The sequence below is a fragment of the Drosophila grimshawi genome, unplaced genomic scaffold (assembly GCF_018153295.1).
Source record: "Drosophila grimshawi isolate 15287-2541.00 unplaced genomic scaffold, ASM1815329v1 contig_44, whole genome shotgun sequence".
Taxonomy (NCBI): Eukaryota; Metazoa; Arthropoda; class Insecta; order Diptera; family Drosophilidae; genus Drosophila; species Drosophila grimshawi.
In genome coordinates, this window is record NW_025063240.1 from 593,541 (window position 1) to 881,898 (window position 288,358).

At 36.6% G+C, this 288,358-nt stretch overlaps 10 protein-coding genes and 1 long non-coding RNA gene across 22 annotated transcripts; 9 read left to right on the forward strand and 2 right to left on the reverse strand.

The window, feature by feature from the left end:
- The first annotated feature begins 45,810 nt into the window (after positions 1-45,810).
- LOC6558379 (poly(rC)-binding protein 3) lies at positions 45,811-111,829 on the forward strand. 9 transcript variants are annotated; one of them, XM_032743455.2, is made up of 12 exons: positions 45,811-46,250; positions 57,300-57,361; positions 87,218-87,858; positions 98,677-98,733; positions 98,824-98,940; positions 99,230-99,323; positions 99,429-99,592; positions 100,194-100,313; positions 103,445-103,585; positions 106,211-106,295; positions 106,414-106,681; positions 110,986-111,829. In XM_032743455.2, exons 3-12 carry the CDS (start codon positions 87,760-87,762, stop codon positions 111,068-111,070), a joined length of 1,230 nt encoding a protein of 409 aa, XP_032599346.1. In that variant the 5' UTR covers positions 45,811-46,250; positions 57,300-57,361; positions 87,218-87,759; the 3' UTR covers positions 111,071-111,829. The 9 variants fall into 9 exon arrangements, with proteins under 9 accessions (XP_032599346.1, XP_032599347.1, XP_032599342.1 ...); XM_032743456.2 differs by having other exon boundaries at positions 45,812-46,250; positions 99,242-99,323; XM_032743451.2 differs by lacking the exon at positions 110,986-111,829 and adding an exon at positions 107,970-108,750 and having other exon boundaries at positions 45,812-46,250.
- An 11,818-nt stretch (positions 111,830-123,647) lies between these two features.
- On the forward strand, positions 123,648-127,223 carry LOC6558651 (organic cation transporter protein). The gene is made up of 5 exons (XM_001985531.3): positions 123,648-124,068; positions 124,140-124,380; positions 125,787-125,890; positions 125,961-126,912; positions 126,976-127,223. Exons 1-5 carry the CDS (start codon positions 123,824-123,826, stop codon positions 127,159-127,161), a joined length of 1,728 nt encoding a protein of 575 aa, XP_001985567.1. The 5' UTR covers positions 123,648-123,823; the 3' UTR covers positions 127,162-127,223.
- A 1,119-nt stretch (positions 127,224-128,342) lies between these two features.
- On the reverse strand, positions 128,343-132,326 carry LOC6557860 (DNApol-eta). The gene is made up of 3 exons (XM_001985530.3): positions 131,846-132,326; positions 130,318-130,814; positions 128,343-130,246 (listed from the first exon to the last, which is right to left on the reverse strand). Exons 1-3 carry the CDS (start codon positions 132,278-132,280, stop codon positions 128,563-128,565), a joined length of 2,616 nt encoding a protein of 871 aa, XP_001985566.2. The 5' UTR covers positions 132,281-132,326; the 3' UTR covers positions 128,343-128,562.
- A 141-nt stretch (positions 132,327-132,467) lies between these two features.
- Positions 132,468-141,645, forward strand: LOC6557865. 2 transcript variants are annotated; one of them, XM_032736927.2, is made up of 7 exons: positions 132,468-132,663; positions 134,347-134,688; positions 135,904-137,920; positions 138,474-138,878; positions 138,938-140,417; positions 140,475-140,568; positions 140,632-141,645. In XM_032736927.2, the coding sequence occupies exons 2-7, from the start codon at positions 134,373-134,375 to the stop codon at positions 140,970-140,972; spliced, it is 4,653 nt and encodes a 1,550-aa protein (XP_032592818.1). In that variant the 5' UTR covers positions 132,468-132,663; positions 134,347-134,372; the 3' UTR covers positions 140,973-141,645. The 2 variants fall into 2 exon arrangements, with proteins under 2 accessions (XP_032592818.1, XP_001985565.1); XM_001985529.3 differs by having other exon boundaries at positions 132,549-132,663; positions 134,356-134,688.
- Positions 141,646-141,997: 352 nt separating this feature from the next.
- LOC6557984 (organic cation transporter 1-like) lies at positions 141,998-144,821 on the forward strand. The gene is given in 7 exon segments (XM_032734389.2): positions 141,998-142,209; positions 142,260-142,482; positions 143,103-143,206; positions 143,266-144,047; positions 144,263-144,296; positions 144,298-144,439; positions 144,499-144,821. Coding segments are annotated over 7 exon segments (1,689 nt in total). The 3' UTR covers positions 144,691-144,821.
- Positions 144,822-146,106: 1,285 nt separating this feature from the next.
- Positions 146,107-151,256, forward strand: LOC6558834 (organic cation transporter protein). Its single transcript, XM_001985527.2, has 6 exons — positions 146,107-146,646; positions 146,705-146,954; positions 148,159-148,262; positions 148,324-149,093; positions 150,589-150,770; positions 150,828-151,256. The coding sequence occupies exons 1-6, from the start codon at positions 146,357-146,359 to the stop codon at positions 151,029-151,031; spliced, it is 1,800 nt and encodes a 599-aa protein (XP_001985563.1). The 5' UTR covers positions 146,107-146,356; the 3' UTR covers positions 151,032-151,256.
- A 1,922-nt stretch (positions 151,257-153,178) lies between these two features.
- On the forward strand, positions 153,179-162,591 carry LOC6557301 (chitin synthase chs-2). Its single transcript, XM_001985526.2, has 10 exons — positions 153,179-153,222; positions 153,276-153,514; positions 153,608-153,777; positions 154,261-154,387; positions 154,563-154,769; positions 156,155-156,330; positions 156,467-157,039; positions 158,612-158,861; positions 159,292-160,521; positions 161,309-162,591. Exons 1-10 carry the CDS (start codon positions 153,179-153,181, stop codon positions 162,469-162,471), a joined length of 4,179 nt encoding a protein of 1,392 aa, XP_001985562.1. The 3' UTR covers positions 162,472-162,591.
- A 4,205-nt stretch (positions 162,592-166,796) lies between these two features.
- LOC6557281 (delta-1-pyrroline-5-carboxylate synthase) lies at positions 166,797-184,209 on the forward strand. Of its 2 annotated transcripts, none has more exons than XM_001985525.3 (12): positions 166,797-167,060; positions 173,154-173,318; positions 173,817-173,957; positions 174,026-174,133; positions 174,219-174,386; positions 174,485-174,673; positions 175,801-175,996; positions 179,031-179,272; positions 181,151-181,408; positions 181,473-181,698; positions 182,270-182,548; positions 183,846-184,209. In XM_001985525.3, exons 1-12 carry the CDS (start codon positions 166,974-166,976, stop codon positions 184,106-184,108), a joined length of 2,322 nt encoding a protein of 773 aa, XP_001985561.1. In that variant the 5' UTR covers positions 166,797-166,973; the 3' UTR covers positions 184,109-184,209. The 2 variants fall into 2 exon arrangements, with proteins under 2 accessions (XP_001985561.1, XP_032591564.1); XM_032735673.2 differs by having other exon boundaries at positions 166,798-167,066.
- Positions 184,210-187,226: 3,017 nt separating this feature from the next.
- LOC6557270 (actin, larval muscle) lies at positions 187,227-189,347 on the forward strand. Of its 2 annotated transcripts, none has more exons than XM_001985524.2 (3): positions 187,227-187,386; positions 187,454-188,416; positions 188,670-189,347. In XM_001985524.2, exons 2-3 carry the CDS (start codon positions 187,492-187,494, stop codon positions 188,873-188,875), a joined length of 1,131 nt encoding a protein of 376 aa, XP_001985560.1. In that variant the 5' UTR covers positions 187,227-187,386; positions 187,454-187,491; the 3' UTR covers positions 188,876-189,347. The 2 variants fall into 2 exon arrangements, with proteins under 2 accessions (XP_001985560.1, XP_032598901.1); XM_032743010.1 differs by having other exon boundaries at positions 187,315-187,373.
- A 58,326-nt stretch (positions 189,348-247,673) lies between these two features.
- LOC6557261 (glucose-6-phosphate 1-dehydrogenase) lies at positions 247,674-249,389 on the reverse strand. The gene has a single exon (XM_001985523.2). It carries the CDS (start codon positions 249,321-249,323, stop codon positions 247,755-247,757), a length of 1,569 nt encoding a protein of 522 aa, XP_001985559.1. The 5' UTR covers positions 249,324-249,389; the 3' UTR covers positions 247,674-247,754.
- A 10,662-nt stretch (positions 249,390-260,051) lies between these two features.
- On the forward strand, positions 260,052-268,191 carry LOC122322614. Its single transcript, XR_006246714.1, has 3 exons — positions 260,052-260,493; positions 267,515-267,741; positions 267,873-268,191. It is a non-coding gene; the product is annotated as an uncharacterized LOC122322614 (long non-coding RNA).
- The last annotated feature ends 20,167 nt before the right edge of the window (positions 268,192-288,358 follow it).

The following is a 288,358-nucleotide window of genomic DNA, read 5'->3' on the forward strand; positions in this document are numbered from 1 at the left end:
TGAACTCTTTTACATCGTCTGTCATTTCCACCGCATTCGTCGGCTAACGCAACCGCAATGTTGCGATGAGTTCCCCACTACCCCGTTACTCAAGTTTACCCGATAACGGTAACCCGTCTGTGCCTAACTATTTGCCTTGCTGCGGCGTGGGCGTGCACTCCGCCAGAAGGTGGGCAGAGCCTGGCAGCACCACCATCTCGTATTTACTTGGAGCCGCCGCATGCCACCACCCACCACCCACCACCCAACTGCGCTTATGCGTCTTCTTATTGACATAATACGTCTATATTCGAATGACTTTTACTTTAACTTTATGATTAACTTCTGGTCACGAAATTTATGACGCAAAAGTTAAGCTTCAGTCACAAAAATAAGATTAATGCATTTTTACTGAAATGCATTTTGCAATTTATTCATAATTTAATTTATATAACATATTTTCCTGTATTTTTCGAATTGCAAGTCTCATTTTAAATGTCAAGCTAAAGCTTCGAACTGTTATCTTTGGCTAGTCGAATTATAAGTCCTTGTAGACTGAAATTAATCTACTGACATTTAAATTGTAATTCGTTTTCAAAAAATGTTATTCATATTCACATTTGAATTTGAAATTTTCTTTTTTCCTTTTATTAAATATATTTTCAATTAACAATTTTCTTATTTTATTTTGTTTGTTGTATTTTTCAAGTCTGGCTTTGAACTAAATATCCCAAAGCTTACACAATATAGATGCTAAGACAAAGTTGTGGGACTGAGACTGACATAGACATAGATGACACTTAAAACTGATCCTTCAGTCCAGTCATCTTCAGCAGAAAGGTTTCAGGCTGAGGCAGTTCTGCGGACCGACGGACTAGGCTAGTGAAGCTAATCAAGAACAAGAACATACTTTATGACGTCTGCTTTGATGCGTTTCAAAGTTGATCACAAAATTATAATACATGGAAATAAGAACGTACAATGTGAGTCCGGAGCATGAGCTGCTTATTACCGTAACGCACGAGCTTGTGATAATAAAGCGACTTACCCGCACGGAACGGTTTAAATCATTAACAATATTTTCGTCATAATTCGCCGCAGCTGCAGCTGCTAGTGCATCCTGCCACTGGGGATGCCCACGGGGTTGGGGGTGGGGTGGAAGGGCGGAATGGCATGTGGGCTGGCATGCGGGCTGGCATCTATTTGGCTCCCAAGTGAACGTGGACGTGCTCGCTGCGCTTAAAGCTAGTTACTCAAATGCATTTTATATGGCCCCCTGGCCGTTAAAATTTTGTTTGCATTGCCTCGCGGGTATTCATAAAAGCTTGAGGATATGCATCGATGCTTTAAGCTGACAGTTTTGTCGTTGTCGAGCAGCAGAGCAGAAGAGGAGATGAGAGGAGAGGAGAGGAGCTGGCATTGTCGTGACGAGCTAGTTGGCGTTGAAACTAAAAAGGAAATTAAAGGAAAATGTGCGTTGTTGTGCGAGTTTGAGTAATGGAACTTTATTCGGTCTATACAAACAGTTGCCAGGACTTGCTTGCTGGCAAGACAGACAGATAGACAGACAGACAGGAATGCCAGTTGGACTTACAACATGCCATCATTCCGGCATAGCATGCTTGTGTGTGTGTGTGTGTGCTGTGTGTTGCTAGCCAAAAAGTTATTAGACAGACGGAAATTGAATATTGTTCTTGTAAAATTGTTAAATGCTTTTTTCGCTCACAGCGATTCCTCCCCATCCTGGCTGCCGTTGACGTGTCCTTTTTTTCGCTTGACTCAATTTTTTCCTCTTTTTTTTATTGCTGTTGTTGTGTTTGTCAAGTGTGTGGTTTTCACTCTTTGTATGACTTTTAAATTGTTTGTTACAAATACGACATGTAATTAGCAAAAAGTTATATTTTTTTAAAGAGTTTATTACACAGTTCGCTCTAAAAATGGTCAAGTAAAAATAAAGTTTCGACTTGACAATTTCAAAACTTTATTTATCAAGTAATTAGAGCTAAAATATATTTATATGCTAGTTAAAAACATCAGAAGTTGAATTGAACATTTTCATCCAATAAGGACATCGTCCTTAAAGAAAATGATATGAAATGAAATAATTATTATTTTTTCCAAAATATGGTTTCGAAGAATTTGCTGCAAGATATTAAATTAAACATCTTCATTCATCATTAATATTAAAAAATCTTCTCTTTTGTACTCTCGTTCAAGAATATTAGCTTCATTGGCATCGATCATTAATTTAGTATCTATAAGTCATTACACCGACGAAAAATGATTACTATCAATTGAAAGTTGTGAAAATTGAGCTGAAAATCCATCAATTCGCCCTAATCTTCAACTGTCGACCTTAAAATTTATTTCATCAAAATAAGCAGCTAAATCGTTTTCAGCATTTTTACCAATTTCAGGGAAGACATTTTGCAATTTGGGTTTTGATTCACTAAACATATGGATTGCTCAGAAAGAAGGCCACACATCCATTCTAGAAGGGAACTCAAAAATCTGTTCGAAAAGAGATTACTCCGTGTGTGTTTTCAGGCTGAAAAGTCAGTCCAGGCAAAGTCATAATATGTGTATTCATAGCTAAGAGGCAAATCTATTAGATATCGATATCGTCGAATACGATATCGGCAACAAGCTGCACGAGATGGCTACAAGGCTGATGAGCTAGCTAGGAAAGGAACTCTATTACCCTTCTTGAAGGATAAGAAAGGTGTATGCATGCTTCTAGCTACCTGCAAGTTCAGTGTCAAGAAAATTGACGCAGATCGAATGATAAATGGCGAAACGCAAACTGCTGTCACAAAGGACACCAAACGTGGCTCAATATTAATACAATACACAGCAGCTGGCTGGTCTCATCTTTGATCTTAGGTCCGTGCTAGATAACAACGTGCCAATCGTGATCGTTTAACCTAACCTAACCTAACCTAAAGATATAAAAATCGACGAAGAAGTCATTTAAGTATTGAGTGCCTTGACGAGTTTCCACAAAACTGATGAATTCAGTTTAACTGCTGACGCTGAGCGTGAAATCAGGATTTGTTTGTTTTCCTGCATTCTAATTAAGCTTTATTGACCGGTAGCTGGTCGTTGGTTGAATGCGTTCTATTTATTTCCATTTTCCTTGTTCTATGCATTTCAATTAATTCGGAAAAGTTCTTTTGTTTGTGAGTTCTGCAAATTATTAATATTATTGAAATAAATTTCAAGAAAACTTAATATTCTCAATTAGTCAACAGAAGCTGAGCACGAAGTGACTGCTACTAATACGAAACGACTTTTTAAGAATCACAAATAGTTTGTATCGGACAAGGAAAAACATTTTTTCTTTTTCAAATAATTCTTTGCATCAAAGCATTACTCGACTCTTGACTTCATTTCAGACGCATTTTCCGCAAAACTAACAGCATTAAGTGGTTAATTACCTGAAGAGAACTCGCGTCACACATACGACCCGTTTGTTGTCCTGGTGAATAAGTCAAGCGCCTCCGACGGCAACACATAAAACATTTCAGCTCACGTCATCATTAGTTAGTTTTCGTACCGTACAAAATGGCATTAAGCTGAGAAATGTAAGTAAATGCTTTTAAATTGTAAATAAGCCGACGGAACTTGTACCTGTTCCGCAGACTCTGCTGATTATTAAAGCAGCTTTTGAATCGTTGTCTGCGGCATCCATTCCATCTTTCTCTATATAAATATCCCTCTCTCTCTCTCTCTCACTCTAACTCTGTCTATCTTTCTCTCTGTCTCTCTCTCTCTCTCTCTCTCTGTCTCTCTCTGTCTCTCTATCTTTTAATGCCACTTTAGTGTGCCGCTTGGCTGGGCTTATACTCTTTGCTGGCATTTGAGCAGCAGCTGCACAACTGTAGTAACTGCAATATCTGCAATGCCACTTTGCATAGTCGTCGAGGCTGCACACACACACACACACACAGATACAGACACACATACACACACAACTTTGAACTCAGAATTGAAGTTCAATCCTCCGTTTCGTCTTGGCTAACAAAAAACACAAACGCATGTAAATTGGCCAATTTTGTGCTGTCCCTGGCAGGCCAATCCCCCTCCATCCACACTCCAAAGTGGAAATCCTTTTCTTTTCATTTGTCTTTTTACTATATTTGCTTTCTTTTTTTTTATATTTTTTTTTTTGGCGTGCACATCTTTTGATTTGCAACTTGCGCACTTTTGTTGCTTTGCTTTTTCATTTTATTTGTTGGTACTTTGACTATCGCCGAAAACCATTCGCAACTGCAGACAGAGAGAAATGCATCTCCGGGAAAACTTGGCTGACGTTGCCCTGCCAAAATGCTGGAAAATTAAAATTGAAGCTAATGGCATTGTACAATTTATTTGCATATTCATTTCCTCTTACAAACGAAAGAGCGAATGAGAGACTATTAAGGTCCTGACTACTACTTTAGTAGGAGCTGGCTCGTAATTCAACTTAGGACTTAAAGCTAACGCTGATCCTGATCTTTTAAATGAGTTCAGCATTTAAATGGTAATTGAAATACTGTCAACTGTCATTTATATAAATTCTTGGAATAATAATCATTTCGATATATTACCATGTATTTTGTCCAAGTCCAAACCAAAGTGAAATCAAATATATACCTTAAATCATTATAAATCCCTGGAATCAAGCAACACACACTTGGTTTTTTTCTTTTTAAAAATAAAACTTTCATCAGTGAGCTCTGTTGTTCCTTGAGACAACTCGTATAATACATATATAATGGCCATGTAGGGAACACTTCCTACTTCCTCCGAAGTAAACGATTTTGACTGCTCCTTCTGCTTACTCTAGACAACCCCTCTTCCCTCCCTCTGGCAGCTCGAGTTACATCAATCAAGTGGCGTCTTGCCTGCAACTGCAGCGGTAAAGTATGCTACAGTTTTTGCACTTAAGTCGCTTCTGCTACTGCTGCAGCATGCGTTTGTGGTATTTATTGTGGCTGCTGCACACCACACAAGTTGGCAATATATTGTGGCACAGTAGCATATCTGCGATTTGTCTTGGCAACCAGAGCAGCAGCATCGTGAAACCCATCTTGACTTCTGTCGTCTGCTCATTAAATTTTCAAATAAATATTATGCTCAAGCAAGAGCATCAAATAATTAATGCCTTCGTCAAACTTTGGCTGACCGCAAAAGCAGCTCGCTGTTAATATCCACTCCAGGTGTGTAGTCACTGAGGAATTCTAATTTGATTAGCATTCAAGCCGTCCTTGCTGCAGTTGCTCCCATCGCTCCACTTGGCATCTCAGATTGATGTCTGGCAATCGCTTACAAGCGAGCTTCATTAAAAGTTTAGAGGCAGCGATTGGTTGCGGTCTTTGCTGAGATAGAGTTTCAGCTCGAGGTAAACTACCCGCAACATTTCATTAAAACTTAGGTCGCCAACTTGCCTAGAATGCGGGAAATGGATGCTCTCGACAAATATGTGGCTAAGGAATGATTTATAATGGAATAAGCACCGAACAATTGCGACAAACTAATTGTATTCAAATGAGTTCGTTAACTACTTGGTCTGGGTATTTATTTTTGGAGATATTTCCTGAGATTAGTAATAAGAATTGTTAGAGAAATTTGATTAGGGGCAGTACAATAAATTGAACAAACTTTGCTACACTAAATATGAATGCCAATTGATGTATAATTAAACTGAATGGAATACGTATTATATGCCATGTAATTGAAGTCAATAAGAAAAGGAAAAGTGGAGTCTGCTGCATGATTATCTAATGCTGAGGAAACCAAAGTGCGTTTTTTCTTCAGTATATGGTAATCATTTCAAAATCATTTTAAAATCATTACTAAGTGCCCGAAACACACAAAAACATGTAATTAAAGTGAAATTAATTGAATAATAAATAAATGACATAATGCCCAAGAATTGTTGTCATGCATATTCCAATGTCCAATTAGCCCATTTCATAATGCACTCAAAACACTTGAGATAGGAGCATGTTGTAAATACATTTACAGATTTCGCTTGCTGTCCCTGTACAATTAAATTAACAATCTTTTATGCATTTCTAAATGTTGGTCGCTGCAGATTTTCAAAATCAAAAATAATTACAGCAAATATTTCAGTTTATTCTCGTTGTTGTTATTGTTGTTGTTGCTGTTGTTTCGTTTGCCGCTGCTGCTGCTGCTGCTGCTGTCTCTGTTGCCATTTCGCATACTTTTGCGTAGCATTGTAAGCAAAATAGAGGGAAAAAGTGCAGCTATAAATAGAAGACATCAGTGGCGAGTGGCAACGACGCTGGCACTGCAAGTGCCTCCTCATCGGCTGGGAACGAGACGAGTGCCTCGGCCAGTGGATTCTCATCGCATTGCCAAATGCATTCGCTGCCTGACAGCCGACGCCTCGCCTCGGTTGAAAAAAAAAGGAGGACGAGCAGGAGGACAAGAACGGGGATGGACAGGGGGATTGGGATGGAGATGGGGATGGGAATGGGTATGGGGATGGGGATGGGGGCTTCTGGCACTCAAGATGTCACAGGGCTGGCAGTAAAATCTTGAAAACTTTCGCTCTTCGAGTGCGCGCATAAGACCCAAAGTTTATTCAGCTCGATAAGTGGGTCCTTAAGCAACGAATCGAATGACGAAATAGAAATATACTATTATAAGTGAGAATAAGGCGTTTAATTAGTATAATAACATCAACACTTTTAAAACGCCTCTGCAATTGGTTTGTCTTGTTATGCAATATAATTTTGACAAATCAAAAGTTTACTTTAGCATATTAATTGGCAATTAGGTTGGTTTTAGACTAAATTTTAAAAGACAAACTTGGCTACATTATTTGAGTGATGAACAAAATAAAAGGTAACTTTGGAAATTTTCTGCAAATATCTAAGCAGAAGTAAAAAATTGCACATTTTGTAAATAAAAGCAGCAATGATTAACCACTGACGACTCAAATAAAATGATATTTAATCAGAAAAGTTTTAAATACCAATAATAAATCGAATGTTATATATTATATAAATATGTGTATTATGTATGTAAATATGTGTATTTTGTATTATGTATTATATAAATCTAAACTACCTTTTATACTAAAATGATTATTATTATTATTGTTGGGGGTCTCCTTCTGAGCGTGTAGTTCTTCTATCAATCCTAATTCCTGCAGGAATGCAAGAATCTTTGTCTGCCGGTTTTCTATGCCATTCGAGCTTAAAAAATGTTTCCCTAGGGTACTACTCAGATTGCTATCATGTGCTCTGTTGAGGATTCTTTCTCATTAGGTAGGTGACTTAAATTTAGTTATAAAACCAGAAAGTCATGCCCCATAATATCATTGTTAAGTGCGGCTGCATTGCAGCCCTCGTGAATGGCATCACTTGTCTATTAGTTTGCGTATATGTTGTCTATATATTATGTACTAAATCTGTCGTTTTCCTTCAATATGTCAACGGTGTTGGCCGTTGACGCCGCTGCCGCGATGCCATCGCCATCGCCATCGTCTTCGCCATCGCCATCGCAGCAGGTCTCTTTTTTGGGCTTTGCTCTCGGCTGGCTGGTTGGCTGGCTGGTTGGCTGGCTGGCTGGCTGGGTTGCGTTGTGTGTGTTGTTGTCGTTGCGAAAATTTAATTAATGTGAAAATTTGCACAGACTGCGTCTATTTATAAGTTGTTGTAAGTGCTCGCCATTGCGTGCCCCTAGCCGGCACTCCCCTCGCTATTGGCCCCTCAACATGTACTATGTATGCCATGTGCAACGTAATTGAAATTTGTGCCGTATGCAGCCCAGGAACTATTCGAATACTTTGAATACTGGAACTTTGTTTGAATAAGCTAATTTCTCTCTGACGTGGCGTTTTATTACACGCCAAAGTAACCTTGTTCTTTTTGTTCGTTTTGTATGAATGTGCCGCTTGTTGCCGCTTTAATATGCAAATGTGACATGCTGGTGATTTTCATGTTTGCATGTCAAACAATTTGACGCGTTGCGAATGCTCCATTTTGGGCGGATCAAGGCAGGGTGTTGGAGGGGCGTGTCCAGGCGCCAGAGAGTATCCCGAAAGCATCCCGCTGACGACCACTGCAAACAAAAGCACTCGAAAAGCTGAACAAGCTGACAACTGTAAACTGAACTCAATGTCAACAGGCTGAACCCTTGACACGCTTTTGTTATACCCTAGCTAGAGCCAGAGTCGAAATGGCCATGCCAAAACACCATCAATCTGACCATATCAAGTAAAATAAGAATGTAATAATATATAAGAAAACATTTTCTTACAATATATTAATATGTATTTATAATATAATATTTCAGTTCAGTAAGAAATATATTTTTTATATGCATTTATAAGTTGGAAGTTAAATTTGTATCATTGGAATGAAAATGTATATTGCTGATAAAAATGAGTTGCTTACTTCTATTGACATTTCTGATTGTATTCAAGAAAGTGTAACCATTTCCAGACACATACTTTAAAGTAGCCAGCGGTGTATTTGTATATTTTAAATTGCCAACAGGGTATTTCATTGCCTTTTAGCTGTAATTGAGGAATGGTGGAACGGTTTTTGTGTTGTTGAGTTACTACAAACACTATCACACACAGGTGAACTCTCATGTAGTTTCCCTCTCGCAGCGGGAGGTGGACGTGCCTGCTTGAGAGTCTTGAGAGCAACAGTGAAAAGTGTAATTGAGTTTTGATTTAAAGTCCTTTGATATCTGACACAAGACCATAGACCAGCATACCACCTGGTTAGGCAACTACTTTAACTTGGCTGGCTGTTCGTATGATATGCATGACGTGCTTTTGTTAACTTATCGGAAAAGTCAATCGATAAGCTGCCGTCCTTGTATGCTTGTGAATAGGTCGGCAATGCCCAGACTTCTGGCCAAATAACAAATAAAAATAGTTGCAAGCACAATAGAAAGTTCTTTGCAAATTGATTTGTTGCAGATGCTTTTGGGTTTTGCGCTGCCATTGTCAGGCAATGCCAGTCATGTGGTCTCCATTCTCGAATTTGGTCTGATACTTTAATTACTTAGACTAATTGAAAAGTTTTTTCTCGTCTTTTTTTTTTTTGTGGCTACCAACTGCAAACTACAGATTCCATTTTAATTAAACCCTATAGTTAAAATGGGAGTTCAATTCCAATTGATTTTTATGCATTGCCTACAGGGCTGAGCATAAATTGATTAATATGTTATATGTTTCACCAAATTTAGAAGAATACTTGCTTTCTGCTTCTAAAAATTCGCGATTTAGGTTTAATTAAAAATGGATAAATTAGCGTGTAGCTTTACAATGAAAATTTGAACTGAAAGTGTGATCTGAAACAGACGATCGACAAGATAAGTAGTAGGGAATTGCGGCTTCAGCGACTGAAGGGAATGTTCAATTTTAATTAGGTTCATCAAATATTGATTTAGTGTTTAGTGTTTTCTGATTGGTATAAGGTCAGGTGTTTAACCTTCTGTTAGAAAGTTTGAGGCTTTCGAACACAAATCGGGTACTTAGGAACACGCAGAATAACCCTGAGTGGGAAAGTGCTTCTCGCTGGTCTTTTCTCATCTTCGTTGTCAGAACTCAGAGGAAGCCTCACAACTGGGCTGGCTAATCGTGAGACACAAATCTTACTGAATATTCTGGCAAACTAGATTTATAGCATTAGATATGTAAACTGTTGAAGGCTACAAATCAAATCAAATATTATTCTTCAATTAATTTGTATTACTATGCATTTTAAATTTGACAACCTTGCAGTTTACTTCAACATATAAATTGGGAAAGGTAAAATATTTTAGACACAAATTGTGTATTCAAATTTTATGAAGTTGTGTTCGAAATGCTACTTTAATTGCCATGATTTTAGTTATTAAAAATTAACTACTACTAATAGTAAGTAGCACACTTAACGTGAGCATAACATGTATCTAGATGTAATAGCAAAATTAATCATAAATAACCATAACTAAAATTATATTATATTTCATGTCGCAACATAAAAACTTTGAAATTTAATTATTTAATTGGTTCTAATGTAACGTGTAAGAAGTATAAGAAAATCATAAGAAAAATATAAGAAAAACATAAGACAAACTTCAAATAAAAATAAAAATGTTTAATAAAGTTGAAAAGAACAGTATTAAAATGAATTTCTTCTTTTTATTATATTTTGCATTTATATTTTAAGCATACGGATTTGATACACGTTTCCCTTTTAGTTAGGATTCTTTTCTCATGGGACTGTGGAAATTACAATTTATTCTGCAAGTCTATTGATATTCTTTCTAGTCTTCCATACGTATATGCAAAGAGTTGCTTATCGATTCGCAACTTTATTTGTGTATGTTTCTTCTCATCTTGAATGTTCGATAAGCCACGAAAATTGTTTCTTTTATTAAGTGTGTTGTAGCTTTCTTTTCTCTTCGCCTGCCCCTCTTCTTTTCATTGGCACAATAATCATAAAAATCTTTTACCCTGGCAATTATGCTTAAGTGTTCAGTTAGGGATTTCGTTAAACTAATATCCACTGTTCTCCTACATAATGAGCTCTTAATCCTCATCACAATTACAGGCGCTATCCACGCAACAGCGGCAGCAACCTGCACCTTCGTGGCCCAAACTCATTACAACCTCATTAAAGCGTAGCCTTTTGGAAGGCAGCGAAAAAAATATTACAACGAAGCTTAAATTTGTGTTTGTGGACCCGTCGCTCCTTTAAACAGTCAAACTGTGCAGACCCCTTTATAATTGCCGCATATCGTCGCCAAAAGCAACTCTAACGGAAAATATTTTGTAATTTAAAACGCGAGCGCGCCAAACCCAAAAAACCAGCCGCACACCTTTGTGGCAAAGGAGTTACCTCAAATGTCAGCGATGTTGCGGGGGGGCAGCCAGTTGCAATGTAGCGCTAATAGATCCCAAAGCAAAAGCCCACTGGGTCCCACTCTTCGCACTGCGCCCCCCTGTCTGTGTGTGTGTGGGTGGAAGTGGGCGGAACTGGTACTGGAAAATGAATAACGTTTCGCTCAGGTTTCTGCGTTGGGCCAAGAGCAGCCACACGAAGTCAGCCAAAAATGTGTTTTGAAAACGAGCTAAAACCCAAAAGCAGTGCACAGTTATTTTAATTAGAAACGAAGCAATTTGCATATTAAGTGCGAAAGAGAGAGAGAGAGAGAGAGAGAGAGTGACACCGAGTGAGAGAGAGGGAGAAAAAGAGCAAACGTCATGCAAAATTTAAATTTTTTTCAATTTAGTCGAGGGCGTTTTTGGACTCTGGGGATCAAACAAACAATAAGTTAACTTAAGTGCACTTTAAATAAGTGATGAGGCTGTTTTTAGCAACAAATTAGAGAAATGGCTTAGAAACAAAATGCAAACATATTAAAATTCCCCACTTTGAAATGTATTGCATGGGTTTGCAAATAAACTGAGCCAATTTAACCATGTTTTTACCAATGTAGAAAAATCAAAAACAAAAATAGATTTCATTTTAAATTAATAGCAGTAATTTAGAAATTAATTAAAGTTGCTTAAAGTTTTTGGGCTTCCCAAATAAATAAACCCTGGCAAAAAGTTTTCATTAATTATGAATTTAGCGCGGGCTAAACTTAAACTTGATGCAATCTTCGAGTTTCAACATTTTCCATGTAGGTTTCCCAACCCCACACGATTTAAGTGACCTTTGTATTTACATCTTGATTGTGATGACCCACTTAGCTGAGTTTTCTAGATGAAAATTGACATATAACTGTGATTATCACAAAAGCTTTTTACTCGACCTTCTCTCCACAACCACAACAGGAAATTGTTGTTTAGATGTACATATTGCTTGTGCTGCGATTGGCAGAGAGAAAGATGGAGGGAGCGATAGTGAGTGAGAGAGAGAGAGAGAGGGGGGCAAATGGTCGCAACTTGACAGCCAGAAGAGAGAACTCAGGCAATCAGTCAATCAGTAAACAACTAACCAAGTCAGTAAGTCAGTCAATCAAATGCAGAAAGTCAGAAATCTCAAGCAATACCAAGCAATTGATGAGAGTTGGTGGATTGGAGAGGTGTCCTTAAACGTCTTAGGAGTATTCTCTTGATTTGTTTGTTTGCTTGTTTCATGTAAAAAGGTCTTCAAAGTGTCTTCCCCACTTTGCCAGCAGAAACCCAAATTCAATTTCTTTTTTGTTATGCACCAGAGGACATGCAAACAAAACTGATTTGAAATGCAGCAAGCGGTGGCCATCGCCAGGGGCATAACATTTGGACATTCTATCCACCCCCATCCCATCATAAGACGTGATGGCATGTAAGCTGATTCTCAGCAAGAAGAAGGCACGAAACGAGAAAAAAGGGAGACAGCGAGACAAAGGGAGAGAGAGAGGGAGAGAGAGTGCGACAGATGTATGGCAAATGGACATTGAGACTTTGTTGGTGTTAACAATTTTAAAGTGACAGAAAGTGTCAGCTGCTGTCAGCACTAAGGAAATTTGAATAGGCAAATAGTAAAGTCAAGACGAGGCATAGAATGATATTCTACTATTATATGATAATAGGTAACGAGGGTTGTTCATTGAATAATGCACTATTTCCACATCACTCACAATTCAATTTTGCTTATATACCCCAAATGAAATGAAGGACTTGCCTAGAGTTATGCAACAATGGTTTCCGCTAGTAATTTTGTTTTGAACTTGTATTATCACAATTCAAATAAAATTACATTTGAAGCTGATCAACGAAATTAAGTCATATCGGATTTGATGTATTTATTTATCATAAACCCATTACAAATTGGTAAACTGCTGAAGCGATTTAGTCTGTCTGTCTGTCCGTCTGTATAAACAAGCATTCTCGACTAGAGCATTCTAGCTGGTTTTGTTTTTTCCTTCTTCTTTCAATTTGCAGATTCAAAAATAAATTTGAACTGAATTATTAAGCAACTCTCAGCTAATAAATCAAAATATTTCTTTCAAGCTGGTAATTTGACTGAAACTTTAAAATCTCAATAGTGTTTTTACAAGAGAAGCTGAGCTTCTCCAAATGCTGATAATTGAATGTCTAGAATAAACTAATATAGGCCAAGTTAAGCTTCATTTTTTTGAGATACTGCTTATGTCCAAGTACTTTTACCTTGCTTAGCTTGTCATTTGCCCAGCTAAAAGCCCATAAAAATAATGCCACTGCAAATCTGTTCCGCAGCCTATTTCGTATTCAGGGCAGCACACACGGAACATCATCTTCGCGACTTGAGAGCCTTCATAAACTTTGACGATTTTTAATTGCCCTCTTTGAGATGGCCTAGGCCAAGCATGTCATGGATCAAATAAGTTAAAAATATGTAAATCACCACGTCGCTGGCCTTCTCGCATGTAGAAAAACACACAAAAATCGACAAAAGAAAAGAAAGAATATAATAAATAAATAAATATATAATAACAAAAGAAGGAAAAGTGGAAAAACAAACCTATGAAATTTGCACATCATCATTATCAGCACAACAGTGAAAATTATCTGCTGAAGTGAAGTTGGGGCTGAGAAGCCTGTCCAAAGGTACTAACAATGTCGCAGCCACAGACTGTGTGCCTGCCACCACCACCACCACCACCAGCCCCCCAACCCCTCCCGTAAAAGCATTTAGGTGGCTGCGATGACGACGACGCGTCAAATGCCTCACGGCGACTTCAACTTTGTTGCTGTTGCTGCTCGGCTGTAACACGGCAAATAAAAATTGAAAGCAAATGAGACAGCAGAGACTCAGAACAAGGAGGCGGATGTGAATGCAGACACGGGGACATACGGATGTCGTTCTCTGCTGTCCCGGTCCAGAAACCGAACCATAGACCACTCCACTCCACTCTGCTCCACTCCACTCCAAGCCCCAACGTTCCCGACGCTGACAGGCAGCTAAAACGCCGAGTGTCGAGTGTCGGCCTCGGTCTCGGTCTCGGGTTGGCTTTTCGAGTGGTTGATAATGCGTGACAGGACCAGGCCAGACCGTCAGCAACACCACCCACAAAAGAGCACCCCTCTCACCCGTTCTGCACGATTTCTGAATTCAAATTTGATGGCGGCTATGTGCGGTACAAGAGCGCACAACGTCCTGCCACCACAACTCCCGTTTGCCCGTTTTCCCATTTTCCCGTTTTCCTGGCCGGATGTGAGACGACAGCGGCGTTTGTCTATTTCGTCTGTCCCATCTCATTCTGTCTGTGTCTCTACGTCATCCGACATCCCTCTTCCTCTCTCTCTCTCTCTCTCTCTCTCTCTCTTCCTCTTCATCACTGCTATTCCCGTGCTCCTTGCGAAAGTTTAAGCGAATTAAATTATTTGCTTTTTAGATTTCAATATTTCCGCAGTGGAGATTTTTAGTCGATATCAGTGGGCCGTAAAGTGGTTTGTGCCTGCGTGTGTTTGGTTAGGAGGGTATCTAAATTGAGTTTGATGATGCGCTGTAATCATAAAGTGCTTTGGGGCTGAAAATATCTTAGCCTGGGTTAGCTCAGGTAACTCAAAAGCGATAGACTTGCACACTTACTCGTATCCTTATGTCTGCAAATCGTTTCTTAGCTCCACTTTGGAGAAAGTGCTGTAAAAATATGGTTTTACATGCAACATATGTCTACTGGACTTCCTCATACTGAACTGGCGATGATGCTGACAGCAAGGTTATGTTTCTGAATACTTCAAATTCCCGACTAAAGCTTTACTGTTACTGCCTTTAAAATGCTATTGATCGTTATAAGGAAGATAAATTTACATTTAACATTATTATTATTATAAACTTAGTATTGTCTTCGCCGATTCTTTTGTTTTTGAATTTAATCTGCACAATCTACAAATACAATTTTAAATAAATATAATTATAAATTTAAATATAATACTCAAACTAGAGCACTAAAAGAAAAGAAGGAAAATGGGCGGATTGTACAAACATAAATAGGGGGGGAAGAGTATTTCTTTGTGATAAATCGTACTTCATATTAAAGTCAAATTGAAAAGACTTGTAAATTCTTATTTGTTTTATTTTTAGCGTCGTTTGCGCTTGAGGTAAGTTTGAAATCATTAAAATGTATAATTTATGCTAACACACAAGAGCAAGCAACAAAAATGGGAAAAAAGCTACCAGACTGCCAAACTGCTTTCAAGGTTTTCTTTTCTATTTAAATTCCAACTCTAATTCAATTTTCCCGCTGACTTTGCCTTTTTGCCGCGTTTAGGCGGCAAAATTACTTAGGAAAAAAATGTATATATATATATATATATATATATATTTGTTTATACTATATAAATAAGTGAATTTAGTGTGGGAAATGAAAGCATGATTATTATAGCACAGCTAAAATTTTTATTTGATTTTTTACTGTCTCGCAGGCACAAATATTGAGCCTGGCCGAGATATATATATATATATATAGAGAGAAGTGGGAGAGTAATGCGTTTCAGTTTGAGTTTGAGTTTACTTTGCATGGCCAAAGTTTGCCCTATTGAGACCAACTTGACTCATACCCGCTGCCCGCTGCCCGCTGCCCTCTGCCGTGTTGCCCGAACATGCGGTTGGACTGTGCATGAGGTGGTGGTGGAGGGTTCCAAAACTATTGAAGCGCACACAGCGCGAAGCGCATTCATTTACTCGGTGTGGGCGACAGGTACCGTACTACGCCTCCCTGCCACATGCGTCCCCCCTCACGCTGGAGTGAGCGAGTCCATTGCACACTTGAATGGTCGCGCAAAACATGCCATCATCATCATCAAAGGGAAATTAACCTAAACGGCCATGAAGCTGCTTGCTGGGCGTTACTGCCACTGAGGTTCTTGTTACTGTTATTGCTGCTGTTGTTGTTGTTGTTATCGTTGTTGTTGTTATCGTTGTTGTTGTTATGGTTGTTGTTGTTGTCGTTGTTGCTTTAGCTCTGCGGCGGCTTTGCACAGGTTTCAACAAGCCAGAGCAGCGAGGGATTGGAACTGGAACGCTGACTGTGAATGGCCATCATCATCAACTCCTTCTGACTCTTCGCCCACATTTTTGCTGATTATGAGGTTGAGCAAACTGCAAAATGTGTTAACCTCCGGTTTTGGTCGCTCCGTTTTGATTGCCGTTGCTTCTTCCCCCATCCGTTGCACACACGGACAGTTGAGCCAGTGCGTCGTTGAAAGCTTCTCTCTGCTCTGCATCCGAGCTTCTAAGTGAGCCATTCTGTGTGGCATGCAAAAAACATCCAACTCGTCTTCCGTTATTTGGTGCTAATTGTGGCTGATTTTGCTGGTTAACTGCGCTAATTGAACTCCTTGTTGAGTGGGTTTGTGGGTTTATCGATACGCCCACTCAGCTATGAGATTTTAGGGGCAACATTATTCATTTGGCTCACTTGAATTGCCCCGAGAAATGTATACTTCGCACCGGATTGAAAGTTTGTCGGATGTGCGCCTTGTACACAGGATATTGTCAAACTTAGTATTTCCGCTTACTTACTTTTGCTTTCTTAGTTGAAAGTAATTTTTCTTACACATAAAAATATTTCATTTAAGAAACAGTGACAACTAAACTTTTGTTACGCCCATAGGATATTGTCAAACTTGGCATTTCCATTTCCGTACTTTTGCTTTCTTAGTTGAATGTAATTTTTTTACACCAACTTTTACATATAATAATCTAGGAAACAATGCCAACCAAAGGGTTGGGGTTTTTCTAAACGAACTTGCAATTTAAACATGGCTGTTATTTTACTTATTACCTTAATACAATCCTTATTGGTGTAAGGAATATATGTATCCCTGTTCGGAACAATGTGGCTGTGATGTGTGTAATGCATTAAAGGAGACATCTGCGACCCCAAATGGTATATATAGTCTTGATCAACATCAATAACAGATATGTAGCGATCTGTTTCTAAACAAACTATTTTCCCGGTTTTTCAGCAATCTTATAAATATCATATATCATTCCTTAGAAATTATAGAATGTATATAACTAGGTGGACCTTGGTACGTTAGGGTATATATTCTTCGGCGTGCTTAAGATAGCTGTTCATTTCGGTTGTTTTTTTTCCAAACCTCGTTGCAAACATTTTCAGTCCATCACCGATTGAAATGCGGACGAGATTTAACTACTTTATCTTTTTAAAGACTTGCGACAGTTTGGCTACGTAATTTATGGGATTTAGTTGGATTTCGCTTGGCTGTTGCATAATTTGCTTGAGGAAACTTCACACCGCAATCCCATCAGGCAATACCAAAGATCTGTTCACCCCTTAGCAGTTTAGACAGCACTCTTCATAATTACCCCTGCCGTGCCGCATGTCCTCTGTGCCACAGAGTGCTACAGTGACGAAAACTCGGAAATTCTGTGGCGGCTTTGGCGAAAGGACTCTGGCAGCTGTTGTGGTCCACACTTTTAGCGTGTGACAAATGAAAATACATGACACTGTGCCCTTGTTGTTGATGTTGCCTTTGTTGTTATTGTGGTTATTGTTATTGTTGTCGTTGTTGTACTAAATGAAGCAAGTGCACAAAAAGGCTAAGCAAGCATATTCTTATTAGAGGACTCTCTGCCAGGTAATCCACATTTATAAAAATAGTCATTAAAAGGGATGCTTTCTTGCTTCTGTGACAACACACAACACACAACACAGCACCCAACACTCCCCACTGACCCGCCCAGCTTTATAAATACATTTTAATTTAGCTTTGTGCATTGAAACATATTTAAATTAAAGAGCAACGGCTTGTGAAATGCGCTCGCTCGCTCACCATATGTGAAGTTGGTCGTGTCCTTTGCCATTTTTAATACAGTTTATCAATGTCCAATGGGTAATACGCCTTTGCCCCACACTGAATCGAACTTATTTGCGCTTCGAAGCGTGCTCAATTGTGAGAAATCGCTCGCTGCCAGTTACATATGGGTGTGTGTGTGTGTGTGTGTGTCTGTGTGTGTGTGTGTGTGTGCATGTGTGTGTCCGGTTCAGTGCTGCCCACAAAACCGCTATTTACATATACTTTCATCATATGGATTTGTAGTATTTGTAGACAATATTTTCATTAAAATTACGATTCGCTTCACTGATGCCCATGAGTAGGAATTATGTTGTTGTGTGTCTTATGATAAAATCTTAAAATTCTTATCATCTATATTAAATATTTATATATTATTCATATCATCTGTTTAACTTTTATCAAACGGATTATTCTTTCAGCTTGTAGCACTGGGGAAACAAATATCAATAAATAAAACCAAATCCGTCTGATTTTAGATTTCTATTTTTAATTTTTGCTTTAATATTATCATGAATAAAAATCCCCTGTCGAAATAAAAATAATACAGTGTATAAGACAATATATGCTTGCAATATTTTAAATATTTCTTATTTTTTAATATATATATGTATATATAATTTTAAATTTTATCAAACATTTAATTTAAATTTAATTTTTCTTACTTTTTGTATTTTTTGTGTCGATTGGCTTTAGTTGATATTAAATAAAATAAAATATAAATATTTGATTACGTAATTGTTTCGTCAACTTGTTTAAGTATATATACATTTTCTGCCGGTTAAACTGGTTTTTTATAATTCAAAGTAAATAATAATATTTGATTAACAGAGTCACCAACTGTTCAATAATGAATACAATTTTCAGCAGGACAAAAAAAGAAAGTAGGTGGTGGTTAAAAAGAGGATCTTTATCCAGGAACCTCAGAAGGGAATGCTTAAAATTCAACACGCGTGTGAGTAATAATAACACCAAAATTTCAATAACTCTTGTAAATAATTTTAGAGAAATTATAAAAAAAAAAAGAATTAAAAATCAGAATATTGACTAAGGGCTGTTTTCAAACATTTCCCTAAAAAAGGCCAGATGTGGCAGGAAAAGCGGTAAAGTGGCAACACTGGGCGTGTTTCTTCTGCTGTCCTGTTGTCCTGCTGTCGTGCCTGTCATCCGTTCGATAAAATTAAAACGTCTGCTCATGTGCAAACCTCAGACCAGAGCCGACCAGTGCAGCCCGCCCAGACCAAGTTTGTTTTGTTTATTAACTTGGCAATGTTCTCACATCCAGACGCTCTGGCCAGTTTTTCCCACTCGGTCGGTAGCCGACAGTTCCTCTTTCATCTCTACATTCAACTTTGAAATGCAAGTGGGAGGCACGTAAACAGTAAATATCCGTTGATAGTTATTTTAATTGATATTGGAATAGTTGAAGTTAGCCAATTGCCAGATTTGCAAAATATGTTTGGACAAAGTAGATTTATTTATTCGTTATCATTTTTTGATTAACTTTGCGGGTAGAAACAATTTTATTTAGGCGTAGTTTGATTATAAGAAAAACACATACAGCACGTGAAAGCAGAATTGGAATTTTTATATTGGGCATTAAATGGTCATCATCTAGATGTGATTTTTATTGCTCCTTTCATACAACTATGATATCAATGATATGAGAGCTTTCGACATTTTTAAAGATAATAGATTGAAACTTGAAACAAATTCTTCTATTAAGATTTAAGGGCACCGCCATTTTTCTGCAGTTTCAAAACTGAAGTTGTACAGAAATGTTATTTTCAACATCTTTTTACACTAATTTTAGAGCATTACGTTGTCGGTTTTATTCACTGCAATTTTCTTATTGCCATTTCTCTTTTTAATTCGACCGCCCAGCGATGCACAGTTGCTGATTTTACAAGTTTTGTACGACGGTGAATAGCAAGAGACACAGAGAGAGAGAGAGAGAGAGAGAGAGAGAGAGAGGCAGAGCACTGGGGGATCAATGGCCATTTTGCCAACTCTTCACTTTACTTATTTATCGATAATTGGAAATTGCAAACCTGTTGTGAGCCACCTTTTGCCGCACCCATTTGCATACATTCAGTGACAATTTGCCATTCTTAGCCATATTATCGGATAACCAGCAGGTAAAGTGGCAAGGACGAGTGAACCCAGGCATTGATACATTGATTCATTAGCTTGACAATGCCTCTGAATGCCATTATTGAGGTTTTGCATTGGAAAAGAGTGGATTATTCATAAAACTGAGCCCTTCACTAGCACAATATAGGTGCCTGTTTCTCATATAGGAGTGAAGACCGACTGGCAATGCCTGCATGTTTGAGATAAATGTCAATCCCTGCCTCCCATCAGGCTCCTCTCTTTGTCAGCCTGGCTGCCGTTGCAGTGGCTAATGAGTTGCTAATTAGAGCTGCGTGTGTAAAATGTGACTTTAAATTACAATGAGCTACAGCAAATTGGTGCAAGCGAATGCTAATTGGTTCACTTGGCAATTTGACTCTCAGCTAAATATAGCCATCGAGCTGGAACGGGTTTAGGGGAAAGCTGTGCATTATTGATTGTGGATTACCTCTATGATCTAAATATGCAGAAATATATGTATTTATATAATACCCCAAAAATGTGTATGCATGATATATAAAATTTGAGATGGTCTTTTTATTGAGATATAAAATAAATATAAACAAACAGCGCCCTTTTGATTATAACTTTTTCTACCTATGCCAAACCACATCTTTCTAGTTTTTATTTATGTATGAATATTGTAAATATGTTATATTAAAATTTACCTGCAGCCAGCAGCAATAAACTTATATATAAATAAAAATGTATATTTATTATAGAAAAAAAGAAACTGTTTGTATAATAGAAGAAAATACTTGTAAAAAAAAAATATTTGCATTAAGCTTATATACAAATTGGCTAAATATACACATTTTTCAATATTTTCGAATTATTATATTGATTAATTTTCTTTTCTGTTAAAATACAAAATAGATGTTTATAATATCTAATTTTATTCAACGAAAAGCAATCGAATTTACTGAAATTTATATAAAATTATATATATTTACTATTAAATAATTCAAAAAACCAATTAAAAATATTTTTGGAAGCTTAAATTAAAAACTTATTTAAATAATTTGCATTATATAAAGTTACTAAAACCAGAGATCCACGTTCGCCCATATAATATTAGCTAACTTTATTATTTTTTTTTTTTTTGATGTCAACCTATTTTTAAACTTTGCTTATAAACATTACTCGGTTGACTCGTCAAACACCTTATGGGAGCTGATTGTATGTGTTTGTTATGATATGCACATAAAGCACTAAAAGTGAAATTTATGCAAAACTGTAAATGACACCGCTTATTGGACACAGATAACAAAAGCCATTGACAGCATTATTATAAAGTGTCTTTAACATTTGCATATGCCAATGGGCTGTCGTCGTTGATCACGAGCTCTGACAACTCTGGATATCTGCTCAAGTGATTTCAACTAGTTCAGCACAGCTGCTTAACAACAAGCTACAACCTTGTCCCAAACAGTCTCAAGGCAACTTCCACTTGCAGCTCAAGCTCATTTGGATTTGTGCTTCAGCTGCATACCACAACTAGAACAGCTCAAAGGCTTTTCATCAAGCGCCTTAATGCCATTCAGGGCAGCTTTTGACGGCAAATTTCTGTTTGGCAAATTTGTTTTGATTTTTTGTTGTTTTTGTTTTTTTTTCCATTACATGCCACATCCAACATTTTCTACACCATTGGCCAGACAGATGGAACTCTAAGCATTATCCTTGCCGAACATGTAATTAAAATATGCGCAATTAAAATGAAGCAAAGGAACCCCACAATGCGCCTAATTCGAGTTTGAAAAATGCAGAGACGACACTTCATAAATGTAATTTACATATCACATTTTCCAGCAGATGGGAGCCAGGCATATAAATTGAAATTTCATTAAGAAAGTTCTCGCTTTCGCTTATCGCGCAGCATGCGAAAGAGATGAGACGCTCTCAGTGCGCTCATCTGCTCTCCTTCCACTCTCCTGTCTCTCTCTCTCTCTCTCTCTCTCTCTCTCTCGCTCTCTCATGTCACTTCAAAATTGAAATGTATAATGGCTTTTGCATGTATGTACATACATATTTACATGCATATATATACATATATATATATATGAGTGCGTATGTGTGTGTGTGTAGGCGCACTTGAGCGACTTAATTGTGTCGTGTTAACGTCAAACACATGCAACAAACATGTGCAAACAAATGTTGTGAGTGTGTAAGTAAATGTGTGTGTGTGTGGGAGTGTGCATGTGTCTGTGTCTGTGTCTGTGTGTGTGTGGGTGGAACTCTTCGGCACGTTTATGTCAGCGCCGTGTTGACAGATTCAACCACCCAGCAAAAAACCCGTTACAAGCCTACCTTTTGCCCGCACACATACACACTCACATATATGTAAAGCCACTCTTTTATTTTATAAAAACACATACATGTACAAACATTCACTCAAGCGGCAAAACATATCCGTACACATCCGTTATGCCGCCAACGACCCCCAAAGAACACATCATCCTTTCTGTTCGCCATCGCCGTCGCCGTCGCCTTCTCCCGCCTCCTTTACCGCCCCGCCCCGCCCCGCCCGCACTGTGCCTGCCAGGCAGCCATTGCCACCTGTCATAAATTTCCATATACGCGAGAGGTTGAGCATTTTCTTTTTTTACAGCATCGTGCAGGAAATGAAATACTCTTTCATCTTTTCACATGGAGCATGTGGTATGTCAAACTGCACAGGATTGAGAAATATTGTTTTCAAATAAAATATATAGGCTTAAAACTTTTAATTTTTTAATAAAGTAATGAGAGAAGACTCCTATATAAGAAAAAAATTCCATTTCCGGATTATTGATAAAACACTGTAGGCTGCAAAGTCATCTAATCAAACGGGGCATCGCCAGCAGCAGAATGCTTACATCTAGATTAGAAAATTAGAAGTCGGCTGTTTGGAAGTATATTTTAGAAATAGAAGAAATAAATACACTTAACCAAAAGAATATTCCCACAATTCCAAAAGAAGTTGGGCTGACCGGCGATATGCCAGTTCTTTAATGAATAACTAAATTATAAATATACAACAACTAAATTTATTCTTTACTTAATTTTCTAAAAAAAAAAACCCAGCATGTATTAAAAAATAGTTCGCTACATAAGCACTTATTTTATTGCATATAACTATAACAATAATATAAATAGTAATATAATAAATTCGATTACTCTATTTAGACATCAGTTTTACTACCTTAATATAAATTACTTAAATAATTAATGTAGAGCTGACGGCTCTAGCTGCCATGGCTCCACAAATTATCTAGTAAGTTTCAAACTTTAAGCTGAGCTCTGTAAGTAAATAAATAAATATCTAACTAATTTGTCGTAGATAACATCAATATGTTGTAACTAATCAAATGTATTAATTGGAATTTAATAACCAATGTGAAGAAATTAATATGAATATAAAAAAATGTTTTCGTTCTATATTAATTTCTATTAGGCAATACTCTAAATATTATCTTAACATTTAAGCCACATCCACTTTACTAATTTGTGAATTTTAATATATAAAACTATAGCAATTATCATTAAATGCATTAAAGGTTTACTTAATAAATTCATTTAAATTGTAAACCTGAATCTGGCCTTACGCTAAATTAAAGTTTTCTTTATTGTTTTCGGCATTTACTTTTGCACAATTACTGTTCGAAGTAAAACTAATTAATTTCGCTGTCGAGTCAGTGGCCCACAAGCACAAATTGACTTTGGAATTTATGCTGTTTCATCTGGTTTCATATTTCAATGGGGCCCCACCTTCGGGTAGGGCATGATGTGAACTTTTTGGCTGAGTAGTACGGCATAAAAGCAGCTGTTGATTGGGGCTGCTCGGGGAGCTGGCGGCTTATGCATAATAGACATACTATATGTGAATGGCTGGAAAAACCATTTCCATAACTGACTCAACGATTCTGCGTCCGCATTTCGATTATGACAATGCTAAAAATATCGCGAGTTAAATTCATATGCATTTTTTTCAATCACCGGATGCCCATTTGACTGACCATCCATTTTCCTCTTTCATATGTAGTTTTTTCCCTTCCAATCATTGTCTGCGAAAATTCAATTTTCAATTTCACAATAGGTCGCTTTCGAACCTGTGGACATATGCGAGAGCTGGCCAAAACTGGCGCCGTGCTGATAAGTTTTAAGCCTTGAGTGCTAATAAAATGCTGGCGGGCCAATCAATTTGGTCTCGATGTCTGCTAATGAACGTTCTCGCAATGATGCAAGACTGCACGCCTGTTGCTGATCCCAGTCTCAGTGTCTTCCCCTCTATATTGAAAAGTGAAAGGCAACTGAAGTGCAACAACAACACACAGTCAGCAGTTAGCAGTTAGCCAGCAAATCCAAGTGCCTTTAAGCCCCTGGGACTGTATTGTGGCCAGTTGACAGTTTCATTAGTTGGTTAACATGCAGAAGGTGCCAGTTGCTGTTGCTGTTGCTGTTGCCTGTTTGTTTGCATTGTATTGCCATGTTGTGCAGGATATTGGCTGGCTTGTCCGGCTTGCCTGCTTCCTTACCTCCTTGCTTACTTTCGTGGTGTGGGTGGCACCCTGTCTGTGCCTTGTCTTGTTGTGGCGTACACTGGAAATCGCCTGATAAGTTTACGTTCACATCATGCCGCACTCCTCTCTCTGTCTCCCTCTCTCCTTCTCTCTATGGCTCTGTCTCTGTCTCAACCCCTTTTTGTCTCCACCTCTCTCACTCGTTCACTCTCTCCTTTCTGCTACTGAGCGTGTTTGTGTTCGCAGCTGAAAGCTTTCATAACTTGATTTAAATCTTAACTTTTGACCATTTCCATGTGACATCCTCTTTGGTCACTAACTTAATTGTGGCTTTACTTTTTAGGTTCGCTAAAGTTTTCAATTGATTCTCAATGGCAACATATGTTTATGACAATTTTCATAAATGTAATAAATTCGACTTGATTCTATTGTTGGAATACAGTGTTGTATAGTTCGCCGTTAAGCTCAAGAAGAATGCGTAGTAAAAAATAAAAAATAAAGTTCAATTCTATCTTCTCTACAAGAATGAATATGTTCTACGATAATATTATTATTTATGATTTGTTTTTTAATTATTGAAGGAGAGAGAAGTAATGACAATAACGATGGCTTTTAATATAATATATATTTCAAAATTGCATTTCTTTAAAGTTATTATGTAACTACTACGCATGTTTTTATAGTCAGGTATTATTGCTAGGCTTGCTTGAACAAATAATTAAAATACTTGAAACTAAATTTATATTTTAATTATTTTTTCTTTGCTTGTTGACCTTTTTTGTTTTCTTTTTGAACGAACACCTGCATTCTGGCAGAACATCATTATTTTTGTGTGGGTGCAAGTCGAATGCAGGAAGTAGAAATGGGGACGGAGACGTGTGTTGAAAGAATCTATTGAAGTCGCATGAATTTAGAATGTGGCCCATACTAAATATTATTTCTGATTCATATAAAAATTAAATATTGATAAAAACTGCTTAATGATTGAAACGAATACAACAATTTTGGTGAAAATCCAATAAGAGCTTTAACCAATTATGAAGCATGAATTGATTTTTAATATGCATAGAAATTAAAAATTATAAATAATTTTGGATTAAATCTCAAGATACAACCAGAATGCAAGTTTTAATAACACTGAAATATATGAAAAAAATTATAAAAATTAAAAAGACTTCTTTTACATTTTTCAAAAATATATTTGTTAATAAGAGAAAATTTGTCTAAAATTTATATTCTCATTATTTCTCTTCCAGTTGTTATGGTATTGTTTGGCTATTATCTGACTTATTATCATCATGAAAATTAGACATAATTTTTCCAATTAGTTGAAGAAGATGTCTGGTTTTAAAAACACATAACTGTCTGTTTTCAAAACATATTTTCTGAACTATAAGCTGAGCAACCTTTGGCGCCAAAAGTAGATAAGAAAAACATTTAACTTGAACAAGCTCTGTGCAATAAGCAAAATCAACATAAAAGCTTAAGAGCACAATTTGTTATTAAAATCAAATTGAAGTTGTTTTACCTCCGAAAAGTTAAATCACACGATTAAATATTCTCTCTACAAATCTATTTATTATATATTCCTTTTTTTCGTATATCATACGTACTTCTAATGAATGTTGATGAGAATAAAAAATGGGAAAAATATATATATATATAGGAAAAAAAAAACACTCTAAGCGAAGGCGATAGCTAAGATCCTTGTTTAAAAGGATATTGGAATGAACAACAGACAAATTTCAATTAAAATATGTGGATCGGCATCAGCAATTGATGACATGTTAAATTTAAAAGAAAACTCAAAAAATTATCACACAGGCAGAAATCTGCAATCTTATGGGCTGGGCTCGATAAAAATGCTACGGCATCTAAAATTCTATTTGATTCAAGTTTACAAATATCGAAATATCATGTTCAGCTAATTTTATTGGTTTGGAAGAAACTGAGGTCGAAGACAATATTAACGAAGGCACACCACATAGCCAGATTAAATGTTGCAAAAGAACACATGTCCTGGACTTAAGGATGGCAAAATGATTTCGATTTTTCAAACTGTTCAAAGCATTACTGGCTTGATTTAAAGAAGTCTGCGAGATTTTTCCGTACTCGAAGCTGAGGCGGTGGTTCACCCATGATCTGAGCTGCATTCAGTCATTACAACAGGACCTTAATTTGTAAAATTTCAGGCCGCATGAGCTCGGAGGGTTATGTAAACCTGTTGGACAAAGTTTTGGTCAACTTCATAGCCCATCAACCAGAACGAAATGCCATTTTCCAGCAGGATAATGCTCCAACAAATGTGCCGCGAGCCTGACGTGGGATTTTAAACTTTTAGAATGGTCAGCAAAATTACCCGACCTAAATCCCATAGAGAACATGAGGAGATGCCTGTTCCGTCGAGTTTGAGTGGATAATCGACAGTTTGAGACAGTTGAACAGCTACGAAAATCCCAAAGTTCTGAAAAGTTGTTAAGTCGATGTCAAATCGAATTTATTTAGCTATACACAAATCTGGAGGCTAAACACAATATTAATTTGTTATTTTCATGTCATTGCCACATATTGTATTAATTTTATTAGCACTGCCTTTAGTCGCATTTCGCGCCTTAAGCTCACTTTAAACAAAACAAAAATTAATTTAAAATGTTATGTTAATGTTACAAATTTAATTACTTTTTTATTCGACGTCTATTTAAAACAGCCAACAAAAAAATGTAAAACATTTTAATTTAAATTGCATAAGGACAAATCAAGTGCCTTTAATCGAATTTCGCGGAATTTCTTTTACATTTGCACAACTTCATAATAAACATTTTACGCGTTTTTAAATTGTTAAATTGCAATCCAGAATAGGTTAAAAAATTGACTGTTTTAAATATGAGAATATTAGTATATATATGCAATGAAATAATGTTATGAAAACGATGCTTGCTCAGCATATATGTATGTGACTTTATATATAAAATTTGATTCACAAACAGTATAATGCTGAGAAAATGACTCAATGCTGTTAGTCCATTACATACATCGCCGAGCAGCAGTGTCCAATCATAGCCCTTTTCAAATTGAAAAACCATTTAAATCCGGCATCAGCTCAAATCGCCTTACAAAATCGAACACGTATACACCTTTTAAGCAACTCTCACATCTGACCCCCAACAACACCCTCCACCCTCCACCTCCACCCCCACCAGCACCCTGCATCCCTTTCAAAAACGAGAAAATGAATACGAACACACAACAACAATTGGTTGTCGTTTTGTGCCGTTGACCCATAAAAACAATAAAGGCAGCAGCATCATATGTCCAGCAAACTGCGCAGGACAGTGCGGTGAGCAATTCCAATGCAAAACTGAACAAACTGTCAGTTGCAAGGGCAGATCCGCAGACCTATACACTACACAGCAAAACACAACCCAAACATAACACTACACGTCACCAGCAAGCATTTCTTTTGTTCCCGTTCTCCATTCTCCAATCTCCTTTCTAATTCTCCTTGTGCGTCACATTGCCTCCTGGACCTGCCAAAGGACATACACAGCTGAAAAACAAACACGTTACACTCTGAGAATTTGATAACGTTCAAATGATGCACACAAATTCCAAAACATAAAAGATTCGGTAAAGTAATTTTTATCAAAACAATCAAAATATTATTTAATTAATTCTTTTGATTGTAATTGATCAATCAAACAAGACGGAAAATATACAGATATATTCATAGGCAAGTGAAGATCCGATTATTGGACACCCCTATTAAAATTCCGTATAACAACAATATAAGCAATTTTATTAAGTACAATTTAAATATTATTTGCCTCTTTTTAGCTTTTTTATTTATATCAAAACAGTCAGATATAAATAAATAAGACAACAGTCCATATTTATTTAAATAGACGAAGGTTTGTGGAATCAAATTGGCTATTGGTTGGTAAGGTTTCAAATAAAACTGAGAATAAAACTCTAGAAAAAAGAATGCTATCAAAATTTGAGCATATAATTATATATTTCGTGTTAAGAATAAATACTAAACTTAAGTAAATATTTATTCACATGAATTCCTATTGCTCTTTTAAGAAATTCTGTATAGATATAGTTGTATGATATAATCGATATTTCTTTCATATTTACACATATTTTCTGTTGCAATTTCAATATTTCAAGTTAGTCATCAATTTATTTTCGTATCTCAATCGGATGTGCTCTCAGTGTATGCATAGGCTGCCCAACTGCGGTTTAGCTCTCCGTTGTTTTTGTAACTTTGTTGGCCAACACGCCGATATACATACATACGTGCACCCATACACTCACAGACATATGTAAGCATGGGGACACATGGCGCTGCTGTTGCATGATAATGGGCTTTTGGACGTGGTGTCGATGCTGGACATCATGGGGCTTTGGCCATATGGGTGTATGGTTGTTTGGTTGTTTGGTTGTATGGCTGTATGGGCATTTGTTTATTTGCCTGTGCCTATAAAAGTGAACGGAAGTTAATACGTTTACCTGGGATTTTGCTATACAGCTCACGCAGGTGGCATTGTTTAATGTTTGATGTTTGTGTTTTTGTTGTTCTTATTGTTGCCATGCAAACAGAGAAAATTGAATTGCGCTAATGCGCTTATGGCATATATCATATATCATATATCATATATAGCGTATAGCACGACTGTTGGCTACATTGCAGCACTAAATGATCAAAATAAAAATGCATGTGAATATGTACATACTTCTGCATCTATAATAAAAACAGCCAACAAATTGACTTTAAGTGCACAGGACCTTCACATATACAGGCCAGCTCTGCTCTGCTCTGTGGCCAGGGATTTATAAATATGTTATAGCATATTGTTTTATGTTGGCTTAAATGTAATTGTTAGATGAAAGTGGGCGGAATAAGAGTGCCAGCACTAAATGGAGTGCCATAAACACATTCCACGAGTACACATATTGACTGCGTGTCAGTTGTAATAATCATTTCTTTGACCTGGACAGAGACGGAGGCCGCAGTGGGAGAGAGGGAAAGCTGGCCTGCTTCGACACATAAAATTAGTCAGGTAACCAACATCGATAGAAAATGGGTAAAAGGCGTAATACAAATTTACTCAAACAGAACTTTACTATGGAGAAGTTGAGGGGTAACTAAATGTAACTAAATGTTACTACTTAGTTTTTGACAATAGCTAGAAAGAAAAGACTAGACTCAAGAACTAGAATGTTTACGAGTAACTGAATTTGGCACATCTGCGTAGAATATACAAGAAGTAGTTTAACTACGACAGATGAAAGGTTATTTAAATAAAGTCTACTCAATTTTGATAAGAAAATCTGTACTTATAAAGAGAAATGTGAGAAAGTTATATGAAAATGCAGTTCGCAGTTACTGTATTATATTATATATTATATAGTATATAAATATCTGATGGCGAAACAAGTATTTAAAACATAAAAGTTAGTTTGTGACATGCTTGATTTATAGATGAAATTAAATTGAGATTTCCTCAATTTGGAAATGTATTTTCAAAACAAAACAAAAATGCTAATACAAAAACTAATATGTTTTGTTCTGCTTCAATACATATACATTTTAATTTTGAATATACGGCTTTTAATAAATTTAAATTAATATTATAATAATAAAATAAAATAAATAAATGCACAATGCGCGACTTGCTAACAAAGTCCTGAACCTGTAACAGGTGTAATATGTTTTTTGTAATTCCTTGAACCCATTAAAAATGGGTAAAATGTATATAATATAATTGTGTAAATGTATGTAAACCAGCAGAAGGCAGCATATTCAAGTCCAGAAAGCATAGAAATTCTTGAGTCAATCTATCCACATCCATCAGAGACTATAATAACTAGGGAATATAACTTAAATACCATATGCATATTTAATTTATTTCATTTTATCGATGACTTCCTCCGTTCCTTAAATATCGACAAGTATCTATGACAAATAGCTATATATATATAGCCAATTTTCATCAAGATCGATTGAGCAACTTAACATTAAATATGGAATCTGCTAGTCGAGCTCTCTTGACTAGGGTCTCTTACTTGTTTAACTTTAAGCAACATTGTGCTAAGCCAAAGTGCGTCTTGGTTGAAATATCTATCTGTCTATTAACGCATTCTTATTTCATCATTGTCCGATTCTGGTCTTTACTTAAGCCAAGTGAGTGCCTTGTTGCTTGTCATTAGTGTTGCTCGTACTGCCAGGATTGCATTATTGTGTAATAGCAGCAGCAGCAGCAGCAGCAGCAGCAGGTTGCTGGTTATTTGCTGCAACTGTGTATTTTCTTCGACAATTTCAGACTTTGGCTAATACATTAAAAGCCAAAGTCAGAGGTGAATGGGGAAGTCGACGTCACATTATCAACGTCGAATGCAGTCAGCGGCGCTTTTCATTTTTATTATTTTTATAATATTTTCACTTTGATTTAATATCTTAATACCTTTAAGTGAACATCCGCTTTGCCGGTTGCCTTCAGCGTTCGCTTCCGTTTGGCATTTCGCGTATGTGTGTGCGTATGTGTGTGTGTGAGTGTGTGTGAGTGTATGCATGAGTGTGTGTGAGTCTTCTGAGTCTTCCGTTGCGAGCGCCGAGTTCTGTCAGCGCTGGCATTATCCCCGCAATCAGCGTAACAGTAAATCACACACACTCACATATAGTTCACGTGAATATATCTGTATATATATATATATATATAGTTATATATAACTACTGGAATAGTTGACACAGACAACGACTAAAAGTGGCGTAGGAAATGATGCTGTGATGGCTGCCAAGTCCCGTATGCTTTTGTATTATGAATGTAACTGTAACACGCAAGCAAACAACGAACACGCAGTCATCACAGTCGCCAGGACGAGGATGTACAGAGACAGTCACAGAGAGCGAGAGAGAGAAAGAGGAGGGGATGGGGGGGGAGACAGTTTGTGCAGGACATTTTTCTAAACTGAACTCGACTCAGGGAAGTTTCAGTGTCTGTTGGCCGGACTGGCGCATCGTTCGCATCGTCGCCAAACTGACGGATATTCCGGTGCTTCTGTCAAACGCTTGTCATTTTATTTACCATTCACACACTGACACACTCATCCACACACACACACACACACACACCAGCACCGGTCGAAGGCTCTTGTGTCCTGTTTAGCATCTTATCGGCTTAAAATGCGAAAATTGCAAATAAAAGCGAAAAAGTTTCGCTCGCCGTTGCCGAGCTTCTAAATTATTTACTTGGATTTTATTTAACGTTAAACGGTCGAGAGTTGCACAGCAGCAAGTTGTATGCTCTTGCAGCATGTAGCTTGTGTTCCGTATCTTGTATCTGTTAGATACTTTCGATAGTTGACCCAACGCTTGAGTTGGGTACTAAGCGTTATCTTTAACTGGCTACTCAATTTGTACCAGAATTCAACTTGTTCAACTTGTTCATTTCGTGTGCCTTTCAATTGCTGTTCAAATAATGCCCATCCACAACTCGTCAGATTCTGGCAAGTGGGAATTGACATTTGGATGCACTGTGTACCAACTGACAGCTATTGTATGCTTGTCAATATTTGAGTTGCTTGTATTGCGAAACACACTGGTTAAGTTATACTAATTATTAGAGGAGCTCAAATACAACACTATTATGTATCGATATCTCAGAGTATATAATACAATTGACTCGAAATTCGAATCTCGAAAGAGTCTCAACTGCGAGTTGTAATATTTATTTAGAGAAAATAAAATTTATCGGATGATAATTGTGCTATTTGCGTTGCATATATTGTGTAATGTCTGCAGCTCTAATTAGAAGAGACGACGATTAATTGACTTTATGGAACTAACTCAATTATGTTAAAAAGCTGGGTTCAATTTCACCAACCAGATTTGAAAGACCAGTTATAATTCATGGGTAGCCAGCAAATCCATAGGGGATTCAACTTACCTGCCCAACTTTAAATAACCCAGCAGAAATTTGCCCAAAAACAATTTGGCAATTTTCCACTTTTTATGCAATTAATCAAAGGCAAACAGAAACCTTAGAACAACGTTCAACGTTTCCAATTCATGAATATTTCTACAGGTATATATATATATATATACATGTATATATATATGTATATATATTTATAGATATGACTGCAAATCGTCTGTCAGCCTCGAACGCCGTTGTCTATGGGTAGGAACTCAAAAGTAAATTCAATTAACCCTACGGACCGTTGAGAGCATAATCAAATACACTCAGCCAATACAAATAAATGTGGACGCTGACGACGGACCGTCTGCAACGTACTAAACCAAAACTAAGCCGGAACCGTACTATAGACTACGGACTACGGACTATAGACTACGGACGAGGCACGCGCACAGTTTGAGGCAGTCCACTACAAATCAAGCAGACTCGCAGACGAAAGATGCTGAGGAGATGGAGACAATGCCAATGCTGATGGTGATGTTGATTTTTACGGAGAGTGAGATGGAGCAAAGGGAGGGGGTGTGTGGAGGGGGGAGACAGAACGCTTAAACCTCAACGACGCAAAGTAACTAATTATCTCGCCTTATCCCCCACAAACGGGCTCTTTATGTTTACCCAAGTCCACAGCTTTCTCTGTCTCTCCCTTTCTCTCTCTCTCACTATCTCTCTCTGTCTGTAAGCACTCGAATAGGCAACAGTTGTAATATGTGCGCCAAGAGATGTTAGTTCCAGGCCTGAAGATTCTAACCAACCCTACCCTATCTGGCTGGAGAACACAAACACACACGTGGCGCACCACGCAACCACGCAGAAATTGAATGCAAACTTGATGCTTGTATCTATCTATCTATCTATCTATATCTATATATATATATCTATATATCTGTGTGTGTGTGTGTGTGCTTATGTAGGTTCACATTTGAGTGGACAATGGACGGATTGCCCCAAGGGGCAGCTGGCCAGTTGGCCAGTTGGGCTGCTGAGATCTCGAGAAAAACTTCAAATGAAATGTGTCAAATACTCCGACACATTCTGCACTCGACTGGTTACCCTTGGCAACGACGGGCTGCAAATACTCAACTAATGGGTATTCACACATCTACATACTTTCTGAACTCTTCTAGTGTTTTTGTATACCCTTCAGTGGCTATCTAAATTCAATTATGAGCATCAGCAGCCAAATATGTTTTGATGCCAACTTCATGAAGCTTGAGTAATTTAATATATTTTAGACGACATCCGTATTTTTGTTACTTCTTACATATAAGGGAACTATTGTAACTATGGGACGAAAAAAAGTAAAAAGAAAAAATTACTACTTATGATCAAATTCCGAAAATAAGTGATATAAAAATATTGATTACAAATAGGAATAAATAAATATTGAAACATTTCTGAAAACTATGCTTTTATTTTTCCTATTATCGCTATTAATTTTGAAAAGTATAAGTGAATCTATTTATTTGGGAGTATTGAATATTGGCAATAGTTTCTAATTTTTTAAAAATTATTTTTATTATTTATGTTGTATTTCTGAATAAATTAAATTGTAATTAGTGCGATCTTCTTTATCCTAGGCAAATTTTTCTGAGTATCTTATATGCTAGAGCCATCATAGAAATCGCTTGTTAATTCTAATAATAATTAATTTTTATGTTTATTTCTATATCAATAGATGAGCAACTTGACTGTTGCTGCTCTGAAAGAGTATCTAGTCTTCAGCATGCGAGTTGTGCTTTTCTTTTTGCGTCTTTTTTTTGTTGTAGAACCGAAAAGCGAAAAATATGAAACAGTTATTGTGAGTAGTTGGCAGTTGTAGCATTGTAGTATTGGGCATTGTTTGTTGGCGGCATGGGGTTGGTTGGATTTTTGGATTCCGTGTTCAGTTTGGTTGTCTGATTGCTGGATTGCTGGATTGCATGGAGCTCGCTACTTCGCTCATTCATTTGATTAGTGCGATTTTCTTTTTGAGTTTGTGTGCTGATCGTTGTTTGGGCACCAAGGCTTCGTGGCATGTTTGTCATTTTTTTTGCCATGCTCAGGAAATTGGCATTGGCAGCTTGTTGCCGGCGTTTGACAGTGAAGCCTGAACAGACATTTAATTCAGAGTTATTGGAGAGCCTTGAACAGGGTTAGAATGCTACAATAATTGTTCACTTCATTCACACAGTTTGATAAGTGAATTTGGCAAATAAAGAAAATATAATCAAAAATTATAAGTGAAAGAATTATAAAGGCTTTGAAAAATGGATATAAAATGTGATTTTAAATTTTATTTTTAATACTCAGTGTTTGCGCTATCACATTTTTGATAGCTTTATTTTCCAATTAATAACGCAAAGTTATTTAAAGCTTAAAGTTTAATCAAATAAATATTGATGCTAGAAGCCAACGCTCAGCACTTTATTCACAACAATTTTTTATTTATATGAAGGCTTGAAGCCAATTGCTGAACCTGCTCACAACGAGAGTAACTAATAACAAGTAAGAATGCGAGTGAAGTCGAGTGAGATCGCCTACTATATCCCCTGAACTCAGCTGTTAAATATATTCTAAAATAAATAAGAGTGATGTAGTTGAGGGAGCTCGCCTACGATATACCCTGAATACAGCTGTTAAATATCTTTGAAAATTAATGGCAAATTTCTCTTTACAAATTTTGCACCCAAATGTGAGCAGGTCTGCAAGTACACTCATTTCTTATAGCAAGCACAGGCACAGAAGAGAACAAGTAAGAATGCTGTAGTCGAGTGAGCTCGCCTACGATATACCCCGAACCCTGTTATTGAATATATTCTAGTTTTATGGGAAATTCCCCTTTAAAAACGTTTTGCACCAAAATGTGAGCAAGTCTGCAAATGCACTCTACCAATTAGCTCGTGAATATATACATAAAAACTATATTCAATCGTAACGGGGCTCTTATCCGATCTTGATGAAATTCGGGCAGTTGATCAATAATAAGCATTTGAATATTATGTATTGATTAGAAGATTCTACCTTTAAAAGTGTAGCATTGATTGCTATCGGAAATTTAGATGTATCGATAATCTAGAAACGGGGGCAGTTATCGATAAAGTAAAGAAAACGTTATCTGGGTCATATATACGAGAACCTATACGCCAAATTTAAAGTCTCTAGCCCTTATAGTCTCTGAGATCTGCGTGTTCATACAGACGGACGGACAGACGGAAATGGCTATATCGAGTCAGCTGTTGACCTTGATCAAGAATATATATATTTTATGGGGTGCTTCTTTCTCTCTGCCATACATATATTTGCACAAAACCATTTTACCCTTTTTAACCATTTTTAATGGGTTCAGGATATAAAAAGCGATCGATCAGCTACAGTTATGGGAAATCAACTGATGAGCTGCAGCAGATGGCGGATCAGCGAACGCCCTTTATCGAGCGGGAGAGAGTCAGAGAGATAGAGAGTGAGGGAGATAGAGAGTGAGGGAGATAGAGAGTGAGGGAGATAGAGAGTGAGAGAGATAGAGAGAGAGAGAGAGAGCGCTGCTAATGCTGGCTGATTAAACTTAAACTGCATTCAAAATAATCGAGATACATATTTTAGTTTCAAAATAAGCTATTTGTATTAAGCCACGCAGGGCTCCAAATTCAAGCAGTTCATAAACCATTCATAATCGATTAAAAGTTCTTTGCTGCTGCTGCCAACACTCAGAAATATTAGTTTTTTTTTTTAATAAATTAGTTTTAATGCCCCACATTTTCCATTTGCATATCGATATTTTTAAAAACACCTAATAATGTGGTAACTTTGCTTACTCCTCTGCACAGATAGCAGCAGTCAATCACCAATCAGTCAGTTACTTTAGTTAGTTGTAGTTAAATACATATCAGCATTCAATAATAATCAGCATCAGCAGATATCAGAATCAGATATTTTGCATTAGTAAGCATCTTTCGAGAGTTAGTTTATTTCTTTAAACAAACATATTGATAAAACTTTATTTCAGATATTGCCATGCTACATCCAAAAATATTTTAAGTTCAGCAGAATATGAGTTGTTGGAATATCTTCTATTATAAATTATTATACATTTTCAATTCTGAAGACGACTGCATTATTCAAAGGAAACTTTCAAATTTACAAGAGGTTATCTTATGGATTACGAAAATGCTTACAATACGTCATCAACTTATCATCAGAATGTTTATAATTGTTTCAATTATAATATCTTTTTATTTTCCTCCCTTCTAGATTTCTGATCAGCTTCAGTTGTCGAGTCGATATAGCCAAGTCGGCCTAGCTCTTTGCAAACCTGTCCCTCAGTTTAAAAACTTGTTTGTCTCTTTTGGAGTAAATATTTCTTTTTCTTTTTTCCTGTAGAGCATGTTTTTTGGGTTCTGGGTTTTTCCATACAAATTGTTGTTTGTATTTAAAAAGTGTGCGCAATTGAAGCGTTAATTGAAGTCCTTTAATTGTGCGTGGGTTAAATCAGAAAAAACCAAAGCCAAATAAAAACTGTAGCCACAAGAACAACAGAAACAACAAGTCCAACATTGGTGTTGCCATTTCGCTTTTGGCAGTTCGGTTTGCATTATGGAGTGGAAAAAGTTTTTAATATGCTCTTACAGTATTTTTAGCTTGTTTTTTTTTTGGTTTGGCTTCTACAGCGCCTCTTTTTTTTTGTTTTTTTGTGCATGAAATACAATTTTGTGGCAAATTAAATACACAAACGAAGCGTGCACCCTACACACACACACACACACACACACACACACACCATGCGCCGCACAGCATGCAACGAAAATTTGTCTAAAGCTGCGTGCGTGAAACATTTTCAGCAAAACTGTTCAGCTGGCGTGTGTTCCTGTGTGTGTGTGTGTGTGTGTGTGTGCGTGTGCAAGAATATGAAGAAAATACCTGAATACCATATATTACATATATATATATATATATATATATATATATATATATATATATATATACAGTGGGGGAAATATGAAGAGGGACGCTCAGTTCTTGTCAAGATTTTGTGGGACTTCATTTAGCTTCATGCTCAAAGTTTCCTTCTTTTTTTTTTTAAATAAAATATGCAAAATATTTGGGGAACAAAATGTGTATTTTGCGTATTGATTATGGTATGTAAACTGTTATGTAACCTGTTGCAATTTTCGCGACAAAATTAGATTCGACTTTAGTAATATTAATGCCAAGTAAATCATAATTTTATTTAGTTTATAAACTCTTTAAGAATTGAAAATGGGTAAGAACTTCCTTACAAGTTGCTCCAAAGATTGTGACAGTCAGTCCTCAAGTATATATATTCTTGATCAGCATCAGCAGCCGAGTTGACCTAGCCATGTCCGTGAGTCTATCCGGAATATAAGTTTTGGTTTACACGCACATATTAAAAATCAGATTCCATTCTTAAATTCACATTCATTATGAGTCTTTAAATAAAAAGGATTATCGGCTTATATCAATGAGTAATAGACAAATTATTAAAGATATAAAACAGGATATAGCCTGCATAATCTAAGAAGAAACCGAGTTTAAAATGAATTTGAAATTCGTTTCAAATTTGCTTTCAGCATTAAATTACAATCAATCATAAAGGATTCATTAATTGAAAATAATCGCCTACCTTTCTTGAAATATCAGTTGCTTGTGACAATGATATTGCCATGAATTGCATAAAATCGGCACAAAGTTCCATAAATCATCGCAGAAATAGAAAAAAAATCGAGGCGAATTTCATTACAAATGTTTAAAGTACAGAATATTGTGCCGCATGAGAAAATGTGAAAATACTGTGGACATAATAGAAACTAAGATATGCTGATAGTAGAGTCAGACCATAAATTTCTTCCTCTCATTGATGAGCGTCACCGTTTCCCCATATCGATATAAATCGATTAACGATAGCAACACAAGTTGCAATATTAAAGATGCTGTTTTCCAGTTTGGCTGGAGTCATTTTCTGCATGTTGGTTTCACTACCTATGAGTTGTACGACTGTTAAATATTTGTTTACTATTTACCTTCGCTTTAGTGACCAGAAATGTGCAAATTCAGCAAACCAAAGGTGAAGCATTAGTTCTAACCGTGCAAACCGAAATTGCAGCATTGCCCAAGGCGATATTTAATATTGTTAAAGCAAACTGAGTTATTATTAAGGCAGACATTTATATGCTTGCCTTCTAGTTTCCGCTTCACATACTTTCCCTCTCTCTCCCCATCTCTCCATCTCTCCCCATCTCACTCTAGACACTACCCACACACAGTGGATATGCTTGTAGAGTTTTTTCTACTTATGTTGTTAGTTGAGCCCGAGGAAACTTTAGCTTTCAATTTACCTAATTAGCAGCAAGTCGCCAGTCGGCCCCTGCCAAGGACTCTGCCACTCGTGAGTAAGTTAGTTGCCTAGACACATGTTTTTTGGGTGCCAGGATATCCCGGATGTCGATCCCAAATGCGGCCTGCTTATCGCATTATCTCCTTTGGTGTGTGCTCGGATGCTCGGATGCCATTTAAGTTGTGACTGCTGCCAACTTCTTTCGATTTCCATTGTTCAGCACTGGAATGCTGGGCGTATTTAAGCGAACCCAGCTTTGAGCCAAAACCTTTTTCTTTGTTCCAACTTTAATAGCGTTTTTGTTTTTGACCGCTGCTTGTTTCTACAAAAAATTCCATGGTATATTAGCATACCTTGTCGACTTGTATTTAAAGTCAGTGCATATATATATATATATATATATATATATTTATATATATATAGCTAGCACACACACAAATTGAGTTCAGTTTGTCAGTATTTCAATATGGAGGCTGCTGCTGCTGGTCATATTTTAAGAGATAGGCAAAACATTAAGCGGATTAGTTTCTTGAGTACTGTGGAAATTCTTGGGCTGCCTGTGGAAAGCTGTTCACCTTTTGCCAGTCGGTCAGGTGGGCAGCCATTAGTTCTGTGCCATCCTCATCATCATCATCATCATCATCGTCATCGTCATCGTCATCGTCGTCGACCCTCAGCTCCTGATGGGGATAAGATTGTGTAGCTAAATATTTCCTTGGGCTTGCACCACTCCAGCTAGCTATAAATTGTTGGCTATTAGTTTAATGAACTTGTAGATTCTTTGGCTCTTCTTAAGCACTCTTGGCCATTTCACTTTGCCCGGTTGCGTTGCCAGGACAGGCCCCACCCCGGCATCAAGTGGTTTTCACAATTGGCCTGGCGCCCTACTCGCTCTGAGGCTGAATCAAATGAGAAAACTATTTGAAATTGGCATAATACGCATCCAACTTGGCTACATATGTCATACAAACAGTTCAAACAATTGCACAAATGGCTTTAGCTTGATGGATAGTCAGGGACAGTGTTTGTCCCGGCAAATTAATGACCATTGAAGCGTTTTTCAATTTATTTCCATAATTTTTATATGGATCGAAGCTGCTCAAGCTTATTTATTATTATTGTGTATTTGTCAATTCTTTTTTTATTTATTTCTATTCTCTATAATATTTATATAAATATTATCTGCCCCAGGAAATTTATTACTAACGATGCATTTCTCAATATATTCACTTATTTATATTCTCGATGAGTATTGCTTTCCAGTTTAAATGCTTTGCATTTTGTCAAGTTGGGTTTAGTTAAGGTTTGGCTTAGATTGCACCTAAATATCTCGGACACATCAGATTAGAAGTAGGATTGAACTGGGCATCTGCTTCTCTTTTCCTTTCGCAACTCAAGTCTCTAATGATCTCTTCCTTTATTCATAATAGTCTACGTCCTGTGTCCAGCTTACAGAGATCCATTGGTCAAGTGGCAAGTCCGCATCTATCCTTGGTCAGCTGCCACCAATGATTTTCCGAGAGCGCTTCCCAGATTGCCGTCATTCCTGTAAAGACTGCTCGGCTAGGAGATATCCCGAACCCAGTTTGTAAATGAATAATTTTATATACAAATCTGATCTTTAACTATGATTAATCACTTGCAGATTGTAGACAATTATTCAGGTAATCAAGACAACTGAACCGTAAACTGCCTAAAACTGCCTAAATTGATAATGGATTCCTTGCTAATTCTCCCGTTTGATTTACCCAATTAAAGTCCACATTAACCTCGAACATAATTGATTTATTTAAGCACAGACTTGCTTCAATTTCAGCCAATAAATGGTTGGCAGCCATTAAAAAACTGATTAAGCTTTTTAAGTTCACCGAAATCGATGAATGCAGTTCAATAAATAATTGACGAGTTAACATCGCTGTTGATTATGATTAATTATGAATTTATAGTCAGCAAACCTGAAGTCCCTTTTGCCATCTGACTGAGTACCTGGCATAAACACAACAAACAATTCAGCCTGATTACCAAAATTTAAACTGATTATTGGCATAAGTGAACTCAAATTATGTATTTCAGAACAATTGACAATTTGCGTATTATAAATTTTAGAATTTAGATAAAGTCCAACTGTCTGTATTTCTCCACAGAGATAAACATATTGATTTATTTTGTGACAATTGGAGTTGATTCGAAATTCAGCAGGACCTAATTTTCAAAGAGTGTTCTGTCAGAATGTCCCCATCGATCCTTAAGCTCAAATCGCTATGTGACCCACTTTTCCATACACTTTCCCCCCCCCGGCAATCGACAAAACCACATCCATTTAACTTTCGCACACAAATGAAAAGTTATTGGTTGCCAATTTTATGTATTGAACACAGAAAAAAAAAAGAAAAGATTGTTCTGGCTTTGAAGAAGAAGAACTTGCTCACTTGAAGTAAGACGTGGTTTCTGATTAAGTCCAGAGTGCCAAGTATTCACATAGTTACTGACCAATTGAACATTAAAAGCAGTTTTTCATTTCAAGAAATCATTTTACCAAATTAAACATTTTATTTATTGTCGACCAGGGAATTTTTGCTTGTAATTTGAAATTGATTATTTTTCCTTGCCAGGAGCTTAAGATTATTATTTAAATATTCACTTATTTATTCTCTTATATCGTTCATGTTAATAATATGTAGACATTAAGGATTGAGGATTTAATCGGTTCAATATACTTGATTTTATATAAGTTGAATCTATTCTTTTAGTTTGATTTAATTTAATTTAATTTCATTGGGTTTTCTCAGTCCTTGAAATAAATACTGATATTTATTTACTGTTAATTTCTCCCTCTGCATTTTATATAGTTTATTTCGTAACTTTCATTTTGATTTGTATTTAAATTTGTACATGTTAAAACCAAACAAAAACTTTGACCTCTTTGTAGTCGACTTAATGTAAAATAAAAAGAGCAATCAACAGTAAAGACTCTTTCTAGCCAGCTGGCAGGGCTTTTCTCTGAGTGTACTTATAAATTTACTTTCTATATAGTTGTTTATCTGTGTGTATGTGTAAAAGGGCTGCCCCCACAACCACAAGCAAAATGTGATTAAAATTTCACGAACATGTAAATACAGATGGATGAAAAACTGTGAATTGGTGTGTGTGAGTGTGTGTGTGTGTGTGTGTGTGTGCGTGTGTGTGTGTTACAATCATTATTCTACCTTGAACCACCTTTCTAGCCACTCAAATGAGTTTAATTATAATTTAATTAAACTCACGGCCATAATGCACTTCGCTTGTATCACATTTGGGGATATTTATTTTTCGTGGATTTTTCAGCATTTCTCCCGAATGGGGCTGGCAACTTAATTTCTGTTGGTTGGTTATTGCTTTCACTATTATTGATGATGGCAGGCACTCTTTTTGCGGCTGAGATATTTCCCTCTCGGTCTATGCACTTTGGATGCCATGGCAATTTAATTAAGCTCCACACTTATCGCAGTCCCAGCCGCAAATTTGAACCCTTTCCCCAAATAATATCTGTCCGCAATTCATGTTATATTCCCCGACACCATTAAGAAAGTGTAAAATGTGTAAAAAGTGTAAAATGACGTTGTGCAAAGAATGAAGCTTCTCCGATTGGATAAAGTATATATATATTCTTGATATACACAATAAACAAATATTGGACTTTATAAGTTTGAAATATAAATTCCTGAATACCAAGTGTATATCAAGTGTATTACATTCTATCGATAACTCCCTCAATCGATGAAAATCGATTAACGATTGCAGTAAAAGTCACCATGCTCAAGATACAGTTCTAAAATTTTAATGAAATATAGCTTAATGTAACATTAATTAACTGTACTAATACTATATCTCTCTAATACTATTCTACTCTTTAAATCTTAAGTAATACTTATCAATTACCGATAACAAAAATGATTAAAATACATCTTAAACAATTTTCAGGAACTTTGAGGAACAATCAAATTTCATTAGGATCGACTAAGAATCATAGATCGAAATAATTTATACGCACATAAACTGAGTGTTAGCTTGGGTGTGTCTAGGGTATCTCCTAGTCGGGTTCTCTCAGCTGTTGCACTCATATTTGCTTTCGCTTCATCTCGTTACACTTTTATAATAACTTGACTGCATCTGTCTCTTTCTCTCTCTCTCTCTGTCTCTCTCTCTACAATACTGTGTCTGTCCGGCTCTCTGTTTGTGTGTATTTATGCGTGTGACATTTAAATATGTGCCACGCCCACACACACACACACACACACACACAGCCCCCAATTAACCCACCGCTGACCAAAGATATTTTTTCCGTAGGTTTTTCGTTTGCAATTTTTTGCCATTTTTGTGTGGAGCACAAATAAATTTTTATTTTGATTTTTATTTTATTTTTATTCAATTAATTGACTTTCGTGTTTATGTTTGTGCACGTCCTGCTGCAAGTAACAAAACGTTGAAGGGCCATGTGGCACAGGTGAATATATATACATATACATACATATTCACCTGTGCCACATGGCCACATATATATATATATGTAGTCAAAGTCTTTTGCAATATTTTAATCTGATTTGCACGTAGCATATGGAATAACATTCCATTTTGGGTTTATTTTGGCTCGTGCACAAACACAAATGTTTTTCTTTTCATTTGTACATTCATTTTTAACAGTGTGTAATATTTGCTTCTTCTTTTTTTCTGTTGTTATTTGTGGCAAACAAAGGCGATTATTATTTTTTTGGAAAATACCCATGCAGAAAAGTTAATTTAATTAGACGAGGCAGTAAAAACTTTTTATCGTTGTATTGCATTCAGTTAAGGTTAATATCTTTCGGCCAGGAGTTCAATTTGCTACAGTTAATATACAACATAGTATTCTCTATGCTTCAGTCCAACAGTATATCTGTTCATCTACTTTCTTAACTCTGAAAATTTTGCCCTTTTTTTAAAATGTTGATTTTTAAAATATTGTTTAGTATTCCCCTTTTACATTAAAGTTAGTTCTGTTCCTGGAATCTTTTTAAATTACGTAGAAATATATTTTCGCCCTCAAAGGAAGGAATTATAAATCATTTACTTATTTCTAATTATAAATGAAAAATGCATAGTTATAATTATAAATTCACATTTGAAAAATGGTGATATTATTTTTTCGATCAAGTTCATCGTTTTTCATAATATTTAATTTGTTAATTTTAATTTTAGTTTAATTTAAATAAGTGGGGAATGAATGAAATTAAGGTTTGTTTCTTTCTCCCTTTTTTAAGAGTCTTTTTTCACCTTTCGAAAAGTTTTCTCGTTTTAAAATCGACAACTTTGAAAGCATTTCTTGTGTGCAGCTATTATTTTCTTTGCAACTGTGTGTATCAAATCAATATCAGTATGTGGGTGTATTGGTTCAAATGTGATTAAATATTCGGATTATTTAGTTCAAAGCAAGACTTTAACCCGGATTATCTAACGAGTATTTCCATCAACTGCTTGTGACGGGAATGTAATCATGGGAAATACCTGAATTCAATATATACTGTGTGGATATATACCGATTGGAGCAGTCAAGTTAATTTCTAGATTATTTGTGAATTTTAGCTTTTGCAAATTTGAACAAATTTGTATTTCTTAACTTTGTCAATTATTGATTTTGCTTGCGTGGAGTACATAATGGAAATATATTATATGTTTTACTTTCCATATGCAGGCATATTTTATAGATTCTTTTCTTTTGTCATTTTTCCATCGCGATCGCTTCAGTGATATAAATTTAAATACATTTTTCATCAATTTAAATCTTTTACTCATCCTGGCAATGATGTCAGGCTACGTTTTTCTCTTGAATACATGTGGCAACGCTGCGCTGAGCGGCTAGCGATCAGCTGATGCATTTCGTTAAGAGTTCTCAACACTGGATTGGTTTTTTTGTTTGCTTGATGCACTTTGTTAAATAATTCGTTGCATATTTGCTGAGAATCGTTTCAATTTGAAAATATAAAACACAATTTAGTGTAATAATATTTATTAAAAGACAGATGAAAGAACTGGCCCGAAGCAAGTATTATTTGGAGTTCGCATATAAAATTCGAATTTATAACTGTTCCTGAAACGGATCGTTTTAAAATTTAAATTAAATATAATATTAACCATAAAACCATTTGTTTCCATATTTTTCATTAAAAAAAAACACACACAAAAATCCCAAAGCTTTAAATTATAAATAATTTATGCATATTTAATGGGGTCTTTTCATTTTATTTAGGCTCTTTGATAAATAGTTTTCTTATTCGAAATCACATTTTGTGCTAACAAATTAAATTAAATTATCTACTTAAACATGTAATATATCTTTAATTTAATATATTTGACCTCTTTGGTATTGACTGTGGCAATACTCAATCAAATTTTCACTGCTAATGCAATTATTAGAAATGAACTCAATGTAATTAGTTTTCCTGTGATTTAGTTTTTGAAATATGAATACGATAAATTAAGTTAAATTGCATTGCTCATGGAAAATTGTGTGTTAAGCCTTTTCACAGTTCATTGCGAGGCATTTGTATAGATAGAATAGAATATTTTTTAAATCCAATTCAATTTCAATTGAAAATATGTACAAATTAATCTACTTTCATTAATCCTTGTTTAATAAAAACAACATAAAACAAACAAATTTCTTTTGAATGCATTCGAGTTGCACTCAACTTGGCAGCACTTTTTTGTCATGCCACACACACATACACAACACACACACTGCTGCAATTCATTTAAAATGAGCACTCAGAAATACACTCAACACTGTCGCATGCTGTGCGCAACAAGTGCAAGTGGGACAACTATAGTTTTGGCAGACACATAACGCACTCACAGGCTGTGAACAAACATACTCCTGGTTAACAGTCAGCTGTTATGTTAACATAGCGCGCATCCCCAAGAGTGTGCAACGTTATTTTGAACCGCAGTCACTACACTCAACTTAGCGCTGAGTTAACAGTTTGAGTAGCATGTAAATTAACAGCACTGCGGGTGGCGTTAACACTCCAAAAGAGAGCCACAGAGACAGAGAGCGAGAGAGCGAGTGTTACAGCCCGTTTGGGTTGTGTTTGTTCTTATAAGAAATACTGAGCGCAAAACTGAGTCATTTATAAAAATTTAATGGTGGTGTACGGTTCGTTCAGCTCGCAGCGCGTTGCAACGTCTCGATTTGTTGGCCAGTGAAAAATACAGAAAATTCAGAAAATACATAAGCAAGGCAGAGAGACCCAATAAAATTGTATTATGCATAGCAATTGTTGTCTCGCGTCCCCGTGCAATACACTGTGACTACAAAATATCAAGAGAGAAAAACAACAAACAAAAATATATCTCAAAAACAGCGCGTCGCGTCTAAAATTGCAAATTGCAATAAAGTCTGAAACGTGAAGAATACAAAGCAGAGGAAAGCGCAGTGTAAAAAACAGCAATATTTGAAAAAAAGCGGCAAAATCACAAATCACAAAACTATAACAGAAAACAACAAAACATACTACGATAACAACAACAACAGCTACAGCTACAATTGAGAAAATAATAAAAAAAACGTGAGCGCAATTTATTTTTTCTTCACATTTTGACTGCCCAACGCAATTTTTAACCCGCTTTTTGTTGTCTGCCGCGTTCTTTTAGTTCTCTCTCTCGCTCTCTTTTTCTCTCGTGTGCTGGTGCAAAAGGTTTACAACGGTTTATTAAGTTTATTGTTTGTCAGTTTGATTAACAACAAATTAAGCATAATTGAGTGTTCCTTCTCCCTTCTCTCTCGCTTTTATCACATATTTGCCTTCTCGTTCTTCTCATCATCAGCCGGCAAAGCCGTCGCGTGTTGCGAGTCTGTGTGAGCATGTGTGTGCGTGTGTGTGTGATGTATACAGTTTTTATGCCCTTTTCACAAGAGAAGTTTTTGGAGTTGATCAAATCAAATGTTTAAATTGAGTTTATTTTGCAAATGTCTCCATTTGTATGATTTGAATCAATAAAAAAAAGTTGCAACAATTTTAAAAAATTATTAAGTAATTATATTGTAAGAAAAAAGATGAATTAATTATATTAAATTGTGCAAATTATAAGTAAATTTTTAATAGTCAATAATTTTGTTGTTACATTTGAAAAGTGATAAATACAAATTAATTAATAATTTTAAAAAATATAGCGTATTTGCAATTTGGTATGCAAAGCTTAACTCCACTCTTAGAGTGCAAAAAAAAGAAGCACAGCCAGCATCCACAAACCTACACATATATATATATATATATATACATATATATACATATACATTCACATCCCCACGCCGCTTTAAATTGATTTTTGTATGGCGGCGGCGGCGTCGCATTATTTTCTTATTTGCTTCTCACGTTTTGCGTTTGCTTGAGCGCTCTTTGTTTTTGCTTCTTCTTTTTGTTGTTATTTGCTTCCTTTTGTGCCTTGCATTTACGCGCCTTTGCGTTTGCCTCTTGCGCTCTTGCGCAAGCCGCTCTCGGTTCTCTTTCTCAAATGCTCAATGTATGAGTGTTTTTCATTGTACAACACTGGCGTTTACCAGTTGGGATTTATGTATATTTTTCTAATTGGCGGGGGCAGCAATGCGCACGATTTTTTTTTTTTTTTAAAGAATTAACTTTTGGCAGCCCTTTGCATTAATCACTTCCGTTTGTTAAACCTTGTGAGGCGTTGCTTGAGCATTATTCTTATCAGGCAGAAATTCATTCACAACACCAACTGCAACAACTTTTGAGTAGTTGTTGCTGTTGTTATTTTCTCCTTCTGCCCCGCCACCTATAAAATTCAATTGTGATTACTTTTAAGGCAACGTCGCCGTCGACGTCGTCGTCGTCGCCGCTTCGCTGCACTTGAAAAGAGACAGATTTGAATTTACACCCGTGTCTCTCTCTCCCTTTCTATCTCTCTCTCTCCCTCTCTACGTGTCTCTCTCTTCTAGTCTGTTGATTTCAAGCTGAGGCGTTTCTTTGTTGTTGGAATTTTTGCTACCTTGTCACTAAAATCATTTACACTTGGCATGCCGCTCACCAATTTCGGGTTTGGCTTGCTTAAATACGCAAATAAACAAAACAAAAAAAAAAAAAAAAAACTATCAGCGATATATTTACTCTTGCTCACTTATTGACTTTGACTTTGAAACCAGAAATCTTTAAGTTTGCTATTCGACTTATTTTGGGAATTCTCTACGGCAACAAGCTTTTGCAAATTTGTATATATATATATATATATATTTATAAATTTATAAGCTTGAATATAAATATATGAAAATAATATATGAATATGTAAATATATGTTAAATATGAATATATTATATATATATATTTTTAAGCTTGAATGCCGAATTTCACAAATTGTTCTCTTAATAATAATAATTATAATAAAAAAAAAGTCTTGTGACTCAGCACAGTGAAGTAATGTCTATTTATGCAATAAATTGACTTATTATGCATGTGAATAATTGTACAAATATATGTGCATATATGCCATTGTATTATTTCATTAGATTTGTTTATGTGTAGGAGGTGCATAGAGACGCTACAAAGTAAAATATTTAAGATATTCTGATTCTGATTGGCAAATTGTTTTAAAATTTTGAATTACCATTTTTCTGCACAAATTAAAAATATGCCTTGGTGTAATATTTTACAATTAATGCTTTTCCTAAAAAAAATTCGAAATCGTTGGTTATTTAAAAAAAATATGTGAGATTTAAAACTAGTGAACAATTTTAATTGCAAATTCCAACATTCCACATTTCTTTATATAATTATGAAAAAAAAATATATGTACAATGTTCTTCTATATTTGATATTTAATGTTTTTCTTGAAAAAATATTTAAGTTTCACTTTTCATGTTTATAAAATCTTTGTGAATAATTTGAATTCCAAATATCTTGACTCAGTCGTTCAATTAAAACTACTTCTATTCTTATATTTAATGTTTTTTGCAAAAATTTATAAATTTTATAAATTTTTCGGATAAATTGTTATACAATTTGCTTTACAAAAATTTGAATATCATCCTTCACACATTTGTATTTAATAACCGTTAAATACACTCAACAAATTAGTGAGTGAATCTCAGGGAATTTAATTTATTGTGCAGTCACATGTCAGACACTAGTTAATAGAAAAATATAGGAAAACTAGGTCATAAGTATCTAAGCATACATCCTGTCAATTTCTCTTATTTTATAAATGTAATATCAATAATGAAAGCTGTTATATACATCTTGAATGTATATAACAGCTTTCTTTAACAAAATGATAATAGATCTTAAATCGTTGAATAACCCATTTCTTTAATATTACTTTTTATAACTTTTTGCAATGTGTGTGTGAATGATATGCAGTCACTTGTCTCGCCCCGTCCAGTCGCCTAGCGTACATTTTGAGTCGGGTTGGTGCTGCTGCATTTATTGCTCTTCTTCTTCTTCGTGTGCTTCTTAGCGGTGCATTCAGTTGCAATTGCTTTGGCGTTTGCTTTATGATGCATTTTCTACTTTGCTGCTGCAGCTCCTGTTGTTGTTGTTGCTGTTTCTGTTGCCTTTTGCACATTCTTCGCACTGTGCCTATTTTGTGTTTTTGCTTTTTTCTTTTTGTCTGGCCTTTCATTTGTATAGCTGTTGTTGTTGCTATTGTTGTGTGCATATTTTCTTTGCTATTTTTTTTCTGCATTTACTTTGCCTTGTCGCTTTGCTCGTTCTGCTGCGTTGAATTTCAACCTGCCAAGCGAGCATAAAACGTTTGAGGGGTGTGTGTGTGCGTGTGTATGTGTATGTATGTATGTGTGTGCATGTGTGTGTATATGTGTGTATGTATCAGATTGGTAGCTGTACTTTGCTGCATTTTTCTGCTGCAATTTCTAACTGGTTGAGCTTGAGCTTAGTCTCGTCTTGGTCGGCCCCCTCCACACCCCATTCTCCCTTCTTCTATCTGTGATTCTTCTTTGTTTTTTTTTTTTTGTACTTATTGCCCATCGTCTGTAGGCCGTTGACTGCATTGAGTGCCGTTCCTCTCTGTCTGCCCCCCTCTCTATCTACTCCTCCCCCTCATCCTCCTTCTTTCGTATTTTTTATTGTTGACCCTGCGCGCCACTTATTGCAGTTTCCTCTTGCTATTGCATTTCTTTTGCTTCGAAGCCCCACAGCGCAAAGTACTCAACCCGTTTTCAGCTCAGCTCAAAGCTAAAGTGCTGCTGGGGTTTGTGGGTGGGGTTGGGGGAGGGTGGGTGGGGTGCACTCTTCTGCCCGTTTTAGAAGTGGGCGTCGCCTTTTTGTTTATTGTTGCTGCTGCCGCCTTCGAGCACTTAACCGCCTTCCGTCTTTTGTATTTTTTTTGTATTTCGTATGTTTTGTTTGTGCTTGCTGCATTTTTCACACTCTCTCTCTCTCTCTCTCTCTCTCTCTCGGGGCAAAGACCACCATCAAACCACCTGACCAAGCCAAGACTTGTCCCCCCTCCCCTTCCTCCCACTAGTCCCCACATAAATGTCATTTAGACGGCGGGCAGAAACAAATCTTCGTGCCCCTTTTGGGCTGGTTAAATATGCAGCTCAAATGTAATCATTATTGATTTTGTGCCCAGCCTGCCTACCCAATTGCACCCGGTTTCGAGACCACTTCTACCACTCGCCGCCCCTCCCTCAACCCTTTCAGCCCACTTGCTACCTACACTGAACGTATTTTGATAAACTTTGCCTATTGCGAAAGATATCAAAATTAAATTTATGTTTTTACTTGTTGCACATTTTTTTTTTATATTTTCTATGATTTAATCATTTTTAAAAAATCCGAAGTTTTTTTTAATGTATTGAGATTCATTATACATTAAAATTCTTTATACATAAAATAATCTCTGTTATCTTTGTGTTTCCTATTATTTACATACACTTACTTTCGACTGCTGTTGTCTAATTACTTTTATAATACTTTCTTGCTTATAAAGCTTCGCTTAACTTGTTTTACTTATATCACCGTAAGTTTGATTACTTTAGTACCACTCCTCTGAACCAAAAATCACCATTAGAAATCCAATATTTTTCATAAAATGAAATAAAAACCAATGAAAGATATTATGTATCATTGATTATACAAAAAGTCGTACATTTTGTTTGTTAATTGAGATTTATTTTTGTTTATTTAGCAAACCTATATTTTTACTTGTAGCAAATTTGAAAAATTTAAAGTTTATTTATTAATATAATGAGAATATGCATATACTTTAAACTTACAGCTTCAGCGAGGTCTTTGCTAATTGAACCATTTTCTTTTAATTATTTTTTATGGATAAATAAGAGTCTTTTATATTCCAATTGGTTTTTCCAATTTGACTACATTTAAAATTGGACTTATTTTTGTCTTTTACAATACTTTGGTCTATAATCAAAATCTTCGCATAATTTTATTTTTATCTTTTAAATAATTGTTTTACTTTTTTAATTTAAATTTAAATATAACATTATTTTCAATTTAATTTGTTTCAACTCTGTCGGTTGATATTAGCTATTAAATAGCAGCAGCACATTTATTTCTTTCGGTGTGCAGTCGCATTCTGTTGAAGTTGAAGTAGACTTCTCCTCAGTCGGTTTCTGTTCCTGGTTCTGGTCACATTACTATGGCAGATTATCATCCAGGCTGTCAGGTCAGGTCGCTGCTGGTTACTTAAATATGCAAAACGTTGCTGCTTGTTGGCTATTTGCGGCCGGAAAAGCAACAACCTTAAACAGGGAGTGGGGTAAGGAGTATGTAAAAGGTCATAGGATGTAGAGGAAGCGGCGCTCCGTTTGCTGGGATAAATGCGGGCTCGGATGACAGGCTGGTTGGCTGCGTGGCTGCCTGGCTGCCTGTCCTGTAATGGTTGTGGTATAGGGGCGGGGGAGGGGTTGTGGATAGCGAGAGGGTTTCACACAGGACACTCTTGACTCTTGTTGCATACACATTAGAAATTTAACAGGTTAATGTCCAGAGTCGTAAACGAAACCATTTATTTATGCCATTTGCACGACGCCATCTTTCGGCAAGGACTTGATCTGGTTGTTGCTGCTGTTGTTCCTGTTGAGCCGAATGTTTTCCATGTGCTCGTAATTTACATAATATATATGTATGTGTACCCCCTTTTCCCAACCCCAACCTCAAAACCAACTCCAGCTCCAGCTCCACCTCCACCTCCCCTATCTCCACATCCATCTCTCTTTTTGGTTCCACTTAAAATAAAAATCTCCAAGACAGACGCCGGCTTTCTCTGGGCTGCTGCAAGTGTGAGAGAGACAGAAAAAGGACCTTGAAGGGCTTTGATAATGACTGCCCTCCTTTCTTTGGCTACCCCCTACCTCACCCCCTACTCTTAAGTACGCTGTCGCGAACATCTGATGCGTGCCATAAGCTTAACATTAACATTAATGTATGTTGTGTGTGTGTGTGTGTGTGTGTTGAGGAGGGAGTGAGTGTGTCTGTGTAGCAGTGTGGCAGTGTGGGCTCCACAGCTGTCAGATTTGTCAGTCAGAACTGTATAGGAGCATACGGTGAAAAGAAGTTACTTGCGATCCAAAAGGGCTTACAAGTTAGAAAAAAAACAAGAAAACATATGTGCGAGGAATTATTGTAACAATATTGAAATACACTCAAAATGAATATATTAAACGAACACGATGGATTGGTGGGTCTGTAGCAAAAGTTAGTTCATGTTCGTGGTTTCCTTATTCGAATTATTTTTTTTTTTTTAATTAATTTTAATCTAAATCATTCATTTTATTTTTGATTAAATTTAAGATTTTTTTTACTTTTAATATTTACTTGTGTCAACTGACATGGAATAAGTAAATAAATTGCGTATGTCCCTGATTGTGTTTTAAATATGTCTTTCGCTGGCTCCACTTCCCCCGGGAGAGATTAACAGCTTGCGTCGAATCAGGATGTTTCAAACTCCTTTTAAAAACATTTAGTCTCATTTCAGGCTTATGAAATATGCAAAAAATATGCATAAATCAATATAAACAAATATTTCTCATTGGTTCAAGGCTTAAGCTCACAGTTTTTTTTAATATGTATATGAATTGAATATCTTCTTTATTTTAGTAATCTCTAATCATTAAAATGCTTTGGTCTGGTTTCGTTAATCTGGATTTCCCCAAGCTATTAAATCATTGGCATTATTTTAAAAGTTGACACGCGCAAATATTTTTGAATTAAATTTTTATAAAATGAATGATTTTTAATTGAATTATTTCATTATTCATTTCCTAATTTTTTAAAGTCTTAATCTTTTTAATTTTATGGACTGAATTTAGTCTACATTAAATAAATTGTATATATTTCCAATTCACTTATTTGTTGTTGATTACGCATATAAACTCAAAACAAAATAATATTACTTTTCAACTTTTAATCTCTACAATTTTGTGGATTGCATTTTGTCTAGGTTAAATAAATAAATAAATAATAAAAAAATAAAAAATAAATAGTATACTTTATTTATATTTATCTAGCCATAAATACTCAAATGCTTTTAGTTCATTGGCAACTAGGAAAAAAATAACAATAAACAAAAACTAGTATTTTGTATTGTTTGTTTTATTAAGTTGAAATTCATTTTAGCTTTATTTGCTCCAAATATTTTGAGTTTACTACTTCCTATCATAAAAATGCGGATTCCGATTTGAATCAGATTTCTGCTCAGAAACATTAGGAAATGTGCTTGGCTATTTACAACTGGTCAAATGATAATGATAAATCATGTGCCAGAAAAAATTCAATTGCAAACTGAATTGAAGCTCATTTGTGACTTGCTCATAATTGCGGCTTATCATTTTGATCAATGCAGCTGCAAAAATTCCAGCAAATTTCCATTAATTCTTGGACCTATTTGTACATTATTAGCCCAAGCCGCATCCGGCTGTTGCAAGCAGTTGCGCCTGCAACACGAGTCTCTGTCTATCTCTCTCTTCAATTCTTAACCAGTTGCATTGCATGACTATTTCTGGGAGTCTTCTGACCCAGCAAAGTTATCTGCTGCTAATTGCAATGCAACAACAACTGAACCAATCCAAAATTGCCATCGATTTTTCCTTAGCCGTTTAAACAGCTTTTCCAAATTTGTCAGCGCCGCCTGCAGCTTGGCCATATTTGGTGTAAGACTCGAAAGATTTTTCTTCCAATGAAAATCCATTTCGTCTTTACAAGGGTAGCAAAAACCATTTTGGGTTATTTATTTTATTTATTTACTTTATTTATGTATTATATCGATAAATCGTATGATAGTCAACTCACATTTAGGCGAATCCCTTGTTTTTTTATACCCTTATAGAGGGATCATTGAGAACGGAGTATTATATCATATAGTTTGCAAATAATCAGTTAGTATAAAGATCGTATAACAAAATATTTCTGCTCATCTCATATTTTGAGCAACATTTTTGATTGCAAAATTATTCTAGCCAAGCTCATCAGTGATGCGTGTTGATATTTATTTATTTAATATCCACTTAAATGAGTCGATACACTATGCTCTTAATATTTGAACAAAATACTATCAACATCGAATTACTCTGTAAAATAACTTTCAAAAGAACAATCGGTTATTTGTTGAAATTTATAATTACATTTAAATGTCTGCAGATTGTCTTTGCAGGGTATGCAGCCCTCGACGTTCATAAAATAGGTTTAGTTCTTTCTTGTTTTTAATTCCCAAGCTCCAAAAACTCAAATGTCATCGTTAAAAATTTGATTCGCTTTTTTGTTGTTGCTACGAAAAATGCTTTTACTCAGCAGTTTTTGGTGCGGGCAACCTGTTAATTTTTATTACCCTACATTCGCTTTTGCTTATTGTAATTAGCTGACACGCCGATCTTGTTTGTATTTTTATTATAAGTTAATTGTATACACAATAACTTGATCGATATCCAACCTTCAAATAACACACATCGTATTAATTTCGATTTATGCGAGCACACAGCAGTTTAACTCATGGGGGTATTTTAATATTTGGCAAATTACACACATAGATATAGCTATATGGAGTTCACCGAAAGAGGCGATGTTATTCTCAACTACTGGTTTTGTTTTGCAACTTGAAATATTACAGTTGGGAAACTATGTCCATTGGGGTGTTGGAAAATCAATAGCATCGATATGGGCAAAGCGATCAAATTGCATATCTCGCCCAATTTTAATGTTGAAGTCAAAAAGTTTGGAGGGTTTGGATTGCTGATGACTTTCTTTAAATATTGACATAAGAGTAAATATCAAAGTATTGCAATTGGGTGCTGATGGGTTGTCTATAAAAACCAATTTCTCCCACAATTTAAAAGCTTTCCAGCTTTCCTTCAATATACCTTTATATATTACTAAACTAACAGAGTATCGGCTAGCTAGCACTCCTGCTCTTACATAAATATCTCGAGTTTTGAAATACTTTAAAATATGGCGTATCAGTTTGTTAGCTTAACAGCTTGCTGGGTAAGTGAGTGACCTGTGATAGCCACAAAGAGCTCTTCACACTTTGAGCTAAAAAAAAACTATCAACTTTAAACAACGAATTTATTGTTGGACAAAAATAATCATTACTAATGTTATACAAGAGTATACAAGAGATAACTGTACTGATTAAAAATCACAACAATACACAAAGTAAACAAAGATGTGCGCAAATATATAGTGATGTACAAATTTAGCACTTTGAGTGAGAAATTGGAAATTCGATTAAGATATATTGACGGCTTGTTGGCTGTTGGCTTATTAAATTATAATTACTGTAATCTATAAATAGATTGATATAAGTAACATAAATGACTACAACTACGTTCAATCAACTAAATTCGATATTTGCTCTGAGTGAATCTTTAATGTTTTTTCTTCTTAATTTAAACATTTATTTTCCAATGAATTATCCAAAACGTGCAAGCTGCTGGCGCACTGAAGGCAATCATTTAGCGATTCTGCTACCCACATAGACCCATTCTCTCTCTCTCTCTGTCTCTTTCTCTCTTTCTCTCTCTTTCTCTCTCTCTCTCTCTCTCTCTCCCTCTCTCTCTCTCTCTCTCTCTCTCTTTCGCTGTTAATCTCATTATTTCTAATACAATGGCTCTCTGAGTACTCCAGCATTCTTTCTCTCTCACTCTCTTGCTCTTGCTCTCTGTTTATATGGCTTTAACGATACAATTCTTTGTATGTGTTTTTCTGCTTCTTTTTTAAGTTTGATTAAACCAAATCGTGCCTCGGTGTTTGTGCAGTTGTTGTTTTTGTTCTCGCTATTGTTATTGTTGTTGTAGTTAACCACGGTGTAGGCATTTTCATTCATAGCCAAATGCTTTTCGTTGTTGCTGTCGCTTATTTTTTTTTTATTTTTTTTTTTTTTGTGTACATTTGTATATGTGTTATATTATTATCATTAGCTGGTGTTGTTTGCTTGCTCGCACTCTCTGCTCCCGCTCTGGCTGGCTAGCTGACTGGCCGGCAAGTTCATTAACTTTTGTTTGGAGCAGCCAACAGCAGCAGCAGTAGAAGCATCCAGCAGCGGGATCAACAATTTGTCAAAAATTTTTGTTAGACATGCGATTTTAAAATTATGCTTGTGTTTTGATATTTCAATTTTGCAGCGGTAAAAAAGGTGTTGTCGACTCCTCTCCTCACCTCTCCTCTTCCCTCCTCTGTGCGCGCGCTTCTCTTGGTTATATTAACCTACTTGGATATATAATTTTGTGCTGTTTGTTATATTTGGAGGCGAAATGCGTCCGGTTGCCAAGCAGCGCAACGTTTGTTGAATTCGCTTTTGTACATGTGTAAGCCGTAAGCCGTAAGCCGTAAGCCTTGTTTTATTTTGATTAGCACTCAAAAGTCGATCTCCACCCAAGTTGTGGACGAACTGATTACCTGTTGTGCCGGTTTACTTATTTTGGGGCTACCAGCAGTTCCAGTTCCAGTTCCATTTCAGCAGCGTTTAATAGTGTCTGACGTCAAAATGTCTCTTTCGAAATGACACTGAACGGACAAAAAATTGTACCGGTTTAATAACATTTGTCTTGTCTAGATATCGTATCGACCGACTTTGGCGATTCTATTTCCTTATTGAGGGGGGAGTGTCTTCACCACAGTGTGTAATTTTCAATTTCCTTGAGATTCTTGCCAATCAAAGTAAAATTTGTGCGAAACAAATGTTTATAGTAAATATACAGATTTTATAAGTAGTTTTTGGCGCTTTTATTCACTTGTCTTGCCACAATCATATTAAACAAACAAACAAAAAATATTTTGAGCTATTCGAATTGTGAAATAAGCTAAACATCTGTTGATTTATGTACGTGAATAGTGAATATTTCAATTTATATGCTTTATTCTATGCATTCATTTTTAATTTTATTGAGTGCGTGCATTCAATGAATGAATTTAATATGCATTTATTCACGTGATGCGAAGTTTGCCAAAAAAAGAAGAAGAAAACCAAACCTGTTCCAACTTTTTATGCAAAATAGTTGGAATATCTGCTTCCGTCACGATTTATTTCGGGGCTTGGCTTAAATCACTCAAACGCTCAAGATAATAAAATAATATTGACTTTTTAACTAACTAATGCTGTGTGCATATATTTTCTTCTATTTGCAGGTACGTGTTGCAAGCATTAATTTCTCAACCCCATTAAGCAAGCTCACAACAAATATTTTTGCGTAAGTCTAAACAGAAATATATATTTATTTTTTTGGCCCATAAAACTAGCTTAATAGCCTAGCCCTGCTGCGTGAATCCATTTTCAGGTAGCAATAAATATGTAAAAATTGTATTTCGTTGTCGAACAGATGTTTCTGTAATTAAACATTCATCAATCTGCTCGCTGGCTGGCTAACTAACTCACTTACTGGCTGGCTGCATTAAGTTATCAACAAGTCTTATAATTATTCTTTCATACTCATCTGGGGAAGGGGGAAGGTGAGAGGAGAGCGGAGAGCGGAGAGCAACAAAGAGAGATCGACCTAAATACAGCTAATGATGCTGATCGGCATTTGAGCCCTGCCAATATCAAACTGGAATTAATCACACATCTCACTTTAATTCTGTACTTATCTACAAGTATGGGGTCTACCAATACGAACAAAATAAGAAGTTTCGAAGTCAAAATGCTTTGCAAAACTTGTATTTGCCATTTACAATTTAAATAAGATACCAGCAGCCGTGGCAATATTGGTTATTGGAAGTTGGAAATACATTCCAGAGATTCAGGAGAGATTTATCAAGCAATATTAAATCACATGATCTTGGTGTAATTGCCACTTAGAAGTGGAGTCGCCGCTAGCAATAATCGAGTCACGGAACTGGTTGTGCAACCAACAACTATGGGGCATGTTGCGCTTCAGTTCTTGTGCCAATCGAATCTTGCGGTATTCTTCTCTCTGCGAAATATCGCAAATTTTTTTTTAAAACTAGTTTTGGTTTGTTTTTATCTTTGTCGACTTATAAAGGTGGAATAAAAATAAATATAAAAAAATACTTCAAACTTATATATTACTATTCATAAAAAATGATGTGTTGTATACATATGCTTAAATTGGCACTCCATTAGCAGATAGTGGTCTTTATCAAAATATATTTTCAGTTCAGTGAACTCATGCCCAAATCGATTCTGAAAAGAACGCAAAAAGAATAATCTATCTCGAATTTTGATAGTACGATCGAATGAGTTTCAGAGGTTGCGCAAGATTGAAATTGTTCATAATGAAATGATAAACCTTTTCGAATACTCTGCAATCAATTCAGAGCCCTCTATTTCTATGGTTATTTTTGTATGCATTTGTGGTTGGGGGTCTAAAGTAAGTCTTTCACTAACTCTCCCCTAAGGAACTCTTTTACTAACACTCTTTAATCGTATGTCTGATTGGGCCTTCTCCAATTCATGCCACAAATGTTGGACCAGTTTTGCAGTTTTGCAAACCCTACATAAATTTTAGAAACATTTTTTAATTCAAATTTAAAAATTGTAAATGTTGTCTTTGTATCTTTTATTTGAATAGAATTTGAATGAAATAATAACTAATTAAAATATATATTGATAGAAATAAAAGTAATAAAATGACAGCAGACTATCTTTAAAAATATATATGGCTTGTAGACATGTCTTTAAATTTGCACTCCATTAGCAGACAGTGGTCCGCGTCACAGAATAATATTGTAGTAGACTAGTTTTCAGTTTTCAGTTCAGTGAACCTCAAGCTCAATTCAATTCTAGGCCATTCAGTCAATTTGAACAGCTATCGGGCCTAAAAATAATAACTAGTTGCTGTAGCTACTAACAATTTCCGTTAAACGCGTTCGACTCGATGCCACTTGTAAAAATGCTGCTGCTGTCAAGGAAGTCGCCTATTTTCAGTTATCCGCCCTCCCTTTCTCTCTCTCTGTCTCTGTTTTTTATTTAGTCTATTTTTAATTCAATCAGTGGACTGCCCTTAGCTGTGTGGTCTGCCATTTGAAAGCGTATAAATTGTATCTGCAGCAAATAAAAAAAAAATAAAACTATGAAACGTTGATAAGGCTTTAGAGTAACGCAAAATTCATCTGGTGACTTTCTTTTCAGCACACAGCTGAGCAAAGTAAGTCGAATACAATGGCAAAGAGCAGAAACTAGTTTTCGATATTTTCCAATAGTTACTGCAACATACTTGGGCCAAAAAAAACTTTTCCTACTGTGCCTCTGCGGTTTCTGTGCAACACCAGCATCATCATCAGCACGGACCAAGACCAGGCAAACTCTCGTATCATTGTCAGTCAGTCTGTCAGTCTAAAAGTTTTCCATCATAATCTACTTAACTTTTGCTGCAATCAATTGCAGCCTTGTGTTGCAGTTGTTGTTGTTGTTGTTGCATGTGTCGCCTCATTGCATTTGAGTTGCACAGCCTCTTCTCAGACTGTGGCTCTGCGGCTGCTTTCGTTCTGCTCGCAACCCATATTTATGCAATCTCTTTGTGTATAGATACAGATACAATAGTCAAGAGCCCAGAGTGATACTGATTCTTTCTGCGTTAATAGAAAAGTTGTCAATGTTTTTCAGTTGATGCTGCGAAAGCGGATGCGAATGCGAGTTCTGGTATTTTCTACATATATATATATATATATATATATATATATAAATGTTTATATATTTCGCATGGAAGAAGAGGAAAAGATGTTGCATCTTGTCTGTCAGCTTGCCGTTTGCATAGATTTAACTGTCAGTCCGTCCAGCTGCCAAGTTGTACCACTGTCAATCAGCTACAGCAACAGACTTCAATACGAGTTTTGCTTTTCTATTTTCTAAACCAGACACACTCACAATACACACACAGAGAGACAATCTCAAATACAGCAATACAGATACAATATCTTATGGATGCATTGAAGCGTAATTGCACTTGCCTCTCAAATCTCTTTCTCGCTTGTTCGCTGGCTCTCTCTTTTTTTCTTGTTTTTTTTTTTTTTTGTTTAGTTGTGTCTTTATCTCAGATTTTTGCTCTCATCGAGCTCATTTTAACTGTGTGTATGTTTATATATATATATATATATATATATATATATATGTATATGCTTATGTAGATACATACAGTTGCGAAAAAAATAATAGCACCACTCTCGCAAGAAAATTTTCCAAATCTGTCTATTACATTTGTCAGTTTGAGGAACTTGTTAATACGTTTTCTGGAGTGGTTGAAGTCTTACAAATAGTGAGAAAGAATAAAAATTATTTTTTATATATAATTATATATTTAAAAAAAGTAAAAAATTACATTTGATGAAAAACGAAGAGAATGAACCAAAAAATAGCGTCACTTCTCAAATGTGAATTTAAAATATGAAAACTAGAAATAAACCATCGATTTCTACAAAGTGCGTAAGTGGAGCTATTATTATTATATATATTGAAAAGAATTCTAGGAACAGTACTAACCTCAATTTATATGGTGCATACTAAAATCCTATTCAAAATCCATATTTGAAAAATTAGTTTTTTCATTCCTCAGGAAAAATATCGTAGTGGTGCTATTATCGTTTTTCGCAACTTTGTAGGTCGTTGAAAGTGCAGCGAACATTCTTTTCCGTTTGAAATGAATCTTGCTGTACTCTGAGTAACTTTTAAGCTCAAGTTGTAAGTAAATATTAATTAGCATTGCCTTTTCTTTAAATTTAAGTGCTGCAAGCTTCACAGTTCATATTTCATTATGACTCAACATTGTTTTGATTTATTTCCTAAACATCGTCGATATACACTCTCAATGTGCAACTTGTTTATTTTTGTAGTGCATTTACGAGTTCATTTTTAGTCAAGCTTAGCTTGAATTGGGGCTGAGCTATTGTAGCTTGGGTTATGCCTCGATGTTTTTGTTTTTTGTTTTTTTTTTTTTTTGCTGAGGCGTGGGACGAAGTGACCCGCTTTGCACTCACCTATTTGGCTATGTGTGTATATAGATATTTATCCGTATATGCAGCTGTAAATCTATGTGTGTGCTTTGCACATCTCGTTTCTTCAAATTGGCAAATGCTCTCTCTCGCTCTCCCTGTTTCTCTCGCTCTCTCTGTCTGTCTCTCTTGTTCGTTGGATGTATCTCAAAGTGTATACGTTGAGATTTAGTATTGTGTTTGAGACTTTGTCGTTTGCTTTGCTGCTTCAGCTAATTGTTTTGTATAGTCATCGTCATATCGAGAGCTGGTGAATATAACTCTATGTGTCTCTCTTGTGCACATAATCGTAATTGATAGTTTGACTTTTACACACAGACACACACACACGCAAATCGAGTACAATGTGCATAAGTTAAGGGCTTGTTTACGTGTCGCTGTTATTGATGCTGTTTGCTGTTTGTTGTTGCCTTTTGTAATTTGATACTTAAAATGTGGCAGGCCAAGCCAAGACCTTCCTGCAAAATATACACATACATTTGGATATGCATATGGATGTAACTGTGTGTGAGTGGTTTGAACTCTGATATTTTTGGTATTATAGGGCAAAGCCAGTTCAATGGAGGTAATGCGCATACGTATACGTAATATCCGCCTTACATTACTCATACGTCAAGTGATATCAACTACCAAATACGAAATACGAAATTATGCGCATCTCAAATAAGTGTAAATTTGTCCAAAAGTACGTGAAAAGTTCATCGTGCGTTTTTGTTGTTGTTGTTGTCTTTGCTTGTTTCTATCGTTAACTCAATCAAATGTGTTTCACTTTTCTTCTCTCTCTCTCTCTATCTGTTTCTGTGTGTGTGCGAGCGAGTGTGCACCAGGAGCAGCAGCAGCGACGTCGCAGTCGACAGCTGCGTTGGCAGATTGCGTGTGCTTTTCGTTTCGTCGGCTACTTATTTTTTTTTTCTGTTCTGTTTTTTGCTGCTTCGTTCGGTTTTTTTTGCCTTTGCATTTTGCGTGTATCAAGCGTTCATTGCCTCTGCTCTGCGCCTCTGTTTTACAGCTGTGCTTCTTCTTCGGTTGCATTTTAATTTTGTTTTATTTTTAACGCGTCGCATACAAATGTTTAATCGCTTATTTGTGTGCTTTGATTCGCTTGGCATTTTGTGTTTGTGTTTTTTTTTTGCGTGAAATGATTTGCCCGCTTTTTCTTTCTATCTCTTCTTTGCGTGGGCGATTGAACTGTGAACTCTGGATCAGCTGTATGTGTGTGTTTGTGTGTGTGTATCTGTGAATCAAGGTCAAATAAAATGACCTTTCACTGATTTATGTTTTGTTTTGTATGCTGTAAGCTAATGTTTGATTTGATCCTATTTCAGTTCGATTCAACCACGTGGTATGCGAAAAGCGTCTAGTTAATTTAATGTATAAACTCATTCGCTTATTGTATATATGTATTTAGATAAGAGCGTTGAGGCGCTCGAGTTCTTTGTTCTACATCTTATATCGATTGTTGGCTTATCGAAGCAGTGAATATTGCCTCAGATAAGGTGTACAATACAGAGTACATTTTTAGTGTCATTCTGTAAATATGGATTTTAAATAAATCGTTTTTCACTTGACAAGCATAACTTTTAATTTCATTTAAATAAAATTAAATTTAAATTTTTATAATTTGTTGGTAAGCTTTACTTATTTCCTATCGCTGATATCTAAAGTGTCCATAATACTTTTTATTGCCACATTTACGGCATATGACTAATATTTAATAATCATATAATAAATCACTTTCTTTTTACTGACCTTTAACTTTAATCGGCTGTCAGTCAACAACGTAATTAGACACAAACAAATAAATTCATATGTGAAATATTAATACGAATTTATCGCAACGTTAATCAGACTGTTAAGTTATTAACTCAAGCGCTTAACTCTAACAATCTCGATTGTTGTTGTTTGCCATATAATATAACATTTAACGTAACTTCAACAGCACTCCCTCCCCCTGCCCCTGCCCCTCACTCTCTCTCTCTCTCTAGTTCTGTATCTGAGTCTGTTAATCGAGCGAGCAGATTACTTATCAATATTACGGGCCTAGTCAAAGCAGTTGTTGTTGTTGCTCATTGCCAATCGCAATGCATGCCATGCATTTAATCAGTTTAAAACAATGCTATAAAGCGTATATATATATGTGTGTTTGTGTGTGTGAGTGTGAGTGTGTAGGGCCATGCCAGCCCATACATACATATACATACACACATACACACACACGTTCGCTTAGTGTAAATACTTATGCACAGGCAGCGACACAGTGCTGCTTTTAAGCAGCTTTAATTTCGTTTCAACTGGCCCAGCAATAATGATAACAACAACAACAACAACAACTAGAAAAAGCTGTTTCACATTTTATTTTGCGCTATTTTTATTTACTTGTGCCTTGCATTTCGCTTTGCCTTTGCTTTTGCCTTTGGCTTTGCCATTCTCATTGTTTCTCGCCTTGCTGCTGTTGTGCAGCCTGCTGTTTTTGCTGTCTTTTTGCATATTTTTACTTTGGCTTGCAAACTATTTTTGTTTACTATTTACTTTCGCGTCGCCGGCGGTTGGTTGGTGTTGTAGACTAGTGGGGGGAGTGGGGTTGGAGGGGAATTCTTTGCGCTTAGTGCGTTGATTTCCCGACCTAGCCGGCGACAATATTTGTTGTGCACTCAACAACAACGCAATGCCAACACAGGAAAAGAAGGGAGCTCACAGCTCACAGTTCGCAGTTACAAGAGACAAAGGCCAATGGGGAAAGGCGCTACTCAATTCTTTATCTCTCTCTCTATCTCTATCTCTCGCTCATTCTCTGGGGTGTAGCCCCCCTTGCCAACGCCACTGCTGCCTAGCTGCATAGTGCATTGCTGCCTAGGCATTTTGCGGCTATTGCACAGTGGAGTATGAATTTATTTATGAAATAACAAAAACTAGCATGAACCAAAAACAGGAAATTATGAGATTACATTTGGGTTATTTATATATATTTCAAATTTCAAATGGAATTTTCTACCAATAGAAATTTGTTTTAAAACGAAACTGTTTGTTTATTTACCTTTAAGATATTTAGTGGTCTCGTTTAAATGTTGAAATGTTACTTGAAAATATGGCCTTGGTTCAGAATGTTTTTTTGCTTCCACTATTTAAAAAGTGAAAAACTTATTATAATTGTTGATTAGGTCTTTTAAAAGGTTTCGTTACTTTACTTCATATTTAATGCTTTTCGTTCAGTTGACTACCAAACAGATAAAGCTTTTTTTTTTGTTTTTCGTTCTGATTTTTTTTATTACACACTTTCCCACGCTGTTTTTTTTATGAATGTTGTCCCCCCCAACGACCACTGTGCCATGTTTCGCTAGCTTTTGTGTGCCTGCTCTCCTTCACACTCCTCCCCTCTCTCTTACTCTCACTGTATGTCTGCGTGCAGTGCCTCGCAGATAAGTTGTTGTTGATGTCGTTGCATGCCACACTCGCAATGGCGCAAAAGTTCCTAGACCACTCAAAAAACATAAAAAAAAGAACACAAAATTTATATGCGCCGTCGCGCATGCAGTCGCCGTCGCTGGCAGTGCAGCCGGCGTCGAATGTTGACACGTACAGCGGCAGCGTCGACGTCGCCGTCGTCGTTGGCGTCGTCGCGCCTTGTATGGCTTTCAATGGCAGCAGATTATTAATATTGCAAATGTGTGTGTGTGTGTGTGTGAGAGAGAGAGAGGGAGAGAGTGAAGTGCAGCGGCGAGCCTATAAATATGTTTTTGGCATTAGGCCTAGGCCCAGGCTTCAGTTAGTCTTATGCTCTGCTCATTTTTACACTCTTCGCAAAGCGAAAGAAATATTTGAAATATTTATCTCAAGTGAATGTGGTTTACAGTTAGCCATATCTTCGAGATATATATTTTTATGTTTACCTATTTATATTTAGCTATGTTTATTGTACATATATATCCGAGCGATCTACATTTTTAATTCCAATTTCCCCAAAATCCAAATCTTATAACTGTTTCTAATTTGTATACTCTGATCTATTCGTGTGTTCGTCCGTCTGTCTTTATAAACGTTACTTTTTTCGATACCTTTAAGCTAATGCCTTGAAACTTGGAATCCTTCAAAGATCGGCATACGGCAGCGCCTACCTCTGCCGCTCCCATAATCGCCAAAGCTGATTTTGCTGAAAATGTTAAACGATAAAACCGCATATCTTCTATAATTTTAATGATAACTTGCTGGTTGGTAACCTCCTTCAAAGATCGGCATATACATTTTCAGACCACGCCCACACTTTCCGCCCCTAGAAACTTGAAATGCGCATATTTGGACAATTTTTAAGCTGGAGTCACCATATTTTGAAAGGATGTTACTGCCCTATTTCGATAAAGGATTGAATGGTTAGTGTAAATCGATGAAACCATATTTCTCACACAATTTGAGAAATATAGTCATCAAAATTCTCAAAAGCTTGGAAGGAAGATTACTAGGAACCTTCTCTAATCATTTTTTTCAGCCACGCCCACTACCGCCTCTAAAATTCCAAAAGCCCATATCTCCCGTAATTTAATATCTACAGTTCCCAAACTTGGAAGCAAGTTTACTAGGAAGCTTGCTTCCATTTTTTTACTAAAAATCTATTGAAAGATCGGTATTTTTTGGCTACACCCACCCCGTTCTGTGTTAGATGTTATCAGATGGTATTTCTTATGGTTTCAGAGTATTTCACCGTTGTTACTTATTTTTAATTTGTAATATAATCTTAAATTCTTAATTTAAATTAATATATTTTTTAGTTTTTGTATTATTTTTGTGTCGACAGATTTTAGTTAACATTAAATAAATTAATAAAAAATAAAAAAAAGATATAAATACTCTAACAGACTAGTTTCCTGTAAAATTTTTAACTTATATTATATTTAAAATAATATTTATATTGAAAACCTGAAACTTATTCATACAATAACATTTTGCATTTCGTGGCTAAAGCTAGAGCAGCTCAAAAGTTGATCTATTAAGATCGTTCAGAAAAATATACATTATCCAAATTATTTAAATGAGTATTCAAACGTCGGATTGGCGAGTTCAACTTTTCTTCTTTTTTGTTTTTTGGGGAAATGTTTTTTTTTGTAGAAAAAAAATCTGTGTTGCCGTTGACTACTTGAAATAATTGCGAAAAACTGCGGCGGTTGTGTGGCAGCTGCTTACTCTCTAGCAAGCAACCTGTCTGGCTGCCGCAGGGCGGCAACATCATTATCAAACTTAATTATCATTGGTCTGTGAGGCAGCAGCAGCAACGCACATTGCACATTGCACTTTTCTCGGCCTATCAACATCATCATCATCATCCCAACAACATCAACATGAACATCATCATCATCATCACCATCATCATCATTATCATCATCATCATCATCGTGGTTGTCGGTTGCTCGACATGCGCGCTTTGTCTGTTGACTTCCACAGTGTGTGGATGCGACCATATCGTATGCTGACTATATATATATAAGTATATAATATATATCTATATATATATATATATATGTGAGTGTATATAACATGCTCCATGCACACTCCACTTGGTATTGCATTTGCTTGTATGTGTGTATGTGTAAATGTATGTATGTAAATATGTATGTGCAGTCTGTGTATAGCAATTGAATATTTGCAAGAGATTTCCGTTCATTAAACCCGACAGCGAAAAGCAGAAAAACAGCTACAACAACAACAACAACAGCAACAACAACAACAATAACAACGAATGAACGACGGCACAGAGCAACGACTGTAGGCGGCCTTTGAGTACCGATCCCACCGCGCCCCTCTCCTATCCCTTTGTGTGTTGCGTTCCTGGTCTGGCCCTCTGTCGGACCGGGCTAGCTTCTGGCTGCACTGCTGATGATGATTTGTACTACGACGAGTGCTTCGCATTTAATTTTCTATTTTTTTTTGTTTTTTTTTTTTTTCGTTGTGATTTTTGTTTTGGGAGCTTCGCTATAATTAAATTCCTCTTTAAAGCTGCGAATCGTCTGCCTATCGTTGTTGTTATAAGCATACCCTGTACCTACTAGGAATGGTTAAATCGGGTATCACTGAAGTTGCCCTAATATACTCATAAAGTGCTCACACATATGTTTACTAGATCAGCATCAACAGTTCATTTATTACAGATAATGTAGAAGATATAGACTTCATAACTTCCCTCAATTACTTAACAACAAGAGGCAGTAACAATATTTGTCGGCTTTTTTTTATAGTTTGTAATAGCTAAAATATCTACAAATATTTGGAGCTGTATTTATGATATCTCATAGTCATGCGCTGTAAACTGTTTCACTCCTTGTGATTTTGTGCGCTAGTGCAAAATTTTGTTATTGTGGGCGCTGAATTTGGTGGCAGAAGATTCTCAGCTGCCTACGCTTTGAGAAAAAAAGTGTGCAAGTTTGTCTTATAAAGTGCAAACAAAGTTTGCCTGGAGTGGAATGAGTACTTATAAAGTTGATGTGGGTCGTAACAGTCAATTTGAAAGTGATTGCAGGATTTTAATACTTTAAACTTCTTAAACATCGACCGGCAACAAAATAAAAGACTTGCAAAAATATAGTTTCTTACGCCCAAAGCAATTTTTTTTTTTTAAATAGGTAAGTGCGATTTAACGCGAAAAATAATTTTTTTATAGCAGTCGAAAATTCAAGTTAAGTCATCGAACAGCTTCAAAGATACATAATTGATAATGAAATCTCTAATAGACAAATTTAAATTGAGAGTGGATCCAAATTTTCTTCAATGTTCCCAATGGAATTGTCTTTGCTGTTCGCCCATGTTCAAATGTCGTTGACTCTAAGCCCTTTCTAAGGAGAGGGAGTATTTTCGTAGAAAATTGTAAATCCTGCTAGCGAATGTTATTGAGTTGGAAGTTTCAACATTGAAGTTTATTAAATTTTACAAATTTAATTGAATCTGTTATAATCATAAACTATTATGTTATTTAATAACTACTCATAATTGCTGGCGAAAGTCAATCTTCTGAATAAACTTGATATCAACTGGGATCTCAATCTATAGTAGACTTCTAATTATTAATCTTCCGCGGTTAATTAACAGTGGAACACTTATACGTGCTATCTTCAAACACAAGATTTATTTATAGTAATTTATTTATTTAATGTGGACTGTAATAAGTCCACAATTTTAAAAAAGGTTTCAAAAATGTAAAATTAACATTACAATTAAAGTAAGAGTTAAAGAAACAAATTAAATTATATACAGTCAAAAGAAAATAAACGGATAATGAAATGAATTAGGCATTAGGATTGGTAAAACCCAGAAAAACCAAAGCAGACCTAAACTTTTGAATCGTTAGTAGTAAAACGTTAAGAAGTGAGAAATAATGAGTGAGAACTTAAAGTGAAGATACTCAAATCCTTTTTTCTATTAGGTCATCTTAACTTTTCTGTTCCTAGGACAGAATTTGCCAAGTCAGGAAAGACTCTGACCATGCTTTTCAATTTCTATTTGTTTCCTTTCTTTGTATCCTTCTTTGTGCCTTTGTGTTGGGTTTCGTCAATCTTCGCAGTAAATGTTGAACATTTTTACATTAAATAACCCCCATATCTTATATTTTACATCTAAAAACTTTATATGTGTTATTTTTCAAATTTATTTTTAAAATTTTATGGTTTATTGCTCGGTGACCGTTTTTAATAATTTGAATGTGCTTATTGCTGGCTTCAGGTGGATTATTATTTTTATTTCGATTCCCGACGGGGTTTTAAATGTTTTTCAAATTTGTGGAGATAAATAAATAAGTTAGTTTTTGCTTAAAGACATTCGTTGACATTTGCCTGGGATTCCCGCTTATTCCACTTGAAGTCTGTAATTAGATTAAGCATTCGATGAGCGCACAGGTGAGATCAATGTAACCACAGTGTTTCATTGATTCTCTTGGGCTTTTCCGGCTGCTTATCTAACAATAAGTTCTTTCGCTTTTTGGCGCTTGCTTTGTGGTCCTTTCCTCTTTTTTGTTGCTATTTGCTCAACGTTTTGTGGTGCATTTTGGTAAAACTTGAGTCTCGAAGTTCGCCCACAGCTAATCTGGTCATGTGTGTGTTGGGAGCGGCTTAAGCCTAATACAACTACTATTATACGTGTCTACATGGTTGAGAATTCCTTGCACTCCGTCCTCTCTCTCTCTCTCTCTCTCTCTCTCTCTCTCTCTCGCTCTCTCTCTCTCTCTCGCTCTCTCTCTTTCTCTTTCTCTGCTGACCTGTGGCAAAATGCTTGCTGTTTCTAATTGCCGTGTTATTGTGTGTGAGTGTGTGTGCTCCAAGGGGCATGTGCATCATATGCTGCATGTAAGAAATTTGCCCTGACTCGTGGTTTAATGTGCTCTCTTGGCTCTTAGCTCGTAGCTCTTGGCTGAGTTTATCATAATACCTTTGAAGATATTTGCAGCAGGCAACGAAGCAACTTCTAAGCAGACTTAAATGAATGACAGACTGACTAACTGAGTGAGTGAGTGAGTGAGTGACTGAGCGACTGTCTGACTGACTGACGTGTGGTCGGTCCAAACGGTGGATTGTATATGTACGCTTCTTTTTGGCTTGGTTTCGTTTCGTATTTGGCCATGTAAAATTTGCAGTGCTGAAAAACATGTTTCCCTGTCGCTCAATCCATGATGTGGCAGTGAAAAACTGTTGAAGAAAAAACTACAAGCTGCATGCAGCATGCAGCATTCAGCATGCAGCAGTTCCCTTCACAGATGTTCATAATGATGATGATAATAATGATGATGATGATTGCAAGCAAGCACGCCAAGTTTTCTGCTTTTGTTACCGCTACCCGCTGCTACCCGATGCCCCTCCGACCATGCTGCTGATGTTGCCTGGGTCGTCGTCGTTATTCATAGAACATAGCGAACATGTTTGGCCATTTTCTTTTCTGTCGACTGGCTGGCGGCCTGTTTGTCCGCTTTTCTTTCTCTGTGTTTCTCATGTCTCGTGTCTCGTGTTGTCTTTGCCTTTTCCATTTTTCCTTTCTCAGCAGCAGCAGCAGCAGCAGCAGAAGCAGCATTCATGCATTTTTCCTGCTAACAACCAGATGAGACAGCCGAGTTGAGCTATAAGCCATAGGATGCAGTTGCTGCTGGCCGGTTTTTTGGGCTGGTTGTAAGAGTTTTACCCGCCTGTGCACTAAATATGCACTAAATGTTGTTTATTTCGCTATGCGAACTCATATGTGCATCGAGTTGTTGTTTGGTCGGTTTCTTGCATTCTTCTTTAGCTGACTCTGGCTGATGAAAGTGGCACTTCAGCTTAACTTGCTCTCTTGCCAGCTGAGTACAGGGCAATAAATAAATGGCTCTTGCATCAAATACAAATGCTAGGTGTCACACTGTACTCTGTACTCAATAAGTGCTTACTTCAGTTTTTTCGTATGGTCCATAAAATGTAATCTTCGCTTAAGCTCTACCTCTGCTTCTGCCTCAATTCCATTTGCAGCAGCTAATGCCACCTGCTTGTGGCAGTTAAACTACAAAGTAGCGCTAAAAACAACGTGCAACAACGCTCGCAGAGCACTTTTCCCCCACTTTGTACGAATTTGTTAGTTTCCCGAAATGTTTTTTTTTTTTTTTTGCTGCGTAGTAATTTTCCAAATTCCGAAAGATTTGTTTTGCCAATGATTTGAAAAAAAAAATCTAATTTTTATGTTTATTTTTCCTTTCCCCAACTGAATCACTGTTTTGCGCTTACTCGCAAATAGTTTGGCTGTCAATTTTGTTTGTTTATTTTGTTGTGTTTTTTACTGCTTTCTGTTGCAGTTAAAACTAGCCGTATTATGCCGTGTTTCTTTTCTTTTACAAGTTTCGGGAGAAGATTTTGCAATAAAGCTCCCAAAATTGATTTATGTGCTTTAAACTGTGTACAATTTAAGAAATGTTGCTTAGTAATCTTTCGGAATTGCAATAAAAGTGCTACTAAAAGTACATTGTAGTATGTTTAGACATAAGCCGATTCATCCTAGGGATGAAATGGCAGCTGAACACATGTTTTAGCAAATTTTCGCAGTTCAAATGTGTTGCAAAAGGGATGATTTTCAAGCAGCATTAAATACACTTATCAGTATGAAAATAACTCCTAAAGTAGTTTGTGAGGCAAGGACCAAGCTAGACCAACTTGGATCCCGAACGAAGAAACCCATAGCAGGCACCAGGACTCAGACAAGTCAAGTTATAAATGAGTTAAACAAGTAATAACCTAGGGAAGAACAGAGTAAGAATACTTGCCGGTGTCTTGACAGGACATTGTAGACTAAGATGTAGATTTGCTGATCTTGAGGAAGAGTTCGGAAGGCACCTCATAGCAGATTGTGGCACCATAGCCAGGAAAGGATGTATTATCTTAGGGAAACATGTCTTTCATTCCGAGGATATCGAAATTCTCAACCCGACAAATATTCTCGCATTCGTGCAGGAATTAAGGTCGATGGAAGAAGTAGAGGATCAGAAGGGGGCAATAATATGTGTAACAGATATAACAACAATGAAAATACATTGCTAAATTATTAATAGAATAGAAAAGAATAGAAAGTAGCTTATAATTTAATTGTGCTGAAAATCGATTTTGTCCAACCCCCTCTGGGATTGTCAGTGAAGCTAAATTTATTTTCTAAATATATTTCGTATTCATTGTATTCGTTAAGTGTTTCCTACCATCATTTTAGATTATGCGGCAAGAAGACCATTAAAGAGGTCATTGCGACGGCATTTGGCATATTCGACTTCCACTTTTGGCCATCATCAACTTTACTGCGTATGCGTTCTTCATTCTTATTTCAAGTTGTTTGCCATTTTGCAAGCAATTCATCAATCACACATTCAAGTTGAGCATCTTTCCCCCTCCCCCCAAGAGTATCTTCACTCGGCGAACGCATCTCTGGACAGCTGTGGAAGCTTTTTCCAAAAGTGAAGTTCGCCCTCAGCTGAACCCAAAGATGAAACAGAGAATAATATAAAAAGAAGAGAAAAAATAGAATAGAATGCGGCGCGCCGGTCTCTTGTGTAGTTTGAACAAAGGCATTTCGTTAAGCGCTCGCTCAAGTTTCATTAACCAAAAGCAAACTTTTAACTGGCTAAAAGCAAGAGCAGAAATAAGCCTCCCACGGCTATGCTTGCTGAACAAAAGTATAAGTCCAAAAAGTCCCAAAAGGCTTGTCCAGGCAAAAGGAAACGCGAAAGCGACGGCACCCGTGCGGCTTTTCATTATGACGTGGTAAAGGGAAAGGGAATAGGGAATAGGGAAGGGGAAGGGCGCCTAAATTTGTGCTTTATTAAAATCTAATTTCTTATTTATGCAGCCAATTTCTGATGTTGTTGTTGCTGCTGCTTTTGTTGTCCCTGCTGCTGCTGCTGTTGTTGCTGTTGCATGTAACTAAATGCCCTGCTTTTTAATTAAATTTTTAAAAATTTATTTCAAGCCGCAAATGTTGAGCACACACACAAAATTCTATTTTATACCTTTTGCATTGCACTTTATGATTCCGACTTATTAGATGGCATTTAATATTCATATTGTTGTTGGCCATTTAATTGGAATTCCTCTGCTTGGCCTGTTCCTAATTATTTTTCTGGCCCCGCACAAATCCAATAAGCATTATGACTTCTTCTTCTGTGCCTTGGCAAAAATGTAATGTACTTGCTATATTTTCTAAACACACACACACACACACACACACACACTCACACGCACACCATTTTGTTGACTCCCTTAAACTTTATGGCTCTAACGACTGTCGCGCTAAATATGCCCCCGAAAACGCCTCCATCCATCCCTCTTACCCTTGGGCGTCAGCTGCCCGCGCAGAGTGCCTTCAATAGGCAACAATTTTGTTGCTTTATTGAATTAAAAATTGAAACTGACTGGCTGGCAGGCGGGGAGGAGGAGGAGGAGGGGGAGGAGCCGTCGACAGAGAGTCCTGCGACAGCGACGGTGCTGGCCTTTTGAGCGCACATTAAATTAATAAATTAAAATGGAAAGCACTTTGTTTTAGCACTCAGAGCTGCTCCTGGTTCTTACAGCCTCCCCCATACCACTTGCCGCCCTTCCACCTCTAGATTCACTTCATTCATCGACTCGGCTAAAATTATGAATTTATGTCATTTAAGAATGTCATTTTACTTTGCTTATGAACATTTTTAAATTAGCCCTCGCACATTCGATAAAAATGAAGTAAGTCCCGCCATAAGAAAAGCGATTTCAAACGCCTCATAATTGCACAAGGAGTGGGACAGAGAGAGAGAGAGAGGGAGAGAAAGAGAGAGAATCTCCGAATCCAGTTAAGTGGCATGCGCGTCACAATGCGAAAACTTTGTTGATCGAATTATTTGAGTTTATCACTGTGTGGCCAACTTGTAAAAAGTTGCCTTTTTTATGGGCGATCATATTTTATATGATATTGCTGTCTTAACTTAATGTTGTTTTGAGTATGAAATAAACATTTTATGGGAATAAAAGTGCGAAAACTCGAATCTTACACGTATTTCACTCAAGCTGAGTATGTGGATTTCTCAGATGCAAATAACAACAAACTAAATGACTACGCAGAGCGTAAAGTGTCATTCAGAAATTTAAACGAGGATTTGGATTTTCCTAAATTGAGAATAGTATTGTTTTTATGTTGTTGGTCTGGTTTTGGGGTTTTCTCTAGGTTTTCACCAATCAGTTCAAGAAATGTTGGACCAATTTGGCAATTACATACCCTCAAAAGTTATTTAAAATTGATTACGTTTTTGTTATTAGATTAATTTAAATATAAGATACATAAACATATTTTATTTTTAATTTATTTATTTAATTAATCGTAATTAAATAAATAAAAATGAAAATATTTATAATATAATTGTACTAAAAAAAACTAAAGCCGTTTAATTCGAATGTGTTTTATGTAGAATCTTATTTTTCACCCACTGTGCGAGTATAAAAAGTACCTTTGGGCAGAGTTTTTGTCATCATCTTGTTCGTTCTGCGTTGGCTGCTTCCTAATAGATTTTATATTTTGATTGATTGCCTCGCTTATTCAATTGTTGTACCACGCAAAATTTCCGCTTCGCTCTATTTAAGTTTCCTTGAATGTCTGCTCTGCCTGCTGTCAACTCATCCCCGCCTCGTCCTCGGCCTGTGCCCCACCCATCGCCTGTGGGCTGGGTTTATGTAGCGTGTGATTGTTTTACTTAGGGCTGCTTATAACTTGGCTCACCCTCCTATCCCCCATCCAGCCTTATGTTCGCGCTCAGCTGTTCAGACGGGATTTAACTGCATTATTAGGTAAATCCGTAGCATAAATTTCAATATCGATGCGGCTCCGCAGCGAGACAACCCAAATGAATTTTAATGCAATTTAAGGCAAGTCTCATATGCTGACACCTTTCTTATTGTTGTTGCTGTTGTTGTTGTTCGCGTTTGTTATTTTTGCTTTTGTTGCTCTGACGCGAAGCCATACGAATGTGTGGAGGAGACTGTGTACAGTCGTCGAATACTATTGATGCGCACTGTTGCATAAAAGCCGATCCGATCCATGTGTGCCCCAGAATGAGAAAGCCAAGCCACATCACTTCCTCTTCTCTCGCTCTCTCCCTCTCTATCTGCCTCTCTTTCTCTCTCTCTCTACACGCAGTTAGTTGTCATGTAAACTAATATGTCAAAGTTTAAACACGTGCCACGCCCACCAAGCAACGCCGCCCTTCCAATGGCATTTGGCCGAAAATCTATCGATGCCAGATACTATACTCACACTTACATGTATATACACACACATGCATGCATATACACACACATACATGCATATACACACACATACGAAGAAAATAATAACACTACTCTCACAAGAAATGTTCCTCAAATGTCTAAATTTGAGGAACTTATTCATATGTTTTTAAAAGTGGAAGAAGAAAAAATCTGAAACTTATTCATCGTTTTTAAGTTTTTAAATTTATATATAAATGAAATTGGATGATAAAGGAAGAAAATGAACGAAAAAAATACTGGCACAATTTTTCAAATGTGCACTTCTAATTACGAAAACTGGACATAAATAAAAGAATTCTATAAATTACTTAAGAATTGCTATTATTTTTTTCGCTACTTTTTGGCACTATTCCCTTCAAAGGAATAACAAGTATATGTGTATTGAAAAGAAGTCCATTTTATAATTAAAATTTGAAGAGATTGCGAGTTTTGCAATTGTGTTTTTTTTTTTGTCGTAGATGTGATTTATAGCCAAGATATATATACATATATCGTATATATACGTGTTTGGGAATATTTGGTCAGGTAAATGTGGTTAGATACCTTGTGAAGCTGTGGCTTCCGACGGTTGCTGCCAATTGCAGCTTGATGCGAATTGAACGTTAGAGGTTATAGCTTAAGTTACTAATTAAAGGAACCTTTATACATCTTGTTTTTGTGATAGGCTTCATGACCAATTTAATTATACCTAATTAACAAGAGCTTGACCCAGCAGCTATATATAAAGATGGAAAGTTTTTGTTGCGTAGCTAATTTAAGGCATGTAGGCCATAAAAAATAGTTGAAATAATACGATTTATAAGAAATTGTAAGCGACTTGGCCTATGCTATAATTATTTATTGTTATACCTTTGTAGAGTTGTTATACATAATTAATTTACGCATTTGTAACTCATTGTCGAAAATTATAATGCCTAAATCTAAATAATTCATTAGTAAATAATGGAAATCGTGCCATAATTAACTGTACAATATATGCCAAGCGGTAAACTTGTTGTTTGTTTATTTATTATTGTAATGGAACTGTGTAACATAATTAAGATAATTATATTTATGCCCTTCAATTCGCATTATATGCAATGTAATGTTTTTCCATCATACTCGAATGTATTGAGAGATTGCTTCTGCAGGCGCGCAGGCATTGCCAGCACATACCATCTTCAATGCTTACTTACTTACTGGTTGTTGTTGGTTGGTGTCGTATCTTAACAACCTGTCTGTGAAATTAACGCCTAACAACTGCTTAGGGGGCGGGACGGGGCGTATAGTTTTGATGATGATGTTGATGGCAATGCCTCGGCATATCGCATTTCACGCTTCGGCTTCAGCAGCGTTGGGTGCTAAAAAGGCGAATGCCCGCCAACTAGAGAAGCGAATAGGCATTAGGTGAAAAAAAGGTGAGAATGGAGAGAACGATGGATGAGTGGGAGCGGGGAGCGGGGAGAGGAGTGGAGCGGAGTGGAGTGGGGGATAGACGCTTGCTGGCCGTAATTTATGCGATTGCAACGGTGACTGCCGCTACTGCAGCAACAACTACAACAACAACAACAACAACAAACAACCACAAGCAACAACGAGAAGAAGCAGAAGCAAACAACAACAAACAAACATGTCCGACCATATTTTCACTCAGTGTGTATTTTTTAATAAGATTTCTTCAAGCAGACAACAACGATGACGACGACGTCTCAAGACAGATGTGTGTGTTTGCGAATGTGTGTGTGTGTGTGTGTGTGTGTGAGTGTGTGTGTGTGAGTGTGCATCAACATTTGTAATGTTTCGTTGCAGTGTTTGCAACGCGTCGTTGATGTCGGTGTTAATAAAGATTCACCCAGCTGCTAACCAGGCGGGGGGTGTTTCAGAGGATGGGGGAGGGGGGGGGGCAACCCACTGGGCTGCTGCTGCAACTGCACCTGTACTAGTGGATGGGGGAAGAGGGGGGTGCACCGGTGTCTGTCTATGGGTGGCCTACTTAATTTATGAGACGCGAGAATTTGCAGTGCTGGCTGCAAACTGGCGAGCAGCAGCACAAAGACGGTGCATGAGGCGTGGAGTGGGTAAGGGTGTGGGGGAGGGGGGTGGCTATAGCAAGTGTAGCATAGCGCAATTTGTAATTAGTGTTGGAACACGGCACAAAATCTGCTGCTTCTGCTTCGGCTTCTGCTTGTGAAGCAAATGCATCCAACAGATACTTAACGCTCTAAGGCGGCAATGACGCTGACAACAACACCAACAACAACAGCAGACTAACAACAACGACAACTACAACAAAAGTTGGCGTAATTATGGCGTTGCCAGGCGACATCGTGTGATTGACCGCATTAATAGGAGAGACAAAAACAAAGACAACGACCATCTGCAGATGTAATTAGTGAGCGAAAAAAATATGCAAATGGAAATGGCAGTGGAAATCGAAAGAGTGAAACGTTTGACTTTTTCAACTTGTCAAGAGGTGTTAGATTGCTTATTAATAATATCTTGGTTATTTTATTTGGGTATAGTAGACGTTCCTACTGACGCTGTTATTTATGCTGCCTTGTTATTTATTGTTTTATTTAATTCATCCGCATTAAATTGGCCAGCTTTTGCATTTACTTTAGTGTCGCAGCTACAATTCTACAATACAAATCTTGGCTCACCCAACAATTCCCATTTAATTTGCAATTACTTCTGGCTTAGGCCCTGTCATTTCAAAGTTTAATCTCTTTAATTCTCATCCCGAATACATACAAACAAGGAAGGCGGCCCCAAAAATGTGGGCACATCATGTGCTTAATACCAAATTTATTGGATTATTAATAAATGAAGTTCTCTCTGTGTTTGTGTCTGTGTGTGTTTGTGTGTGTGTGAGTGTGTGTGAGTGTGTGTGTGAATTATAAACACAGTACAGGCCACAAAGATGAACTAAAACTCTAGTTAGACAACTGGAATTTTGGGACAGAACGTAGATCAACGAAATGACCCTGGGCTAGTGTTAAATTTTAATTTGATGCCTATTTGCACACACACACATATCCATACAAATATATAGATACATAATTCATTAAATAAGTTGCAAATTGAAGAGACTACAAGAGCACATGCTCAAACGTATGAACCTCATTTGGATGGTTGCCTTGGTCATCAGATGACTTTTGTGAGTTTTCTAATTAAATGTCACTTCATGTTTTTTGTGCCTGTGACATTTAGGCATCAAAATATTTTGCATAGTTTGTCCTCTGGCTATGGCATCATCATAATCATCCTTTAATACACACACACACATGTGTATCTCTGTGTGTGTGTGTGTGTGTGTCATCTATTCAGGGCATTAAATGTCCACGTCATCATATGAAATGTGACATAGATGTGAACATAAAAGAATGAAATAGAATGGAATGGAAAACCTGTGCCAACATTTTGTCACTTTTTTGTTGGTTTGTTTGCCATCTCTTCTGTGTCATCTTCTGTGTGTTCATTGCATTGTCTATGCCAGTTGTGACATGTTTGTATTGTCTCCCTCTCCCTCTCTCTCTCTCTCTCTCTCTCTCGCTCTCTTGTGCTGTGTTATAATCCTTAATCCTTCTGCTTTATTGTGCATTTACATGTCAGTCTGGCTGAGCATGAAGATATGCAGATAGAGAAAGCAATGACTCTCATTTGGGACCATTTCTGACACTGCAACTCTGCAGATGCTGCTGGTTGTCTTGATTTCCCTTTGTGGCGACTATTCTATGGCTGTTTTTTATGCGGGGTTATCGCTTTTATCCAGCCACAAAGGACAATGAACGAATCCTCATCAAAATAGCCGAAACTACAAACTACAGCAAAGCAATCAAAGTCATGCAAATATTTCAGTTCATTTTGAACACTAAGCATATCGATACAGCAAAGCAGCCAAAGTCTCTGGAATCGCTTGTCGTCTTGGCTGCATCAATAAATAAAATATAAAAGTAGCCATTTAGTAGGGATGCATGTTACGAGCTTCACAGACACAGAAGCCCTCAACCCAATAAAGATTCTCGCATTCGAATGGAGGAGCTATAGGTTCATAAGGGGGCACAATAGATAGAAAAGTAGGTCGCAGGTATGCCAATAATAATGATAGTAAAACTATTAACTACCTAGATTTCAGGCAGATTTAATTATTCTACTTACAAATGGGTACAAGGAGTTTAATGTAAAAGTATAAAATTCTCAATCAGTATGAACAGCCAAGTGGATATAGTCATGTCATCTCAGAGATTATAAAAATATAAATTCTTGTAAACCATTTGCTTATCAAATTCACTCCATTTCCTCGATAACTGAGGAACGTTTCGCAAATATCGATTCATATCGATGTCAGATAGTAATATAAGACACAATAGAAAAGGCAGCTTGATATATTATTGATATTGTATTCGTTACACTTATGTGTGAATGCGAATGTTTCAACCCGCTGATTTCAGTTCGGTCTAGTGAGTAAATAAATGCGCTGCCTTCGTATTATTTTTATTCTTTAGTACCTATATCGGCTTTACGAAATGAGAGTAATTCCTCGCAATACTTTTAAAGGGAAGTTGGTAAAATTGATTTAACTGCTGGGTGGCAGGGTATTATCGAAGTCGAGCTGACTCACGGCTACAGCATTCTCACTTGTTTAATATTTGTTTTTTCTGCGTAATGCTTGCCATTAGCAATAAGTACAGAAGATCCAACTGCCACAAGCGCATAATAATTGCTTCATCATCGTTGAGAATTATGTTGCCCAACCCAATCAATGATGATGGCGAGAGTCGAGACTCATATTGGCTTTGTGGTGGTTATCGACTAAAGCAACTTTCAATCTATTCGCCTTGCCCCGTGCATGGTCCACCAAAATTTCAGTGCTCTCAGAGTCTATATATAACTGTATAGTAATATGTAATAGGCAATTTCGGCGCACACACACACACACAAGAATAGAGAAAAATATTGTTTATACATATATATTTATTTCGGTTATTACACACACAAAGCCAGGCCAGTCTGCTACGATTCAGAGTTGTCACTCCCTCTCAAAGTGGGAGGCTGGAGGAGCGAGGAGGATGCCGTTATAGTTTCGCTTTTGTTGCCATTGTCGCGAGCAGCGAACATAATTTTAATAGGTCATCATATTAAGGGATTTTGTGCAATTTGTCTGAATAGGTTGCCACACCCACACACACACTCGCACGAGGGCTTAGTTGCTATTGTTATAGTTTATTTGTTGTAGAAATGAATCGAGTGTAGGCTTCAGCTCTGTTTGTATTGATTGCTGCTGGGCTGCTAGGGAGGCTGTGCAGCCTATCTCTCTCTCTCTCTCTCTCTCTCTCTCCCTCTCTCCCGCCTCTGTCTCTCACTCAAAATCTCCAAGTCTCTGTCTGCATTTCTCATTCTCGCACATGAAGTGAGGCCCTATTTCGGTTATTGGCCATTTGCCACAAGCTGACATGTGCGTTTAATTGCGTTTCACTTATTTGACATAAAATTAATATGGCAATCTGCACTTGTGTGTGTGTGTGTGTGCGAGTATGCGGATGTTTGTGTGTGTGTGTGGGTGTGTTTGTGTTGAGGTGTGTTCAAGTTTCAGCCCTTCTGCTCCTTTTGCTGTTGTTGCTGTTGCCCACATAAGTATACTATAATTTTGGGCACATGCCTATTGTTTCAGCAACAGCAGTTATTGTGTAAGCAGCCCCTAATTCCCACTTTGTATGAATGTGTGCATAATTAAATATTTCTGCAACATTTGCGTTTTGCTAGGGATAGCGTTGGGGGACGGCGGAAATGGGGTCGAAGACCAACAACGCCTTATCTGAGAGGACTTCATGAATTGTGTAAAGTTTTGATTGTATTTGCATTGCAATTAAATTTTGGTTTCGAGCCCACACAAAAGTCAACAACTAACTGCCAATTAATTAATGTTTTGGGGCTACCTAGTTTAATGTCAATAATTGATTGCATGTCAGATTGCTATATACAGCTGTTATGCTAAGATATGGCAAGCATCTTCAGCCTAGGGATATCCGACTTATTTATTTATTTTATATAATAAAATAATAGAATAAATTACATTGCAATAGCTCCTGTGTCAGAGCTTTAATTCGCATTGAGTTAAAGCCAAGCATTGTTGGCTTTCAAGCATAACAAATTTGGTTGTTGGCAGTTGCCTTCTTTCAAGTGCTGTAATACGATAAGTTCTTAAAACGCTGCTTTATTTTTCATTACTACTGCCGTTGGGCGGAAGTTTGATTCAGGTTTCAACCCGCCCCCAACCAGCAACAAAATATGTAAGCTTTGTGGACCCCTTAAAGTGCCAAGGCAAACATAAATCAAATTATGTGCACGGCAAAACGGCTCGGCTATAAAATCTGCCCAAATGTTATTAAGTGCGGCCCAGGGACATTCATCAGTCCGAGGAATGCTGGTCGTTGACTATTTTTGGGTTTGCAGTCAAGTATTTTATGTTATTAATATTAATATTATTATGTGCATAAAGTTCTTGTTCTCTTCTCTTCTCTTCGCTTCTCTGCGTGTGTGCGGTCGCAATTATGCACTTTAATGAGTTTTCCCTTCGACCCCTGCCCCCGCCTCCGCCCCCGCCGTTCCCGGGCAGCAAACTGTGCTCTGGTCCAGTGGCAGCTGCAAATGTGTCAGGTGTCGCCTGTTTGGCTTATGAAAATTACCCACTCAGGAAAACACACAGCAGCCAGCCAACTGAGTCTGAGTCGCACATGTGCATAATTAATCCTTGAAAAAAAATGTCTATGTATATATATATATGTATATATATATATTAATGCCCATCATACAACTTTTACCTAGAACTGTACTCAATTTGTGTGGTTGGTTTAAGTAAAAGTCTCAATGAGTCCCAATTGTAATAATGTATAATATCTTCAAGTGAGCTTTTAATATGATTTATTTAGTTTAAAGTCTACAAATGTGTAAAACTTTTGCTAAAACTCTTTGCTGCTTTCCCATATATATTTAACACTCAACTTTTGTTTATTGGCACTTGATGAGTTCACTAAGAAGTTTCATTGACTGCATAACTTTACCATTCACATATTTCTTTCATGTGCTTTACAGCAAATAACAAAGCGAAAAGTGGCTCCAAAGTTGCATCTATTTTCCTTTTGGGCAATTAAAGAAAAGTTAATGAGCATTTCTCGCTCACATGTTGAGTAGTATACTAAACAATCTGACTGATTGTGTTTCTGTGAAATGCCACACACAGAGAGACACTCACACTTAACTTAACCAAAAATTCTAAAGGTTAATGCTTTTCTTAAGAAAGAAGATGAAAAAACACTGCGTTGTTTGTGTTGCTTAAGGTTGAACACGCTGACAGACGTTAATTAAAGTTGTTCTTTGCATCTTGCTATCAAACGCTTGCTATAATTAAAAATCATATGTGTATATAAGAGAAACCAGGAAAGTTTGTTAAATCAACTTCATCGACTTTTTGTTGAGAGCTTGCCGTCATAGTAATCCAATCCAAAATATACATAGATATAGATAAATACTTTTTAGGATCGACTCTTGCATTTAAAGAAGAGTTTAAAATTTCGTGCAGGGAAAAAGTAAATTAAATAATGTTTTTCTTGATTTCTTTTTATTATTTTTGTTTTTTTCAATGGCATCAAATTTGTCATTAACAATATAAACATAAGTCTTGAGCTCAGTCTAAAAATGCTCGGATATGACTACTTCATATCTGTGGGAAGTTGTTAGACACTCCGACAAATTTAAAATTATATGACAGGCACAGGATTTAAAAAGGAAAAAACAGTAATATTAGACAATAATAATAAAGCACACTGTTTTCCAAAATAAATGGATAAGGATGAGTTTTGTTCTCCGTCAAGACACTTTCTTGATATTGTGTACTTGATACTCATATTTTTAAGCACGCATTGCTAAATGTTAGTCTGCTACTAAGCCCTAAATCGCCGACTTGCTCATTAAATAACTTGGCAGCACTTTCATTTTTTATTTCACTCCTAGCACTCGACACAAGAACAGTGTAATGTGTGAGAAACGATGAGGCTGGTTGGCTCCGCAGAAGCCAACACCTGACTCGAGATTTCAGTTTTACTTTGCTGCTGATGATGATAATGGAGGCGTTTGGCGGTGCTGGTGGAAGTAGTGGTGGATGTGGCAATGGTGGTGGTGGTTTGCAGACGACAACTTGACACGAGAGTGTTGTTGTGCTGCTGACTAGAAAATGGCATTTTGGTTCAGAGTGAAAGCAACAACCACCACCCGAAAACAGGGCCGCCAACTGTGGCCGTAATCGTCTGCACTTGATGTTTGTTTTTCCTAACCTCCTCCTGCCAAAAGCGGGAAAAACTCCGCACGTCTCTTGCTCTCTATGTGTGACTACGACGAAAATTGACGTATAAAGTCAACGCTGCCGTCAACAAAAGTCTCTCAACGCATGACAGCATTTTTAAGGCAGAGATGGCGTCGTTTCTCTATCCATCCATCCATCCAACCATTCAACCGTTCATCCAGCCAGCCATCCAGCTAGTCCACAGCATCGTGTATATGACCCCGTGTGTGTGTGTGGCACGTACAGCATTTAGTATTTATTGTGCCGCTTCATGAGTTTCTTTTTTTCGTTTTGGAGACCGAAAAAAATTCAATTGTATTTTCTTTTCTTCATCTTGTGGGCCTAGACAATTTGTGGCAACAACAAACAGCAGCCTATACAAAAGGTGCAATATCAAATGGCAACAACTGTTGGCAAGCCAAATTATGATAAAACACAATGTTGTGCGCCACAAAGCGGGCAACAGTTTTTGAAAGTGCCACAACTTTATTAGGAGACTCTGAGATAAGCATAACATAATAAAACTCTAGAGGAAAAGTTGTGCTTACAATTGAATAAACTAAAGCTGCTGCCACCTATGAGAAAGTTTACCTATCGATATTTTTGTCAGATTGTAAGAAATTATTTTAAATTTAAATCCCGCTTCGTTAAACATTTTTAATTATCCTCGCTCTAAGAAAAATGTCATAAATTTCCGTACAGAATGCAGTTTTGCTTGCCATCTTGATGAGAAAAGAAATTGCCAAAGAAACAAAAAAATAAAACAGAGCAGCTCTTTCATTATATATCTTGGTGATTTGTGGCACTGTTTTTCCCATTGCCAGGAAATTAGAGAATTGGCACACACACACACACTCACTCACACACAAACACTTATACACACTGCTCAAACAATTGTGTGTGGAAAGCTAAAGAAATTAGAAAGCAAACCGGTTGCCAGACAGAGTTGGCATTTAGATGCGAGTTAATTAAAAGAAAACTAGTTACGACTGTGCGTATGCCTTTTAAAGTTTGCCACCACCAAGAAAAGTCATTAAGAGCGAGCTGTTGCCAAGTGCAACCGCCGCATACACTGCGTATGATTGATAATGAATCTGCAGCAGGAGCTTTGCAGAGTCAGAGTCGAAGCTGGAGTTGGAGTTGGAGTCGATTCCAATGCGGCGATGTCTTCTTCTTGGCAACGTTTCGCTCGGCATGCAATGCAAACAATTTACAATGCATGTAACGGAACTTATTATTTCATTGCCCTTCCCACTGACTGTCTGCCTCTGTCCATCCGTCTGTCCGTCTATCTGCCTGTCTGCCTGTCTGCTGCCAGCTGTGGTCTGTGGCGCAGTCTTGCCACACAAATTCACAGCAGGCAACCCCCTGGCGACAGCTTCAGGCTGGGCTGGGCTGGCTGGCTGTCGTCCGTCTTTGGCGTATTCTGGTCATGTGTTGTGTGTGCTGCCTCAATGCCACCTCCGGTTCACACTACTCCCAGGGCTTGATATTTAGACGTGTACAGTGTGTGCTCTGACTCTGATTCTCTGACCCTGACTACACTCAGAAAAAAATCGACCTAAAAATTAGTAAAGCTCCCCAAAATGAAAATCACCCTAATATTATTTTGAAAATATTTTCAAGATATTAGGAAAATATTTCTAACATTTTGTAGGCTTGCCGTAAATCAACAAAATTCGGGTACATTAAAACATTTTTAAAAGTGATAAAGTAAATTAGAATTTTTAGAAAAAATCTTTTACAAAATGCAATACATTTAAGAAGTGTACTTTCTGAATAATAGGTAATTGGCGAAAAGTATGGCGTTTTATTAAACTATAGGGTGACTTTTTTCCGAGTGTATGAGTCGAAATCAAACCATCTCTTTGGGTATTTCTTTTTCATTTCAAACAATTGTCATACCTGTGCCGCAATTCACATTTTTATGGATTGTACGCCAGCATTCTATGGGCAAAAATGTAAGTTCAAATGTGAAATATGCAAGCAATTGGTTTAGTTTGACATTCGTAATTTGCTTTATTTGTGATTGCAACTGGAACTGGAACTGGATCTGGCATTGGCCTGGCCTTATGATGAATTCACAAAGTTGTGACATTCTGCCAAAAAGTTGACTCAAGTTTTTCTTGAATGAAGAAGATGAATGTTCTCTGTATATGGTGCAGAATAAATTATGAATACCTACCCAGCCGAACAAGGGGAGCATATTAAATGTGTATGTGCTTTCCAGCAGGTGAGGCCACGGAGGAATACAATATGAATGTCTGGGCTGAGAAGTACGCCCAAAAATTATATTGTCCAGCAAATGATCTCTTGAAGAAGCTGCAAAGACAAAAAATAACTTGGAATTCTGATATCCTTGCCAGCAAAAGTTGTTTTAAAGTTTGTGGCATGGCGTCCAGCAGACTTTGCATTCATCGGGCACCTTTGTGTTGAATTAACAAAGCCAGCTGACTTAAAATTAATTGTGAGCTTGTCTTACTTGCCACACAAAGATTACTGAAATACAGAGTTTAAACGATGTAAATATTTCCATTGCTAGATATATATTAATATTTCGATGCAATCAATAAATGTTAATTGTTAAAAAAAGCAATGCAATTTAATTCCGGTTGATTGAATAATTATGTTTTTATTTTAAGCTCCGTCTTTAAAGTAGGGAATCAACTAAAAATTGTTTGGCTGGCATTTGTCTCGTTGTCTTGTTGCTGAAAGTGCCGCAAGCTGGGGCACTAGTTATTGTCACACCTGGACAGCGTTGCCGATTTGCATATTTGTACAGAAACATGGAAATATTCATGTAAATAATTGGGCGTGGCAGCTGTTGCTGGGACTGCCTGTTGGCTCTGGCTATCATTGACTCCCTTGTTGTTGTAGTTGTAGTTGTTGTTGTTGTTGTTGTTGTTGTTGCAGTTGGAGGAGTCGAGTAGCAGTCATGTCAAAGTAAAGTGCACGCGGGCAGCCAAATTATGCGCATTTATTTATACGCTAATGCTTTTTACAGTTGCGACCCGCATAAGTTTCGCGACAAGCTGTGTGTGTGTGTGTGTGTGTATAGACTTTATTCTATCTCTAGGCTGAGTTGCCGTTACATGGGGAATTAGTGTGCATAATTTCATAAGCAACAACGACAACGACAACATCAGCTGAGCAAGTCGCTGCTGTAGCAGCCATCGCGTTGGCCTGTGCAAATATTTTGGAGCATTGCCTCCCCCTTGAACCAGAACCCGCAGCCCCCAGAAGCTCCTTGGGGAAATGTTTTCGCTGCTGCTGTCTCTGCCAGCGGCAAACATTCAGAATCATATGCGAAGTCTGCATGTAAAGTTATGCTGGGAATTTGCTTTGCTTACACGGAAAAAGTAAGCGAATAAATAAAAAAATAATATTTAAAAAAAAAGCGAAGCAAGAAAAAAAATAAACTGAAATAACATTGTGTGTTGTTGTGTGTAATGTGTATATGTTTTATATCTGTACTAAATTGCACATGATGTGATTTCAAGCGTAAGAAATGCCTTCGCGGCGGCAAGGGGAAAACCATCGATACTATATTCACATGCATGTGTGTGTATGTATCTGTATGTGTGTTTATGTATCTGTATGTGTGTGTGTGTATGTATGTGTACTCTTGTTTGTCCCATCCGCACTGTGGAATATGCATATAAAAACTTGGCGCAGTTTCAAAGTTGTGTTCCGAGCAACAAAAAAAAAAAACAGCAAAACAAAATTTCATATCAAAATTACAACAACGCTCACGAGACTTTTGTTGTTGTTGTTGTTACTGCTGTTGCTGTTGGGATTACTCGGTGAGCAAAATGCCGGAAGCCAGAAAAATGCCTGGCAAGTTGACTCGACTCGACTCAACTCAACTTAAGTGGACTGAGCGGCAATTTGATTAAATGCATTGCGCGAATCTTACAAAATAAATTACCTAATTTCAAAATATGTGTATATGAAACAGTCACAGATTCCAAATGCTTACAAATAATTTATGAATTCCGTTTCTCTTTGTCTCTTTGCAGTGCAACAACTAAATACTACCGCTAAGCAACAGTATTTTCGCTCAACATTAAAATAATATTACTAATCATACAATACTAATAATTTAATGCAAAATCTATATAGCAGTGATTATATGTTGCATTTTTGAAATAAATAAAAATAAAAAAAACCTAAAACAATAATCAAGACAAACCACAAGAGACGAAGATTTGAAAAGAACGCAGCGAGCTTAAGCCAACAAAGTAAACGTAGTACGATTAGTAAAAGACACCACCAATTTAATTTGAACAGAGATTAAGCAATCACAATAAATACACAAGAAAGACATACAAATATATATGTATTAGCCAAAAACTCGAATCGATGTCTGTGTGCATTATATTTTAATCATACATGTACAATATACTCTACAAACAAGTATATTTACAACATAAGCCATCAAATTGCAGCTAAAAGACAAGTAGTAGGAAAAAAGAGAACAAATCGACCGCTAAATCGGTCAACATTTTGCTGAACAGCATATTCATATAAAAAGACAAAAGTCAAACAAAACATAAAGAAAATGGAGGACAATAACACAAGCGGCAGTGCGAGCGGTGCGCCCATCAAACTCGAGGATCCATCGGTGACACTCACAATAAGGCTGATTATGCAAGGAAAGGTAAGTCACCTGCCCGTCAACATAATTTATATATTTCACTGTAATTTAATCATGTTTTTCGCAGAATTTCAAGTAGTTGTTTTTTTTTTGTGTATATGTATTCTCCGACACATTTGAAATCCCATTGTGGGAGATTCTTAGCGCCCGTCCAGTCAGCTGTGTGAATAATATTAGCTAGGGCAATTTTTCGTCGGTTTCTTGATCTTCGGAGTTTTTTTTTTATGACATACATATATGTAAACAAGACAGGAAACTGTTACCAATATAAATTGTTAAATATTTATTATTTTTATATTATATGCCTTTTGGGATTTTGAGAATTTTTTACACAGGAAAAAAGGAAACTTTTATAGACACATGAGAAAAACGTAAGCTTTAACGGTAATTCAAACCTGTGAGTTAATTGAATCTCAATTGAGCTAACATAAGAGTCGTGAGAGCATTCTTGGATTGCATTTCTACTTTTCAGAAACATTTTCTATTATTAAAAACTATATTTCTCAGAATAATAATAATAAATAATAGGAATAACGGCTTTCTGTTTTTAAGAACATTTTTTTTTTCGTATATTTAGTAATTATTTTGTACAAAAACAAGAAATACTTTATAATATTTAGGGAATTTCGCATTTTTTGGCGATTTTTTTTATGAGTGTATGTTAAATATTTATTTATTATTACGTAGGACTTGAGATGTTTAAATTTCGTTTATAATAATCTCAAGTGAGGCGCAAGTGAGGCTCTTAAGTGAGTTGGGAGCTTTAAAAGTAAATACAGACACACTGCCTAACTGAGGACAGACTAATGTTGTTTTCACAGTCGAGTCTTGCAGGCTTGCCAATCAGTTTAAGCACCAGACGCCCTCCGGCCAGCCCCACGCCCAAATAGAGACACAATTTGTTTGAGAACTTCTTAGCTTTGGGGCTCTTTGTGAAATGTAAAATGTAAATTTTGAAGCCCACCTGTATTAAACGTGTAAGCCGTAATGCTTGCCATCGAATTATGTCATTTTAAATATTAATGGGAATTTTCCCAAACCATTCCTTATCAATAAAATGTAATACAGTATGGGAGAAAGAGAGAGAGAGCCAGATATAACATAAAAGGTTGCCCGGTAAAAAAGTAATTAATATTAAAAATGAATGCGTGCATTTTTTATGTAAATTAAAATTAAACACGCCACACTTCACGCGTTGTTGCGAACTGAAGAAAAACAGACAGAACCGAAAAAAGAAGGAAATTACTGTACAGCTCAATATATGTAAATAAGCAAAAACCAAAAATATAATATTTAAAGTCATAAAATGCAAAGCATGCATTGGCTATTAAATAATCATTACAGCTCGCAAATATGAGCAATAAAAACAGAAACGCACCAGTAACTGGCATAAACATAAAAACCGCAGCTCATCAGTGCCGAAACATATGTGGATATTTCAAGATACACACACACACACACACACAAGGATATTTATGTATATTTTAAACATTTCTACCAGTTGGAGGAATACAAAAATAAAGATAGTACAAAACACTCATCATGCATAATTAACTATATTGAATCTCAAATACAGATGGAAATATGTAATTAATGCTATTGAGATATGTAATAAAAAACATTAATATTTGAGGAATATTATTAATTAGCTGTATATTAATTTACTGCACTTTTTGTTGAGTTAGTGGGAAATGCAAATAATTTAAATGAACTTAACTGCAATATGTATTCAATAAAACAATTCAATATAATTCAAATTGACGGCAAAATAATGTAATAGAAAACAGTTTTATGAATTACACATTTTGCAGTCAGAGATAAATGTAAATTTATTTGTAGCTAAAAATAATCAATTAGATTTGATGCTGACTGGAAGCTTTTTAAGATCTATCAGCCATAATAAACTCAGCTGACATTAATAAGACATATATCTGATAGCCATGTGTCAAATTTCTCGAAAATTAAAATCCATAGCTTTAAGCACAAATCCGCGCTTAAATACCTGCTTATTTATTTAAGCATAGTTGCTTAAAACAACTATTTGCGCAGAATTAGCTGCAATGGGTAAAAAGAGACAGCATTCAAAAGCTGTCTGGTGACTCTGAGCTGTCGGCGGTGCCAGCTCAGCCCAATGTGGGGTAATCTCGTGTCGTTAATCTCGCTTCCCATTACTTAAAATCCGATTTGTGGCGACGACGACTCTTGAGTGCAAATTGCGCATTTGAAGAGTGTGACCTGTCTTTGATTTAAATATAAGTACGAGCATGTTATTGGCTGCTGCTGTTGTTGCCAACTTATGTGTGTTGCACTGAAAGGCAGCGACAGGTGCAACACCCGTCGCAGATAAGCCGACAGAGCAACGCAGGGCGCCAAGAAAGAGAGAGAGGGAGAGGGAGAGAAAGAGAGAGCGAGATACAGAGATCTACACATTACATGATGTGTAGTTGAAAATTGGCAAAATTGCAAAAAAAAAAAATATACAAAAAAAAAACGAAAAAATTTGCAGACAATTTATAACAAAAATAGCAACAGACAGACGGCATTTCTTTGGGTTGGGGGGTAGTGGGGGATTGTCGGAGGTTCGATCAACGACAGTATCCGTGAATAATTGCACACTTCTCGGCCCCAGCTAAATAGCAGCGCCAAAAACTAAAATTAAGTGTGCAAATATGTAAATATATACATACAAGTGTTTTTGCACATTTCGCATTACATACGTTTTGTGCTTTTCGATTTTGATTTTATTTACGCTGCTCTGCACAAGGATTCAGGCAATAAATTCTCAAGGCGCTTTGAAAAGCGCCGACTTGCCTCTTTGCCCCTTTGCCCCTTGTGCCTGCCACCCATCTCCATGTGTGTATTGCTCTCTTGATCGATAGTTATAGATTAGCGTGATTTATGAGCTGCCGCCACCATCGTTGTCTGCTGTTGGCCAAGTTGACAAATCCACAAATCCACACACACATGTGCAAAATATGTAAATATATTTTTAGCGCAGTGCAAATCAACTGGCAAATAACAAAAACAAAAAAAAAAAAAAAAGAAAAAAAAGAAAAGCAAACCTGAGTGGAAATAAAGTAAATTTTCAATTGACAAGAGCTTTGAGCATACAGCGTTGAATTTACACAAGCAACATCCGTGTTGACTTGTGTAATTGAGCATGCAACGAACGTAATTGTCTGTGTACGAGTATATCTGTTTATAACTCTAGCAATATCTGCGACCCTTTCAGGATAAACATTCGGAATAAACTGCTTATATGGTGGAGATGAGATTATTAATGATATGGGCATAAATGGGTTTCCTAAACTTGTCACGAATTCATAATGGGCAAATAAGAAAATTTGGCCAGAGTATTTTAACAAACCTGTTTGTATATATAAGTATAAAGAGCATTAATGATGTATCGGGTTGAAATAATATATGTTGTTTGCCAACAAGAGTTGAGGTAGGTCTCAAGTTACTCAATAGAAATGAACATGTCAACTCACAATGAATAATTAAACTCGTTTTAAGCACATTCATTTTAATAAATCATCATTCATTAGTTGACTGCCCGGCTCTTTTCGAAGTAATTGTCTATTTAACAAGCACAAATACAATCACAAGCAATATGTGCAATAATTGTACATAAATATTTCAACTTTAAATAATATGCAATGCATTCTCTAAACATATTTATTCATATATGTTTCGTTAACAGACTTTTAAGTTCAGAAAACATAACAGAAATAGGTGCAAATTTATTGTGCCATAAAGCTGTTCTCACGATTGCTTAAGTAAAGCAAAGTAAATTACACAGTGTTTTCATATAGAACTGTCTGTCGGTATGAACAACATTTCATTTAGAGTGCATAAATAAATCAGTTAATTATAATTAGACAAGCGGCTGTCAAGTATGGCGCACCGACCACAAAATTCGCATTCAGATGCCGTATTCCACTGCTCTATGCCAATTTCACTAATTAAAAATGCATGATTCAAAAACAGAAACAAAAGCAGCAGCACAGATACGCAGACAGACATCGGACAATTGCAAAATACTCGATAATTCTCTGCGAGAGTGCAACCCACTTTTGGCTAGTGTTCCTATGCAATTTACGTCTGGCTGCCAACAGGCAAAACCAACAGCAAACAGCAAACAGCCAAAAAACAAATGCGACAACGAAACTTAGCCGAAGAAGGCAAAATACCAAAGCCTAAACAACCCAAAAGGTGCAGGCAGGTTTTTTGCGCTTTATATTATCTAGTACAGTAGAGTCGTAGTCGACTACATGTTGCAGCATATATTTGAGACAATTCCGGAAATTTATTCAATAAAATATTTGAAATAGTTACTAATTTTCATTGGTCTTCAGTCTTCAGTTCATTAAATTCCGATTTTCTACAATTTCATTAAACTTGTGCTTAATGCACACATTTTTTAATTATTTATTCATAAGTTAAATCCAAGGCTAGATCGTTGTCATCATCTTTGAAATATTCACAAATGAGCTTTTGTTTGAACGAGTCCCACCTGAAACTCAACTTAAAAATAAAATAATGAATTGTTTGACGTTTACTAAGCTCCAAGCTAGAATAGTGTACTTTGCTAAAACAATTGTAAATCATTGTTATATCCAGCGGTGGCCAATCTATATTGATTTATCTCTCTAGATTTGTTGATCTTTTTCTTACAACAGCTTTTCTGTACTCTACTTTGAATTAGCTTATTATTTCAAGGTCCGCTTAGGCTCCCCTCCTCTTAATGTAGTTAAAATATTTACTCATTTAATCAAAACTGTAAATTAATCAACTCTATCGAATTCCGGTTTTTACTGACATAAAGTTAATCAGAATGTTCTTTTAATCTGAGTTATTTTCATATAGCTGTATTTTACGATTTTGATTTTTAATTCTAGTTCCTGTTATTCAAAATATCAAAGAAAGACAACGGGCTCAATGGGTATTTCCAATTTCTAATTGCGATCATTTTTATTTTATTAACCTATGATCTTTAAGTCAAAAATCTTAACTTAAGATTGGTCCGTTTTTAACAGCTTCAATAAGTGCTAGTTTTTGTTAGTTAGTTTTTCCTGAAGGAGCGCAGTTTGTCCATTTGGCAAAGGCATACATCGAATTCAAAATCTAATATTTATTCAGTAAATATGCTGGAAAATTGAAATTCAATTCTTGCCTACTGGATTATTGAAATGTGACGCAAGTAGCTACGCAGCGTGCAACAAAAGATATTATACTGAATTATAAAATTCACGTTGACGCTTGACTGGGTTTTCTTTCGGTTAGTTTTGTCGTTAATTAATTACTTGCGTCACAACTTTGCGTTCAACATCGGCTTGACTCATTTGACGCCTTGCGTTGACTTTCACACAAAACTGCAAACAATTGAAAACCAACTATGGCAAACAATACTAAAGAAACATGATGGAAGACCGAATATTACTTTCCCTTTTGGACCACAATCCACAAGCGCAAATCTTAAAATTAGGATCGGAATGTTTGGTATTTTGTAGAAAAACTCATCAGTTAATCGAATGCTTTTAGAAAAGATTTAAAGCACAGTAGTCCGATTAGACTGAATATGATATTATATTTACATATGTATACTATATGTGTATATGTATGATTAAGAATAAATAAATCTTTGGAAGGCGCCAGTTTAATCTAAGCTGAAAATGCTTACTAATTTTGTCCTTGGCGAATAAACCTGAATATTGGCAGCTGAGTTTATTCTGCTGTCAGTTTGTATTTATATTTCTAATTAAATGGGTATTGTTCATAATTTCAAGGTATCATTAGTGGCAAGGTGAAATGTATTGTCAAAATCCGAATCTGACAGAAATTTATGGAGAAAGCGTGCAAATTTGATCATTTGTGGGAGAATATCCACATGATGTGTTTATGAATTTGAAATTTATTTCTTTTGAATTGCTTGAAAATAAATATCACTTCAAAAAAGTTTAATGCATAATAATTACATACTAAATTATTTAATTTAGACTAATAACCGTACACAAATTTAAAAAAGGGTAAAAACAATATAAATTGAGTCTTTACGTTAAAATTAAAATAAAAGTGTATAAATTAAATAATATAAAATTAGAAATGAATAATAAAATATTAATTTAAAATAAGGGTATAACACTGCTTGGAGGTATTCACATTTATAACGATTGAAGATTTATTGCTAGGAGGAATTGGGAAATGCAGAAAAATCAAAGGTTTACAATTGTAATAAATTAGTGAAAAGAAAGGTGAAAATTGAATAATAGAGAGGAGATTGGCAAATCTCTGAACCTGTATAGTAAAATAAATTATTCACAGCTAAGCCTGCTCAGAGATTTCCCGGAGGTATGTTATATGTAGTCATAGAGTTAAAAAGCTTTAAGAATCGCTTTCAGATCGCTCTTCTTGGGCATTTCTCTGAAATGTCTCTTAACGATCTAACTGTGCTATTTAGTTTGCCAAAACACATTTCTAAACAACTGACTAAACTTTGGTCACCTGCCAGAGACACCGTCTAATTATCAGCACATTAAAAATCTGCGGCTTTAGGGGGGCAGACAAACGTAGAAAACTTGAACAGATTGTCTAATATTCTCAAGCGAGCGCAACATTTTGATAGCCCATTTATCACACGACCAACTCGCAAAGCATGTGGTCAACGAACATAAAACAACAACAACAACAACAACTACAACAAACTGCAAAATAAAAAACACTATAATAACTTAGAAGAAGAATTATCAACAACAACAACGGGAACAAGAGTAAAACGCATTAAGAGGTCCACAGAATGGACGGTGCTAATTGTGCCGCAACAAAAGAAACAAAGAGAACCACACACACACACTTGCACACACATTTTTGATGTTAGTAGACCACCGGCACGAAGAAGAAGAAGACGAATTGGTGGCAGCTTAGCGCAGACAACACAACACAAAAATAAAAAATACAAAAAAACTCATGCTGAGCGTGCAATTTTCAGCGGCTGCTGCGTTGGTGGAAACTGTTGGATTTTTTACTTCTTTTATTTTTTGCCTTAGTATCTTTGTGTTAATGCGACGGCGTTGAAAATTCTCGAATACAAAATAATACTACGAAAAAGCCCAAATAAATGCAATGCATGTAACAGCAAAATAAAAAAAAAATGTATGAAAAAAAAGATTGCCAAACCGTGAGAACCATTTATGGAAACCGTTTCAGTCACCCAAGAAAAACTTTGCAACAAAATGTTGGAAAATGCAATGTGACAAATGTTCGTGTCAGTGGAGGGAGAGGGGGGCGGGGAGGGGGGACGCGATGGGCGCTGGTACACGACATATGTGTGCCGCTTGTTGCACGAACTGCTGCTGCTGCTGGTGCTGCTGCACACATGTGTGTTCAATGCGTTGGTCCACTGCAGAGTCCCCCTTCACCTGCAAACTTTTGCACACTTCGTACCCTTTTAATAAATCATGCTGCACGTTTGTTGCACTGCATTTTTCTGTTGTTGCAAGTGTGCGTGTATGTGCATGTGCATTTGTTACTGCTGCTGCTGCTGCTGCTGCTGCTGCTGCTGCTGCTGCTGCTGCTGCTGTTCCTGGCACTCGAAGTGAAAACAGAAAAGTGCAAACTGTACAATTAAATAATTTACAATTTGCCCCAGCAAAACAAAAGCAATTACAATTCTCCACAAGTCGCAGCGAGTGGCATTTTTAATTTGATTAAATACAAGTTGAAAAAAAAAGAAAAAGAAAACAATTCAAGAAGAAATAAGACACACTGGAAAAAATGTCGTCTCCATGTAGCGTTCTTAATTGGTTTGAACTTCCACAGCAATTCCAACTTATCGTTGAATATTAAAATTGTCTCATAAACTATATTCTATCTAAATATTGTATAGTAGTTTAATCAACATTCCGCTTACAAGGCCACATATTTTGTCATATTTTAAGTAAAATGCAATCCTCTCCAAAAAGTATTGATCTTCAATCGTTTGCTGGCCAAAAGCTTTTAAGCAATTTCAGACCCCAATTTGTTTACATTGAAGCCAACCACAGAAATGCTCGGCTTATACTGTCCACATCCACATCCACATCCACCGCTTCCACTGCTCCCATGCATATTTTCGAGCTACAATTTCAAATGACATGCACAATTTTGAATGCACAACCGCAAAAGTGAATTTTTGCATAGAAATCGATGCATGATGTTGGAAGTTGGCAAGTTGGAAGTGCAAAAATTTAGCATTTAATTGCTGGCATGTAAAATAGCCAAAGCCGGTTTGCTGGTTTGCTGGCCGGCTGGCTGGCTGGCTGGCTGGTTGCCTAGCTTAGCCAGCTAGGCCTGCATGGGTGGGGGGAGAGCTGTATGTGGGGTGTTTGTCAAAGTATTTTTTTAGCAAAATGGACTCTTCAGAGACGTTTGTCAGGCATTTAGCAAAAGGAGCAGCTGCAACAGCAACAGTAGCAGCAGCAGCAGCAGCAGCACCAGCAGCACCAGCAGCACCAGCAGCAAAATGCAATCAAGTGAAAGTCCAAAAATTGAGTATACCATTATGCGTAGCATTCGAATATTCAATGAGTTTGGTGGCTTATCGCTTGACCCACACAGACTTATGCAAATTGTGTAAGCTTCTGAAGCTGCCAATGCCAATTGTACGGTGGCAGCCAAGTGGGTTGAGAGAGATGGGATGATTTTGGGCACTGACCACGTTGTATATTATAATGATGATGAGCGTTCCTCGCTAATGAGCAGCACATCAAACTTAATAGCCATTGGTCTAGGCCGTTTCAAATAAGCATCTGAGTGTGTGTTTGTGTTTCTGTTTCTATTTCTGTTTGGGTATGTGTTCCCCTAAGTACTTATGCCAGAGAGACAGAGAGAGATAGAGAGAAAGGGGGAGAGAGAGCTCATATAAATTATGGAGCGCTGTCAAAATTTGTCTTGGGCGCAGACAGGCATAAGAACGCAATTCATAGACGCGTAGACCGTGCTCTTGCTAATAATTATGGCAATTCCTTCTGACATTTGTGTGTAATAAATATTTCGGCCATTTAGATCGGGCACCATCACCATAAATATAATAGAAAATGACCCATAATGCACAATCGACTCACAGAAGCAGACAAAAACCCAAAAACCCAGTAGAGACAGAGACACGTAATATTTTTACACTGGTTTAGAGGATGATGTACCATTTTAAACTAATATTGTTTTGTACGGTTCTGCACTTTGTGACAGACTGGCAAAATGCCCAAAATTCTATACACCTTGCATTGTCTCTGTGTGTGTGTGTGTGTGTGTGTGTGTGACAATGGATGGGTATTTAGAAAGATAAACATGGCGACAGGCACGAGAAGTGCACTTCGCGAAGGTTACAAAACATTTTTGTACTAAATTCAGAAATGTCAAGCTTTAAAATTATTACCGATTCCGGTAACAGTTCATTTTCCACTAATGAAATCATTAATGACGAAGGCTCCGATACAAAAAGGTTTAAATATTTAAATAACAAAATAAATATCTAAATATATAGTCAATCACAAATGTTGTAGTTTGTACAATCATATTTTAGCTTACAAAATTACAATATTTAGTACCTATTCATAAACAATACACAACTGTGATAAGTATTCGATATCCTTGAAATGTTTACGTTTAATTTGTAGAATTATAAATTTATAATCCGTTATTGAACAGTCTAAAATGGGATTAATTAGGCGTGGGCATTTTTATTGGTTGCCCTAAGCTAGGCTCTTTTTCTCGATATTTCTTCGTTTAGAGGTACAAATTCTGCGTAAAATGCAGTTTTTTTATTGAATGCCGCCAACAAAACGCAGTTTTCGATTGCACAACATAAAAAACGAACATTCTGCAAAAGAATCTTGCCAAAACTGAAATTTCATCACATTCTAACAGACACAAGTTGAGTGCTGCTGTCAGCTGCTGTGTAATTAATGTGATTTATTTATCTGAATAGTTTTTTTTATTGATTTGCTGCTTCGCGAAACTTGTTCAAGTTTTAGTGAGTATCTCAAATTGTGTCTATCGTTTTGCAGGACTGCCAATTATAAATGTGCACACATACAAGCATACATACATATAAATAATTTTGTATGTATTTTCCTCCATGTAGATATTTACCATCAATTAAAACGCATAAAACGCGTTGCCCGCAAATTTCATTACAAAATATTCATGCGGCTTGTGTCAAAAAGGGGGGTTTTTGGTTGGCTCTGGTTTTGGTTTGAATGTTTGAATGAATCGCTTTCTGTGTCACTTAAATATGCAAAAGTAGTTATACACACATATGGCACAAAATCACTTAATATTTAATCGAATTTGCACATCTATGGCGACGCTTGTAAATGGCAGAAAGAAAGCTGAAAACGGATGCAATTAGAACGATATATTTTGCTAGAATGCCAGACGCTCTTTATGGGTAAAATTATACATAAATATTCTTTTATTCCTATATTTCAATGAAACCATTGTTTTTCTTAACCATACTATATTTTGATGACTCATTTTGATAGTTTTGAAAATCACAGTCAAACTTTTATTATTAGCTGTGAATAGCGAAAAAGTCACGTACTTGAAATCAATTTGTGGTGGGCAGAACATCATTTCGACTGTATTTGAAAACTTTTTGCTGTTTACGAAAAATAAAATATTGTATTGAAACTCATTGTCTAAGTTTAGATCGCTGCAGATCAATTTCAGCTTGCATGCAAAGGAAAAAAGGCACACATACAAAACTATATTTTTTTGTTTCATAATTATTATTCAAATGGATGACACTAATTAAAAGGAATTTATCTTGTTGTGTCTTTACAGGAAGTTGGTAGTATTATTGGGAAAAAGGGTGAAATTGTCAACAGATTTCGTGAAGAGGTAAGTACACAAATTGCTTACAAGCTACATACATGTTCGGAATGTTGTACATATGTACATATGTAATTATGCGCCTTTAAATCTTTACAGTCTGGTGCCAAAATTAACATTTCGGATGGCTCATGCCCGGAACGCATTGTAACGGTATCTGGCACAACAAGCGCAATCTTCGCGGCATTTACGCTAATTACAAAGAAATTTGAAGAGGTATGTGTGCGCTAGATCGAAACGGATGCGAGTCCAAGCAAGGTTGCATAACACAATAATTGATACAAAAAAAAAAAATACAACAAAAAAAAAACAAAAATTCAAATACAAATAAACATAAAAACAAAAACACAATCGAGTACGCATAAATAAGAAAACAATAGCACTCCATTTGCCAGACAAGAGAAAGTCTTGGCTCGAGAACTAAAAGCTCTGGTGTTGATTGTACTCAATTCTCAATTGTTGAATTAGATCACGCTTCACATTACTAACTTGAAACCCGTTTCAGTGGTGCTCGCAGTTCAATGATGTTGGCAAAGTTGGTAAAACTCAAATACCCATTCGATTGATTGTGCCGGCCAGTCAATGTGGATCGTTAATTGGTGTGTACACAAGCCAAATAATAATAAATAGCTAGACGAAATCTGTAGAAAACTCATTAACCTGCTCTTTCAATATATCTAATTCGATTCTTTTGCATTCGACAGGCAAGAGTGGCTCAAAGATTAAGGAAATACGCCAAAATACAGGCTGCTCCATACAAGTGGCCAGCGAAATGTTGCCAAACTCCACGGAGCGTGCAGTTACCTTGAGTGGCAGCGCTGAGCAGATCACCCAATGTATCTATCAGATATGTCTTGTCATGTTGGAGGTAAACACAGTCTGTCTATTGAAATCAACATATTGCATTCAAAAGTAAACAGTCAACGTTTTTGGAGCCAGCTATTTTTAGTTAGAGACATACAAATAATGGCCAACATTTAAACAGCCTTAGTTTAGTTTTCGTGCTTTTTCGCTTTAAATTTTCCGTTTTTTCGAATTTTTATATTGTTTGTCTAAATTGAAAAATGCCAAAAATTGTAAATGTTGCTCTAGTTCAAAATTTGTGAAAATCGCAAATAATAATTATTTTAAAAGTAGTGTGAACTTTAAAATAATAAAAAATTATACTAAATGTAGTCGCAGTCGTTGAAAAAAAATGTTTCCCGTCAAAATAAAAATGCATGCAACAAAAAGATATTTTTGAAGGTTTTACAAGCTAAGCGAATAAGCGAGAAAATACACTTAGCCCGTCTAAAGGCAGTCTAGGGCACTCTAGAGAGTACATCTAATTTATGAGCTAATTTAAATATTTGCATATACTGTCTCATATTTTACAATTCCAAATGAGCTCAACTTGTTCCAGTTCTGTTTACTTTTTAATGCATCTTTCATATTAAATGCATAACTAATGAGTGTTTTGTCTTATACAGTCTCCGCCACGCGGTGCTACCATACCATATCGACCAAAGCCGCAAGTAACTGGGCCAGTCATCTTGGCCAATGGACAGGCCTTTACCATACAGGGCAACTATGCGGTGCCCACACAAGAGGTACGTGTACAGTGTGTGCAAATTGTATATGTATGTCTAGTCTAAGTCTAAGCATAAGCAGTGTGTGTTATAAAACGTCAATTGAAAGATCATGTATAACGCCGCATTTATACATATATCTAGTTACTGTCGGATCTTTCTCTCAATTTCTATCTCTTCTTTTTTAACCCATCCCCAAAACATCGTTCTGCAATTACATTATCATTTATTTTACCTTATTTTGTTTACCATTTACATAAGCTAAATAACACTTGGTTGTTTATACTATATGATTTTGCCTATAATAATAATAATTTTATTATTTATTTTGGTTTACTACCTCTATGCGCGTCTAGCTACATCCTGTTTGCCTCTACTTCTTATAACAAGTTTATTGATCATTTAACTTCTTGAGTTTTATGTCACTTCTCTATCTGCCTATCTGCCTATCTGTGTGTATAAATGCCTAAATAAAATATGAGTCTTTAGTTTTGTGTATCCACTCTAATTAAAATTATATCCACTGCTCGTTTAGAATTATCCAGTTATGATTTGCACCTCGCTCTTTCTCTGTATCTCTCCCTCTCTCTCTCTCTCTCTCTCTCTCTCTCTCTCTATCTATCTCTCTCTATCTATCTCTATCTCTCCTCTTTCTCTATCTATGTAATCCACAACCACAATTATCAAACCCTCTTTGAACCTTGACAATTGTCTAGAGCCGAACCGACTTGTGACCCCTTTTTGAAGTTTTGAAATGCCCCAAAGAGCCGCCTTCAGTTAGGTTCAGTTTGCCTATTGTGCATTGGGCCTAGCTGTTGCAGCTTCTTCTCCACTTACCACCAAGTCTTTTACCGTTTCTTTGCGCTCATACTTCATATATATCTTGTACCGTTGAACCAACCCAGCCCGTTTTCAAATGTCCAAAAGGTGGCCCAACCCCAAAAGCAAACAACTAATGTTAATCATTTACAGAAAAGCAACTAATTGATTGATCAAATACAAATATATATTTACAATATTTTAAAATAAAATTCTTACATATTTTTTTGTTTTGTGTTTTTTTTTATAGTTTCTTTCGTACTCTTTTCTCTCAGGTTAAGAGCTTGTCATACAAGAGTGAGTGCTCTCTCTCTCCCTCTGACTCTGACTCTCTCTCAGTCTGGCTTTCGTCCAGTGCGTCGTGTCTGTTTTTGGGGGCGGTCGCACTTTTGGGATCGTTTGCATTAGGGTTCTACATTGCGCGGCTGCTCACCGAATAATAAAGCGAGTCGAGTGAGTTTGTGCGGGGGCTTTGCTACTCTGTCACTCCACATAAAAGGGCCTTCTCTCATCTCTCTGTTTTAATCGAACCGAGGGCTCGCGTGCAGCGTGTGGAGAAGTATGTTTAACTACAACACTAGCTCTATAATATAATCCAAAAATAATTTATACCTCTCATGAACAACACACAACAAACAACCAAACAACCGACTTAAACTCCTTTTGAGTGCCACCAAAAATATCCACAAACAGAAACTAATTGTACTCGATATTAAATATTAAATATTAAAAACAGCCCTCGATTAAACAAAAAACAACAGCAACAAACAGCAACAACTCTGCCATTGATCTATCCAACGTTTATTGGTACATATACTTAATACTCTTCATTTTGTGTAGTATATACTTGCAATAGACTTTGAAATGTTTTGTTCATTTGCCAAACAACAAATCCATCAACAACAACGACAACAGCAACAACAGCAGCAGCAACATCAACAACAAAAATCAACAGAAATTCAGATACTTTAGATAAGTCATACCTGCCTACATATGTATATATACAGATGTGTATGTATGTATGTATGTGTAATCGTATATTACCCACCATTTACCATATAACAACAGCAATAACAACAAGAACAACAGCAACAACAATAACAATAACAATAACAGAAACAACAACAATAATGCAATTAGCAACTGCAACAACATACTGTTCAAAATATCGTCCTGCCCGAGCCCTCACATCTACTCTACTCTGTCCGTTTATAATCGTATATAAATACATAGACAATCTGCACAAGAATATCAAAATATATACTACAATAACAACAAATAGTCCTTTAAGCCCCTGCCAGCCATTTCGCTCCAAACAAAAGTTTTGAAAACTATACCAAAAGTTTATGTTGTCACATCAAATTCAATTAATGTCCGCAAACAAAAACCATAATTCAAAATAGTTATAACATCAATTGCGCTCTTCTTCCCAATGAGAACAAAACAAGCTCTTCTCTCTCTCTCTCTCTCTTTCTTCCTTTCTCTCTCTCTCACACATCAGTCCCTGGTTATTGTCGGTGTTGGTTTAAAGCATAATGCGGCGTGCAGTGTATAATGAATAAACCCCAATCACTTGTCGCTATATCCACCAGTTGTCAGTTGTCAATTAGGTACACTTTGTGTGCAATTGGCTACATTTCCACCAAAATATCCTAATTGATGGGGATTGCGGATAACTGCTATTTGAAGATTTACAAGACTGCGTACAATTTGGGTACCGTTTGATAACTATGTCTCTGTATCTGTGGCTATGCGCTAGTCTTGTTGACCTTCTCTCCAAAGTATTTTTGTAGTCTGTAACCTTGGTTTGTGTACCCATCGTTCCCATCCACAAGTGCATTGGTACCCATTATCCAAGACCTCAATCTTTTGCCCTTTCCGTAGTCAGTTCGTTCTCTTAGTTGTTATTACCACATATCATTTATCAAAATCCAGCCTCGTCAGTCAGCCTCGTTTATTACACAAAAACTCTGCACACTTTGTTTTTTTTTCTCTATCTCTCTCTCGCTTCCTGCAAAAGCTTTTTCGACGTCCCGATCGATCGATAACTATATGCAAGCTTCCAATCGAATAATACTATAGCGAAATGTATATTTAATAAGCTTACTATTTCAATTATATACAAATTATCTAGCTCAAAATTTATTTTTGGTAAATCATTTTTGTTCTTCTACTTTTTTCTTCTTTGGAAACTTTTGCAAAACAACAATCAATCAAAATAAAAAAAAAAAAAACAATTAAATTCCCATAATCACAAAACAATCAAAAATTAATACCAAACCTTACAAACAACAATAAAAAATAAAAATAAAAACGAAAAAAAAATCTATTAGACTTGTCCAGTATTTCCACTGGCCTTGGCTACCGGTGGTCTACATGCTGGTATTTCAGGCTTAGCGGATCCTTTGTTAAAGGGGGCACATTTACAAGGAGCGGTACCAGCACACCACCATCACCTACAGCAAATGCCCGATGTGAGTTTTAATTGATCCACAAAAAAAAAAAAAAACAAAAAGAAAATTTAAACACAAAAATAATAAATACCAATCAAAAATCATCAGAAACACAAAAAACAAAAAAAGAAATCCTCCACAAGTCGAGCCTAAGACCCGAGACAGCATTTGATTCTTTTTGGCATGTGTTGCTGTATTTGAACGCAACCCTGTAGCTCTAGCCGTATGAATCCATTGACCGACGCCACTCCAACCCCCACTCCACCCCGCCACTGTTTGCTCCACCCCCCGTACCCCAAGCTAGTTGTATTTGTGCATTGCTGTTTGTTGTTACTCGTACTCGTATCGCAATATCCCCCAGCCAGCCACCCGTAGTCGTTTCTCCTGTCGTTGTTACCACCCCCACCCCATCCAATATATCTGTCTGTGTTTTGTAGTTTGTGTTCTTGCAGTAGTTACCTTTACTACCTCTGGCATTTCTTTTACGATCCCCACGTTGCAACTGTGGTCGGGCCACATTTCAATAACATTAACGTCACCTTGTTCCCCAAGCAACTGCTGGACCACAAAGTTGTTGCCATTTTTGTTCTGTGTGTTTGTGTGTGTTTGTCTTGTTATTGTTTCTCTTTATTTTTCTTCTGTTAAGCCACAGACCAAAAATCCGGCATCTCTGTGGAAAACCAGAAAACTGGAAAAACCCATCAAAAGCATTTTTATGTCGCGAAGTTGCAGCATATAATTTGTGAATTGTTTCAACTTGCTGTTGTGTGTATACCCCAAGATATGTTTATTTAATATGCCCAAAACACGACTTTCTATGACGAGTTTGTGTTTGTTGAACATTCGTCGTGCCCCACCAACCCCATCCTCCCCAATTGTTATTGAGTTGCAAGTTTCATTTCCATTTGCCAGCGAACTGCATAGAGAAAGACATATATGTTTTCATACGCAAAGCAGAGCGCATGTTTATTTATTTATCAACTGGATAAATATTTGATTTCAAGTTCTACAAAAAATCAAAAAACAAAACAAACAAAATAGAAAACTCTCACACACAGATGCTCTACACGCACACATTCAAATTTAATATTATATTTTTGTCCCTCATCTCATATATATATGTGTGTGTGTATATATATATATATATATGTGTGTATATATGTGTGTGTGTGTGCAACACTCGTTCAAAAGTTATTTGCAAATATTTCATTCGATTTGATTAATTAATAAAGTATATGACCGGGTTTCCAACGATTTTATACTTCTCCCTCCTCTTTCCCCCTTTCCCCATGTTTTGATAGCTTTTGCATAATGCATATACATGTGCACATACATATATATATATACATATACATATATGTATGTGACTGTGATGTATATATGCGTGTGTGTATTTTGCTGTAGGTGTTGTGGGTGAAAAACTTTCAATCGCTATGAATATGCAAGTCCTTGAATCGGACAAAAAACTCTTTTTGGGTTAGAGACAGGGACAGGATTCTTTGCATATATTGGTGACTGATTTAAATATAACTTGAATGAGAATGAGAGCAGCATAGCAAAATGTAAAAATATCAATTTGCGTACATATTTAACAATCACATTTGCAAGAATGACGGCTTTAAAGCAGACTAAATGTTGACAATTACACATGAATCAGTTTAAGCCAAGACAAATTAGTTGCCCACCGGTTGAAGCCAACAATTTGAATTACACACTGCCTACCACTTGATAGACCCTTTCTCTTTGATTACCAAGATAGTGTTAGATGAGGAGTTAATTGTCGAACGGATTTCCCAATATACCAAATATGTACTCACATTTACATCATGTTCATAATTCCCTGAAACGCCAAAAGAGATCCCTTAAAGCTTTAACTCTTCATTATAATTGTAATTTTATTCTCAATGTATAGTTGCTAAATGAATGAAATATTCCTTACACAGATATATGTATACAACTTTATGTTAATCTAAAAGTAATTTCAAAGTAGACTCGTAGACAGAAGGACACAAACGGCAAAACAACAATCAATTGTTGTCTCAATTGCCAATACAAACACCAGCATAAATACCACAAAATACACTTGTTCACTTTCATGAGTCAATTCTATACACACACACACACACACACACACACACACACACACACACACACACACTAACACACAAACGCATTTTGTATTCATGTATTTTTCTAACCTGTACAAAATGTGAATAAATTTGTTTGTCTGTTATTCAAGCAAAATTATTTTTGTTTTCGCTTCGCTTCTTGTATTTTCTATTTTTTATGTACTAATTTTAAGGCTTTGTGTTTGTTATGTTTGCCATTTGAGAGTTGATTGTTGGTTTCATTTCTATTTTTAATTCGATCCTTCTGCGTTATATTCTTTCTTGAAAACTGTACGCGCGTTGTGTTGTAATATCCCATCCTATCCGAAAATAAAATGATTATAATATATATGTCTACTTGTACTTATATGTATTCCAAATCCAAACCAGACTTGACAGACTCTAATGACTGAATGACTAATATGTGCCCATGTACTACTTACCTTCTCTCGAGAACATAATCACAATAACAACAACTAAATATACATTATCAATATAAATAAATTGTTAATCTCAATGTTGCTCAATGTTTCAACAGGTTTCTAAGAATCCATTGGCCAGTTTGGCCGCCTTGGGCCTTGCCGGCATGACGCCAGCCAGCACTGGTGGCATAAATCACACAGGTAAGTCCCTCAACTCTCTCTCTCTCACTCTCTCTGTGTGTGTTTGTGGGGGATTATGCAGAGAAATCTATATATGCATGTACTAAAAATCGATGTTTTGACCTGGGCCCATTTACAGCTCTGGCTGCCTTGGCAGGGTCACAGCTGCGTACGGCCAATGCGAATCGGGCACAGCAGCAGCAGCACGAGATGACAGTATCGAATGATTTGATTGGCTGCATCATTGGCAAGGGCGGCACCAAAATAGCGGAAATACGTCAGATCTCCGGCGCCATGATACGCATCTCCAACTGCGAGGAGCGCGAGGGCGGCAACACTGATCGCACCATCACCATCAGTGGCAATCCGGATTCGGTGGCATTGGCCCAATACTTAATCAACATGAGGTGAGTCGCCAAACACTATCTATATTTATCTGAGTGTGTGTGTGCATGTGTGTACGTGTGTGTGTGTGTATGTGCGTGTATATGTGTTGTCTAACAAATTTTGTCGAATTGATTTGCAAATTGACAAAGTAAGAAAGAAGGTCTAAGGAGGTCGTCGGTCGTTGGTCGTCGGTCGTATCGGTCTCTCAGTACATTTAAGCACTCGTTTATCGTTATTTGAGTCTGGGCCCAGCGCGTTCAAAAGAAAAACTTAAAAGTTGATACTTGATACTTGATACTTGGAACTTGTAATTTTAAGCTTAAGATCAAGCTCTTGTCTAGTGTATAAGTCGCTAGCCCGCATTTAGCAATGAAATGCTTTTTTCATATGTAGTTCTGAAACGTACTGAAATGTAAAGCACTTTTTCATGCATATAGAGACAACTTAGCACCAGCAAACTCTTAACTCTAGCATTATACATCTATAATTAATTCTATATATAAATATATAAACCTAGCTTCTAGTCTACTACTACCTATGCTTGTATATGTCCAAATATACAAAAGTCTCAGCTCAGCAGGCATTTTGGAGGAGGAGGAGCAGGAGCAAAATGGACAGCACCAACTAAAACTACGTCACGCGTCGCACTCTCGCACACACGAGCAAAAAATACGCAACTGGAACTGAAACTGAAACTGAAACAATTGGTACTTCACAAGAAACTGCAGTTCAACTTGTCATCAATAAAAAAAATACAAAAAAAAAATCAACAAAAAATAAATTCCAAATAAAAACTATGCTCCTCTCTCCCCAACCCGCAACAAAACTAAACTTAACCAAATATCCCAACAACAACAAAAGTTCAATCCCTAGAAACTTTTCAAAACTGTTTCGGTCAAGTCCAACAACTAGAAAATCAATAAGATTTCTACTCCTACCATCCAAAAAATAAAAAAAAAAAATCAAATTTTGAACGACGCTCCCACCAATAAACAACAAACCAAACATTGCGCCCAAAAGTTCTCTCCAGAACTTTGCTATCTATCCGTTTACTCCGTACCGTTCCTCCACACAAACACCTCCTTAACCTTTTTTGCATAACAAAACACTAAAGCAATTCAAAAAGAAATGACCAACTCAATTCCACAAAATCACAAAACCAAAAAAAAAAAAAAAAAATACAAACAAATGTTTAAAAAAAAAATACCTAAGAGCAAAAAAAAAAAGAAAAGAAAAAAATCAATATCCCATAAGTTCCTTTCTCTTTCTTTCTGTCTCTATCTATCTCTCTGTGTACCTCATCCACAGCGTTGAACTGCAGAAGGCCAATCTTCAGGATCAGGCAGCTCAAAATGGCACTGCAGCCATATCAACTGTTGGTGGTGTTGCCGGTGGTGCCACAACAGCAGCAGTGGCAGCAGCGGCAGCTGCTGCTGCTGGTGGCAGTGGTGTGAATGGCAGCAGCTGTTTGACGGTGTCGCTCACTGGCAACTGCAGCACCAGCAGCAACAACAGCAGCAGCTCGGCCAGCAGCAATGGCAGCAGCAGCGCCACCAACTATGCCACCAATGGCGGCAGCCAGAGCAACAGCAGCAGCAGCAACCACAACGGCAACAGCAGCAGCAATGGCTCCTCCACTCTGGCCATCAATTCGACAGGAGCTGGAGCTGCTGCTTTGGGCGGCAGCCCATTGGCTTCGGCCCTACAACTGTTGACCAAACCAGGCGCGATCACCGCCCTATCCAATCTGAGCGCACTGGACTTGCTCAGCCTCACGTCGTTGGGCAACAATGGGAACAGCACACCCGGCGGACCGCCAGTGCAGACAACGGGCGTGAATCGTGCCAAGGGCCACTATGCAACATCGCGTTTCCGGCAACATCAGACCGAGACTGGTGGCGAATCGGAGAAGGCGCGCAACAAGTTTAACCCGTACTAGGGGCACGCCACATATCTGCAGAACAGACGGCGCAAAAGTATACCCAAGAAAAAAAAGAGATCATCATTTGCTTATAGTCGAGTTAGAAGTAGCTTTTTCTAGTTGTTAACAAGTTTATACCGTTGCGACAGCTTTAGAGTTTACGATTCTTCAAGAATAATGCTCTATTCACAAAAAAAAAAAAAAAAAAAACAGAAAAAAAAAGTTTAAAAAAAATAAGTTCTTAAGTGTAAAATTTGTAAAAGTATTTGAAATTTGAAGACAATTTTTACACAAACAAGTTGAAAGCCCAGTTGCTGCTAATTGCAACAGACAACAGTATCCAAATTAGTTTATAGCTGAGATAATATTGCTTATGTTTTTAAATGCAGCAATGTCTATGATTTTGGAAAAAGAAAGTAAATAAAAAAAAGATAACTATGGCAGACTGTCCAAGACGAGATCCATTATAAACGTACGTAGATACATATACCGAATTGAATTGGATCAGACTTGAAGCACTTGAATAATATTGAGTATCGAATATAGCAAGAAAAGAGAAAAAAGGGGAAAAAAGAGAAATCAAACATGGAATTTGCCCAAGTATTGTAATCAAACTTTGACCAAGTGAAACGCAGCATAAGGACCCTTCTCCTAGTAGATGTTGTAGATTTTTGCCCTTATCCCTTTTTAAAGTTACATTAACACACACAACTATCGTACATTATAGAATTTGCCAAATTTTAGCGCATCCTTGGAAAGAGAGAGTGAACGTAGCAAGTATAGTTTGTGAATTGCTTACTATCGAATACCGATATACCATGTAGCTGTATACTAAATACGTGTATACAAAAATAATTTAATTAAGCACCCCCCCCCTCCCCCACACATTCACTGTAACATATTATAACATCATCTAACCCCTTACCTTACCTTACTAGTAATCGATCATATTTCCTCTAATTAGCGAATAAGCACTAAATGTATTTTACGCTCTATCCTCTAAGTATAAAGGCCTCCCCTCAGCCATGTGTCGAGTAAACAACAAAAAAAAAAAAACAAAAAAACAAAAAAAATACTTCTTAAAGAAGTTGAAAGGAAATTAAGATACAAAAGGAAATTCCAATGCATTGTGCTCAAAAGAATTTGGCACAACGACTTTTATGGACCAATTCGCTCTAATTGACACAATCCACGCAAATGAGCGTACAAAAGAAAACAAAAAATAAAAAGATACAAAAAAAAAAGTGAAAAAAAAAGAATTAAATAAGGAACCAGAAATAAACATTAATAAAAAGCCAACTGAAGGCAAAGAGAGAAAGAGAAACTTACATAACTAAATAGTGTGTAGAACATAACATGTTTGTACGCGAATGTGGAGATGTACGATATGTTGTTAAGCAAGGAGCAAAATCGTTATTATGTATTCGACTTGAAGTCATGAATTGTTTTTAAATCATAATTGGATTAGTTGTACCCTATTAATTTACTATTTTCTAAATTATTGTATTGTATTTATTATTAACGATTGTACATTTGTTATTATTTTGTATTGTATAACCAAGCGAAACAAATAAAACCAAACTATTTTTGAATTGGTAAAAAAAAAACATTGTTGAAAAAGAAAAGTATTTGGAAATTGAAATTTCTCTCCTCTTTACACAATACATACGGCTAAGAATTTGTATTATTTCTTAAGGCAAATGACACACATTGTAATAGTTTTAGTTAGTTAAGCTAAGCGGGCTTACGATTTTATAACCAAATCATATACATACATACATACATACATGCGTACATACGAACATACATACATACATATACTTACAATACATACTCGTATATGCTAAATTTATACAACGTAGATTGAGACAAGCATAACTCTAAAGAATTCTTGTAATGAATGTATGTACTACTTATTACTTTACATTAATAGACACACTGAGAACAATTACCAATTGTAAAAGAATCGCTTTTTACCTTTAGTCGCGATTCTTAGCTGCGCCTACAAGCAGATCAACAAACAAGCAAACATATTTATATGCAATCAAACAAAATTATAATGAAAACTGCGTTTGTAATAAAGTGAAGAAATACCACAAAAATAAAACGATACTAAAACAACATTTTATTCTAGCTTATAGCCCATTATCGTTTGATTTAAATGTATACATCTGAGAAAAAAAAAATCGAGGAAATTTTTTTTTTTTTTTATAAACTTGAAAACACATTCAGTATTTAAGATTTAAAAGGATCTAGGCTACCCAAGACCTGTCGTAGAACTAAAACACAGCCAGGGCAAAAAATATAACTCAATTTGCATTAATAAAATTCACATTGCCAATTTGTCGTTAAACTTGAATCAGAACTGAACTAAATCGTGTTTTTCGTATTTCAACTTTGCAGAATATCAATGGAGACCGCTGGACTGCCCATACCTGGTTATCATTATATCGCACCAAGTGCAATTGTTAAAACGCCCATACACTAAGTGCAACTACAACAAAGAACAAAGTAAAAAACGAACAGCAAACTGCAAACAACAAACAACAGCAACAAACAGCAAAAGCAAAAGCAACAACAGCAACAGCAACAACATCAACATGAACAAATCGAATGCAGCGAGGGACTGGAGCCGATAAACTGTATCAACTGACAACAGATAGCAGATAACAGATAGTATGATCGATTGATCGTCAAATGTTAAGTTATAAGCAATAAGTGAGGAGTAAAGAGTAAAGAGTAAAGAAAAGCATAAACACAGAAAGCAAACAAATCATATGACAAGGTCAAATCACAAGAAGATGAGCATAAGGCATATGTAGACGTCATATACACAACGTTCACACACAGACATGTAAGAATACATACACGTTATATTTATTCATTGATTCTTATTAATTATGATATTTTTTATTAAGTTTAAAAGGAAAAACAAAAACGAAAACAAAAACAAAAAACCAGAGAAAATAAATGAACTTTATGTTAAAACCGTTTTCGGGTGCGCTACTTCAATGTATGCGCTCCCTCACCGTAAGAACAGAACAGCAATTAATTGTAAGCTTAGTCAAAATGAAGACAAATGCAACAAAGCAGAAAACAAAACAAGCAAAAAACTAAAAACAATAATATTAACCAACAATACAGCAAAGTAAATGAAAATTTCGAAATGCAGTTAAATTTTAAGCCAAGCAATTGTGCATGCGCATAACCAAAAAAACAAAAAAATAAAAAACAAAAAAAAACAAAACAAAACAAATAAATAAAATAAAGTACATCAAGTTAAGGCATTAAAAAACAAACAAACACAAAATTAACAACGGCATATAAATAAATAATATTAAACCAAGCCAAGCCAGGCCAGACAGCAAGCAAAGCAAAGAGACAGAGACAAACAGTTTAATTAAACAAAGATACGAACAGTTAATTTCCACTTTGTTAGGCGACGAAAATGTTGTGTTTGTTGTTTATGTTTAAATTTATATTTATATGCATACAAACAAACAAACAAACAAAACAAACAAAACATACATATAAATATGGCGGTACACAAACATATATATTAATTGATATAATAATTTTTAATTTTATTATTTTTATTATTGTAATTGTTATCGAAATTGTATTTGTGATTTTTGAATATGTTTAGACTGAAGGACAAAATTAATTCTGTTTATTGATTAAACTACATAATAACTATGATCTAATTAAATTAAATTAAATACGACTTGATTTTTAAATTTTCGAAATTAGTTATAATTTGTTAAACGAGAACAAAAACAAAAACAAGAACAAAAACAAGAACAACAACTGATCGTAACATTTGAAGCCAAATTTATTTTTGTTAGATAAACTTTTTGCAATGTTTTTGGTTTTTAGCAAAAATGTTAAGCTAAGTGACAAAATTCAAATTACAATAATAATATTTAAGCACATTTGCGGCGTTAAAAAAGACTTTCTATTGCGTGGAAAATGAGAAAAATGGATTTAATTTTATTTAATATTGCAATAATGCTTAAATTAAAGTATAATTTTATTTTCTTAGCTGTTAAATTTATACGCAAAACAACAAAACATCAAAAATAAAAAGATTTTCAATGTTAAACTTACAAACTTAAATTAATTTTATTTTAAATTTAGTTTTAGGCTGGGCAGCAAGAAGCAAAAAAATAACTGTGGCTTGTTAAAAAAAATAAGTAAATTAAATATAAAGCCACAATAGTAACAACATGTAGTTACACACTAACACTAACAAACTGTAGTTACAAAGCACACACACACACACAACACACGAAACACACACACACAGATACAACTGTAGGAGCAGAATACAAATAAAGACAAATTTTAATATGTGTTAGGTTAGGCTCCAGCCGAGATATCAATCCGTAAGATAGTTAAGGAATTTGTTGCTAATACTTTGTGTGCAGGCAGCTCAGCTCGCATACAGTCGGCAATATGTGTCAAATTTTGATTATACAAATTAATTATACAATAAGAGACATTTACAAAAGAAATTACCCAAACATATCCACAACAAAAATAAACCAATTTAAATGCAACCCTATTATTGTAATCATCAGCAAGTTAAAGTACTCAAAACTACAAAACATATAATGGTAAACATATCCCAAAAATGCATATATTATTTAATTGAAATATACAATTATATATTTATTTACAACAGTTCTGGTAGAACAAATGTTGACAAAGGGTCGGTGGACATTGGAAGATTTTCAAAACTGTAGTAGTCTTAGTTGCCACCAAATAAAAGATTCACATTTGTTATTTTCCTTTATTTACTGTCTTGCATAATGATAATAATAAGAATAATAATAATAATAATAAAAACACTTATGAAGCAAAACTTGATTACAGGAAATTGTTAATAGTATAAAAAATCAATTATAATAATGATAAATGCATTACTGTTAACTTAGACACACTCTCTAATAATAATTGAATAAAAATTAACGCTAAAATGAAAAAAAAAAACAGAAACAAGAACAAAAACAAAAACAAAAAAATGAGGATCAAGCAAAATGTGCAACACAGGCAGCAAAATATCAAGCGAAACTATTTCGTGATTTTAGTGACAAATATTTCGCTGATGACAATTTGAAGCAATCATTTTTGAAACCAGAAGGGATGAAAACAAACAAAGAATGAACGTTAAATGGAAGTAAATCCGTATATCTATATATAAACAAATTATATATATATATATATATATATATATATATATATATATCTATATATAAATATACATATATTAAATAAATTATTATGTACACTTGTATTTAATTGTATTTGAAATATTTAGTAAATTTTTTGCGCAAGTTACAACCAACTAAATAATAAAAAAAACCAAAACAACAAAAAAAAAAGAAAAAGGAAGAAAATAATGAAAAGAACGCACGTTGACGGGTTGACAGCGGATAGTGTTGGGACTATTTGTAACATAAATAAAACCAAAAGGGATAAATTAATTATGTGCATGTGTATGTATAAAGAAACTACATTTAAAATAGCTCAAAAGAAAAAACAAAAACCACAAAAACAATTTCAATTGAATTTTTACTAAATATTGTGTATTTGTATGTAAATTATTAAAACAATTTGTTGAAAACTTGTAAATTTGCAAAGGAAAAATACGTGTAAGAAAAGCAATTTTAATGGTGCCTTAAAAACCAAACCAAGCAAATTTCTTCTTGCCCCACATACTTACACACAAAAACACTACCAACAATAACACAGCGTTGTGTAAACGATATGGCATGTGAGTTTTTCTACCTTTCCACCGCGTTTCTCTCAACATTTCCTCTCAATTTTCCCTGCTTCTTTGCCTTGCCGCATTGCGTGCTACACCACAGCCCGCAATGTGTGTGTGTGTATAAATATTTAGTTAAATATACAATCTTGTGTATGTGTGTGAACATGCATTAGCCTCTTTCCATAAGGAACTTATCCCTTTTAGCGACATTTGACCCACGATTGCTCTAAGCTATTCGAGTTTCAACAACCAAAATAACAACAACAACATCCAGTGTGTAGAGTTGCCCGTTATAGTACTTGAAAATAATAAAGAAAATTTAAATGCGAAAAAAAAATATATATAAAAAAATAAATGAAAAACCAAAAAACCAAAAAAAAAAAATATTTACATGGTAAATTTATTTTAATAAACGTAGCTGCAAATAGTATTTGAACAAAAATAAAACACCGAAACCCGAAACATTAACCGGAAATATAAACAATTAGTCAGCAATATAACAATATAAAATATACACACACAATTATAAACACAAACACACATAAATGTTTCTCTCAGTGTAATTACAAATCAACTTGAATGTATTTGCTCACAATTTTACAATACATGTCGGAAAAAAACGTAAACAAACAATTCTGCACAATATGTGGAAAAACAAAAGCATTTAAGGCACTTGACATAAGGAACGATGAATGGCTATAAAATTATTGTTAAAAGACAATGTAGGACAAAACATATTTATATACATATACATAAAAGAAGACGGAATGAAAAAAAAACAAAAACCAATATAATTATTAAGGTATTTTAGATATTCTTATTTAATATCCAGAAGAAAAAAAAACATGAAAAGTGAGAAAAATATACGAGGAGAATTTTTAATTTAGAAGTCATATTAAACGGAAACGTGTTAGGAACCACAGCGGTAAATTCGGGTTGAAGTATGAAATATGCAAAACTTATTAACTAAATATTGGTGTTAGAAAGTGTTAAACAGAACTTTAACTGAAAAATCATGTCATTTGCCATAGAGCAGGCAAAACAGAAATATACTCAATTCCACTAGCTGAAACTGGCACCTAAACATATTATTATTTGCAAATATAGAAAATTTATATAGGAATAGGTAGAAAGCGAGTGGAGAGAGGATAGTGATAAATTGTAGCCAGCTCTCAGCTTAAGCGCGTCTATTTTCATTTACTAAATAGATTGAATTCAATTTTCAAAACTTTAATGTGCTTCAGTTATTTAAGCGATTTCCTAGTGTTGAAATGAGGGGTTTAAGGGTTTCACATTCAGTGTGAAACAAGAGTAGAAAAATTAATTGTTTTTGAAGGTTGTCTGATTTGCAAGATTAATCGTATGTTTGTGTGCAATTTTCAGCTGGTCTCATTGGGACTTAAGCTAGGTCTACGAACGATGACATAGAAAAGCGGATTTGTTAATGCTACTATATATGGTGAATTGGAATGCCCAATGCTCGATTCCCATATAGTTCAGTGATTTTCAAAGCCTTGTGCGCAGACAGTGTAAGCAAAACATAATACAAACGGTATAACTATATACATACATACATACATACATATACATATACATATACATACAATACATAACTTATTCGTATACCATTTTGTTGCGGCATTATCTCGAATGGTTCAATACCAGCAAAAAGAAAAACTAACTACGTGTATTCCAATTCATCAAAGCAATTGAAAAGGGAAAATAGAAGGCATGCGTATTGCCAGTAAATACATATTCGAAACAGCTAAGGTTTCTCAGAAATTAGAATGACAAAAACAACATATAACCAATAAATGATATACAGCAAACAATTAACTACATACATAAATACATATTTACACCGATACATGCATACATACATACATACACAGATACATACATGCATATATGAAAGGAAAACAGAATACATCGGATGCACGCTCTCTAACATGATCAGTAGACACACAATATCTGTAGAGATTGTTTACGGGCTGGCAGAATTGGAATTGTAATTGCCGAATGAAAATGAAATTAGCACATTGCATACATATATATATATATATACAAATATATGAAACATACAAACTGTTTTCAATCAAATTAACACTCGACATATTAGGTGTTTTTGTATATGTGTAAAAACTATTTAAACAAAATGAAAAGCAACTCTAGCTAATAATTGAAAGAAACAAAGTCTTAAGAGCAATCACTATTAAGACAATTGCATTTCCGATGTAACAAATTTGAAGTACTCGTAAAGTAGCAAATTAGTTGTTAAGTGTCTCTATCTCTGTTTTATTTGAAGGTAAAATAAAAGAATGAAATGCAGCGTAAAATTGATAAAACTGGAACAATTGGGATCAACTTATATTTAAAATATAAGATTAAATTATAATAACAAAAAAAATACACAAGCGTTATTAAATCAGCCCCAGAGTTGTTGGTAGTTGCTACCCAACTAAGTATATGAAAAGTATTGCATAATTGTGCCAAAAGCGAACAGCAGCTCAACAGAAATCAACTAAAACAAAAGACATGCAACCAACAACTGGCCAAATGTTCGACACAACAATTTTAGTTCAAGCAACATCCAAAATAACAACAAGAACAACAACAACAACAACAACACAAAGTGAATTTGCTTTTTTGGGGGAACAACACATAGGAATTATACGAATTTCAACAATACGCAAATTTATGTGAATTCATTTGTAAGCCAATAACATTGACAGCTATTTAAAGTTCATATTGCGCAAAATGAGCTTATTTAAAACATAAAAAGAAAATAAAAATAAAAGTACCACAACCAAACAAACCAAAAAAGAAAACAATACTTACTATTTGTAAAAACCTATCAGAGAAGCTGCAAATAATGCTGGCTTTAATTTACAACAATATTCAAGTGGCTGTATTTTCAGTTTAAACTATGTATATATATTTCATATACAGATATTTCAAAATGCGTGCCAAATCGAAAGCTAATACACTTATTACATATTTTATTTGGAATGTTGATTGCCCCAAATTTATTTGAACGATTTTATTGAAGATGCAAATTCAAATTCGAATATTCTCGCTATATACAAAGTATTTCAAAATGAATAAGGCTCTTTGGACAAAATCGTTGCATACTTTTGAGAAAATTTATTTATACGTGTTGTATACATATAATATATATACATATGTATGTATTCTTTCATATCTTCATCGATTATGATATGTCGTTCATTGAATTTGAAAAGCATTCTTAATATTTATACCACAAATATTTTGAACCAAAAAAAAACCAAAAAAAAATACTTAAAAGTCGTATAATATAGAAAAGGCAACTTAATGCGCATTAAATAACAAGAAAATATTTGAAAGATGTATTTACAAGTTGTAGAAATCTGCAAGGCAATCATAAAACTAGAGCTTCAATAAATGAAATGAACAGTGTCATATAACAAATTGGACACAACTTTAAATATTTGTATGAATGGCTAAACAAATAAATAGTTAAAAATGCCTAAGAATGTTTTTGGAAAATATATATTTAAGCCAGAGAATATTTGCGTTATTAATGAGTAATAAATGACAAAACTAAAAGATAGTGCCAATTTGTAGTGCAAATTTTTGTTTGCCGAATTGTTTCACGGTCTTGTAATTATTTGTTAAAATCGTATTTAAAGTACACACAAAACAGTTGGTTTCAGAACCACCAATTTTTGGAAATTTTCAAACCGATAAAAACGATAATAGTGGATAAAGTCAAATACTTAGCACACAGCACCGCTTCGTTTTTGATGTGTATAGCAACTAAACGACGAATAATCAATTCAATCGGAGAGCTGAACCAAACCACAAAAAGTAGTTAATGAGCTCTAGAGCTCCATAATATTTTTCTGTTCGTTGCACAGCCCACACAGCCCACAAAATGAAATTGTAAATCTATAGATGATACTTTTTTGTATATGGCAACAAAAGAAAAATAGAAATGACAACATCAGATCCATGATTAAAATGAAAATAAAATGTATTTGAAAGCAGCACTGAACAACTTTTAGATTACAATAAACAATAATAATAATAATAATAAGTAAAATGGTAAATTGAAAAATAAGAAGGGCGTTAAAATGAAGAATAAAACTATAATGAAATTAAAACTTGTTTATTTGTGTACAACAATAATATTTAAAATACTTCTTAAATGTGTACTATCACTCTATACAAAAAAGGTAAAAAAAAAACAAAATACATAAAAATTACATTGCATAGATACAAAAGCAAAAAACACACACAACACACACTCGAACAAGATCGAGCCGATCTTTGGGGCTGTGCTGGCTGCGAGGCACAAAATGTTGAAAATCACTTGATATTTTTACAATCCGAAGAGTAATTTATAGAGTTGGGAATTAATTGAATTGCTTTGAAAACTCAGCCTAGCGAGTTTACAAAATGATCATTGAAATTCGGAAAGAATATGGTTTTTCTCATGCCCAGCTAGAGTCCCAAATGGAGAGGCTGTTAAGGACACAGAAGCATACAAGAATACTTACACATATATAAGCTACCGAAACACAACATAATCACAACAAAGTTTAAACAAATACAACCATTAAACTACATACAATAAGCAACGGTAAAAAGCGGTATTAATTCATCATTGCAAACATAATGGCGAAATGTACAACAAAAATGGTAAAAAGTTGAAAAACAAAAAGGAAACAAAAAAAAAAAAACGAAAAAACAATACAAAAAGCAAACATTATTTACAATATATTTACAATTCTATAAAAATTATATTTAAAAATATTTACATATATATACTATATATGGACAAAACCAAATCATGATGTGTTTGTACTTATGCACGAGTTTTTGCAAAACAACAGACACAAACATGCCATGCAACACATAAACATTAACAAAATCCATATACAGACAGACATCGTACATATGTTCAACAAAAGTTATACACATACTTACATATACAAATACATGTGCAATAAAAAAAATGAAAAGAAATGGAGATACACACAAAGTTAAGTGCATTATAATTGAATTTATAGATTTAAAAAACAAACAAAACAAAATACGAAAAGAAAAAAAAAGAAAATGGAATAAAAATGATCAAGCTATTAAGTGAGTTATTTAAACGGACTACTGTAACGATTAATGCCAGTGCATATGTATTTATTCACTACTCATATATACATCATATATACAAGACATACCTATACATACAGCAACATATAATTTCGTTGAAATCAATCATGTATCAAATTTAAGTCAGTTACTCACCATACCATCATCACATCAATATTATTACCATCATTATCATCATCATCATCATCATCATCAAACAAACACACGAACATGTATTGCAAATTTAGCCAAGTCAAGAATGAATTTAAAAGACAAAGAAACCAAATACAATGCTAAATGTATTGCGTTCTCGAACTAAATGTGTTTTGTGTCAAATTTTTACTTCAAATACCAAAATACCAAAAAAGAAAAGAAAAGAAGAAAACAAAAGTGAATAGCAAACTAAAACTCAAAATCATAAGAACATTGGAATATTTGATGATACTTTCTATATGTATTGGGTGTGAAGTAAATTGAAATGTACCACAAATAGGGAAAGAAATATGAAAATGATAATGAAAACAAAACCAAAAGTAAAACAGAATTTAACACAATTTTTGAATTCATTAAATAAAGGTATGTGTTTAGATATATTCAAACAAAATAAAAACCAACGTCTTATTTATTTATATGGTCTAACGAAAGTAAGTACATCATTCTTGGAAGGGGAATGAAAAATGGGTAAGCAAATTGAAATATCAGTTTGTTTTTGTCGAACAAAATTGGTAGCTGATTGATCTTATGCTCTTTTACTACTGTAGTCTAGACCGTTTTTGAGAGAAAGATAAGATATTATAGTAAACTTTTGAGATCACCAATATTGTGCCGAGTTTTCCTCAGTTGGCAGCTGATTCTTTAGAAGTGAATATACAAACACTGTGATTGGTAGTAGGAAGAGTTTGTTACAAAAGAGCTTCGAATGATTGAATGATGTGAATGGGGGTTAGTTGATCTAAGTGCATTTTTTGAACTCTTCTAGGCATAAAAATGCATTTAAATTAATTGAATTTACTTGTTGTTTAAATCAGAGTTGAGCAATGCGTGGAGTAGTGGCTTTAAAGTAGCTGGTTGAACGCATCAAATACTTGAATCGCTGTTTGGCACCGTATTTGGGAGTGCAGCTGCTGCTTGTGAGGGGTGGGAGGAGGCCGAGCTTGTTATCGGTACTAATGTGCGATTTGGATGTTAATATAATAGATATAAAGAACCCGTTTTCAACTGGTTTCGAATACTTATTGAAGTCTTTGTTTCAATTCTAAACTGTGTTTTGAAGTCATTCACCTCCAGCTCGCAATTGATCATTCATGAACGGTTCCATTCAGATCGACTGAAGCTCCAAATCAGGCAAAAGGGGCTCAATTGCCGCCTAATGTGATTGAAACACAAAAAATTAAAACAGTCCTAAATTAATGACAAGTGAAAAATATTCGCCAACAGAATGATATGCTTTTTTATTCCATTTCATTTAACTTCTTGGCTTTAAAGGTTACATCAATTATTTGGTCAATGTTTATCAAAGGACATTTTTTACTTGAGGGATTGCAACTCAACCAAAATCGGTAAAGTTTGCACACTTAAGAACCACAATTCAAAAATTATTTGTAATTACTAAAACTGTTCATCATATACATACATATCTACAACAAAAAAGGGATAAGTTTAGTTGTTCATATCATTTTCCGTTAGCCGTTTACTTTCGCTTGAGTAATGCAAATGATTCATTCTCCTTTGCTTTCAACTCCCACAAACCAGAAATTGTTCAAAAAAGCTGAGCTTAAGTGCTTGTCAGAACTATTCACTTGTCTGTTATTCCTATCCTATTATTTATAAAATGCATACAGTCAATAACTGAAATGAGAGTTACAGTACTGAGGTGGAGACTGAGCAAAAATCATGGGACTTAAAACTTTCTTTTGTATTTACAAGTTGCTTCAAATGCGTTTGCTAAACTCTTTCAGCTGAACACTCTATTCGTGTTCGGCAGTTATTGAGCGCTTTAAGATAATAGTTGACTCCTAGGAATTAGAATTGTTTTAAAATGAAAATCATCAGTAGACAACATGATACATGTACCATGTAAAGCCCAACCAGTCAATTATTTGCCGGGAAAAATTAAAGTTATTAATCTGTCGCCTGTAAATTTCAAATCTTAAAAGGTGATTACAAGAATATAATAAACATGACAAGTTGTTAATTAACAAAACACTTTACATAAGCTGGTATACTCGTTGTTAATTAGCAAAACGCTTTACATATACTAGATAACTCAGAAATTGCAGTGCTAAGTCAATAAAAACAAAAAACAAATTTAGATAAATATACATTGAAATTAGCGTACTGTTAAAAACGGAAATAAGTTACGAGCTTGTCAACTCAACCATTCATAAAATTGTCCGAAAATAAAAAATAATTTAATAATAATTCTCATCAAATAAACAGATTTGTGTGTTGTTGTTTTTATTCAAAATCGGATCAAAGTTTAAACATCAAGTTGTCTGACTTTTACGATTCATTTCTAGCGAGCTGTACATATACAAAGAAATATATATAGTTCTCATTCATAAAAAATCGTACAAAGAGCGTGACGAAGCAAACTAAATGAGACAGGTCGAGAGTTAATATGTGTATTGTATGCATTTATAAATATATACTAAATACGATTTGCATTTTCGATTTCAGCCTGAGATAGTCGACTAGTAATAGTGAGAGTTCGACAAGTTGAAAACGATGAACGTAATTCTTAGAAATGCCTGTCGATCGCGTACAGATCGCTAGTTCTTACCTCATTACTTGGAATTACTCCTGACATACATAAAACAATCGAAGGCAATTAAAATACAACTTGTATGTGTATTCAGAGCTAATCGCGTCACATTAGAACACAGATTCGAATCCGGTTTTTTTATTGTAACAGCTTTTACAGTTGTCTCTGTGTAATATCCGCAAATTGTTCAAGGTTGAAGTATTTACTCTGGGATTTTAGTAACATATGCTGATATTGTCGTTGGTCATGATCGTGAAATATGTGTATATTTGCAAATACTTCCATACACATTTCTGATATTTTTGGAATGCTGCCAACTAATTTTTTATTTACAATTTAAATATTGAGCTAGGCAAAAAGGGAAAAGTAAATGACTTTGGAAACATCACGCATACAGCACGTGAACACGTAGAATTGTCTCAACTAAATTATTGATCATTAATTGCAATAATAAATAATAATGTATATTTTGGATTTTAATAGTTTTTTGCTTCATCCAATAAACAATTACACATAATTCCACTTTTAATATCTATACTTTTTGCTTACATTTTAAATCAATTTGTTTTATAATTGCTGTTGTTAACATTATGCTTTTGTGAAAACTTTGAAAAGATAATTAAATATCGCTATTTATTTATTTCCACACAACCAACACACTGTGCAACACAAGTCAACTAAAAAACAAGCCAATTTACAAATCAGAAAACCTAATGATTTTCGCAACAGAGCACAGATTTTAAATGATTTTCGCAGCGGACAAGTTTTTAAATATAAATTTTACATGCAAAGCAAGTTTGTTCAAAAGTATAATTTTTGTGTTACTCTGCCCGATTGATACGAATATATGTCACATTATATAATTCTCTAGTGTTATCAAAACATTCGCAAATACTTTCACGAGCAAATTTGAGCGGCAATTATTAAGCAATAGAAAGTCGAAACATTGATTATTTTAGGCATTATGCAATGGTAACCAGGGGCGCAGCCAGATCTTCGCTAAGGGGGTGGGGGCTGAATAGCATTTTTTATTATAGTTTTTTTTTTTTTTTTTTTAATTTAAGACACATTTTAATATCATCTTTTTTTTTGGCATTCTTATTTCGATGAGCAACCGTATGCGTCTATCTAACATTGCGATGGAGGGGCTCCCACCCTCCCTGTTTCCGCCCTCGATCGTAATCAAAACTGTGTAGGCTCAACTGTGGGCACAGCTGTAAAACTGAGCAATCTTATCACTGCGAAGAGCACACTCAGAGTGTACGAGTGTATGTCGAGTTAAGTTCGACAGGACAGGGTCTAATGAGAGACCACTTTGCCGTTGACCGGAGTCCGTCTCGGAGAGGGACCGGAGAGCGAATGAATGAATGCCGTGGAATTGTTGTGATTGCAGTTGTGGTTGTGGTTGGTGTTGATCGTCGCTGGCAGTGTGTCTCGTGTATTCGTGCCGTTAACTACGTCGTAAAAGTTCTGCGCGTTTAAAAATAAAACTTGGCAATTATAAGCGAAAACATATAAATAAACTTTAGTTAATGTCGGAAATTGTATGTTAATTAAGAACAAAGTTAGCTAAACATATGACGGCCATCGATGAAGCACCACCACCATCGGCCGCAGTCCAGGCATCGGCACCAAGTCAAATGGCTGTGGCAACCAATTCAAATGCCGATCCCGAGGATATTACACTGGACGCCATACTGAAGCACATTGGACAGTTTGGTCGCTTTCAGATGATCATCTTTCTGCTGATCTGTTTGCCAATGATGTTTCATGCGATGTTCTCCGTGACATACGTTTTCACGGCTGCCACTGTGATGCACAGGTGAACTTTGCTTGAAGTTAGTCAGTTAGTCAGCAGCCAGTGACAAGTGAACTCTTCTTCAACTCCAACAGATGTAACATTACAGAGTGCGATAGTCCCAGTAGTCGATACGACGAGCCCTGGACGGAATTTAGCATTCCCAAGAATGGCAAGGAGATGGACAAATGCAACCGCTATGAAAACAATAAGCTCCCAAACTGGGATCAATCTCAACAGATTTGCTTAGCTGACAACTACAATAAGGACAATATCAATCGATGCTCCGACAATGAGTTCGTGTTCCGCGATAAGGAAGTAACCATTTCCAATGACGTGAGTATCAAAGCTCAAATTGCGATTAACCACGTCAGCCAGACGATGTTTGGGGCCTCGAGACTTATCAGCCAATGAACACCAGACTCTGACAAGCATGGACTTTGATAATAAGTCATCAGATTTCTGCACATTACACTGGACCAAGCGAGAGTTCAGGAGCGCACTGAGGTGTTCGCTGGCGAACTCTTCTAGTCACGTGCCACAAATCCGATTATCAATTTCCCATCTGTATCAATAGGGCATAAATTCAACCAGACATGCGATTTTCATGCTTGTCAATTATTTATAATCATTGATTAGACAAGTGCCAACAATCGGGGCCTTTAACCAAGTAATAGTTAAGATAATAATAGGATAGACTGCTACAAATAGTGCTCAGCTCCAACAAGTGAGTGACTGATTGCCTGAGTAAGTTGCCAATAACGCCTTTTCGGATTTATCTATATAGATTTTTATTCTTCTTTAATATGGCGCCTTTCAATTAATTATCGGTCACCGATTGCTTGTAGGGTACACTGTAAACAATAATTGATTGCTTTTCTTACTCAGTGGAGGTGTTTGTTAAGTAAAAATACTTACATTTTTATGGATTAATATCAACGTTGTTGAAATTAAGTATTTGAAAAGTATTAAATTGATTCAACGAGATAAGGAAGTCAAATTTATAAGCTGCCACAGAATTAAGCTATCGAAGAAAAATTATCTTATTTGATTTAACTTTATTTTAACTCATTTTTAAAATCACAAAGCGTCACTTAATTTTTGCGGTCTTATTAAAAGTGATTAATTTTAACGATAAAGATAAAGACAAATGGAACGAAATGAAATGACTGATAACAACAACTGAAACAACAATCTCAATGGATCTTTTAGCGTACTTTAAGCCAATTGGGCACTAAGAAAGCAACCCACCGAAATAGTATAACAATTCCGTAATTTCATTGTTTATTATTGTATTCAGTTTGTTTATGTTTACCATACGTAGCGTTTGATAAGCTGCACATTCAAATTTCAAATTTTTATCACTTGACTTATTGGGGTGTGGACGTAAGACATAAATGTGCCACAAGTGAGTGTTGTAGGCTCGTCTCGACTGAGTCTGGCCTGCCTCAATCATACATTCATTTCATTCATTTTCAGGGGCAAAAGAAATTGCGGCATTCACACATTCATATGCACAATTTTTAGATTAGATATGCAAATCAGAGCAAATCGTATAGTAAGAAGACGGGCAGTCGAGCAGACGAGCTGACGACTCAAGTGAATAATGAGCTGTGAAATAATTGTGTTGTTGCAATCAAGCACTGCGGAAACTTTTCCATTATTTACTATTCGCATTGTTGGGGGGCATATCAAATAAATAGTGATTAAGTATGCCTTTTGGAATCTTATTATGCCCGTAGTTTGGAATTTTCTGCGAAGATGAATGGAAATTATCACTTGTCGGTACCATAAACAATCTGGGACAATTCTTTGGCATACCGCTGGGAGGCATTGTGGCAGATCGGTAAGAGAATCGGATTCTATGCAAAACTTTTCCCATAATAATTCTAATTGTTCTTTCCATTGGTTTGCAGTTATGGTCGCAGTTTTTCGATTGCCTTGGCCGGCATTTTGGGCGGCTTGCTGGGCATTGTGCGCTCCTATTCACCCAGCTATGTTTGGTTCCTGATCTTTGAGTTCCTCGACAACGTGACCAGCGGCACGCTGTACTCCACCTGTTTTGTCATTGGCATTGAGCTCGTGGGTCCGAAGCGACGAGTGCTCGCCTGCAGCGTGATAACAATCTTCTATGCCATCGGCGAAGTGGCTCTGGCCATGTTTGCCAAGGCCTTCGAGGACTGGCGCCATGTGCTGAGGATTACCTACGGGCCGGCGATGATTCTGCTGGCCTATTTCTGGATTCTGCCCGAGAGCGTGCGTTGGCTGCTCAGCGTTGGCAAGGAGGAGCGAGCCAAGGCGATTCTGCGCAGGGCGGCCAGGGTGAATCAGCGCAGGCTGTCGGAGAGTGTACTGGACAAGCTGGTGATTGCCAATCGGAATAAGCTGGAGCAATCCGAAGAGGGTAAATTTCCCATTCGCGAGGCGTTCACCAACTTCAAATGGCGCATCGCCAACTGCTCCTTCTGCTGGATTGTCCATGTGCTCGTGTACTATGGACTCAGTTTGAATGTGGTGCTGCTGGATGGCGATAAGTACAACAATTTTGCCTATATTGCACTCGTCGAGATTCCGGGCTTCTTTTTGCCTCTGCTGATCATGGATCGGTTTGGCAGACGCTACTCGCTGTGTGGCCTGATGCTGTTCAGTGGTCTGTGCTGCATTGGCACCATTTTTGCGGGGGGCGATCAGCAGGTGCTGCAACTGGTTCTGTTCCTGGTGGGCAAGCTGACCATCACGGCCAGTTTCCAAGTGCTCTATTTCTTTGCATCCGAAATCTTTCCCACCAACCTTAGAAACAGCCTGCTTAGCTTCTGTTCCATGATGGGCAGATTTGGTTCAATGCTGGCGCCGCAGACGCCGTTCTTGGTGAGTCCTTGCTAAATTTCCTTCCTTGCAAATTTAAAGATTAACATAATTTTCTCGATTTAGGCCAAGTATTATCCCAGTGCGCCCGCCATTCTGTTTGCCTGTGGTGCCATCCTTAGCGGCTGTCTAACGCTCTACTTCCCCGAGACCACCAATCTTGTACTGCCAACCACGGTGAAGGAAGCGGACGCCATTGGGGTCAAGAAGAAACCTCCAAAGGATCTGGAGCTCAACCTTCCCGCTAAGTAGCATCTAAATAATCAGTAAGCAACATTAACTCAACAATTAAAGCACACGACAGTTCAAAGACACAACTTGGCATCATTTATTATTATACACAGGGGCATACACAGAGTGGGGAAGGAGAGTTAATTAGTCTACATTTTCTTGTCAATTTCCCAAGAACATTGCATTTGTTATTTTTTGATTAGAATTTTAGAAAAGTGATTTAGCTTAAAATGCGTGACAATATTACAATCCGACCCCCCTTTACGAAAAACTGTGCACGCCCTTGATTATACATACATATAGGTATATAATGTATTTTTAGATATATACTCATATATTTTGAAGAACACTGGAAAATAATAAAACTTGATTGCAATATATGCTACTTTTAGAGGCAACATGTCATATTATATATATTAGAAACATAAACACTAAAGTTAAGAACTGTGTATTCAATTGAGTTAATATGCTATTGACTAATTATGTTAAGCAATGAAATAAATATATCTATCGGTCGTAACATCTATTATTGAAATAGCTTTAAGTTGCGAAGTGAAAAATGAACAACCCAAAATAGAAATAAACAAATATTTGCACAACTAATCTATTCTCTGCTCTACTCTGCTCTGCTCTCTTCTCTTCTCTGCAGATCTTTTTTATGTACATATAATTTGGAGAATATCACGTTTGAAGCTTTTTTATAAAATTCAAAAACTAACGATTCCATATCTTCGCCAAAAATGATTCGATCTGCCAGCTATATTCATTATTATTTAATTGGTGCATCCAATAAATATGGCAAGATTCAAAGATGTTTCACTCAAATACATATTTACATATATCTGAATGACATATATCAATCGATATGTGATCAACCAAATACGGTCTGACTGAACTATCTGGAATCTATATAAATTTCGATTACCCATGAATTTAAATATCTTATGGAGTCGGATAGGTCTCTATTGATGCCTTTCTCATTTTCCGACAAATTATTAAAAACTCAATCATTAAATTCTGTGCAATGAAAATGAATACTGAAAATTCTTAATTTATTGATTATGATTATGGAAGTTTCTTGCAATGTTTATACATATATATTTCACATAAGAAGTGTGTCCGCACGGCACGTGTGTGGCACGCCCTTCTTACACACAAAATGCAATCTTTAAGGATTGTAATATAGTTTATTTTGATTTATTATTATTATTTATTCTGATTTATTATGGCAGCGGGATCGCTTTTCAAGTCATGATGGCAATTGATTAAATTAATTGCAAAGACTGTAAAGCAACGGTTTTCTCAGTTAGGAACTAAACTATTTAATAGATAACGCACAGACATTCTCCAGAAAATAATACTTGAACTTATTATATGGCCATCGGCATCTGATGATGATTTCTGATTGACTTCAGATTAGCCTCAGTTGCTTTGAGTGAAAAATTGAGTAATGGACTTGTTTCCCGTGGCAGAGTTTAAGGTACTGTTCAGCTGCCTTTTGGCACGAGGTGGCGGGGAGGTCTTCTTGATGTTGGCGGTGCTTATTGTGCGCACTTCCAGTTGGTTCAGCTCACGCTGCAGCTTTCTGGCCATGTGAAAATCCAAATGCTCCGGCATATCGACACTTTTCACGTAGGTCTTGCATTCGGGGCAGAGCTCAAGGGGTGAACTACTGCAGCTCGGAGGTGGCTCAAGTGGCTGCTTGGCGGCTAGAAACTTGGCGATGGTGTTTATAGGCTTTGCTGAAGTTGTTGCAACCGTTCCAGCTGCCTTTTTAGCTTTCTTTAGCGGCGCAGGCTTTGCCGTGGGTGAAGGAACTGAAACTGTAGTGTTAAGTGTAGCGTTTAGTCGACTGCGTTGCCTTTCCTCACGTTGTTCCTCGCGCAGCTGTTGATTCAGTTGCTGGGCAAAGTGATGATCCCGATGGGTTTGCAGTGCCGTCACATCGTCGGGCAATTGTGCACCACACTCCTTGCAGTTGACCATTTTGACCAGATCTGTACGCAGCTCCGGCTGAGCGTACTCAGCGTAGTTGCTTCTATAATCGCTTGCTGGCGCTGGTGCATCCATGGAATTTTCTTGCTCAAGTTTTCGCTTCGATGTGCTGGCTTCTTGTTCAACAATACAACTTGATTCGATGTCATCCAGTTCGGCGGCCAAGCCGTGCATATCGGAGGAGTCGTCACCTTCAGTGGATGACTCATTTGGCAGCTCTGCTATTTTGTTGACTTCCTTCTGCTCCTGTAGATACTTGGCAAAGAAGCTCTCCTTAAACTCGGGTGGCGTTGCAACAGGCCCTGCCTTGTCGTCGCCGATCTCCTGTGCCACAGAGGAATCAATCAGTTTCCGCTTATATTCTTCAAAGAAGCTCTTCTTGGGTGACGGAGCTAATTTCAGGGCATTTGCATCTTCATCAGTTTCCGATTTGTTTGTTTGCAACTCAATTTCAGCTTCAGTTTCATCTGCTCTTCTGCTCGACTCAACTATTAAGTTATCCTTCACAATCTTTTCGTCTTTGTGCGTTTGCAAGTAATTGGCAAAGAAACTTTTCATTTTCGCCTCTTCGGATTGCTTCGGCTTCTGCTCGACAATTGGCTTCTCCACTGGTTCCTCAACGCTAATGCGACGCTTTTTGGCTGCCTGATTGGCAAACATGGCTTGCAGGCTGTTCTGCGTATTCGATGCCGTCTCAAACTTGCCTACGCTGATGCCCAGAAACTTGACGGCATTATTGAGGGCCGCATCGCTGCCAGCTCGCAGAAATGTCTTTGTGTTGGCTTTGATCAGTTCGAGTGCTTGTCTGGCCAGGGTATCTTGATCGCAATGGTTGAGTGGCGAGGAACGGGAGCTGGACACCTCCTCGCCACCGATATCCTGCACAAACTGCACAACCATTTGTTTTGCCTTGCGGTTGTTCTCGATGAAATCCTTCTCCAAACGATCGTTCATTTCGCTTGCCAACTCACCAAGCCAGTGCTGCAGACTCTTGAGTCCGGTTATGTTGTTGCGACCGGGAAATTTCTTGCAGCAGCCAATGCTCTTGGAGTAAAATCGAGGCGTGACTGCCTCCAAGTCAATGCCACATGCAATCTGATGTAGCCAGGTGCTAAATAGAAATTCAAATTTTACTAATCGAAATTCAATTCACTTACCACTTAAATTGAACCAGTGACTTACCCGCTCTTCTCGTCCAGCTTGCGTTGCAGCTCCTTCTCAGTATACTTCAGCACATGGCCCAGAAACTTAATGCCCAGCGTTTCGCAAACTGTCTCCCCGAATTTACCGCCCAATCCCTTGATCTTGCCCACTGGTAGCTGATCGAACAGAGCGGGTATCTCGGCCAGCGGTAGAATTGTCTGCTTGTTGGGCTTATTCATGCCCGCCACCAGCTTGGCCAGAATTTTGTTATGTGCAATGCCCGCTGAGCATTCGTAGCCAGTTTCCGCCTTGACCGCTGCACGCACCTCGCCCGCAATGCATGCCCCGATGAGGAGACGCAGATCGCTCTGGCGCACAGCGGGCAAATCGTTGGCATCATAGGCCAGCATAAAACGCTCATCATCCACATAGGGATTGGCAAAGCGCTTTGTTATCTTATTCACATAGTCGCCAATGTTTTCGTAGCCGACGGCATAACTATTGACCAGCTCCTCTGGCTTTAGTGCAAGCGAGCCCTGCAAATCAAAAATGAAACTATTAATTTACTTATAGTAATCGCTCGTTGATTCATTTTTCTTGACTTGGGTTCCTTGAATTCTTAAATTCCTGGTTGTTGGTTTTTGACATTGCTTGTTGAATGTATTCTGGAAATTTTTCAGAATTGCTATAGATAATGTATTATATGTTTCTACGTATTTTTATATATTTTAAATATTTCTGCATTTTTAAAATTATATCACAACTATTAATCCGGCTAAAATATGTGACTTCCATCTATACAGTTGCGAAAATAATAATAATAATAATATTGAAAAATAATAAATGTTTTCAAAGGTGTCTATTATATAAAAATACTGAGATGGAAAATAAAAACAATTGCACTCACCGAAAGTCCTCTATTTTTATCATTAAGAATCAATTTTAAGTGTATTTTCTCGTGAATAACATTTTTACATGCAATTTGGATGGGTTTAACTAATTTATACTGTTATTTGTCTGATTGTGTTTTTTCTGAGTTTTCATAACAAATGCAGTAAAAAGTTGAACAATTTTGCATTTAATTTTAATTTAATATTAAACTCTATTGTTAGTTAAATTTCATCTAATTTTTACTTTATGTATTTTTTTTTACATTTTGTGTCGACTGCGTTTAGTTGACATTAAATAAATAAATAGAAATGCAAATTAAAAAACTAAATTTGATGAAAAAGTAAGCAAATTTATAAAAAAAAATTATCTTTAATGTGCACTTATAATTATGAAAATTAGAAATAAATAAACGATTTCTAAAAAGTGCGCAAGTTGTGATATTTGTTTTCTTTTTTGAACTTTTTCCTTCAAAGAAAGAAGAAAAAATATATGCTTATATAATATACAACTCTAATTGATAATATACATATATGATACTAAACAATATATTGAAAAAATTGCACGAACTAATTTTGTTTGCTTGTTTTTTCATACGTAGTAAAACTGTGGTTTTTCAACTGTAAATGAGTATTATTTGCGAATAAGAATCATGTTTGGAAGGAGCTGAGGGACTCACCGTTTCGAGCTGTTGCACGCGTTGGTTGACCGTTTCGGTGATGTCCAAATAGGCCTCATCGACGGAGGCGCGTTCCAGTAGCTGTGTGAAACGTTGCAGGACATTTGCCACTTCTTTGCCGGCATCGCGATATTTGCTGGTGTCCGCCTTTTCGCGGATGTTGGGCACCTGGCAGAGAACGATGTCGGGGCAGAGTGCCTTGGCCTCGTCGCCGCGCATGTGGCGCGTGACGCCTTTGTCGCGTGCCGCATAGTTGACGGCGATGATGCCACCGCCGCGCCAAGCGTTGTATTGGACGACGGCGAGGGGTTTTCCTCGGTGCTGGGGTTGTTGTTTCTCCTCCACTTGGCAGAAGAAGCAATCCATGTCAACGAGCAGCACGACGCGGTCGTATTTGTTTTGCATGCCGACATAGGCACGCGTTGAATTACTCATGATTTTAGCTTAAGATTGTATTTTTATTCATGTTTTCTGAATTGCGCGGTGAATTTCACAATCAACAAGCGTCCAACAGCTGTAGCGATGCGATAACTTGGACTATATTATATTGATATGTATCGAAAATTAAGCATCGATTTTTACTGAAATCAGCTGTTTAGTTGGGAACACTTCTGTTTGCCATGTGGCAACGCCGAAATCGAAAAAATGTAAACAGGCGAATTAGTTTTGTTGTGCGTCTAAAAATAAATAAATAAATATGTTTAAGTGCATTAAAAATTATTTAAAACGGGTGGTTAGCCCACAAATCTAAACTAAGTGTCAAAAGCGGCACGAAATTGCACTGCGCTGCCAACGAAGCTACTTCCGCTTTTTGGAATGTACGAATAAATTGTTTGAATAATTAATGATGTGGAATGAATAATAATTAAGTATTATTTAATGCTTATATTAGGAGTGTAAATCTATGTTAATATAGTGTTTAATCCATTTTTAAGTAGATTGGTCTGACTGCGGCTTTTTTTTAATACATTTTTGGCAAGCCGCAGAGCTATTGATTTTTTCGAATACCGCTTGCCAAATGCATTGCACATAAAAAGCACTCAAACACGCCCACAAACAGTCATATACTCATACACACAACACATATACATGCGCAGCGATTAAATCATTTTGGGTTAATGCACGCCATTTATTATCGGAGCAATTATCGATTTGCGTTTGACCAGCGACTGGTCAAAAATAGAATATTTCGTGTCGCGCTTTGTTTGATCTATTTCCGGTTTGTGTTCTATTCTGTTCCCTGTTACTCTTCCTGCGGCTTTTTTTGAGCTGTGCGTCATGTTCGAAAAATGTCATAGCTTGCTTGATTTGTATTTAGTGTTTTACGTGTGTGGCCAACTTATGGCTTAATTAGGTAAACGCACGTAGAAACTGCCCAGCCCAAGTCAAGTGGCAGTTATATTTATTGCATGCCTAAATACTGACAGCCTCTGCTGGTTGCCTAAGCGATTTGACTTGCTTGTTTTGTTTTTGTTTTCGTTGTTGGTGTGGGTTATGGTTGTGGTCTTTGCTATTTGTGTGTGTGTCATGTAAAGGTGTGTTTTTGTGACCTAATTCTGAATGGCTTATGAGGCTAACAGAAGGAGGAAGAGGAAGTGGCAGGTGCACCACTGACCTGTTGTAATATCGAATGACACGTCCATCAAAAATCACTTAACGATTTGTGTAACATTGTTAACTTTGATAATGAGTGTATAAATTATTTGCTTACTTTGTTGAGGATCTTTGCGATTACTTAAACTCATTTGACTAATGCTATTTTTGGAATCTACATTTCATACATTAGGTCTTTAATAAATAGTTTTATATAAAACATATTAAATACACCTATCAAAAAGTTTATGATAGATATTTCCCCCTTTGATTAGTATTTTTGGTAATTAAATTTCGTAGTACTTTATGTTGTAGTCTTGACTAAGTCATTTCATATTTATTAACTTTCTAAAACGCATGGGATTAATTATATGTTAAGAATTAAATTTATTTATGATTTTTGGTTGCAGACTTGACAAAGTAATTTTATATTTTATTAACTTTCCTTATTTGATAATTGGGTTTGACCCGCATATTAATCCCTAATGAATTATTGAGAATTTCTTTAAATGAAATTGTGGTAATTCAAGATGGCAAACCCTCAACTGAATATATTTACTAGAATTACGCTACTGCTGTCTGCTACCCTGGCTCCAGCATAAACGCACAATTATGCTAATGGCTCAGCAACAACCACTTGACCGACCCCCTTCCCCTTCTCCTTCCCCCAACCCTCTTCCCCTTCCCCCACCTGCCAGTAGCCAGTAGACAACCCACTCAGTGTCGACACTTTTGGGGGCATTTAACATTCAACAGCAAGCGACTCGCACAACTCAGAGAGATAGTCTCAGTCGGACGACGGACGCCGGACGATGAAGTCACTGAGGCGTTGTATCGCACACTGCAGAATTTCGAATTCTATTTGATTTGAGTGATTTTTAAGTGTCTCGTTTACTTTTCTACTTGAGTGCTCGCAGTGAGGACGCCTGTTGACATGGTGAAGATTCTACAGGCCTACAACTTTGCCAGGCAGCAGACATATGCACTCAATGGCGACATTCTGGCCGCCACCCTGATAGGCAACAATCGCATCGCCATCAGCAGCGCCGAGCAGTTCATCGAGATCTATGACATAGCTGCTAAACAACACCATCAGCAGCAGCAGCAATCGGAGCAACAGGAGGATGCCTCAGTTGCTGGTGGCACAGGAGATGCAGCCTCACCCACGCCAGCGAGCGATGAGCGCATGCCAAACAGGTACACACTGGCCACGGTGGGTGAGGTGGTGCAGCTAATCTACTGCGAAGCGGGTAAGCCCTAAAGCTTCGTTAATTGTTAACGAATGTTATGACAGGTATTTTCTTTAAATAGACTTCAACGAGGTGTGTTTAGTTTAGCCAATAGCAATTGAAAATTAAACAAATAATACAAAATTACCGACTGATTAAAATGATTACCCTTTAATAAGTAAATATTATTTAAAAGTTATTCTTACATTATTATATATTTGTGTTTTAGATTTTCTTTAAAAAGATATAGATTTAGTATGGCATAATTAACTAATGTTCAAAGAATACAGAGCTTCACAACATTTTTAGTTTTTACTTAAAAATTCTTAATGGAATAAAAAAATATAAATCTTATATCAATCGATATTTTTATACTTTTCACACTTTTCAACATATTTTCTTCGAATGAATTTCAACGATGGCTTTTTACAGGAATTAATAAATTAAAAAAATAAGAAAATAAATAAAAATTTATTTAAATAAATTAAAAGTTAAAATGATTATTGTTCATAAAATAAGTCAAATTCAAAAGCCAAATTTCGTTCAGCAAACCGAAAATCGATCAAGTTTTGGCTCAATGTTTCAGATACACATATAATGACTTTAAAGAATTCAGAGTCAGAGCTTCTTCTTAAGCTTCAAAAAACTTGACGGTATTTACAAAATGTACAAATCTGTGGATATTTACATACTTTTCACACTTTTCCAAGGGTGAAGAGAATTCGATATATTTTTCTGTAAATTGTTTCCCTTCAGATCAGATCAGATCAAATCAGAATTAATGAAAATTAAAATATTGTTAAATTATTTGCCTATATATATAGATATATATAATATTATTATTATTGTTTTATTTCAGTCTTATTTATTTGTTTTATAATTAATACTAATTATATGAGTTAGTAAAAATAAATTTATAATCAGATTTATCTGCAACAAAAGGAATTTTAATAACACAACTGATACTACAAAACTAAGAAATGCGTATGAAATTAATTAAAAATGTCTTTTAGAAAATGCCAACTGCAATTTAAATTTAACGTGCTATTTTGATGTTACAGTCGCCAATATACATATATGTATATATGATTGTATAAAAATGTACTTATTTAAATCAACAACTCATTGTTAAGTCTTCAAAAATTCCAATGAAATTTATTCAAAATGGCTTTAAAAATATGCCAACTGCAATTTATGTTGGAGTTCTAATTTGATGTGCTAATTTCTCGTATGCAGGCAAATACCTTCTGACGCTGGAGAAGGAGCAGGCTGGGAGCCCGGTGCACTCGAATAGCACCAGCATTAGCTGCACATCGAGCAGCAACAGCAACACCGTTTGCACCGAAGATGAGACGAAGATGTTCGTGCGCATCTATGCAAACTTCTGGAAGTTTCCCGATGCTAAGCTGAACGAGCTGCCCATCACAATACGCATCGCGTCGATGACGACGCCGAAGACGCCGCTGGTGGAGAGCATCGATGTGATTGAGTTGCCACTGCGCAGTCCACCCGAGCTGGTGCAGTGTTGCCAAACGTCGGGCAACATCATCGTGAGCAGCCGGGATCGCATCTATCTGTACGAGTATACGCAGTGTGTCCATGAGAATACCCAGCCGAGATTCTCCTTCATCGACTTTCTGCCCTTCAAGTTTTTTGTGCAGCTGAACTTTGTACCGCTACGCCTCTGCCTGGCCGAGAATGTCATCGCCTGTCTGAGTCATCGCTATTGCGTTGCCTTCAAAGTTGTGGATGCACTGGCCAGCAAGGCAACAGCAGCATCACCGGCAGCTGCTCGTGAGCTCAGCTGCCTGGACAACGATTATGTCGGCGATGAGCCACTGTCCGAGTCCCTCAGCTTGGGCAGCAAGGCAAGCGCTGCGGCTGTCAGCAGTACGCACAGTCAGCAGAGCTGCGACAGCGATTCACTGCAATCCTCCAGCAGCGCGAAGCCCGCCAATCTGGCCAATCATCATCCGGGCTTGGCTGGTCGCACGCCCCTCGATTTCAATGTGGCACGAATGGTGAACTCCGCCTATGGACGCGAGTTTGAGCCCGAGTTGCGCTCACAGTGGGATCAGTGCGAGAATGGCAGCGGTCGCCAGGAGGATAATAGCCAGGAGATAACCATATCGCCTCAGCGCGCCGCCGACATCAAAATCAAGCTCATCAACGAGGCGAAGGCGATGAATGTGCGTGGCATTGCAACCGGTGGCAACAACAGTCTGACGGAGGATGTATCCGTACAGTACGACGTCCGCAAACTGCTCCAGATCTGCATGAGGACATCGGAGCCTCAATCGAGGGTTTTGGATATATTGCGCTGCATGGACTTGAAGGCGATTTATCAGCGCAGCAGCAGCGAGCAGCCGCAGCTGGAGGAGGATGAGGATGATGAGTATGAGATGGGCAATCAGCAGGTGCCCAGTGCTGTGACCACGTTCAAGCATGCTAATCGACGCACTCTGAAATCCTCGCAGCATCAGCGCTGTGTGGGGCATGCTCTGCTCGTGGCCAGTAGTGTAGATGGCTATTTGTATCAGTTCTGTGCGCAGGGCAAGTGGTACAGCGAGAATGAGAAGCCGGTGGCCAGCTATAGTTTTACGGCACCCGTGTTGCAGGTGCATATCAATGATTATGTCATCTATGCCGTCACCTCGGAGTCCGTGGAGACGCACACTTCGCGCATTGGTCACAAACTGTTTCACAATCGGTTCGAGTATCCAAGCATTGGGGCCCTATTTCCCGAGGAATCCTCGCCGGATGTCAGCTCAGCGATTGCAGTCATTGGTCTAGCTGCTTTTATGCACGTTCAGTTTGTCTGCGTCAATCGGGAGCAGCTGGTGTTGATCACGAATGCGGCGCTCGAGCTGCACAAGCGTCGCAGCACTGGCGAGGTGGCCGTGGTGGCAGTTAAACGAAACATCGCCGCTCGATTGCTGGCAGAGGCCAAGGCCAAGCACAGCAGCTTGCTGAGGAGCAGCAGTTGTGCTGCCCCCTCCTCGGTGGTGAATGAGTGGACACTGTACAATCTGGAGGTGCCACGGGTGGAGCACGTCATTGAGGATCTCGAGGGCATTGCCGAATCTTATCGCAGTGCGAGCAGCTCCAACTTCTACGATCTCATGGAGGAGGCGCATGTCATGCTCAGGCTGAGCCTAACCCTGCAGGGCGAGCGTCTCGTCGTGGACAGGGAGCAGGCGCTGCGCAAAATGTTTATGTCCAATTGCCGAAAATTGGCCGACTTCTCAATACGGTAAGTGATTAATTTACTCAATCAAAATTGAGATTTGTAAAAATGATTCGTTTTTTTTTTCAAGTTTATCCTACGATATTCTTTATTAGTTGAAATCACAACTTATTTATTTTCATTATTGTATTAAGACTCTATATTCATTTGTTTACTTATTTATTTATTGTCAACTAAAGTCCGTCGAAACAAATATAATAAATAAAGTAAAAGCAGATTAAATAAAAATTAAAATTGAAGATTAAAAGTTACGGAATAATTCGACATATTTATAAGATTTCTGGGCGTATGTAAATGCAAAATAGTCCATCATTTGTTGCACGGATTGGGGAACCCCGCAAAAATCCCAATCAGACAAAAAAAAAGAGTTAGTATGAATTAGTTAAGACTAACCACAAATGTGAAAATGTTATTAAAGGAACAAGACGTTTAAAATTGATCATAATTAATAATAATATAGTTCAGGGCAAATGATCTCTTTTATCTTTCTTTCTTAAGTTATTAAAATTACAATATTCTTTATTTCATAATTAATTTCTCTTTATTTCTTCTTAAACAGCTCAAACAAGCAAGAAGTCTATTTGCAAGCCACTGGCTACTACAAGATGTGCCAGCTTCAACTCGTAGACATTTACAACAACTACATTCGGGAGTTCGAGAACAGTGAGCAGTTGGTGGAAACATCGCAGCTGGTTGGACTCATCTATGCCGTGAAACTGTTTCTGCTTGGCCTGGGCACGGATCGTCTGCGCTCTTCGTTTCTACATCAAACGGTGCCCGCGTATTTTACACCAGCCCGAGTGCTGCAACAGGGCTATAAGCAGGTGCCGCTCTCGCTTGAATTTCTTAACATGTTCATCAATCATGCGCCAGGTGATTTGGCACACATAATGCTCAGTTCACCTGTGGTTGCCGATGCGATGAGCGGTGAGCTGATCAACTATCTGAAGTACTTGACGACGCCGTAAGTATCAATGGAGTTAATAAACTGAATCTATTACTTATTTAAAATATATCTTTTAGCACACCCGATGAGAATTTGCTGCTGGCTGTGACAGCCTGTCGCATGTCCAACTATCTGCTGGCCCAGGAAATAATAGCCAAGTCGACGCGTCGCACTTTAGCCGTGGCCCTGATCAAGCACAAGAATGTTCTCTTCGATGATAGCACGGTGCTCTATCAGCGTCGCCAGCAACCCGAGCACCAGCACCAGCAGCAGCAGCAGTCCCAATCAACGGTTCGCAAGCGTTCTCGTCGTGGCGCCACACAATCCAAGGGCAAATCTGCAGGCGGACAAATCAGAGCCATGCCGACGCCAACGCCCAGCGCAATTGTTTCGTTCTCCGATTTCTGCGAGACGATTCTGTTGGCCAACGAGCAGCCCGCTCTAATTGAGGCCATATGCGATGCATTCATACACGCACTGTGCATGGAGCATAGTATTACACTGGATGTGGTGCTGCAGCTGTTCCTCAACTACATTGCCTCGCACATTGGTCAGAAGGGCTACCAAACCTCGCAGAAGGTGTTCGTCAGCATATTGCAAGTCTTCTACTACGATCTGTACGATGTCAGCTCGTCGCTGCAGTCGCATGAGGTGCGCTCCCAGACGCCGCCGCAGCTGGACGACGACTACGATGACGAGTGCAGCAGTTCGCGTGCTCCATCGCTGCACAGCGAAGCGGATGTCCATTCGCTGTCCAGCTCCTGCGCCAGTTCGGCACCAGATGAGCGCTCGATAAGTGGACGCCAGCAGCGCATTGTTTACGATCAGCTGCAGGAGCAACAGGGCGGATCGCCCTATCAGAAGCGCAGTTCGAATGCGTCGCTGTCGCAGCCGCAACCGGACGATGATGTGGCTGCCACCAATTTGAAGGGTCTCAAAATACTCTTTCGCATGTACATGGGCCGCCTGAAGGCGCTGAGTGATCTAATCACCGATCTGCAGTCCGCCGATGTCGAACAGCAGAGCAGTCGCGAAGATTTCCTCAATCTGCGCATGGAATGCATCGCCTACATGGTTGGCATGGCGCCCAATTACTGCAACAAGCCAAGTGTACGGCATGCCAACGAAACTTTATCCAACAAACTGATATATGTGCCCTATATACCCGACTATAAGCTGCCCGAGGGCGAGGAGTACGAGCAGCATATCAAGTCCTATATACGACCGATTCCCTGTCTTCTGGAGCGACCGCAGTACTTGAATCGCTTGCCGCCCTTTGAGCGCAGCGATTTCAGCTATCCCAAGAAGGATGAGGGCGAGTTCGAGGTACGTTTCACTAGCTGGCACAATGAGCTGCTGACGTTGACTCTGAAGATTCAAAGTCTGTTGGCCTCCAGCAAGGTGGATCGGGAGATAATTTCGGAGTTTTTGGCTTTCATACCGAAATCACCGCACTTGATAGGCGTTGATAGTTTCTTGGTCATCATATTACCCAAGAATTTGGCCATCAACTATATGCTGAGCTTTTGCCCAGCATTCTTGTGGCAATACGGCAAGGTGAGTTATTGTCTATTTTATTTATTATGCTCTTAAACTAATTAATTATGCCTCCAGTCCTGTGGGTTTACACCCAAACATTGGGAATCGCTGCTGCGCAAGATATTAAGCAAACAGGATGCGCTGCCTAATTGGAAGACACACATTGCAGGTTAAATTTCGTATAAATATATCTATGCAAGGAGTATTTGATCTAATTGTATTACCTACACAGAGATACTCAACAATCTGGTGGCGGAGCTGAGCTTTGAAGAGCTGCTGCAATGCTTTCCCAGCGAGGTTATACAGAATCGGAATACGGCACAATACTTTGCTAAGGAATTTGCGGAAACTTTCGTATTGTACGAGCACGAGCAATTGGTATTTAAGCGACCGGATCAGCCGGAGGGTAGCAGGGAACATTTGCCCATGGATAACATTGATGAGGAGAATGTTTTTGAGCTGACTCTGCGCAAGGCGGTGGCCAAGCAGCGGAGCATTGCACTGCGTTCCATGATTGAGTCGACGGGCACTCAACTGTTCGATGCAACCAGTAATCCTATGTATAATCTATGAATAGTCTGGGTCTAATCTGTATCTGTATCTGTATCTGTAGATGGAGCATTCCTCTTTTAACTAGTTCGAATATTATCATATTGCAAATTCATAAGATTGATTGGTATAAACTATAAATCATAAACTTTGTTGTAGTTGCGTCTCAGAGCAGCAAGTGTATAATGTATCGGTTTATATATATATATATATATATATATATAGATATCACAGTACATACGCATATATGTATGCATGTAGAGTTATTATTATAGTCTCAATAACGAGGCAATATTTATTGATATTTATGTTTTTAATACAAACGCAACAGTTCGATCGGTATTTGTAAAAGTGGTTTATAGAAAAGATTTACGACTTACTTATTTAGGTTGTACACTTAAAGTAGACATTTATGTGCAGTATTCGCTAGTGACACGCCATATTTTAAACCAGTTAAAGGCCTGTAAAGCGGCTCACAAACAAAAAAAGAAGAAAAAAAACAAACACCAAATTAAATCTGTTATTGAGAACAAATTCTTGAGCTCACTGAGCACCCGCTTCTCGTTTATTCTAAGTTCGATGTTTGAGTTAGCTTTAGTAATCATAACTATGGTATTATAATTTTAGCTAAACATTCTCTCTCTCTTACCCACATACAAAAAATACAAGTGATATTTTTTAAATTCTTGCATAATGTTGTAACAATAAAGAACATCAATTGTATGATAAAGAGTCCACTCAATTATTTATTATTAAGCTGGCAGTGGTTCAATACCTTCGCACAGCTGTGAAAACTGCATTAGAGCTAAGATTTCAGTGCTTAAAATATGAGCCGTAGGCAATTAAGTTTCTGGCGACGCTTATTGAAATCGTGTGAAAAAGCTGTATGGAACCAGCTTCCTCCGCAGCTACACCCCCCTCCATCTACATCATGGATATCGCGGTCAATTAAATGCGTTGTTCGTGTGCGTCAAGACTACAAATGAGAGGCAGTGAGGCACGTGAGGCACTGCCCAATTCAGTTGCCTCGAGTCGCCTCTGCTTGAAGCATGGCACAGCCGCAGTTGGATTTAGAGACAGCTCAAGAGAAGACAGCAGACGCAACGCCCACGGACGAGAATCATTTCGATGCATTTATTATTCAGATTGGTCAATTCGGACGCTTCCAGATTATCAACTATGTATTGCTCTGTTTGCCCATCATATGCAATGCCTTCTTCTCGATATCCTATGTCTTTACGACCGGCGCTGTGGTGCACAGGTAACAAAATTGTGATTGATGAATTTTATTTTAAATACAGCTTTTTACAGATGCAATATCAGCCAATGTGATAGTCCAAACAGCAGCTTTATTGAGCCCTGGTTAAACTTTACGATCCCCCAGCATAATGGAGCCTGGGATCAGTGCAAGGCTTATGAGGCAACACCAGAAAATGGTGGCCAATGTGAAGTCTCTTATTTTAATAGCAGCCATCCTATTGACTGCCAAGCGGGCTACAAGCTAAGGGGTGATGAAATAACCATATCCTCAGAGGTGAGTTTGATCAAAGACTATCATCAGCTTTAGTTGTCGCTTCTAAATAGTCTTTTGTTTAACTCAAAATAATTCATTTTGTGATTTTTTTTTAATGAAAAAGCATTTTATTTTTCTTTCTGGGCTTTCATTAATTAACCATTTATAATTGTCATAAAATGTAGTTGAAACATATTCGATGTATATTTAAAAAAACGTAGTCTATCATTTTTGAGATTTTGTTGTTGTTACATTAATTTATAAAAATGGAATATAATATATAATATATACCATTATGGGCGCCAAACATTGTGGCACTTCCAAATCAATCAGGAATAATAATAATTTCACATTTATAACTGGGCTTTAATTAATTTAAAATAAATTAGGCAAACATATGCGTTTTATATTTATGGTGTGCTTAACTGAAAAACTCAAAATCAAAATGATTTTTTTAATATTTTTTTTTTTAGTTTTTGTTGCAATTATTTATTAATATAGTCAAAGAATTTTAATGCGGGTTGCAAGAATTTAAAATGTACCATTATGGCGACAAACTCAAACTTTTATTTTGTGGACTAATTAGAATATGCATTTTGTACAAAATAATTTACGTTTGCTAACTTTTCCTATCTTTACAGTTTGGTATTTTTTGCTCAGATCAATGGCAGCTGTCGATGGTGGGAACTGTGAACAACATTGGACAGTTTGTTGGCATACCCTTGGGTGGCTTCTTGGCAGATCGGTGAGTAAAACGTATACTTAATCTTAGAAGCAGACGCAACTATTGATTTTATTTTACAGGTGCGGACGTAAGTCGATGCTCGTTGTGAGTGGTGTTTTGAGCGCCCTGGCTGGCCTTGCGCGCTCCTTTGCATTCAACTATTACAGCTTTCTGTTCCTTGAGTTTCTGGACATGGCCGTGGGCAGCACACTGTTTCCCACTGCCTTTCTGCTGGCCATCGAGCTGGTGGGGCCCAAACATCGTGTGCTGGCTGCCATGGTCATCAGTTTAGCTTATGGCTTGGCAGAGGCGGCACTCGGCTATCTGGCCAGCATCATACTTGATTGGCGCTGGCTGCTCCGCGTGGTCTACACTCCGGCGATGCTGCATCTGTTCTTCATCTGCTTGCTGCCCGAGAGCGTACGCTGGCTGCTGAGTCAGTCCAGGGAGCTGGAGGCTGTGCAGATTCTGCGCCATGTGTCGCATGTCAATCGGCGGTCATTGCCCGAAGCCCAACTGAGTGAACTGTTGCGCAACAATCGCCAGCTGTTGGCCCAGTCGGAGGTTGCAACTGGAGGTGGCCACTACAATGGCCGTGAGATTTTCAATGCACTCGGTCTGCGTATTGCTCAGTGCTGTTTTGTGTGGTTCACCAATACGTTCATTGCTCTGGGTCTGAGCCTGAATGCAAGCAGATTAAATGGCAACAAGTTCTACAACTTTAGCATGACGGGATTAATGCAACTGCCCGGCATCCTGCTTGCCACGTTGATGATGCTGCGCATTGGCAGACGCTGGTCGCTGAGCTTCTGCCTCACCACTTGTTCCATTTTACTGATCGTAATGGCGCTTTTGGAAAAGGGTGAGATTAAAGAACTTTTATATAATATCAGAAAAATAAATTTCAATAAACTTGAATGTACTCGGATATGTAGTATGGATATTTTCATGGCGATAATATAAACTGAGATGCACATAAAATATCTTACTCGGTACACAATTACAATTTTGCATTTTCAAAGTTTTCGTTTTTGAATAATAACATTAATAAAAATCTAAATTAATTTCATTTTCCAGATTACCCAACATTCTCTTTGTGTCTGTACTTTCTGTGTCTGTAAAACTGGCAGCTTCATGATATTGTATTTCTTCACCTCAGAAATATTTCCAACCAATTGTCGCAATAGCATGCTGTCATTTTGTTCGATGGTGGGTCGCGTCGGCTCCATGTTGGCGCCTCAAACTCCGCTATTGGTAAGATAGACAATTGACACAAGAGATCCATTATTAACGTGATCTTATTTTTATTGTAGATAAACTACTATAAATATGCGCCGCATTTGCTGTTCGCCACATTTGGCATACTTAGCGCAATTTTAACCCTGTTCTTCCCCGAAACTGCCAACAAAGTGCTGCCAACGACATTGGAGGAGGCTCGTGCCCTGGACAAAAGTCTGCCGGTGAAACAATCAAAATTATCAGTAGAAACAAAAACTGCTGTATAATCAGTTCACAGCTTCTGTAAATATTTGGTTTCAATTGACAATTGTAAATATTATGAACAGACCATCGTATTAAATGGCATGTAAAAATATCAAATTGTAAGTGAGCTTTGAGTGCAATGAATTTTCGTATACGTATTCGTATTCTTATTTTTTCCATTAATAGTTGATGACATGTGAATTTGACAAGAAATCTTTTAGTGCTGCTTGTTAATCTAATCAGTTCATGATGAGTTGCACATAAATAATGATATTATGAAATATAAGTCAAATGAAGCAATCAAATAAGCCACAAATACTATTGATTTCTAATAAATATTCTAATGTACAGTTAGAGATTTATCATTCATTCATTAGCGCCAACTTGATTTATCTTTATTTACTACAATATGTTATTGAATGAGAGGTAAAATGCTTAGTAATCTATTTATAGTTTGTAACACACATATACATTCTATGAAGATAACAATTTATCAATGATTTATTTACTCGTGAGTTATTTACATTCAATATAAACTTAAATTGGTTATCTTCTTATTTCGTAATTTCAATGATGGAGAATGTGAGTTCACACGTAGTAACTGAAATAATAGTCTCATAAAATTCTCACGGGAACTGTGTTAGCAGGTATTTATTAGCAAGTCAATAAATAATTCAGAACTTTCGATATGGGTAACAGACAGCAACAGCTGTTTGTACGAGACATAATGTCGGCGCGGCTTCTGATAAAAGACAATCAACAACAATAACGATGTTGTAAATTGCCATCATATTTGTTATCAATCAATGATCAGGTTGTTTAGCTATTTATTGAGTTTCATCGGTGCGGACGGTAAATACGATTAACCAACAACATTAGATAAAAAGTGAATCAAAACACTTGATAGGGTCGAGATACGAGCAGATGCGAGAGACGCGTGGAGAGCAGCAGACTAAAACAAAGTAGTAAACTGGACGGAGAGCGGATCTCTCTCGAGGCGAGAATGAGGCAAGCATTCCGTCCAGTCTCGTAATCAGTCAAAAGCAAACAAAAATAGAGCGTAAATGCCAACTACAAAGAGAAAATAAATACAAAAAAATACATTGTTTTTCTACGCCGAATATTGATGTACACTTATTGAAATACTAAGCGTCTGCAAATGTTTTTCTTTAAAATCATTTTTGAATTAAGAGTTAGTAATTTTGGAGTTTATTGAATTTGTTATTAAAATATGTTTCCACTTGCACATAAGAATCCAGTTAAGTTTTTCCCTCTAATTGTTTATTGGATCATTTATGAAAAATAGTTTACGAGCACGAAACTAATTTCTTGCGTTTCAGACACACAAGTGTGTCATACTCTCTCTGCATCTGTTAGGGTATAATGAGTCTAACCTCAAATTCAACCGGTTGATTTGATGGGTGCGCTCTGCGTGAATCAGTCAATGAGGGGCATTGCTCAGAGTTAGACGCTCCAGCGCAGTGGATTTGGATTTGAGGGCCTCAAGAAAAAACCGATTGCTATATATACTATTATGGGCTATAAAAAGCAGACGAAGTTTACGGCATATTTTTAAATCGTGCTTGCTTACATACATATACACAAAGATAAAAAGTGCATTTAAACACGTGGACGCGAAGGTAACGAGTAAATTAAACCTGAAAACAATTTGTTCAAACCATCGCGCACATGTCTGTCGGCAAACGGAGTGGAAATGGCAACATCGCCAATGCCAATGCCAATGCCGATGAGAGCCCAACAACGTCCAATGGACATGCAGTTGTAACTCGGACTGCTGCTGAGAGTGGGAACGTGGAGGCATCCGCTGCTGAAGATAACTCACTGGATGCCATTCTGGTGAGAATCGGGCAGTTTGGTCGATTTCAAATCATTAATTATGTGTTGTTATGTGTGCCGATGGTGTTCAATGCCTTCTTCTCGATCTCGTATGTGTTTACTGCCAGCACAGTGGTACACAGGTGAGTTGCCCCAACACCAACTCAATCTCCATCGCCATCTAAATGTGTTTGCCCTTAGATGCAATATAACGCAATGTGACAGCCCGAGCAGTTTGTATGAGGAGCCCTGGCTGAATTTCACCGTGCCCTATAAGAACTCAGCCTGGGACTCGTGCAACCGTTATGCGAGCCTGCCACCGGGAGGGAACACAGCTCCATTCAGCACTCCCTCGAGCGATATGTGTGCTGAAGAGTATTTTGATAATAGTACTGAGCACTGTGGCACTGATTTCAAATTCAGAGATGAAGAGAAAACCATTTCGACCGAGGTAAGTACTCAAACATACAAAATGATTAAACTAATTTTAATAAATCTATATATGCAAAATCAAATCAAATTTTGATGAATCTATCAACAAAATTTGTAGGGTTTTAATTTTAAAATAACCAAGTACTCATTACGCATAATTGTGAAATCATTACGAGATTGTTTTACCAATTATTTGAAATTAGTGAAAGTATTTCTATAACCTTGTGTTTTTATTTTGCCATAATAGCCATACTTTGGCTCCAAGGACAGCTTACCCCATTATTTAGAATCTATATTTCTAAAACGCAAGACTATGCTGTTTTTTAAATTCTATTGAGATTTTTCTAAAATTTCGAAAAACATGTATAATTTCCAGTACATTTTTTTTCTGTATACAGCATTCATACATTTTTGTTACTTGATAATAGAAGTTAAACCACTAAGCAGACAATTTATTGTCAGTATCGTCTGCTTAGTGGTTAAACAAGATTTCACATGTACAAGCGTATAATATATAATTTAATTTGAAATACTTACAATTTTATAGCCATTCGAACTCACAACGCTTCGTTTACGAATTGTTTGGTTCCCACACTACAGGGTCTCTCGGTTTTTTTTTGTATAAATAAGTGTCTTTATTTACACTTTTTAGAAGAATACAATAATAACAATAATAATGGTAAAGTAATTAAGATAGGATGAATGAATGATAAAGATTTAAAATATAAACAAATTTTTGATGTGTATATTCACAAAGCTTTATTTCGTGGATGGTTTTTACTACAAATTGGCTATTATTATACTATATTCTACTATAATATAGTACACTAAAAGCAAAACAAAAACGTTTACTTATCAACATCTTCCCTCTTTAGATTTGAGGTACATTTGCTAAACTTTCAATAATCAGCGCAGCGTAGTTGGAAAGTCAAACAAAAAGTATCAAGAGATGATTAAATTCTCTCGATTTTTGGGAAACACAAAATTCATTTAGTTCTGTGCACACACATTGTGTGTGCGTGTGTGTGTGTGTGTGTTAGTTGATGTGAGAGGAGCTCCGGCGGATAAGGGAAATTTGATGTTCAATACACACTTTCGTTTCTCAGATTTCTTATGTCTCTTGGAATGTGAATGATATTTATATTTAATTTAATAACTATATTATTAAATGCCTTAACTTTAATATCATTAAGTGAACTCTATTTATTTTTTCATTTCCATAGTTTGGCATCTTTTGCAAAGACGAATGGAAACTTTCGATGGTGGGCACCATAAACAACGTGGGACAGTTCGTAGGCATACCACTGGGAGGTTTCTTTGCAGACCGGTAAGTCGACCGTCCCATTTCAATTTGAATCTTGACACTAAGCGTATGTTTGTTCACTTAGATATGGACGTCGCACTATGCTGGCTATTGCTGGAGCTGTGAGTGCCGTCATGGGCATCATCCGTTCCCTGTCCAGCAATTACGCGATGTTTGTGTGCTTCGAATTTCTGGATATGGCTGTGGGCAGCACTCTGTTCCCCACGGCCTTTTTGCTGGCCATCGAGCTGGTTGGACCCAAGCGTCGTGTGGCGGCTGCCACAATCATCACCATCTTCTATGCAGTGGGTGAGGCACTTCTTGGCATTTTGGCATCGCAAGTGCAGAACTGGCGCTGGCTGCTGCGAGTCCTCTACGCGCCAGCCATTCTGCAAATTTTCTTCCTCTGGATTCTGCCGGAGAGTGTGCGCTGGCTGCTCAGCCAGGGTCAGGAGGAGCGAGCGGCATCCGTTCTGAAGCGGGCAGCACGCATCAACAAGCGTCCTCTGCCTGATCAACAGGTGGACGAGCTGCTGGTCAACAATCGCCATAAGCTGGAGCAGGCCAATGAGAGTCAGTATCCAATCATGCATGCAGTCCGCTTCTTCGCCTGGCGCATTACCAACTGTTGCTTCTGCTGGTTCACGCACACCCTGATTGCCCTTGGCCTGAGCTTGAACTCTGTGAATCTCGGCGGCAGCAAGTACAACAACTTCATGCTCAATGGCTTTGTGCAAATTCCCGGCCTGCTGCTGCCCCTCATCATCATGGATCGCATTGGCAGGCGATATTCGCTGTGTGCCTCAATGTTAATTTGCGCGATTTGCATGGGCGCCTCGGCAGCCATCAGATCAGGTAAGTCACCAAAATACCCTTTTTTGTATTTATTTATTTAATGTCAACTTAAGTCACAAAAAACATACAAGAAGTAAGAAAAATTGAAATTGAATGTGAGATTAAATTTAAAATTATATATATAAATTAAAAAATAGAAAATATTTATAAGATTTCTGGGGGTATTTAAATGCAAAATGGTCCAACATTTGTTGCGGGAATTGGGGGAAAAAATCAGACCAAAAATTGGGCGTTTAAAATTGAGTTCGTAATTGTAGAAATTGAGGACTCTGAATTGATTAAATGATAGAGCCTGTTTTAATCATTACAGAGTACTCGAAACGTTCATGCAAGGAATAATTTGTAGTACAAGAGAAAGTTGCAAAAAGTAACATGACGGTCTAAAGGGAATAGAAAAATTTATTTTATTCATAAAAATAAATAGTAATTTAACTACAAAAATAACACCTAGCGTAACACGACGATTAGTTAAGGAGGGGAGGTGAATAAGGAGCAGTCTGTGGGTGTAAGGAGACAGCAGACCCCAGTCAAAGCGACGAGGGCAAAAAATAAGAAACTCTTTTGCACAGATTCCAATCTACTTTGATGAATATGATGTTGCGGAGACCACACACAAGATCCATATTCCAGAATGGGACGTACAAGAGAAGTGAAAAGTATCCTAGTCATATAAGGGTCATAAAGGGTTTAAAATAATAAACGAGCCTGGGGAATGTTGAATAGAGTCGATATTCATATTTTTATTTAATCTTTAACTGATGGAGTTGTTGAGAATACATTAAAATGATCAAAAAATTTATTTATTTATTATATTCAAAGTAGACTAAAACTTCACAACATTTAAAAAGCTGATAAAAATAGAAATTTAAAATGAAAGTAACAAATTTAATAATATAAAATTTAAAATTAAAAGTTACATTCAAATTTAAACTGATAAAAAGAAAAATAATAATAATAATTCAATGTAACAATTTAATAAATTTGTAATGTAATGTAAAATGGTCCACCATTCTTTGGAAAAAAGAGAGTCGAATATCTCGACCTGTTAAGCACGCTCAGAGATTTCCCGGAGATATGTTAGTATATAAAATTTGATTAAAGTAAGAGAGAGTTTCACGAGAATACGTGAAATAAGGCATTGTAAGACCTACAGATATCATAGGCAATAGAAAGGCATATTTGGTCGACTAGGAATAGAACGTAGGAAAACCACTCCAACCACACTGGATGATTCTGAATGGACTCAATCAATGATCAATTGTTAGTTTTTATACTGATCAGCAGTATTCAGGAATAGGACGGATAAAGAAAACATGGACAAGTTTGGCGTTGAATGGGTCATTTAATTATTTTGACCAACTAATAATTCTAAAATACATTTCAATAAAAATAACATTTTATCATACTATTTAATATAAACAAATACAAAAAGTTTTCACATTATATTATTTTTTTTCATTTTAAATAACACGTTTTCTCTAAATTATTATTTTAGATGATTACGCTGGCTCGCTGACGCTCTTCTTAATTGGAAAGTTGGCTATAACGTGTAGCTTTCAGATTTTATACTTTTTTACTTCGGAGATCTTTCCCACCAATGTGCGGAATAGTCTGCTCTCTCTGTGCTCTATGGTGGGTCGCATCGGTTCTATGCTTGCTCCGCAAACACCCTTGTTGGTAAGTAGATCCCATTATGTCAATATAACCCATCTAAGGATGTTTGTATATTTTTAGGCTAAGTACTACGAGCATGCTCCTGCGATTTTATTTGCTACTTTTGCATTTGTCAGCGGTTTCCTGACGCTTGGTTTTCCAGAGACAGCAGACAAAGTGCTGCCCACAACGATGGAGGATGCCCGCGACTTGGATCTCAATCTGGCTCGTCAAGGGCGCACAGACGAAGACGAGGAGCAGGAGTCTCCTCGGAAAATGTGTTGATTAATTTGTTGGAAAGACCTGCACCGTTAGAATGCTTGCTAGCAATTGCTTTTTCCAAAGATTTGAATTTGTTGAGATTGTTGTAAGCTTGTTCTGTGCTTAGTATTAAGAAAATATCGATTTTATTGTCATACGAAATAGTTATTTTTTATAGTATTTTTTTAATATTTTTTTTATTGCATATAAAACGAAAAAGTCACAACTAGCTAAATATACAAAATAATTATTTTCTCTTGATGGTTTTAAATAACATGAAAAAGATATTTACGCTAGTATTATTTTATAACAACGCCAAAATAAGTACTCCTCTCGCTTAGTGAACTAAAACTAAACTTTATCTGCGTTCTACTTTGGTACAAATGTACCAAAAATTTTACTCATAAAAATTAAAATTCGAAGTAACGGAGCATTGCCTGAACTCATATAACCAGCCTGTACAATTTATAGATTTGATTTTCATCTGTACATTAATTATGCATCACATTAATATGTCTAAAACTTAAATTAATAAAAAAAATTTAATTGTTAGAAGGCCATCTAGCGGTCATTGCGAAAATATGTTCTCGTGCTATAGCGCCATCACTGGAAATGGAAGGGAGTTAACTGCGTAGCCAAGTTTAACACCATTTCAATTGACGGCCCAATGGTATGCTACATTATTTGCATCAGTTCATATACCCTGAATTGAACACAATCAATTTAAAACGATTCTGTTGTCCTATATATATTTTATAATGGTATTTTGTTGAAATTTATTTGCACTTCAATATATGCCTGGTATTTACCGATTTTTTAATAGCACGTATTAAATATATAACTTAATATATCGCTTGACTAATAATTTATGCATTATTTGCTTTTATATATTTTAAAACAAATTTGATTTAATGCAGTAATATTATTATTTTTGAAAACTTGAACCTGAAAACTTTTGTTGCACAATTAGTAACTGTCAATTGCATTTATTTTTCATATCTTATTTTAAATATATATATATATTTTTGTTTTTCTAAACACAATTCTTATAATAATAATGCTAGTAATAAAAAATTAATAATAATTATATTTATCATTGTAATAATAATATTAGTAATAAAATTAGTAATAAAAGCAATAAGTATGAAGTGTGCGTGGATAATAGAGTAGCCTACTTTACTAAGGCGGTTCTAAAGAGCTCTAAGCCCCTTTAATTTGTGCTAAATGTATTATCATCTTGACAGCACTTATTTTAATTATAGCTCTGAGGAAGTAAATAATTGCAATCTACTTGCGTTAATCAGTGCGACACTTTATAATGCTTCAAAAAACTCTTCTTCCGATGGGATTCCACACAACCTGCGCATAGTGTATCAATTTGCTATCAGCATTCAGATCATAAATTGTTATTAGTTGCAAGTACAAGAAACCGCCGTGTTAAAAAAGACAAGGGCAACGGGAAAACCTTGGAAAAATAAAGAATTAAATAATTGCAATTAAAAAATTCTAATTAAAAAAAATATATATATAAATATGTATATACAATGTATATAATAATTTATAAATATACAAAATTTCTTTTATTTGAATGTTGAAATTTTGAATACTTTTTTTTAATACTAAATATAAATATATATATCCATATTATTTTTTACTTTTGTTTTTTTTATTCCTAAATATTTTTTATTTGTTATATTATTATTAAAAAGTTTTCCAAGTTTCTTGGAAAATTCACTAAGGTCAGATTTTGTATGGGCAACCAAGCTGATGTGTCTTTTTAAAATACGAAATTCCTGCGCCCTTTCACAGAAAGTTGCAATTAACTGACGCTGGCCATAATTGATAAGCAGGGCGCACCTTGAATAGTCGGCCATCTATTGAATACTGCAAGTTCGAAGCAAATATTTAATTATTTGTTCTAGAATACATACATATGGACGAAGTTCACATGCAGCGTTAATGATTCAGTTTTATGTGAGATGAGAGTGTGTGCATTTAGTGGCAATTAATGCTGAGAGACAAGAGGTCTCCTTATCGGAAGAGTCTTGTTGACATGCTGTCAACTTACGCACCGCGATGATATCGCCGATTCGCAACTTTAACTTTGCCTCATCAATAATGGCCGAGAGTGCTGTGACTCAGTTGAAAGCTGTCAATGATTGTGGCCAGACATGAGTGCGGACTATGAGAGCAGCGACTATGTTTTGCGCAGCCGGTTAGTCTTTACTCAAGAGTCAAAGAGTTAATTATGAAAATTAATATCCTCAGCAAGGTGCGCGATAAGCCTTCGCTGTGGGACTCATTTCAAGATCCGCCAGCGAAGCGATCAAGTGGCTCCGATGCCGACTGGAAGAAGCTGCAGTTTTTCATCAAGCTCTTCAAGCTATTCACTTACATCTTTGTATGCGCCGTCGTCTTGGCCTCCAGCGTGGCAGCCAAGCTGACTTATCTCTATATGGCTGGTAATACGAATGGCGATGCCCAGGTGCGAGTCTGCAGCAAATACCGTAAGTCAAGGTCAAGAATAGAATATTATCTGCAAGGGTATACAAAATATTCGCTGGCATTGTTTGATGAGCATCACCTTTACTCTCATACAGTGCTACTCGATGGCCAAGTGATGGCCATGCCCAGCAAGCTGGAACAGATTGCTTGGGTCTGGGCCCTGATCTTTGCCTTTGCCGCACCGGAGCTGTTCACGTTTCTGCGCGCCATGCGCATCAGCATGTTCAAGCGCGAGCAGCGACCCAACGGACTGGAAGTGGTGTTGGTGAGTAAGGCCCGACTACACTCAGAAAAAAATCTAAATAAATTTGAGTAGTAAATCGCTATATTTTTGGCTTTATTATGCAGAAAGTATTTTATTTTCTAAAATGTTGAAAAAATATGTCTTATTTTCAATGTATTGTTTCCCATGTGTGGTGGCTTAGAAGTATTCTAATATTAGCTTTTTTATTACTTATATTTATTATGAATAATCATTAGTATTTTCAATTTTATATATAGACAAATATTGTTTATATATTGGTCGAATTTTTTCTAAACATTAGGGCTGGTACATCTAATTGTTAGAAATGCATTTCAAATAAATAGTAAATTTATATAAAAATAAAAAACAGTATTTTTGGGATTGTCAATTTTCTTTTTGTGTGATTTTATACAATTTAGGCCAACTTGTTTTCTGAGTGTAGTATTTATATTGATAGATTGATAAGCTCATTGGATTGTTGTTGTTATTGTTATTGCTAATCAGGTTACACTGTTTGAACTGTTGCATGTTGTTGGCCTGGCGCTGCTCACCTTTACCGTGCTGCCCCAATTGGATATGACGCGTGGAGCGATGTTGGGCTGCTGTGTGTGCTTTGTGCCGGCGCTTCTTAGTGAGTAACACACAGACACACACACATACACACAAACTATCAAGCATCAAATACCAACTTGCATCTTATCAGCCTCATTGTCGTGCGGACTGACAGCAATCAAATTGATTGCCTTGCGCTCTCCGTTTAACATTATTGTTATTATTATTATTATTGGTATGACTTTGTTTTGCAGACCTACTCACTGGCACTCGTCTGCATTGGAAGTCAGGGGACATTGTTGTATATGGTGCCTCAATTGTGGCAGCGTTATCATTGGGCAGCGTCTTCCTCATTTGGCCAGCCATGTCCACGCAGCTCGAGTTGCAGTTGCTGGCAATACCTTTGATATTGGTCTCGTTTCGCTGGTGGGAGAACTTTGCCAATAAGCACGCAGCGATTGGTGAGTCAACTGATTTTGATTTTGTTTTCAAGACTATATAGCACAATGAAGTTTAACGTTTAATGTGCCCTTTGTATGGACTTTGGAAATTATTCCATGTACATATTACAACAGATAAGAATGTTATAGTAGAGTAAACTGGACAAGGAGATACACCGAACGCAAGTATTTACCGTCTTAGATATTCAACCTATTTATATGAAATGGATTCAAGTGAAATTTATAAAATTAAATAGACTTTATCTGCGTCTGGTCTACGAGTCGATATAGGTATCCGTCTGTCCTTCTCTCTGGCTGCCTTCCATCCTTCTGTCCTAATTAAATTCACTGCGATTTGAACTTGGGTATATGGCATGTGCTGGTCTGTTGCTCCTGTCCAGCGCACTCATACTTCTGTTTTAAAATCTATTTAATTTAGAGTTTTAGTCTGTTTCGGAAGTAAGTGAGCAGAAAAAAGGTTGTTTGGATAATTCGCTCTCCAAACTCGGAATATGGGAAAAGCAGCTAAAAGCAACTTTTTTTTGTTTGCCATCCTTCAATGTTTAAGCTCGCTTTCGAAGATCAATATAAAAATTGATTAAGTTTTGTATGTATTTGCTTTCTTTTTGCCACCTAGCAAGATTAAAGGGGCAGTTGCTTCAATGATTGGTTAAAACTTTATTTTGGCGTGGAATCAACTGTGTATAGAAAATTGACTCGACTATTAAACCATCAACTTTAATTAAAGGTTTTTGTTGGTGGTGTTAATTAATTAAATTACATTTTGTGCGTTGCTAACTTATTTAAATTTAAATTTATAAATATAAATACACTCAGAAAAAAATTCGACCTGAAATTTAGAAAATCGACTTAAAATTAAAATACATTTTTGCTCTAGGTTTTCAGAAATGTTTTCTGAATATACGAAAAGGATTCTTAACATTGGAAAGTCATTTATTATGTACCTATTTTAGAAGCTCATTCCTAATTATATTTCTTAACATCTATCTTTTCTATACACTATCTAAAATATTGCAATATATGAAATCTAAAAGGAAAAATGTTCATTAACAATATAATTCGCAAAAGAGGTAATAAGAAACAAATTTGACCTAAATTTTAAAAATATGTACCCTGAAATTAATAAGAGAAAACCTCGGGTTTTTAGAAAAATACTTTTCAATAATAAGGTGAGTTATCTTCGGAAATACCATGTTTATTTCTTAATGTGTGTTTGAACACCCTAAACTAGACTAGACTAAACAATAAATCGTATAGCTTATCTAGTTGATTAGCCCTTATATCTAGCAGTACTTAGTGAGTCTACAGGGTGTTAAGACAGATTGTTCTAGTTACACAATACCATTAAAACAGTTAATTAATTGATTCCGTTGATCCATTCGCAGCCTACATTATACGCACTATAAGGTGCACACGCTCCCGTTACCACACCTATCTGTATTTGGCGCCTCTGAAAATTGTGGTCTTTGGACTGATGGGTTTTCTGTTGCATGGCGAGAGCTTTATCGAGTATTTCACACTGTTTTTCAAGGCGTGGCAAGCGCATGCCATAACACTAACGGTATGTAAAAAGCTCATTAGGTTGAGATGTGTTTGCGTTGTTGTTGTTGCTGTTGTTGTTGTTGCTGTTCTTGTTGTTGCTGTTGTTGTTGTTGCTGTTGTTGCTTTGACTTTGAGTTTGACTGTCGAAATTCCAGCACTGGGATGGCTTGCAAGATACGGTTAATTTGGCACACGCGTCCAACAATGGCAGCTCGTTAATCAAATCCTCACCAAGAGCCCAATATACGCTCCAGTCGAATAGCAGAGCCGTCATTTACGCGGTCCTGCTGCAAGTTGGCGCTGCGTATTTGTGCCACATTTTCGGCAAGTTTGCGTGCAAGATAAAAATACAGCATTTCAGCTATGCGCTGCCGCTCAGTTTGGCAACGCCAGTTACCGTTGCTGTGGCCACGATTCTGGCACAAATGCGTGCCTCGAATATCTGCTGGCTGCACGGCCTAATCCCTGACTACCTGACGCTGCAGGCACTGGGAGAGAATCTGGAGGAGCTGGGAACTCGCAGCCTGGAATATGCCCTGTGGCTGTGGCCACTCTGGTTGCTGGCACAGATTTGGACTTGCCTGCACATCTGGCGGCCGAGAAATGATCGGAATGCACCCACCGAGAAGCTGTATGTGTGTCCCTGGTACTGTGGCTTGCTGGTGGACCAGTGCTCCATAATGAATCGACGCATTCTCGACTGGAGCGATGAGTACTTCGCCATCAAGGTGGGTAACGAGGTGGAGTACCCTTACTCTGCCCAGGCAGCAACTAATTGCGCATGACGTTGGCAAATGTGTGACTTGAAGTTCATGTTAATGAATTATTGTAATCAGGCATTAACATCAATCATCCAGCCAACTTGGAGGCGTTTGCAGTTATGCTGCCTCTCATTATTAGGGCGGTATCCCCCGGCCACGGCCACGCCCTCACACACTCCCATTCCCATTCCCATTCCCATTCCCATTGCCATTCGCACTACCAGGTCTACGTCTACGTCTCAGCTCCGTTCCTCAATCTCTCAATCTCACATATATTTGCGCAGGACTCTTTGACTGTGTCGTGTTTCGCTTCGAATGTCAGGCAATGTAATTAAGTTAAATGACGGGGAAACTGCAAAGTTTGGGGGAAAATATTTTGTGTGCTCTTTGTAGGTGCCTGCCCCTGTTCCTGTTCCTGTCTCTGTTTACATATATGAATGTATTCACACATTTACAGTGAAATTTTCGTGGCGTAGGTTTTCGTCAATGCGAACTTAATTAAAAGTGTTACAATTTTGCCTCCCTGCGGTTCAGAAGGAATTTTTGTTAGTTGTCAAAGGGGTTGGCTCCAAAGGGTACCACAAATGGGCAAAACTAATTAAAATAAAGTCGCATATGATGATTTTTGAGATTGTTAATTATAATTATAGCGAATTATGTATTTGAAAGGGTTGTAACGCTTTAAGCGCATCAAGAATGTAGTTTTGGCATGTGGAATTGAATAGTTTGGTTGATAATCAACAAATTTCGAATGTTTGCTTAAGGATTAGAAATGTAGCTACACTTCTAGATAAAGTTAGAGATATTGTTTTGTTTGTGTTTTGCCTTATTAGAATTTACAGACGTTCAGAGTGCACATAATATGCGATCTTATGTCAGGATATTAATTAAAATAAATATTAGAAAACCGAGAACAGATTACTTACAAACTTTATATTCATTATTTTGCATCTATATTTGTCTAAAGATGCCTTACAATTAATAAAAGACAAGAATTCAAACTGGACTCAGAAATAAAATTCGGATTGAAAATCTTCTGGTTTTAGAAATAATTTTTAAACATACGAAAAGAAATTAAAATAATATAATAAATATTTATAAAAATAAATGTAAGCTCTTATTTTAGAAACAATAGTTTTTAAATTGCTCTGCTCGTAGACATTTGCTTTCTTATTAATAAGGTGACTTAAACTTATCGCCACAAGTATGGCGATTTTCAAGGCGATTATTTGTGTGGTAGTTAAGTAATTGAGTAATTCATTATTCTTCGATATCTGCAGAGAAGATATGAAGTTTAACGCTGAACCCGTTGACCTGATTGTTGGCAGACATAATGAAATTTAGGATGACTTATGCGCAAGGGATAAATGTAAATAAATTTAAGAGTTTGTGGAGCGAAAAGTTCTCGGCTCTCAAATTTATGTGTGTTTTTCTTCTTTCTTTTTTTAATGCGCGAAGAGAAATCTCTTGGCAAATATTTTGTCCTGTGAATACTGCATATATTTTCAAATAAACATATATTTCTGCATACACACACAGAGCGACTTGACGGAACCAAGAGATCCTGTTTTGGCGCTGGCATCCGACATAAATGCCAGTCGGGATATACAGGAGGCGGACAAAATACCGCAACTGATTGTCTGTGCAACAATGTGGCATGAGACCGAGGATGAGATGATGGAATTTCTGAAATCAATTGTACGCTTGGATGAGGATCAATGCGCACGACGAATGGCAAAAACGCATCTAAACGGCGGCAAAGCGGATGATGAATACTATGAATTGGAAAGTATGTAAATATATAAAGTGCAACTGTTTTGCATCTTCAGAGAAACTTTGCATAAGCAAGGACTCCCATTACTTTCGAGTGTCCTGCTGTCGTCGCATTGATATGCATATTAAAAATGTATTTGCTAACAACAAAAAAAAAAAAGGCTGCCAAATTCGAAATTTGTGCCAGCCAAATGCGGTGCTGCATAAAAGCTTGCTTGCTATAGATTTGTACACTATTTGTAGTATTTGGCGTCTTCATTTTCTTGCATTCAGTTGCCAAAATGGCGTCCAGCCAAAAGTTGAGAAGCCAGACAGTATGGGCCATAAATTTGCCCAGTCTTTGTTTGACAAGCTTACGACTACTTACGCAGTCAAATCTCTCTCCATCTCTATCTCTCACTCTCTCACGCTCTCTCTGTCTCTTTCTATCTGCTTCACACCTGTAGCGAACATTTTCTTCGACGATGCTTTTGTGCTGGACGAGCAGCATTGCAAGAACAAAAGGAACCCGCCACTAAACGAATATGTGAAGACATTGACACGCACCATTGACAAGGCGGCCTTCGAGATTTATGGCGTTATTATTAAAATCAAGCCGCCATTGAAGATTGAGACACCGTATGGCGGTCGCCTGGTCTGGACACTGCCCGGACGCACCAAAATGGTCGCCCACTTGAAGAACAAGGACAAAGTGCGGCACAAGAAGCGCTGGTCCCAGGTCATGTATATGTACTATCTTCTCGGATTCCGCATCATGGAAACGGAGCAATTGTCGGCAAGGCGCAAAGCGGTGATTGCGGAGAACACATTTCTGCTGGCCCTCGATGGGGATATCGATTTTCAGCCGCGAGCCGTGCAACTGCTCATTGACCGCATGAAGGCGATTGATGAGCTGGGCGCCGCCTGCGGTCGCATTCATCCGGTGGGCCGTGGACCGATGGTGTGGTATCAGAAATTCGAGTATGCGATTGGACACTGGCTGCAGAAGGCCACGGAGCATGTGATTGGTTGTGTTCTCTGCAGCCCCGGCTGCTTCAGTCTGTTCCGGGCCAGTGCTCTCATGGAGAACAGCGTGATGAAGCGTTACACTCTTGTCAGCTCGGAGGCCATGAAGATGGTGCAATACGATCAGGGCGAGGACCGTTGGCTCTGCACTTTGCTGCTGAAGCAGGGTTCCCGGGTGGAGTACTGCGCTGCCTCGGATGCATTTACCCATTCGCCGGAGTATTTTAATGAGTTCTACAATCAGCGCAGACGCTGGGTGCCCTCAACGATTGCCAACATCTTCGATATACTCGGCGATGCCAGAACTGTGGTGAAGAAGAACAATTCGATATCCACGTTGTACATCATGTATCAGGCCATGCTCATGATTGGCACCGTCCTCGGACCGGGCACCATATTTCTGATGATGGTCGGCGCATTGGTAGCCGTCTTTAGCATAAATATTTGGACGGCTTTCCTCTGGAACTTCTTTCCCATTCTGCTCTTCATTCTGAGCTGCGTTTATCTCAAGCAGAAATTCCAGTTGCTTATCGCGTTTGTGGTCAGTGCTCTCTATTGTCTCGTCATGATGGCTGTCCTCATCGGCATCATTGTTCAAATGCTAGAGGATGGTCCCCTGGCGCCTGCCTCCCTCTTCTTTCTTCTCGTTGCCGTTCAAATCACCATCTCAGGTAAGCCATTTAGTTCAATTAAAGTAAGCAAGAACGCTTATCGTAGGCAAGCCGCAGATTAAAGATCCTTGTAGATCGGAGTTAATCGGCTGGCATTTAATTTTTAGTTCGAAGTCTTCAAAATAGAGTACCACTTTTCAAATGTGCACTTATAGTTATGTAGTTATATATTAACATAAGCTGCCGTACAATGTCTTTGCCTTTAATCTACCAGGTATATTCACATTTGTTTCAGGCTTTTCTTCGCATCATTTTATTTGAACAGCCAACCAATTTCTGTATAGATTTTTCCATGTAGTGTTTTTTACGACTAAGTTGTATTTACCATTTTGGATTTATTTTAAATGTAATTATCGAAATAATATCATTTAAAATTCAGCATTTGAAAAATTGCAATATTTTTATGGTTTTCTCATCAGTAAGAAAACATGTTGTAGTAATACGCATTTTTATTCAGCTTATGAGATATGTATATTGATGGATATCGAAATTGTACAAGTTTGCAAGCCAAATGTTTCTAAGCAGTATACGAGTATTGCTAAGCAAAATTATTACAATTTATTATTATTAATAATACCGCAGAAACGATAAAAAATTGTGTTTTTTTTTGCATACTCTGTTACAGAAGAGAGATATTTCTGTCCGTATGCACAACTTGTTTTTGACTCACTTGAGGCAGTTGATAGATTTAAATTAACAAAATCAGCTTTAAATCTGTAAAAATAAGTACATTTAAAATTTGCCATTAATCTTACCTTTATTTAATAAATGTTATATTTTTTTTAAGCCCTCATGCATCCTCAAGAGTTTATGGCTTTGTTTTGCGGTGTCATCTATTACATAACAATACCCTCGATGTACATGTTGCTGATGATCTTCTCAGTTTTTAACATGAATGATGTCACCTGGGGCACTCGGGAGGCGCCCGTGCTGAAGGACGCTGACGATGAGTCCAATGAGAATGATCACGATAACTATTTGCCAGGGTGGTTAAATGATCCGCTACTCATCGAATCGGAGCTGGGTGAGATATCACTGTTGGAGCAACGTTTTTGGAAGGATATGATTCGGCAATATCTGAAGCCACTGGAGCTGAGCAAGGAGCAGAAGCAAACTATGGCCGATGATCTAAGCGAGCTGCGAAATATGGTTGCCTTTGCCTTTGTCATGGTTAATGCAATATTTGTGCTGATTGTGTTCCTGCTGCAGCTGAAGAAGGAGTTTTTGCATCTAAAGTGGCCCATCGATCCCACAGATTTTGTGTCCTTCGATCGCGACAATCTGCAGGTGGGCATTTACAGGCAGTACAAGGAACTGGATCCCATTGGCCTGTGCTTTGTCATATTCTTTGGCTTTATATTGGTCATACAGTTTATAGCAATGTTCTTCCATCGCTTTGGGACAATGTCCCAGCTCTTGGCCGCCACCCAACTGGACTGGTTTCGTTCCAATGGACAGCTGAGTGACGAGGATGCCGCCCTCGAGCTGAATGGCAATGCTGTCCATATAGCTCGACGCTTGCAGCGACCTCGGCGATTGTTTGATGATGATGACGATGACGACGAGGATGGGCATCATCATTACGATGAGCTGGAGTTGGGGCAGGAACGTGAGAGTATGGTCCGTCGCCAGACCATTTTCCGGCTGCATGAGGAGCGTAACAAGGAGCATAGCGACTACAGCGATCTGGTTAGGAACTTTGAGAAGCGATTCTTCAGCGAGGATGACCTGAACATGAAGAATCTGCATTTGAGCCGCAAATCGATTAAACTCTTCCAGGAGCGTCGCTCTGTCGCCAAGGTCAACGCAGCTGCCACGCCCAGTGGCACGCCCACTCCGAAGAGGGGCAAGCGACCGCCTCTTGCACCCCTGAATGCGAAAAAAGTCAGTTTCAGCAACACCACCATGCAAATGTACAATAATGGTGGCTACGAGACCAGTGAATTCTAGCATTCAAGTATTACGTGTTATACAATGTGAATCTTTTAACTATCTGTGCATCCCACGTAACTACATACTACTAACTATGCAATTCTGTAACCTTAAAAGCCCTGTGGCAAAAAAATATAATTAATTGCAATTTAACTCAAGTGGTCGTCAGCGAAGCTTACTTCCACAAGGACGTCTTGCGGCTCATTAGCATAATTACAAGATGGGGTCCATCGGGGGGTGTATGGGGCAGAATGGGAGGGAGGAAAAGGGGAAGGCGTGATGACAGGGTTCTGTCATTCATCAGTGTCGCCATGACGGTGGCTTCAGTTAAGTGCTCTTCCACTGCGCTTTTTGCGCTAAGCCAAGCCAAGCCAAGCCAAGCAGCAAGTTCGCCCCTCCGGCTGCGAAATCCGAAATGCAAATCAAAGTGTCATTAGCATGGATTTGATGGAGTTTCTGCTGCAATGCACAACTTTTTGCTGCCTTCTGTCTTAAGCGCACTTGTGGGTGTGTGTATGTGTGTGGGTGGGTGTCTTCTTTAGCCTAGGTGTCGATATAGCTGTTTTGTAAGTGAATATTCTTGGTTCATTTTTTTGGAGTCAGCCCACAATAACAGATGGAAAAAAATCAACTGTGCCAATGCGCATACATTAAAAGCAGTTGCAACTTGTGGCACAACATTGCAAAAATAAAAGAGAAGACTTGTTACAGCTGAATTCACTTACCGTGCCAAACTTGGGAGATGGACTCGGTGAAGCTGAAATGAATTCGAGGTAAAATAGTTGCCATGTAAACGTCGAATTTTAAATACACTTAGATTGTTCCAACGAGTCGGTAGAACATAAGCCGAAGTTGCCCTGATCGATCATATGGCGGCTATATGCAAAAGAAAAGAAGAAGTGTAACAACTGGTTACAAAAACTAGCATCTGGCTCAATCCGCATAGTTTTTTAATATCTGAAAACTTGAGATATTATATTTAAAAACAACTAAGAATGAGCTCGACTACAATGCACCCGGAACCTAGTTGTTAAATATGTTATAGTCTTATTGGCAAGTTTCTCTTTAAAACGTTTTGCACCTAAATGTGAGCAGGTGTGCAAGTGCATTCATGTCTTATAGCAACCACAGCACAGGCACAAAAAACGAATCCAGCGCATGTTTTTATGCACAAGCCCGAAGTGGCCCCCAAACTGACTGTCGACAAACAAGTGAATATTCATAAATACATACATACATACATACGTACATGCAATCGTAACTGGGTAACGGGGCTTTGACGAATACACACAAAAACATATTTACGCACGCTCCGAATATCATGTCATCTCTTTCTCTTCTCTTTCTTTCTTTTTCTTACACATGCGCTCGCATATTTATGCATACAGAAAATGCTTGCAGCTGCTGATACTCATTTGTATCTCATGATCGATAGGAGCATATACTTTCGACTATAACTTGGGTGTTTCTTAACTGATCTTGATGCAATTTGCGAAGTTCATCAATAATATTCATGTGTATATTCTTTAATTAGAAGATTCTGCCTTTAAAATTTGGGTATTTTTTGTTATCGGAAATCGGAACGGAGGCAGTTAAAAAATAGTTATCAGATAAAGAAAACTTGATCTGCGCCGGGTATACGAGAATCCATATTCCAAATTTGAAGTCTTTATGGATGGACGGACCGACGGACGGACGAACATGGCTATATCGACTCGGTTGTAGATCCTGATCAAGAATATATGTACTTCGAGAGGTCGGAGATACTTCCTTCTGCCTGTTACATACATTTGCACAAAACCATAATACCCTTTTTACCGTTTTTCAATGGGTTCAGGGTATAAAAAGGCGACCTAAGCTGAAAATGTAATTTCATCGATTAAGTAAATTAAAAGTCTGAGTAAACAAGAATAAGAAATTTCGAAATGAATTAAACATGTTGTACATTAAAATGAACCAATAAAAATAAGTGTACACAATATACGCAAAAAAGGATATAAGAGATAAAGGATGAAAAAGTTTCTTTTCAGATTGAAAAACTTTGTATTTAGAATTATCTTAATTTATTGCTTATATCTTAAAAATCTGCGTGGGTAAAACATTTTTCTGCGGCAATCAATAGGGTACAAAAATGTGGAATTCAGAGGTATTGAGAGGAATTTGAATTTGCAATATAAAATGAAGTAGTTAAATTAAAATTCACTTACTTAATTGAATAAGGAAATATGTAGTTTATTAAAATATTTAATACAAAACATATATAGTAGATGACAGAAGTAAATTGCAACACGTTCAAATTCTGTTGCCACAAATCTGGCAATTTGTTAAAAAAATAATAACGATCCTTTTGGCCAATCAATTAGCTGGCCGCAGTCAAAGCCAACGCACAAAAATGCACTGGGGCATGAAGACAAAGTAAAAAAGCAGTATTTTTCAAATTTCAATGCGTGGTTTGCCTTTGTAGATGAATCGTTGACTAGTTTCAATTACAGTTCATTCATGTGACCTATTTTAAATGTAAGCATAAGAAGGAAACCAAAGAGACACTATTTCATTGCACATACTTAGTATTGTTTTGTTGAGTTCAAGCCACAGGCAAAAATATATTTAACATTTATTCATATTTATGGATAGTCACATTTCTTGCGCAACAAAACCCGCTCAGCGGACACATAAAACAAAGTGGCACGGAAACGGCAGCGGCACATAAAATACAAAATTCGATTGAAAAACTTTGCAACAATTTTTTGTACTGCTGTGCTTGGCATTTGTACAGTAAACCCAACAGCTATGCAACCGGCAGGCATGTACATAATTTTGCACTTATCTGACCCCAGGCCGTTGGCTCTGGGGTGCAGTGGTTCAGTGTTGCTCTTGTTATAGTATTTTATGGGTTTCCTATGCATTTACAATTTCAATCCAGGCCAGGACAGCGGCCAGGACACGACGGGACACGCAAACAGTCAAAGCAAGAACAAAACTTTTGTTTCTGCTTTTCTAATTTTTAATGTCATTTAATTATGAAAATAATTCTGAGTTGATCGCTCGCTGGCTCAGTGGCTGGCAAACAGCTTTCCCCAACTTGTCCAACTTGTTCTGTTTGCCACTGGTGCTCATGTTCCAGTTGTTGTTTGTGTAAAAATAATTAAATGAAAGCTGCAGGATATTTGCGCACAATGTGCACTGATTGTGTGCCGTGTCCTGTTGCCAGCAATGCACCCTCATTGCCCTCTGGCGTTGTTCTCGTGCAGTCTAGCATATTTTGACCTGCCTGTCAGTTGGCTTAAATAGTTCACTTCTACAACCCTTAAAGGTCAAACATTGTTATTTCCATTACAAGCTGTAATTAATTTTGTAATATTTTTTTTTGCGTGTGTTGGTGAGGTGTTTTTTCGTTTGAGTGGCATTTACTAAAAAAATGTCCGATTATCACAATTTCATTTAATTATCTGATATGTCATTTGTAATGGCTAACTAATTTTTAATTAAAAGTGCTCACAAAGCTAGTATATGCATTGCAAATCAAGTATCTATTTGGTTGAGGACACCCATAAAATTATATTTATTACTTAATTAAAATATTTTTAAAGTACGCAACTAGAGAAACATATTTATACAAAATCAAAATATGGATTAAAAGTTGAATTAATGTTAGATAAAGGTTTAATCGCAAGTCTAATCTTAGCAAGTGAGAGTCAGAATTTAGATAACATTTCTTAAATAAACTTATGCTTTTTTCTAAGCTGTTTCAAATTCCTGCAACACTGATTATGCTATAATTTAGTTCGTGGGCTTAGAAGCCTTTTCACTTCTCGTGTATTGATTTGTTGTCTTTAATTAGTTAGTATTAGAAACTGCAACGGCATTGCAAAGAGCTGGAGTAACATGACTGATTCGCTAAGCAAACACAGCTCTTCGTCAGATAAGCTCCAAGTTCTCCCGTGCCCCATATGATAAGCACTGCGACTCGACGGAGCTGCTCCATGTTCAAAGTGTAAATGTTTGCCATAATCTATAGCAGAGCTGCTGCTGCAAATACATATGTTGGGGAGCGAGTGTGCCAGTCCGTGTGTCTGTGTGTGTGTGTGTGTGTGTATGGGTGTGCTGTTGTTGCTCTGACTGCGATTGATAACAGTTCTAATTGGATCCCAACAAGAACTGGGTGGCGATAAGGGGACAGCTGTGCAAAGGGGCTGGCCCCAACCAATTTTAATCGCAATCGCAGTGAGCACTTACATTTACACATGTTTGCGCTTCATTATCAGTAAGCAGCCGGAGTCCGTCATTTCAGATCCCGTCACTTGGTTCGGGCGTGCACGGGTCCAAAGCAATTCCGTTTCAGTAGTGCTCAGTGGGTTTTACGGTGCGGTTCGCTGTGCGCAAATCTCTCGTTGCGATTCTGTGATATTCGTGTGCTTGGATCCCATTCAGGATCTTGTCTGCTTCACTCTCTCCGCATTAAATATAGCTTAACTCTAAATATAATTTTTAAACCCATAAATACTACTACACTAGACAAAATGCTGCTTAATAGCTGCAAAGCACTTCGCAACAGTTTTTCAAGCAATGCCTGGAGGGCGGCCAGTACCCATGGACCCCGACAACCAGTGAGTGTAAGGGAAATCAAATTGCCATACAATGTGGCAATGAATTGCTGTAAATAAGTGTAAAACATTCATTATCGATTGAGCGAACATTATTTTGTAATATTATTGCTCAAAGCTGATTGGGGTCAAAACGGTTGAAGTGCTAATTGGATCATTTCTCTTTCTGACAGATTTCTTCAGTTGATTTATTCAACTTATAATTAATTTCCATATTATAATATGTAGTCTACTCAGTTGATTTAGATTTAACTTCTAATTAATTTCCAAATTATGTTGAATAATTTTGTGATTGTCCAAATGAATTTTTCCCAGCCAAGAATGGGTTGCTTAGTAGCTTGGGGCTTGCTCAAAAAATCAATATAATGCAAAGGCAACTCTTTAATAATCGTTGTGACTTATGTGAATGACGTGATTAATTTTAAATAATCGGAAGGTTACAAATTAGAAGGCAATACGTGTTTCTACCTTCTGCACAAAGTTTGTCTTTGTCGATTGTACTGTTGGACTTTGGTATCAATTACCTAATTCGATGTGCAGCTGAACACAAAAAACAAAAGAGAACCAAAAATATGTTCAACTAAAGTCGTTGGCTAGACACTTGGAATGTCTACCAAAACAGCCTATAAACAATTGTGAGCTTTGAGAATATAGACAACAAAATAAAAAACAAGCAAAATGATAAGCGGTTTTTTTTTTGTGATTAAATGTCATTTGGGTATGAGGGAAAATTACTGGAATCGTTGAAGCTGATGATTTCAGAAGAGATTATGACGTACTTGAGGATGACCACAGTCAACACTAAATAAACTATGGGAATTGGCTGACTTTTTCCATGTCCATGTTATGTAAGCGACTGGTTGGGGACACTGCACAATAGTAGATTAGGAACCGAATTTTCCTTGGCACTAAAATTTAATCAGCACTCAATCAGCTTAATAAAAGAGGCACCACAACAACAACAACGACAAAAGCCACAGCAGTCGCAATGTAGTTCAAGATTTTAGTTCGTATTTTTTTTTATGACTCATCGAAGTGGCAACAGCTTGGAATGTCACAAATGATTCTGGGGGTCGGAAATGGGCCATCAAAATACGGCTGGGGTTCAGCTAATTGAATGGACAGCTGAAATCGATTTATGTTTTTTTGGGTTAGAGTAATGCTGTAAATCATTTGCAGCATGGGTTCGGATTGAAGGACATGCTAAACATACAAATGGTGTTTCACTGGGGGCATGGGATGTGTGACAAAACAAAAGCGAGCAAAAAAAAAGAAAAACAAAAAAAATTTTATTTGCCGGACAAGCTGATAAAATGACACAAAAAGCGTTTGCACAGCAAGACAGCTGTTGGTACTGTGCGGCATATACGTGTTAAAATAAATTGTAAAGTGCAAATATTGTATTTCAAAACTACAGCACGTACACTCAACGAAAAAAGCTGGAGGCAACGTAAGTGTGGCAGGCGGGCATAAAGTGTGTGAGAAATGCCAACCGATTGTTTTTTGTTTCTTTTGTTGCCTTTAGCAATTTAATGCCGTTTGCCGTTCGTCTTTCCAATAAACTTAAAGCCCCTTTAAATATGCATAGACCAGCCCTGGCCCCGAGCAAGGGTCGACAGCTGCATTTGCATATGTCCAAAGTCCGTAGTCCGTAGTCCGTAGTCCAAAGTCCGCAGTTTGCAGTCCGCAGTTCCCAGTCCCTACTCCGGAATCCAAAGAGTCCACGTTGCCTTTGACACTCAAAACTATTTGGCTAGGTCAGGGTCGTCACTTCGTCACTGCTCCACTCCCCGGCTCCCTGACTAGTTTTCCGGCGTCATCGTCGCCCAGTTTGACACGTGTTGGCAGTTATGGGGCAGCTCCAGTGTTTTTGCAGTTGTGTGCGTGTGTGTGTGTGTGTGTGCATCATAAAAAGCGAAACAGTGGTAAAAACAACCATATGACATAACAGAACAAGCATAAAACATTAAAGAAAAAAACAGCTCTGCAATTGTGTCGAGCACGAGAATCAAACAGCTGTTGTCGTTTTCTGATTAGGCCTCTCGAGAGTTTTATTATGCCTCAACGCTTGCCACATGAGATAGCACAACGGAAACCCCTGAAGGAAGTAAATATATAAGAACTTAAGTATCTCAATACAATTTTGCATATTTCTTATTTGAATATTGTTCCTTGATTCTAAATACTTTCCAATTTGCAAGTTAATTATTGGCAAATTATATTAATGGTCTTTTGCTTGAGTTTATTATATCTATTGTGATTACTTCACACTTTTTTAATTTCAATTTTCATAACTGATATAGTGTTCTGGAGTTATAATTATTTGGTTTATAGCTGCTTTAAAGATTATTTCTTAATTGTGCTTCAATTTGTACCACAGTACATCCCCTGGTTTCACCGAGGCTACGATTATTTTCACAGTCATTTGCGTAGGCCGTAAACGTTTTTCTACAGTTTTATTGCCGATTTTATGGGGTCTGTCTACGGATGGCCATAAATTATTCCAGCAAAACAAACTTTTGGGCAGTCAATAATTTAATTGCTTAGTAATTAGATTTTTGACAGCAGCAAGTGTTAACTTTTGCCAGACTGTTTTTTGAAGAACAGCAACAACAACTGTTATCAATATGAAAACAACGCGAAACTCAGCACTTGATTACAAATAATGCCAATAATACGAACTAACTAAATGGGGTAGACTTATTGTTGGATGTTGTTGTTGTTGTTGTTTAACACAATGTCAGCAGTAGGTTAATGCAAACTATTTGCATGGGGTGATGATGCTTGTCTGGATTTGTGGAAATTCTAAATTTTTCTGGTTACGTATGCTTACTGGGTATATAAATAACAACAAATTCCATTTGTTGATTATATTATAATAATAATGTAAAAATAAATAGACAAGTTATTTTTTATTGTACAATAATTGACAGTTAAGCAAAATTAATTAATGATAAATAGATAAATATGTTATATATTATAAAATAAATAATAAATATTTATATTTAAAATATATAAATTGTAATTCATTATTTCGCTATTTATTCGTGTCGTGCTAAGTCATGCTTTCTTTCGTCTTGCTCCTGTGTCCATCTCTAGTTCAGGTCTTCGCATTTATCTGATGAACGCCCCGTTGACAGCCAGACAAAAGATTTGCCCATTGTGATATTCTTACTATTGCTGTTATGCATCAGGCGACTGGCAAATATTATGATAACAATATAAACTGAGCAACGATAACAAAGCGAAATGTTCAACAGCCAAGTAAAAGCCAAAATCAAACAAGCAAATAAATATTTGTTGGCATTTCGCCTGATTTCTGTGTGGGTCACCTTTTTATGGAGTGTATTTATTACTTGGCCAGCAAACAACCTTGTTCTGATGTCGTCAATTTAAATGTAACGCAATGAAAATATTTACGCCTCTATTTAATTTACAGTTCAATCGTTAGATAATTGGTGTTGCGTTCGCCTTTGACGTTGCCTTTGATTTCGTTGTAAAATATGCGAGCACAAGTACCTTGCCGCTTTTTATTGCGCCTGAGAAAAGCCAATCAATAAAAAGTACAAACAAAATATGGAATAGTCACCGAAGTGTGCATTGGCGCGTTGGCGGCGGCGCTGATTGACGCTGATGTGTTAGGTAAAATAAAGAATCAGCAAAATAATCCACATAATGGCAGCATAAAAGGTTAGACGAGGGTGTATAATTAAATGAGGGCCGCTAAAAAATACTGATTTGCAGTATGTTGTCCAAGGATTATGTTGAAAAAACTCAACAGTAAAATGGAACTGAAGCATATCACAAACTATGATCTTTTAGATTTGCCTAGTAGTGTAGTTGTCGACAGTACGTTCGAATGCGACATCAACATCGATAGTAGGATACGTACGACTGTTCGTAAAACGTTTTCCTAAAATCGGGGAACGTTTATTTCTATAGCTCTTTCGGGAGGCGGTGGGTTTTTGCTAGTCCTCAATACTAAACACAATTTTATTATGTGGGATTCCTTCAGAAACTAAACTTGGAGACGTTACTCCACGAAAAAAAAAAATAACAATTACAACATAACAATTACAAAATTACAATTTTTGGGATTACGTTTCAAAGGCTTTTGCTTTATTTATACTTTATTAGGGTGTTTATCATTTAACATCCGTGTTCCTGGTTGAGATATTAAAAGGTAATAAGGTAAAAGAAGGAGAACACAATTCAAACACATTCTTCGTGTGATGAAAGCAGGTCTTAATTTCCTGTCTATTTTAACTATAAATGGGAAGTATCATGCAACTTAACTTGATCAAAACAACATTTTAATTATTCGGCAAGGACATGCAAAGACAAGATGACCATTAGTTCCTTACAATAATCCGCATGAAATAATTCCAATTGCAGTTAAGTGGTATCTAACCATAGTTATGTTCTTTGAAGCACCCAATTATTCCCTCATTCTGGGTACGAAAAATGATCTCTCAGTGATGAGATGCAACAATGCATTCTTCAAAGACATAAAAAACAAACGAGCCAATTCCGTAGGCGATCACTATTTCGGCAGTTAATATAAGTTCCTAGTCGGATTATCTAAGGCAGAATCATCAGTATGCTAGGTTAAAATATAAACATGAATTACTTCTGTATCTCCATATGCGGAAGCCAGTCTAAACAAATCTAAACTTCGTCAGCGCAGGGGATACTAGAATTTTTTTCTTTTTAACTCAGCACAAGGGGGTTGAACAGCAATTCAAAAGTGCCAGACTCACCAATTGGGTGCTAAGGCTTCAGTTGAGCACGTTCCAATGCGTTTTGCAAGTTACTCAAACTCTGAACTTTAAACTCTTTCTGGTAGGGGTCCCACGTTGTGCGCCAAAAGAGCTACGGTCCAGAGGACTCCGTCCGTTTTGTCTCTCAATAGAAATACACGTTCCCCGATTTTAGGTGAACGTTCCACGAACAGTCGTACGTACCCAACTATTGATGTTGATGTCGCCTATGGACCTACTGTCGACGACTATACTACATTGTTTTTTACATAAATTTTTCAAAAAATCAATATAAATATACCTTTTGACTTTGTTGAATTTGCCTTAATAAATTGAGCTAAATCGAATATTAAATGTGATTTTTTTGGCAAACGTTTTATTGCATTTCCGGGTATTAAATATTGTTGTACGTGTCTGTTATTTTGATTTTTGAGTGCCTGTTGTTGTTGACTGTTGACGGAAGCATTTGCCAGTTGATATTTCCGACTGTCAGGCATCAATCGAGCTAGCGTTTCATTTCCCAGAAGGTAGCACATCAAGTTGTGAATATAAATTTAAATTGTGGGACTGTCACATTTGATTTAAACTCACTTTAAGCGAGCAACTCATATCGATAAATCAAATAGCACTTATACTATTATATTTCTGCAAAGCATTTTTAAAAGATATTTATTGCCAAAATGCTATTATGTGAGGAGTGCTCGTATCGAGGGCGGAAATCCATTAGTCATGACTTGCAATTAATTATCTTAGCAAACATTACGTATACGCAGCATGTTCCGAAAACAACCAATTGTTACACATAACAGCTAATTAGCTGTTCTAGTTGTAATTATTGTTCTTGTCTGCCTGTTTATTATGCAAATACATCACAGAATATGATATTTATTAATAAAATTGAATAAATCAATTATATTCATTCTGTGATTCAGTAATTTTAATGTGCTCTAGAAAATTAGATTTGTAGCATTTATATATATTTATGTATAAATGAAGCATTGACTTAACGCAAATCGGTGATTATGATTTATACACACAAACGCAAAACTGATTAAGTTCAATGATTATGGTTGGAGTCAGGAACTAGGCGGTCTAACAAATTGAATTGCCATCGATTTGTTGCTTTTATTTCCAAGTACTGTGTTGTCGTAATTTACAACCTCATCATGTGTTTGCCGATAAACAGAGATAACACACACACATACACACACACACACACACACACAAGCACACACCACTTGTGGGAGTTGAATTGTTGTCCCGTTTCAATGTCTTGACTCTCATAGTCTATTTATGACCTGAACTAATATTTAATTTGTGTCTTATCTTGCTGTAGTTGTTATCGCCGGAGAAGCGCTTGGAGAAGGCCCATCCTCAGTTTACGGAACGTAGTCAGCTTAAATATGCCCGGCGTCTGGTGGTCAAGTTGGGCAGTGCGGTGATTACACGAGAGGACAATCATGGCTTGGCTTTGGGTCGTTTAGCATCCATTGTGGAGCAGGTATGTGATAAATACTTATTAAATGCTTATCAGAAATCGTACATTATTACATTGATCCTTAAAAGACGTTCTTTAAGTTGTATTGCTTTTATGCTTTTGAAATAATTATCAACTTCATCATGTGTAGTCTAAAGATATTTACACTTTTCGTTCGGGAAATGCTACAAATCTGAATTTCTTGATAACATTAAAATTACTGAATCATAGAATTGATTTATTCGATTTTATTTAAAAAATACACTTTTGCAAAACTTATGTTTTAGTTTAGCAGAACTTTCGATTTTCCACTTCCTACAAAAAAATATTTTATGCGAACCCTTAAGCAATTTAAGAACTTTGCCGTAGATTGAGTATAAATAATCTCATATATATTAATAATTTTTTTTCTGTGTTGAGCACAACCATGAAAGTGCTCTTTGATTTTAAAGTTTTCTCCGATGCTCCCTGGCATCCATAAAACATTTAACTCAAGCTAATTGGTATTTTTACTTTTTCCAGGTGGCCGAGTGCCATTTAGAGGGTCGTGAGGTCATCATGGTGACCAGTGGTGCTGTGGCGTTTGGAAAACAGAAACTTGCCCAGGAGCTGCTCATGTCGTTGTCGATGCGCGAAACGCTGAATCCGAAGGACACCAAGGAGGTGATACATACACATACACAAAATAAGCAATTTAAAGTTTCACACTAAGCTGCTGGCTATTTCATTAGTTCGATGGCGCCACGTTGGAGCCACGTGCGGCTGCTGCGGTGGGTCAATCGGGTCTTATGTCACTCTACGATGCGATGTTTGCGCAGTATGGCGTCAAGATTGCGCAGGTCGGTTGCGGACAACACTTTATCAAATTACTTACCACGAAAGTGTAACACAGAGACTGAAACTGAAACTAATACATGTATTTAGGTTCTGGTGACCAAGCCGGACTTCTACAACGAGGAGACACGCAACAATCTCTTCTCGACACTCTCCGAATTAATTAGCCTAAATATTGTGCCAATCATCAACACGAACGATGCCGTCTCCCCACCCATGTTTATACGTGACGATGAGCCAGCCGGAGGCGCACGAAAGGTAAGCACCCATACCCACCCCGGGACAATGTAACCACCTCTGTGTGCAGGCCCACAATAATGTGGCCCTGTGCCCCTGTGCCTCTGTGTCTGTTGCAGGGCATACCCATTAAAGACAACGACAGTCTGTCGGCCATGCTTGCCGCTGAGGTGCAAGCGGATCTGCTCATCCTTATGTCCGATGTCGATGGCATCTACAACAAGCCCCCCTGGGAAGATGGCGCTAAACTGATGCACACCTACACCAGCGATGATGTGAATAGCATTGAGTATGGCACGAAGTCAAAGGTGAGTAACTTCCACACCTATCAATTCCATTGCGAGAGAAGTGTCCTCCTTAAAAGTATTAGTTTTAAATACCAGAAAAAATCATATTGAGTTTTATAAAAGTGGCATACTTTTGGCTGTAGGCAACTCTTATGATTTCATTGACAGAAATTATATTTCCAAAATGGCTTTTCTTTTCTTAAATTTTTCTAAATTGAAAAGTGTGTTTTAAAAGTGTATACGGAACTATAATATTACATTTTTTTGTATTAGCATTTTATTATTTCAAATACATTCTTATGTTTTAGATAGTTTTTTAATTTGATAATTAAATATATTCGGAGCTATGGCAGACAGCAGCTTAGCAACGAGAGAGCAAAAATGATATTACAAGTTTCCGAATTTTACAAAGGATTTTTCTTTCAAATAAGAGTTTGCATGACTACATCTTATAAATATTATCTAAATTAATTTTTTTTCCGAGTGTACAATATAAAGTATGATTAACTTTGAAATATGATGAGCTATAATATGAGTGCTATCAAAATTGATCAGTCAAATAGCTACAACACTTTTAATTATATTTATACTAATTAAGTAAGTCCAAAGAAGTCTAATTTTAGTAATTTTGATCTTGGTAAACAACAAAGTTGTTCATACAGGTATTTATTAAATGTTTTAGCTTTAATTAGGATGATTTGGATGATTTGATTTAATTATTGTGATAACATACTGTGTTAATAGTATGCCATTATTTAATATATTTATTTACTTGCTATGCTCAAAGGTTTTAACCGCAATTGCTATTAAGAATTTTGTGTGACTCCTACTAGGTATTTGTGGCCTTTACGTGACAGTCCTTTGCAATTGTTTTTTTTTCTGCTGTACCTGAGCTGCTTTCATTAGCGCAGATCTTGTTAAATATTTAAGAGGCAAAAAATGTTGACACCGCAGAAAGTTTTGCTATTTGGCTGTCCTTGCACAATAATTTCTCAAAATGCTGACAGACGGGAGGGGAAAGTAGCAAGAAGTAACAGCTGCAGTTGTCGCGTATTGCAACTTAATGGTGTTTATTATGGTAGTTTGTTTATTGCATGCTTCACACTTTGGCTAACTATGTATTCATAATATTTCCCGTCGCTCTGCAGGTGGGAACTGGCGGCATGGACGCCAAGGTGAAGGCAGCTACCTGGGCCTTGGATCGGGGCGTCAGCGTTGTTATTTGCAACGGCATGCAGGAGAAGGCTATTAAGACAATCGTGGGTGGCAGGAAAGTTGGCACATTCTTTACTGAGTCAACAGAGAGCGCCAATACGGTGCCAGTCGAAGTGATGGCAGAGAATGGTAAGTAACACAATTCTGATTGACACTAAGAACTCTGCTCGCAAGAAATCTGGTGTAGAATTCATTGTATAAACAGACTTTTGTTCTTGCATTGAATTAATATTTGAAGTATTAGGAAAAAAATGTTGTCTAGATAAGGAAACCAGTTTATGAAAAGCCAGCTAAGAAAAAATACCATTATGTAGCTAAATAATTAATGTTAAGCTACAGTTGACATGTGTCCTAGTTGGACCACTGCAACCCAGTTGAAGCTGGGCGTATTAAGAAATTAATGTGTATGAGAGTGAAACTATCCTACGCAATAAACTTATGTCCTTTCTCTGAGTCATATTGACAAATTAGAAAAAATGCCATCTTTGGCACGCCGAAGATAAAATTCTTTCTATAACATAACAATTTCAGTTTGAAGCTAGAAATATAATGATAACAGGCAGTAGAGAACACGGTGGGTGTAACCAAGAAATACCAATATTTGATGGAGATTACTAGTAATCTATCCTCCAAGCTTGCTTTTAAAACTGCAGTAGATGTAGTTTCTTTGTGAGTTTTGAGGGCGGTAGTGGGAGTGTCTGAAAAAAAATGTAGGAGGAGTTTCCGAGTAATATTTATTCCTAGTTTTGTAGCCATAGCTTTTAAATTGCCTAAGATAATTGGAATTGGCCTTGGTCGAAATAAATAGTAGAGAAGTTTCCTATTAATCTTTCTTCAAAGTTTGGTAACTGTAGCTCTTAAATAACGGGAAATATGGGCTTTGAGAATTTTTGGGGGGGAAGTGGGCGGAGCGGAAAAATATATTTAAGGAGATTCCTTCCAACTTTGCTAACTATTGCTCTTAAATTGCTGGAGATATAGGCTTTTATCGTTTTGGTGGCGGTAGTTGGCGTAGTACAACCTTTTCAGGTTTTTAAGTCACAAGTTCTTAAGGGCGGCGGGTGTGGGCGTGGTCTGAAAATGAATATGCCGATCTTTGAGCAATTTACCTTCCACGTTTTTGTGACTCTATCTTTACAATTGTGGGAGATATGCGGTGTTGTCGAATTACACTTTCTGAAATATCGGTTTTGGCGATTAAAAGCGCTGGTGTGGGCGAGGCCATAAAGATCTTTGATATGTTCTTAAAGGCGGGTTGCAGTAATATACCTAACAAAGTTGACGACTCTAACTCAAAAAGAAGTTATGACTACTACAGCGGTCTTTGAAGGACATAGCCAACAAGCTAGCAGCCAAATTTTGTGAATGTAGTCTTAAAATTGTGGGCCTAATCGACTTGCGATCATCGATTTTATAGATTTCCCAACCTCCTATCTGACATTGCACTTCAATTTGTACACTTTGTCTGATGCAGGCACAAGTTACACGAGTCTACCCTTAAGGCTGTATCAGAGAATAAAAACTAAGGCTTCGCAGGTCAGTTATCGATCAAATTAATTAAACTTTTTTTCAACCTATAGTTGAGATGGGAGCATTTTCTTCTCAGAGTACTAAGATGCAATAGAGAGAGAGAGAGAGAGAGAGAGAGAGAGAGAGAGAGAGAGAGAGAGAGAGCGAGAGAGGGGGAGAGAGACAGAGAGCAGCGGCCAAAAACCCAAAAAAAAAAACATAATTAATTTCACATAACTTGATGATCGCTGAAAAACGAAAAGTAAAAAGAATAATTACATTAGATTTGTATAGTTTGGCAAGCGAGTTTGTCACAACGACTGATTCTGTTAGTTGGCTTAATGAAATGGATTGCAGTTGGTGTCACTTAGCAAACAGTTCGGTCAAGTCTCAACTAGAGGGCCAAGCGAAGTGTAAGTGTTAAGTGGCTCTCAATGAGCGCGAACTGGAAAAATGCTCGGGGCCAACACTCGCAAAGTGGCTGACTGGCTGACGTAGTGGTCATTTAGTTTACACCGCTGCAGCTGTTGTTGAAACGAGGTCACCGTGTCTGCCTAAGGTTCCCCATTGTCGGCCAACTAAGTGGCATCCGTTGGCCTCACAGCGCCAACTGGTCCAAGTCTTGGTCCTGGTCCTGGTCCCGGACCTGGGCTGACTGGCCTGTTGTGCTGCGATTTTACGTTAGCAAGTTTAATTTAATTGTTATTAGAGACAGCTAAAGCAGAGCGCTCGCAAATAGCTTCAAGAGTGCTTGTTAACTAAGCTGCAGCATGTTGAACATTATTTTTGGCTACTTTTGCAAATGCCAGAGTGCGCTTTCAAATGTTGCAAATGTTGCAAATGTTGCAAATGATGCAAAGACTAAAGCTCTTAGCGGAAAGTGTTTTTTTTTTACTGGTTTAGCTCATGTTCAATTTGTAACGCAAACAAGTATTTAAGTAAATAAAGCAATAGGAAATATTCAAAATGGAACAGCCTCAGCAATTTGTTATGTTTTCTGCTGAAAGCTTGATAACCTCCTCTACTTTACATGTATTTCACAAAACAATCCAGAAAGAATTTCTTTGGTCCATTGATGATTACATTCCTTTCAATACCATGGAATCCATCTGCTTCATCTAAATTATAAATTATAAATAATAAAAATTATAATTGTGATTTTTCTAAATATAAAAAAAATCAAATTTTAATTGAGCTATTGAGCTTGCTTGCAAAAGCTAAGATTGAATATATTCATTGTAAATGAAATTGGTCGATGATATATGTACAATCCAAATATGTACATCTTTTTATTTATTTTTCGCAATCTTCCACAGACTTTTGTAAAAGGTTAAGGTAATCAAGACTGCGGTAACTGTGTGTATATAATTGGTTTTTCCATTTTTGGTATATTAGGGCAAATATGTATATATTTGCAGACAACACAATGCTTTATATACTGCTTTATATACTGCTTTATATACTGCTTTATATACTGCTTTATATACTGCTTTATATAATGGGGTCAAGCACGCTAAACATTTCATGCCCTACATTTTCATTGTAGCAGAAGATTAATGCTATTCTGACAAATTAAATTGAGAATGTGCCATTTGGCAACAGTGTTTACAAATGACAACGTGGCTAAGACTATCACAACATTTTCATTAAACAGCTCGCATAGGCAGTCGACAAATGCAGGCGTTGAGTGCCGCCGAACGTGCCACAGCCGTCAGCAATTTGGCCGATCTGCTGGTTAGCCGAGAGAAGTTTATTTTGGAGGCGAATGCCAAGGACTTGGCCGAGGCGCAGAGGAGTGGATTGGCAAAGCCGTTGTTGTCCCGCCTGTCGCTCAACTCGGCGAAATTGAAGAACCTGTCGGTTGGCTTGAAGCAGATTGCCGAGGACAGTCACAAGGTGAGTGAAAGCAGCGAAAACTTCAATTATTTATCCCATATTTAGTGTGCAATGGGAAAATCAGGTGAAACACTGGGGACCCTAAAAAGTTGAGGCAAATTGCATTTGTTTGGCTGTCATCAAATGTTGTTAAAAATACTGTTGACTGGCCAACAATTGAGTTAGTATGCAGCCAGGGATTTGGTCTTGCTCCACAGCAAAGTGGTCATTTTATGACCTACAACAGACCTACACAGCAGGAGTAACTGTTGTTTATATGCAGCTACAGCTTTCTGGCTTTAACAACATTATGAAATCTCTAAGCAATTTTACACTTCAACAAAAATTGACACCCGAAGGAAGGAAATGGAACCAAAGGACCTAAGCAAGTGGAAGATAAAAGACAGCTCTGCTCCATATACTATACTTCTAATGTGTGTGTGTGTGCGTCTTTGCAGTGACATTAACGCACACTTTCGCATACATAGTGGCAACAGTTGATGGAGCACAGACGAAGAGAGAGAGAGAGGGTTGCTTGTCTAACCCACCCCTTTGCTAGCCATTTTATTGGATGTGATTGTGCGGAAACGTAAAACTTTTTCCCGTTAGCCAGAAAAACGTTATTTTTTCTATTTCTCAGTACTGGTACGTGGGCATACTTACAGAGTATATTGTAAAGCAGGCAGCGAAATCGTGACACAAAGTGGCAGTAGCGCAAAAATCATAAAACGAGAAACGAAAATCGAAAAACGAGCAACGAGAAAAAAACGAATAACGCACTCAATAAATGGATCGAGGGATGTGGAAAAAAGTATGTTTATGATGCTGACGTGGGAGATGACAATTTAAATAACAAGACGGGGCTTTGGTAATGTAGTGCGATATTATAGATGAGCTCTAGAAATAAATACAACGCAAAAAATATGTTTTTATCGCCTACCAAATGCAGAATATAACAGAGTTGGGCACTTGTAAATTGTCAAACTATGACTAAAGGCTTTCGATTTGGAAAGAGAAATTCTAAACTATCAAATAATATGTTTATTTGCAGAGACAAATAATATCAATGCAAATATATAAATTTTTACTTCATAAAAGTAGATGCTCAAAAAAGAAACAAATGCTTTTTAAGAAGCAAACATAAAATGTGACTTTTCTTGCCCGGCGCCGTTTTTAATTTCGTTTGAAAGCATGTGCGCAAAATGTGAAATTTCACAAACTCAATAACCAAAGTTGTGATACTCTTCATTTTAATGATGCATAATAAACATCGCATAAATGGTTCTCGACACAATGTGTTGGCCCAAGTTATTAGGCACGACTTATTCAATTGTCCTTTGTAAATATAATTTAAAGTTTTGCGCTCTACGATGCCAAAGTCAATAATAATGGCCATGTAACCAAAATTACTGAGCGCTCAACTTGAGTTCCAGTCTGAGATTGAGGTTGCTGCCAGGGTCGAGGTCTGGGGGTCTGGAGGCATGGACTATGTCGTCTGGCAGTCTTGACAAACGAGGCGGGCAGCTGCTTTTAGCAGAGCGGAGCACAGGATATCGCAGCATGGCCAGTTCACGTTATCTGTAGCCAATTTCCAGCAGCTTTTTGTGTCGTTAACGGGACAGAGATGCAAAATGGGGCCAGCAGCAGCCCATTAAAAATAAATAAAGATTACGGCAAGCTGAATGCCTTGATTTATGTATGTATGTAAAACTGCTCCGGTGCCGGCAACGCATTCAAATGGACGCCCGGGATTAGAATTGGCAACTGGGAGGCATTGCCGCATAAATATACAGTTATTTTATATTGTCCCCACATGTACCCACATGTCGTATGTGTAATGCTTTAACTGCTGACTTGTCAATTGACGGTTATTTATTTTTCTACTTTTTCTTCATGCAGAATGTGGGTCGCGTCTTGCGTCGCACACGTTTGGCGGACGGGCTGGAACTGAAGCAAGTGACGGTGCCAATCGGCGTCCTGCTGGTGATCTTCGAGTCCCGCCCAGATTCGCTGCCTCAAGTGGCTGCCCTGGCAATGGCCTCGGCCAACGGTCTGCTGCTCAAGGGCGGCAAGGAGGCCGCGCACAGCAACAAGGCGCTGATGGAGCTGGTCAAGGAGGCGCTGACCAGTGTGGGTGCCGAGCATGCCGTGTCCCTCGTGAGTAATAATGCAGCAGTAAGTTAATAGCCCAGTTAACACATTGTAATTGCCATTTTTATAGGTTTCCACTCGCGAGGAGATAAGCGATTTGCTGGCAATGGAGAGTCACATTGATTTGATCATACCACGTGGTTCCTCGGAGCTGGTGCGCAACATTCAGGAACAGTCCCTCCACATTCCCGTTCTGGGACACGCCGAAGGCGTTTGCCACGTCTTTATCGACAAGGACGCCGATTTGAACAAGGCTCTGCACATCGCTCGAGATGCCAAATGCGATTATCCAGCAGGTAAACAGAATTTTTTTCCAATTTTATATCATTTAAAGTGCGTTGAACTGAGAAGTTAGCTTATTTCAGCTTAAGGGTTAGTTAGTGCTTTGTGAAATTTGTTAAGAATTTTGAAATATCTGGAACAGAATAAATTGTTTTTTTTTTTTTTATTTAAATCACATGCAGCAGTAAAATGAACATTTCGAAATACTTAATAGAATATTGTATTTAATGCATAAAGAAGATTTTACTATTATTAGTGGTTTATTTAAATTGTATATACTTTTCAAACAGTCTGAAGAAACAACTTAATTTAAATCGAAGTTCATAGCTGCCGTTTTTTAAATTAAATTTTCGATGTCGATGCATTTTCTGCATCAAAAATAATTGAAAATTGCAAAGAAAACATCATTGCATTTTAAATGTGCGATAAATAGCATGTTCTTAGGAAATTTATATTTCATCATCAAAGAGCAAAAGAAACCTGCCACATTTTAATTAGAGACATTTCCACACCAAAACGCATTGCTCGAAAAATTAATTGCATTTTTGTTCTGGTATCGGTGTCGCCACCTGGTTTACCTTGCAGCCTGCAATGCAATGGAAACGCTTCTCATACACGAGGATCTAATGAGCGGCGAGATTTTCAACGATGTCTGCAACATGCTGAAGCGGGAGGGTGTCAAAATATATGCGGGGCCGCGTCTAAATCAGCAGCTGACATTCGGACCGCCTGCGGCAAAGAGTCTGAGGCACGAATACGGTGCACTGGAGTGCTGCATTGAGATTGTGCCCAGTTTGGAGGAGGCCATTAATCACATACATACATACGGAAGCGGTCACACGGATGTCATTGTTACGGAAAATGGTACGAAAATTGAAAATTAATTTCAATTGCTTGCAATTGATGCAGAAAAATTAGTCGACCATGAGTCCAGCGATTTTAGGAGGGGCAAATTCCTCACCCTAATGACATTTCAATGTGCAGGTTATAAATTAGTTTAGGACAGCATTGCCCCCCTCCCCACGTCCGTAATATAAAGTGGATTCCATTATTGGCAGCGCCAGTTTGGCATTCTGCGATTTATGACTGAATTGGCGATTAATATTATGAAGTATTTAGCTAATCGTGCGCCTAACTGGACCAAACCCGTATTATGCCAATGGGTGAATGAAGGTAGACATATGCAGAGGAATCAGGTCTCAGACAAGCCAAATGTCTATTATCCGACTATTATCAAGAACGATTTAGGCATTTACTATCGGTGGGGATGAATAGAGTTAGAACACTCACCGGTCCCTTGGCCGGACTGAAAGTCGCTCTGCTAACTAGGTTTAATCAGTAGCGGAATCTGCGGATTTTGTGTTAATGAGGAGGAATGCTCACAACACAAAATGTAATGTCCTTGGAAAACATGTCTTAAACTCGACGAACATAGACACACTCAAACCGATTAAGATTCTCGCTTTCGTGAAGGATGATTGAAGATTTATCAAACCGATTAAAGTGCATTCGTTAATATCCAATTATGCGATACAAATTGACAAATTTCTGTTAGGTTCACAAATAATTCTTAAATATTTATTTATTCCACAATTTAGATAAATACGCATAAGTTGATAGTTTCAAGCTATAAATTAATTTTATTTACAAATACAAATTTAATTATCAGATTGCTTAGCAGTTTACATCCAAATTACACTTTATTGATTGCAACTTAGTTTGGTGCAATCAGATTTCGAATAAGACGGGTATGAACTTTTTGACTTGTCAACTGACCTGTGTGCTAATTAAATTAAGCACTAAATAAACCCTGGGCCAGGCCAAGTGCACTGGCATGTTCTGTGGAATTTGCATGTGTGACGTCATCGTTAGTGTTCTGTGTTTTAGCCAAGGTTGGGAACAGGTTCTCAGGTTCTCAGGTCGTGTCGGTTGTTGGCTGCTGCCACCACAAATTTAAATCATTTGGGAAATTAATTTAATTCAGCATACAGCATGAGGTGCTCGTGCTCGTGCCCGTGCCTGCATATTACATTTTCTATTTTCTATTTTCTGTTTTCTGTTTTCTATTTTATTTTTTCTGTTTTCTGTTTTCGGTTTGCTATATGCTGTTTTTCCATTTTCCATTTTCCATTTTCCATTTTCCGTTTTCCGTTACGTGCAGATGCCGCCGCAAAGCATTTTCTTGGCAGCGTAGACAGCGCCTGTGTTTTCCACAATGCGAGCTCGCGTTTTGCGGATGGTTTCCGGTTTGGACTTGGCGCCGAGGTGGGCATCTCAACGGCTCGGATTCATGCACGCGGCCCCGTGGGTGTCGAGGGCCTGTTAACCACCAAATGGATACTCAACGGTCAGGATCATGCGGCGGCAGACTTTGCCGATGGCGGACAACGCAACTGGCTGCACCAGTCACTGCCCATTGATTAGTTTTGTAGGTCTGTAAGCCTGTTGTTGTTATTGATAAATCTTGTAAATACTTTGTGCGTGTAGTATGGTAATTGAAAGTAAATCGTGCTTTTGGCAACATGCTGGACCTGCATCATCATTCCGAAGGGGGTAATTAACCCGCGAGGGGGCTGCATGATGACAGCTGCCAGTCGTGGCCACATAGGAGAAATTAATTCAAGTGGAAATTATTTGAGCATGCAACTTGTTTAATTAATAATAAAAATGTGTGTATAGCGAACGACGAAAGCTGTCAGGCGCGTGTCTTGGGCGCAAAGTTTGTGCACAAAGTTCTTGAACGTGTGCCACGCCCACAATCTGATGCTGCACGCAACGCCCATCGCAACTTGAAGCTGAAGCTGGACCAGAAACACCAGAATTCCCTTCTACAGTATAAACAATAGAAATTAAATTAAAATAATTCAAGCAACGCAAACTCTGCTTTAAATTGAGATTTCTAATAAAACGAAAATTTGAATTCGCTTGCAAAGAAAAAAAAGAACTCTGTGGAAAATACAATCATAAATTAGCCATAAAACGTGAATGATTTCCCAAGTCACAAGTCCCGAGACCGGAGCCCAAAACCCACGTGGTATGCAAGCGTCGCCAAGTATTTTAATTTTTATGTGCATTGAGGCAAGTTTTCAGCGCTCAGTTTTCAGCGTTCAGTTTTCAGTATTCAGTTTTCAGCTCTTGGTGCTCAGTTTTCAGATTTAATTTTTCGCTGCCTGGCACTTTAGCTAAGTTTATTTTAGTGCCGCACGCTGCATTGCGTGCCAAAGAGCCACCATGGCCCAAAAGCACCATCGCAATGCGCCACCCTGCACTGCACCACCTACCCGTAACCAGCGGAATAGGAAAATTGCCACTGCGCCCTGTCGACGCATCACGGCTCTCTGAAGCGTTTTTAGCTACCAATTTGAAGTTGGAGTTTGGGCCAGTCTTCGCCCATTTGCAATGCCAAACGCAGTTAGCGTCATACTCATATTTAGTGGCTAGTAAATGCCTGGGTTGAGCGAAAAGTTTCCCATTAGAGAATTTTAAATAATATTTATTTGATATGTAGATAAATGCCAAGACAGCTAATTAGATTGAATTGATGGCAAATAATTATGGCATAGTTTGTAACCATTAAAAATTATTAAAGAATTTTAGAGTCATAATTTTAGTGAAGTCTTCTACTAGTTTATACGAAGAGCTATCAGCTAAATTTGCATGCAAATTAAGCTATTCACATTGCATGCCAATAAATTAGTGGGGATAAACTTTAAGCAACTGTTTGACTGACCCACAATCCGGCTAGTTGCTAAACACTCTGCATGAGTAGCAGATAGCAGCGTGTACAGGCTAACATAATTTCTAGGAATTTCGACTGGTTTTTGGCGATGAGCTCAAAGGCAACATCGTACTGACAATGATACGTACAGTGGCAGCACCTGCCTGTGGCAACAGTCACGTAGTTTTCAATAGTTTTGCAAAGCACTTGAAAAAGTTTTGGCCACACATTTGGCAGCAGCTAACTTTCAGTTGATACTGCAGTTGGCCAACTAATATGAGGAGGAGACCCATGTTCGCACCACAACTCACAAGCAGAGAATGCTGAATTTTGCGCTACACTTAATTAAAATAATAAACAGCGCGCATATAAATCTCGTAGTTAATACTTCGTTAAGATCTGGCGATATGCGACGGCACTGACAACCGACAAATTGTCAAGAAATGCACTCACGCCTCTATCTCTATCTAAACATATACAACACACACCACACACCGCACACATACACAGACAGTGAGAATTGTCTTCAGTCTTTTCTTATATTTTTGTATTATTTTGTTTTCCTTTATTTATTTATTTATTTTATATTTTTGTGGCTATGGGCATCTTGGGTCGCACCATCTATGGGCCGAGTGAGCGAAATGAGTGAGCAGCCACTCAAAACAATTTTGTCACATCATTGGCACAACATTGAGCATTATACACAGAAAGGCTGGCTAGAAGTGGCCAAGTATGTAGTACACAACATTGTTCAGTGCTTCGCATTTATTTATATAAAAACTTAAAAATATATCTACAATGGGGATGCCTATACAAGTCCTGGCGCATATTCGCCCTCAAGCAACTCAAAGCATCGCTCTTGCCAAATGCAACAGGCATAATTGAGTGTACATGAAATGATACAAGCCAATAATTGGGCATTTAAATATTCTGAATACTCTTGAATGACACTAATGCTGCCAGTTAATGATAAAATCCAATGATTTGCTAAAGATATTGAAGGGAGTTATAGGAAATAAAATTTAATCAGATCTGTGGAAAATATTATTGAAACTTTTATTTATGAATGGGTTACGAATGGTTACACATAGAGGCTTATGCTTTTACAAAATCTCATTTAGTGAACTATAATATCGTAGTGGATAATCTGCATAGGTTTTATACATAATAGGAAATTATAACTCAAGAAAAATTCTCGATGCAACATAAAAAATCCTTAGGGATTCGGTACTAAAGAATCTAAAATATCTTAAATGAAATTAACTGAAATTCATTATTGTTATTAATTTATATCAATATTGAAAATAAAGATTCATGAATCCTTAAATGTATTTTATAATCTCCTATTTACCATCTCATTTTCTTGAGTAAACAAATCTTTTAGGTATAATGATACGAGCTATAATATGAGAAGCCGATGTAAAGAAAAATCAAATCCATAGATAAGTGTACTTTAAGATACGACTTGCATTTGATTAATTTATAAAGTGCTTTAACAGAATTAATCTACTGAGACTTGATCCTCAAGAAGCAACAATTTATAATAACCTTAAGTCGAAAGACTTTGTGCTATTAATCAAAATCAATATTGCAAATAATGAAGCATGAATCTAGATATAGTTCTTCTACATGTATTTTATAATCTCCCATTAAAAATTGTATCTGCTTGAGAAAATTGGTCTGCTTAGACGATAGATGATGAGATGTCTAACAATATCTGAGTGAATAATTTTGTAGAAAAATCAACAATGTAATAAAGTCAAAGTACCCATATCCGGCAAGTGCCCCGATATAAATAATGTGTTTTTGCGTTTCCGTTCCCTTCCCGTTGCTTGATGCTCTGTGAGCACAGACGGAATTCATCAACATGTTACTATGGTGAAAAAGATCCATTGTTCGAGATGACGGACAGAGCTTATTTAAATGCCGATGTCGGCCATAGAGCGAATCACTCTGATTGCTGTCGCTGTGGTATATAGACGTCGTGAGTGGCGTGAACGCTTTGGTGTCTGTTGCAAGGATATAACAACTGGGGATTTTCTGTATTTTAGTAGTGCTGCCCCAACAATCTCAACAATCTTAAGCCAAAATGTGTGACGAAGAGGCATCAGCTCTGGTTGTGGACAATGGATCCGGCATGTGCAAGGCTGGCTTTGCTGGCGATGATGCTCCACGCGCTGTCTTCCCATCGATTGTGGGCCGTCCTCGTCACCAGGGCGTGATGGTGGGCATGGGTCAGAAGGATTGCTATGTTGGCGACGAGGCGCAGAGCAAGCGTGGTATTCTCTCCCTGAAATATCCCATTGAGCATGGCATCATCACCAACTGGGACGACATGGAGAAGGTCTGGCATCATACCTTCTACAATGAGCTGCGTGTGGCCCCCGAGGAGCATCCCGTCCTCCTCACCGAAGCCCCACTCAACCCAAAGGCCAATCGCGAGAAGATGACACAGATCATGTTCGAGACCTTCAACTCGCCAGCCATGTACGTGGCCATTCAGGCAGTTCTCTCCCTGTACGCCTCCGGTCGTACCACGGGCATTGTCCTGGATTCCGGTGACGGTGTCTCGCACACTGTGCCCATCTATGAGGGTTATGCTTTGCCACATGCCATCCTTCGTCTGGACTTGGCTGGTCGCGATCTGACCGACTATCTGATGAAGATCCTCACCGAGCGTGGCTACTCCTTCACCACAACCGCTGAGCGTGAAATTGTGCGCGACATCAAGGAGAAGCTGTGCTATGTTGCCCTGGACTTTGAGCAGGAAATGGCCACAGCGGCTGCTTCCACCTCCCTCGAGAAGTCCTATGAGTTGCCCGATGGCCAGGTGATCACCATTGGCAATGAGCGCTTCCGCACACCCGAGGCTCTGTTCCAGCCCTCATTCCTGGGCATGGAGTCCTGCGGCATTCACGAAACCGTCTATCAGTCGATCATGAAGTGCGATGTGGACATCCGCAAGGATTTGTATGCCAACAATGTTCTGTCCGGCGGTACCACCATGTATCCAGGTATGTTCAAATTTAGTATTACTTTCAATAATTGTGATTTAGAAAAGTCTCTTTAGACTTACTTTTAATAGAAATATTTTTCCATACTATGCAATGTTTATTTATGTTAATGTAATTACTGTGTAGTATATAATGAATAGCAAAAAAAGTCATTTTTAAAAATAGAATTCTCTTGAATTCTTTGCAAATTTCAATATTACAATTGATTATGCGCAATATTAATTATCACTCTGATGAAATCTGATATTTTCAGGTATTGCTGATCGTATGCAGAAGGAAATCACCGCTCTGGCACCATCCACAATTAAGATCAAGATTATTGCACCACCTGAGCGCAAATACTCTGTATGGATCGGTGGCTCCATTCTGGCCTCGCTGTCCACCTTCCAGCAGATGTGGATCTCCAAGCAGGAGTACGACGAGTCTGGCCCTGGCATTGTGCACCGCAAGTGTTTCTAAGCATTTAGTGCACAACGTCAAACACAACAACAACAACAACAATAACAACCACAACAACAACAAGAACAACAAAAGAAAGAACAACAAACACAACAACAAGAACAAAAAGAACAAGTGGCGTTTATATATAGCCTATATGAGAACATCTAATATGCATATATCTTATATCTGACATTGGGTATATGTTTAGCTATGGCCAGGCTAGCTGCATCTGGGCGCCGACAAAGCGCTCCACCCATGCAAAAAAGTATCTTTAAAATTACATTTAGTTGAAGAAGAAGAGAAGAAGAAGAAGAGGAAGGCGTGGAAGAAGTTGAAATGGAGGCAAAGAGACCCAAACGAGTAGATAGAGCATCTTTTATATTTAGTTTCGATTTGGATTTTGATTTGTTGCCAAGAGTTACACGGAGCTGACCAAGAGAACAAAAAACCTAGAAAAATAAAAGACAATCGGATGTACAATAAAACAATATATTTGTGTGTATAAATTAATGTGTCGAAGGCGAAAGCGAAAGCGAGTAATCGAAACATTGAAGTGCCATCAAACAATCAGTCGCATGTTCAATAAATGTTGCGAAAGTTTTTTAATTACGCTTACCGAGGGAATCTTTGAACCTCCCAAACGTCAATCAGCAACTTGAGAAACTTTTTACGGCCCGCATCTGTGGCTAGAACAGTAACTGTAACTGTATCTGTGAAAATGTGTCTATGTACCAAATTTGGAGGTGGCCAATTTTCTACACAGTTTGCTTAGCTGTCAAATTTTTCGGCTCAACTTGGTCGCATCTCTCACGGAAGTTGCCCAACTTGTGCCGGAAGTGAATGTGTATGGGTGTGTGTGTGTGTGCGAGTGTGCGAGTGTCTGGCTGTGTGTTGTCTTGTATGTGTGTGCCTGTGTTGTTAGCCATGATTTATGTCCCGACTGAGTGACTATATGACCGTGTACATATGTCTTGTGTTGTCATGTATCAGCTGCGCACTGCAACTTAATGATCGTTATGTTCCTCTCGCCACATCCAACTACATATAAATATATGTATATATGTATATATTTACCTATATGAATGCATTTACGAGTACTGTATATGTAAATATTCACTTAGCGAGTGCGTGTGTGATATATTTGCAACTTGTCTCAAGTGCAAGCAAACTTTGCAGTCCCTTTGAAACAACATGCTAAGGACATGCTAAAGCAATAATAAACTGGTCAAAACGAGCTGCTGCTGTTGTAGTCAGTTGGCCATCAACTTTTTGTGACTTGCAATCTGAGCTTTGCGTAATTACTTGATCAACATGGCGAAGAACTTTCAACTACACCTTCGAAGAAAGGAAACTAATGCAGAACTTTCACAAAAACGATGCTACAGATACACAAATTGTGTTGACTTACTAACTTTTTGATATCAGTACTGAACTACATTCAGAGAGAAACTTGGCTAAGTGCAGAAGCCTGCAGTCCGTTTTCGAATAATTTGCATATACCCTAACATATTTACATATACCACGAACAGAGGTATTAAAGAGGTATCCTAAAGTTTGGCAATTGTAATTAAGAGATAGACGGGGGGAAATAAGTGTACAGCTATGGTGACATAATGCTTCTCGACAATCTCAAGAAATTCAAACATTTTTTTTCTCATATAAAGTCTGATTTAAGGAAATGGCCTTTTTATGTGACCACCTAAAATCGGTGGCTATCAAACAAAATTGATAAATACAGTAAAAGTTGCAAAGAGACTAAAAAATAAAGTTTAGGAAAGCAGAAAAATCTTGCGTGAAAAGTTATGAAAACCGTTATATTTTCTGTTTTGTCCTATCAATTTATTCATAGGTGTATATATTCCTAGGCTAGCGGAGTCGATGACTATAGAAAATACACTTTTACTCGGTAACATAATTTTCCAATTAAAACAAGTAAGAGTGCTGTAAACGCAACTGGCTGGGAAAATGTCTAACTTTTTTGGATGTTTTTAAAACACGAGTTTGGGAAAAATCCCCTTCCAGATCCCATACGGTATCACAACGGGCCAAACATGGCCTATGTGTGTCAACCCCTCGGGCTGACACAGGTCCAAACCTAACCTAACCTAAGAGTGTTGTGGTCGAGTGAGGTCGACTACGATATACCCTGAACCCTGTTGTTAAATATACTCTAGTTTAATTGGAACGTTTCCCTCTGCAAGTGCGCTCTGCCGACAAACACGTGAATATTCTTACATACAAATATGTACATATATATACGTACACGCAATCGTAACGGGGTAACGGAGTTCTGCAGAATACACACAAAGACATATTGACATATTGACGCTCGCTCCGAATATCATGTCATCTCTTTTTCACACATACAGAAATGAGATCAATATAAAAATATATTTTCGACAATAACTTTGGTGTTTCCTAACTTTCAATAATATCCATATTTATATTCTGTATAAATTAGAAGATTCTGCCTTCAAAATTGTAGAATTTATTGCTTTCGGAAATATAAAAATGTTCGATAATCGGGAAACGGCGATAGCTATCGATAAAATAAAGTATACGAGAGCCTATATTCCAAACTTGAAGTCTCTAGCTCTTATAGTCTCTGAGATCTGCGTGTTCATACAGACGGACGGGCGGACGGACAAGGCTATATTGACTCGGCTGTTGACCCTTATCAAGAATATACATATTTTATGGAGTCGGAGATGCTTCCTTCTGCCTGTTACATAAATTTGCACAAAACCATTATACCCCTTTTACCCATTTTTAATGAGTTTGGGGTATAGTAAAGTAATATAAATTTGAGTTTAGGTGCTATTTTCAATACTACAAGTAACAGGTGTGTGGCTAATAGCCGGTATTCTCACATTCTCACAAATTCACTGATATTCTGTCAGAATTGGTAGGCCAACATCCAAAATGTTAATTGCATACATTTCCTACAGATATCAAATGACGCATTTTGTTCAGATATCAAATGACGCATACGCAGCGTGTGCTAGAAATTTGGCATTTGCCTGTCCACTGGCATTTGTCTGTTATTGTGCCCCAACCAGTTGTCATGTGTGGCACTCACAAGTGTGTCCATTGTTATTGCCGCTCTATTTACTCAACATTTGGCCTGCTGTGCACCCGAGTGCGGTGTCATTATTTAGCCAAAACAGAATCACAGAAATTAGGAACAACAATTGGAGCACGTTAAAATGGCCGCAGGGCAGGTCGGTCAGTCGCCAGTTGACCAGACAATCAATCACACCTCCCGACCAAGGGACGGTTGGAATGGGCAGTGGACCGGGGACCGGGGACTATCAACAAATGTCAGGCGCTTAGATTTTGCATTTGTTTTGCAGTGTGTCGTATTAAATAAAATGGGTCACAACTAGTGTAAAGCCGTTAGCTCTTGTTGCCTGTCGACTGGCCTTGGGAGACCCTTAATGTTGTATTCATACCCAGCACAGAAAACAATCTTGAGGTGGGCATACCAAATCTATGACAAATCAACGACTTTAAAATAAATTACAATTTAAGCTAGCAACGCTTAACAATTCGTTTTTATTTGCAAAAATATTACATTTAAGTTGAAAGTTGGTACAGGGTATCTATTTGGTTGAATAAACTTGCCATCTAAACTGTTGCTGTTGCTGTTAAATTGAATTTAATTGCAGCTGTCGCCCAGATTGTAGTCTATGCTGCTGTTTGTTTTGTTTGCTTAAAATTTTCATTTTTGGTCGAATTGTTTTGTATTTTGCAACTATTACATAACTGGCTTGCAATCCAGTTTGCTAGCTTGTTGATTTTATGCTAATTTAATGCACTTACTCGACTTCGAGCCCCACCACTTGAAGCCTCCAGCTATTGATAGCCAAATATATAATATAAATTGCTGATAATGCGCCGAGCAAATATTTGCCATTCTCATTATGTGAATTTTGCATGGCTTATGCAGCTCAAATATTGGCATTAAAGCCAAGTTAACGAGTTGGGGCACCCAGGAAGTTTCGAGACCAGAACGGAACTGGGACGTGACTTGGACATGACATGGTCGTAAACGTAGACGAGCAGACGAGAACGTGAACATGGAAATGGGCATGAATGGAGCTCAGCTCGGCGGTTGTTGCTTTTGACATGCCAACAAATTGTTTTTCCGGCTTGAGGTGCACCACATGCAAACAGGAAATTAATAAATAAAGGGCCAACTGCAAGCTACAACTTATAGCCTACAACTTCAACCACCACCCTTTGACTTCGATAACGACTAGATCTCATTTTCGTCTTTGTCAGTGTCCTCATCATCACCATCATTATCTTCATTCAACAATAATTTAAACTTATTTTGGGGTTGCTGCCCCAAACAGAAACTGACAAAGCCATCAAAGATATACTTTAAGCAAATTAAAATACTTTGACCGATAAGTTTCGCTCTATCAAATTACGCAAACTATTTTTGAGGTGCTGAGAATTAATTACTCTTTTAGGCATATTTATCGTTGTTCTGAATTACACTGACATTTCATAATCATAATTTGAAGATGATCATTCTGTGAAGCGGATTAAGGAGGCAACAATGAAAAGAGCTGGAATCGCGAACTAATTTAAACTTAACCCTTTTAGCAGGCTATTATTTAGTTTATAAAGCAAATTAAATAATACGATATTTCATATTTTCACATTTATAGAGCACAAGCCAATTATGGTCTTGTTTAAATTTAACAATATGAAATGTAATATTTTCAGCAAGCTGACACGCTGCCAATTTTGAAAGAACATATTATACAATCGCATAAAACTAAATATTTTCAAAGTATGCCTTTAGTATTATATATAATATAAAATACTTCAGAATGCCAAATGATTTAAATAGCTGAACAATGCCTAAAATTTGTTCTACATGATGTTAATTAATCTCAATGGCTATAAATAATTAGCAATTTTCTGATAATTATCATTACTTCTTTTATAATACGATGTACTACAAATCCCTTAAAGGCAGCCGACAATTTACAAATGCATTCAGCACATGATCATTATCATCATCACCATCACCATGCAGTTTGCTGAGGCATCACCATTGAATCATCATCAGCATCATTGAATCGTCAGCATGCGGTGCATTAAGATAAAGCTGTTGCATATTTGATGAGCCATGTACATATGTATTACGGCAGCATTTGTCTGGCAAGGGGAATGCTGTAGAGGATTTCACTTAGCTAGCTCTTCAATTTATTATAATGCTTGAAACGCATTAATTTCTTTCTTTTTTTTCAATAATCACTGCACTTAATTACAAGCAGCCATTAATTGATAAAAAGTTCAGATTGTAGAGATAAAGAAATACTAAGCGAGAGAGAGAGAGAGAGAGAGAGAAAGGCAGATAGAGAGCGAGTGAGAGTGAAAGAGAGAGCGAGAGAGATTGCGCAGAGTTAACTAAACGTGAATGATGGAATCTCATCAGAATCGCCAACATCCTCATGCTTCTCCTGTCGCAATGCAAAAGCATTTTGCGTTGCCATGAATACGGATCGGGGACTTCGTTTCTGTCGAAGTTTACAAACACACACACGCATATACACACACACACACACACACACACACACACACACACACACACCCACACAAACACGTGCACATCTGTGTGGACCATTTTGCCTTTTACCTTTATAAATAAGCCAGTAGCAGGTGTGGGGAGAGGAAGGATTGGTAGGCCAAGTTGGGTTGTCGTCCTGGGTTTTTGTTTGGTTGTTGTTTGCCGTGGCTCGTTACACTTCACTGGTTGCAACAACATTGACAAAGATGCGATAATCGCTTCATTTAAGCTTTAAGCCTTAAAGCAGGCGTGTGCAGGCATCTGGGGGGATTGTTAGTTGAAAAATGTAAGCGAGTTGCCCTCATCAGAATTGATCCATTACTGAAGCTGCTGTATTGGAAGATGTTTCGTCGCCGAGCTGAGCTTTTTTTCCCAGATACCCCTCACATCTGCCTGTATTTTACAGTTATTCCAGCTTCCGTTGGCACTTCGGTTGACTAATCCATCAGGCACCTCATTCTTTGTGGTTTGCTGCTTTAATCTACTGTTTACTGCCTTCCTGCAGATATATTTTGCTTTAAGTTACTCTCACACTGACATAAAAAGTTGAGGTGAATTTTAGAAAATCGCCTTAAGAACTAGAAAGCGTTTCCTGTCTTTAGAAATGATTTCCAAACATAACATTTTTTTCTTTCTCTTATTTAGAAATGTATTTCTGCATAATAGAGAATATTTCTAAAAACAAAGTTTAAAGCCAATATTTAAAGAAAAAATAATAAATAATCAAAATGTTTGTGTATATGTGTATATATTTGAATATTTAATTTCTTTTTTATTTACTTATTTAATGTCAACTAAAGTCAGTCTTCGCAAAAATTGCAAAAAGTCAGAAAAACTTGAAATTAAATTAAATGTAATATACAATTTAAAATTATATATATAAATTACAAAATAAGAAATATTTATACGATTAATGTCTAATGTTTAATAATAACATACGTTTCAAAATAGTTAATATTGTAGGAATTCTGTGTACACCTATAAAATCATTCTGGAAATTAGACAAACTTTTTGATAAATCGGCTTATTTTGTAGATACACGAAAATATATTAAATTTCTTATTATTTTATTTTGTCTTATTTCTTTCAATATTTTTAAAATATATTTTCTATTTGCAAGAAAAATATTTCTGTATTTGTAGACGTTCAATAATGTGTGTGCTTATATGTTTACTTGCCTGAAGCATGAAGCAGGAACTTTAAATCGTGCAGAAATGCATATGTATATATGTATGTATATATATGTATTTGCATTTGCATACTTAATGCATTTTGAAACGCAGAGTGGGAGCAATTGCGTGATGAACTCCCAAAGGAAGTGTCGGACATTTTATTGTATTTTTTTTTCACACCTTGAGAAGTGAGGCGCTAAGTGAGTATGCAGGCACACAAATATATTTAAGTGCAAACACTAATATAAAATAGGTAAGAATGTTGTAGTCGAGTGAACTCAAGTGAAATGAAAGCAATTCTTAAATTAAGTGTGATAAAATATTTTGTTATCTGAATTGGACTAAAAAAATGGAAAAAATATAATAATGAGTTATATTATGGATGCCCTGAATCCTGTTAGATATTTTAATATATTATTATGGTATTATTGTCAAGTTTGACTTTGAAAGCGTTGTACACTCAAATGTAAGCATATGTAAAATTGCTGTCATTTCTTATAACCGACACAGGAACTCAAGGAAAAAACAAACTAAGGCATTGCATTTATTTATTGAATAATTTTTATAATTTTCTTATATATATTAACATAATACATATTAATTATTATAAGCCCGAGCTGACATCATTAATTATCACATTATCATCACATCATTAATATATATATATGTGTGTAATTTGTAGATTTCTATAATTCAGTATAGTTTAAATTAAGAAATTAAGCCTAGGGCGCCAAACCATTCAGTTTTAGAAGAAGATGAGCTGCTTTTCCGCCAATGAGATGTACATTTTCTAAATTTTGGGGCGAATTTGTTTGTATTTATTGGAATTGATAATATCTACTCTTATTGTCAATTAATTTCTTTGGAAAATATGTTGCATCAAAAATAAATTAAAATGGTGCATGTCAAATCAATTTCACGATTGGAATACTAATTAAATACCAAGTTATTTTCAATCTTCGAACTTAGTTAGCATATTTGAAGTTGAGGTCTTATATAAATTTATGCTAATAGCAAATGCGCACAGGCTGATGCATAAAAATAAAGTGTCACATAAGTCAATACAGCTAGTGGCTTAAGTACGAGGCAAAACGGAGACGATGAAGTCGCTCGATAGGCTGTTGAATGTGAACATCTGGCGCTTAAAGCCATCTCAATTTACATAAGACATGGCAGATGACGACTAGGATAACGCCTGCCTTACAAAGCGCAACAAGGTAAAGTGGGCTCGTTTTACATACAAACAGACACACACCCACGCACATGTATACATTATGTCGATGTGGATTTGGCTAAAGCAGACGCTATTTGTGTGATTGCAATGCTCGCAAACTGGAGAGACAAACACTGGCAAACACACTCACACACCCACACATTCAGCTATATGTAGAGGAAGTTGGAAAAGAAGCCACTGCATCGAATATAATAAAAACGATGAGCAGAGTAGGGGATGCTTTGAGAAGTATTCTAAATCATTCAGTCTTTGAGCCAGTGAATCAGCCATATTCAGTCAATTACCTCTAAAGCTGCTCAGTGCAAAGTAAACATAAACAAACAGAAAAACTGTACCTTTGTTATTTTTGTATACCCTGTAAAATGTTTTTTTGTCCAATGTGCCAAAGTTATCAATTCCACATGGTATATGTACTCTTGATGTGCATTAAGAACCGAACAAATCAATCAATAATTTAATCAGTCTATCTGCCTAAATAATTTGAGACTATGAATTCCGACATGACGCCCACAAAAATTAGTTACTGGGCAGATATATATTTTTATTGTTAATTAATTAATTTTTTATTTTTTAGTTAAATTTGACTAAAGGCAGTCCATCAGTTTTAAAAACGATTTAAGAAAAATAAGAATTTTAAATTAAAATTACAATTAAATTAAATGAAGTAAAATAATATTTGAAATGATAGAAAGAAAAAAATAATTGTAATAAGCTGTATAATGGATTAACAATTATTGAATGGGAAATCCGGAACAAAAAACAATTGGATTAAAAAAGGGAGAAAGGGCCTGGGAGATCTACTAGAAATTGAAAAAATAAGATACTCTCATGGAAAAGAGGAATCCCGAATTCTCAATCCTGCACACTAATCGGTAAAGTTAATTTTAAGTTAAATATGTATGATTAAATTAGTTTTAGTTCAGACTTGCCACAAAAAGTTATTTCTGCGAAATGCTTTTTGTTGTTCACAATGTTGATTGCCAGTCACATTTTGTAATTTCAACGATTCTTGAAAATTTGTAATAGTAAACGCTCTTGAAAATAAACCATTTTTAACGCCACACTATGCATAGCAATCAGTTCTTAGTAGTCAGCTTGATTTACTGGCTACTTCAGAAATTGGCTGTTTGTATGGCTTAGTAGTTGACTCTTCTAACTAAGTTCAGGTCAAAGTGCAGGCAGTGAACATTTTCGATGGTGTTGCTCAATTTGGCTTTGCGCTGTCTCACAGTTGGTATTCGCTTTGCATTTTCTTGTTGGCTTTTACTTCTTTCATTCATGCATTTCTTTTGGCACTGTCATAATGTCATATGAAGTGGAAAAATGGCAACGTTTGGCAGACAGGACGACAGGACTGCATGGGGGCTGGGTCCTGGTGTTGGCATTGTCAAATTCCTTTAATTTGGCTGGGACAACATGCCGCATATATTTTGAATTGCTACTGCGAACATTTTTGACTCAGACTGTGGTTCAGTTTGGGTTATTTTTTGGGGTTCTGAGTGCGCTGCACAAGGGCAAAACTATTTTCATTTGCAAGTCGAACAAAGCCGCAAACGCCGCAAACTAGTCAGGCGAGGCGGGGGTCTAAGTCAATGGTTGCCCTCAAATAAAAACTTTTGAGCAATTGTGCTTAAAACCGCAGGAAAGTTGAAAAGTTTTGTGTGATTTTATGAATATTGACCAATCAAACCCAATTGGTTCGAATAGAAGGCGCGTGCAAACTATTTAAAAACAATTTTGCCGACTTGGCTGGCAAAACAATATCGAGTTGCATTTTGGGAGAGTTTATTGATTTCACATTGCGGTTACTTTTGAAATTGTAATTGCGAAACCCTTTTATTTCAATGTGTTTACCAAACGCGCGCGAAAAAACCCTTTAGGCCATTCCATGGCATCGCTTAATTGCGCAGCGTCCGTCCGGAAAAAAAGAAAATCTTTTTCGCATGAAAACCCAATCAGGCAAATAACCCAAGAATGCGGTAGAAATCTTTTGTTGTACTCACTGAACATTTTTCTTTTCTTCATTTTGATTTTAATATATTTGCATTAGGTTTTGCGTGCTTTGATACAATTTCTGCCGCGGCATTTTAATAATATTTCTAAATTTAATATTCAATATTTTCAAATTACGCAAATTCCTCGTGATCTCCTTTCCATTTTCTGCATTGCCCCCTGCCGTTAACCACCGTTTGTTTGCATTTTTAGTATTGTGCCTTTGGTTTTTCCCATAATGTTGAACAATATGCACAACTTGGGCGGCAACCGGCAAGGTGAGAGTGTGGGGAGAGGCCGAAGCAAAAAGGTTAAAGGAAATATGGCAACTGTTTGCGGCTTACAGTTATTATGCTTCAGCTTAGCTAAACGAGTTGGTAATGCGAGAGTTGTGGCCATGATTTATGTCCTGCGCTGGAAACAAAGCTGAAAAAATGCAGGATGAAAAAAAATGTAGAAAAGCCACGCAGCTGGGCAAACTCAACTCAACACAAATTTCAAATAAAATCCAGCTGATGAGAGGGGCGTTAAGCAATACTAAAGTGAGCATAAATTGACAGGTTTTGAGTATCTATAAGTAGGAAATAACTTTTGCTAAAGTTATTTACACTACACATTTTAAAATAGTATGAACGTAATACTCTGATACCAGCGAATAACAGATGGCAGGCGGCTTTGGTCAATAAGTATTGATCTTCCTCCGGAAATGTTGATATTTGGTGACTGTATCGTTAAAATATGCATTTTGATCGATAATGACTCGCTTTATCGATACATATTTGGTGGCTAAGAAGTGTGGAAGAGATAGGCATTCCCGATTTTTATGACATCTTCGAAGGACATTTGCTAACTGCAGCTTTAAGCTTAGGGATATATGTGGCTTTATCGACTTGCAATTTTTGATTTGATCGACTTCTTCAAGTCTTTAGTTTTAAGGGTAAAAATTGCTTCCATGTAATATTTACTTTACTACATATTCAGAAAACTTTATTTATACTTATATTAGGCTTGCTAGTAGGTTTGAATTTGTATCAAGACCTATTATTGATTTTCCTACAAAACCAATTTGGCTTTTCATCAAAGTTCTTATTACATTGGTCATGCATTAAATAATAATTAGGAACGCCCCTTTAGCCGAAGTGCCAATTAAATTGATATCAATTACGCAATCGATTGAAAAATTGTTCACAACTTTTACAAATTACGAGCTGGGATAATTTTCGAGTACTCGTATTTTCAAACATTATTTCGAATATCACGCTGTATTAGTTAGTTACGAAGCGGAAATTGATGCACGTGAAACACAATTAGTTTTTAGCGAAATGTGTAATTTAAAATTTAAGAGCGGGGCTAACCGAAACCATTGTTTGCCATAAATAACCCTTTTTAAAAAGGCATGAAAATGTGTGTGTGTCTGTATGTATTTTTTTGTGATTTTGTGGTTAACGAAACTGTCAGAACCACTTGCCACACTTGTCGAAAACAGTAGGTTTCCGCAGCCCCACACAACCAGAGTCAGAGTCAAACCCAAAGACCAATTCAAACGCCAAACTCTGGCTTTTTGGCTTTTTTTTTTTTAATTCTATTGCGGTTTTTTTTTTTTGACCATCAAATGGCGTGAATTGGAAATGAAACTGTCGGCCACAGCATAGCGTCAATAATAAAATTGTTTCAGAACCGTTTATTCTTTCGACTATCGGCATGTTCCGCACGTTTTTAATATGAAATTTCTATACAGTTTTTTTAATGCATTTAATGGCCAATGAAACGGCCACAAATCGCATAATATATTCCCCTGCATAAGCGTAAAACTAAATGATTGCAATTTCCAGATTTAATGGCCCTGTCGACAGTTGGCCAAAAGCTATATTTAATATTTATGTTCAATCAAATTTGCAATTGCAATTGAACAATTTTGATAGCTTTTAACATTGTGAATTGTTTTTGGCGTAGTAATTAAATTTGACAAGTGGATACAAATGTGGTATTTTATTATTATAAGCAAATAAGTAATAATAAATAGCTAATCTTGGACATTATACAACGTATATGTTAGCAATATTGTGATTAAATTTATAATTAATTAAAATCGTTTTTTACAAATGAGTAAACGAGGGTAGGCAGGTCTGATACCTCAAAAACTTAAATTAATTATACTAATTAATTATACTTGAGTAGTAATTATTTATTTATTTGAAACGGTTTCAATAAATACAAATTTCAAATTTAAGTTACAAATTAATTAAAATAAAGGGAGCAATTGTGTTAAAAAATTCAAATCAAAGAAAAAATAAAATAAAGAATATAAGTCTGGGTATACAAATTTAAAAATGGTCCAACATTTTTTGGAAGGATTTGGGAAACCTAGAAAAAAGAGAAAGAGATATATATATATAGAGAGAGAGAGAGAGAGAGAGAGCGAGAGAGAGAGAGAGAAAATAAAGAATAAAAGAGGTATCTAAACTTGTAGATAAGTTTATCCCAGAGATAAGTTGGAAAATATAATGTAGAATAATAAATTCACATTATTATTCTCTTAACAAAACCCTTACATAATTTAAAAATTGCTGTAATTATAAAAAGTAATTGGAATATCTGTGAGAATATTTAATAAACAAAATGACAAGCCTTCTTTTAAGGAGACAGGTATAAAAATAAAGCATATTTCGTTGGTTCTTTCATTGTCTCCTTTGCTCCCTATTAATGTCCCATTGCATAAATGTAAACAGCTTTGCCTTCCTTCTGTGCCCCTCCTATGGCCAGCACTTTGAGCCTGTGCCGCAAATGTCCCAGCAACGATGGAGTTGCATAATCTGAGCAGAGACAATGCTCGTTTTGCCTGCCTGTTGCGGGCATCACACATACGCAACACACTCGCACACATCTTGTCACTGTTGTTGTGGCAACGCAAAATGCAAATGACATGCCATTATCCCCAGCTACAGCAACAGTAGCAGCAACAATAACAAAAAGTAATAACATCAAAGTAGCAACAACTACAACAATAGAGAGCAAATGCAAAGATGATTCTGAAAAGAGCAAGCTTGACACGGCTTTTTGTTAGCCCTAATGGCTTTTAATTGTTTTATGAAATTGCGAAAAAAGAAAATTATGAAAAGCTCATTTTACTGCAGCAGCAGTAGCCAGCGTGGCGTATACGCAATGCCCCATTGGCCTAGCGCATTCGCCCAGTTGCAAGTCGAGGGCAATGCACGCAGCCATGGAGGAGTAGGGGGGTTGCACGGTGCACTCGCATCAAGTTTATAAACAAATTGTGTTGACATTTATTGCCACATTTGCCTGGCTATCCAAAAAGGCAGGCAGGCATCTGAACATTACTCGTATTTTTACCCCTCTTCCATTCAGTGCACAGTACACAGTTTGCAGGCTAAGCAATTAATTCGATGTGTTTATGGGAGGCCAGCCAAGCGGATTATTGTGTTTTGAAAATAAACTTGCAGCAGTGGGTCAAGTGGCAGCCGCAACCAAAGCACCAGAAAAGAAACCGTCAAGTTTACAGCAAAACTTTAATTGCTGTTTCGTCTCTTCCACTTTTCGTATACTCTACATCCAGTGCTTTTCCTCGCTTTCTCGCGTTTCACATTTTCATTTTAGTTGTTTTTTTTATTGCCATTAAAGATGAGAATTTTCACAACATAAAACAACCGTTCAAAATCAAATCAAAGTTTCAATTGTAAACAGTTCTCTTTTTACCTCTCTGCCGCACTGCTTTACCGACACAGCAAATTTCCCTTAGCTGCACCGAATGCTCTTAACTTTTGGTGCTCTTTTGTGTTGCAGCGGAAAATGAAAACAAAGTCTTCTTCCCACAGCACTGAATCATCAGCGGAATCAGTCAGGATGCTAACTCAATTTGATTAATTTAAATGCCGGAAGCTTTTTGGTGCAATCTGCTCTGCTCCCAAAGTTGACTGGTTTTCGGCATAAGCTCTAAAAATAAGGATATTTTGTAGTCCTGAAAATTGTACCATTTGATTTTTGTAATTTAAATTTTTTAATAATATGTTTTGCTTATTTATTAAAATCCATTTTTAAATCTTGTTCGAGCAATACAGATTAGGAATCTGATAGTGCTGATATTTGACTGACTAAAAAGAGTATTACACATAAATATTTCTTATAATTTTGTATTTTTTTATTTATTTAATTTCGCCGTAAAACAAAACATAACATTTAAAAAAAGTTATAATAAATAAAAGTTTAAAGTAAATTGTAAAATTAAATAATTTAAAATTAAAAGTGAATAATTAAACAAAAATTTGAAATGAAAAACATTAAAAACAAAAATAAAATAAATAAAAAATTAGTTTAGAGTATTTATAAAATGATCCAATATTTATTGCAAGGATTTTGGCAACCTAATCTGACCAAAAAATTTTAAACGTTTGTTGCATGGTAATAAGGAAAGTAGAAGGTTAAGAAAAGAGATATAAAGAATGAGATGGAAAATAATTGGCACGCAGAGATTTCTCAGAAATATGTTTGCTTTGATAATTTGATTAAAGGAAGAAACAGGATTCCATCGAAAATACTTGAAGTAAGGCATTGAAAGATTTACAAATGATAGGAACAAGATTCTGCAAAGCATAATCGTAAACAGTTGTGGATGAGCCCAAACCAAAGTTCTTAGTACCTAATAGAAGAGATAAATATATCTACATATATATTTATATAATTAACTTAACCGTAAAATATTTACAAGTGATAGGGTGCTATTGCCACTAATCAGACAATATTGCCGATCTTAGAGCTTATAATTTGTTCAATTGGAAGTCCAAACTATTTGTCTTTTTGAATTCCTCGAAACAATCCTAATAAAAAATGGTTGTTAATCTCCCATCTCCTCTTAATTAATCCGTTCATTGGCACTTCCGGACATGTTTAGTATTTACGGGTGACATGTTCTAATTACCGGTAAGCGGACAACAGCTCAATGTTAATTGCGGTGCTTTTGGGCCCAGTACAGTATGACTATGACCATTGACTTGCACACAGCTCCAAAGCTGGACGCACAATTTAACGAGCTGTCTCTAATTACAAGCTTTAAGCTATAATGTATGCTAAATGCATTTTCTGTCTTCTGCTTACTGACTGACTGGCAGATAGACAGACAGAAAGTCAGTCAGCTGTCCGACATGCTGACTGACGTTGAGATTTTTTGATGGTGCCGCTGTGACAAACGGGGTAGAACAAGGAAGTGAACAGAACGCAAAGAGTCGTATAAAAAGTATCTGTTATTTTGATTGTTTAGTGCTGTCGCCGGAAATTTCATTCAAGTGGAATACAGACGAGGGGATAACAATGCTGCAAGGACAACGCCAACAGCAACAGCAACAGCAAAGAACAACAAAAAACAAAATCAACTGCAGGCGACTAAAATGCAGCTTTAACGAGAGAAAAGCATGCACATAGACAATGAAAACTTATGCTTGAAATCAAAAAAGGATATGCAAAAAAAAGATAACCAAAAAACATGCTAAAAACAGACAGGGAAAAACGAAAAATACACCCGAAAACAAAAATCTAAAGACAATTTATAAAACAACAGCACTGCCATAAGTTGAACGATAAAGTGTATCTGTGTATCTGAGTATCTGAGTATATGAGTATATGAGAAGTTGCTTTATTGCCAGGCAGCTGTTGCGAAAAGTTGCTTTGCATATTTCATGGCCCTCGTACTTGTGCAATTGCCTGAATTTCAACATTAACTCATGCAACATGCAGCGATCTGAAGGGAATTGCAACAACTCGAAAACTTATTTCTGCCCCAAACACACATGTATGTCCAATCTGTATCCTGTTTATATGAATATACAGAAGCACTCACTCTCTCACTCACATTCATTCATTCATTCATTCACTTCGTCAGTGTCTTTTGCGCAATTTGGCTGTTGATGTAACAGTTTAATCATCCACATTACACGAAAAGCGCCAATCAGCTTTTTTCAAAGGATCCAGCAGAAACACCAAAAACTCACTTAAGCACACGGCTCGAATGTATCAAATTGCTGTAGGGCACTTCATAAGCTAGCAAAGCATTGTGGTATCTGAATTATTATGTGCATTATATATTCATATATATATTTCATTCTCTGTTCGCCATCTGAGCGTCCAAGTCAAGTGTATTTATTTATTTTATAAACTCCGAAATATTTCGAATCATGTCGAGCTTCGAAAAACATTTTTAAATATTTATTTAATCTATATGATGTTTTTTTATATCAGCAACCTATTTTGCTTTCTAGTAATTAAAATATTAGCTGTGCAGATATTCTTGTAATTAACTATCACGTATGTAAATAGTTTCAGATCCCGTCAAACTTTTCAAGTGACTCTCGCCAACAGAGCGGCAAGTGGAACAATAAATGATTAAAAATTTTAATAATGTACGTGGAATTAATGCCGGTGTATTTTTCATGCATATGCGTTGCAGACGGGAAATGTCAGAACTTTAATAAGTATGTAATGGATGCTTCATTTAAACACCAGCGGAAGTAGCTGAGGTGAAGACAAATGTTTGCAGTGAATTGCTTAAAGTATTTTTTTATCATTAATGAAAATAATTAAGCCAAACCGAATACAATGTACTTTAATTCCAGATTTTTTTACGTTACTTAAATTGGCAAAAATTTCGTTGTGGAATCGCCACGACAAAAGTGATTTATGCAGCAGATGACTTTTGGGTTTTTAATTTCTTACAATATAGTATAATTTTATGCAGTGCAGCTTTCATTTGCATGCTGGGTGACTTGTAATCAGTTTTAATGAAATGCCAACACTGCGTATACGCAATGCGAGGCATTAAAGACGAAGAGTCAACAGAAATGGCGCAGAGCAGCTGTATTACCACTTTAAGACTGGCCAAAAGCAAAATGGCCAACAATTATCACCGAGTCTCATGTTCACACACTCACACATACACACACACACGCACACAGAGTGAATATAATTGAAATTCAATGCCGCGGCGACATGAAGTAAAATTTATGCGCAGATCCAAAAGACGAGGCAAATAGGCAGTCAGCTTGTATGTCATTCAGACATTCAGTTAGCTCAACCACGCGCAATTCAATTAAATGATGCCAAACAAATTGACTTAAAGTTCGCTGCCAAGGCAAACCCAACACAAATTAAGGACATACTCATAGCGCAAGTCAAGTTCATGAATTTCTTTACATTGGAAATACATTCAAAATATGTTAATGCAATATGTTTGTATATAAATCAAATTATTCATTTGCTTATTTTTATAAAGTTGCAAATTTCCAGTGCTCGCTTCTCTCTATTTGAGAAATAAAAATGTCGAAGAGCAGAAATTTGTGCATCCAATTTTTGTGTCAGATATACACATAGTTATACATACCTATACCTATACAATTTCTTAACACTAGCAGTCCCAGTTCTACATTTAAATTTCATTCGTTTTATATAAAATCGAGTTTGTCAACAAGCCACAACCTTTGACCAGCATTCTTACACTTGAACACATTTTTAAGACCATGAAATACGTTAACGAAGTGTTTGAAGTAGCGTGAAAGTCTCTTGAAATACCACAGTAAAACAAATAGGAGTGCTGTGGGCAAGAGGGCTCGACAGGAGATACCCTATTCCAATGACATTAACAAACATAAGCCGTGTATTTAAATATGAATACATATATCTTAGTGTGTGTCTATTTACAACGATGACTTGCTTTGTGTCCTTGACAATATAAATTTCCAGCTGCTTCTCAAAAAAAATATATGCAGTGAGTCGTGAGTCGTGCATTTTTCTGCCAATTATCATAATATTATTTTTTCTTGTCCATTTTAAATGGTTCCAGGGTATTATCAAGATACAGCTTAATTCGAGAAGTTTGTCACACAAATTTGTTAGTTTGCCCGATATCGCTTCAATAGACCACACAGCTGGTCTTCAATTTTCTTGTTGCTTTATTCCATTAGGGGCAGTATCGTTTGGAAAATGTTCACAAGCACATTTTCTCGCAGAGCCAGTAGGGCGCCAATGCGCCAACATAATACAAAGCTGAAGGCTCCTTCATTGTGTCCTGTACGTTGTCATTTCCATTTCATTCTGAAAACGCTCACGCCCTCGAGCACAAAGCAACATTTGTTTTGCCTGCTGGCCTTCTCGAAATTTGTATATGGAAATAAAACAAATTGTGGACATTAAAGTGCCCCATCAGCCTATTCTATATATATTTGGCTCGCCTTTGTTTGCAAATGACTTCTTATCCATCTGTTTATTATGCGGCCCAATAGAAAAGCCATTTGTTAACCAACGTATTGCATTCTTTTTAAAACATTGTTCAACTTTAAAACATTATAACGGCATTTCCCTTATATATATATATATACGTAGTAGTCGAATGCCACACGTGGATGTGGGCAGGCATGCCTCTGGACAGCGCTTTATGGACTTAATATAACTTAATTGCTGTCGCTTGCAACACATGTGGGCGCAATTAAAATCAGAGGCAGCAACCTCTGCCTCTCCCTCTGCCTCCGACTCCGACTCTGTCTCTGATATTGCTTCTGGCCTTTTGACGACACATTTGTCACATGCAAAACTGATGACAAACTGCAATTCACTGATGGCCGATGATGGCTGTATGACATAATTGTTGGCTATTGGGCGGTCAGATGTGGCCCACTCTTTGTGCAACTGGAAACACAGCAATTAACGCAGTTTATCAAAGTGTGTGCACACTGGAGATCAAATTACTAAGGTGTCTGCAACGGCTTTCTCTGACCCAATATGAAGAAGACAAATAAAGTAAGAAATGAAAGCAATTCTTAAATGGCAATTGACAAAACATTTTGTTATCTGAATTAAACTGAACAGATAAGAATGAGTTATATTACAGATACCTTGAACCCAGCTGTTGAATACATTATTCTAATTTTATTGCCAAATTTATATTTAAAAAACTTTGCACACAACCTAAGGCAGCACGTGCTTTTATTTACTGTTTGAAAGACATTTATGTAAACAGAACATTCTTGGGCCTTCTGATGTTAATGATAAAATGTTTAGAGGTATAACTTGGATGTTTCCTATTCCATACTTACGAAATGTTTTTAGTGGATCAATAATGTGTCAAGATATGTCATAAGACATTAAATATACATGGGAAGCCATATCCTAAAAAATTGTGACTTCTAATGCTATCGGAAATCGATCTGCGTCGATATTTGTGAATCGATCAAATCAAATAAAGTTGATCTGTGCATGGTATACGAGGACTTATATTCAAAATTTAAAGTCTCTGCGATTATCTGCTTATACAGGTTGTATCTAAACTGAATCGACTCGGCTGTTCATCCTGATTAAGAAAACATTTAATTTATAGGGTCAGCAATGCATCCTTCTGCCTGCTATGGCCATTTTTTAGTGTATAAGAAATATATAAAATAAATATAGTTTTATTTAAGAGTTCCGTTATTTAAGCTTGCTTACAGAAAAGATTTTGCTATTAATGGGGGAAAGAGGAATAAAAACACGTTAATAGTGCTGTAAAATTTATTGATATCGAGTTGCAAGGCTTATGGCAAATCGGAAATTATGGCTTACAATTTAGAATAGAATTCATAAAAATGCTGTCTATTATCCATTTTATGCGTTGACATTTTATGGGCCATATCCTGCGAAGATACATATCAATATCACAACATGCCATGGAATTTAGTAACGAAGTAACAGGGCCATTACAACCACGAATTGAATTTGTATTGGTCCCGTTCAAGTCAATATGTGTGTGCCCTTGTTGCACTTACCCTCCATCCCCCCTGGTACAGCTCGTGTGGGCGGGGTGTGCCTGTCTGTGCGTGTTTGTGGTTTAGCACCAGAGCTATTCAATAGCCCGCTTCACTTTGAGGTAACTCAGCCCTGTTGCATGCCGCAAAACAACGGGTGCGCCGCTGTTGGGCAACTGCTTTTATTGGCTACTGGTTTCTGTGTACTGGTTACCGGGTAATGGTTGGCTACTGTCAGTTATTTACTCAAAGCATTTCATTTGCCAATTTTCTCTCAGCTTAAATCAGCGTTGCATGAAAATGACAACAACAGAAGGCAGCAGACAATAAACAACAAACAACAATGTCAAAAGCGTCGAGTTCACTGTAAAATAGCAGCACCAAGATAAAATCCAATTAAAATAGCGTATAACTTATGAAAAAAAAGAATATTCAATTTGAAAATATAAAATTAGTGACTGGCGAATGCCCTGAAAGGTCTTGGATCAACTCTTGGCATTGAATACAAATACTCTCGAGAACAAACACAATCTGATTTCACCTAAATTGGCTATAAAATAGCAATTTCAATGCTTTTATGACAACTACGACGACTCTAGATAATCAATTAAATAATGTTAAATTTGCTTTTTACGAGTGCTAAAAGATATTGAAAGTTTTAGGTTTGCAATTTTGTTGTTTATATAATAAATTAGAAAGCAAAGCAGAACGGATGTCTTATCTTATTATTTTATATGTTAGAAATATTAAAAGTAGCTAACTCAATGGTAAATAATTCTGTATGCATTTGTAATGTATGTTTTTTATTTACATCAATAATATCAATAGTAATTGGGCTTACCATTTTGTATTCAGAGTTAATTGACGTCAAATGGCATTCAATTTATAAATGATTGTAGATTGACGAGGCAGATATTGGCGCATTCGTCGTGCAGTAAAAATTATAGATGTAAACTATCTTCAGTGTTGATCTATGTTTTAAGCTGACATTAAAAGTGATTTCTATCATAAATTAGTCAAGTAATCATTAGCTATTTATCTAGCTAGGAAACTGGTAGAATATATATTAACATAGCTGTATCTGAGTGATTAGTGTAAAAGGCCGATTGTTTGACATAATATTGTTGCTTAACGAAAAGACTTTATCAATGTGTTGCAAATACTGCAGATAAGCAAGTAGTCCCTTCGTATACTCTACCCCTCTAGTGTGTTAAGAGTGTAAAATGGTGCAGGAGCAGAGCAATGGAAACTTGGTTGACTGTAAAACAAAGCAGAAAATCTATTTGTACCTGGCGGCGGGCAGCGCTAGACAACAAAGTTTATGCCATGTAAATAACGACATCATAAATTTGGTTACGTTGGTATATACATCTGCATATCTCACCTACACACACACACACACACACACACATACACATGCTCGCATATGCAGATACATTGGCTGCTAGTTCCGTTTTAGTAAATAATTTTTTGTGCCTGTTTCGCTAACAAACAACTGCCCCCGCCCTTAAACTGTTACGCTTTCATGGCCCTCGATTCGCGTTGCTCTTTTTTCTATATGTATTTATGTTTATATTTTTGTTTGCCTTTTGCCATGAAAACACGACAACAATGGCAGCAGCAGCAGGAGGTGCTTTTTTTTGCAAGCCACTCGTCAGGGGAAATAAAAGTTACGTTGACACGGACACCGCCACCGCCACCGCCGCCAAGTGCCAAGCACTTTGCCCCCTCACCCCAGCCCCTACGCCCCTGTTGCAAAGTCAAAACCCAACGCAATCGCAGCCCTGCATTGTTGTTGCTCAGTTGCTATCTGATTTTGCAGTATTTTTTGTGTGAAAGGTACTGCTGCTTTTGCAGAATGCAGCTCGTTTTGTGCTGTTGTAAAATGAGCTGCGTATAAAATGTGTAAGAAATTAAAACGATTTGCACAAACGCTTCGCAGCAAGGGAGCAAGTCAAGTCCTGGGTCAGGATGTGGCACAAAAAGTTAAGAGGTATTCAACGAACAGACCTCCAATGAAATATAACTATGAAGCTCGGACTTAAAGGTCTTGTAGCTCCAGCAAAAACAACAACAAATGAGTGTTATTTTTATCGTGCATTTTCTCTAGCAAGTGGCAGCAAAAGGAGTCAACTGTTGTTGCAAGAATGTGAAGCGGACTGAACAATATCTGCAAATATTATCTGCTTGTTCACAGGAAATTACTGAGCATTCGATGAAGTTGCTGACTTATACAAAATATTTTAAATTCCATCGCATTAAAGTATAATATTAGTAAAGAAATGCCAATTTACCTTGTTTAATCTAAGACCTTTTTCTATTAATAATAAAATAAAATATTATAAATCCCTAAAAAAACAGGTTGATTTTGATACTTAAGTCAACAACAGTTCAGAAATTTAGTAATGGTGTTCATCGTAGTGAATTGAATTTTCCAGTCAATTAATCCACTGTTGAAAGGTGCCGAATTCAATGAACTTTTGTTTAACATTTTAATACCCTCTTGCAGAGGGTATAATAATATAGTGAATTTTGTAAGATACGTCATTGAACCCATAATCTATATCAACATCGCTAGCTTATTTCAACATCACTAGTTTATATGAACATTTTTAAATCTATCTTGATTAAACTTGGAAAAAATCTGTATCTTTTCCTCCGTCTGGATTGGACCACTATTTCATAGCAAAGACTAGCTTAAAGTTATGGCATTGAGATAAGAACAGAAATGTCATGTCGAAAATGCTAAAAAAAAGCTATTTCCAAAAAACTTACTTCGCTGCCGTGAAAGTCAAAGGAAATCCGGAATCAAATAAAATTAGTTTAAAACGGGCAAAATATTATAATGTTTCGAATTAAGAAAATTAAAAAATTAAGAATCTGACAAATTTTGGTCTGATTGAACTTTTTCTGGGTTTTCTTAATCTTTGCATGAATTAGATTAGATAAATCATTTTAAATATTAATACTCCTCACTTTTTTATATTCTTATTTTATTATTAAGTTAAAACATGCATTTAATTATTTACATTTACATAATTTATATCAATTTATTTGTAAATTTAATTTTAATTTTGAGTTTAATTAAAACTTGTAAGTTTGTCATCTGTTTAATACACATTATATAAATAAGTACACATTAAATAAATTAAACTTAGAAGTCAGCAGGTTGACTCCGCTTTAAAAGGATATGAAATATTTGGCCGGTCTCAGAAAACATTTTCTTTCTGGCTTGTCGTTTGAAGCTTGGCTTAAGCTATGTACATTTCAATCAGATGAATGTTTGGGAACTGGTTGCCAAAGCAAATACCGAGGCAAATACCAAAGTACTTGAAAAATAAATTTAATGGAGATCCACAGTGCTAGAAGCTAAAATGGCAACCACAAAACGGAAATTTACTCTGAACTTGGTTTAGGTTTATTGCTGGTTTTTGTTATTATTGCTGTGAGGAGCCAAAGGCTACGGTCATAAATATAAGCTAGTAAATATTTTTTCTTTCAAGCGCGGCCAAATCTGATTGGCCAGAATGTTGTTTATTTGTTTTCGTATTAAAGTTAAATTGCGTTTAAGTAACCGAATTTTATGGCTCTGACTCTGCAGGCTGTTTTAGGTACATGTACGTACATAAGTATCTAAATTTGTATATATGAATGAGTGTTTGCGAATATGTGTATTCAACAGTTGTTGTCTGCCCACAAGAGTATTTGCAAATTCAGCGCATGTTGGCAAGGCCAAAAAGTGAATTGGTTGGCAAAAATAGCCCTGCAACATTTTTGCCGAGCTTCGCTTATTGCCCCTTAAGAGCTAACAAGCTGAAGGGCGGTAAATGGCGGCAGCAGGCTCAGTCACATATGCACATTCGCATGTTCACGTATATAAAATTGTATGTTTATTTATATGTAGTTAATATGTGTGTGTGCGTATGTGTGTTTCTGTGTGTGTGTGTGTGTGTGTGTTTGTGTCCGCTGTGTTGGGGCTGTTGCTGAAATGATAAGCATGTGTGCAATTAAAATGAAAGCGTGCCTCCAGTGTTGGTTCCATGACTGTGACTGCGGCAACGGCAACAGCAACAGCAACAACAAGAGCAACAGCAATAGCAACAGCAACAGAGCAACATCAACAGCAATAAGTGAAAAGCAAAAAGAAGCAGAAGGGCACAAGTGAAACAGCAGCAAAGGAAGCAGCAGCAACAGTAACAACAGCAACAGCAGCAACAGCAACAACAGCAACAGCAACAACAGCAACAGCAGCAGCCTTGTCGCAGACCATGACAATAAAACAAATGTCTCCTATTTTACATAAACGCTGTGTGCAAAATTGTTGTCCTTGTTATTGTTGTTTCTGTCCGTTATATGACCAAAAATTAAATGTACAACCAAGTGGTCTGTGGTGAGAGTGGACAATTGTGAAAACAGGTGCGTTGATTAAAAGGAGATTTAACCAATTATTTATGACTGAAAATAATATTGCACAAATAAAACAAGATTGAAAATGCTAATCTTAAAGCAACCACAAATGTATTTGTTTTGGTTTTCAAATGCAATACTAATTGAAAACGTGAATCTATAAGTAAAAAATATATCACAAATATATTTCTTATTGTAAAAATTAGTTGTTAGTAAATGTAATTAATTTACATTTTAGTAAAATGTTATGTAATAAATATTACATATATTAGTTAGATAACTCTCTCAAGCTTTGATTCTTACGATTTTTATGGGGTTTTCTAGATATTAAATATTCCCCGCATGAACTCATTGAATGATCATTTGAAAACTAGCCGCTAATTGCCTAAAAAATGTTGTTTTTGTTGTAAATATGCATTCCCTATCGATGCACTTCACTGACCTTTTGCGCCACATTTATTTTGGATTCAGCATGCAAGCGAGATGTGCACATTAAATGGTTTATGACATCCTCGAGGAGTCAGCAATTTTCTCTTTTCGCTCGCACTGAGTTAAAAAGCGAAAAAAATAAAGACAGTCACTTAAAAGCTCATTAAATTTTTGTTGCCGACATGAAGAGTCCACGGCCACGTGTGCACATTTAATGGTGCCCCAAAACGATTAATCTACAATTTCTGACGCCAATAATTAGTGTCCCGACTTTGCATAGCTTTGATTTTAGGAGCTGTGGCCGAGCACCCGAAAAGTAAACAGTACACGCTGAGGACCGGAACGAAAACCAGACACTAGTCCCTGGGCACAGCACTGGCACTGGCACTGGCACTGACTATAAATGAGCAATTAGTCGTAATAAAAACATCAGAGCTCAGGCAGCAACTAACACTCAACGCCTCGTAGCACGGTTGGCAGCACTAGACTCCTGCCACGCTTTTGTTTTTGTTTGTGCTGCCTGAAACGACGTGCACTTAATTCAAATTGCAAAAACTTAACCTCAACATGTGCACAACCCAAACATACACACACAGGCACACTTGATGAAGCACCCACAGTACAGGCGTAAAATTAACACACAGTTATCCGAGACAGACCCAGGAGCTGCAAAGCACGACAACATCAACAGCAACAGCTTAGACATGCAGCAAATGGCCGAGAAATTAATGAAATGCAAAGCGATACTCAACCCGAATGTGTTCCACATTCCATTTTCAGAAATTCACAAGTTTCATTTCTGCAATAGATGCAAAAATCTTACAAATCACATATGACTTTTTTTTTTATAATTTGAGTGTAATGTTAAACTTAATTTGTAATGTAATTTAATCTATTTTTAACTTTAGGTTACACTAAATAAGTAAAAGAAACGTGTCATGGCTTTTGGATGCTGGCTGTGCTGTACAATTATTACTAACGTAAATTAAAATAATTTAAAATTTATACAGATATTGTTGTCAATTAATTAAAACTTGGAGAAATTGAGAAGAAAGCGCGGAAAGGAACACAGAAAATTCCACTGAAAAATGTTGCCAACGATGCGTTGCCTTCTCTGTCAGCGGTCGGCTGATGTACTGCCTGCAAGCCGATTGAACAGAGTGAGTACTCCACGGACAGACAGACTGACGCAGAGACAGACAGTGTGTGAAGCAAATAAACAAACCAACTAAAAGACTAACAGACCACCCAGCATGCAACATCTAACCGGTTGCGTGCAACTCCGTTTAGGCAGACAGGGAGTCATGTTGAAAACATTTTACTGCTTTTCAAAGATTTTTTGAGTTCTTTTTTGTGGGGTCTCACTTAGTTTTTCTGATGGCACCTGCTGCTATTTGTCAGCCCTGGTGCACTCACACACAGATGTGGCTTGTTGTTATTTTGACTGCATAAAAACTGGCTCAGCAGGTTTATGAACTGAATATTTTTTTATTGTGACTGGCTGGTTAGACGTTTAGGAAATGTGATGTGCAGTTGGTTTGTGAGTCAGCCAGGACATGAGCCGCCATTTCCGGCAACGGTGTCGCCGTTTCCAACACACATTTGACATTGTCACGTTGTGCCATTTGCATAAATAAATAAAAGCGAGTGAGCAATGCAAAGTGTATAAATTGTGGATAAACCAAATATAAACAACACAAATAGCAATGCAAAAATATGTATAAAAGTTAGGATACTCTATAAGACCGAAAATGTAGCTTAAGCTCAATGAAACCAGTGAGCTATAAATATTATATTATTCTTGCAGCAAATCATTTACATGTTTAGGTCCGAAAGAAGTTTAACCCTACATAAACTTAAAATAAAAAACAGGAATAGCAACGGAAATATAAATAAGAGTTAAGGTTCTCTGTAAGAAGGAAAATGTTGCTTCAGCTAAATTAATAAATGTGAACTGAATATGGAAACTGATTAGTTATTTTTTTCTTCAATGAAATTAGATTTATTCTCATTGCATTTGATCTTAAAAATAAATTTTTAATTTTCGTATATTTTGTACTTAAATAACTAAAATTAAACAATAAAAATTTTTTAATTTTTGATTTATTCTATTTATGGTCGACTTATCGCTCTACACTGTCATAAAATGTTTGCTATGCCCATTTAAAGGGCATTTCACAAATACTGTGCTATTTTCGGTTTTTGTACCTGGCTTGTCATTTTTGTTTGCTTGTGCGAATCATTTTCACCATGGCTGCAAATGGTGCAAGCAGCGACTAGCGGAAGTCCTTGTTTGTTGTCCCTTTTACGTTGGGGCCTTTAAGTGTTTACGTGGCGTATTAGTAATAAGTCTAATGTGCATAAAAGTGTCGCACAGCCGCACACGACTGTCACGTGGCAGAGCCTACTATTAGTCGTAAAGACAAATGTTTACAATGTGAGCTAACCGGAGCGTAGAATATAGATTTTCACAACTTTATTCAGGGCCTGAGCCAAGGTCCGTGCGCACTAAATAGGCATCGTCAAGTGGCGCGTCAGATGCAGGCACTTAATCAATCAAAGCTGCGATCGAGCCAAAACCAACAGCCGACTGGTTGGCTGGGAAACAGACGGCTTGAGCTGGACTCAATAGTGTCCTTATTAGGCGCTGACCAATGCTTTGGCCAATGCTTTTGGCAGCACAAATTATGGCGTTGCTGTCCAAACATTGAGAGTCTACTAGAGCCAACTTTCAAGGACTTTGCGTTGATGGACTGATTGGCTCCCATGTTGGGCATACTTGTAATGTATTGCCTGTACAGGCATGCAGGCGCGTTGTCTATTTGTGTTTGAGTTGCCAGCAATATTTGCCCTAGTCTACATGCCAAATCCCTGTTTAATGCATTGCCAGCTTTCTTCACAGCTCCACTATAAGCTCCACTTTTGTATCTACTCCATTGGTCGGATACAGAGTTCGTTTATTGGTAAGCCTGGGGCTTAAGGCCTTGAAAATATGTTGCCTGTTATCGAGGTTAACTGGCTATTTTACTTATCTCGCTAACGCTATCGTGCTCGCAAAAATCTTGGAACTGAACCTTTTACGAAAATGACGGCTGTTCAATAGATACTGTAGTTGCCATCAAATAAATGAGTAATGCCAAGTGTCCATTGACACCAAGAAACAATCTGAGCTCCTATATAACTCTATTTACTAATTTACCTATTGAAAGACTATTAATTATCTGACATAAAATCTAAATGATGAACGTTCCAACAAGAAAGTCACAAATTTAAATCTATATAGCTATATAAAAATAAGGAATGATTTATTTTAAGAACTCTATCGATAACCTTTTTTTTAATTTATTTATTTGATAATATAATCATTTACTTTTATACACAATTAATATTATAGTTAATAAAATAACCAATTATACTAGCGAGTAAACCTTCAGGTCCAATCTACTTAATAATACTCGCATTAAAAGTTATTGAAGTCCATTTTTGGTATTTTGAATTGTCTGATATAAGATTATAATTATGCCGATTTCAATTATGCTTTTGCTATGCTCTCAGTCTTTTGGTCTGACGCAGGGCAAACATCGCTCACAATTTACAATTTTCCAGCAAGTATCCCTTTGCCGTTCTTAAAGTTTTGCATAACTTTAGCAAAAATTCTTTGAGCCCTTTGTGCGTTGAAAAGGGTTTTATTTTGGCTATTTTTAATTAATGAAAATACTTCTTGTTGTTTAAAAATAATTTTAGGATCGCCAAAATGCTTGTCAATTGTATGGTCAGGCGCTGTGTCCGTTTAAAATACTGCAAAACAGCCACATTAAATTTACGACTTTAATTTTTTTCTATCATTTAAGTAATTCAGCTTGTTTGGCTTATTGGCCAGCCAATTAAGCCAAGTAAAATATTGCAGCCAAGTGGACGACATAATGCAAATAAAATATTGTGAAAATGAAATGTGGTTGTGATATACAAGTGGATGTTGCTTAAATTATTTTTAAGCTGAAGCGTTTTTCCTATTTATATTCTGTTTTTTTCCCCGTTTTTGGCTTAAAGTCCCCAGTTTGTTGACGGCTTGTGTGGTTTATTTATAGGGGCAACGTAAGCATCTAACAGCCCAAAACAAACTGAAGCGCTCATAAATTTTATAGCAGACATACACCGACTACCGCAAGCACGCACAGAACACACTCCCTCCCACGAATACTCACACAGATACTCACAGACACACACAGACACACACAGACACACACAGCGCATATGCAAGCCAGCAGCTTAAATGTTTGTGTTTGCAAAACATTTTCCAACTTTGTTGTCTTTAAGCTTTTTGTACTTTTGTTCAGGCGCACTAACAATATAAAATGGCAAGCGTGGATAGAGGGTGTCGGGGATTGCGCTTTTATTGCCATCACATTGGATTAGTCGAAGTCGAATTTTGAATGTTGAATGTTGCATGTTGAATGTTGAAGTATGTGTTGTATTTTCACTTTGCGTGCATTTCCGGCAACTCGCAACAAAAGATGCGAAGATTGGCAAGCAGCTCAGCACTGGCGGCAATTAATAAATGACACTCGCAGTTGCAGCCCTTCCACGGAGAGAGAGAGAGAGAGAGACAGAGAGATAGAGAGATAGAGAGAGCCCGAAACCTGAGATAAAGTTAATTAACTTGTGTACACGTGTGGCACTTGGCACGTGGCATCGACTTCATCATCAGCTGAAACTGCGCATTGCTCACAGTGTGCTCTCGTAAGTGGCTCATAATTCATAGACGGCACAATCAATCTTTTCCATTTCACTTCGACTTCGACTTCGTCTTCGACTCTTTCATTCATTTGCATGCATCTGCTGCTGGCTGACTCATTTGTAATGGTCAAGGGATGACACTGAAAATGCGTACGCAAAAATCCGCATCCATTTGTAAACAGAGCGTCAAAATGTTTGCAGGCTGCATAAATATTTATGAATAATTGCTATAATCGTGAGTTTTTCTGTTTCGGTCACACTGTCTATTCTTTGGCCATGTTTATAGATTTTCTGTCAGACAGACAGATTTTTGGCCTACTAATTTTGTTGCAAGTTTCCACAGAGTTATTGCTGGAGACAAATTTGTGTGGCACGTGCTTTTGCGACAATTACAAGAACTAGCTGAATGAAAGTTAATCAGTCGAAACGTGACTGGAAATATTGTTCATTTCAGAATATATGCAATCAGTTGTTATATTAAGGCATGAACATTAATTACTCGTAGAACATGTCAAACCAATAACTTATAATTTAATCGAAAACGGGACTAATTTCAATTACGTGAATGGAAGGTCAACTGATGTGTGTTCATCATCAAAGACTAATTTATAGAGTGCGCTTATCATTAAATGAATCATTTTATCTGCAAAGATGTGCAGAAAAACTATATGAATTATTAAATTGCTATTATATTCATTTTATACAGAGTCTCATAAATTATAAGTTATGTAGCTTTATCTAAGCCCTCATCAATTTAAAATGATTTATTTCCCTTTTTTAATCAGTTATTTTGTAACGATTCATTGTTGTATTTTGCTATTTTTATTTGACTCGTTTTTCACATTTTCGCGGTAAATTCAAATATGTTTTGAAATGTTGCCATACTTTATTTACATATCAATTCAAACACGTTCATTTTGTTTCCACTTAAACAAATATCACAACTATTTCGATTCAAATTGGAATCGCACTTTCCATAATTGCTTTTATCAATGCAATTCTCAGACCACTGCACAACAAGTCTATTTGTTTTTTGTCTAATTGGTTAACTGCATTATTTACGAGTATTTCACGAGTATGACAACATATATCTATTATATCTATATCTATTTATAATTTATATTTCTCGACGTCTGTTCTCGGTGGAAAAAGTGCGCAAATGTGTTAATTTTTATTGCCCAGCCGCATTGTCGCGCTCGGATATTTGTTTATTTATGAGTGAATATATATTCCATGATTTCTACACACGCAGTTCGACTCTAGTTATGTGGTCTGACTTTGATGTGGCTTTCTAAAAATACACGTTTTAAAGTGCCTTCTGTTTGCCAAATGACTCGTCTTTCATCGACAACGACTTGGATTTTTGGCTGCCTTTTGAACTCTATATTAATTTTGATTATTCCAGCTGAAATCGCACCTTGCCCTTGTCCAGCTTGCTCTTTGCATCTCTTTTCCCATAGTATGTGCTGCGTCAAGTTTAATGAACATCGCCACAGCTGGAAGTGAAAATGTGCTTTTCATTGCGAACCAGACGTCTCGGCGATGCCTCTGAACTTGACCCTCGTCTGATTTCTGAGAAACACGTACCACATAAAGTATGTTCAATTTTATTTGTATTCAGCTCTGGTGGAAGGCATTCAAATACGACTGCGTCAAGGTAGTGGCATTTGCGTGTTTGCCAACAATTACACAAATATTATTAGGCTTCGTAGGGTTTGATATCTTTATTGGACAGACTTCAAGTCATAAATTGAAGCACAAATGGACCTCGTAAGCAAAATGTGTATAAATAAAATGCATATGTATATATTTATACCACATCATTATTTCAGATAATGAGGATATAAGAGTGTATTTAAAAACCAAGGTCTGGAAATTATTTACATTATATTTAAAAAAGACAAGAACAAATAGTTAACTAAGGCACATAGCAGAACAGAGCATGTGTTCCGAGCCTTAATAAGATATCTTTTGTAGCTCAGAAGTCAGTTCGAAGATAAGCAGAAATTTATGTTTGAATTTAATAAAATCTTTTTCATATATTATTCGGAGAGTAGTGAGAGAAGGACAAACTGTTAGGATACTCGTGGTGCGTGTAGCGTGTAAGTGCCTATGAGGGAAATTGCTTTTAAAGCTCAAAAGTTGGAAACACTGCTCTGCAAGGACACTCTTAGACAAAAATCGTGACAAGAAAGGACAGGATTGTAGACTGATTAAACATTTAATTTCATTAATAATATCTCTTATGTGCTACATCAAATGAAATGAAGTAAGAAGTTTCATAAATTAAATGTTATATTTTAAAATTATTGTTGATAGGTTTTCTATGGGTCTTAAGTGAACGTCTTAAAAATCAAATATTTTACAATTTTGTACTTTTTCAATATGAGCCTGAGTATAATTTAAATTAATTTAATTTTATAATATAAACATTGTTCAAAGTAAGTTTTGAAATCGTTTCGAAACTGCGCAGAGACCAACTCGCAGTTTACCTAATGGCTGGCAATCTGTCAATAAGGCTTAAATACCCGCATAATTAGTGATACAAAATTTGCACGCAGAATATTAATCTGAATTACGAATTAATCCGAAATAGGCAGAAGGAAATGGCCAGGGTTAGGAAGACGTCAGGAGTTAACTTCATCGTGCGAGGACTAAGTCGTTGAAAGTGGAATATCTTTTATCAGCAATGCATTCAACGTTAAATAGGCAGCTCATTTCCAAAGACCTTCCTAATACGCGGGTACACAAAGTTGACCTTTAATTCCTGACTACGTGGTCATTAGGTTCAATCCGCTTACATTGGCTCCCCCTGAGTCCATTAAAAAGAAACTTGTGTTCGTCCTGAATGAAATGCCACCCAATGAGCCGCATAATAAACAATTAATTAAGGTGCTAAGCACTAATAAACAAATAAGGCAACACCCTCCTCCGTCTCTAAACATCCACAATCAAAACAGCCTGCCGCAATTTGCCCAAACCCAATGCCAGTGCTCAGCAATGTGGATTATTTAATCAGGGTAGCTTTTGGCCACACACAAGCCAAGTGTCATTGACTGATGCGATCTGGTGGCATGAATTTAACGTTGAAAGGAAATTAATTATAAAACACCTTTTGTTCATAATTTTAGCGAATCCTTTGTCCTTTTCATCAGCTGCGACGCCTTCTCATTCTGCTGACTCTCGGACTCTTCCCCTGCACCAGCTGCCTGTCGAACCCAACTGCTTTATTAATAAACATCAATTTTTTCATACCATGAGCCTGTAATTGAAAGTGCTTAAAAGGGGTATAATGATTTTGTTAAAATTTATTTAACAGGTACACGGAAGCATACCCGACCTCACAAAGTGTAGATATATTCTTGATGAGGATCAACAGGCGAGTGCATATCGCCATATGAACACTTGGATCTCATAGACTATAACAGTTGGATGCTTTAAATTTACAATCGATAACTGTCTACGTTTTTCATATATCGATACCTTTCGATTTTCCGATATCAATAAGAGCAACAATTTTAAATGCTACTAATTGATATGGATATTAGAGACACCCAAATTATCGTCAAAAATGAATTGAGTCATATTGTTCTGTTAAAGGGAAATTTGGCAATACAACAAATATATATTTAACAGTTGTGTTCAGGGTATATCGCAGTAGAACTCAATCGATTACAGCATTCTTACATGCTTCTTTTTTAGGTGGATGAGGTGGTTGCTCCAAGGTGTTTGATTAACAACAGTACTCGGTAGAGTTCAATGCTTAGAATGCTCCGGTGAGCTGTCAACAACTGCCGCTTAGCGTTGCCAGGTCGCCAATTATGTGCACCGTTAGTCAAATGAGGCATGGTCGCAAGAGGTCGTCACCCACTGCGGCGTGTGGCGGAAACATTTTGCAATTTTCGTTTCAACAATAGAAAGCAATTACAAAACAAACTCAGCTCTAAATAAGAGTGTGGAAACAAGGCAAATAAAGTGTAATGAAGGGGAACAATGGCGTTGCACGCGTCGCAACACTGATATTCATGTTGCGCGAATGGGTGCGTGTGTGTGTGCGTGTGTATGCGTGTGTGTGTGTGTGTGTATGCGTGTGTGTGCGTGTGTTTAATGATAATAATATACACATGTCTGGGCGGGCTGATGGGAGGTGTTGACTCTGGGTTGATTGGATACGATTGAAATGATTTCTGGTTGACGCATTGAAGTTAAAAATGATAATAATAATAATAAGTCAGAAATATCATAGGCAAGCTTGTTGAACAGCAGTTCACACAAAAGTGTTTAATTAAATAATAAGAAGTGTACAGTTTGTGTTAAACATGTCAGTAACTAAATAACTTTGCTTAAGCTGTCCTAAACACGGAGGAAATATCAATTAAGAATGCCATCTAGCAAATAATTAAGTCCAAATATTAAAAGTAACACAAGCTAAGTCACGGGATACATCAATAATCCGCTAAAGAGGAGATACAAAATCAATATACCATAATGCATATTATTGTACTACTCAAACTATTGCACTTTGCATTAACATGAACCTTTTTGAGTATTCTGTAATCATGTACTTAATTCAGAGTTCAATTTGTAGGGAAGATTACTAGGAACTGTCTCTAATAGTTTTTTCGGCCACACCCACTGCCACTCCCAAAATTCATAACTCCCGTATCAAAAGCATAAAATATTACGTTTTATTCTTAACTTAATTTATGTTGTAATTTTTGTATATTTCTGCTTTGATGGATATTAGTTGACATTAACTAAATAAATTAAATACTTCAATAATAATTTAAAAAAACCAAAATAAAATATATATACTATTTATTCATAGGTTTGAATAGATTACTGAATTGAGTGGAATAAGATTCTTCTAATTTCTGCCACATAATACAACTAATGCTTAATCATATAGATTAAGAGAGTATACTTGCATATATATGTATATTAAATGTTCCACAAAGTACGTTAACGGTAAGAGATTTCCTAAGGAAAACTTATGTAATTACAGGTTATTTGCCTCACCTTTTTGGGTGCTTAGAATAGTTAACTATTACAGTGTTTTTTCTATACTCTTATAATTGCTCCACTTACCATTAAGCGAAGCTTTTGAGATTAGCCTGCCAACTGTACACTCAAATATTCCACGCTAAGAAGCCTCGTTGCTAAATGGACATGTCCTTGTCGTTGTTGCCATCTTCTTCTTCTCTTGGCATTGAGCATACGCCGCGTATGTTTGCACTCCTAATTGCAATGGCGGACATAAAGCGGCTACTCGCGTTCAACCAACAATGCAGCTCATGCTGACACCAAGTGCCGCCCAGGTGCGTCGAGGAGGCGAAGTCAAATTAAAGTCACTGAGGCTCGCTAAACTAGCAAAATACGCCATAAAATGCAGCCAAACGGATGTCGCCGTCGTGAAAACTTTGTTCAGTTTATTGTTGACTCGAGTCGACGCTATTTCCGGCATTTGGGCGACAGCGTGTAACTTGTAGCTTGCAACTTCAACCTGTAGACAGTTTGTTTTATGATTCAACGAGGCGACGAGCGTTGTTTGCCATGGACTTCCTCTAATTTGTTCGCTATCCTGTCGTGGAAATGTGCGAAACAACTTTGTGCTAAGAGTCTCAGTGTTGGTTTTTTGGCTAACTAGTTGATAAAGATTCTGGTTGGCTGCCTCGTTGTTTTCTTGATGCCGGCAATTAGCCAGCGAAGTCAGTTAGATGTGTTAGTTAGCTGAAAGTTTTTGGTGTATATGTCAATAACATGTAAAGAAGCTTGCCAGTTCCATCAATCATTCAATCCCAAGACAGCCTGTCGCTTTACAAATAACTTCACTAGGAAAAGCTCTTCAGCAATATTTGCATATTTGACGGCTCTGTTCCACTAATAAGCATAATCAATCATATGAGCAAAGACAAATCAATGTTAGGCAGATATCTGGCCAATTATTGTTATGTTTATAACTTCCTAGCTACACATTATTAGCATTTTTCTACTCTAGAGGCCTGATGCCGCATGCCGGCAATGCTTTCATTTACTTTATTTTTTGAATGCCGAGCTAAGAATTGCATATCTAGTAATAAGAGCTTACACACGATGGCAAGGCTCTTTACGCGGGCAACTCAATTTTATATTAATTTCTTTTTGCTTAAAATGACTCTCCCTCTCTTAAAAATAATATGTAACAAGAATTTGCATAAATGTGTGCACATATTTACTTATATTGAAAATATTAATATGTTAAATTATTCATATTTACATAAACATAATAATCGTAATTAATTTATGATTATCTATATACATCTACTTGACATTATATATATTTTTTTTTGCTTAATACGTTTTCTTTTCAAATTTCGAAATCTTTATTTTCTGTTGCAGCAGGCTAGCTGCTTGCCATTCACATTTGCTCGTCGTCATGTTGCCAAATAAGTTCGATTAGTTGTTTCCACATGAGCGAGTAGTCTCCTTGTCAGAACACGTGGGAGATGTTTAAACGTATCTGGCAGCACCAATGTTGCCCACCTTAACAAATAACTTACTTTAAGCTTTAATGAAATATAAATGTGAGCAGGTGAACTCCGGCTTCGATTAAGATAGTTGGTAAGTTTTGAATATTTTTTAATCAGGCACCTATATTTTCCAAAATTATATCTGTATAAATGTTCATTATTTCGTCTTCGTCATTTGAATTATAACAGTAATCCTGAAATCCTTTTGTTAAATAACAGTCCTAATCACTGGCAATTTTGTACCTTTCCATATAAATGACTTGTCTACTCGACATGTAATGAGTAAATCTATCAGATTTAATTATGTAATTGTTTTGAATATTCATGAGTTAATTCACTTACTAACTAACCTAACCTAATTCACTTCATATATATTAAGTCATTCAACATTTTTTTGGCAAACAATTGCTTATGTAAATGTTTTAAATATTCACAATTTAATTCACATACATTTATATACACTTACATACATATACATTTTTTGGCAAACATGAATGTGTGCATGACAAAGCTAAAAAGTATTCCCATTGACACATTCAAATTATTATTCAATTTATTTTTAATTTAAGCAAATAAATGTAATTCTTGTATTGTTTGCGTGCAAAGGAGGAATTTAAATGAAATCCTTATAAATGCAAAATGGCTGAGTAAGCGAATTCAATTTAATTAAGTCCCTGCTTACTTTAGTCTCGACATTCATAATCATCTCCATTTTAAGGGTCTTAACCACGAGCGTCCTTCGTCTTGGCAGACAGACACACACACAAAAGGTACAACAAATATCAACTGCAAATGATGTGCGCTGCTTGTTAGCAGACATCATCAAGGATAACAACAGCTACAGCTACAGCAATAGCTGAATAAAATCAATAAAAAAAGCATTTTCATTTCGTCTGTCATTAAGAACGAGTTCTACACACAATGCACCACATTTATTTTCATGTAAACCGAGTCTTTACAAGATGCCAAAACTATTTCATAAACATTGAAAACATGTCGCTTTTTTTGCGCTTAAGTGTGTAATAAAATGTAATAGCCCGGCTAAAGGACGTTGCAATATTGTTTGCCATGCCCACAGACACACATAGAGAGAGACAGACAGAGAGAGGGAGAGGGAGAGAGGAAGTCGTGTTACTAGCAACTCAATTAAAACACTTCATTAACACATGCTGTAGAGTTGAATAGTGGAAGCAAATCCTTCAGCTCCCATGTAGCTTCTAAGCACTATATTTAATGTTAAAATGCTCTCGTTATTTTTTGTTATGTTTGTTTAGGTATGAAATTCAATTTTGAGTGCATGCCATGAGTTTATGGCCTCAAAACTTTACAGAAATCATACACCACGGAGCATTTATTACGTTTCGCTCCGAGCCATTATTATTTTTTGTGGCTCTACAAACATTTGCAAACTTTTCAGCAGTCTTTTATTTAAGCATTCGTTTGCGTGTTGAATTATGGCCAGACGGTCATAAATTATAACGCGCTCGCCATTAAAAGGTTTGACTAAACATGCAATCACGTTTAGGCCAACAACAATTGCAAGCCAACAAACAGCAGCCAATTAGTCATTGAAATGGGAAACAAAAACCAACACACACACACACTCTAATACACAGTCACACACGTACACATTCTATGCGTTTATTAAAAACGCATAATTAAAATACACACAAAAAGCTAAATAGAAGCCAATTATTGTTCATTTAGTTGTTGAAAATTACGGGACAAGTCGTTAATTAAAATATCACCAAGGCATACAAAACAGTGGTAAAGTTCATTGTTGAAAGTGTTGCAATTGCTAAATGGTGTAAATATTTCCAAATATGCAAAAACGCTTTTTCTTTAAACAGGAATTTATATAATGCGTTTAAAAAGTGTGTTAGGCAATTTATAATTAATACACAATTTACAAGCATTATCACCCAGTTTCCACACTGAGGCTTAAATAATTATTAAGCAGATTTTTAAAAATAATTTTCAAACTGTTCGGAAAATGTTTGATGGGGGATTCTATTGATTTTCGCCACTTATATATACAATTTTTAAGAACTAGTGGTTACTTTGATCATTGTTAGATTTAAGATATGAGTACTGGATTATTGATTGAAACAGCGTTTATTTGTTAATAATCTCTCCTATAAGTGAGTGAGAACTTAGCAAAAACAGTTGGCGGTTATGAGCCTTTAAAATTGTTTCCTTTTGCTGACGATGGAGGTGGGCGTACCAACCTTTAAGAGACGTCTCCAACAAAATACTAACCTAATTTGGTGACTGTAGCTTTAAAGTCTTATAGTGAAATGTGTTTCCAATCAATGATAATCGATTCTATCGGTTTGTAGTCTTAAATCTATATTTCTAAGTCAAATATTTTAATTTTCAAGTCCGTATAATACAATTCTCGGACAGCAAAACATTAAACAAAACCAATATATTCTTGTGCCTTCATTATCGGAATTTAAATAGTAGCTTTAGTTAAAGTTTTAGATTCGCATCTCTAAACTTGTCGAAGATTGGATTTGAAAAAAAAAATATATTTTTCATGAAAGGTTCTGAACTTCATTTCAAAGTTATAATGGCAAGCAAAATATTTGTTACAATATGGTAACATTTTCGACATTCTTCAGATGTGCGTTATTAAATGTTATGTTCAAAATTCCAATTGCAAAAAATGTTAAAATATACAGAAAAAATTCGAAACATAATCGCCCAACTCTGCTGTTTTACTTGAATTAAAAGTTAAATGTTCAGCTAAAAATTATGTAAAATGTTTCATTATGAGATTATAATGAAAAGATTATTTACTATATTTTGATTAATTACTATTTACACAACTCTTGCATTAAGCCTTTGTTAAATCCCAGAAGAGGCTGCGAAACCTTATCCGATTATGACAACTGCATTTGCCAACTAGAAACGCAGCTGAATTGTGCACCCTCTAAAAGTAGCTGCCAACATGCAGCAAAAACACAAAAACACTTCACACAATGTTGTTTCCATACACACACACACACACACACACACATATTTTCACCCCCACAATCACACACTGCAATCAGTTTGGCAGAAGTAGAGCTTAATCGCAATTGTAGCATACAAATGTGCGCAATTTGAGTAAAATCTGAAGTTGAAGATCAACTGCAAACACAGTTAACAAATAAGTCTGCGAATTTTCATGACTGTAAATATAAATAACAAAAATTGCATTTCTGCTGTGATTGTAAAATACATCCGAAATCATTGGGTTGCCTTTAACTTTTTGCTCGTAGCAATTACCAAAATGTGGGAAATTGTAAAAGTATAATAAATATTCAATTTCAAACTACATCCACTTTTAAAAATTCTTGACCTTAACCATATGTGTTAATTCCACGTTGATATCCCAAAATTCAACCACTGACAATTTTTTAATTGCAAAGCGCTATGATATACGAGCGTAGAGAGCACAGACCCAGAGTCACAATTCATTTCTGTTCTATCCGCTGAAATATAATATAAATCGGATACACCTCCAACCGAGGCCACATTGTAAATCTTTGCATACATATTTTTTTTTTTTGACCAAATAGCTGTGCGGAGCTGATGTTTGTAAAAGTTATGTGTGCAACTCCTATGAAATTCACATGTGGATATCATGTAAGGTGTCCAATAAAGGTTGCATCTCTTGTGGCATGGCAGCTGCTGGAATGCCAAGGGAAATGTGTATGTAAACGTGCAACGTATGCTGCCCCCACACATCAAATGCATGCTTACATATTAAACTTCAACCTACACCGAAATTCGGTTGATGCTCTCAGGAAATGAATGCATTACTCTTACTCTATTATTACACTTCCCCGAAGATACATGCAAATAATGTGAAAGACGACTTGAGTGCATTTTACTGTTGCTTTGAAAATATGTCCGGTGTAAGAATAACAGCAATGCCCTCATTTCTAGAGAATAGCCATTCAACCCATTAATTTATTTTAATTTAAATCATCTGCCGCGTTCTCATATAACATGTTACATGTACAGCTTTATATATGTTATATGTTGAAGCTTTTCTCAGTAGTATACAATGCAAATTTTGCAAGAGGCAACAACACATATGAAAAATATTGCTCCATCTCAACGTGTTTTTTTCCAACCCTTATTCAGTCTCCCACTGCGACCAAGTCCTCTAACAACACAAACAACCTACAAAATAACATTGAGTATAAGTGCTGTAGTCGGGAGAGCTTGACTTGAAGTTAAACATTCCTCTTCTATCTTAAATCGTTCATATTGAAAATTGCGAAGACAAATTTTCTTATATATTTTCCCTCGTGTGAACTAGCTGGAAAACTTTCTCTGTTAATAATTAATAATTGGAATAACCAATAAACTATTTAACTGACTAACAGTGCAACAACAGCAATAACAAATCTTGGAAGTGTTAATTAAAATGTTTGGTTCTAAAATCTGTATTAATATCTTTATATATATATACAGCTTTGCTGTCTGCTGCAAATACGTTGCAGCTAAAACAAAGTGTGGCTGTAAGTGAAAATCAATTTCCAGTAGATTTCCACTTTCCCTTTGAGCCACTCCTACGCATACACATCGGACAAAGTTTCATAAAAAATCAATATTCAATGCAATTACGCATCGCCTTTCGGTTGAGTGGGCGTGGCAACGTCGGGGTGTGGCGGCAAAAATTAGCAAAGTTCGCTTTTTACTAGCAGCAGTGAAATATCCATAGAATCAAACATCAGGTAAGGTTGAGCAACAGCTGCGTAAAAAGTGATAAAGCTCATTTCATTACTTGGCAGAAAATTCATTTCCTGCTTAGTTTTATTTCAGAAAATGTGTTGAAGAGAATTGTATGCTTAAGTTATGACCATGAAAATGTATAACTTTATAACATTAGAAAAATACTAATACTAAACAATCCGATATGCGAAACCTAACAAGAAAACTATCTGGACAATATTTAGATTAAATTATATAAGTCCAATTCGATCCCCCTTATTCTGTCTATCAGGCATCTCATCTACCAACATGTATAGTATATATAACTTTATTAAATGTTAAAATGTTTAAGAACGCACATAAAATTATAAATCATTATTATTATTTGCAGAGCTTATATTATTAATTGTAATATTACATATATATAGTTAATATTAATAAAAATAAACTTTATATGCTCTGCACGGCATTTTATTATTATTCACAGTCTATTATTTGGATTAATTCAGATGTATTTATTAACTGGCTTATTATTTCCGCCCACTGACTGAAGTTGAAGTCTATTCATTTTTGGTAATTTAATTTGCGTAATCACCATTTGAACAACATAATTTGATACGCCAGCATATATAGGATTGTAGGGATTTTCAGTAATGATGTGCTCTTTAGCCACAACGAACAAAAAACAAATCCAACTCATTAGCTTATTGTAATTCCCTCATAATCCCCACGTTGCTCTTTGAGCTGCGTATTGTGAATTTAACTCACGTTTTACGAGCTGTTTTTCTCTCTCAGTATGTGTGGTCAGCTGAATGTTAGCCGAGGTCAGTAGAACTGATGAATTGGACTACACACAATTGGAAAGAATATACTCGTATACTCTAGCTGCCACTAAGCTAATTAAAGTATTGAAGTTTTGTCGAATTTGGTGAGCATAGTGTAGCACACAGTTGTTATTGTTATTCGGCCTTGTTGATGGGCTTAGTGGCTTTTATTAGCATTGGACGAAGAAATAGCAATTAATTCCATTAGCGTCAACATCGTTGTCCTGGCTACCATTTCCATTACCCCCGCTACCTCGGCAGGCGCGTGGACACATTAAAAGTAAATATCACAGACCACAATAACAACTGGCTTGACGAGCCAACGTCAAGGCATGTGGGTAACCAGGGAACGCCGGATGTGGGAAGACTAAGAAGCGCTTTTTAATTGATCAAATCAAATGCCCAAGTGCCCTGAATCAGTACAACTTTTAAATTCCCATTAATAATTGTGCACCTCATGCTAAGGCAAAATGGGAGTCGAGGCAGCAAATGGCAATCAAACCAAAAAAGCAGTGTGCAATAAAAAAGTTGAATTTGAGACCGCTGCCAAATCGGCTAATACGCAAATAAAAAGTCTGTTTTATTCTACAAAATGCCCAGTACCAAAAGCGGAAGCTTTTTTTGCTACCAGGGGCAATTACATTAGGTGGTCAATTTATTTACGTCGTTTCCTAGAAATCGATAAAAAAAAATCGAGAAACTTATGTTAGGTTATGAAAACAAATTTTCATATTTAATATATGTTAAAATAACTAGTATTTCGTGCTGTATTTACTTATTGACTAACTTATTGTAGACTACAAAATTAAAGTTACGAATTAAATTAAACAAATTTAATCGGGAGAAATTTAATTCAAATTTTAAAATGAAAGAGGAAATAATAAAATAAAGGATATAATAATTATTGAAATATTGCGTATAAATCATTCAATAATAAAAATACAGTCGCTTAATATTTTAAATGCTTACCTTAAGCTGATGATATAAACAAATGTTTAATTATTCAAATGACCTCTGATTGCAGCCCAATATATTCCAAGTAATCATATAAAAATGTATATCTCTTTGTTGGTTAATTAATATGTGCAGCCATTGTGTTGGCTGTCAGCTTGAATATATGTATCATATTTTCATTGCCTCAATTTATTCTTTCCACCGCAAATGACAGCTGTTGGCTGGCGTGGAATGTGTCAAAATTACATGTGACAAGTTCTGACTAAATAGTTTCAGTTGTTTACACACAAATTACATAAATTATTCATCACACATACATTAAACAGACTAACACTAATCCACATTGATGAATACAAACTGTAAGCCAAAATAAATATGCTTTAATTATCCGTGCCTTTGGTTACAACATTTATTTAGCCAAAATGTGTTGCAATAGCCGTTGTTGATTTTTGTATATGCATTTCAAATTGAATTGATGAGTTTTCCAGAACCATTTAACCTGATCGACTTTTGACAGATGCCCAAAGCCGACCGCTTATTGGAAATACACTGGCCATCCGAGATAGATATCAAGGGCGTTGCACAAAACATGTCAATGGACATAAATAGCTATTGACAATTAGCAGGCAGACAGTCCGGACAGACAGTCCGTAGTCTGCTCGAGTATCGAGCTATGTGATTTATGGCATTTGTTGTTAATTTGTCTTGCCAATAGAGCTGCTGCTTTATATATATATGGCTGCCTTCTGCAAACAATAGCTAAGCCAAATAGTTGCGCACCCAATGCGTATGCGTGATGTACGGCATACAATGGCTATTGAGCTTAGGTCACTGTTTGTATGTATGAGTGCCGGAATTTCGCCTATTTAAACCGCCATTGAGTTATGGCCTTCAAGCGTAAGCCACAAACCAAACGGTTTTGTGGACACCTCGCACTGGGATAGAAAAAGAGGCAGATTAAATCTAAAACTCAAAATCTAAAAAAAGCGGCATTAAAACTTTGCTTTAAATTGAACATTTTAAATTTTCAGGAAAACAAACGATTATTTTTTTAAGTATACCTCGTTGACATTGCTGAATACAAAATACAAAATTGAAAATTAGTCAATTATTAATAATACAAAATTCCATTATTAAATTTAATTTATTTGGCAACATAAAATTAAAAATTTAATTTTTCAGAAATCAATTCAATTTAGTAGTTTGAAATACGATTAGATCTAAATTATTTTTGCATTTATTATTTTTTTTTTGTAGTGAACTTTATGTCCACATTAAAGTGCCAATAAATAAAACTCTTTTATTGAATATGAATAGCACTGCATGCATGCATAGACGCAGCATAAGTTAGGGAACAGGTTTCTCCTGATTGGATCGAGCTTGAGTCTTTTCGATATCTGTAGTTAACATAATTGGGATCAACCACAATACAATGACAAGAGGCTAATTTCTTACAGTGCCTCCGAGCAGGTTAGCACAACACGTCTGCACGACGCACAATATACTGTGTCATTGCCAGAGCGGGTCTTTGCAAGGTGTTCGTAATTATATGTGAAACTTGTTGAAGGATTTAATTATGATGTGTTTGCACAGAACCTACTCAAGCACACCCACACACATACGCAAACACTTTGCCATGGCTGGTTGGGCAGCTTGTTGTTGCTGCTGCTGTTGCTGCTGCTGTTGCTGCTGCTGTTGCTGCTGCTGTTACTGCTGTGCCTTGACTTGTAGTGGCTTTCATGTTTCTGCTCCAGCTGCAGCTGTTGTTGCTGTAAGTGCATGATAATTGGCGTAAATAGCAAAACAGCAAATTGCCATTAACTATTGGAAAAATGTGCGCTGCTTTCAGTCTGCTTGCAACGAGTCGAGTTCTGTTCGAGACTGGTTCACGGCTGCTGCTGCTGCTGCTGTGTAGGTGTCATGTGATTACGCGAAATGCAATTAAAAATATTTAAGCTGCAGCAACATACACAACAACAGCAGCAGCAGTTGCAGCCACACCAGCAGCATCAGAATAAGCGTTTATTAAAGCACTCGATCAGCTTAAAGCAAAAGGTTGTCTTTATTTTCCAATGGCCATCATCTTTGCTTATTTTTCAAGCTTAACTTGCAACGCGTCCCTGTTGGTTTTTTGTTGCTGTTGCTGCTGCTGCTGCTATTGCTGTTTCTTTTGGCGTTGGTTGTGTGCTCTGCTTATTATTGGCTGTAAGCTGGGGATTTTGTAGTGTGTTTACTCTGCATTTTTGCTGCAGTACCTATTAATTAACACGTGCCTGTCCTTGCTGTGGCTGATACTTTTTTGTGGGCAACAGCTTACACTTAATAAGTCGCAAACTCAGCAGGTGGATTAACAAAGTGATAGCTTGAAATAACGATGGAGCTTAACCCAAGCGAAACAAACATAAAAGTGACACACATTCGTGTATTCAAATTCACTTTATTATTTTTCATATTTAAATCACTAAGTAATGGGTTGGCTTAACATGCAGACTCGACGTCCTGTAAACCCATGTTCTTGGGGACTTCTGCCCAATATTTCTTTCAAATATAAATGTAGCCAAAATAAATAATACATGTTTTCCTTGAAAAGTTTTGCTTTGAGTTTAATTATCTCGAGTTCTATTGAAATGAAAAACGACGGGGAGAAAAACAAACTGAAATTACTGCACATTACTTTTATGGAAAATCTTATCATATGGAACATAAATTACATTGTACTAGGCAATAGTCATGTTGAGTAAATTAAAGCAATTTTTATTAGAGCTATATTCAAAAATAAACAAGAAAAAACGGTTAATTTTGGCACACCGAAGATTAAATACCCTGACCGGAGTTAATCCGCTGAATAGTGTTTGTTTCCCTTCCCGCTATTCCAGTTGGAGGTTAAGCTTTGATTATTTAAAATATCTGGACAGAAGGATGTGGCTGTACCGACTCGCCTTGCTCAAGAATATATTTTCTTTATGGGGTCTCCTTTAATGCGTTGCAAATCTGACAACAAATTTTAAAAAATAAACAAAATGCAAAATAAATAAAATCGTAAGCACATATTTTATTTAATATTCCCCCAAGCAGATGATATGAAAGAACAGCTAAGTTCTTTGATTAAGCAGAAAAAGAAACAGATTGAAGCTTTCGTGTGTACAAAGTTAAAAAAGATTCATTCAATCTGTAAAGCCCAAAGCAGCCTTTTATCTAATAGACCACTTCTAGTCTTTGTCAGCTGCCAAGCAAAAGTTTTTACAAATGCGCATAGTTTAGAATAATTTGAAAGAATTGTTTAAATTATACGAAAAGCGCTCCACACACAAGCACATAGTGAGTAAAAAAAACATTGCATAATTTGGGGGAGCTTAGTTCGGCATAAGCCATAAGCGCATTTTAAACAGCCGCAAAAAGCCAGAAAGAGTCTTAGCCAAAAAGACGTTGCAAGCTGCGCCACTTGAAGCTCAACTGGTGCTGCTTATGTTAATTTACATGTCTGATGGCCTTACAGCTGAGGCTAAGCATCTGCTCACCTGCAGGCGGAGCTGAAGGCGTGGCAAGAGGCATGTTGTGACTAATGCATAAAAAATATATATATATTATTTACATGTAATTTATACATATATATGTATGCAAAGCTACGCGCCTGAGCCTATACCTATACCTATACCTATAGTATATATATGTATATATATACTATATACACTCACAAAAAATATCGCCCTATAATGAAAGTCGCCCTAAAAAATATAGAGTTTTTCTTCTTTTTCGAAATAATTTGTAAGAAGGAAAAACAAAAATGTATAAATTTCACTTAAATCAACAACTCAAAATTATAACGAGTAACATTTTTTTATTTATTTTTTTTTAAATTATTTTCAATAATCAAGAAATTCATTTATAAAAAGTTCAAATGCAAACCAAAATTAAAAAAAAAATGCTTTCTAAAATTGTGAAACAAATAATGCAATTTTTGAATATTTTCGAAATTGTGAGTAGCTCATCGAGAAGTCAGTCAAATTAAATCATATAAATTTCTAAACTATATGAAACGTTTGTACATGTGGAACCTATAAATAGAAATGTTTATTAATAATATAAGTAAAAAGAATGTTTATACAGGAATTCATCGGCGGTATCCTATGTAGAAAACAAAATCCCGGAAATTAAATATATTTACTAAAAAATTTAGAAAAATTAGAAAGCCACAACAATAACATTTTTGAATTCACTTTCTGAAAAGTACTTATTCGATTTTTTTTTCTGAGTGTGTCCCTATGCCTATGCATTTGAAAGAGCCACGCCCACCTCTTTGGCATCCCTGCATGAGCAGCCGCGCGTGTTTTATGGCCAAACAAAATGAGTTTCTCGCATGCCTGCCCAACCTCTGCTCTGCTCAGCTCTGCTCAGCTCTGCTCTGCTCTGATGAAGCCAAATGCATCTGCATTACGTGACTCTGTAGAGCAATGGAATGGAAGGTGGGAGTTGGGATGTGGTTAAGTTAGCTTTTATCCGGCAGTCGGCAGTTGGCAGTTGGGCGCCATAATTGAGCTGAATATAGTTTGCATAAAAATGCAAATTGTCACATATCCTGCACATTTCTATTTAGTTTTGTACATTTACCGCCGCCGTCGGCTCACATTGCAAATTGTTTGCGGCTTATCCCTCCTGTGGCATCTCTCTATTCGTTATTTGGCCGTGTTTTACCATACTAAATACCGGCATTGTTACCGAGCCACGAGCTCCCAACTAAATGGCTGGCAATTTGTTTAGCTAACGATTGTTTGAATTTATACTGCGTAATGCAACTTTAATTGAAATGCAACCAAGCGACAATTTACGTTGCGTGAGAGACTCTGCAATCGTTGGCTAATTGTTCTTTGGCTGCGCAATCGTTAAAGCTAGTTGGGCGACGTGATATGACCAATTAATTAAAGCCCATCAGTGCCCGTTCCTGCCAAAACTTTGCTTTAAATACTGAAGCTATCCTAAACAAAACTACAATTTTTTAAAAACGTATCTCTTGCGACATAACACGAGAAATCTTAGCTGTCAAAAACCTATAAGCAAGTATATTATATGACCACACAAAAAGAATAAGTTATTTTTCGTTTGACAGGGCATAAATCAGTGATTCATTTTAAAAAGAAATTTACGGCCCTTTGCATATTAATATGCCTGGTCGGTCATAAATGCGGAAAAAACATGCACGGAAAACTAAATAAGATGTACAAAGAAGAGGATAACCAAAAAAAAAAAAATACAAAAAAGCAAACAAGACAACAATAACAACAGCTTTAGCTAAAAACTGGCACAGATAATCAGGACACGTGCAATGGCGTCAGTCTGTGGCCGCGAGGCTCTTAGCAAAGTCAAATAAAGCCCAAGAGAGGCCCAGACAAGGAGTCAGACAGAACATTTCACATATGTCTACAAATTTCAGAGTGTGAGTGTGCGTGTGTGTGTGAGCGAGAGCGTGTGCATACAAAGTACAGCACATCCACACATATACACAAAGGGTCTGCTTTGTTTGCTTGCCGGATGGCAACTGGCGCCATTTTGTCGCCGCTGGACATTGGCCTGATTGTGTTAAGCGTGAACAAAACTCAACTCAAATGCTCGCAAATTGTTTAAACAAATTTACTTAACTTTTTACATTATATGCAGGGTCTAAAGCCCACATGTGTTGATTGAGATAGGAATGCATTAGTGGTGACAGGCTGACAAAGACAAATTATTTTCCTTACAAAATATATATTCAAATATTTTTGTGTCCTAGTAAAACGGTACTCCCATTTTTGAAGATATCGGTGTACAGTTAAATTCTAAAATAATTTAAGAACCAACGGACAAATAAAACTATTCAAACAAAAATTGGCTCAATGAAAAGAATCGATTCTGTGTTGCAAAGTGAGTATTTCAAGAATAGTCTACTCCTTCATAAATTATTTAGAATAAGTTTAACTTATCATTTCAATAACGACTTCGTCAGCAATTTTGAATATCAAACTTAATTTATACTACTCTCCGTTAAAAATGAATTGTAGAAAATCACAATACTTTTGGCGACTAGGGAAACTCATCATATTATTCAGAAAATATATAGTCTTAAGTCTTTTATTATGTGAAGTGTGGATTGCTTTCAATCCTAGTATGTGACAAATTTGGAAGATGGATGGTTGCTTTTCTATTAGACTGATTGGATGACCAGAAATAATCAGGGGCTTCATTATATTCTGGTTCGCATTGTGAACACTCTACATACGAGTATCTAATGCAGATGACATAAAACTCTTTTCACAAGTTTGCGAGCTGCAGGTGCGGTTTCAATATAATTGCATTTTCCTCTGCGTTTTCATTGATGCTGCAACAATGTGCAAGAGATAAGTTGGGTGTGAGGGGGGCACAGCGAATGACAAGAGGTTCCTTTTACGCATTATTATTTAACTAACAAGTAACTAGAAAAGTTTTAATACTTTGGTAACTTTCGCTTTAAATTGTGCGCAGCGCAAAGGACAAAGTGGCGCAAAGATGTCGACGACATTCGCGTGCAGCCGGAGGCAGGCAGAGTCAGTCAGCCGATGGGAGAGTAAAGGAGTAAAGGAGCCCAACAGGAAACGAGAGGTAGAGAGACAGAGAGCGTGTGTGTGAGAGAGAGAGAGGGAGAGAGAAAGAGACAGTCAAAACTATGTTTAAATTAAATAAGATAAAATCTTATCAAAATGAAAATAGTTTTCCCAACGTGGCTGCCACAGAGAGAAAGTCGCTCTCTTGGCCCGATGTAGTGTGCAGGCTTACAATATTTCATTAGAAATGTTTATCATTAAATACTTTTCAGGCTTATTTTTGGCATTTCTATATTATCGGAATACTTGTGCCTGGTTTACTTATTTCATAAAATTCAATTCTCTCTATTTCCTCATGGTATTGCTAAGGCTGAGGCTTTGATGTTGCTAGGTTGTCAGCCAAAATGTATAAATTCAAATCAGTAATGAATGAAATGTATTTTTAGACCAATTTGAAAGGAGACAGGAGGAAGGTAAGTTTAAATAAAGGCCAAAAGACTTAGCATTGATACAATGATAAAATGTATACACGCTTAAATTGAGGCAAAATCACACAGCTTAAAATTTAAGAAATAAAATGTGAAGGAAATGTAAGCAGATAATATGCTTATTCTTCCGACTGTTCAAAATACTTTTTATTTTAATTTTTATTTGAAAAGAACATTCTTAGCTTTAAAATTGTGAACGTTTATTTTAGAGAATAGTCGATTTATTATTTACAATAAAACACAATGAAACAACAAAAATATTTTTATATGAATACTTCAACAATTTTCTTAAATCATCGCTTCAAAGAAGACGAAAAAGAAGAAAATTAAACGATCCAGCGTTTTTATGTTATATCAAAATATTGTGAATCCATATTTTTTCTATGATAAACCCACTTTATATATTATTCTCAGCACGTAGACGAATTTTACTGAAGAGTTAATTCAAATATTTATTGTATTAATCACGTACGATAAAAAAAGGGAACTATTCACACACTGACTGGTATGCAAACTATTTTCGCTTTAAACTTTTCGTCAGAATTACATAAAAACAAAATGTTTAATAAAAGAAACATAAAAAATACACAGCTTGTTCACTAATTAAGCCAACCAAAATTTATGTGGTTATCCTCAACTTTTTTGTCCGCATATTTTTTTATTATTATGGGAAAAGTTAGCAAAAAAGTTGAAGCAAAATTGAGGCCAAACCAATCTGTGTGATTTAGCGGTATGGTCACAAAATGTGACAAAAAATTTACTGGCACCTTTGTGGAGAAGACTGGCCCCACTAAAAAGTCATTGATATGCAAAAAAGAAACTGCCAAATGCAAATATGCCAAGGACAATCGTCGTCCCTTCAAAGCTATGCAATATGGCGCTGGCACATGACAATGACAAGTCAAAGGGGCCGGAAAGGCGGAAATGCTTTCCAGGACATTCCACGGAAGTTCCTTTCACACACTCACATACACATACACACACACACACACACATACACACACACCGCACGCACAGTAGTCGGAGTGTGGAATCATCGATTGGTCAACTTCTGCTTGTACGTTCCAGTCAGTACTTGGGTCAGTCTCTAGCCAAGGTTCTTTGTTGTATAAACTCACAGGAAGTGTGGACAAAACTTGCACTTAACCCCGTCAAGCTATTCCAGCTTTTACACAAGAAAGTTGCGCCAACTCCAGGTGCTAAAATGCGTCAATGCTGCTTGTAAAACTGAATAATGGATGAATTGATAGCACAATTTTACTTACAGCGGTAAAACTATTTGTATATATCGAAGACATACCCAATTACATAGGGGAAGTGCAATTTAAAAATTATGTCTACCCGTAAAATAATTTCAATGTCTTTTTTTACTTTCCCCAACCACACTTCTTGCGCTTAACATTTTTGTTGTGATTTGTGTATTTTTCTGGGTTTCCCCAAACCTTATAATCATTGTTGGATAGTTTTACAATTATCAATTTAAAATATGTACCAACCCTGCATACGAACATCTGAATATGAATCATCACTTCAAGTTCCCTGAACATTGTAGTGTCTTCCAAAAAGAAGTCACTGCGATCAATTAGGAATTTACGCTATTAACTGCCTTAAATGTCAGACAGGAAGTGTGCATATTTCAGATAGTCAAGCTGGCTTTAATTCTTTTGGCTCTATCCAAAATAATTTAAAAATAGTGAGCAGCATCTCTCCACGAGATGACAGAGCATTTTGCGTGTTGAAATGTAAATGACCACGTGCAGTCTCTCGGTGTGAGAATTATTTGACCAGCAAGCAAACAGCAAATAGAAATTAGAATCAACATGTAAAACTTGACTCCTGATCTCGCCTTGATGTGGGATGAACTGCGCTGAAGAGCAGACAATATACATATAAAATATGTTGTCTGCTTAGTGTTGACAGGTAACCCTGACCGCATTTTCTGCAGAATCTGCTGCGATAGAGAGGAAGATCAATTTAATCCCTATGCATGAGAATACAACTATTTTTGGGTTCATCTTGCTTCGATTATATTGGACCTTTCCGATATCCCACCAAGGCATCTGGCTATATTCATCCAAACCTCTGGATGACACACGGTGCCTCAAGCTTAGCGGTTTAGAGTTAAGCGAGTAAAAAGCAGAAGAGGTTGCAGTATCACAACGAGTCAAACTTGGCTGAAGTGGGTTTGCTAGAAGGGACTCTCTTCCACTTAAATATACATAATATAATATTTTTTTATTCACCATTTTAATTTGCTTTTATTTAATTTGCTGTTAATTTTTATATTCAAAAACTTTTTTTTTAATGTGTGGACTGTTTTTAGTCCAAATTAATAAATAAAAAAGTGCTTGTAATTCCACTTAACTCGAGGCTCAAAAGCAGTTTTAACTAATGATATATGTCGCTAGGTAATTTGTTAATAATAATTATATTTCACCTTTTCAGTGTCACTAACTGAGCTAATGGCTATCAGCACTCAGCACTCTGGCTAAGGGTGTGCAGAACCATCAAGAAGTTCGGCAAGAAGCTCGTGATACCTGAGTATGTCACTCAAGAAAAATAATCGGAATACCCGAACTACTAGTAGATTTGTAGAATAAAACGTTGCGTCACATCACACAAATTGGACTCGAGCTGCTCTTATCCACCCAGCCAAACTTGAATTTCCCGCCTGTCGCACATAACTCAGGCGGCTCAGGTTATTAGCGTAATGCAGCCGCGATTGTCGCAGCAGGATGTGAGGGGGGCAAGAAGTCTATGGGAAGCCTGGAGCCAGGCAGAGCCGTAGAGATTGCCATGTGCATAAGCCGCAACGTGTGCAGCATATAACGCTGACAAATGGCTCTGTGAATGCCCTGGCGAACCGGCAACTGGCAACTGGCAACTGGCAACTTGAAACTTGGAACTGGCTGGTTTAGCATTTGCATTTGAAATTTATAAGCAGTCATAACTATAGACTCCTCCCCACAATCATAGCCAACATCCAGCTGCACATCTGCAAACGAAATTTGCCATTATTCGCGGTTCTTAAGTAAAACGCCTGACGAACTGTGGCAAGAAAAATGCTCAAAATATTATAAGTGGGAGTGGAGAGAATCGCAAGCGGAAGGTGAGCGGTTAGGGATAATCTATATTACTGTTATGCTGTAGCGTAATGCGTGGCATATTAAATTTAAAAACGTTTCTCATAGAAACCGCAATATATTCAATATTTATTTAATCGTAACCTGAGAACCCCTTCAAATCTTCAACTATTCATTCATGAAATATTTACTGTTCTCGGTGCACCAGCTGCAAAGATATTCCAGATGAAAAATATACTTCATCATGGCAATACATCTTAACTTGTTTGTGAGCACCGAACGCCATGTCGAATAAACTTGATTTTATTGCGCAAATAAAATGCAAACATAAATATCTTTACGATTCAATGGCAAATTGACGCATAATCTATGTTTACTGATGACACAACAAAATTATCGACAGGATAAGAGTGCGACAACAGAAATATTGAAAGCACTTTCATTTTCCGTCTCACTTGCGTGATGACTCAAAGATGATGATGCTTAAATGTTAAGTGAAAAATTATCTTTGAAAGTTTTCACGAACAGACAATTAACATTCATTTCTCCCCGGAATCCCGCCGAACATGTCAAAGAATGAGAGTTAATAGGCGATAAAAAGGCACCATAAAATCATAACATTGTCGGGGCCCATAAAATAATGTGTTTGCCAAATTTAAACTTGTAGTGTGCTTTGCTCAGCTAGAAATAAGAAAAGAAGTTGAGGAAAAAATGTTGTTCAAATCGACAAATATAATAGAATAATAAAACTGAATTAAATGAAAATCATTGAAGTAAATAAATAAATAAATAAAATAATAAAATAAAATAATAAACTAAAAATGTAAGTTAGTCCTCAAAAATCTCAAGATCTTAAATTAAGACCCCAGTTCATTAAAATTTGTTGGCTTACACAACTTCAAAGTGTTGAGCTGAGGAAATGTTCCTATATGAGATAAGGACTGCAGTTGAATATCGCGATTTTATTTAATATGAAAGTCGAGTGGGCATTCAACACGCACGAATAAATATTTATGCAAAATAAATGGATATGGAGCGGCGCATAGAAAAATGGCAAGCTCGAGGTGGAGTACATAAGCGCGGTTCGAGAGAGCAAGCACCTAGATTATACTACGGGAACGCATCGTATAAAATGACACGATTTAACATTCGCACACCCATACACATGAGAAGGGTGAAACTTGAGCTGAAGCGGGAGCCGTGCATGCGGCCATTGTGTGCAGCCTTGCCACAGATGGGTGCATGGGTGCATGGCTGCATGGGTGCATGTGGGGTGGCAAACCAGCCGTTGAGCGGCTGTGCATCAAGGCAGTTAAGGAGTCGAATCGAGTCGAGTGGAGTCGTGGACTACATAGCAAGAGAGCAAATGAACCATAAACCGCACTTTTACGTGCACCACGTACGGTGTCACAGTACAATAAAAGTGCACTCAACTCAACTCCATTTCGTCAACAGACATATATATATATAGATTTAAAATTTTAAATGTCTTAAAGTCAGAGTATTAAATGGTATCTTCACCGTTCGTATTGCAGCAGCAACTTGTGGCTTTGACAAATTGCACAACTGTCATTACGTCGAAAATGGTAAATAAGCAATTATTTTGCAATATCTTTGAAATTAACAAACCTTTTTCTGCCCTCGTCTATTTACCTCTATCTAACTCAATACGAAGGGGGTAGAAAGAAACTGAAACGTTATCAACGTACCCAGTGTCAGCTCTGTGGCAAACGGTAGACGGAAAGAAAATGGAAAATGTGAAGCAGAGTGGAAATACTGTGAAATGCTTGGGAAAAATCACAGATAGCAAGCGAAACAAGTCTCGAGGTTAGCCTCAAGGCTTTGAATAACATGTTGCTAATATAAACATTTAAACATTTGCAGTTTGTTTGGCAAACCCTGATTTGATTATAATATTCAAAGTAAATTCAAAGTAGAAAAACTGGCTAATATTCAAGCAAGATTCCACATTATAATTGCCTTATAATTTTGTAAACCATGAATTTCTTGCATTCTAATTAATGCAACGAGCAAGAATGTATCGTGCAACATGCACAGAAACTTAAATAATAATATATTTAAACAATTTTCTTCATGTCGCTAGCTATTGCGCTTTTGACATCGTTTGTTTCAGGTTTTTTCAGCAATGTTTTTAATCAGTGTTACAAATGGGAAATACAAGTGTTGTGCACGCAATGCATGAATGTAAGAATGAAAAGATATTTAATTTGTGACTTATTTATTTATATAATTTAGACTAAAAACAGTCAACAATTTTTATAAAGGAGAAAATAAATCATATATAGAAAAAAGGATATGCTGAAGGATGTGATAAATATTGAAAATTATTGAAAGGATTGGACAAACTTAGTAATTTAGTATTATTGTTATTAATAATTCTATTAATATTATAATTATTATTATTATTTTTATTATATATGTATTATATATATAGTCAATTATATTATATTATGTATTATTATATTATATCATATATTATATATATAGTCAATTATCCTGTCACACATTTATAAGCTACATTTAATTGAACTCATTTTATTGTGAATAACTCATACTTACTGACATGACATTAAGTATACAGAGTCCCCCCCACACAGACAACACCCTTATCATATACTCCCTTCATGCATATAGTGTGGAATTTGGTTAATAGACTATCTAATACTGCCCTCGCACCTAAGCCAACTCGTCCATGACTGAAAATCTACCCAAAAATCTGCTTTGATTAGGAGCATCTTGTCGATGGCACCTCAGAAGACCGCAACCAGCAGCACTGAAAAAACTATCAGCTACAACGACTGAGCTGGTCAAACATTTAGCCAACTATTTTTTGGCCAAACCCTAAACAGTTGTGCTACCTTGTGCAGTTGCGGCTCGCTTTTAAATTAAGCAGTTTGAAATGTTGCCCGCAGCTAGTGAAACGTTGGCAGACCGACCGCAACCGCAAACCGTTCCATTTCCCCACATCCGTGTGGAGTGTGGAATGGGAGGGAGGGATGATGAGTAGAGTGGAGTGGAGTGTCACTGTTGTAATCGCTGTTGTAGTTGCTTGTAAGTCTGACAACAACAGCAAGGGGAAGGAGAGAGAGAGAGAGCAACTAGAACAAGAGCAACTGCAACTGAAACTGCAAATGCTGGGAAGATAGCAGCCACCAAACGATAGTTAAGAACTATGAAGCAGTCGATGGCCAACAAAACTACAATTTCCCAGCATTATTTTTGCTGTTTGGTTTTTTTTATTTTGCTTTTTTTTTGTTTATTGCCCGTATTGCTGGCTGGCCGTTTGCCTTACGGTTAGCCAAGGCGAGTTGGTCAGTCTGCCGAGCTGCCGTTGCCAGCCATTTTAATTTCACTTTATGGTTCTCAAACACAAAATCCGTTTGCCACTTTAGATATACACAGAGACTGAGAGAGAGTAAGAGAGACTGTGAGAGAGAGAGAGATACCCAACCAGGTGTAACCAGGTCTCGTTTTTATCGCCTTTGTTTGTTTGTTGGAGGAAGGTTATTGTTTGAGTTTCTGGCTATGCTATAAAAAGTGAAATTAAATAGGGCTGCACTTTAAGAGGCGCAGGGAGGCAACATTAAGTCGAATCAAGAGCAGATAAATGAAGAGACCGAGCGTGAAAGGGATAGCAAGAGAGAGTAAATCATGGTGCATGTTGTAAGGCAGCTTATTCGAAAGCATTAAAGTGGAAAAAAAAATCGGGTGTAGCGCAGAAGAACAAATAGAAAGACTAATAGCCAGACAAATTCAATTTTCTAGGTAAAACCCCGAACTCAAGCAACAACATAAGAAGCGTAACTGCTGAGATACATGTACAGAAAAACAAACCTACCAAGTTTTCCAAACCAGAACTCATATTCATCTCTATGACAGATATCTAATTTTAACTTTTAAGATATTTAAATAATTGTTCTGGAGCTCGTGCATTATTTATCATAAATAAAGATTGGATTATTTAAAGAGAGTATGAGCCAAGTCCACTGAAAATTTTTCTCAAATAAATTTAAGGTAAAAAATCATTATATTTTATATTGTCCCAATTTGAATTGTATCTTCTTAAATGCTTTACACACTTTGTTTCAAATTTAAATACTATCTGAAAGGCCACAAAAAATAATAAATCATTTTGGCCCGAGAGCTAGCAGACAGCACTTATATGCGAAAAGGAGGAATATACAAATATATAAATAAATAAATAATCTTAAGCGCCATCTCAATTGTGGGTGACAATATTGTTCTTAATGATTTTTTATGGAATTTACAAAAAAAAAAATAATAATAACGACAGACAACGATAAAGACAGAGAGAGAGAGAGAGAGAGAGTGCGAGTGAGATGGAGCAGGAATGCTGGAATCGTGCTGTTAAATCTTTTCGCAACGAATTGGTTTTTTGGCTGGCACAATAAAAGAAAAGGAAGAAAGAACAAACAAATGACAAAAGGAGCGGCAGGACCAAAAATGCTAAAGCATATTCGCAACAAAGGACATGAAAAGTGGCAGGGGGAGCAGCCGCAACGGAAAAGGGCTGAAAAGAGCTGAAAAGGGCAGTAGAAGTATACACATGATGGGGTGGACTTAAGAATCTGGGGTGACCTGCAAACTAAATGACTGGCAAGAGTACAATGCAATTTATAATCAAGTTAAGAACTAATTGTTAATGCTAGAAACAAGGGATTTCTTAATGCATCTACTGCTAATTAAACCGGCGTCTAACGAGCTACAAACTGCAAAAGCTAATTAGCTTTGAAGTACGCTCCAATTGCAATAGAAGGCATTGACAGGATCGCCTTATTTATATTCAGAGATGAATCGAAAATGCGTTCGATAACCGGACATCGTCAACACGGAATACCCACAAAAACTTCTCAACCAAATAAAACAAAAAATAAATAAAAAATAAAAATCAAGAAAGATATAAAATAAACCAAAGTGTGGCGTGTGAGCAATGTAAGTTCAAACAAAGTTACATTAAGAAATCAAAGTAACTTTCTCGACTATGCTTTCAACAAGCTTCTGCTTTTTCTTGCACTTTTTTTCCATCATCAACTGCTTTTCACTTATTGCAAACTTTTGCCAGCCAACTTGCTGCCTGACCAGAGAAAATTTATATTCTGTACACTGCCTTACGATTAAATTGATATCTGGCCATACTGACTAGCTGACACATTTTTTCAACTACTGCCATACTCTTTACTAGCACTCTGCTTAATGCGCTGGGGAATTGTTAAATTTTAAATTCTCTTTCTACATCTTGAATTGATTTTCTCATTTTTCTAAGTAGTTCTTCTTTGCTAATATTTAAACTGCTTTTATTAGTTTCAGTCTGTTTGCATTACCAAGATCGATTACATATTTTCCGAGTTTAATATTAAATTTAATTTCATCTAATTCTTAACACATGATTTTTATTTAGAGCTACAACTACTAAATGTGAAACTCATATTTTTAGATTTTTAGTTACACACTCGATGGGATGACACTTGAATGAAGTAAATGATTTAGGTTTACTTCTTGATCATAAGTTTAAGTTCGATAGCCATATTAAATTCAGTGTCAACAAAGTTCTTCAACTTCTTGGTTTTATTAAGCGTTGGTCAAAGGAATTTGATGGCTAAGACACTTTTCACTTCTTTTGTACGTCCAATTCTGAAATATGGATCTTTTGTGTGGTCTCCTCAATATCCGATTCACCAAAGCAGATTGGAATCTGTGCTCTCTTTACACACCGATAGACAGCTATTTATTAAGCTTCCCTCCTTAGGTGTGATGTTTGTAGTTAAATTACTAAATGCTGAAATCGATTCCGAGAATAACTTTCTTCGCATGCACTTATGATGGGGCTTAACTAATTTATAATACTTTTTTTTTGTCTGATTGGGTTTTTTCTGGGTTCAAATGTTGGAACATTTTACATTTAAATACCCCCAGAATTGTTATAAATATTTCATACTTTTTAATTTAAGTTTAATTTTAAATATTCTTTAATTCAGTTTGTTACTTTTAAATAATAAAATAAATAAATAAGCAGTGTATTACGAAGTTGGGAATATAATTTATGCAATGTTCTTATTGGTTTTTGGCATAGTTTTATCATGTTTTATTCATAAATATTTTTTTGATTGTCTTCTCTCCTTCAACTCTCTGTTGTTCATTTACTTTAAAGGCCAAAGCAAACGACAACGGCCAAATGATGTGTGTTATTTATACTTCGCCAGGCTAGAGCACAAACAAGAAGCCAGAAACCTAAGTTCTTTTCGACTTTCTGGTCGATGGGCAGTGAGAGCAGCTGCAGGCCCAATGCTTCCACTCGGTTAATTAAAAAACTTTTGTTGTCTATTTGAGATTTGCAAGTGTGGAATTAATTTATGGCAAATATGTATAGTATTGTATGTGGACCGACTACAACAGAAAACTATGCTAGCTCATTGTAGGGGAACTCATCCAATTGGGCATCGTCTGCTGAGCTCGACTGGGATCAGCTTCGGCTGAGTCAGCTGAGCTGGTTCTCTTCGCATGCCACTCGTCCGATTCATAGAATTTAAATCCATGCCTGGCTGCCATTTCGTAGGCGGCCATTGGTCCCCGGGAGCCAAAGTCATAGAGCAGCGGCTTGGGTCGGTGCACATCGATGAAGTCCAGCACCTGCGAGAAGATGCGCCAGATCTCACATTGCTCATCGGTGCGCATGAAGAGCATTTGATTGCCGGCGAAGACGTCCAGCAATAGACTCGGAAAATTATCGGGCACGGTTCTGTCCCATCGCATAAGATTCAGTTCCGTTTCGCGGAGACAAAGATTCTGTCCCGACTGCTTAAGCATCATGCGCATGAAGAGCTGCTCCCGTGGCGACAGGCGCAGGACGAGCTCATTAGGAATGATCTGTTTATCATCTCTATGATCACAATCCATCGATTTGTACTGGACTCTCACCTCCGTTTTGCTTTCATTGAGGGCTTTGCCCACCCGAAGAATGAACGGAACTCCCGTCCAGCGTTTGCTTTGGATGCGCAGAGTGGCCATGGCAAAGGTGGGTGTCAGTGACTCGTTGGGTATGTAGGAGTGTTGTGTGTAGCCCACCTTGATGGGATCGGTCTCCATGCCATTGTTGCTATACTGACCCAGTACCACATTGCTCATGTCCAGTGTGATGATCTGCTTGAGGACCTTCAGCTTCTCGTCTCGCATGTCCTCCACATAGTTGCTGTACGGCTGCTCGATGGTCAGCATCGCGAGCAGCTGCATCATGTCATTGGTCATGCAATCCCTGATGATGCCAAACTGATTGAAGTAATCGGCCTTAGCTCGCACCGGCTTCTCACACTTCACGCTGATCATAATCGCTGCAATGTGTTTGTTGTTCCACGTCTCCGACCAGATGTGATTCGTGAAGCGTACCACAAACAGATTCTGAATCACCTGTTTGCTCAGGTAGTGGTCAATCATGTAGATCTGCGACTCCTTGAACGTCTGACAGAGCTGTGTCTGATAGGGTCGATAGGTGAGTTCGTTCTTTGCAAAGGGTTTCTCGACAATCACACGATTCCAGCCCGTAATCGTCAGGCACTTCCGGCTGACATTGAGCGTAACCTGATCGAAGACGATGGGCGGAATTGCCAGATAGAATATCCGATTGGCCAGAGACATGTTGTGCTTCATCTCCTGTCGCACCATCGCTGCTGTGAGGTCCTCGTAGTCCTCTGGGTTGTCGTATTTGCCACAGCAGCAGTGCACATTGGTCCAAAAGCTGTTGTACTTCAATGGGTCGCGATCCTTGCTGAGACCCATGTAGGGCACACACTTGATGCGATACTTGCCGAGCTCTATTTGGGTTCGACAAAAGGTGAATATTTTAGTACCCTGCGGCAGACGATTGTCCCGATAGAGTTGCCATAGTGCTGGAAAGATTCTACTGAGCGCCAAATGACCTGAAGCGCCAAAAACCACAAATGAATAGGCGGTTTCATTCGTCGGATCGATAGGCAGCATTTCTCGGGTTCCAATTTGAAATTTTGTTTAATCTATCAAATCTGTATTTGTCTCCTTAAAGTGTTGAAGTTTAGAACAAAGTTACAATCTCGCTTGTAGCACCCCATTTAATGTAACAGCAAAACTCTACTTGAAAAATATAAAGTTGGCAATTATCGTTGTAACTATTTGTTTAATTAAAAGGTAATCGAAACATTTAAAACATTATCGATTGGTGTTGCTGAGAAGTTATTGCTATAATTGCTCTTAAATATCGTGTTACGAGAGTTATATATTATAGAAATCTAATATGGACATCTCTAAATTTCGTAGAAAAATTTATTGACTCGGCTCAAATATATATGTACATATGCTCATACTCAGATTAAAAACTCTCTTTTTATTTTAGAAAATCACCCTAAAGACTAGATACATGTTCCTGTTATTGAATAAAATGTCAAACATTTATTTAAATTAGAAACGACTCCCTCTATTTTTCAGATATCAACTTCTTAATAATATAATATATTTTCAAACACTAAATATGCAATCGCTATTTCTTAAAATACTAATATTTAAAAATAACACAAGTAACAAAAAGCTAATGTTGGCGTTCTATATACACATAGACAAAAAACTGGTAGTTAGTTATATTTTCTCTAAGAACAAAAACCATGTTATTTTTAAAGACACAACAATTCGAATAAAATGCCAAGTTGCCAAGTTAATTTCTAAAATTCATCACGTTTTTTGAGAGTGTATGTAAAAGCTCAAGCATTTTTTAAAAATATACTAAGAAGGGTATAAGAAAACAAAGAAATGGAATTTTTTAAAGTAACTTCAGCTATTAAATCGATTTCTAACTGCAACAATGTGGCTCTCATCAAAGACAGAATTTTACTTGGAGCTAAATTCCATTGAAGCGAGTTTTCTTGTGTGAACTAGCGCTCATGTCCGAAGAAGCTTTTCTAAAAGAAACAGCTTGCAATTCGCCTCATTCACAGTTGCAGCATTTAAAACGCATCAATTGTTCATTTCTCAATTCTTAAGCATTTTGCCAACGGGTCAGCTTTCCCCTTTTACACATTGGTGCTGCAGGATAAAAAAGGAGAAGGGGAGAGCAAAAAACATGGCAATAGCCTAAAGTCAGAAAGGATATGAAGCTGCAGGCGGCGAGAAACTAAGCAGACAATTGCCAAGGCAAAGCTGCACAGTTGCAGGAAGATAACAAAAATAGTGCTAACAGGAAGCGAGACGTGGTGCACCAGTTACGGGTGCAAGGGGGCACAGCCAAAGGGGCAAAAGCAAAGCTGCCAGCTGCACATAGACACATTGGAGATTTTCTAGCAGCTATTGTTGTTGTTCTTCTTGTTGTTTTTTCTTGCTACTGCTGCTGTTGCTGCTGCTGCTGCGGACTGTAATTCAAATTCAATCATTACAAATACCCTGAACTCCCATTCAAGTGCATTGAATGCCCCACGCTAATAATGGTATTGTTGATGATGATGATGATCTTTCTGCTGCATCTGCTGAGTAGCCATTTGCTTTGTGCACATGTTATTGGGGGCAGCTAATAGCCCAGTCACGCCCTATTCGTTCTCAATCTCGACCCTTTTCTCGTTCTTGGCATCAAAATGCTCCAATGCTCCTCATGATAGGCAAATGATGATGGCCCATTTTCATATCTATGGCAATTTGCGTTTGAGTACTGTGGACGGGCAGTGTAACACCTAAACTCCACAGCATCCTGTCCAGACACCCCTCTTTCTCTCCCTCTATCTCTGTCTCTGTCTCTCTCTCTCTCTCTCCCTCTCTCTCTCTATCGTCTTGTCAGTGATAATTAAATTTCCTTTGAGCCTGCGGCCGTCTGCAAAATGCAATATGCCAAAACAAAAATCCCCTTTGTGGCACTGTCTGCTGCAGCTCATTGTAAGCGCACAAAGAAAACTGAAAGCCATTTTGTGTTTCAAGTTGTAAAACACAAACAAACAAAACATAAATTGCGGGGAGTATTAGAATTAGTACGCTCGGCCCCTCGGTGATTTGAAAAGGATTTTTTTTCCTTTTGACCAATTCACTTAACTATTATTTTGCACTTTATGTGAGCAAATATTATTTAATCCGACTGCGAACTAAAAACAATAAGCAATTTAGAAACTGCCTTTAAACTTAACCTTTAATATTTGGCCAAGTCTCTTTGTTATGTTTTACATTTGCAGTACGATTGAGTCAGTTTATTCTCAGCATCATTAAGATAACTGCATAATATTGTTTATGATGTGCTAGGCCATATTTTGGATTAAATGCAAATTTTTATAAAATAACTAAAAAAATGTTGCATGCAAAAAACTAGCAGAATGCGGAACTCAGCCTTCTTCATATTTTTATCTACAATATAAATTTAAAGATGTTCATTTTGGTTCCTAAGCAATCAAATTAGAAATTGAAGCCTTAACCACGTAAATTATGTCATCAACAGAGAAATTTATGAATAGCTTTATGGGCACCAAAGTCTTGTGGCTTAGACCGGAAAAAATGCATGAAGGCTTAGGCCAGGTGAGAGGATTTCACAGCTTAGAAAACCTGGTGACCTTTTTTTTTATTAACTGTCTATACCAACAAACCAAAAATAAAATCAAGAAAGAAAATGCTAACTGTAACAGGTAGAATTTAACATACTCTAGCAACTCGAAATTAATTAAATGAATTAATGCTAACTCTAACAGGTAACAATTAAAACATACTCTTGCAACTCGAAATAAATGTAACAAAAAATTAACAGTTATTTCTTAATTATTTTTTTCTTAATATATCAGGAGAGTTATAGCACTCGCAAATACTGATTTTGGTTCAGCTATTTTTGGTATGTTTGTCTTTAGTTTGGTGACCTCATTTAAAAATAAAACTGTATTTTTTTGCAGTTTTACTGCAATAAATTTCAAATCTCGACCGGTTTCGTAGTCAGGGCGAATTTCACAGCGACCGTTGAAGCTTTTTAAAGAAAAGTCAGACCGATTGTTCTTACGGCAGTTATATGAATTGGTATTCCAATCCAGGCACTTCGTTTATATCAGGCAGACAGATGGACAGACAGATAGAAAAACAGATGGACAGGTGGTTATTGCTGTATTGACCTCTGCGAGGCAATAAAATAAATGGAATCCGTTACAAGAGTATACAACAACAAAGGTGCCACACGCCACAAATCTGGCCTAATTCACCAACGTGTATTTTGCTTCGTTTTTTTTGCCACGCTTTTTGAGGCCTACGAAACGTGCCACAAATAATAGGCAGGCTCAACACGTTGCAAACAGCCACGCCCTCTTTTGACAAAGCAAAAATGGGAGGCAGGCAGTTGAGCATTGAGATAATTGGCTTGTTTTTCTGGCTTCCGTCTTGTCTTCTGCACAAAGCAGTGCGCCAAATGCGAAATTCGTGGCATTTATCAAAAGCGTTGACATGTAAAGCAGAATAGCATTGGGGCACGTGTCGTATGCGCAATAATTGTGATTGTCAGCACTAAGTTGAAATGTGGCAGCACAGGTAATTAAAACTGACAATTGCGAATTCAACAGGCCGAAGGCATTCACACAAAATGGAATTGACATATACATAATTCGCAATTCGATAGGAAATTTAGTTAATACACATGAAATTAGTTGGAAAAATAAAAGGCCTGTAATAATAAACCTGGCTTAAGCTAAAACATCAGTTAACGTCTAGTATAACATGTTTGGGGCAAGTTGAAGATTTAAGTGCCTTTAATAAAATATTAGTCCAACAGAGATTTTGAAGCACATCTAGCATTTAATGCTGGAGCCAGTAAATGCTTAACAGTCATTTAGGCAAACAAACAAATTCGAAAATGTCTTCGCCAAGACACGCACAGAAGACAAATTGGCCATTGACCAATGACCTGACCTTAGCCGAAAGTATCTCAGATATGAGCTCGATGCCATTCGTACTGGACTGCAAATGTTGGAGTGGCTTGGCCCGAATGTACGCAACACACACACACTGAAATTTAAACACATACATAAATCACAGGAGCTTGTGTTTGCGCTTGGCCGGAAATGCCAGTGTGAAGAATGTGCATAAATATTCGGGGCAAATTGAAAAATGGAGGCATCTTTAAAGTTAAGTTGCGAATGCTGCAATCACGCTGGCATTTTCACTTGGCACTAGCCTAGCAGTTGCTTATGATGTGCGACAGTTTGGCAAATTGAAAATGCTGTGCACAATGCGAAAGGAACAGTTTTGCTGCCATTGTGTTGCTCATAATTGCTACACACACACGGACAGATAGACCGACAGCCAGATAGACAGACACACAGATAAACAGACAGACGGGCGGACAGGCGGACAGGCAGGGCATTAAGATCATAATTGCCAAAAGACAAGGACATAAACCCGGCCCGGACGAGACACATGCGGTTATTTGGAAAGCAGAGATTGAATTACGGCAGCAAGTGCCAGATGTTTCGCTTCCTTGCAGTTTATTGTGGTTTATTTGCTTTCATTTTCTTGGCTCGGTGGCTCACATAAAATCTAATTAAATTGTTTTATTGCATACAAGCAAATGGAATTCCTGGCCGTCTGCCAGCCTCAAATTGTGCTCCTCCATCTCAAGGAAGGTACATTTAAGCCACCACCTACCTGAAGAAACGCCGGTAACAAAACAATAACAAACTTGGGTCACATAATTAAACACAGACGGATCAAATTTAAGCGCATTTGTGACTAATCTTTTATTAGCCTCTGTCGTGCAGCATTCCTCCACAAAGGGAAAACATATGTTGAACAAGTGTGCGAATTCTTCTGTCAGTTGTACACAAGTATGTAATATGCTCCTTCGTCCTCACCGAATTCGGTATATTTATTTATTTAATGTCGACTAATATCTGTCGACACAGAAAAATACAAAAAATTAATTAAATTCAAATTTAATAATATTTAATACCAGCAAAGAACAATACAAGTTTTTATTCGATTTATTTGATTTATTAGGGGTATTTGAATGCAAAATTGGTCAAACATATGTTGCATGTTGCTGGAGGAAAATCCAGAAAAAAACACAAACAGACGAAAAATATTATGATTGAAATTAATGCGGAAATATTATTCACGAAACATATCAATTAAGATTGAGCTGTTAACATATAATTTTATTTTATTATATATATTATAAGAGATATTGCTGGGCAACAAAAAATGAGTTTAATACTAAATTGTTTTTTAACGTTGGCCTTGCTAAATTTGAATTTCTTTAATGCTTTTTCACGGCTCTTTTATGTATTTTCTTTTTAAAGGCTTCTCATCTCTCGATACAGAAAATTCCAAAAATAGAAAAATACAAATTAAACTAAAAACAGAATTGAATACATAAAGGTAAGTTATCAATGTATAATAAATTTGTAAGATTTCTGTTTGTTGTTAGTAAAAAAAAGTTAGTAAGAATTACCTATGAGATACCCAAAAACAAATGCAAGCGAATATGTTATTCAATTGACCATATATTTAAAATTGTGCTCTTAATGGTACTTAATAAAAATAAATTATTCTTTTATGTATTTTATTTTATTCGAAACGGATTAAATTGAATACTCAAAGATGCCTGTTCTCCCGATACAGTACAATTAAATTTTCTTTTATTATAACAAATATTGCTGCACAAAAAAATGTGTTCTTAACTTCGACCTTGCTCAGTTTTATTTTCTTTAATGCTTTTTTATAGCTCTTTTTATGTATTTTCATTGAAATTGAATGGTCAAAGGTTTCACTACTCCTGCAGACAAGTGATGGAAATAATCGTCGTCAAGTTTACAGTTCAAAGAACTCTCACATGGCTAATCAAATAGCTGTGCACAAAATGATTTTTAGGATTCCTTTTGTCCTGTACATATATTGCTTCAAATTGATCGAGTAGTTATTTAAGAGTCAGTCACCATTGAAAAGCAATTTCAAGCTTCTCCCAGTATCTGCGAAGGAAAACCGCAGCTCGGAGCCCAAAAATCCCAAGACGAAAGCAAACTGTGTGTAAGTGAACATTAAGTTGGACCTAAGCACCGCATTGGAGGCTTTAAAAACACACAGAACTTTAAACGTGAACAATGAAATTAATTGTCATTATCATAAAGCAAAGTGCACGTAATGTTCTGTAAACGGCTCATTTCAATAAGCTCCCAACTGCTGCCCTCGTCCTCTTTATCTTCTTCCTGCTGCCCTCTTTATCGCTGTTTTTGGCGTCTTGTTAGTTAATTAATTTCTTAAATAATTCATGAACAAACTGAAACAGTAGGACATTGTGGTTGAAGCCACAGCTTTGCCACAAACCATTGACAGCAGCTAGAGCCGGTGCCCCAAGTCCCATGGTTTTTGGCTTTCTTATTTGTAGTCGGAATCGGGGCTGACCTTCCGTGGCAGGCAACAGTTAATGCTATTAAGGCGCCCAAGTGTGCAGCTTATTTTAGCATAGCATTTAAGGAATCATCTTGAAACGGGTACTTGCCATCTAATTGACAGCTGTTACTCAACTGACAACTGTCATTGATTATGACAGATGATGAGTTGGGTAAAGCCTCAGACTGATTTGATACAGGCATTTTGAGCTAAGGAAAGCATAATGCTTCAAACCCTATTTTTAAATATGCATAAATTAGCATATAGAGTTTATATTTTTTATAAATGCTATTGCATTGATAATTCAAATTCCACCATTCCCAACATATCAAACATTCAAATGTTTTACTTAGCAGTCGCTATTCCATTATGAGTCTCCATTTTCGTTAAACTTGATTTAACAATTAATCAAAATATAAGACAGACTATATCCACTTTTCTGCAAACATACTAATAATTTAGAAACAAATTAAACAATGGAAATGAAACTTAATTTCTATGTTGTTGTCAACATTTAACTATAAAATAACATATTTTCATTGAATTGTATTCTAAACACTAATCCCTCTTGATATGTAAACTGTTTGTGATATTGATATTGCCGTACATTTTATAACAATACGAAATTATCGCAAAAACACGAAAACACGAACTTCCAGCATTTGCAGCATATTTTACGAATTGAATGAACAGAATTGTGTCCCTTATGGCAACACGTACAGGCAACTAGTTTACATTCTCTAGACACTCGGGAATGTAAAACATATTGATAATGGAATCAGGCTATCAATATACTGCGTAATACATAAAATATAATAATATATAAATATATGTAATATATTTTCAAATTGGTTGGTTAAATCGCTTACTTAAGCATTACGAAATGTCTGACAAAGTTATTTTTTGCAACTATTGGCAAGAAAGCGTTTAATCAAAGTCATACTTATTTATATATATTAAGCTAGAAAGCAGAAACATTATTTACCCATGCTTGCTTTCAAGCACGTTACCAAAAATGAAAAGCGCAAATTGCAAATGCCAACAAAGAAACAAATTCGTTGAAAGGGGAAAGGAAATTCAAAGCTCATTGGCATATCTACCTAATTCTGGTTCAATGCATCGGGAGTTTTCCTGTTGCACACACGCGCGAACACACACAAAGGGTCAAATAACAGATTATGCAGTGGAAAACAGGAGCGGCAAAGGATTCACCAGCAAAGTATGCCAACGATGGAAATTCATTTGTGCCATAAAGCATGGCCATGGCCAGCCACAACTGCAACAATATATATACATATAGACATAAATATATACACACACATACATGCTTGTGTGTGTTCAAATATCGATTTGTCTGTGGCAACATTGTAATTTGCGGCGCTTTACATTTGCTTGTTGACTTCTTGCGCGAACTTCAAAAATCAATTACAGAACAAAAACACAAAATGCGCAAGACAAAAGCGAGTCATTAATAAAGTTTCAAGGATTTAAATATTACAATAGCTTACATTTAAGAGAAGCACATTACTTTTCGTAGACTACCCTTTTATTTATATTTTCTTTTAATTTATTTACTGTGGTTTCAAAAATACAAATTTTTGATTAATTAAATGAACGTTACACATTAAAATTTATAAAATTAAAAATTAATCAAAAATGGCCAAAGTAAAATATAAACGAGGGGTACAAAAATATAAACATTTATTTCAATGACTGATTAAGCCCAATAGTAGACTGATAAAAAAGATATGAAATATAGTTCAAAATTGTTAAGAAAAAAAGAATTGCAAAATGAAAGCCACAAAATAAATAAAAGAAAATTAAATTGAATAATTAAAATAAAATGTAATATGATATAAAAAAAAATAAACTCGCTTTGTTCAAATGTTAAATATGGGCAACATTTACTGCAAGGATTGAGAAAATCCAGAAAAACACAATCAGACCAAATACATGGAGAAACACTTACAAAATGAACAATTTTTATGTATATGTATTTTTCAACGCCATTCAGCTGTTAATAACAAATGGTAGATTGCAATTGTAATCCAAATGTATTTCGGGTTGTCAGATATTCTTTATGGTCCTCTGTGCAGTTGCATGTATTCGAGTATTTTAAGTATTTGCTAGCTGCGACAATTCGAAAGTAATTTGCCATTGTCTGTGGCTTGAAGTCATTTTAATTTTCTTTTTACGACTATTGGTGCCAGAACAAAGGCAAATAAAATGTAAAAGCATTTTATTACCCCTAATACATACTAAATACTATATATATATATATATATATGCAATGGCCGAGTGTGAAATAATTTTGGAAATCTACATTGAGCCAACGATGGTCAGCTGAGGCCTGTGTCCTGAGGCCTAAGCCCCGAGGCGATTAGTCTGCAAATAATGTCCTACATATGAATCTCAGTTAGGGAGCCGGCAAGTTATGAGTCCAACTGTCAGTGTGTGGGAAAACTATGGGGAAACGTGTGTTTATGAAGAAAAACTGTTGCCAGTCGAGTCGAGGCTCTATAAACTGAAATACCCCAGCCCAGTTGCAGTTCCTAGAGCTGCTCCCTGTTGACTGTTTTTAAAAGTTTTGCCTTTGTTGCAAGTTGCAAGTAAACTCAAGTTTATTTTGTGTATTTTGTCGTATTTTGTCTCAGATAGACAGACAGAGCAAATATGTAGTCAGTTATTATGAAGACTGCTTATGCGTGTTGCAGGAAGAATAATTTGTTGTGGCATGCGACTTAGTATTACAACTTTAATTGGCTCAGACCAAAAGTACAACAACGGAAAAATTGTTGACGATGAAAAACAAAATACCGACAAGAAGGCAAAGCTTTGTTTGATTGTTATTTGTCTGGAGTCCATGCATTAAGTTAATAATTTTAAGACATATCTGTATAAATTAAATTAAAACTGAAAAAAGCAAGTCAGCTCCAACTATCATTACACTCACACTTGCTCATATTAGTCGTTGGATGCTCTTTGTTTAACTTGTCCAAAATAACTTTAAACAGTATTTGGTTTCAGGGACACTATCAGACTCTATTACAGACTTTATTATTGCATAAGGGTATCTAAAAGTACTTAATACTTTTGAGAATTTATTTCTTTATTTATTAATGGTATCTGTTTGATATTGTCTTCCGATATTGAAAATAATTTGTGATGGAAATTGGAATCCTTAAGCGTAATTTAAGTTGTCGCATTAATTATAGACCACAATATAAATGAAATTAAGTTAACAACAAATTGTTAGTTACATATCTTCGTATTTTTATTAATTGTAAGTTCATTATCTATTATCTCTGGAATTATTATTTTATTACTATTAAATGGACAGACAGACACAGCTAATAATGCTGATCGGAAATGTATATTGACGACAATATTACAATATCCTGCGCAATATTTGGGCACAGGTGAGCTTCTAGATTGATTGTAGTCCTTACATATATATAGGATCAAATTACTATATTATATGACTAGCGCATTCTCAAGAACCTATTATTTTGTTGTGGAACTTATTTACTTAATCAGCGCTCCATTGAAATTGGCATAATTATGTAATAATATCTGATAAACACAGTAACACAGTCTACCGGAAAAGTAATTTGATTAATATGCCGGCAAGGCTGTTATTGAGTAACGAGCACTTTGCGTACAACTGCCTTTTTCTTATCCATCAAATGTGCTTAACTCATTACCTTCCGGAAAATGTGACACACAGCAGAAAGCTTAATTTGATCATATGCTTGTAAACCCTTCTCCTACTCCACCTCCTCCCCCACTCCCGTCTTTCCAGCAGTTTACTTAAATAGTGTACACACATTTATCGATCCGTGTGCCTTCAATTTTAACAGGGCAAAAAAATAATTGTGTTGCACCAGCCAGGAACAAAGCCACAACTTACTTTTTCGACTCCAATGAATGACTAATGTGTTTATGGATTGTCATTTTCAAGGCCGTGCGCATTGTTTGCTGCTGCTGTTGTTGCTTTCTGTTGTTCTGATGGACATGCAAAGCAATTTGTTAGTCCGACTCGGACTTCAATCCGACGCTGGCACTATTTCTAATAAGAATTTGTCACATTACAAAGAGAGAGAGGTGCGATGCGGGCAAAGAATCAACAGTTTGGCACTGGCAGAGAGCCAAGAGCCGAAGAGAGATAGATAGAGAGAGAGAGAGAGAGAGAGACTACACTGCTTAACCGACGCCGAAAGAGTCGTTCGTGTTCGTGTTGATCCGACTCGGTTTAAGGACGGCAACGGCAATGGCAACAGCAACAGCAACAGCAACAGCAGCTGCTTCTGTTCAATTTTCTTTTCAGTTTAGTTTCACTTGCAACGTTGACACGTTTGGACGCGTGCTCTACTTGCGACTGCCAGCGCACCATTCGTACGTGTGTGTGTGTGTGCGTGTGCGTTGCGTTACTGTTGCGTGTATTTGCCGCCGATGTCGCAACAAGCTTCAAGTTGAGCATTATCCAAAGATCAAATGCCACAACTGCCGCAGTCAAATCAAACATCAACATCGTCAACAAATTGTAATTTTAGCCGCTCTGAAAAACTAAAAAAAATCACTTTGAATTATTTGATTAAATTAGTGTTTGAACTGTGCACTCCAAAAATAACTGCAAACTGCAAGCGATAGTTTCCATAAAAAATATATTTATAAATTATCAAAAAATATTCAAAAAGCAACAGCAAATATTTAATAAATATTATCATAATGCTTGTGCAAAATTCAAATTCAACACAAATTACCAATTATTGCCGTTAAATTTGGAAATCAGGTAAGCAGCAAATCACCAAAATTGATTACGTTACTAATTGAAATGTGGCACATTTTACTATATTTAATAGACTGTTTATTTGGCTGAGGGCCTAAAATGAGCAAATGATTTTACTTTGATTTAATTGTGGCTAATTTGTGGAAAAGTGTTTGTCTCCTTGAATTTGTAATTGTGTGCAGCCAATTAAGAAAATATTCTTCCACCCAATTAATTAATAAGGTTCATAGTAGAGGCTTGAACTGTCTGTGTATCTGGACACGACTTAGATATACACTCCCCGAAATTCGGGGATGCTGTACCAAGCCTAAGAAGACCTTGTTTACTCTTTTTATAGCGGTGCTTCTTCTTCTTACACTGTTATTATGCATTGGAACGCAAATTCCGTTAGTTTTTTTTCCAAGATTTTTGGGTTTCTTCCGTTTATGGCTAGTTTGGGTGCGAAATTCGAATAAGGCAGTCACTTTGATGTCTTTGGTAAAGTAAGTAGGGCGTTATATGGAATTTCTTTGAATGAACTAATAGAAGGAACACATATTTATTTAATATTTTATAGGTAGAAATAAATAAGTTGCACACACAAATTTGAAAAAAGACTCTAGACTGAGGAGGTAGCTGAGATCCTTGCTTTCAAAGAATCTTGAATGAACAACAGACAAATATCAATTAAATTAAGTCGATCGCCAACAGCAATTGACATGTCAAAATTAAAAGAAAACTAGAACAAACAATGCCAAAAACATCAATAGAATAAATTTGCACATAGGCAAGAATCTCATCTAAAATTCTAGTTGATTTAAGGTTACAAATATCGAAATATCGTGTTCAACAAGCTTTATTATGAATATGAATTCAAAGACGGCTTTAACGAAAGTGCACCAAATGTCACATTAAATTGTGTAAAAGAACAGATGTCCTGGACTCAGGAATGGCAAAATGTTCTATTTTGTGATGAAAACAAATTTAGTTTCGATGGTCGAAATGGTTTAAAATATTACTGGTACGATTTAGAGAAGTCTGAGAGATTTTCACTACTTGAAGCTGTGGTGATGCTTCACTCATGATCTGGGTTGCATGCAGTATTCACAACAGGAGCCTGATTTGAAAAATGTATGCGGGGACACATGTTCTGTGGAGTTTAAGTTAGTAATTGACAGATTGAGAAAAAACTTAAAAAATTGTATTTTCGATTTTATAAGGAGAAATCAAATGCCTTTAATCGAATTTCGCACAGTGTATATTAATTGTCGTGCTTGCAAACTCAGAGCTACTTTAGTCCTTCTATCAATATTATAAAACATTTTTTAAATTTTTGAAAAATTATTAAAGTTTTCGGCTTGGACCCTCCTTGCTACGAAATCATAAACAGTATTCTTGAAATTAATGACGAGTAGTCTTTGGCTAAATATAAAATTAAATCTATTTCTTTTATTTTTTTATTGCAACTTTTATCTTTTATGCAGAAGGTCTTGTAGATAGTGATCTAACTGGTATTAGAATTGAAATATTAGTTGTATTTATAATGTATTATAATTAAGGTTGAATGAATACATAAATAAATATTTTTAGTTTCGGATTATTTATTTATAAGCTTACTTTATTTTATTGAAAGTCGATCAATATAAGCCGAATCAACAAAATACAAAAAAGTAAATAATAAAATAAACTAAAATGGTTAAGATTTAAATTTTAAAATAAAAAAGTAAAACAAATTTGTAGATTTCCAGGGGTGTTTAAATGCAAAGTTTGTCTAACATGTCTTCCATGGATTAAGGAAAACACAGAAAGAAGCCAATCAGTTCAAAAATAAAAAAGAATTACTATGCATTTGCTAGGAAGCCCAACAAAAAATTGGTATTATTGAGACAAGGCGTTTAAAATTGAGTTCCTAATGATAGAAATAGATTACTCTGGAAGTGGAAGGAAGTTAGCATTTACAAATGTCACCTTAATTTGAATCAATCAATTATCAATCGCCTAATTTATTATCCAACAAGTTTTATTTTTTTTATAATACTGCTTTTTGTTTAAATTTAAATGAAATTGAATTGACATAAAATCTATCCGGCAACGAATAAATTTCAATTCCCGTTTTGCTTTTCCAAAAGTCAACTAAATATGTAAATGCCAATTTACCGTAAATGTATATAGTTCCAAGTTGTTCAGGATTTAGTTGTGAAATGTGTATTTTCTAGAGAAATAAATATAAATATTTGTTAATTCATATTGATTTTGAATACGAGTAGTAAATACGAATATTTATCTAACAGAATTTTAAATGTGAAAATGAATTTTGTTTACTTTGCAGCCTTTTAAAAATGCCAATGTAAATATTTGTGTGTGTAGAATTCAGCACGCTAGACTAAATTACAAATGGTGCCATAATACTTGTGAATATATATTTAAATAGACTATAATCACAATATATACGATTTAAGCTGCAAAGTGAAAGACCAAGCACACCCAACGAAAAAAGTGCGTACCTTTATCTTTGAGCTTAATAGCTTTAATTAATTAAACAGCACAGCTCCCGGAAGTGCGGGCAGCAGCTTCACCTTCAAATGCTGCCATGCCCCCAAAGCTTGGTGGGAGAGGGGCAGAGCCAAACTCTTGCAACAGTTGTGTCGTCTTTTAACAACATTATGTGGCTCGCCTTGGCGCAGGAGGAGAACGTTTCGCACAATCAGTCAGTGCCAAGGCACACCCCCCTCCAACACAACCACCCTCTCATGACAGGCTCTGCTACCTTTGCTCCCAGCGCGTGCCACATTTATACCAATTTAAAAAGCGCGGCATACTTCTGCGGCAGCCGCTTGATTATATATTTATTTGATTTTTGGCTCGCTGTTATACGACAGTCTCCGCCCAAGGACTCCTCCCGTTCTGTCTGTCTGCCCTTTCGTCTGCCTGTGGTTGGTTTATGTACAGTGTTTGTCTTGCCCACAGCATTTACATAAAATCTAATCAAAAGACATGCACATTAACCGCCAGCGGTCTCATCAAATTTTCAGCATGTCATATGTGGATGCGAGTCTGCACTTATCTTTCAGTTACTTAGATTCAAGACAAATTTGGCTACCCTAAAAGCATATTTAATAATTTAGCAAAATATCTGTCGTATCAGTTGGCAACCGCTTACACTTTTTTATTTGATTTTATTGTTTATTTCTGAACTATTTTTGTTGTCTTTAGCGATAAACAAACAAACAGAGAAAATATCTAAATATTTAACGACAGACAAGGTCAACACACGAAGCGTATATACCCTATAAAAGTTATGTGTGAGTATTTTAAGGAAAACGTTTTCTAATTAGCAATTGTGCATAGATTTTAAACGAATTTAAAGAGAAATTTTTAACGCATTCAAAGTTGAATTTAGTTGATAAGTTAGTTATAATAATTTAAACAAATTTGGAGACAGAATAAGTGTTTGTGATGTGTGATTTTTTAACATAAGCAATTTGTAATGCTTATGCTATTTTTCGTCATGCAAAAAAGTCCAATGAAAGACTCGGGTAATCAAATAGCAACCTGTAATTTTATTTTTAAGTGAACTTTAATAGTTGACATGTTCCACTTAATAAATGGGATTTTAATAATTACAATTTCTCAGTCGTGTGGACGATTGCATGTCATTTGAGCTGCACAAAAATGCAGCAAGCGTCCTTATTGTTAACCCGGCACAAATTACAAAAAAAGAATGGGAAATATTAAATGGACATCAACTTAATGCAGTTAAGCCGACGTCTCTGCTGCAGTCGTTGCGTATTCAACAAAATATTTCATTTTTAATATTTAATCTTTTCAATTAAATTACCCCTGATTCACATGACAGCCGCTCTGTGCATTTTATGTCCAACTAGTTGGGCTCTCGGAGCGAAAACACACGAAACCAGCATTGGTAAACCGTAAATCGTATTTATTGTTTAAATCAATTATACTGCTCATTTAAAAATAATCAAATGTGCAAATGGAGTTGCAAGTGTTGCTGCACTTTATTGTATAGTGTTCTACTTCAGCTGTGCTTTAATGTACTATTAATCGAATCGATTGTTATAAGCATTTTCAGTTAATTTGAGATTAAAAATCATGGTTAAAGCGAAACGAAAGTTTAATATATTTTACAAAATGTTTTGCGGGATTCTGTCATATATTGGTTAATTGACATTTATGGTATATTATCGGTACTAATCGAAACGTACAACTCAAAATTCAAAACCTTTAGGTCGGCCATAACTGACTGCAAAATTACCTGATATCAGTTTAATACTAACTGGTTAAGGAACTTCCTTGCATCTAATTAAAACAACATGATCAACATTGGGAAAATATATCAAATAGCTCGGTTATAACGACGCGCTGATATATAATAAAAAATGCATAATAGGCAGTAGTAAGTATCTCTAATAATCATAATCAACAGATGAGTAGATGTAGCCATGTCAGTCTGCCCGTCTGTATGTGCAAGCGGATCTCAGAAACTATATAAGTTAGAGACTTCAAATTTGAAAAAAGTCATATACCAATTTAAAAACAGACAAATCCACATAAATAAAACTAAGGAAGATTATAATGATGTTCCGCTATTTGGGTTTCAAAAAATTTTGAATTTTGTTTCGGACTCCGATTTTGAATTCGAATTATGTTATAATTTAATTCACACCTTTATTATTTATATCAATATGCCGCCATAAGCTTATTTCCATTTGCTTTCAATTTGATGCGTTGCATTTTTTGTAATTATTAAATAAACCTAATTAGTCCCCGATTATTTAGAATTCACAATGCGCATACGCCAGGTTGAATCCAAGTTGCGCTCGCTGCACTCAGAGTGCAAATTCAACAAAAGAATCGCATACAAATATCAACTCACAATTGGCAATCGGATATCAATAGCAATTATAGAATTACCCAGCACAGAAAATCAATCATAATTATAATTAACTGCGCAAGCATAAAAATGCGCACAACTGATTAAGTCGAAGAGCCATCGAGGTAATCAGCATTTAATATAAATGTTTAAATAAAATGGCAAGTATATGCGAATTAATTTTAAAGGCACATATTTTAAATTAATTGGAGGCCTGACAATCAATCCACCAATCAATCAATCAATCAGCGTGCCCGATGAGTGCCAGATAAAACGAAATGCCAGCGAATTATTTGCAGAAATGAAAGTTAAGTACGAGCATAAGCTGTGACAGCAACCGAATTGTGTGTTTTGCATAATAATGCCAGTGAATTTCAGATACGTATAGCAGCTACGTGCCACAGAAGCTGAGCTCAACTATATCTGTAGGTATCCATTTAGCAGTAAACCGCATACCAGATACAAATTAGCGAGTGTAGCGAACTAGACGGAAGCCGCAGCGTTGCCAGTCGATTGCATGCTCAACCCGGGGGCATGGCAATCTATTGCCGCAGTCAGACACATATTTCCCGTTTATTCTGTTTGCATTGAAATGCGGCACTTTCATTCCATGCTGTGGCGCTGAGTCTGCTATTGATATGGCAAAAAAGTCCTCAGCTAAACCCAAACGCTTTTCAATGGTTTTGGGGGAAAATGACACAGACCTTCTGGGGCAAATGCCTCCCGAGCTTTTGGCTATTTGCCTTGGCTGCCGCATCTGAAATTTACAAGAGAGCCAAAGTATCCAAATTGTCAACATTGACGACAATTTTAATTACAACGCAGACTGAGGGTTAAGATTGTCAACAGCAAAAGTATTGCGTACTTACAAGGACCCAGCATTTTCTGCTTACCAGGCAGCAAAATTTGTTAAGTAAATGGAGCGTTTTGCATGTCAATTGACATAATATTTTGAAGAAACCATCATAATCCTAAGCAGTTTAGCATTCTGCTTCGAGTCCCACTGGAGTGAAAAGTTCGAAGTTTGAGTTCAGTTGGGTCACTCTCTTGTGATTATGATAATTAGTATATTATGCAAAATGCGTCACTCATTTTTCGACACGCAACTCATTCATTTATATAAATATATTCTGCTTCCGACCCTTTCCATTTTGTGTCATGAACTTTTCAACTCTTTTATTCGGTCTCGTTGACTTGATCCCAAGACAATTTCTACCAATTAATAATAAAAAACTACAGTAAGGATGGACTAAGGGCAACTCAAAGTATTGTGATGATTGTGTGAGCAAACAAATTACAAAACAAAGAAAATATCAATTTATTATGATGATTGTAAGCGAATCCGTGGATTAATTAAATGAAAAGTAAAGGCTTGGGTATTAAAGGAATGAGCAACCATTAGAAGACTTTTGTACTTTTAAATTAATTATAAGCGAATTTTCTCCAGTTTTAAATGATTTAACAACAAAGGTCAGATTACTCCATTGTTTACAATTCACAAGATGTGCGAGACATATAATTAATGCATTGAATTGTAAACCTATAGAAGATTAAACAATAAGAATGAAAAGCTAGGAATACTGAAGATTAAATAAACTTGAAGACTTCTGTGCATTTAAATTTATTTGCTTCTCTCTAGTTTTAAATGATTTGACAGCAAAAGTCAGAAGATATGAAACACATTTAATTAATACTGTGAAGTTAGTGTTTTCATGTAACATTTAATATCAGAACTTTAAGAAGATGGAAACATTTTAAACATGATAAAATGCTCTGTTAGAAACGCCGAAGTGTGCATACACTTACGGACTGGATTCCGGCTGCTCACACAAGAATTTAATTGTTATTTAAATGAAAACATAATGTCTATTGAAACTATTTAATACTATGATCCAATTTTCAACATTTCGTGCCATAATTTCGCGAGCATAATCTTGGATATCTTTGAAATGCAATAAAGTTGCGGCGTGTCCTACAGACAGTCAAGGCTATTTTAACTCGGTTATTTATGCAATTCGAGAATATATATTATGTGGTAAGAATCATCAGTTTCAATGCGATATACAGCTTATGTCAAAATTAAAGAACTGAAGAAATATAAAGTCTGAGGTTTCAAAGATGACCAAATAACTTACATTTTCCACACAACTTTAGCCCAGGTGGTGAACGCCTTTCCGGGTCGGACTTCAAATTAATTGTATGCTTGCTTCTCATTGTGGCTGCCGCATAGTGCGGCACACATAAGAAATGTTGCCCCATCAATCGCCGCTCGGCTTTGTGGTTGCTGTTGCTGTCGGCAGCTGCTGTTGCAGTTTGGTATATAAAATATGACCATAGCGTCGCAGGACAGTCAAAGGCAACTCATCAGCATCTGCCATGAGGTAGGTTAATTTATGGACGCACATATGGAAATATATTTGATGCACATAATCGCTTTATTTTATATAGGTTAGCGATTTTTGATGGGAAAAAGAATATGTTCACATTCTGATTTTAATTGTATACTTTTCAGATGGCTTTCACACACAAACGAATTTATGGAATACAATTTGCATATTTTACTTTGGAAGAGGCGAACTTTCAAAATCAACATGTGCACTTTTTAATACACTGAATCCACTTAAAATTACATAAAAGGGTATAATTATGATGTGGAAATGTAGATAGCATCCAGAACGAAACATCCAGACACCATAAGCTATTCAAATGTTTTTTTTTATCAGCATTAAATATATCAGAGAATAAAAAAGCTAAAGACTTCCGATTTATTTAGAAAATATAAGCTCTTATATACCACGCGACCATTGATTCTCTTTCATTAGATCGATAACTTCTCCTGTTATGCGAATATCGATACAAATCGATTACTGCTAGTAATAAAGGAGCCAGCTTTAAAGATATAGTTTTCTTATTCGAAATAAAATGTATTTAGGTATAATTAATATAATGATATAGTCAAGAACTGTTACAAACACATGCGTACATAAAATATACAATTAGTGAATATTTAAAGTGTTAATTATGATATCTAATGGGCTTGAGCTCTCTCGACTGAAACATGCTTACTGGCTACGCCCTTTTAGATGGTATTTTAATGTTATGGAGAAGTTTGTAACGCTTTGAAGAACACTTCGACTTCAAGAAGCACATATATAGTTGATCAGCATCTGTGTTATTTTTTATTTGCTTCCTAAAATATATATATGCATTCTTATATATATTTAATTCATACTATTTAAAAATATATATCTGAAAAATTGAACAGAGGTCTTTCTAATTACTTCTTTCATTTTAATTTTTTTTTCATGTTTATTTCAAATGTGGAATAATTACTTTGCAGCCAGAAGCAATACATAAATATTTTTTAAAACGCTCAAAAACTTTAAAATATTTGAACTATGGTCTACAAGAGTATTTAATCGTCAGTGTGCCAATGACAGCCGTTCTTTCTCGTTTTAATTTGAAGTCTGCCATATTCTTCTGCCTCGTTCCGCTTCTCTATGCTAAGTACCCACTTTGAAGCAACGCGTTCGCTTTAATTTGTCGGGCCGTACCCACATTTGTGAGTAGACGTGGATTGCAGATTGAACGTGGAGAACACGTAGCCAGAAAATTTGCTTCTGACCCGCATTCCCTTTAGTTACACTTTTAGCCTGTCTTTCTGTCTATCTACCTTTCTCTTCCTTACTATTCTCCGGCTTCGGCTTATTTTTGATGCTAAAACGCACGTGGTTGCGATATCTGGAATACCAAGAGACCACATATGTCGTTTGAAAACGTATTTGTAATGGCAATGTGGGAGCATACTCTGGCGACACAGGCAGATTTCAGATTGTAATTGCTTTTGCTAGTCAGAAATTTGGCAAAGCAATTGGAAATCAAATTCCGTGAGCTCAAGAGCCAAAAAGTGGAGAGTATTGAAATGAAATGGACAGTCATTAAAATTGTGATTAGGTTGGAGTAAAATACGCACAGGTGTTTTTCATACTATGCCGAAAATAATTAAATAGCAGCTGTTTGATATAGAAACTTAATCCAAACAATATCTACATTTGCTGAAAACAGTTAACTACAGCAGTGCGTTACTAAAGCTTAAACTTCACATGAATGTTATAAAGCTCAGGCAAGATTCTACCACTTTCCGGCTTAAAAAAAAAAAACATTGAAACAGTTTAAATAAAACTTTCGACTCAATGCCATTTAACAAAGCAGCCCGCACTACAGGTAGCCAACCATCGCAGGATGGGGACAACATAAAGAAAGTGTTGATTTTGCTTTTATTTGCACGGTGTGGTGACACTCTTAATAACCACAAACACCATAAATAGCGTCACCTAACCGCAAACAAGAACAACACCAGAGCCAGGTGCTCGACGGCAGCTGAGCAAGCAATTTCCATGTATATCCATCAAATGAAAAGAAAACATGAACCAGAACATGGCTGAGGCCAGAACTTAAGGCGGGCCGCAAACCTCAGTAAATCTTGAACCCAACTAATTTCCGCAATCAAAAAGTCACTTGCCTTACCAGGGCATATAGGTAACCAAACAACCAAACAATACCAACAGCAGCAACAAAAACATCAACAACTATGGGGAAAACCATGTAACGCCCGGCATTATAAGCACCTTAGTTATAACTATCATTGCTCATGTGGCTATGAAGGTTATCTGTTCGCTCTTTATTGCCCCTGTTGTCTCATGTGTCATTTAAAAACAAAAACAAAAACACACACACTCACTAAAAAGAACAGCCCTCAGGACAACGATGGTGTGGGGCGTGGGGCAAGTTGGATAAGGGGAACTTATTTTTGCCCATTTTAACGATGACGTTGCCAAGTTGTATGGCGATAGTGACACCTAGCCATAGTACACCTATGTGTGTATTGTACAAATATGTGTTGCTGTGTAGTCGTTGTATATTGTATATAAAATACAATAGGGTCAGAGCTTCAGTCACTCAAAGTCCTGCCCAGCTTGTTGTGTATCCATAAGCCAAAGGACACCACATCATCACCCGCCCCGACTCAATCTCTACATGTTGCTACAATGACACCTGGCTAAAGCGATATCAAATTGATTAGTTTAGCAGAAGAATGGAAAGCAATTAAAAATCTCAAATTAATTCATTTTTGTCTGACTATGTTATAGAATTTCTTTTTACAATTTTCATTTAATTTACTTGTAATTTTGATCCCAAATTCATTTGAAGCTTAATTTTAAAAAGTTATTTTCTTAAAATCTTATAGAACAATAAATTATTCCTTACCCCAAACATCCAAATTATATAGCAACAAACTTAGATTTACTAAGCATTAACTTTCAAAATTTTCTGCTTCACGTACAAGACTGTAATATATATAAGAATTGTGTTCGGCTGTTATATATATTTATATATATTTAATTTATTAATGTTTACATTTACAAACAAATAATATTACAATTAATAATTAAAATAAGTACACAATCGATTAGACCTGCAGCTCTGCTAGTGGTCAACATTTTTGTACACAGGAAAGGAATTTATCGCAAGATATTTAAGTTCCAGTTTAAAATTGTTGTTTAACCCTATAGATTCCAGTTTACAAATATCAGCTAGTGTCTCTGAAATTTAATGGTTTCTTGAGTAGCACATAATCCTTGCCCTTGCTTCTGGCTGTTGTTGCAAATATGGCAAACAACTTTAGGTGTGCACACAACCAGTTAAGACACTCAGTGTGTGGGCAGATTTATGTTGTTTGGCCAATTGCTGAATTTTAATTGGATATTTGGGATGGTGGCCCAAGTGTCTGTCACATAACAATAATTATTTGCCAATTATTGAAAAACAATTTCCCTTTCGATTTCCTTGCATTTTTCTGCTAGCTCGCAAAAGTTTTTTACCGGAAATTGTTGCAATTTATGATTTAATTTATGTTCCTTTTTTAATGTTGCCGCCCGTTAGCTTCGATGGCTGCCACTGCGATGTGCTCAATGTTGCATATAAATGCACTGATTATCGCGGCACGTTGCACACCACGCCCACTCCAACGCCCAGTCAAGTTCTGTTAAGTGTTGGGGCGTTAAAAGGATGCGCATCGAAAGCGCCAAAGATAAAATGACAATCAGACTGTCTAGCTTGGGTAATCAACTGCTAAGTGGGCCAGAACGAAAGCAATAAATATCAACCAGTGATTGTTTCCGAACATAACAGAGGTTTGACCTTTTAGTTTTATAAGAGCTGCAGAATGCCACAGGAAAATTATATACACTGATACACAATGGTCTAATTACCACACTCAGAATAACAGCCTGCTTCAAACTTAGAAAATGTACAAAGGATGCTGCTCACTTTATTATTAAGAAATTGTATTTCTAAATTGTAGAAATTTTCTTTTCTCAATTCAAGTGTAGATTTTTTAAAATGAAATATTAGTAAACTAAACTAATTTTATGTACACAACACAGACAGCTTATAAATAATTAATTAATTATTCATCACTTATTTCTGAGTTTTAAAAATAACATTTTCAAAAAATGGCGATTTGGTATTTTTACTCTTTTTTCTTATTTGAAATATAGAAATAAATATAAATACAAATTATTTCTGGAAAATATAAGAAACACTAACCAATTTTAATTATTTTGTTGCATACTTATTATTAATTATTTTAAAAATTTAACAGGGCGTTTTTCAAGGTCGATTTTCATGTTCAACAGGAACAAGAAATAAGTTTCTTAAAAATAGAAAAAACTTTATAGTGTTCAAGCGTGCTTTTCTGAAAGACCGATTTTGTTTCTGAGTGCAGTATGTGACAAAGAGAGAGCTAGTATATTGAAAACACAATTAACAATTTATAAGGAGCCATATTTGATCAGGAGTAATTAAATTTGTGTAATGAGTTTGAATTATATCCAAAATTGTGCTGACAGCCCATGACAGCCTTTTATAGTCGCACAGCTAAGACTGAATTAAGCTGTAATCTAAGCTATTGGGTTATTCAAATGTACTGCTCATAATGCAATAAACATATCAAGGTTTATTTGTCTCATACTCAAATTTCATTGAGACACAAAATGTACTCACAATCAACTCTAATATCTTTGCGCTTAGGCAAATTTGATAAAATTAAAATCAAACGTTTGCAAAGTGTCACGCAAATGTGGAGGGATCCCCTCCGGATTTTGGAGGTAACGCTGCCAATGACAGAGACATACTCCCCTCTCCCCCACACCGCCGTCCAAACGCTTACTACTCACATTGATTGCAGCCGCATGTGCGACTCATTTAAACAGAGAGGAACATGGTGAATGGAAAATGGAGCATTCACCGCATTTTGTTCAAATTTTTTTATGACACTTCTTTTTTTGGTTTTTTTTTTTTTTTGGTAAAGTGACATTACGTACCAAAAAGTGAAAAGCATCATTTTTATGCGACACACTTGAAAAGGTTTTCCACTCATGTTTTTATGAGTTCAAAAGACGAAAGTCGAAACCCAAAAATTGACTCAACCCCCAAAACCCACCCAGGCAGTGCTGTCTGTCAAAATGCAACCATGCGAACACATCCTTTCTCCTTCCTCCCTCTGTCCCTCTCTCTCGCTCTGTTTGTGGCACTGAAACTGTTTGCGCCAGTTGCGTCAGTCGCGTTGTGTGCCCAAACAACTGCCAAATAGCGCGCATATTTTATGTCAACGGATGGGTAACGCCGTGAAGTATGCAACGCAATACTTTTTGCTATAAGTTAATTGCGTAAGCAAACGGCATAGACTACATAGACAGAGACAGACATATTACACTCAGAGAAAATATTTCATAATTTTTGAAACATTCTTTACTTTTGAATTCATTTATTTCTCATACAGTAAAATTCTAAAATTTAATTCTTTTCAAAAACCACGGTTTGCTATTCTAAATTTAAGGTCAGTTTTGATCAATTTTAGAAAAAACATGTCTAATTTTCAGGCTGTTGTTTTCTGTGTGTGTGTGTACATAAAGGAAAACGCGTACTAACTTTTTGTTATATATATTATTATTGAATACTTTGATTTTTAGATTTCCCGTATACAATAATTTGTTTATAAGTTCACTTAAATTAATTTGGAAAACCTTAAGATGGTACAGAAATTATTTCTTCTTAAAATAAGGGTTTACATATGCACTTTTCACAAATATTTCCAATTGTTTATAAATATATATCTGAAATTAGTTTTTTGCAATTTTCGATGTCGATGTTCGTACAATAAGACTTTCTATTACCTAGGGCAGTTTTTTAAATTTCAGTGGAATTTGTTTGAGTGTAAGAGAGAGAAAAAGATAACTTGACAGAAAAGTAAGGAAGCAATTGCGAAATTTCATTTTATACATAAATACATTCGACATAAATATATAGTATATATTTATATATATGTATGTATGTTACCATACCTTTAAAAAGTGTACTTCAATTGAGTTGAGGGACAGGTGCAGGGGCAGGGCCAACTACAAGAGGAAAAGGCAAAAAGTACTTGTAGTTCAAGAGGCAGGAAGTGCTTGTGTAATTGCTGGGCAAACAAACACTCAGCGACTATTTGAGAGCACTCAAGCAGACTGCCGGCTCTTTGAGCCATCCATTTCCCTTAAGGACAGTTACAATATTTTGCGAATAGACATGTTGCCTGCGTTTGCCAGCACAATTGTTAATTAGGCAAAAGTGATGACTTGCGAAATCGTTTTCGTCTTCAAGTACGAAATAACTTTTTTAATATCAATCTTGGGATAAGTGAAATGCTACAAAATAAGAAATGTGCTTGGAGCACCTAACTATTCAACAACTCGATGAAATTGAAATTATTTTGTGCAATTCACATACTTTCATCAAAAGAAGCATCAGAGCCTTGAACTTTTAACTACAAATTTAATTTGGCTTTAAAGCTTATGACAGTGTGTTATGACGAGTGTGGATGGTTGTATGAGTGTTTGGCTGCGCTGGAGCCTTATCTATAAATAACAGTTCAGCCAACAACCGCCAATTTGGAATTTGTAAAAACTTTGTCGTTCTCCTTGCAAACTTTGTCTGACTGTAAAATTCGCAGCCAAAGGCTTTCGTCGCCGTTTTCAGCTAACTGGTCTGGTAAGCCTCTAACAAATACAAACACACACGCACCCACGCACACATACACACACACACACACACACACACACACAGACACACACTTAAGGCAACAACTTGACGTCATTATGATTAAGTTGAGGCAATCAATTGATTATGTGTCTGCTTGGTTGCATGTATCCACAAGTATGAGCTACCAATTTCTGAAGGAGCTCGACGACAGGTGAATCCACCTAATAAATCACTTGCGCTTCAGCCTTGCCAATTAATCAAAAATGCCTTTAGCCCGAGCAATAGACAAACTCCCATTACACAAAATGCCATGGAGTTTGATTCTCAATCTTAAGCTGCCGCATAACGTTGAACGATTAATAAAGTATAAAATAAAAAGTAAAAGAGAAACCTTCTACAAACCGCTATAATTAAGCCATCAAGCTGTTGACAGACTGACAACAAAGCGTTTGCAGATAATGTTGTATTTTATTTTTAAGCAGAGTGCAGCTTATGAGCTGTCAAGTGCCTCAAAATAAAATGAGTGTGGAAATTTTGAAACATCTCTTAATAAAGAATTCATTGAGCGGCAGCCAAGGGGCTGTTGAGCCATGATGACGACTCAAACAGCCGGATAAATAAATTGATGAGTGACTAATACAACTTAATTTTAACAGTCGCAACTGCATTATAATTTAATATTAACACATAATGTGAAATTTATTTTATTTTATTTATTTTTACATAGCATACAGCTTATCAATAATTAGGATACGTTGGATTGATGTCAAGCTCAAATTCAAGTACCATTTCAATTGTTATGTGATGCCAGAGAATTTTGATATCATTTTGCACCCTCTTTAAAATACAGAAGCAAAACAAATTAAAGCGTGTCGAAAAAGTTAAACCGTGCCCAAATCTTTACCTATCGTATGTCGTTAAGATCTTAGAATTTATCTTATATATATGCCTATATCGCGTCGACTTCTGATACTGATGATGGGTAAGATAGGTTTGACACAGTCACAATACAATCAAATATCGCCTTAGCAAGAAAACACACGCAGTAAAAAGAAAAGAAGCGTTAAAGCTTTGCTAACCTTAAATGCTGACGATTAACTGACTCTTAATTTGCCTTGTCTCTGTGTGATAAATGATTTCAATGTCTTGATTGATAGATTGCCTTAATTGTTCAGTTGCTTTTTCTTATAGCCCAACTGCTGCAAAAGAAATTTATCATCAATAAAGAGCACAAAATATTAAGATAAATATAAAAACGCAAGATAAATTGGCTTAAGCTTTCTAGATCAATGACTTAAGCAGTGATCCAATCAGAACCGAAATCTACTTTCCTGAGTGCCAAATACACACACAAACTGGCATTACTTATACGCCGTGTTGTGCAGCGTGTGGTTTACACTCGAGTGCCGTTGTTGCTGAAGTAGTTTCGTACTTTGCGTTAGCAAGTGCATAAATTAAATTTAACAGAACAATTTTTGACATAACAAGTTTTTAGCTGCAAGAAGTACGCATACGTCCCGTTGCCATTCAGGGAGTCGGAAGCCCTCAAGCTTCTGCTTGTGCTTGTTCTGCTGCTCTTCCTGCTCCTTGTTTAGTCATATATTTTGCCAGCAAAACTAATGAAAAGAAACAGCAAACAGCAAAACACTAAACTGCAAACAGAAAACTGCAAACTGCAAATGCACTCGACAAGACTGCTGAAAGATATTTAACTCGAAGTGCAGCTGCTGCAAGTTTTGGCCAAGCGTATTGTGATTTAAATGGCTTTCATGCTCACTGAATGCCGCACAGCTGACGATTAGCTTTCGCCGACCATCGTCGCAATGCTTGCACAAAATCGAACAAAAAAAAAAACAGGCAAACTCAAGTCAAAGTTGTTGCCATCTTTCGATCGATAAGAGATTTATGCAAAGTGCAGCGGAAATTGAAATTGAAAGGCGCCAACAACGCTACTACTGCCAGCAAAATGCAGACAGCCTTGGGCCTGGTTCACTTCTTGGTACTTCTTCTCTTCCAGCACTTGGTCTCTCACTCTCAGGATGTCTAAGGCCGAGCATTCACAGTCTGTCTTTCTGTCCGTCTGTCTGTCTGCGAGTGTCAAAGATGTCTAACGCTTTTCAATTAAATTCAATTTATTAATTTCAATTATATGCGCTTCAAGTGACCGCATCCCAAGTATCCCAGCATAGAGTGCAAAAAAAAGAAAAATCAAGGAAAAAACTGTCAACTCAGCTCGCTGAAGCACTGATGCAGAACTCAACGCCAAATGTGCTATCCAGATGCCGCCCAGCCTCAGTGGCCTTCTGTGGTTGTTAAGTGCAAGGGAGGCATTTGATTGATGTACAAGTGTGCCACGGAGCTCAAGGGAATTTCTGCTGTAGGAAATGAGCAACAAGCGAAACACACTGCTGGCTAAACAAACGCGTTTAGCCCGTTAAACAAAGAACTTCAAATTCAAAATAAATCGAAAATCGACTTTTAAATACGCTTAAACTTAAACTTTGTTAGACAACAATCCCAGGATATTTAAGCTCAAAATATCAGAAACAGTATTCACTTCTTTTTTTTTTTAATGTCAACTGAAGGCGACACAAAAAAATTCGTTAAGTAAAAGATAAATTAAATTAAAAATAAAGTTCAATATTAAATTTAAATTAAATAAATAAGAAAGATTAAACCAATAAATAATCATATAAAATGTAATTGGATCTCAAGAAGTTTCAAAATAAAATGTTAGTTCACCATGATTTATATTGTTTTATTTTAAATTTATTTATTTAAATTTATTTATGGTTAATTAGAAATGGTGCAAAGCTTCATTCTGCATTCTGAGTTTTAAGTGAGACCGACGATCAGAATAAAATATTGACATTTCCAGCGTGATTCCCAGAACTAATAAAAACCAGTTCACAAAACATTTATAGAGTATAGGAAAGTCAAGTTGAGTGTGATATGTTGTGCCTGGTACAATTAAGGACAACAAACATTATCATTCTCATATGTCAAAATCACAGCAGCTGTTGTTGGCTTTTTGTGCCTGACTTGTGGCTAATGGCTTTTTTAGGCGTATTGCCAACGTGTAAGTAAATTTTTATATTTAATGGCCATAAAAAGTCTACCAAAGAAATGCAAAAAACACTAAAACACTAAATGGCGAAAGAGATATGTCGCGTAATGCCTATGGGCGATAACCATAAATCACTTCCACAATGATGTAAATAGTGTCGTAAAATCTTCGACAAGTCACCTGCATAGCCATCTCAATAGAAAGGTCAGTTCAGTCAGTGTCAGTAGACATCTGAGCAGGACAGTCAATATAAATATATATACTATGTACAAATACTGACACTGTCAGTGAAGACAGAATAGACACACATTGGACACAAATCCAAACTGGGAACGCAGAGACCGCAATAAATCGGCATTGTGGTTTGGGATGTTGGTCAAATTAAAACATTTTACCTGTGCTGTCAACTGCCTGATGTTGACAAATTAGAGGTTTTTCGAGGTGTGGCACCTTCTTCCATGTCCTGTCATGCACAACACCCCACCCAGGGGGCATTTGCGGTGCGAAACTTTACAGCCAAGCAAACGCTCCAGCAGATTATCGGTTAAATAAATAGACAAATTGATTTTAATGGAATTGAACACAGAGGGTCGAGCAGGCAGCCCAGGCGACCAGACGACCAGACGACCAGGCGAACAGACGCCCAGGTTGGGATGTCGTTGCCTCCATGCGCACGCCGTGGACACGGACATAGATAAGGACACGGACAGGACACTGACCCAACCCTGTTGAGCAAACATAATTTCATGTAATTCTGCCTTGGCTTGCTTCCCCATTCTCATTTTTATTTACTAGCCCAGTTGCTGTTTCTGTTGCTGTGGTTATCCTTATTGTGGTTGCTTCACAGCAAATACATTGGGGCCCGCTTTTGGCAACTTGATGGACACATCTGACAATGCCAACGGACATATGAAATACCAATCAAAAGGCTTGCCTCGAAATACCCAAAAATTGCACACGTAACCGAGAATATCTAATGAGAATTACCCATATGAATATGAAATTTCAAATAACAATAACAATAATAATATAAAGGTGTTTTTTTCTTCCATATTATATCTATACAAGAAAGCTTGCTCGATTTAGCTTGCACACCCTCAGTGGCAGTGACAGACAAATCAATAAATCCTCGTTATAGCTCCAAGTGTAAGTCGATAAAACTTAGAAATACCGAATTTGTAACGTAAATACCTAAAACAAACACATAAATAAATAAAACATGAATCTGCAACAGCTTTTAGGCTAGAATCCCAAAACAAACTAAACAGACTGTCGAAGCAGTTTTAATAAAAAATACTTTTATTGGTATTACATTAACATTTATTTAAACTTATTATTATTGTACATTTTATGTTAAAAAATAAAATATTTATTTAATTGTAAATGGTTTGATTTTCTCATTATTGCAAAACGGATCATTATTGTAAAATTGATTTTCGAAGCCGTTTTTAAATCAGAATTTTTATTAGTTCTTACACCTCCTCTGTTGGCAAAGCAGCTCAATGTGTTACAGCCATTTTCTACTAATTAAAATGAACTACTTACACAACAATACCAGAAAGACAATAACCTTTCCATGTGCCATCTTCAGGACCAATTTGGAATTTTATGGCAGACGCTTGCAGCAAACGAAAAAGTTATTGCCCAAGGATTAGTTGTCCTAAGCTCCTTGAAATTGAGGTGGCGTTGGGGTGGGGTCGAGGGGACAACTTTTAATGACGTGCTTTGTATGCGAGTGCGTGTTACATGTTAGCCACATTACCAAAGGAGCAGGAGATGACAATTTTCTGAGTGCGAGCTGTTCATGGTATATGGTTATTCTGTGCTACTCTTCTTCTTCTTCTTCTTCTTCTTCTTCGGGGAGTCCACGCCACGTGCCTTACGTGAATGCAACGGCAGCTCATGCAAAGGGTTCAAGTTTTTGTTTTTAGTGTCATCTCTAGCTAATATTTCCCGCCGCTTGGCCCCAATTCTTCACTGGCTCACATCCTTAAATTCTCACATCTTTGCTCCTCCATGCTCACAGAAATAATACAAGTTTCACTTAATTGCACTCGAAAAACTATGCATGTGAATTGCACTCAACTCGAATGACAAGTGCGGTTGGACTGGGAATTGGATTCAGGCTTGGGCTTGGATTTGGGTTTGGACTGAGGTTAGTCGAGGTTAGTTGCGTTGGTCCATCAGTTTCTGGTTTCACTGATGCAGACAGTTTTTGACAGAAACAGTCGGACGCACATCAGACACAAGCGACATCTCGACGGTCTGAGTGGCACAGCAAAACTTTTCGTTTTTTGGCTTTAGTTCTTCGGATTAGGTCAACTCCCCCAAGAACCGCCCGGGCTGCTGGCAACCGTCGTCTGCTGTTGAAAGTTGTTCACGCATAAGCAGCACATGCAGAGAGACGATATTCTTGAGCGGAGGGGCACCCGGAGACATCCTTCAGGCAGCCGCATGCTAATGAGCACAACTTTTTTTTATTCACCTTTTTTTGTTGTCTGGTGTTGAACTTTTCATGCACCTCTTTGGATCATGTCTATGCGGAGCCGAGGTGCAACAGAAACGAGGTAAAAACATGGCGGACCCAACTTAAATGAAAACTTCTTGAATGGAACAATGCTGTTCGCAAAAAGAGTCAAACAACAACTTTGTGTAGTGGGATGGTATAATGATACCTAAAATGAGTAACTTTATTGAGGATTAAAAGGTATGAGAGTTGAAAAATTAGTTTTAAATTCCATGCTGAGCGATAAATTGAAAATGTAAATAAGCCATCAATTAATTTAAAACGTATGGTAGAAGTTAAATTAAAATGTTTTGTTTTTGAGTTATTCACTTACTTTAGTTTAATTTTTGGTCAGATTGCTTATAAAGCAAATCAGCACAAAAGAGTCTGTTATTTGAATATACGTTAATACAGCTTTAATTAAAATTCGAATTTCTGCATAAATATTAAAAGGTTTTTTATTGAAAAATTAACTCACTTTTGTTGAATTTTTAGCCAGATGATAATTTATAGCGCAAATCAATATATAAAAAAAAATAAATCTTATTATCTGATGTTATTTGAATATGCGTTGATAAAATTTTAATTAGAATGCTATTCAAGTTTTGACTTTAAATACCAAATTAAAGCACAAAAATTGAAACATTTGTTTTTGAAATATTAACTCACTTAAGTTCGGCCAGCTAATAATTTATAATGCAACTCAACACAAAAGAAACCATTAATCTTATGCTAAAAATTTAATTAAAAGGCTATTAAATTTTTGACTTTAGATACAATGTGCGCAGCAAGCAGCCGCTTTTCAGATGAAAAAGAGCAGCACTTGCCACGATTGAAGCACTCACTCATTTAGAATTTAACACCTTCCTAGTGTTGTCAGCCTGCGACGCGCCATAATACCAAGAAGCTCTCAAAGAAATTATCCTTACGCGCAAATCCCTTGACTGGCCTTGAGAAGTAAGATGAAACTGCAAACGGTCTGTCATAAAATGGTGCACTACTTTGAGCGCCGAGAGCAAAAAGAAGCTCAGCGGAGAAAGCTTTTTAAACTCACAGTTGGGCTGTGGTTGCTTGCAGCCTTTTCCCTCTGACTGCCACACACATATTCCATTAGGGCCATATCGGGGGGAGGAGAGACGGCAGTCTACTGTACTGTGCTGTAAGGGGCCAAAACTTAATGTTACTTGTCAACATCAGCAAATAAATAAGGAAAGCAGCTAAAGATAAATTGAAATTTATGAACCGGGCTAGGAAGTCAAATGCCGACACAACTAACCGACAAAACATTTCACATTTCACCACTAAAATGCTACTAAGTAATTTATAAGGCACAAAAGTATTGCACTAACCTTACAAATGATGGTGCGAGTTACATAAATATAATTTTCCACTCTAGACAAGCGGCAAACACTTGAACTTCAATTTGAACAGCACAACAAAATGTTCCATAACGAACCTCGGATACGTTACGATATTTAATCTTTAAGTCACATAATATTTTTGGAATCAAATTATTAAATACAGAAAAAAATACGAGAAGTAATTTAAAAAATCACAATTCAATTCATTTAAGGACAACAACTTGAATATTTAACATTAAATTACGAAAATAAGAAAAAATGGATAAGAATTCAAATGGTATTTAATGGCTTGGGGAAAAAAGGGAAATTAATTAGATAAGATGCCAAAAAAAAAGTTTTTCTTGAGACAAGACATTTTAAATTGGGTAATGGTAGAAAAAGGGCACTTTGAATTAATTTAAGCCTATTGTAATCATTACAGAGTACTTGCCAGAGTTCCTGCTAAGAATAATTGGTAGTACAACAGTTAAGATAAAGTGGGAACAAATCGCGGGTAGGTGTAGAGGGAACAGGAAAATTAATTTCACTCATCAACGCAGCGGAATCGATTTCACCATTTAGTAATTCAACTACAATCATTACTCATAGCAAATCAGGCCGATTAGTAAGGCAGGAAAGATCAATTAGACAAAAACTGGGTGCAAATACACAAAATCCAGTTTTTGTTTTGCTCAGTTTATTTCTCAAAGAGCTTAAGCAAACCAGAAATCTAGGAAATCAGGATTCTGTATAAAGTGTGCTAATGAAATAACAAAGAAATTCTTCAAATAGTTTTATCGAAAACATGTTAACTTTTTGAATATTTGGTTTCTATTATATTATAATTATATTAAGCATAAAACTTAGTTATACAAGATTCCAATGACAATATGCAATATTATTATGTTAATATGTGAAAATACCCCTATTGTACAATTAACTGGAGTATCTATCAATATCGAAATCGATCACAGGCTCATTAGCATCTATTATATTAAACTTTAACGCAGATAATACATTTGTTTACTTACTTATTGAAAGAAGTTTATGTTGTGAAAGTATATAAAATGCATGAAAATAACCATTATCCCTAAGGATGTGTGTCTCGTAAAGCGACAAAAGTATTTTCTGTGCCTTTGCCAATCTATTACAAACTTTATGATAATGCTATTATACCCTCTTCAAGGGTATAATGAAATTCAATGGCCCAGTCCACCTGTCGAAAACTACAAAGCGTGCAACAATAAGAGGCAGACAGGCAGCTAGTGTGTGTGTGTGTGTGTGTGTATGTGTGACTGAGTGTGTGCTGTGTTGCTTGTAATACATTAGCAGAGCCTTATTAAATTATACAAGCAGTTTGTAGTGAGGACCTTGGGGTTATGCTCGAACAACCTTTCCGGCTGTCTCAAAATGTTAAAGTGTAGCATATTTAAGCTAAATATTGCACACAACAACCAAATCGAATTGCAGTCTAGTGCCCCACAAGCAGACAATAACATAATACTAGCTACCGACAGACACTGTCGAATATTTATGCCTATACGCAATACGCACAATGTTGCAGGACGGCTTCTTTGGGAGCCAGAGTCTGATTCTTAAGGTTCAAAGCTGGCATGGTATGGTATCTGTGTGCTCTGTGTCGTGTTTCATTTGTTAGCAGCAGGTGATAAGTTTGGTTGCCTTAAGTAAAATTAATTCAAGGCATATAAATAATAGTTCATTGTTCTGTGCCCGACTAACTCCTGTGTGTGTACTCACTATTCTCAGTGGCTGCATTCGGCACTATGGTTATATATTTTAAACACAGCTATATTGCCAGTCAGACCAACTTGCTTCGCTTTGCCGCATTTCCCCATGATATTTGCCTTTTGTGTTCGGTTTTTGCTTCGCCTTTTGTGTGGCATCTTTCGCGTTGCGACTTTAATTTAATTTCATCGCGCATACGCGCCATTATACCGCAGTTGAAGCGTCAAGTGCGCCCTGGAAATCAATTGGCAAAGCCGCATTCGAGTGTTGAATTCGCAAGAGAGAGATAGAGCGAGAGAGAGAGAGAGAGAGAGAGAGAGGGAAAAGTAAAGAGAGAAAAATAGAGGGAAAGAGGCAGCAGACAGAATATAGGATACTCTATTTATTATGCAAACATACAAATGGGAGGCTTTTCAATTGCATCATGAGCAAGTCACATGTCAATAAGCAAGTCAATTGTTGGCTACATTGAGTGCAAATTAGGCTTAACTAATTCGCTTTGTGTGTGTGGCACGAAATTCACATGAATTTTGGATTTCCTTTAGCTTATTTCAATGCCACCAAAAATGGCCAATATTCAAGGCTCATTGATTTTGATGCCAATGCCAAATAAGCCACGTTGACGAGCAACTGAAGTGCGGCGTCTTATGAAAATTTGAAAGCTTAATGGTTTTCCGAAATATACAACTGAGCTCGTCTATATTATTATGAAGCTATTAAAAAGACAAAGAAACAACAATCTTGGCATTTTAACAATGCACACAATTTAAATCAAATAGAATGAAATAAATTTTCAAAAGAGATATGAGCAAACAAACAATTTAATTTTAAATTGCACGCTTCATTAAGGACAAAGCTTAGAAGCAACCGCAATATTCAAGCCAGAAGAAGAAACGAGAAACGTTAAATTCGTATAACCAATGCAGAAGAACTTTTTATTTGTCCATAACCTTTTTTTGGCTAGCTTATCCTTTGAATTTTAAATGGCTATGTGCACTAAACTTCGTTAATCGATCTTCGGAGATCTTATGGAGTCGACGGAAGTTATTCCAAAAAGTGCGCTCTGAAAAGAATCACCATGAAATTTAGACCTGAAACCTAGAAATTTGTTTGTGCACTTAGAAATAATTTCAAAAATATACAAAAATCATTTCAGAAATGCAGGGAATAGTAATGAAATTTACGCCTGTAAAATCATAAGTTTATCCAAAATAAATTATTTAAAATGCTCATATATGACAATAGTTAAAGTCACATAAACCAGTCTGAAAATTAAACATATTTTTAGTATTTATTTATTTTTGTATGTATATATACATTTTTTAAATATTTAGTTTGTATTCTAACATACAAGTATTTTTAATCTGAGTGTAGAATTCAAATTTTGAAGTCTATAGCTTCTTAAAATCTCTTAGATAGCGACATACATCCGTCAGTCTGTGGGACATGGATATCAAGAATACATATACATATACTATTTTATTACACACATTTATACTATATTTGAATAGGTTCAGTGAGTAAAAAGTTATTCTTTAAATATACATTTTGACTACACTTCAGCAAATATATGCAAATTCTTGGGATATCATCTTATCTAGATTTTGCAGCTGTTTTTCCATTGAACTTCCAATTATTATTATTATTATATTTATTAGTATATTTCTTATAATTTACACCCTCAAGCATCAAATAAAACCCTATCAAAATAGCGTATGAAATTCGTTTACTGCTTTTAAGTTTGCAAAGTTCAGAATAATGTTTAATGAATATGAAATCCCACATATTAAAGAGGCGAATGAAACAAGTGCAGAATTTTAACGAGTACACCGCAAATAGTTGCCATGCCAAAAACAAATCTCATTTCGGTTTTCCATAATAACAAGTAGTCGAAAAACAAAGTAGAACTCAATATACACGCCCCCCACACACATCGAGAAAAACCAAAAAGAAAAAAAAAATCAGATGAAAATGACGTTGAACGCTGTTGAGTCCGTTGCCAATGGAGAATGAGAGAGACACGCACAGCAATTGTTGCCGAATTGTTGTTGTTGTTGTTCTTGTTGTTGCTGCTGCTGCTGCTGCTCTTGCTGTTGTTGTCATTTTCGTTTGGTGTTCTTCCGGCATGTAAATAAATACTGAAGAAAAGCGAAAACGACTATGATTTATTTTGTATTTGGCACGCACATTGTCAATATTTGTGGAATTCATCAAAAGTTTGCTGCCGGCTGAAACTCGATGATTGTTCCGAAACACTTGACTCGAAGGCGTCCTCCATCCCCTCTATCCACCCTCCCCCTATATCAGCAATAACAACAACAACTGCGTTGCTCATAAATATGTCGACACTCCTTCACGCCGAGCCAATGCCGAAAACTTATAGCTAAAAATCGAAGCAGTTATTTATGGATTTTTTTCATTTCCCTCTCGTTTTTCTGCTGTTTTTTTTTTTTTTTTGACTGTCGAAAAAGAATAACAGAAAAAACAAAAGCAGCCGGCCCATTTAAGCAACTGAAAACAGAGAAAACATTGCGCTAAATATGTTTACAGACAGTTGTTTGTGCCACACAGATGTACTATACAAGCATCTACTCGAATCAGCTGCACCCCCTCCACGCCCCTCCCTCTTGCGAGTCCACAAAATCAGCAAGTTGAAATCACGGAAAAACATTTTTGAATATACATTTGTATTTATGGCTCCGCCGACTTTCGAAGAAAATAATAGCGCGTGTGTACCATTTCTATGAATGGGCCTTGTATCACCTGCTGCACTCTGCGATATTCTTTGAAGAGGTCAGTTCAACTATCTATCCAAAAACAAAAAATAAAAACGGTGAATAAAATCAATTATTTTGAATTTGCAATTATTTTACTTTGAATTCCATTTGTATATTTTATTTAGCAAACTTTTGATAAAAATTATAAATGATATGAGTGAGTTTGTTTATATTCTAAAATACACTTTCGAGAATGCTTCGGTATTTTTCTTGCTACCCATTTTAGTTTAATAATTGTATAATTTATAGATGCAATAGCAATGGGTCAGTTCAACAATCTCTGTAATACTTATGCTCACTTTTAAATCTCTAGAGTAAAACCTCACTTACTGAATGGGCAAAGATAATTTAATACCAGCCAGGGGCTTTATGTAAAATAATACCAAAAGGAAAAATAAAAATAAAAATAAAATGTTCAACCAAACGCGCGGCTTCTAAAGACGTCTGTTTTATATTATTCATATAATTTTGAATTCATTTGGTACGCTTTAATAAACAAATTTAAAATTTGTAAATGAAATGGGCGCGTATTTTGCTGTTATAAAATACAATATAATACTTCCGAGGAGGATGCTTACATATTTCCTTTTTCTTTCTAGTTTAATAATTATATATTTCGTATATGCAATTAATGGTTTTATTTTAACTTCGCTTTCTTAAAATTGTGATAAATATGTGTTCTTATCAGAGCAAAATCGGAACCGCTTGCTTACCGAATCGGAATTGAAATCTGAAACTAAATTCAACATTTTTTAATTCCCTAATACCGGAACGGATATTATTTGTCGTGAAAAAACCATATCGGAACCATCTTTTGCGGTACACTATCGTGGTGAATTTTTGCACTTTACTTTCTAGAATCGGAATCGGAACTAAAAGTCGTTTTTTTAAATTTTTGTTTATAATATATTTACCTATACGATTTATAGAACATTCCAAATTCGACAATACCCAGGAAATTTCCGCACTATAAACAAACAAACATAAGCGCTGCATTGATGTCTAAACTATCAGTTTGAAGCATGACCGATCCGTTGATCTGACTGATCAGTTAGGTAGGAATCGTGTCTATTTCGAGAATACATCATTTAGCTCAGATCAAGTGCACAATATTCTAAAAATATTTTTGGCAATGATTGAAAAACTATAAGATAATTCGTTTACCCTGTCAATTAGAGTAAAGCTTTAATGCCATATAACAACATTGGCCTCATGCGAACAAATAGACGACAATGCACAAAAATAGAGTTGAATAATTTCTGTTTTTGGGCAAAGTGTATCGAAATGAGTCTGGTGCACGCAAATGCAGTTGACATGCAAAGAGTTCATGGTCCGGGACAATAAACAACAATTGGTGCATCAATGATTGTAGTATATTCTTGTATTTGCATTTGATGCATACAAATTGTTTAGGTTGCGAATGCACAAGCTGTGAGTATCTCGCAGATAGCAAACCATTTCAAGTGCTGCGTACTCCAGTTCGTCCTCTAACTTTATATATATGAATATACAGCTCTCCCCTATATATACATTTATGCTCCGGATGTATGCTAATTCGGTTGGACAGCAGCACAGCTGTACAAACTTTCGAGTAAAAACACAAAAGTGAACTAGTCGAGGGTGATTGCTAAACTATACCCTGTTGCGTACACAAAGAATCACAATGTTTTAAATGTATTCTGATGTATGAATGTTTCAAATCTCACGCACTTTTATCAATCGCAGGTAGGAATGGAAACAGCTCTATTGTTATAGCCCAACATTTCGTAAATTGACATTCTTTATATTTCGCGATTATATTATGAGTTTCTAATGTCATTAAATTGTGAGTGGTAAAATTACCGATTAATTTAAGCAAAATTACTACAAGGCTTATTTTTACTTGCCATTGCGAAATGAATAATAAAACAATTAATTAAAATATAAAACAGGCTATTTTTGTCTGCAAGCGAAATTCGATAAATAATCGCAAAAAACACGAGTTACTCGCAGCATCCACAACACACTTTACGAACTTTAAAAGTACAGAATGTTGTTCCTTATGTACAAATGTATTGGCAATTTTACAATCTTTACCCATTCAAGAATGTACGAATGGTTGATAATATGGATTTTAATTAATACATACATTTATTAATGGCTGTGCCGATCTAGTTTCCTAACAATATAGAGTTACCCTCTGCAAACATTTAATATGTACAGGGTATACAAATAAACTTGCTATTCTAACTAAACCAAAACCGAAACAACTGCCCCAAGCCCAACCCCAACCCCAACCCACTTGGGGCAAGTGCTAATGCTGAGTACACGGGGCTGGCTGCGCATTTCTCACGCGTCAAGTGGCTGCCAAATATGATTTATATGCCATGGCTAACAAAGTAGAATATATGGCTGTAAAAATAGTATAGATAAATGGTGTAGGGGATGCCGGAGAGGAGGTGTGGTGGGAGTGCGTAGCTGGCATATTTCATACTCGGATAC

Excerpts from the sequence above, each read along its gene's own strand:
- LOC6558379 (XM_032743451.2), top strand. The coding sequence starts at position 87,760 with ATGGAGGACAATAACACAAGCGGCAGTGCGAGCGGTGCGCCCATCAAA. Across the intron at positions 98,734-98,823 it reads TCAACAGATTTCGTGAAGAG|TCTGGTGCCAAAATTAACAT; the intron begins GTAAGTACACAA and ends AAATCTTTACAG. Across the intron at positions 99,324-99,428 it reads TCAATGTGGATCGTTAATTG|GCAAGAGTGGCTCAAAGATT; the intron begins GTGTGTACACAA and ends TGCATTCGACAG.
- LOC6558651 (XM_001985531.3), top strand. The coding sequence starts at position 123,824 with ATGACGGCCATCGATGAAGCACCACCACCATCGGCCGCAGTCCAGGCA. Across the intron at positions 124,069-124,139 it reads GCTGCCACTGTGATGCACAG|ATGTAACATTACAGAGTGCG; the intron begins GTGAACTTTGCT and ends CAACTCCAACAG. Across the intron at positions 126,913-126,975 it reads CGCCGCAGACGCCGTTCTTG|GCCAAGTATTATCCCAGTGC; the intron begins GTGAGTCCTTGC and ends TTCTCGATTTAG.
- LOC6557860 (XM_001985530.3), bottom strand. The coding sequence starts at position 132,280 with ATGAGTAATTCAACGCGTGCCTATGTCGGCATGCAAAACAAATACGAC. Across the intron at positions 130,815-131,845 it reads GCGTGCAACAGCTCGAAACG|GGCTCGCTTGCACTAAAGCC; the intron begins GTGAGTCCCTCA and ends TTTGATTTGCAG. Across the intron at positions 130,247-130,317 it reads AAGCTGGACGAGAAGAGCGG|CACCTGGCTACATCAGATTG; the intron begins GTAAGTCACTGG and ends ATTTCTATTTAG.
- LOC6557865 (XM_032736927.2), top strand. The coding sequence starts at position 134,373 with ATGGTGAAGATTCTACAGGCCTACAACTTTGCCAGGCAGCAGACATAT. Across the intron at positions 137,921-138,473 it reads TTGGCCGACTTCTCAATACG|CTCAAACAAGCAAGAAGTCT; the intron begins GTAAGTGATTAA and ends CTTCTTAAACAG. Across the intron at positions 138,879-138,937 it reads CTGAAGTACTTGACGACGCC|CACACCCGATGAGAATTTGC; the intron begins GTAAGTATCAAT and ends TATATCTTTTAG.
- LOC6558834 (XM_001985527.2), top strand. The coding sequence starts at position 146,357 with ATGTCTGTCGGCAAACGGAGTGGAAATGGCAACATCGCCAATGCCAAT. Across the intron at positions 146,955-148,158 it reads AGAAAACCATTTCGACCGAG|TTTGGCATCTTTTGCAAAGA; the intron begins GTAAGTACTCAA and ends TCATTTCCATAG. Across the intron at positions 149,094-150,588 it reads CTCGGCAGCCATCAGATCAG|ATGATTACGCTGGCTCGCTG; the intron begins GTAAGTCACCAA and ends TTATTATTTTAG.
- LOC6557301 (XM_001985526.2), top strand. The coding sequence starts at position 153,179 with ATGAGTGCGGACTATGAGAGCAGCGACTATGTTTTGCGCAGCCG. Across the intron at positions 153,223-153,275 it reads GACTATGTTTTGCGCAGCCG|CAAGGTGCGCGATAAGCCTT; the intron begins GTTAGTCTTTAC and ends TAATATCCTCAG. Across the intron at positions 154,770-156,154 it reads CAATAAGCACGCAGCGATTG|CCTACATTATACGCACTATA; the intron begins GTGAGTCAACTG and ends ATCCATTCGCAG.
- LOC6557281 (XM_032735673.2), top strand. The coding sequence starts at position 166,974 with ATGCTGCTTAATAGCTGCAAAGCACTTCGCAACAGTTTTTCAAGCAAT. Across the intron at positions 173,319-173,816 it reads TAGCATCCATTGTGGAGCAG|GTGGCCGAGTGCCATTTAGA; the intron begins GTATGTGATAAA and ends TACTTTTTCCAG. Across the intron at positions 174,387-174,484 it reads CAGCCGGAGGCGCACGAAAG|GGCATACCCATTAAAGACAA; the intron begins GTAAGCACCCAT and ends TGTCTGTTGCAG.
- LOC6557270 (XM_001985524.2), top strand. The coding sequence starts at position 187,492 with ATGTGTGACGAAGAGGCATCAGCTCTGGTTGTGGACAATGGATCCGGC. Across the intron at positions 188,417-188,669 it reads CGGTACCACCATGTATCCAG|GTATTGCTGATCGTATGCAG; the intron begins GTATGTTCAAAT and ends TGATATTTTCAG.
- LOC6557261 (XM_001985523.2), bottom strand. The coding sequence starts at position 249,323 with ATGCTGCCTATCGATCCGACGAATGAAACCGCCTATTCATTTGTGGTT.